Here is a 283,808-nt window from a genome sequence, read left to right as displayed (position 1 = left end):
TTGTTTCCCAAAAAAGGGGGGATGTTGTGTTGCATTAGCTGTTCTTTCACACTGTGAGCTGTTGGAACAGCTGCTTTAGTTTTAAAAGCAAAATGTTTTGCAGTTCTTGATTAATATAGGATTTTTGCTTCTTATCATTTCAGACCCCCCTTTGTCATATCTTAATGAACTGATGGACTAGAGATTTCACTCTCAACCTATGTATGGAATCACACTGTTCTAATACAGTGGCTTGCAAAAGTATTCGGCCCCCTTGAACTTTCCCACATTTTGTCACATTACAGCCACAAACATGAATCAATTTTATTGCAATTCCACGTGAAAGACCAATACAAAGTGGTGTACACGTGAGAAGTGGAACGAAAATCATACATGATTCCAAACATTTTTTACAAATAAATAACTGCAAAGTGGGGTGTGCGTAATTATTCAGCCCCCTTTGGTCTGAGTGCAGTCAGTTGCCCATAGACATTGCCTGATGAGTGCTAATGACTAAATAGAGTGCACCTGTGTGTAATCTAATGTCAGTACAAATACAGCTGCTCTGTGACGGCCTCAGAGGTTGTCTAAGAGAATATTGGGAGCAACAATGCCATGAAGTCCAAAGAACACACCAGACAGGTCAGGGATAAAGTTATTGAGAAATTTAAAGCAGGCTTAGGCTACAAAAAGATTTCCTAAGCCTTGAACATCCCACAGAGCACTGTTCAAGCGATCATTCAGAAATGGAAGGAGTATGGCACAACTGTAAACCTACCAAGACAAGGCTGTCCACCTAAACTCACAGGCCGAACAAGGAGAGCGCTGATCAGAAATGCAGCCAAGAGGCCCATGGTGACTCTGGACGAGCTGCAGAGATCTACAGCTCAGGTGGGGGAATCTGTCCATAGGACAACTATTAGTCGTGCACTGCACAAAGTTGGCCTTTATGGAAGAGTGGCAAGAAGAAAGCCATTGTTAAAAGAGAACCATAAGAAGTCCTGTTTGCAGTTTGCCACAAGCCATGTGGGGGACGCAGCAAACATGTGGAAGAAGGTGCTCTGGTCAGATGAGACCAAAATGGAACTTTTTGGCCAAAATGCAAAACGCTATGTGTGGAAAACTAACACTGCACATCACTCTGAACACACCATCCTCACTGTCGAATATGGTGGTGGCAGCATCAGGCTCTGGGGGTGCTTCTCTTCAGCAGGGACAGGGAAGCTGGTCAGAGTTGATGGATGGAGCCAAATACAGGGCAATCTTGGAAGAAAACCTCTTGGAGTCTGCAAAAGACTTGAGACTGGGGCGGAGGTTCACCTTCCAGCAGGACAACGACCCTAAACATAAAGCCAGGGCAACAATGGAATGGTTTAAAACAAAACATATCCATGTGTTAGACTGGCCCAGTCAAAGTCCAGATCTAAATCCAATTGAGAATCTGTGGCAAGATCTGAAAACTGCTGTTCACAAACGCTGTCCATCTAATCTGACTGAGCTGGAGCTGTTTTGCAAAGAAGAATGGGCAAGAAGTTCAGTCTCTAGATGTGCAAAGCTGGTAGAGACATACCCTGAAAGACTGGCAGCTGTAATTGCAGCAAAAGGTGGTTCTACAAAGTATTGACTCAGGGGGCTGAATAATTATGCACCACCCCACTTTGCAGTTATTTATTTGTAAAAAATGTTTGGAATCATGTATGATTTTCGTTCCACTTCTCACGTGTACGCCACTTTGTGTTGGTCTTTCACGTGGAATTGCAATAAAATAGATTTATGTTTGTGGCTGTAATGTGACAAAATGTGGGAAAGTTCAAGGGGGCCGAATACTTTTGAATACTGTATGTGCAGAATCTAGTTCAGCATTGCTTTGCTGATATAGGCAAGACCTTTCCTGCTAAAAATGGCAGCATAAACTTGTATAAGTAGTTCAGCATTGATAGAGTCATTAAGCATGTGCAAGTTTTCTCTGCCATGTACACTAACACAGCCATGTATCTGCTTAAATACTGGCTTATAGAAACTCAAGTGAGACTTGTTTTCAAAAAGGAATTTCACATTTTTGGTTTGTCAGCTCAGAGGAAAGTTTTTCCGCCTCGCCTCAGTCCATCTTAAATGTAAAGGTGGTAGAATTTATGAATGTTGTTTATATTTGCCACTTTTTTTTTCTTTTTTTTCTTTTTTTTTTTAGCATGGTAGAGTTTAAACTTCCATTGTTGATGGAACAGTAAGCTATGTTTCTGGCAGTGGTTTTCAAATTTCCTGAGCCCATGCACTGCTTTTCACTGCAGAATCTTGTCTATACAAAGCTGACTTTCCGATTTGATTATAATATATTTTAGGGACGGCATTTTAAAGTTTCAGGTTTAATATGCTTTTTTTTTTTATATGAGCGTAGCGCTTAAATATTCGGAAGTCAAGTCATTTTTCAATTGGATCTCAACTCTTGAAAGGGGAGTATACATACATGGGGTAGGAGTTTATTGAGCACCAGCAAGTTCTAATCGAGTAAATTATATGACTGACCCAGTTTATGACTGATGTCCTGCTATTTATTTATTCATTTTAATTTTCGGGGTTTCAAATGGATTTTAGACATATTTGGTGGTACATTCTCATAAGACAGCCTTCCGAGGGAGTTAACAGGTTGTAATTAGTTTAAAGATAAGTTTATGTTCTGCAACAATATCCGGAAGGAAAACTGAAAGGTGTCGCTTTGTTATTTATTTATTATTTATTAAAGAGGCGCTGTCACTGGATAGCCCGCTTGACCCAGCAACGATCTGTAGTGTGCAGAACCATGAGTCGGAAGCAGGAGGAGGAGAGCTCGCTCTCAGCTGGACACTGGTTTCACTGTTGACTGGCTCCGTGACGATAAGCAGGCAGCAGACGAGGATGCTCTGTTGTCTGGTGCGCACTCTCCTGTCTCCAGCTCTCCACAATCACCATGGAAGAGCCTAATTAATGCACAGCCTCTCCGTGTCTCTCCCACTCCCGGAGCTGATGAATTTTAGAGCGCCGTTAGAGACGGGACCTGCGTTTTTCGCCCTCCGAAGCTCCGGACTCGGCTATCCATCGGAGAGGACCGCGACTGAATTATAAAGTCTTCAGAAAAGGTAGCTCACAGCGTGGTGCGGGTTCTGCTCCACAAACTGAAGTTAGCCTCTTAGCATAGCCGCGTTTTCCTGCATGCAGGCAATGATGTTTTTTTTTTTTTAATGTATATTTTATTATTATCAGAGGACAGCAGATATTAAAGGCCACTTTCCTCTCGATGCTGTCCTGTTCTGTAGATTCACAGATCTGTCGCCTTGTCATAAACAATAGCGGCCACTGGTAAATTGACATGAATAGAGCTCTCCAGGGCTGATACCAGGCTGATACCTTTTCTGGTCATGTGGACCGTCCACTGTATTAGCCCCGAGTGTGAGAGCACCGCTGATTGAGGTTTGTTGTAATAACGTTGCCAGCTGTTTCTGATGGGCAGCGGGGACCATCTGACGGCTGTGCGCTGCTCAATTTTCACTATGAGCGCCCGGAGTCCAGCCTGTCATTTCACATCGCTGTGTTTTGGGTTTTTTTTTTTTTTTGGTTTTTTTTTGGGGGGCGGGGGGTGACCATGTCTTACCTTGGTGGTGTCCAAGGAGAAACACGAGGACGCTCGATGATGGTTATTTTGTCACGAATTGCTCATGGAAATGTCAGTATCTGTTTCCATCACGGTCGCACGGTCGACGACGTCGATGCAGCAGTGAAATTAATATCTAGAAAAATTATGCATTTAATACGCATTGTTCTCATTTTGAGCTTGCACACTAGCCTTGGCTACATGATGGCAGGAGCGTAGTGCAAAAAGAGACGTAAAGCAGCCAGTCTCGCTGCAGCGAGGTGTAGAGCCATGCATTACAATAATACACATATCACATTTTGTGTGTGTGTGTGTGTGTGTGTGCAATAAGAAGATTAGTTCTTCTTGGAGCATCACTGCAGTGTGACCTTTTTGTGTTTCTTCCTCTGCGGGCCTGCTCGCAGTTCAAGGACTTACACAGCTGATGTGACCAAGTGATGCCTGAGAGTGGCAGCTCTGAATTGTGGCATGTTGCTTTTATTCCCCCCCCTTGTGAAATATGGTTATTTTTAGACAATTTGGGGCAATTTACTAATCCCAGACTTTGATCGTTACATCAAAGCCAATCAAAGCCTGCTATATTTGTTGAAGGTGATCAGGTAATTTCTCTGTTTGAGTTACTCACAGGACTGTGGAACCAGGATTGCTTATCAGAGAGGAAAATAAAAAATGGGTTAGAGTTTCACTGAGAATGTGCTTTGGTATCTCTGTTAGATTAATTATCATTCCTATCATAAATTATAAGACCTTATAATGTTGCAAACATTAATTATAGGCATGTATCGATATGGTTAATGCTCTTTTTTTTTTTACATCATTAAACTCCAATTGTTTGCAATTCCATTGGGAGCACCTCCTGTGTTGTATATATGTTTAGTACACAGCAGATGACAGGGAAAGAACTGTATGCTGATTTAGCACTATTATTAGTCGGAAAGATTAGAGGTTATTCCTAACTGTCAGTACTGAATATAAACAAAGTTAAGGCATGGCAAAGCCAGTTTTATTTACACAGCAGGGAAAATTAGAGAAATGAAGACGAGAACAACATAAAAATAGTAGAATTAATGGAAATGCTATCGATCAATAATGTTTTAAAACAATAGCAACAAAAAAAAAAATTCACAACATTCAGAAATAAATCATTCACTTTGTCCAGGGTGTATTCAAGCATCTAGGGTCCAATGTAATGGAGCTTTGAATGTATGTTGAACAGACTGTCAGGACTCCAGGTCCCAGGGCGAACATGGATATGAGGAAGTAAAGCCATTCACAGTTTTGTATCCAGAAAAAGAACCTTAAAATCTTTACTTGTTCATACTGGATGCCTTTGCAGCAATTGAGGTAGGTTCAGTGTAATGAGCTTTGTGTTGTTACAAAAAACAAACTGTCTTTCTCACATTTTTTTCAGAGGCAAATTATGCCAGCAGCATCAGAGTCGGACACCCTGGTGACTTGCCACCTCATTGGTCAGACTACTCTGCCCTCCTATAGTCTCCCGGTCTACCCTGGCAGATCCATGCTGCTGGATGCTCCTCACAGAGCCACGCCCGCACCATGAGCGCCAACGGGCCTGCCCCAGACCCAGCCCCTACCGCCCCAGAAGCCCCTCCCACCTCAACGACCGCCCCTGCTCCGGGTCCAGCCCCGGCCTCAGCCCCAGCACCGGCTCCCACGGCACCACCTGCTCCCCCCGCTCCACCTGCCCCAACATCCTCTACCATCCCGGTAGGTGCGTTGGCACAGAAGAAGCGGCAGCAGTATGCCAAAAGCAAGAAACAGGGCAGTAACGCCAACAGTAGGCCACCGAGGGCTCTGTTCTGTCTTAACCTCAACAACCCTATACGCAGGGCCTGCATCAGCCTGGTGGAGTGGAAGTATCCTTTAAAATGGTGCATGTGCATGCTTGTGTTTAGATTGGACAAAAGATAAAGGCTGATAAAAGAGTAGATATGGGCAAAGGAGGAAACTGTGAAATTTTGGTGTTTAGAGCTTTATGTAACACATGTAATTACGTATTACATCGAGTTATCTAATAGCCATTAATAATTGGATGTATCATTCAGAACTCTAAATAATTTGATGATCATTGAAATTGTAAAATAACATCTCAGATAGAAGCAGTATGGCTGCAAAGTAGCAAAGTCTTTGTTTCTCTTCATATGAACAGGATAGTGCAGGATTTTGGGTCACTGTAGCACAGAAACACAAAAATGTTTGAAAATATGTTTGTATGTGTGAGAAACTGCGACAGGCAGCTTTAAATTTTTTATGACCCTTGATAGGGAAACAAATTTCTGCTGATCTTTTTCCTGATCAATGAAAACTGATCATTTTTGGTGTCTACAACTCTTGGATCTTAGCTACGATAATTAAGTAATGATTATTGATGACTGCCACTAAATGTAGACTTAGGTTAACTAAATGGTAAACAGATTAAATTTCTCATGGTTTACATATTGTCTGCTTATTTTGGAGCATTTTTGTGTTTAGTAAAGCTTTGAATTCAGTTTTTCTAGTTTATTGATTCTGATGGAAAACGAATACACTTAAAGTCACAGGAAAAGAAGTTTCTATATTATCTTAAATGCTGATAAATATATATATATATGTATTTTAGGTAGGCGCAATGTAGCTTATGTGCTATTTGAAGCATGTCTCTCCAATAAAGACAGAGTGAACATTACCATGTCATTACGGGTGAGCTTTATAGACGAAGCAACTGAACCCTGGCACAGCACAGCTGTGGTGGTGTTTTTGCTGGAACAGATGCTTCTATCACAAAAGCCGTCAGATGTTATAAAGTAGATTGCTCAACATGAATCACAGAGATATATTCATAAGCTCTCTTTTCATGTTTGTTGAAAAAAAAGTCTCTGGGGATTGACTACCAGTACACTTTAGGAAATGCAGCTGTAGCCATATCAGGTGTCCCAAATTGCTCTGCATGGACTACGTGCAACAGCACGGCACAAATGGCATTTCTTTCTCAAATGTTGTTGGAATAGGGTCGTTTTTCCTTTTTTATTACATTTTTGAATGACAAGAAGCTTAAATTTAACCTTTCAGGATTTGAAAATGAAAATGGAAAGCTAGAGTAAAATATGTCAGTGCTTACTGTAATGGAGGACATAATGGAGGTGAATGCTTTTCCCACTGTTTTAAAAATTTTAGTCATAAAAATCTGGCACGGTTCAGCATTTCATTAGATCAGTGTAGCTTGTCATAAACCCTCTGTTGGGATTGCAGTTGTTTTTTAGATGCAAGCGTTTTTCTTTCTTTTCCATTATTTTCCATCATAGATATTTTTACCAGTTTTTTCAACTTTTTTGCCTTTTTCAGTCACGTTATATGCATGTGTACGCATGTGTGGCGTCATCAGTGCAAATTATATAAACTTGAAAAAGGGGTAAAATTTGCATTATTATAAAAACCAAATCAAAACATTAAATGACAAATACATAAAAACAAATAAAAATAAATGAGAGCTAAGATTCATGAAACAAAGCTCTGTATTCTACTGTATAAGTGAAGTATTTCAGTAAGTATTTTGTTAGATACACGATTTCAAAAAAATACAGAAGTTCAAATGTGCAGTTTTTATCCATATAATTTATTGCTTCATCTCTCTGTCATCATTTTCCTTAACTTCCTCTCTCAGGCCATTTGATATCTTTATATTAATTGCTATTTTTGCCAACTGTATGGCCTTAGCTGTTTATATCCCTTTCCCTGAAGACGATTCCAACTCCACTAACCATGACCTGGTGAGTAGTTTGTATCTGTTGGCGTCTGCTACATACACATTGCTCCACATAGTAACAATATCAACTAAGAATGTCAACTTCTTACTGTCTTCTTAATGATTGGATAATTAGTAAGGAATATAAAAAATATTATTTTTGCTGTATTTGTGATGAAACTGAAGGAAGATTGTCGAGTGCAGTGTATGCTGTACTCTTCTTGTCTGGTTAGCTTTCATCAGATTATATTATCATTAAGCTGTTTCACGACACATTATCAAACGTGTTGTTGCTTTATAATCCTCTTTAAGTATATAGATTGATAATATCATTCTTCTGAGATGAAGATACCAGAGGTTTTGCAGTAACAGCATAGAGACAGTGTTTTCTGTGTATACAGTAGCTTTATTATTTAGCATCTGCCGTGCTTAGGAGAGAAATACTTAGACACCCATTCTCACGGTGCTTTATCATGTCATCGTTTTCAGGTTTTATTCAGCGTTCTATTTTTAGAATTTTATCGTCATTGCACCACTCTTTGCACCTTGTGCATTTATGTCTGTATGATGAATTATGGGGGGCGTAGTTGTTGTAAGCATTGTTCCACAGCTGAGGATAAGTGGATTCTTCAAAGGCCAAACAGATGCATAGAATCTGCGATGCTCGCATGAACAGAGTTTGATAGTGTTTAGTGTGTTTTGAGTGGCGTGTCGAGTGAGTATGAAGACATGAAAGGATTTGAAAGCTCTATTTATGAGCAGAAACATGTGAGTGAAAGGTTATTGGCTTGCTCTAAATGACTCCTCTGACTGTTATGTTGCTGAACGTGCTGTGAAAGATAAGCTACAGCTCTGGTTAAAAGTGAGTTGGTCTACTTTAGAAAGGTGTGCTGCGTCCCAGTTTGACCTCCTGGAGGGTGACCTCGGGGTGTTTGTTTACACAGCACTGCTACATCAGAGAAAAGTGGGCCATCTGGGACGTTACAGTGCCTGATACAGTATTATCTACCATATGCTGTCAAGTTCAGCTTGGAGTGAAATCCAAAAGTGGTCTATTAGAATCGTAATGGTGACAACTAGATGAAACTGTTGTAAAAGAAAATACAGAAAAAGAGTCTAGAAATAAGTAATACTTAGTTCCTCTTCTCTGAATATGAAAACATATTTTATTTGAAAACTATTGTCATTCTTTTGCATTGTGAATAATGATACAAAAGGCTTTTTGTGATTTAATTTGTGTGTGTTTGTCTGCCTTTATATCATAGAATATCTGTAGTAGGAAAATGCTTTAATGACAGACCATACATTTGAGTTTTATTTGAGCATTGAGATAAACTACATGCAAATGAATGAGAGCTTCATTGTGCATTAGATGGCTGTTGAACCAAACAGCTTTCAGGGACAGATGCCACTTACTAATATGTGTCTAGCTTCAAACTGTTAATGGACTGTGTGGCTGCTTGCTTATTTTGTACCAGTAACTTTGTATAGTGTCTATAGCTTAGATCTTTTTACAAATGCACCTTAATGCACTGTGAGCATCATGGTGGCATTTTAATCAGTTCAAAGTGTCTGAATTTACATATATGTCTGTTCAGATATGAATTAGTTTGGCAGCAAAGTCTGGGAACCTTTTAAATGTTGAGTTAAATGGTTACCAAATACCTTCACTTATTAGGAGGGATACTATTTGCCACATAGCAGTTATTGTATGTGTCTTACTTCTTTATGTTTGTTGTCTGAACTTGCTCACCGTCTTCTAGTGGTTTACATAGGAGTGTCAAATTGGATTTATGAATGCACCCATTAAGAATTAACGAAAAACCTCAGTGCCTGTCAGGATCCAGGACTGAATAGTACATTTATGTGGCTCTCATGCTTCATGAACAAGGCCATTAAGCAGAGATGAGACGATGGGCTGATGAGTAGATATGAATAGATTTATCATGTATTGGTGTGCTTTCAGTAATTTTTACAGTTAGAGCTTTAACTTTTTAGACGTATAACTCTAACCTACTCTGTATTGAATTCATACAGAGGCTTTTTTAGTACACTATATAGGTTTTTTTTTTTGCTTACAGCGGTTACACTGATTATTGCCCAGTGCTACACACAGCTTCCTCTTGCTTGCACAGGCTTTTGGTTTAATTCTGCAGAGGCAGCATATAATCAAATACTAGAGGGCAAATAATGCAATCTTTTCCTTTTCAGCATCGCTCGAACAATAGAAATCTTTATAGGGCAGGTGTGCCAGCTTGGCCTTGGTTGTTCTACAGAACTCACGCTGTAGTCACAGGAGGAGCACTAGAGAGAAAAACGCTGAGCTGGTTTTGTTGTAGCAGCCAGCAGGTAAGGCTGGAGTGAAGATTGCCATTTCACACTACTCTGCTCTGCAGCCTCACAGGTGGACTGATATGAAACCTGAGTTGCTGTGCTCAGAGGCTGATGTGTAAAGCACGGAACAAATGATATCCGAAAGCTGCGATAGCATGCAGGTTTTAATTCACTTACAAAGCACAGAGACACTAAAACCAGCATGCAATACGCTGCTGTGTAGATGTGTGGATGTGTAAACTATATTCAGGACAGTCCCTGCATGTTCTGTTGAAATCACAAGATAAAATACTCAGTCTGTGCATTTTACACTGTGTGCACAGTATGTAGGTGCTGCAGAGCTGCTTGACTTGGAACATTACATTGCTGCAAAGTCACAGAGGCCTTTATAGCCTGAGTCTGCCCATCTTGTTAGTAAGGCTTGGTTAAATGCAGCAGCTCATTATAAATAGAAAGCAATTTTCTCCTCAGGCGGAACAGAGGGCATAAGATTGGGGTCTAGCTACCACCAGGAGGCACAAGTGAGTAACAGGATGTAGCCAGCACACAAATACACACATGCACCGTGAGACCACAAACCCTTGTCAGGACCTTATAGTCATATTTTCATTAATCTCTTGCTTAGTTTGCTCTCTGACTGCTCTTCTTTGTTTAGTCATTTCACTTCAGTAATAAGAAATGTACACGTAACCCACCCTACACGTGACTGTGTCTCCTCCACACCCACCTTGTCCAAGGGACAGACAAATAGTCTGTGACCCTCCTGCCTTTGCTTTAAGGTCATTTCTGACTTATCTATCTGAGTCTCAACACCACAGGCAGCTCCTGCTGAAGGTAGCTGAGCAAAACAATGACCTTTTCACGGTGAATATGATTCATACATCTTATCCTTTGTCAGGCAACATGCAGTGAATTGCGTCTGGTATCAGGTAGTGTCTGTGCCCATATCCCTGTAATTGCGTAACTCTGGAGCTGCAGAGCTATTTATTTTACTGGGGACAAAAGGACACTAACATGTAAAGAGTCAGTCTTCAACCAACAACGAGGTCATTTGGATGCCAGCAGAGAATGATCAATTCTGACCAGTTTCCCTTTGGATGCTGTTACAATTTACTGTGCCACAATTTTTAAAATACAAATAAATGGTATAAGTTTGATATGGTATAATGGTAATGGTATAAACTGATGCCATATATGGCTTCAAATATACTACAGAATAACTAATCACACAAATCCACCACCATGTATCCCCCTAAGCTTACATTCAGTCAGTTACAACACAGTGCAATGCCAACTCTACTAAAATCACATAGATATGTCACACAATGAGCAACATGTTTACAGGAACTAAAAGAAGAGAGGCTATTACATGTGAAGTTAACATGCATGGGACTCTGTCCTAGGCATGAAATGTGCCTATTGTGTACTAGAAAATGAGCAACTATCAGCGTCATCATCAGTTCTGATGTAAATACGTACCAACAACTATCAAGGTGCCAAACTTGTGACCCAAAGCCAAATGCCTGCTGACTGATCACAATCATCAAGTTTTTCAGAGTGACAACGAACCACTGAGAGGCATTCAGTGCTTCCTGTCAAATCTGAGGCACAGCACAGCAAAGTTTTCACAACTAATTATAATTTGAACATGTCTGGATTATTGTCAGTCTCACTTTTAAAAATGTTTTTACACGGCTGGAGATTTTAGAGATAATGTTTTGAATATTTTACACCAACACTTTCATTAGTGTGTTGAACATAATCATTGCACTTAGGTTCAAACTCCACTTCAGTAGTACTGGTGGTTTATGATGTGTACAGCTTGCCTTTGTTATTATCAGCAAAAATATACAATATACACTATTTCCACTTTATATACGCAGTGGTCTTTATGGTATGTCTCAGCAAAAGAATGAAGTGGCCAATTTAAAAAAAAAGTTATGGTCACCATGTGTCTTTATAGACCATATGCTGTTCACAATTATAATTTAACACAAAAAGTGCCAACGTGGGCTTGGAGGTGTAAAAGGTCCCACTATCCCTAAGCTTTTGGAGGGAGCTGAGGGAGCAGATGACAAGTATTGTATAGGAAGTGCTGCCAAGGTTCACATGTCAGTGCTTTAGTGGCATGTTGTGTTATAGAAGAGTGTAAATGTAAATGAAGCAGTTGGTTTTTTCTCTTTGTGTGCGTATGTGTGTGTGTGTAATGGCTGGCACAAGCAGTAACGCCTGGACCGTGGACTCCCATAGAGATGATTGTAGAAGTATGTGTTTAGTCACTTAACGTAGCTGCTCATTTGTGGCTCACACTAGCTCTGTCCCTGCTTGTTATCTTGAATGTGTAGTTTTGCACATGTGCCTAAGTGCGAGAGTGTGTTTGTCTGTGTGTGTGTTTGTGTGTGTGTAATTGAGGTAGAGATGGAGAGAGGCAGAGCTATGCTAGCTTTGTGCAAATGCTGTGTGACTGTGCAGCCATGATAATGTACAACAGCCGAGCATGTGCAAAGGCTGTGCATCAAACAGGCCTTCTTAAAGGGGAAAACTGTTTTAGGAAGAAATTCTGTTTTTTTTTTCTATAGACGCGGAATCATTTCTTATAAAAATATTTTCATCAAGATTGCATGAGGAAAAAGAGAAGTTGCCATTTTTTGTTTGCTGTCCTAAGCGTTTGTTGATTTGCTGTTGATGATAGATGATGATTAGAAATATAATGTGATGTATTTGAATTTCTATTTGCATGTTACACTGACAAACTTTATACCAACCCTTCATAAGATTCATGAGATCCAAGAAAACCTTCATGACCTCTCTGTTGAAAATGAGTGTTTGTGGTTTTATTTCAGTTAAAACAACATTTTCATATAAAATATGTTGTCGTCCCTGGATTTTGTCGTAAAAATTTTACATGTATGTTTGTCAGTTTTGGACTCTTTATATTTGGTTGTTCTAATATATGAAGTTTAGATTTTGGTGATGATTTTTGTGAATGTTGGATTCCTGTTTTGGGGCCTTGTCTATAGTATAATGTAAGTCTTAGTTCTGGTTTCCATTTGCATTATCCTTTGTCTTATTTCCTTGTTCATGTCTTGGTTTCTCTGTGTTCACGTGTTATGTGTCAGTAGTTTATGTGCCATGTCTTTTGGCATTTTTTCTGTTTTATTTTGAAAGATAGTTTTCCTTCCTCTGATGTGTTAGTTTTGCTTCCTGTCTGACCTCCCCTGATTGTGTCCACCTGTTGTTGATTACTTTGACCTGGGTCTCATTCAGTGAGTGCTATAGTTCTGGCAGTGTATACACTGTATATGCATCTGTGTACCTCTTTGTCAAGTTTGCATCTCCCATGTTTTCCTAGGTTGTTTTGTGTTGTTTCCTGTCAGAAGCATTGTTGCTCTGTACAGGTCATGTGGTATTGTAGATAACTGCTGTAGTGTAAAAACTCAATCCTGTTTTTTCCCCTCCACTGAGCTGTAACTGTGGCGAGACAAACTACCTGATCTCTGACAACAGCAGCATTTTCAAATGAGGAAATGACAACAGTTTTATTCAGCAGCTACATCGCTGCTCAGCTGTGTGTCGACTATGTAGCTTTAGGGAAAAGCTATCACTTATCTCTTATGCAACAAATATGTGTATATATTATTATGTTTCCTTTTTTTCTTTGTTGAGACATTCATTTTAGCAGTGTGGGTAAGATGACCTGTACAGTAGTGTTTTCCTTGGCTGAGTGACATCCACATCTCACACGCAACTCCTGCCCGCCCCCACAGTACTTCAGATACGCACACATAAGCTACACAAAAAGACACATTTATGTGCTGTACATACAAACACATGAACAAATACAAAAGAGAGCACAGGGCAGATGCGCAGTGCATTATGGTATTTCTTAGAGTAGTTGCCAGATTTCAATTTGTTGCATTCCTGCTTTTGTTATTCTTGTATTTGTAATCAGTAGTTAAGAATTACTGAAAATGCTACAATATCTGAGAAAAGTATATGAATACCATATTACAAATATTCCAGTTTACTAAACATATGACTAACCGGTAATCTGATTACTGTCTTATTAAAAGATGTACCTGATAAACACTTGAACAGCCATCCCAATATAGACTGCACACTCAAGCACAGATATTTACTGTGAAAACCTGCAGGAGTAGGCGGTGAAAAAGCACTAAATATTGGCTGCCCTCACCCCCCCCCTGGCTTGGCTGGATGGCACTGACTGATCTATACAGACAGGGGAAGGAAAGAGAGATGTAGAGGGCGTGGGGGAGGGCGATAGCGGGAGAGTGAGAGTGTATGTCTACTCAGTGCAGAATCAGATCCGTAATGACACTGTAATGTTTCTTTAAGATTCGAGAGATATCTGGTCTCAAACTGTCCCATAGCTGGTAACTGTGGAATTTATATTTGGACGGAGTGTGTATACCCTATATTGTTCTACATATGACATACACTCAAACATGGACTCAAACATGCATATTTATACTCTGATTTCCATCTGTGGGCTCGCTGTCTCATACTCAGATATTCCTACAGGTACGTATACAGTAGAGACAATCAGGTACTTATGAAAACAGAGCAAACAGCAAATTAAATGTGCACTGCACATGTTATGTCAGAGGAACCTGCACATATTTTCAGTCTAATTGTGACCATTTTCAACACATCTAGAGGTTTAAACTTTAATGCAATAAAAAAGTTTAACCCTGGTTTATGTCATCATCTTTGTGGAGATTCCTGATTTATTTTTGATATATTTTTATTCCAGTCTTATGTTCCTGACTCCTAACTTATTAGCCTTCGTCTTGATGATGTGGTTTGTGTGTTCCTCCTCAGCGGTCTTGACTCTCCTGCCGAACGCTGCAGTATGAAGCCAATGGGGTGGTGTTGGCAAACATTTTAGAAGAAAAGTAAAACTGCAGCATTACAACAATATCAAGCAGTTAAACACATAATACAGTCTAACACCAATGAGGTTGAAGAATATCAGTGCGTTAGAATAAAGGTATTAAAAGCTCTGTATAAATGTGTGAGCACTTTAAGTGCTTTGGTCAGTAAGACTGTAAAAGACTATAATAAAAAAATCTAGTCTATTTAAAGTCGGGACAGAAAACTGGCAAAAATGCTGACTGTGTAAGTGGGCAGACTTCTTAGTATAACAGCTCTATGATTAAGACATAGGGGAATCTGATGAATTGCGATTCTTATATCATTTAGTTAATATTTAGATGCGGGTAAAACATTTTCAGCTTTTATTTTTCAGTTTAAGAATCTGAATAACTGATCAGTTAGTAGGCTGAGATTTTGTGCCTGTTCATCTCTAACCTGCTCCAGAGTAGGTTAGGTCTGCACCAGAAGTTGCTGTGGTCATGTAGTGCATTAAGAAATTAACTGTCTTCTGGTCAAACCCAAGATTAACCATGAGGTCTCAGGTTGTGACAATAGGTACTTAAGTATTTTCCATAATGTTTATAATGTCACCAGATAACAGGACAATAACTGTTTTCTGTGTTTCGGTCATCTCTGTAATTTTTCCTTTAATTGTTTTGATCTGTTGCTCATACCAAGGCTCATACTGAGGCTGCTGGCCCGTGCCTGGCTAGCTCTGAACTCTGGATCACTTTAGCTGCTTGTCCTTTGTTAGCTTCTTTAAATGTTCATGTTAAGCTAGGTAGGTGAAGTGTAACAGTCTGATCTGATTTGTTGTTATGAATATTTTTGTGGTGGTCTCCGTGTACTTTACTTTAGTGAAGTTTGTGTTGTTACTCACGGTGAAGGGGTTCCAAGCTCAAAACATGTTACTGTATGGCTGCGCATGAGTCAGCGTGCAATTTTTTTTTTTGTCTGTGCTGCTGCGCTGTGTTGTGTTGTGGACAGAGATGGGCAGTAACGTGAAACGCGTTACTGTAATCTGATTACCTTTTTCAAGTAATGAGTAATGTAAGGGATTACTATTGCAAAAATGGTAATTAGATTACCATTACTTTCCCGTAGGAACGCTGCGTTACTGCGTTACTAAAACCGTGATATTTTTTGCGAGAATGTCTCATGACAGTGACGTAAGCGAGTGCGACGTTCGTGACAACAGCTGTGTGCAGATCAACAGTGGATAATATATCGAGTGCGGAGAGAGTATGAGCGTGCAGCGTTTAAAGCGTGGAAGTACTGACCTTACTTTGAGTTTGATTCCATAAAAAGTGACAAAAATATTAGTGTCCGTTGTGCGTGGGAAGAAAACTGCTTTTTACAGCAAAAAAACCCCCCTAAACTTCCAAGCAAGCACCGAGTACGCTACGACGTAATGGGGAATTCACAGAGAAACTCGCGGATTCTTCAACTGACCGCTGCGGCACACCTGCACCAGGGTAAACCTCCGCCTACCCCACTCCTGCTTTACAGGTGAAAATAGAGCAACTGGACCGCTAGTCTTTGACTTTATTTATTTTCTGCTGTGTTTTACTTGCATCTATTTGAAAGAGTGTAAACACAAAAAAATATTTTATTTTATGTGCTGGAATGTGCAGAAAATAGGTTTAAATGTTAAACTAATTTCTTCCAGTCAGAGAATGTTGCATATAATTAAGTTTTTGCTTGATGCATAAAGTTAAAAGATTTAAAGTTTAAAGTTTTAAAAAGAGACGTTTCCATTTGATTACATTTTGTATGATGGATTATGTAGAAAAAGTAGACTTAGGCTGAAAGATCTATCGCTTTATCACCTATTCAGGCTGTAAATCGTGTTTTTAAAAAGTAACCATGTAACTAAGTAACTAAGTAATTAATTACTTTTGAAAATAAGTAATCAGTGAAGTAACGGGATTACTTTTTGTAGGAAGTAATCAGTAATTAGTTACTGATTACTTTTTTAAGTAACTTGACCAACACTGGTTGTGGATGCATGAAACGGACCAGCTCATAATGAGACTTATGTGAGATCGACCAGTTGAACGGACATGCTGAAAAAGGGCTGAGCGATTGGTGTATCTTTTAGCTTGACATTCTGTAATTACCTTTTTTGTGGTGGTTATACCTATTTTTGAAGGAACATCAGGAAACATCAACAACAGGAAAGATTTTGTGAACGAGAAAGTTTATATTTTTAATGAGAGTAAGAGATTGGTACTTATCTGCATATTAAAGATAAATTAAAACATTTCTGAACTGCTCACATGGCATGATATGTAAGTTGAAAATTGATAAGCTAACAAACTTGGCTTTTATTTATCACGATATAGATTTGAAAATTTGCGATAACGATATAACTGACGATATAATTGACACTAGACAAAATACTTTACAACTCCACAATTTTATTATTGCAAAAAAAAAAAACCCCATCAATGTATTTTCACTTAAACAAGCTCAAAGTTGTATAAAAACGTAACAGTGCAAATGCAAATTCCTTGCTGACAGTTTAACCAAAAGGCATTTCCAGTGGAAATTGGCCGACATATCCTCAGCATAACCATGTATAATATCCACAAAACTTAAAAAGAGCTTATACACACACAGTATGGTAATATTACGTTGAAGCACCGTATGTATCACTCCGCGAGGCTCCTGCCTACGATAGCCGTAATGCTCCGACAATCCATCAAGCGGTGCGGCTTCGTAGCTTAGCAAAGTCGTACTAAAACATTTGACAGATTTTTGAGCGCCGTGTACATAAAATCGTTTCGAGGTCAGTAAACACAACCAGAATCCAAACATAAGGCACACGGGATTATAAGGGGCACTGTCTATTTTCAGAAAAATCAAAGGTTTGATTTTAAGTGTGCCGTATTTACCAAAAAACACGGTAATAATGACGGCCCGCTAGCATGCTCTACCAAAAATAGTGCTTTGTTGTGTATCTGACGGACGAAAGCTAAACCAGTTCCACACCACTGAAGTTGCAGCATTTTTACAAACCAATTCTGGTTCATCCGTTTCATTCAACAATCCGCTTTCGCCCTTGTCATTCTCCGTCACCGCCGTGCCTTTTTCGCCATGTGCGTATGAAAACAAAGCCACTGGGCATGCGTGTTTTACCCATATTCTATCGCAATATTTCATTTTCTTGTCGTTGGCCAACATTATACCGGTATTACCATGAACGGTATGATATGGCCCAGCCCTACTTTTAGGGGTAGTATGGCAGGTTTCTAGGGTATATAAAGATTACTGTTATTAATATTTCACCTTCTGTGCAGTCTCGAAACCAAGCTAATGGTCTATAAGCTCTGTCTGTTTAAACCAGAGACAGAAGTTAGAGGGGTATTTCTATCTATCTTCTTGCAAAATGATGCATGTTGATTGGTTGCTAGGCTGCTTTGTTAAAACTATGTATTCATTCAAGAGCAATTTCAGATTTAAATATTAAGCCACAGTGTTTTAACAGCATAGACAAAATTACACAACAAGCTTTATGTCTTTAATTTTGTAAATCTAGAATTTTGTCATTTCTGTGTGAAGTCTAGAGAAAGCTAAATTGCAGCTCATGAGCATTGCGGACAGGCCAGTCTGAACTGTTAATAGGTTCACATTACTGCTGTCCGCCTGGCTCAGTCATATGGCGTGTTATGTAGAAGAATGCATGGTTCAGTGGGTTAGCATCATATGTCATATGGTGAAGTGAGCTCTGTGAGATGAAGTGAGCTGTGCCTGTAGACACGAACACTTACCCTGTGGCAGAGAAAGGCCAGTTGGGGTTGTTGCTGTGGGGCTTGAGGAGGAACTTGTGTTATATCGTGTAGTATCCTACTATAAGTTTATTGCTTTTGCCGTTACGGTGCATTTTTGAGTCTAAATATGCAAAGTAAGCATGTGTAAGCACATGTGCTTTATGTGTCGTGATATACCTAAGAGGATGGCAGCGATGTAAACTATTAACTACATATATCGTTCATAAACTGTATTAGACGAGGAAACATGCTACAGTAAGTGTCTTTACAGCACAATAAGATGAGTCAGAGATATTTATGGTCATCCCCAATGGCCTCTTTCCTTGCTCTCTTTCTCTTATTGTCTCTCTCCCTCTTTCTATTTCTGCCACCGTTGCTGATGAATGAATAAATTGCTGGTTAATTGAAAGGGAACGGTTATCATTTGCTATTATATTTAACATGCTTTCACAGTCATTGCTAAATTGCTAGTGATCTATCTATAGATATATCTATATCTATCCATATCTATCTATCTATATATATATATATATATATATATATATATATATATATATATATATATATATATATATATATAGACACACACACATATATGCATAAGTGTGTTGGCTGCTTTAAAGCATATGATTTGACTTTTATTTATATGTTTTTGCTAACCAACAACAGAAAAATGCAAGAGACCGCCTCTCTGTTTGCTGCCTCTAAAATTGTTCAGTTGTCTCTCTGTCACTTTCCTTCCATCCTCACATGAATCGTTCTGTTCTCTCTGCTCCCTGTGGCCTCAGCGTGCTCTGTCATAGAGGCAGCGGCCGTAAGCTTAACTCAACCTTTTACTTCAGTAACAAAGACACCCATGTCTCTTATTCTGGGCTAAGTGCTTCTCACAATCTGCAGTAAACTGTTGGGAAAACGAGCCCTGCAGCCCACAGTACCCCTGCATTTATCGTGAAAAGGAGCACAGAAAAGGGATTAAAGACTCCCTCAGGCAGACGAGGTTATTATGTATATTACAGTATGTGTGCATGCATGCATTTTTCCGCAGTGTGTTTAAGGTTAAATTCCTGCCTGTGATACATTTAGTGCTTGCTGTACTGATTGGCAGATATTTTGAATGCCAGCCGTTGTGCAGTTTATGCTGACCTGCCAAGCTTGAAAAATGCAAAGAGCTTCTTTCTGATTTCACATCTTAGCAAAAGGTGCGAGGACTCTTCTAAATGGTGCTATGTCACCTTTTAGTGTGTTCACCCCCATTTTCACAAACATCTCACTGTCTTAAATGCACATACTACCTTTGCCCGCCTCTGTTGTCAGATCCACTCCCAGTTGACCTCAACCTGATGGCTTAATGTTCCTGTGTTCTCTCTGCCTTTGAAACAACCGGAGAAAGGCGCACTGCTGAGTTACATCACTCGTTCTAATCTGTATATACCCTCTAAAAACACAGATTTTGTTCAGAGAGTGTTTGTCCCTTTTTTTAACCTCTATAGCTCTCTGATACATTCATGCCTTTCATTCCAAACTAGTCAATTGGTTTTAACCATTTTAGCATGGCTCTTACTGGCTCTTTTGTAGATTTGCCCTTTTTTAGTGGTACACAGTGGTCACAATTTTATTTTAATTTTGCATATTCAAAGATACATTCCAGGCACTGAAATGTTTTCAGGATTATAGGTGAAGCTTACACAGGAGATGCCATTTCCATGGGATTTATGTTGATTCCACATACAAAAGTTGTCCAAGTTGTTACAAGAAAAGTTAATCACTGTGTTTGGTCACTGAATGGCTGTGAACAGGCAGCCACACAATGTCCACTTCATACACTGACTAGTATTACCAACACTTAGAAGCTGTGAAACTTGATGTCTACATATCTATGTTGCAGGCAAATCAGGAGTTTCAGTTTCCCTTTGGAGGTCACTTTTTCTTGGCTTTCTGACTCTTCTCTCTCTGATATTTTTCTAATAGCTGTTGTTGTACACAAAGTTCCCTTTAATAGGAAGTCCATCAAAGACATTCAGGCAGTGTTGAGGAAGGTTGTCCTGCAGGCAATGACACACTCTGTCATCGAGCGTTGAAATGTTTGCAAACCAGTAATCAAAATTTAGAAGATACATCTAAAAAGAAAAAAGACAATTTACACTAACATTGATGTCCTTATCTTTCGTTTCTGTCTTTTCTTGTGCACCGTGTCAGTATTTCTGATCTTAGGGTGGAACATCATTGTTCAGTGCTTTGGAAGTACGCTATGAATGAGTGTTTACCTTTTTTGGCCTTTTGCTTTTTAAATGTCAGTAAAATCAATGTGGGGTTGTGACAAACTGCACAGCAATCTGGTCTGTTTGTATATTGTTTCCTATAGTGTAACTGTATTGTGTATTGTCATTTCTGCAAACCTGGGTTATTTTTGTGTCCTGATGTATCAGTTCAGTGCCTACTGATCAATGAAAGTTGACGAGAATATTGCTTTGGAGGCACATTGTTCTTGTAAATTATAGATTTACTGTATTTTTAAGTAGTTAAAACAACTTAATTTTTTACATTTAATTGTAAAATATTTATAAATATTTTTGCTTCGACAAAAAGTCGTTTTCTTGTTGCTCACCAGTAAAATAGAGCTTAATTTATCCTTTCATAGGCACTGTGTCTTTTGCACCTATTCCTGTACCTGTGTGTGTTGAATCTCCAAAACACTGTCTGTATTAATACCTTGCTCATGTTTTCGTTTTTTTTTTTCTTTCTTTGCCTTTTTGTGTATCTGCAGGAAACAGTTGAGTATGCCTTCCTCATCATTTTCACAATTGAGACCTTTCTGAAGATTATCGCTTATGGCTTGGTGATGCACCAGAATGCGTATGTGAGAAACGGTTGGAACATGCTGGATTTCGTCATTGTGGTGATTGGGTAAGTTTTCAAGTTAAATGATAAATGCTCTGAATGGTAAAAGGACAATGGTGGATTCTTTGCTAAACCTTGACAGAATGCTGGCACTACCATAATGAGATCCTCTGCAAGCGATGTAGTTGATGCAGTCCATCAGGATATCAGGACAAAGCGTGTAATAGGCATGCTGGTCCACCCTGTCCATGGGTGGACTGGGAGCCAACTAGTTTAATCAGTTCCGGAAATTAAAAACTCTGGAATATACTTTATGTTTTTTACTCACTACCGACTTTTAACTTTAAATATATTATCTGCCCGTGCTGGTACTGCAATTTCTGCATGCAGTAATGCAGCTTCTGCATGTGTGTCTATTTCACGTTTGGTATGACTATGGTTGTTATGAAAATATTTCAGTTTGTAAGTCATTGATTGAAAGGGAAATGATCATAACCAAAATTCACACCAGGAGAATTGGTTGGCTGACAGTTTTTAACAGAAATGTTACCACTTAGTTTTTGTCAACCAGATACCAAAACTGTTATTTATGTTAGTTCTAGTTTACTATAATTATTATTTTGCAACCCACTACCTGAACTTTGGCCAGATGGTGGGGTTTGAAATCTAAAATCTTAGGTTCAGTTTTTTTTTTTTTTGTTATTTCATTTATTGACACAACTAGTTGCGATTGTTAAATTTGTTAATATTTATGTATTATATTTGCTCGTTCTATGTGCTGGTTTGCAGGCCAGGTCACAAGGTTTAGCTATTTTTAGTCTCCTTTTAGGATTTTTTTTGACTTGTGACATTTGCAGTTTACAGTGTTTGTAAGAGGAGAAGTCAGTATTAAAGCTAAAGTTGCTTAAGCCTCTGCTCCAAGTGGCTAACAGAGACCCTCAAACACCCACAGTATATGACCCAGAAAAGACAGAGAGAATAAATCAGAGCTTTACCACCACTGGAGTGAGTCACCATCTCTCCATACTTCATCTCTTCTCCAACACTCCCTCCCATCTTTCCCTCTCCTCTCACTGACTGTCTTTCTCTCACGCTGCTCTCCTTTGTCTCTGCAGCTTGTTCTTATTACTGCCCCCTTCCATTTTCATATCTCAAATGGTTCATGCTTTACACCTCCCCACCTCTCTCTGCCCTCATTCCTATCTCTTGCACACTCTCCCCGTGTTATCTTCATCCTTATCTCAGCCTTATCTCTTTTTTTCTCCTCTCTCCTCCCTCTTTCTCTCCTCTAATACACACAGTCCAGTGGGTAGCTGGGTCAGATCGCTGTCTGTATGCTGCATGCAGGGTTGATCTGCCATCCACTCAAATGCAAAGACGGCTGTCCCAACTATTAAATGTGACTGCAGCTTCTAAAATTTGAAATGACATATTTGAAATAATTTTGCGAGGATCTGATGAAAATCGTCACAGTTCAGTCATCAGGATGTTTGTGTGTCCACTATTTATTCTATAGTAGTGTGTAGGGACTTCATGACAGGCAAACACACTCCCCATAGAGAAAAAAATAATCCAAAAATAGTGTTTTGTTTTAACTTGAAGAACTATATTGTTGGGTTTAAACCTACATTTTAACATTTATTTTACCAGGAAGTCAGACTTTTTTGCAAGTGTACTATGGTACACAAGCTTGAACCCAGGACTTGCTTGCTATGAGGGAACAGTGCAAACCACTGAGCCATTGTACTGTCTTGAAATCTACAAAATGGATTTCTAAAGATGCACTGATCAGAATTTTAGATTACATTGGATAAAGTCTTGGATGGGAAGGAATCATTAATGGTAACTAAGCTGTAGAAAATGATCACATGACAGTTTTTAATCGCTAATGAATGTCTTTCTTTTACTTTTCCATTTTGGTTTCATGTACCACAGCTTTTTTTTACACATACTAAACCAAGGTTTGTCTTATGAACATACTGGCTCAGATAAGGTAAATATTTCTTACACTATATGCAGTTAATCTTAAATAATACATTAATATAAATACATTTTTTGTGCAGTTTAAAAGCCAAAGAGAAAACTCAGAAAGTTGCATAAGCTACAGAAGTCCTTGTGATTTATTATGCATTAAAGCAAAGTTTTTACTATGTTGCAAAGAGTGGACACATTTTTGGCAACATATTTAATATACTACACTGATATTCTTGCTGTAAAATATCTACTGCAGTGTTGGGATGTGCATTATTAAACATTTTTAGAAATATTTCTCTTCACTGGCTGTACTTGGATAAGGTTTTGAAAAGATTGTGGTCTGGTTTATTAAAAGGTCCGCCGTGCTTGAAGCTTTGAGCCAACTCTGACCGAGTTCATAAGTGTTTCAGTGAATTTGTTAAAAACATTTTTATAATCTAGCCAGTGATTGTGCTGGACTTAAACATAACTGGAAAACTATTTTGCAAAGGAACACGTTTCTAGGAGGAAGAGTTAAACTGTGATTTGGTGCAAATAGGCTTAAACCTGTAAACCTATTGGAGTGACCCTTTGAATATTGACTGGAGACACTGTGAAAACACCTGCTTCAAATAATCTGATGTTCAAAATCCTTCTGATTTACTTTATGAAATATGTTTCGCAAAAAGGTGTCAATATGTGAAGGAGGGTTTTCTTTTAAGCATGACTGGATGACTAATAAAACCCCCAGTGGCAGGCGGTCAGTCTTACAGCTGTGACTCAGTATAACATAAGCCGGAGCAGACTGTGCTTAAAGGCCATCCGAACTCCTTCCAGCGCCTATCGGCAGCTCTATTCCCTGCTTTTAGTCCGCAGCTTTGATGTAATGTGTTGAGATGATTTTCCCTCTTGGCTAGATGAGGAATGTCTATCTGAGTGTAATGAAGGGTCCTCTTTCTTGGGGAGGGATTTGTTCACTGCTGATTTTACTTTACGACCACGGAAGGGGCCACTTCCTATGGTACAGTTATCTCTTGTATACAGATCCACCGTGCACCAGATGTCAGTGGATGTTATATTCTGGGCTTAATCTGGCTGGCCAGACATGACCTTTAAAAAAATGTCCCTTTATGCCTAAATTTGGGAAAAGTGAAAGTTCAGACATTAATATTTTATTGTGAAATGGAGTAGGGACCACAGCAACTTAGCCACAAAGTGTGAGACCACATAAAGCATGGTAGAGAGCATGTGAAGGCATATGTGTAAAGGTCACCAATGATCTGCTGACTCAGGAACTGCAGAGCTCCAAACCTCCTCTGCCATTAACATCAGCACAAAAACTGTGTACTGGGATCTTCATACCATGGGTTAGGATGTCCCAGGAAGTGTCATATACAGATGGCCCAGTACTTTTGTCCATAAAGTGTATTTTATAAATATCCATCTTTCAATCTAGTGATATCTGATCTATTTAGTAAAACAAAATACCTCTGCATATAAATAATATTGCACATTTTTCTATAAGTCTTAGTATTTGTGAAAGTTACAGAACTTTGTTCATATATTTATTTGGTTCCGTTGCTCAACAAAGACAGAAAAACTTTTGTTTCTCTGAAAATCTGTAATTTGATCTTTGGTGGCGGGTAGATTAAAAAATAATACGTTAAATACATATTTTTGTATGCTGGCTTTTTAGCTTGCAGACGTTGTGGATATGTGCTTGTGTAATGTTTGCTGTTTGCAAGATGCGAGCATTTCTGCCCAGACCACGCATACAGTAAGGAGGGGCCAAATCTTTTGGAGATCCACATTTGTTCCATGGACCTTGACTGTGACACATGCTGGGAACATATGTAAATAGCCTACTTTCACTTTTTAACAAAATCCAAATTAGTATGACGAAGTCGTCTTTTCACCAAATTTTTGCTGGGTGGGTAGGTTTTGTTGGTACACTCAAACTGGGCACTGACAGGTTACAATGCTGTCATATTATCCTGCTCTTTCAACATATCCACTGGCTTTTCTTTTTTTTTCTTTTGAAGCGCTGCATGTAGGGCAAGAAATATCTGGGAGTTTTTTTTTTCTAGTCTTAAAATTGTTTTTGATTGGATCATTATCAGTACGGTGTTTACTAACCATTTTGATGCAGTCTAAAATGATATTTACAGCGGATTGTGGTTAATAAAGGTTTCAGACTGCTTTTTATCAAATTGTATCCTGGAGATTTCAGTATGGCTTGTGGGTGGCTGTAAAGTAAACTGATGCCACTACATAATAGTTTCACAGCTAAATGATACTTTGAGGGAATAACGGCAAAGTGAAAAGCTTTCAGCCAGGCAAAATTTTTAATGTCAAAAGTGTTTGTTGGAGACCTTAAATTGACTTAGTGACATTACTGATGTGAATAGGAGCTTATGAACTATGAGAAAGTAAGACTTTTAATATATTCTCACATTTTGTCAGAATCTGAAGGTTTATTAACCCCATTTTAGCGCCTCGTACATTCAACAACATACTTGTTACATCTTAGTTTTACTCATGCTCGTGAAGGTTTGTTTCTTAATTACAATAAATTATTGACGAGTGAAAATAGTAGAATTGAATGAAAACTGGCTACTCTGTGCTCAAGTAGAAAAATGCTATATAAGAATCAGTACATCTAATGCTGCTTAATCTGTTCTTTATTTCCTACATTAATTATTGAACTGTCAAAGGTTTGCCATGCTTCTTCTCGAAAATGATCTTTAATCTTTATCTACTATTTGTTAAAGATTGTCAGCACTGTTCATTATGTACCTCAAATGCAGAGGTGACTAATGTAAGGATTTTTCTTTGTTTTCCAACAGACTCTTTAGTGTTGCATTGGAGTTTTTGACCAAAGAAGAAAAGGGAGAAGTTGAAGGAGATAACCATGCATCAATGCATGGGCACGGGGGTAAGCCAGGTGGATTTGATGTTAAAGCCCTTCGAGCCTTCCGTGTGCTGCGCCCCCTGCGGCTGGTCTCAGGAGTACCCAGTAAGAGAACTTTTAAGCTCCGCACGTTGGCAACCCATATTTATTAAATGTACATAATTTTTGCATCTGTCGTACAATAAAATGAGTCTTTTTTTAATAGAAAAATGCAGGGCTAAGGGTTAAACACGGCAAGTCCAGATGGTCCATGTGCAGTCCCTGAGGACTATTTTCTTTAAGCATCTACATCAGCAACCAAGGGCCATGTGCTCTCAGTTCCATAATAATAAACAAACTTACAGAAAAAAACACGACATGCTTATGAAATATACGAGGCAAAGATGTTCTGAAATACAGTGGGGCAAAAAAGTATTTAGTCAGCCACCGATTGTGCAAGTTCCCCCACCTAAAATGATGACAGAGGTCAGTAATTTGCACCAGAGGTACACTTCAACTGTGAGAGACAGAATGTGAAAAAAAAATCCATGAATCCACATGGTAGGATTTGTAAAGAATTTATTCGTAAATCAGGGTGGAAAATAAGTATTTGGTCAATAACAAAAATACAACTCAATACTTTGTAACATAACCTTTGTTGGCAATAACAGAGGTCAAACGTTTACTATAGGTCTTTACCAGGTTTGCACACACAGTAGCTGGTATTTTGGCCCATTCCTCCATGCAGATCTTCTCGAGAGCAGTGATGTTTTGGGGCTGTCGCCGAGCAACACGGACTTTCAACTCCCGCCACAGATTTTCTATGGGGTTGAGGTCTGGAGACTGGCTAGGCCACTCCAGGACTTTCAAATGCTTCTTACGGAGCCACTCCTTTGTTGCCCGGGCGGTGTGTTTTGGATCATTGTCATGTTGGAAGACCCAGCCTCGTTTCATCTTCAAAGTTCTCACTGATGGAAGGAGGTTTTGGCTCAAAATCTCACGATACATGGCCCCATTCATTCTGTCCTTAACACGGATCAGTCGTCCTGTCCCCTTGGCAGAAAAACAGCCCCATAGCATGATGTTTCCACCCCCATGCTTCACAGTAGGTATGGTGTTCTTGGGATGCAACTCAGTATTCTTCTTCCTCCAAACACGACGAGTTGAGTTTATACCAAAAAGTTCTACTTTGGTTTCATCTGACCACATGACATTCTCCCAATCCTCTGCTGTATCATCCATGTGCTCTCTGGCAAACTTCAGACGGGCCTGGACATGCACTGGCTTCAGCAGCGGAACACGTCTGGCACTGCGGGATTTGATTCCCTGCCGTTGTAGTGTGTTAATGATGGTGACCTTTGTTACTTTGGTCCCAGCTCTCTGCAGGTCATTCACCAGGTCCCCCCGTGTGGTTCTGGGATCTTTGCTCACCGTTCTCATGATCATTTTGACCCCACGGGATGAGATCTTGCGTGGAGCCCCAGATCGAACGATCCTCGTATCCGTACAACATTAAAAAGTTTTTGCATCTCTGTGTGTGGAGTGAAGCTGTGGAACAGACTAAGTAAAGATATGAAGCAATGTCCAAGCATGGCGCAGTTTAAAAAGCGGTTTAAGGATATGGTTTTTACAGGGTACAGGGAAAAGGTAGAGATTTGATAGGGTGTTCTTGTCTAATATTTTCATGTGTGTGTGCATGCACGGGTTTGTTGGTATGGATATATATATATAATTGTAGGCTGTGTATCCTTGAGGTGTTAATGGGGTTATTGAAAATGTGTATATGTGCGTATGTGTGTATATACGTATGTATGGATAGATAGAAACATATATGTGTATATATTAAAAATAAATAAATAAATAAATACAAAAAAAAAATTACACATAACATATAATGTAATTGCAAGGAGGTATTTCTGTAGTCTATTGATACTAGATAGTGGAAAAGGGGTGGGATTAAATAAGCTTATGCTTCTTCCTGCTCCTTTTTGAACATGGACGTTATTTGGAGTTGTGGTTGCTCGTTTTCCTTTTGTTTGCTTTGTTCATTTGTCTCTTTTAATTCTATTTTTTTTAATACTTTTTCAACATGTTCAAAATAAAGATTCAATCAATCAATCAATCAATCGAGGGAGATTATCAGTGGTCTTGTATGTCTTCCATTTTCTGATGATTGCTCCCACAGTTGATTTTTTCACACCAAGCTGCTTGCCTATTGTAGATTCACTCTTCCCAGTCTGGTGCAGGTCTACAATACTTTTCCTGGTGTCCTTCGAAAGCTCTTTGGTCTTGGCCATGGCGGAGTTTGGAGTCTGACTGTTTGAGGCTGTGGACAGGTGTCTTTTATACAGATGATGAGTTCAAACAGGTGCCATTCATACAGGTAACGAGTGGGGGACAGAAAAGCTTCTTACAGAAGACGTTACAGGTCTGTGAGAGCCAGAGATTTTCCTTGTTTGAGGTGACCAAATACTTATTTTCCACCCTAATTTACGAATAAATTCTTTACAAATCCTACCATGTGGATTCATGGATTTTTTTTTCACATTCTGTCTCTCACAGTTGAAGTGTACCTCTGGTGCAAATTACTGACCTCTGTCATCATTTTAAGTGGGGGAACTTGCACAATCGGTGGCTGACTAAATACTTTTTTGCCCCACTGTATATACTGAAAGGAGTATCTACATTCTTTCTACATTGTTATTTATATTTATATACTTGAAAACCATAAATACTTCCGTTTGTTTATGTTAGCAGTCTGTGAAATGATTATACAGTTGTGATTACGTTTTATGTATTTATGCAATTTAAGCTAAGTAAGATCAAGAGCAAACAGAATTAGCCACTTCACCATCTGGAGCCAGGAATCTAATTTTTGTGTTAAGAACAGGTACAAAGACTGGTAGAATTTGTAGTTTGTGTTTTCCATTTGGTACTACAAAGTACGGCCGGGCTTTGTGTAAAGTGTTTGTTTTTCTTTGCTTAGGTTTACAGGTGGTGTTGAACTCCATCATTAAAGCCATGGTCCCTCTCCTGCACATTGCCCTCCTGGTCTTGTTTGTCATTATCATCTATGCTATTATCGGCCTGGAGCTGTTCATTGGTAAAATGCATGCAACCTGCTATTTCCCCAGTACAGGTGAGCACTTTGACTTTTATATATAAAATCAAATTGTTTTTTTTAAATAAAGTAACAAGGAGTTGAGGTTATTGTATGTCAGCTGTGATTTTCCATTAACAACAACAGATTAAAGGTATAATCAGGATAATGCTTAGTCTGGTGATTTGCTTACCCAGACAAATGAGTACAAGGGATTTTTATCAGGACAGGTAATAGCTTTATCAGATACAGTAATAGTTTCTGTGCTTTAATTACTTATTGGGTGTGGTCATAATCTTCTTTGCCTCTGTCAGTGACTATCAAAAACCATACCTGACCTCCCTTCTTGCTCTGTGTCAAACTGACACAACTTTCATGCTGAAGAGAGCAGGGTCTGTTGCTATGATGCAGACATCACGCAGCAGTTTTCAGTAAAACAGTCTACAGTGTCCAAGCCTCAAGGCGGCACATTGGTCAGGAACGTGTGCGCCATTTTTTCGTCATTCACGGGGTTGTGCACTGTCAATTTGTCCCCCCTGGGCCAGACTGCCAACCCAGAGTTCTACTGTAGCATCCTGAGGTGTCTCAGAGCGAGGCAGCTGAAACGACCTGAACTGTGGTGCACGTCATTGTGTGCCAGCGCACAGCTTGTTTTTTAGTCACATTTAGCTCAGCGCTGCTTCATACTGTTCGAGTTTAAAGTTCAGGATTTTGACACACTGGAGAAAATTCAGCATTCATTGCGGACGCAAAGTACAAGTAGTTATAATGGATCTTAGGTAGCAATCGACCTATAGAAGCATTCCTCAAACAGTTCCTGCGCTGGTCAGGGAAGACTGGCCAAGATTAAAGGTGATATAGTAAGCTAGTTTGATTGTTTTTATGGGTATCGTTAGAGAAGTTTATGATTATGCCTCATATTTGACAAAATGAAGCAGACAAAGATGAGTCCCAGACATGCTTTTTCCAGTTAGAACTCAAATTATGTTATTTATTTCATATAACCTCTAATGGCAAACAAAACAATATGTAGTGCTCTATGAACACTGACACAGTTAGCTCTGAGAGGGATGATGAATTTTCATAAATTAATGTGGCAAGTCAAATCAAATCAGGCATGCCAAACTCAATCTCGACTGGCTTGTTTTCTCCTTAAACTGAAATATAACTCTTAACTTAGACAAAAACATAAAAGTATGTACTGCATGACTGATATATTGGATTACGTGACAGAAGTTATTCTCTAAGTAGTTTACTTCAAACGTCAGGAATTTCCCAAGGGGAACAAGTCCATGTGAGGGGTTGTGAGATGGAGCAATATTTCACAGAAATATAATCATTTTAATAGTTTGTGAACTAAATCTTCAGAGATGGAAATACCTCTTTGATGGAACTCACTGAAACATAAAACCTAACCACAAATGTTAGTTAATCGTTCCAATAATGTTTTGTATAATATGTTTGTATATTGTGAAACTGTAAATTGAAAAGTGGTTCGTCTCTAAGATATATAGATATGTTATTGTCAAAGTTATTTAAAAGTCTAAAGTAGACTTTTCTACTGCTGAACAACTGTAAATGAGAAGAATAAGACAGCTGCTAAAGAGAGTATTTGGTATAAGATGCAGTGAATCAGAGTGCTCTTAGTCATAACACTGTTTATAGTAGGAAATCCTGCAGTTAAGACTAGGCAGTCTAAAAAGCAACTTTATTTGCAGCACTTATGTTAAGTGTCAGATTATTTAAAACTCTCTTTCTGTAGATATGATAGCAGAAGAGGAGCCAGCTCCATGTGCGATCTCAGGGCATGGGCGCCAGTGCCCCATCAACGGCACGGAGTGCAGGGAAGGCTGGCAAGGTCCCAACGGTGGCATCACCAACTTTGACAACTTTCTGTTTGCCATGCTGACGGTGTTTCAGTGTATCACCATGGAGGGCTGGACTGATGTGCTGTACTGGGTGAGTCTCTCGCTCTGTGCACCCAGTTCAATAACCTGTGACTGTCACATTCTTTCAGCTTTAATGTCTGCTCAAATCAAACACACAACACCAATGCGACTGACAGTCTGATGATGAAGCTGCTGATAATTTCCTGGGGCGGCTCTTACCACTCTGATATGATTGATTGGCTAAATGATTGAATTCAATCAACAACTCATCAAATAAAACGATACTGTCCTGACAGTCATCAGCACTCCTAAGACTTGCTCTCTCTTCCTCCTTTCTAACAGTTTAACACCCTTTTTCTGTCTGTGCATCCTTCCTTCCTTTTCCCCCTGCTCTCCTTTCTCTGCGGTGACCGATCCACTCCTGCAGATGAACGATGCCATGGGCTTTGAACTTCCATGGGTGTACTTTGTCAGTCTTGTGATCTTCGGCTCCTTTTTCGTTCTTAACCTGGTTTTGGGTGTGTTGAGCGGGTAAGCACCATCTTCTCTTTCAAAACAGAGACTTTCTGCTCCTTTGAGGCAGAAGGTTTCTGTCTTTGTATGTGTCCATGTTTGTTGACGGGCTACTTTTGGCTTCTGTAGGTCAATGACGCCATTGGATGGGAAACACCGTGGATTTATTTTGTCAGTCTGATTATACTGGGATCCTTTTTCGTGTTAAACCTTGTATTAGGTGTGCTAAGTGGGTAAGAGGCAACTTTTGCGGTGGGTTTGGTCTGTAGTGTGCAAAGTGCATGCACTTTGGGTTTGCTGTGCTCCTTGACACTCACAACATCATCCCCAGGTGATTGCAGCAGATGGCTGCTCCTCCCTGATCCTGGAGGTTTCTTCCTGTTAAGTGGAAGTTTTTCTTTCCCACTGTCACCTAGTGGTTGCTCAAAGAGGGCCGTTGATTATTGGGGTTTTCACTTTATTACCTATAAACATATAAGGCACCTTGACGCAACTGGTGCTGTGATTTGGCGCTACATAAATAAAATAGAGTTGACTTGAAATTGAATTAGTATGTGTGTTTGGGAAATTGTGCGCCAGAAATGCAAAAATCATTACAAGTAATAAAGCAGTAAGTGGCCAGTCTACATTAGAGTCTATTTTGTTTCTTAAGCGCTCCTCTCTGACCTCTGTTGATGTCAAACTATTACATCCTTTCCACGGCAACTGCAAAGTGAGCGTTTCTTCCCCCACCCCCTCGACAGCTCACCCAACCTCCTGTGAAAGAAATTAATCTTATTCCTCGCCCTTCACTCCCTCTGCACGCCTAAGCTCTCTCAAACCCCAGTTTGCTTTCCCTGCTCTGTGGAGTGGGGGGTGGGGTATTACAGTACAACTAACTCTGGCTGGTTGACCAGCGAAGAAAACCTGTGTTTTTTTTTTAAAGAAAACAAGATTAACATGACAATCGAGTCAAGCATTCCTACAGTGCATGTTGGCGTCTTTAGACTGGCATGACCTGTCAGCACCAGTTACCTTGATACAGCTTTACCTGTTGCTGGCTTCTTGACACTGGACGCCTTCACTTTTTTGTCACACATGTGACTTTTTCATTCATCTTAATTTTTTAGTATACCAGCTTAAATACAGGTTATTCTAATAAGACTATCTCACAATGCACTGTGGGTAGATACAGTCGAATCTCGTTGTTTTCAAGTTCATTGTCTTATATAAACTATAAGTTTGGATACTGTGCAAATGCTGCAGTTCTCTTGAAACAATCTGTCTACCTGAATTGCCTTTTCTGTAAGATGAAGATGCCCACCTGACAGATACACTACTGTACTGCCGGGCTCTAAATATAGCTCTGTGTCGTCTCTTAAAGGCGTACATCTCCCTCCAGTGGCTACATTTCTGAAAAACACACAAGAAATTAAAAGGCTGTGACTAAAGAATGTAGAAAAGAGGATATACAGAAACTCATACACAGAATGTCTTTATTTTGTCGGGAAAATGATCTAGAACAGAACAACATGTTTGTTGCTTTCCATTTTGTGTGAAACAATTTGTTTCTTGTTTGCTGTGAAACGTCCCATGTTTGTCTTTAATTCGTGCATTACTGTGTATTTGTTGGTGTTTCTGTTTGTTTGTTTTTTTTTGTTTGTTTTGTTTTGTTTTGGGGGTTCTTTCTCCAAATACAGAGAGTTCTCCAAGGAGAGGGAAAAGGCCAAAGCTCGCGGAGACTTCCAGAAGCTGCGTGAAAAGCAACAGCTGGAGGAGGATCTGAAGGGTTACCTGGACTGGATCACTCAGGCTGAGGACATTGACCCTGACAATGAGGACGAGGCAGATGAGGAGAGCAAGCGTAACCGTAAGCGCCGTCTGACCCGCTTCCTTTTTCCGGCTGTTAACGCTACGCTACCATCACAAGAGAGCTTCAATGCAAATAACTGGTTGAAGCTACTCTTGCCATGTCAAGGATAAATATCAAGTAGTGTACATCATTACTGGTTTGAGAGAGTTTCTTTTTTCTTGGTTAAAAGCAGTATCTTCAAACCAAAAATCACTCTGGAGAAAGAACGTGACATTGCTTAAATCAGAATTGGTGCTGTGTCCTGACTTATTGGGTCTAAAGTGCTCCATTTTTCATATTGCCCCAGATAACTGGTCAATTACGCTGAGACATATTGAGAACAGATAGAGGGGGTATTAATTAGAAAAAAATCTTAATAATCTAACACATCATTTAAGTCCTCTTTGCTTTTAGCCCAATAATTCTGCTTGAATCAAGCAGGAAGAAAGCCACCAGAGATTTGAAACCAGCATCATGGAAATCTTAATTAGGTCTGATTGAGCCCTGAAATATTCAGTTTTCTCATGCAAATTTGCAAAAATGGATGCTATAATGGAGCTAGACAAGGCAAGTTGATCAATTGTGCCAGCTGATCACCACAGTTAAAGAAAAACAAAACAAAACAGGACTATAGTGATTTCAGAGGACTCCTGGGATTTAGTGATGATCCACTGTGCTTCTGAATAGTCTACCTTTTGGTTATAGAGAAGCAGAGTACACATACTGACAAATGCGTAGATGCACAAATATCGACACAGAGGCCAGTATTGACATCCATATGTGGATATGTGAAAGGTGTTTGAAACGAAATGATCAGACTAGTTTTGTTTCCAGCCTCCATGTATGTCGGTGATGGAAGTGGAGCACTCTGTAAGCACCAGTGAAAGGAAGGAAAGGAAGGAAAGGAAAGGAAAAAAAAAGAAACATGTTACTCAAGCAGTAGAAAAAAAGTGATCCAAATCCTCTTTATATAAGCGGCACACATGATACAGAAAAGAAAACCTGCAACTGCTTCATCCTAGAGTTTGAGCTTGGGTTTTCTATTTTTTGCCTTTTGTCAACTCATTATGATTTCCCCACGTCTGTTATGTACTCCTTGTGTATATTCCTGCCTCTTCCACCAGTCTATTGCTCCAATTTTTCAGAACAGCGGTGCTCTGTAAGTTTACCAGAAAGCAGGAAAATCGCCGTTAATTGTGCCGTGTTAGAAGAAGGGAGTCCATACTGCTTTTCTAAAACATCCATGCTGGCTTTATAGTGTGTGTCCACGAAACATGAACCCCTACTAACATGTTCAAAGGTAAATGCTTTAATTCGCATGGTCACATGTTAGTACAGGGCGCTGCCACCTCCAGACGCTTCCTTTGACTAACAGCTCTCTGTGTCGTTCTTCTGCCCTCCTCAGTGTCTGCGGTGTGGCTCCTGCTGCTCTTGTCGTGGTTGAATATTGATATTTTGAAAACTGTTGTTGTCCTGTGGTGCTTGTCTGCTCTGACCCATTTTGATAGCAGCCCATTCTCGCCCCCCTCCCCTCCATGTCCCTCTGCTGTGCCGTTGTGTCTGAATGCATTGGCTTGCATGCATTACACATGAAGGGGTGACTCTGGCTGACCTTACTGAGAAGAAGAAAGGAAGGTTTGGGTGGTTCAGCCAGTCGTCCGACACTCATGGTAAATCCTGTGGTTTCCCTCCAGTGTTCTTTAGCTTTTGTGTGTGTGTGTGTGTGTGTGTGTGTGTGTTAGTGTTTTAAGATCAAACTGATCTGATACAGAAAATTTAGCTCATATTTTCTCAAACTATTAAGACTAGACTGAAATGTACATTGTCATTACTGCAATATTACCAGTCAGTGTCATATTACTGACCAGGATAGATTAATAAGTCTGTTGCTTTGTGGGTGTGTGTGTGAAACCTGACAAAATATACCATCACATTGTGCTTTACAATTGTTTTTTACCTGTTGTGTCCAAACATCACAGCCTTCTTACGTTTCTCCTTATGTCCTCGTCCTGAATAAAAACCCCTTGTCTCTTACCTATTAAACTAGTCCGATATGGAAGAGCCGTACAGCTGTGCTTGATAGCAACCACACCCTGTTTCCCTCCCGTGTTCCACTTCAAATGCAGGAGCTCAGTATGAATGTAGGAAACAGGGTTAAACCCAGATGACTACTCCAGCAGTCAGCACTATTTTCAGAGCTGAGAGCTGTCCGACCACTTAGGAATCAAAGCCGGCACGTCTGCGTAAGCTAAGCAGGAGAGCACACCACGCTCGCTCACATGAGTTAAAGCACCGAGACATTTCACACAGTTAATCATCATCAGTCTGCACACACACAGTCTTTCCAAAGTGCTGGCAGTAGTTTGAGTGTAGCATTTCAGAGACAGTTTAAAGAGCTCTGTCTTCCTCTCTCGGCTCCCGTCTTCTCTCCGCTCCTCGTTGTCTGCATCAGACAGCTCTCACGTAGCAGCTGTCCACTCGCCTGACCCACGTCAGCTCACTCTCAGCACTTGGTAAATGATACTGATGATGACAGTGATGCAGAGCTGTGGAACTTAGCACGTTCCTTTCATTGCGGTAGCTTTGTGATTGCACTGTGGCTTTGGAGATTAAAATCACTGTCATACAGTTCTTGTTCACCTGAAAAGAGTTTCTGAATTCTCTTTGTTTATATGTTTCTTGTGCATCTACGTTCTTGTTGATACAATGGGAACATTCTTTACACTTGCTCCTGATGGGAAGCATGCGTTGTGCCTTTCTGAAGAATCTTCTACCATTGCAAAGTGCATAGATTTTGTTTATATATATATTTTAAATATGCTCCCTTATTTGATGCCACAGCAAGCGTTCCAGCCAGTGAAACAGAGTCTGTGAACACCGAGAATCAGAACGGGGAGGATGAAAAGACGCCATGCTGCGGACCTCTGTGGTGAGAACTTTGCACCATGAACCTGTACACAGGATTTCTTTCGGTGTCACTAATTTCAGTCAGCACAGCCATTTTGCTGTGTCAGTGCCTGCTTTATCTCGTCATATGTGTTTAAAAAAACTGGTAAACTTCATGCTGCAAACATTGCAGCTGCACTTTTTTGGGGTTGATGTCAGTTAACTACATGCTAACAACTCATTTCTGTTACAAGATGCATTCATCAACTTTCACTTGTTCTTCTTTTCAGTCAAAAGATTTCAAAGTCAAAGTTCAGGTCAGTATATTTGTAGGTAGGCGTGTCTACATAGTGCATGTAGCTGTTAATATATGGTTTTTGCCTGCATTCAATCACACTGATTTTTATTTTGCTTGGCTTCTTTTTTACTGTATTTTTAATGAGATGTTACAGGGAATGATAAATCAACAACTTTTATATAGTCAGCATGTGCTATAAGGTATTTTTAGAGAATAGGCTTACACAGTACTTTTCAGCTCATTTACTGTACTGTATGACTTGCAGAAACGCATTGATGCAGTCCCCTGTGGGCATTCACCCATACTTCACTGCGTTCTTCTTATTACACACACTTTCGAGGCACACACTTTCGAGATTTTCTTAAAAACACTGCAGTGATGAGTTTGTTCCATTGTTTTGACTTCATAATCTGTGTGACTGCGTCTTGTGTTCTTTATGTGCAAACTGAGCCTCTATGTGCTGAAAGTGTCCTTTGCCATTGCAGTCGGCGCTGGCGCCGATGGAACAGATTCTGCCGCAGGAAGTGCCGTTTGGCTGTCAAGTCAGTGCCTTTCTATTGGCTGGTCATCATCCTTGTGTTCCTCAACACCCTGACCATATCATCAGAACATTACAACCAGCCTTTGTGGCTGACACAGGTGCAAGGTACGAATTACAAACGTCTCATTTTGAAATAAAATGAATGAATTTGTTTAAATGGGTTATCTTCTATTAATTAGTGTTTTTTAAAGGATTACTTAATGTAACATGTTGTCATGATGTTCTCATGAAATATCAGAATATTTTTACTAATTTGATTTTTTTCCCATCTTCTCTATTACTGTATGTATTTTGTGGATGACTAAGGCTAAATTGTTTTAAATGTCATGATTTTTATGCAAATAATGTATTTCATTAATGTGAATTGTGTAGATTCATAGCAAGATTTTGTCTAACTGTGATAAAAAAATAAAGAAATAGAAATAAAAAATAGAAATGAGGTTGAAGTAAAAAAGAGTAATAATTAAATGAAGTGCACACAAAGAAAAAGCTACAAGAAGCTGCAAGAAGGTGTAATATAAAATATTTGTGCAACCAGAGGTTTGATCTACTATATGTTGCATTAAAAGACAGAAAACCCCTCCAATACATAATGCATCACTCTCTTTCACTATTTATTCATCTGATTTAATATCTTTTCCTCTGCTTTTCAGATGTGGCCAACAAGGTGCTGCTGGCCCTGTTCACATGTGAAATGTTGGTAAAGATGTACAGTCTTGGGCTGCAGGCTTATTTTGTGTCACTCTTCAACCGCTTTGACTGCTTTGTTGTGTGCGGAGGAATCACTGAAACCATTCTGGTGGAGCTGGAAATCATGTCTCCACTCGGTATCTCTGTGTTCCGCTGCGTGCGCCTGCTGAGGATTTTCAAGGTCACACGGTAAGACTGTCAACATGCTGTGCGTTCGTGCTCGTGTGTTCACAGTCTCGTGCCTGTGGAGTTCGATTAAAATCCCGTCCGTCCTCCTCTCTCTTGGTCAACCTTCTGTTTAGACACTGGCAGTCTCTGAGTAACCTGGTGGCATCGCTGCTCAACTCCATGAAGTCCATTGCTTCCCTGCTTCTGCTGCTCTTCCTCTTCATCATCATCTTCTCCCTGCTCGGCATGCAGGTGTTTGGTGGAAAATTCAACTTTGACGAAACCCAGACAAAAAGGAGCACCTTCGACAACTTTCCCCAGGCCCTCCTCACTGTGTTTCAGGTATTAACAGAGTTCAGATAATGTCATACAGTAAAATCTGACTGTTAAATACAAATACGCAGCAAGTGAAATAGGCTGAAAATGTAAATAAAATTGGTGAAGGGTGTGTTTCATACAGATGTAGAAGAATTTGTGGCAGACTAAACAGATTCTGTGAACAAGCCATTATATGAGTCAGTATTTGCCCATTTTAGAGATTTTGGTGTATATGTCAGTTCAGAAGTAACAAGAAGTTGTAGAACAGATTTATAAAAACAACTAAACATTCAAGGATCGTGAGTGTGCCTGAAGGCTGAACTCTTGAGAGAAGTTTTTCAAAAGAACATTTTGATCTCTTTATATGGCATGGTTTGTGAGCGGCAGGCTGAAAGGTTGTGGCAGATTGAGCACAGCGGACTAAAGTGAGACACTGTAGACGGGAGAATTGTACCACAGATGAATGAGCAGACAGACACCACACATGAGGAGACACAGGTTAGCAAAAACACAGAATTGAAGTGCTGCTAGTAAACCTCTGGAGAGAGGTGATGTATACATGCAGGAGGGACTGGACTGGAGATTGGATTTTAGTCAGGAAAAGCACAGCCTGAAATATTACTACTATTACTACTTTTAGGTAGCCACTATTAGGAATACATGTTCAACTGCTGGTTAATACAAATATGTAATCATGTGGCAACAACTCACGACATTAGGGTAAGTAGGCGTGATCAAGACAACCTGCTGAAACTCAAACTGAACCATCAGAATGGAGAAGAAAGGTGATTTAAGTGACTTTGAATGTGGCATAGTGGTTGGTTCCAGATAGGATGCTCTGAGTATTTCAGAAAGTGCTGATCTGCCGGGATTTTACAACACAACCATCTTTATTATTTACAGAGAATGGTCTGAACAGAAGAAGTTATCCAGTCACCAGCAGTTCTCTGGCAAAAATGCCTTGTTGATATCAAAGGTCAAATGAGCAGATGAGCTACAGCAGCTAAGAATAGGAAACAGAGGCAGTTCACACTGGGTCACCAAAATTGAATAATAGAAGACTGGGAAAATGTTGCCTGATCTCATTAGTCTTGAATTCTGCTGTGAAATTCAGATGATGGGGTCTGAATTTGGCATTTGGCAGATCTGAATCCAGTTTAACACCTGGGATGTGGTGGAATGGGAGATTTACATCATGCAGCCGATCAATCAGCAGCAACGCTGTGATGCTGTCATGTCAGTATGGCACCAAATCTCTGAGGACTATTTGTGGCACCGTGTTGAACCTGTGTCATGAAGAATTAAAGCAGTTCTGAAGGCTAAGGGAAATACCAAGGTGTACCTAAAAAAGTGGCCGTGAGTGTCAATTCCTAAAACAATTCGGCATAAGACCACAACGTCAAAATGCATATGAATGCCAGTAAACTTGTTTCAACATCCACATCATACCCACAATCACTGCAAATTTACTGCAGCTCTAACATGTTCATTGTAGCCACCCTGCATCGTATAAAGCAGCTGCCACTTATTATGCTTGATGTTTTTCAGTTGTTGTGTTTCTCACATAATAAATATTGTGAACTATTCAGATTCTGACTGGAGAAGACTGGAATGCTGTAATGTATGATGGGATCATGGCGTATGGTGGCCCGTCCTCCTCTGGAATGATTGTGTGCTTTTACTTCATCATCCTATTCATCTGTGGAAACTGTATCCTCGCTCACACTGACAAAGGTGTAGCTGTTACAAAGAAAACAATAATTCTTTGTATCCACTGCAGACATGTGTTATTGATTAGTCACTAGAATTTTACTTTATTCGTAGTGGGAGAGTTGTTCTCGACTTAACACTTTACTCAGATATCCTCTTGAATGTCTTCTTGGCTATCGCTGTGGACAACTTGGCAGATGCAGAATCTCTCAACACAGATGAAGGAGACAAAAAAGGGTGACCGTCCAATATGTCTCTCTCTGACAACGAATTACTTCAAATATTTGCTTGGATAATTGGTCAAACTCCAGTCTGCATTTATAAAAATATCTGTGTTCATTACAGGGACAAAAAAGATGATGATAAAGATGACAAGGTATTCTTTTTTTAATTTTATTAAGTCAGAAAACATGTTTACAGTTTGAAAAGTTACGCGTGTTACACATTACATATTTCCTGCTTTCGTTTAAGGAGGAGGAGGAGGACAATGACGACACTGCAGCGGAGGAGGAGGATCCTGAAGTCCCATCGGGGCCTCGGCCGGTCATCTCCGACCTGGTAAAGAAGGAGAAGATCACTCCTATCCCAGAGGGAAGTGCCTTCTTCATCTTCAGCAACACAAACCCGTAAGCTGAAATTATGTTTGTGCAGACACAAACAGGTCGCTATTCATATCACACTGATGTCTGCTGTGTTTTTGTTGTTGTTTTTCTTCAGGGTTCGTGTGTTTTGCCACAGACTCATTAATCATCACATTTTCACCAACCTCATCCTGGTGTTCATCATGCTCAGCTCCGTCTCCCTCGCTGCTGAGGATCCAATCCGAAACTTCTCAGCTCGCAATATTGTAAGTTTATAAACCCTGTCATAAAATTTTTGAACTTCAAATGAACAGATTAATAAAGTCACATAAATGAAGTAAAATAATTTAAAAATAACTTTTCTCATGTTTGCCTTTGCGTAACAATTTGTGATGCTTCTATAAATGACCGTACTCTTGGTTTTGCATGTTTTAGCCCATTTATTGTAATTACTACAATCAGGGATCTCAGACTCTTTTTACATTGTGGGCCACATAGGAAGTCTGTCAGCACAACTCTTTGGGCTTAAATTAGTCAAAATTGACATGTACAGATAAAGTTCTGGGAGCTCATGGCCTGTTCTGCAATCATGAAAAAAGGTTTTTGGTCATTCCCAGAAAATGTAATTTTTTCCAATTTGTTAAGACTGTTGAACCCACTATAAAAAATGCACAATTCTATAGATAATGAAAAACAAGAATTTTTCTGTTTATCTATTACTTGACTTAAGTGCAGTATGAATGGCGGTAGGTGAGCTTTTTATCAGTAGAAAAAGCTGTAAAACCTTTGAAAATACGGTTAGAATTTCGAAATTTGTGTCCCCCAGTGAGCTGGATTGGAGTCTTTGTCACCTGAGCCTTGTGCTTGGCATCCCTGCTATAGCTGATCTTTGTACTTTATATGGATGATTTTGCAAAGCATACTCTACATGAGTTTATACACTTTTGTAAAAACATAAAAAAGTAACAAAACAAAAGATGCATTTTACTTTTAATATAAATCACTTATTTTCCATAGTAATCAGTAATAGGATGACATTCAATACTCTTTTTACTGCAGTGAAAATGGTATGTATGTATATGTATTTCTGCACTTCACAATTTCTTTATCTTGAGCCATGTGATTTATTCTCTCTTTAACCTAGAGAAGAAAGCATTAGATACAGTTTATTTTCTAAAACATATATTCAGTGTAATTGTCCTGTCAGGACACCGGGATAAGTACTTGAAAATCTAGTGTCTATATTGAAAGCGGACATCTGATCGCTCTGTTCCTTCTGGTCCTTTCCAAGATATAGAGATCAAGTCGTTAATGGCAGCCTTTTAAATCTAAGACACTTCAAGTTCACATTGTCCTTTTATAGTATTGTTTGTCTTTTATTGTTTTGCATGTGATTGCAGTACATTTAGTAGAGCTTTTGATTAATTAGTTGGGCATGCATGTGCTTTACAAGAAAATAAAAAACACAGTAGTCCATCAGACTAGTTCCTGATTTCTGTTCCTCGATTTGCACTTCCATTTAAAAGCAGATTGAAGCTCCTTGTCTGCTTCAAGGTGCAGACTCGTTTTTTATGAGCTAAAACAGGCAAAAACAGCTGTAAGGTCAGTAAGTAACTTTGCTGTGAGTTCTTCACTCTAACAAATCCTTTCCAGAAAATGCTTTCATTTTTTTCCCCTTTCATCTTGTTAACATGTAATGTATGACGCTGCACAATGAACTGTCTTTGTTAAACATCTACGTTGCTTCTTGCAGATACTTGGTTACTTTGACTATGCTTTCACGGCTATCTTTACTGTTGAGATCGTTTTGAAGGTAAATTCCCTGTGTCCCCTGTGCGTGCTGTAACTAACCACACCCCAATAACATTCCAAACGTCTCGTTGCCTTCCAGGTCCTAGGCTATGCAGATTATGTCTTCACTAGTATGTTTACATTTGAGATCGTATTGAAGGTAACCCCTTAAATGACAACGAGAGCCTTGCTGCATTCTCTCCTTGTGTGTCACCCGCCACTCAGTACAACCTGGCTTGTTTGTTTCCTTTCTCTTATTTACTTTTTTCTTCATGGCACCTCTTTTAAAAAGCAAAAAAAAAACAGCAAAAAAAAAAAGAAGAAGATGAAGCGAATTTTGGAATTGTTAGTCACTATTTTGAACACACGAACACAAACACAAGATTTGCTCAAATTGCACTGATGAAAGAACTGTTAGGGGAAGGAAACATCATGAACATTTACATTATACTCACATGGGTGTCACTTCATTCGGGCAGTCATTGCTGAAATGATTTTGATGATGCAGATATGTAATACGTAATGCAACCCCCTCCCGTGTGATGCAACACAATTTTTTAACGGGCTGCTCAGACATATCAGAGCATTGGCTGAAGTTGAGTTTGAGGTCATCTTCAGAGTGGCGGTGATTGAAAGTCGAAAATCAACTCCAGTCAAAGCTAACTCCATGCCTCTCGTACTGACTGCTCCTCAGATTACCCATAAAAGAGGGGGCAAAATCAACCATGCTCCTGCCGAGCATGGTTCAGTCTGCTTTCCCCGACTGAGTGCATAGAAATGTGGAGTTTTCTCTGCAGCTTTTTTCTTTCTTTTTTCAGTGGGAGTGGGCAAACACTTGCCAACCCAGTGCTGTTTGACTCTAAATCGTCCACTGCTCTTAGTGAGCAACTTCATCCAGTCCTTGTCTGCAGGTCTCCACATTTACATGCACTCTTGGAAGGAATCCTTTACTTTTATTATTTGAAGAAGAGTTATTTTGGCTGGTTTTTCTTCTCTGCCTGCTGATCTCTGGAGTTTTAATTGGGAGCTGCTTCCCCTTACGCTGAACTATTAAAGAACATAATGGAATGTGCTTTAAGCCGACGGTCCACATGAATGTGACAGTAAGGCCATTTCTATTTTCCAATCTCTATAACTAGAGCTCTTGCAGGTAGTAAATATCCCTGACGTCATGGCAACAAAATGCATGTTTTATTGCCTCCCATAGTAGATTGTGAAATGAATGACTTACTACTACATTCATGTAGCTAAGGGCCGTGGGGGTGGCGATGGTAGATTTTAGCCTCATGTTTCACTGCTCTGAACTCGCCACCCCGAATCAGAGTGATCTATAAGAGTGTGGAGACGTGTGCGGGCGTGTGTGTTTGACTGTGAGATAATGGGAATGAGTGCTGAGAATGAGTTTTTCCTATTTAAACTGTTAGCTCAGTGTGTTTGTTTGTTTCTGTTGGAGTGTGAGGAATGCAACACTGTATTTGTTTCTGGATGCTACATGTTTTTTTGTTTTTTTTGGTCATTTGCTCTTTTAACTTCCTCTGTCCTCTCCTTAGATGACGACATATGGAGCTTTTCTTCATAAAGGAGCATTCTGCAGGAATTACTTCAACCTTCTGGACCTGCTGGTGGTGGGAGTCTCCCTCGTTTCCTTTGGCATTCAGTGAGTACAGAAAAACCAGAACATATTTGCATTAAGCTTTTTGCACAAACAAAAAGGTTTCATTCATAAGAAAAATAGTTAAAGGAAGAAAGTTAGGAAATAAACTAAAATCCCCTTTGAGCAATAATATAGAGGTGAAAAGAAGTTCAATCATCTGAGCACTTTATGTCATTTTTGATCTTTTGGTTGAAGCAGGCCATACAAGCAGAGTGCAGCAGTTACTCCTCCTGAAGTGGTTCTTGACCCCTAAAAAAGCTCATATTTCTCTGATTCTTCTTTTTTACAAACTGTTATTATTATTTGTTTACACTCAGGTCTTCTGCCATCTCTGTGGTGAAGATTCTCAGGGTCCTTCGAGTACTTCGACCCCTGAGGGCCATCAATAGAGCCAAAGGCCTGAAGGTGGGTGCTACTCGAGACCTTTTCTAGCATGTCTACAATAGCCACTATCTGAAACCTTAGCTTTAAACATTTTTATCTGTGTCTTACAGCACGTTGTGCAGTGTGTGTTTGTGGCCATCAGAACTATCGGTAACATCATGATCGTCACCACGCTGCTTCAGTTCATGTTTGCCTGTATAGGCGTGCAGCTGTTCAAGGTGAGCATCTCTGAGTTTGAAAAACATCAATAATACACATCAATCCAAAGAAGTTCAAAATGTGTAATAACAGCAAAAACGTTTCCTTTTCCTTTTTCCAGGGAAAATTCTATCGCTGCACAGATGAAGCTAAGTCCAGCCCAGAAGAGTGCAAGTGAGTTTCATCCCATCTTGCTCCTGAACTGCAGATGTCCTGGTTTAACATCACATGTTGGACTTAAACCTCCATGCAACATGTTTTGTCACAGGGGCACCTACATCCTGTACAAAGATGGAGACGTGAACCAGCCAACTGTCCACAAACGGGTGTGGCACAACAGTGACTTTAACTTTGACAACGTCCTCATGGCCATGATGGCTCTGTTCACTGTGTCCACCTTTGAAGGCTGGCCTGCGTAAGATTGAAAGATATCATCACTGAGCTGATTACGTTTTAGATAATGTACGGAGAAAGCCTGAATTTGTGAATCTGAATCACGTGTTGGCTTGTTCTCATCTTTCTTTAGGTTATTGTACAAGGCCATTGACTCCAACAGGGAAAACCTTGGTCCCATTTACAACTACCGCGTGGAGATTTCCATCTTCTTCATCATCTACATCATCATCATCGCCTTTTTCATGATGAACATCTTTGTAGGTTTTGTGATCGTCACATTTCAGGAACAGGGAGAGAAGGAGTATAAAAACTGTGAACTCGACAAGAACCAGGTCAGAGTCATTAGAAGCACAAAACATTATGTGTAAAGTATGACGATTAGTTTTGAAGGCTTTTCTCTGGGGTTCCTCTCACTTTGTGTCAAGAAAAACAAAACATCAACAAAGTAGCAAGACAGATGAAGTTCTAATGCTGATGACCTCCTTTACATTTTTAATATTGTGTCTCATTTAAAAGGGAACGTTAAGATTGTTCTTAAATGATGATGTTAAATATTTTGTGTATTTGTGTGCAGCGTCAGTGCGTGGAATACGCTCTTAAAGCCCGTCCTCTGAGGAGATACATCCCAAAGAACCCATACCAGTACAAGTTCTGGTATGTGGTGAACTCCACTGGGTTTGAGTACATCATGTTTGTGCTCATCATGCTCAACACACTCTGCCTGGCTGTACAGGTAAGAAGTCAAGTATTTACCTGCCAGACAACCAGTCATCAAAGAGTCTTTGAAGTTATGGATTTTTCTACTTGGAGAAACTTTTGTTGAAGCATACACTTGTGCCACATGAGTGACCTCGGTTTGAATTTTCTGGGACGTCTGTTAAAGATTGTGGCATTGCGTTAACACACACCTGAATGCTTCAAACCGGCAAACTGCCAAAGCCTCTGTTATTTTATAGAGGTACTTGCTGATAATCATTTAACCAACCCCAGAACATGGCTGCTCCTTACCCTCTGAATGCTAATGGAAGCAATAAAGGTGTTTTTAGTTTTTTCCCACTACTGCATGGAGTCCACAAGACTGTAAATGTGCAGACTTAAATCATTAGAGTATCTCGTAAGTTGCTGTAAGTCTTTTCATTAGTATGGATGTGTCAGCCTGTAAAATGTCATTTTCAGTTGCTCAGGTTTTGCTATTTTTTCTTGACAGAATTATAAGAAGCAATGTGGTGAACATAAGTGCATGCAAAAGTACTAGAGTCACAGAAAAACATAAAAAATGCAAACAGACTGTTTGTTCAGACACATCGCATTACTTTCCCATTGTATATTGAATACATTGAATCTTTATGTTAACCGAACATCTCCATCTCTGTCTGCAGCACTACGGCCAGTCTGCACTCTTTAACTACGTGATGGATATTCTCAATATGGTCTTCACTGCTGTATTCACTGTGGAAATGGTTCTCAAACTCATCGCTTTCAAACCCAGGGTGAGCTGACATGAAGCATCAAATTAAGTCCAGCTATTAAACGGATGCATTTGCTGTGAAATGCTTTTGCTTATTAGAGTAACTTTTCAACATTATGAGATGAGTTAGAAGGACAATACCGCTCAGATGTATATACACTAACTAGTAGTCAGTTAGCTTAGCTAATCATAAAAAATATGAAGGGGGCAAAATGTGCCATACACAACTGGCAAACCCAAGAGCTGACTTTGAATGGTAGGTCAGTCCCCTTAGACACCTCAGTTCACATGTCCAGCCTTACAGCAGAAATAAACATGTTTGCAGCCTGCTATAGAAAGAGATTTGGTGGTAGCATCCAGAATACTAAACCATTACTTTACAGAACATCACAAACCCGTTCATAATGATGGTTATCCAGCTTTTATGTACAGTCTATGGTTATATTCAGTTTCTTTATACACTCAAAAAAATCTGTTGTTCGATGAACACAATTTAATCACAGCACCTTTTTCCACGTGATTTAACCAAGTACAATAACCCATTTTTGACCATGTCAAACCAACACATTTGGCATTTGATGGTTTAATGTAATCTGATTACTCTGGATCAACGTAGTATACTTACATTGACTTGAAGTGATTCATTTAAGTATGTAAAGTGAAATTTGTTTTAATTCTTTTTACACAAGTTAAAAACTTTAGGAAAAAATAATGAAATCTTGTTGTTTGAACAACTACTTTGTTAATCAAGGCAATTACTGCTAGTCTTTCTTAATGAACCAATATGGGGGTTGATTATTTCATAGAGACAAACAACCATTTGCACTTACATTCATGGGTAATCTAGAATCACCAATTAACTTAACCCTAATTACACACTGCAAACCAGCCAGATTGTGGATTTGAACCCAGGCCCTTCTTGCTGTGAGGCAACAGCACTAACCATCACACTATTCTGTCAATCCAGGCTTAACAAAACTAGGAAAGCTATGATTACAAGGCTTGATGCAGAATTTTCTGTATGTTTTTGTCCTTGACAGGTTAAACCACAATAAATAGCTATAGCATACACGTGGTGTGGGTGTAGTTGTCTGCCTCTTAAAACTCCAGCGATTTCCCTGCAGTTTGACATTTAATGCGATCTTGTGAATTTTGTGAGTCCAGGCAACTAACCACTCTTACTAGATTGTATCATGTCATCTCAACAAGAACAAATTAAGTTGCTGAATTTCATGCAGATGCTACATGATTTAATTACGTTCACCATAGAAACATGAAATTATTTAGTGCAAATTACAAGTTTGAATCTTGTACATGTAACAACCACCCAATTTCATTTTTTTGAGTGTACGAGCTTGCAGAAAATAACATTTCAGTATGACTGTTAGGTAAAGCAACGAGTGGTATCCATCTCTTCAGCATGTTTCTAAAACTGCGATTTGTAAAATGTTCAGTTATGTTTATTAAAGAAGCAGCATGTGGACATGTAAATATTTGTTTCCATTTCCCCTTTGGCGTCCCTGCCTGCTGACAGCTCTGTGTTGAGAAGAAGGACAGGATGCTAGTAAGACAAACACGTGTGGGGTGCCGTGCTTCCATTTTTAAGCTAAAAATAATCTTTTTTTTTTAACCAATTTTTTAGTCACGGAGTGTTCATGTGTAATTTTATTGTTAGCATGGAATTTGTGCAAATTTAGTGTTCTGCAATCAGTCACAGTCTGTATAATCACGAGCCCTTCAGGTTAAGTAGCTAGCAGGGGTTTCCGTGTGTCCTTAAATAAGCAGTTTGTTGATTTAAATTTCAGTGTGAGAGTAAAGCCTTCTTGTTCTTGTGCTGATATCACATTTGACTCGCCCCACCACACGCTCAACCTCACTCAGGGATATTTTGGGGATGCCTGGAATGTGTTCGACGCCCTGGTTGTGATTGGCAGCATAGTAGACATTGTTCTCAGTGAGATTGATGTAAGTAAGCTCAGCTTGAAGCACCCCGCTGCTCTTTGACTTCTTTCCTTTCAGACCACCTCCACAGCAGGTTTTAGGGGCAGGACTCTGATTTCTGCTGCTTTGTCTAACTTTTTCCTCCTTTCTTTCTCTCTCCAACCCTTCCATTTCATTACAACGACTTCCTTTAAATTTCCACTCTTGTCTGATTGTCTTCCCCTATCCCTTCCCTTGGTCTCTCACTTTCATCCCCATCATTTCCCCTTACATGTACCTTCGTGCACTAACAGCACTATTTTGCTGATGCTTGGAACACATTTGATGCCTTAATTGTTGTCGGTAGTGTCGTCGATATCGCTATCACAGAAGTTAACGTAAGTACTTCTTCTTTCTGATTTGTAAGTTGAACTGAAGCCTTATAAGAAAGCCACCTGGCAAGTTTGAGTGTTATTAGCTTAAATTTACTGTGAATCTTATCTAGCTTCCGCTATAAAATATAATAGAAATGTTGAAAATGCATCCCTAATAAAAGAATTTAAAAAGTATGATTTAAAGCTGGCTGTTGGCTTTGTTTGTAAAACTTCAGTTTGATTTTCATGAAGCTTTTCTTTCATGCTAAATTGACCTAACTCAGATCTCTCCTGTTGGAGTTCTGCTTCTGTCTGTGCTGCTGTAACTTTTGTTGCAGTTTTTGACAGGACATCGCGACAAACTTGTTGATGAACGTGTTGATTATTCTGTTTATTCTTAGACATAGCAATGTCAAAACCTCACATTTCTTTGTGAACTGTGGCCAGAATTTGGTCCAGAGCAGGATGGTTTCTGATGTAGTTGTCTAACTCTTACTCTTGTTTATTTTGTTTCCATAGAAACTTGTAGAGGCAAGTATGGCAATGAAAAAATGTTGTTTGTGTGTAACCTTTTGTTGATGACAACTTTATCTTTGGGACCCCTTTGCTATGGACTAATGACAAAGACAAAGAGATTTTTGTAATTTCGCAGTACTTTAAAAAATTAATATCGAAGCTCATTAAAATAGTAGATGATTGCTTCTCTTTATAGCTTTCCCTTGATAAAAGAAACGTCTAAAAACAAAGACTGGACGTCTGCTTTTGTGCTTTTTTTGCTTTGAGCTTAGCTAGGACAAAAATAGTAAAAGAAAGTTCCAACAAACACCCAAATGTTGCATTTCCAGATAATAACTATGGTGAATATGGTGCTTACTATAGGGGTAGCATACCAAAGGCTTATCACCCAAATTGACCCTCCTCCCGCCTCCTGAGTGCTCTCATGTCTGAGCTGCAGTGCTGTTTTTCTGGAGTAATTTTTCATGTCTTCTTAGTTTGTGTTCCAAAATGTGTGTCTGCATGAGTGCACAACAAAACATTAACTTTGTTTGAAGCATAAGACACAGTGGTGTGTTTTCAGGTTTTTTATTGTTATGCATGTGTGTTTAATGTGTGTTCAGCGTGTGCTTTCGGTTGTATGTGCGAGTGTATGCAGAGGAGTGTGTTAGTGTGTGTGTGTTGGAGACGTGATGTTTATTTCACATTGTGGTTCTATGACATGCTTTTTCATGGCATTTCTTTCTTATTTGCACTGCATGTAAATGTTCAGATATTCTAGTTTTGCATTTATTCATAACAGGAGATCTGTTATGAGGATGTGTTTTGAGTCAGTAATATTTTTTTTTCTACTTGCTTGCTGTGTCAGTCATGACTCGTGTCATTGCTCAGATTCTTACCAGACTACCGTGACCTCTCCAAATGCATGCTGGGGTGTCAGACACTCACCTCATCCCCCTAACATCCTTTCCATGTCCCGCCTCTCGCAGATGGCGCTTGGCCACCCGCTCCATTCCCCTCCGGTCAGTTTTTTCCATAGAGCCTTGTGCAGTTTGTCCTTGTTCGCTTGCTACACTCCTCTTTACTTCCAGACAGAATGGCCCTGGTGCTCAGAGCTTGGAAATTCTACACAACATTAAGGGCAATAATGTTGGGAATTAAACCGATGAACCTATGAAGCTCAGCGTGTTTGGGAATTCCTAACAAAGGTTTACTTGTGTTTCCTAATGTCACCATTTAATGTCCTTAAAGTTGTGTAGAGGCCACTGTGGCTTCACATGTAGCTGCTGTAATGCATCAATCAGGGAACAGATCAAGTCACAGAGTGACCTAAAAGGAAACGATACTAAAAGTTAGGCCTCAGTTGTAGTGTTCACATCAAAGTAAAAATTCAGGTAAGGTCTGAAAATTTCCCAGGAGTTCAGTAGGCACGAATTTAGTGTGATTTTGTACACTTACAATGATGGTGGTTTAATGCAGCTGAGTCTGAGGTTCTTTGATGATCTTGTGTTTGTGTCTCTGTGAGTGATTGTCTCTGTGTTTTGTTCTGTCTTCCTGTAGTGAGCTCTTAAAGCTCAGAATGGAGCTCATATGTAGCGCAGGTGTGTAGACTCCAGTCAGGTGCATGAACACTCCCACAGCAACTCTCTACTTTTTCCTTCTTTCTACCTTTCTGCCTTTCTTCTTCTTCTCCCTGTTTCAGTATGGCTCAGTCTCTCTGGTTTTCTTTTCTGTCCCAGTCTTGGTCTCTATTGCTGTTTCCCTCCTCCTGCCTCTTTGTCTGTGTCTTTCTCTCTCTCTCTTTTCCTTCTCTGATGTTTATTCATATCCTTCTGCACCGGACTGTGAGAGCGCCCTGCTATGGCAGTTTTGTTGCAGGGCACTACTGACATGCATGAGTTGCTGCATTGCTATGAGTTCACATCATTCAAAGGTCTTGCGTGTGCGTGCAGTGCTTCCCCAGCAACGTGGCAATGCTGAACGCATGCTCCATCGGCGCTGTGGCCAGGATTACCTAAAGAACCTCCTCAGGCTAATTCTATTTTTTTTAATCATTTCTGCTCATGCTGCACCTCATAACGACAGTTTGCAAAATATTGACTCAAGCCACATCTGTCTGATTATCTTATGTTGTCAGTGCTGAGCCTTTCTGATATTTTCCACATGGAGCTAAATGCTTTTTTTTGCTGTAAAATCACATTATCATGATACAGGCTCAGCCTAACCACCATCACTATGACTGATGTTTCTTTTCTTTTTTTAAAAGTTTTGCATCTGGATTTTGTTTGGGGATAAATGCTCGCTGATTACAGCTGATGATATCAAATGATTTATTTGTCAATTGACATGAATTGCAAACAAAAGTTGTGTATGGGTATGAATCTGTGCGAGCGACTGTGTGTACATAATTGATCATACTCAAGCTCTTTTGGTCAGCAAATTTTCAGTCACTTAAAATGACAAACTATTGGATTGTGAACATCCTACTTGTACTCTCTTGTGTCTATTTGTGCCATAGATAATGCTTCAAGCGCACAATATATGATTTTTGTGCAGTCATATGTTGATGTGTACCTGTCTGAATCTGAAGCCTGCAGGGTATATGTCGAGATACAGCAGGACTCTGTAAGAACAGCACATGATGCTTTTATAGCAACATCGATTCATTGCATTTGTCAGTTAGACGTAACAACTCATTAACATCGTCTAAGAGGATCTCATCATCATTTAGTCTCATCAATAAAAACCATTACACCGGGGGAGTGATAAAGTTGTGTGTCAGTCTTAAATGTTGATTCGTATTTAAGTAATTTTATGTTGTATGTCAGTCAACCCCACATAGAAATGTTAAGTAATGTGAACTTGTTGTTTGGCAGTCTTTTAAAGTGTTAAGATAAGATTTAATGGTAAATACATGTGTGTCTTTGTCACAGTGAAACTATAAGACAGTTTGTCCTGTCAGTGAGAAGAGTAGTGACTGTGTTCTGTCTGCGTCTTTGCTGACGTGTGCTGGTGTCGTGTGATTTTAAAAACAAAACAAAACAAAAACTATCAAATGTGTTGTTCCACGTTTTTGGCCCATTGTGTGTTAGACCTGTGGCCTCTGTACAAGTCATTAATACAGGTCTTTGATTTTAAAGCCAACGGAGACTCCTCAGTTGGATGAGATGGGGGTAAGATGCTCCACCCCCCACACCTTTAACTCTGTCAGGGCCATGCCATGTTTGGATTTGCATTTCTCTGTTTAGTCTTCTGTTGTCAGTTACACTTTCTATGATCTGTTGCTTATTTCAAGTCCATGTTATGTACTATTACGTTTTCACGTTCAGGTTTCCTTTCTCGTTATATTTCTTTTCTTCTTTTCCTCATTTTGCTTTTGTTAGCTCCTTCGCATAAATCCTCAAAACATTTGCTTTTAATTTTTCCTTTTGTTTGGAGTTATTTCGAAGGAGAGTGTGTCTCTCAAACGTGACGTTTGTATCCTGTTAGGTGGGAGCGGTTTTTAAGCCGCTCTTCACGTTTGTATTGTTGACACTGCTACATGGTCTCTGCCACCATTCTTGGGTGGGGTAGTGACCCATGGATGACCCCTGGGATCAGGTCACCCAGCTCTGACCTGTGAACCTCCTGGCCGACCCGTTCGGGTTGGTCCCACTGTGACTCCGCATGCAGTGACTCTGGACTGAGGGTGCCATGCTTGTGCAGATGTGTCCTGTCAAGTATGGCAAGGTTTTCTCCAGCATGCTTGCCTCCTTGCTTCCTTCCCTGTAGGTCTTTACAGTGACAGGGAACCTGACAGTGCTTTATACACAGGCAGAAAAAGACACATATCAGCTGCCGCAGACTGCCTAACAGACTTCTCTAGATTGTGTTTTTTGAAGTCTTTACATTTGTTTTTGAGAGCTGCAATCATATCTGAAAGGCATAGCGGTCAAACCAGAAAATCTCTGCTCAAATAAAAGCAAAACTCTGCTTTGATTTAAAGATCCAGTTTCAGTTTTTCACTATGAAAAGATGCAGTGCTGCTTTCTCAGCTCATATGTAGCTGGTACAGACGTCTTGGATAAGACTTCATCATCCCATAAAGCACAGCCGGGTGCTCTGTGTTCACTATAAACGTGCTCTGTTGCTCTTCTGCTGCATAACACTGAATGTTTCCTCCACAGAACACAGAGGACAGCGCTCGAATCTCCATCACTTTTTTTCGTCTGTTTCGAGTCATGCGGCTGGTCAAACTTCTCAGCAGAGGAGAGGGTATTCGCACCCTGCTTTGGACTTTTATTAAATCCTTTCAGGTGAGATGCAGCACAAATGTTTAATCAATGTCTAAGGGAAAAATGGAAGTTGCTCATATGAATCTTTTTCTACTTTTCCCCTGTTTTTTGCCTTAAGGCTCTGCCATATGTTGCTCTTCTGATAGCCATGCTGTTCTTCATCTACGCTGTCATTGGCATGCAGGTTGGTAAACTGGACAGAAAATACTTTTTCCACAAATTTTTAACCACAACAGTAAGAGTGCAGTTGTATTCATTTGGCAATGTTTCTCTAACAGGTGTTTGGAAAGATTGCAATGGTTGATGGCACTCACATTAACAGAAACAACAACTTCCAGACCTTCCCACAGGCCGTGCTGCTTCTCTTCAGGTCTGTGGATAACTGATGTCAGGCCATCAGGAAAATCAAATTTGTTTTCTAGGTGATTAATTTGTGTGCGCCATGCCTGCGTTTTCTCCAGGTGTGCCACAGGTGAAGCGTGGCAAGAGATCATGTTGGCCTGTATGCCAGGGAAACTGTGCGACCCAGAGTCTGACTACAACCCCGGGGAGGAGATGACGTGTGGCAGTGGATTTGCAATAGTTTACTTCATCACTTTCTACATGCTCTGTGCTTTCTTGGTACACAAAAATGAAACTGTGTTTATCTAAGGATTCATTTCTTATCAGTTATACTTGCGTGGTGTGTATTGCACTACCTTATCATTTGCAGCATCAGTAGTGGGAGTTCTGTTTCTTAAAGATATCAGTTTTCACATCGCAGGTTTAATATGTGTAACATATTACTATACATATAACATTTGATCATTCTTACACCTAGAGCTAATATGAAATGGGGCAAAAATGAATAATCTTTAAAATCATCATAACATAAAACAACAGGTCCAAGTTATGTGCATCATAGCACAATAGTGTCAAAATAAAAATGTCCTTTCTATAAAATACAATGTGTTCCTAGAACCCTATGTATACTGTATGTCTGTTATTTTGAAAAAAATACTTTGTAAATATATTAAGACCTTTTTCTTTTATTTTCGTAGATTATTAATTTGTTTGTGGCCGTCATTATGGACAACTTTGACTATCTGACACGTGATTGGTCCATTCTTGGTCCTCACCACCTTGATGAATTCAAAAGAATTTGGTCAGAGTATGACCCTGAGGCAAAGTATGTGCTTTATTCCTCATCTGAATATTCATGTTCATGTTCATTTTTTAACTATGTCCATTACTTTCTATGTATTTTTCTCATATAGAGGCAGAATTAAACATCTGGATGTTGTAACCCTTCTTCGTCGCATCCAGCCTCCACTGGGTTTTGGCAAGCTGTGTCCTCACAGAGTGGCTTGCAAGGTCTCCTCTCCTCTCCTCTCCTCTCCTCTCCTCTCCTCTCCTCTTCTCTCCTGTCATTTTGATTAATAATTTCAGGTAGAAATGATGATTATTTTACAACAATATTAAAGGCTTGTTCTCTTCTTTCAGAGGCTGGTAGCCATGAACATGCCTCTGAACAGTGATGGTACTGTTATGTTTAATGCCACTTTGTTTGCACTGGTGCGGACAGCCCTAAAGATAAAAACAGAAGGTATAAATCAAACATGAATGACATTTCATTAAATTGCTGCTAAGAGAACAAAGAAAAATATTCCCCCAAAATTCAGCTCACGCACACACTGCATTAATTGTTCTCAACTTCAGTTTAAATGGCTGTAAAGTGGAGGGCTGGGTTCTCAGGGATGCTTGTTTCCCTGTGGTGCAGGTAATCTAGAGCAGGCCAATGAAGAGCTGCGAGCTGTCATCAAGAAAATTTGGAAGAGAACCAGCATGAAGCTGCTGGATCAAGTGGTGCCTCCTGCTGGTGGTTAGTGGAATTAACATCACAGACACCTTCATGTCCTCTGTTTGACACACAAATCAGCCTAAAGCAGCCTGCAGAAAACACACACACACAAACCATATGCTTCCATGCTGTTCACATATAATTACTCCAAACAGGTATTTTGTAACCAAGTCCTTAAATAAACCTAACACTCACGCTCACACTGAGACAGTGTCACATATAAATAAGGCTATATTGTGCTGTTTCTGCTTTGTTCATCTTCTCCCTGTTGTCCCCTCAGCAGTATGTCTTTTTTAGTCTGTGTGTATTCAGTACACACTGCTCCCTCCCGCCTGCCCTGGATGCTGATGGAGGCCACTGACTATCTGCTGGGCTTTGGGCTTGCATGGCCTTATAGACCACTGTGCAAGAGCATGCTTCGTCTTTCTCTCCAACATCTCTGTCCTTCCTTCTTTATCTGTTTCTTGTCTCTACTCTCTCTCTTCTGTCTTTTTTTTTTTACTGCCTGAGCTTTTTTTCTTCTCATACTTTTGTATCTCTGTGTCCAAAACTTTGAAAACACTTCAGAATATTCTGAAGCAGTTCTGTTTTAGGGTGGTGGCATGGAACTAGTGTTGCCTCTCTCTCTGATCTCTGTCCCCAGCGTGCTTGTTCAAAGTGATTCAGACCCCTGCTTCAGAATGATTCTCACACACTCGTACATGCTTTTTAAATTCAAAAAATGGCAGAATATACATGCAAGAACACAAGCTTTGAGTACAGTATTTAGAAAAAAAAGCATACATAATATTATGTAGGGGCATACATGAGCACAAGCATATGAAATTACACACCGACATGTATGATGCATACTGTAGTTTTGCTTGCTTGCATGTGCTAAAGCAGTTAAAAAACATTCAATAGCATCCTTTGACATCCAAGAAAGATTTAGAAAAGAAAATTTAAGAAAAATTTGAACAAATTAATCAAGTGGCCTAAATGGAAAAATTGTTTTTGATACACATTTAAAAATTGAAAAGCCTTTCTGTTTTCCTGTCATGATTAACTGAACAGAATTAAAATTGTTCATTAATTTCCAATGAGCTCAAATGCTCTTGTTGATCTTCTCTTGAAGAAGAAAAGACTTTCTGCAGAGCAATAGTAATCATTTAAAGTTTTATCAGTCCTTTTAATGTTGCAGGTGTTTGAACACAAATTCCTCCAATTAAATCATCCACAAGTCAGACATACTTACATACATGTAATCTCACAGAAATACACACATGAAGACATGTTGGGATATGTTCATTCTCTGTCCTTTCTGATACACAGCAAATGATCCTATTTGGTACATAATGAGGTAAAGTATACACACCATCAAAATGGATTTATAACATTTGGTTAGAAATCATTTGGTTGGTGGAGGTTAAAAAGTGCCTCGCTATTCTTAAGTTCTAAGGTGGTGAACCCCCACCACCCATAGACGAGGGAAGAGAAGAGTCTTTCCCTCTCTCTCCCAGGGTACTGTGTGTTGCTGACATAGGAAGCATTTGTGTGGTCTGTTCACTCAGATGATGAGGTAACCGTGGGGAAGTTCTATGCCACCTTCCTGATACAGGACTACTTTAGGAAATTCAAGAAACGTAAAGAGGAAGGCCTGGTGGGTGCACACCCTTCCCAGAACAACACAGCCATTGCTTTACAGGTGAGTCTTACGACACTCAAGTGTGTTTCTGACAACGTGAGACGGGCTGTTGAGACCTTTGTTAAAATGGATGAATGAATGAACTTTGTTAAATCTGATATACATCTCTGTGCATTTCATTCAAAACTCATCAAGAGTGCTGATGTTATGGTTTGTGATCCAGCAGGACGTTCATGATCTTGGTGTACAGTATGATTCTGTGATTTATGTTTCTCTTGTGTGAATTTAGTACTTGTGTCTTCTGTGTCTCAAAAAAATAGCTAGATGTTGATGTTAAGTGCACATCACTGTCTTCAGCCACCATTGCATGTATTTTCTGTGCATCACAGTCCACGACTCATGAATTTCACATGCAAAGCTTGTTGCAGTTTCTGTTACCTTATATCGTATGATATATGGCGTCAGTATAGTCCCATATATCACTGTCAGACAAAAACATGACCAACTAGTTTCTTTATATTTAACTTTTTCTATGTATTCTGCTATTATATAGATCTACAAAGAAAAGAGTGAGAAGAAAATTATATTTTTACATTATTTACATTTTATTTTTTTCATCCAACTAGTGGAAAATATTTCAGAGGGAAAAAAAGGGACTGAAAGGGCTACAAAACAACATCAGCAAAAGTAAAAGCGAAATATACGAATAAATACTTTTTTGGAGTAATGTTAAGTAATTTGGAAGTGTAAAAGTAAAGTAAAGTAGTGCAGTAATGAGTACATACAAAAATGATTTAATTTAAAGAAAAAACATAAAAATGGGAAGGTAAGTTAATAGCAGAATAAAAATGAAGATAAATAAAAAAGTAAAACGAATCAATTATATAATTACATGCAATGCTTTCACCTGAAATGTAAATTGCTCTCTTTTTCCAAATTAATAAGATGTTTAAGAAATTGGAATCCAGTCATTTTAGGCACCACACAGTCAACATAATCTCCCGTTCTTGGTGATAGGAAGGCAACTGCAGCAATCAAATTCTTTGAGTTGTTGATTTCTCTTTCTGTCAAGTTTTATTTGACAAATTGCAATCATTGCAGTGAAAATCGAATACTAAACACAACATATGGGTGATTGAACATACATTTTTCTATATTTAACTCAAGAAATAGCCATGAATCACATTTTTTTATTCATATTAAATTACTTCCTGCAGTACTCAAAGTATTCCCAGTATGTGACAGAAGCATATCTGGAATCTACCGAAGGCTACATTCAGGAGAGCACATCTGCCTGTCTCTGTGTTCTCATCTCTCACAGTCTGAAAGTACTGTAAGTGTCAGGTGTTGTACAGCACAGGTGCGTGTATGTTCAGTATGTGTGGTGGTTGTGCCTGTATGATGTCAGAGTTCGCACTGTGAGTTTTAAGATGAAGGTCACAACCATAGCTCTTAGCCTTGTTGTTGTCATGGTTCCAGGCTGGCCTTCGTACGCTGCATGATATTGGGCCTGAAATTCGCCGGGCGATATCATGTGATCTGCAGGATGACGAACTAATAGACTTTATTCCAGAGGAAGACGAGGAAATTTATAGGGTAACTGATTCAAATTTACACAAAGGGAAATGTTTGTGCTTGTAAATATTAATTCTTGTTCATGGAAAGGTACGTGTGAAAAAGCTAGCTGTAGATGGAAATGGAGTAGGAAGCATTTAGCAGCTAAATCTGTAGCAGAAGCATTAGCTTCAGATTTTATATCTGCAATATGTAAGTTTTTTTTCTTCTAATGAGTTCATTTTGCTTTATTATGTTTCTTCTCCATTTCAGTTCCAACAATCTAAACAGTGTTTTGTTTTGCTCGCACATCATGCCATGTACCAGCTTCCTAACTTACTTTTGCACATATATTTTTCTTAAACAATATCAGCCCTCAGACTTAACATCAATAGCATTTGTCTTGTAAGAAGGAGAAATGCTGGTGGTTTTACTGTGAGTGTTCCTTCACAGCGTAATGGTGGACTCTTTGGTAACCATCTCATGAATGGTGGTCATCGGCGATCCAATGGGCATCAAACCAATGCCACTCAGCGCCCTCTGCAAGTGCAGCCTCCACCTCACTACGCCCACATGGAGCAGCCAGTAGGACGCCTGTCTAGAGCCAATGCAATGTCCCATCCCAACCACCATCATCACCACCACCACCATCATCACCACCGCCACCACAACTCCTACGGAAAGTCTCCCAAATCTACCAACATAAACCTCAACAATGCCAACGTGTCCAGTCTTCCCAACGGAGGACACCATCGCTACTACGAACACGCACCTCCCAATGGCTATCCAGGTCTACGCAGCTCCTATTATGATTACGACAAGCCACGGACACCCCAGGGTCAAAGGTATCCACACAGTGATCATTATGTCATGTTGCAGAATTAGATCAAACAATATAGAGTGAAAGTGGATTTATATAAATTTATATAAACCTGAAGCTCCATTCACACCCTGTTGTTGTATCCTTTGTCTCTGGCACATTTTATTTGGCAGTGTGTACTTACTCCCATTACGCGTCAAATGTTGCAATTACATGTGGACTAAACATGTAAAATATTACGTCACATCAAGACGTGCTCAACATGGACTGTTGCAGCAGGAATTTCAATACTGTCTGAACTAACTCATCTGTAAGAAAATCTTTGTAGAAAAGTCAGATACCACGTTTGTATGAATGTAATTACAAGTGTATGTTACAATGAATTTGATAATTATGGAAGAACATATAGCACTAACACATATTAAGAGGTGTCCTTGTCTTCATTTCTGCCCAGTGATAGTCACGAAGAGACTTCTTATGGTGTACAACAACACATAAGAGGATTTATTTTTAAAAACATCACTGTGGTTATTCACTGTGTGAGTGCTTGCTGTTGTCAGACATCGATGGACAATACTGCTACTGTGTTTTTCCACAGGCAGATTCTTATCAGACTTTTCCATTACATTAGCCTCTACTGGAAACTTCATTCCACCATGCATCATAAGCCTACTCTTGTACTGACACTTAATTTGTGACCAGTAGCACATTTTTCTTCTGATTTCCCATCTTCTGTTTAAACTACATTCTCCAGTATTGGGCCTGTTTTTCCTTAGTGCCCAAGAAGTTTGGGGGACAATTTCATTGCTTCCTCTTTATGAAAAAGAAATGATTCTCAGATTGTTTCTTATCTTAAAGGTAGATAATGAAATTGTCAGCCGACAGTGGAGTCATCGCCGTCACTCTCTGTTCTCCTTGTACATATATATGAGAATGCTGTATATGCTTCATATACTGTATGATATATATGTCACACTTTCTTCACCCAGTTTCCTGTGTTCTCTCCTTCTCCCTTTCTCCTTCCTAACTAAATTCTTTCTCTTGGCCATCCCTGTGCTTTCTTGGACAGAAGGCGCTACTATGAGACCTATGTTAGGTATGTTGTTTTTCTAGGTTTGGTTCCAGCAATGTGTCTCAACAGCAAAAGAAGGACTTTTGTTTCATTTTGACTTGGTTTTGGAAATTGTTGCATCCTTGCTAAGTCAGTGTTTCACATTACATGCTGGCCAGTCATTTTGCTTTCCTAGTTGTTATGGCACAGTTGTGTTTATGCATTGTTGGATAAATAATAGAGAAATGAATGTGAGTGGTCAGCATTGTGCTGAGAGCAGCCCTGCTTAATGCATGTGTAAAAGTGATGCGCTTGCTTTAAAGGACTACCCAGATGCTTGAAGACAGGGGAGTGTATGAGAATGTTTGAAATGAAGTGAGTGAAAATCACTACTTGTGTCCACTTCTTCTGTTTAGTGCACATTTCCCGCAACACTGCATATAGTTAACGTCATGACTTACTAGAAAGAGATGTGTTTTAATTAAAGTAGTGAATGTCAAAGTGGATGGGGTGTTTACATGGCAGAGATAACCCACGACTTCTGTTTGTCTTGGTTTGGTTGTAAAAGGGTGGTCTCTTGAATTGCTGCCCCCTGTAGGCTTGTGTCTGCATGGCAGTGCATGGCAGTATAGCAGTAACCCCCATAACGACAGTAACAGTGTGCACGCTCTAACCCCTCTGCCCTGGCTCTTTCACAGGTCCCACAGAGGGGATGGTCGCCATCCCACCATCCGAAGGGAGGAGGAGTTTGATGAAGACCATTTCTCCGGGGAGTATTACAGCGGGGAGGAGTTTTATGAAGATGACAGTATGCTGTCAGGGGACAGGTAACAGTCTTTTCACAGTTTTGCAGTTTGCAGTTGCAATTTCATTCTGACTTGGCTAGAAATTTATTCCAAAGGTGTTTTGGATAATGGATCCCATAATGTAATGTTCACCAGGTATCAGAACAGCGACACGGAGTATGAGACTCCCAAAGGCTACCATCATCCTGACAGTTACTACGATGATGATGAGCAGCCTCTCTACCGCGACTCACGGAGGTCACCAAAGAGAAGATTGCTTCCTGCAACACCTCAAGGTATATTATGACCATCATTTATATATAAAAGATAGACATGGCTTTCTTCTCTGAAAGTGGAGGCTGATATTTGAATGCATTCTTTCTAATGGCCAGTAGGGGGCAAAAAGGAGTCAATTAGAAAAATAAGCATTATGCTCAAAAAAATCTTTCTCAATCAGTCTACACTCTCAGTAATGACTTTATTTAACACGGCCTGATGTTCATTTAGTCAGTTATGGTTTGATATAGAGTAAGCAGACAGGAAAGAAGGGTATGCTTTAGGGTATTCTTATTGTGTGATTGTCGCTACAGTAATAGTGTCCTTGGTTTTTGGTCAGATCCTTCCCTTTCATGTGGGCTCTGGTTCCAAAAAAGTAAGGTGGCTAAAATATTAAAATTGTTCATCCTATAAAAACAGCCTGTGATTGTCGTCCTCCTTGACCTGGTGCCATGTGTCAATGTTAAATATTGTAGAAAGCTTTTACGTGAGGCACACCCCTCTTTGCTTTTCATTTCTTCATAGCTTGTTATTACATTGTACATTAGTACATTGATCAGAGCATAGATTTTCTTAATATCTGAAATTATTAAAGTGGCAAATGTTAATCCTCTATCCAGTTAAGGTGATTTTAATAGATGAGCAACATAAAAATAGCTGTGTGGGGTTTTTTGTGTGCTTGTGGACAAACCTCACAAAGCTGTAGTTTTCTTTTAAAGGTTGTACATGTACACAAACTTTGCTTTTTGTTCGTTTTATTGTATTGTATTACTCGTATGTTTGAATTTCTCTCATTGTTTCTAAGTTAATGCTCACTGCTCTACTCTGGATTAATTCAGGTAATAGAAGGCCATCCTTCAACTTTGAGTGTCTGCGCAGACAAAGTAGCCATGATGAGCTTCCACATCAGCGTACTGCTCTACCACTGCACCTTATGCAGCACCAGGTAACACAGACATTCTTTAAGTTACATTTTTGGCCTTGGGTGGAGTGACATTTGTTAGTAAGTTGCAGATTGCATCAGCTTTCTTAAATTAATTGCTAAATATCACAGAAAACTGTTGAATCGAGATACTACACAGCTATGAAATAGCAGCAAACAGAACTGCTTCCCAAGTGGGTGGCACAGTTTAACTATACTTCAAGTCACTTTTGTGTTCCACCGTCAAAATCCTCCTTCTTCACCCATCAGGTTATGGCTGTAGCAGGGCTGGACTCTAGCAGAGCCCATCGCCTCTCCCCAACCCGCTCCACCCGTTCTTGGGCCACACCCCCTGCCACACCGGCCAGTAAAGACCAGTCACCATACTACACCCCTCTCATACGTGTGGAACACCCACACAGGGAGAGTGTTGTTGGTAGCCAAGTGTCTGTGCGCAAGAGCTCCTGGTACACAGACGATCCCGAGTTCTCCCAGAGAACGTACTCACCTGTGCACCTGCAGGTTCCTCCGGAGTACCATAACCAGTACCACCAGAAAAGAGGCAGTGCAACAAGCCTTGTGGAAGCGGTGAGTTTAAGGCTGTTTGGTGGAATAGTTACTGGAAATTTTGCATGACCTGGGCTTTGATCTCACAAGCACATTTTCAGATTTATTGTGTCATCTGAACAAAACACAAAACACAGTCCTAAAAAAATCCACACTGAGATATTTTTCTTCAAATTCCTCCGAACAGGTTTTGATATCAGAAGGACTTGGGAGATATGCCAAGGATCCCAAGTTTGTCGCTGCCACAAAGCACGAGATAGCAGATGCATGTGAGATGACGATAGATGAGATGGAGAGTGCAGCCAGCCACCTGCTGAATGGAGGAATGTCCCCGGGTATCAATGGGGTAAATGTGTTTCCCCTTCTGACTCCAAGGGATTATGAACTGCCGGACACCGCAGCCAGCTACAGTGATGAAGAGCCAGAGACAGAACCCAGAGGTCCTTACGAGGAGGACCTGGCAGACGAGATGATCTGCATCACAACTTTATAGCAGAGGCTGGAGGATTCTGCACATTAGGACCCTTATAGATTTGCGAAAATTTAAAAGAAATGCATCTGTTGGCTCTGACCCAAAGAAGTGCCTTTAAAGTGAAGAGAAAAGGCATAGGGATGAGAGACACACAAGTCCTGTTCGTTTAATTGTTCTCCACCTGCCAGCCGTGGAGGTCACAGCACAGAGCCAGTTACCATTCCTGTTGAGCACAGAGGGACAGACTGGATCTTCCTTCCAAAGGCTTTGACCTGATGGTAATATACAGGTTCTGCCTGCAGCCAGTCAAAGACAATAACGCTGATGCCAGTGAAAGAGATGGACCAACTGGCAAAGGTGTGAGATGCTCTAGAGGGTGGGTCTCTAAGGGTGATGACAATCAGATGTTCGATGTCATTACCTCAGTCACTTTTTTAAGGTTTGGCATATCATGCAAGTTTTCAATGCAAGCATAGAAAGGCATATCTCCTCACATAGTTTTTAGAATAACTCGACCCCTTTGTCGTTAGCGCAGATCGTTTAAAGATCGCTAGAGCTGAGTGAAATAGTGAGATAGAGAGCTGAGTTGCACCAGATTATGCAGGAACTAACAGTCCTACTTATAGCATCATTCAACTTGAGATATGTACTTTTCAAGCAACTAAAGCATTTGTGATAAATGCACTAGCAGGCAGGTTATTTTAACACTTTAGAATAGCCTGATTAATATTTCATAGTTGATATGCTGTAAATTGTATTATATAACAAAAGAAACTTTGTAAAGAGATATTCTATATTTTGTAATTATGTATCATTTAAAAGATCAGCAATATGGACCCTTGTGACTCATGTTATACTATAAAAGCAGACTTGCATTATTTTATTAGGTAAACTGTTCGGATATTTATTTGCTTTTTTTTTTTTGCCAATATGCACCTTTTATTTTGCCTATGACGACAGCATTCTTTAGAGGTTCTGCTTATGTGGCGACACTACCGCACAAGATATGCTTTGTTTCCTTAGCATAGGAGTACACTTGTTACTTCATCAAACCGACAATGGAGCATTTTTAGAAGGCAAGCCTCAAGGATCCAGTGCTGAAATTTCTCACAGATGTGACGAACACATTTGTTTGCATATTTTGTGCACAGTATTTTAAAATGCGTAGTGCATTAACAATGCTGCTTTTTTCAGTTGGCTTCGGAGTCAAACCTAGGTTTTTGTCAGCCCCTACTGAAATGCCTTTTTGCTGCTGAAAGAACGAAAACTGATAGATGGTAATAACAGGGATAAATTAACACTTTCAAAGCTCATGCTGGGAATTTCACTCTTTGTTGGTCATGGCAGGGTTTCGTTAGACCTTTGTACCGAATCTTAGCTATCACATCTTAGCCTTCATGCTGTATGTGGAGAGGGCTTAGGTGGCAGAAGACACATGCACACATCCAAGGGCCGGAAACAGCCCCAACATGTGTTCTAGGTGAAAGTACTGAGGGTGTCCTGGTGTCAGGATGCTGCAGAGAGGCAAAGCAATACTAACCCCCACACCCCCAACCTTTCTTTCTCAGCCTCCCTGGTTCCTGCGTATAGTATACCTCGTTAGGCATTGGTGAAGACATATCATTGTCACAGCTTATCTGTTTGTCCCAGTATCCCACAGTGGATTCGTTGAGATTAACTAGGGCTGAACGTGGATTTTAGTGTGACTGTATGAAAATGAATGGCAAACCCCACACTGGGTACGTTTAAATAAAGGAGTAGCTGGAGCCCACAAGTTTAAAAACACAAGGCAACAAAATATCTTTTAACCATTCATCATCCGTTTTTCTCTTGCATAAAGATACTGGACTAAATAAATTGAGGTGGGCTATTTCAGGCGTTACCATAGAGCGTTTAAGGGTTAATGTGACCTGCTGTTGTAGGCGAGTGCATACTGTACTCTAATTCAACCGAATACTGTCATGAAAATGTAGGTTTTCCATTTTGTGTGCACATTGAAAGGGCTCTTTGAATTGTTTGTGAGTAAAAAAAAAAAAAGTGTTGTAGTCCTTTTGTTGATAACTGTCATAAAAAGGACCAATGCACATAAAAGGCACATTGTACTATTCGTAGCAATTACAGTACTGATGAACTGAAGATATGCATTATTTTGTAAACACTTTTAAAAGTTGTGTTAAACTAAAGATTAAAAGAACTTACTTTTACCTCATGTCAGGGATTCCTGAAAAAAGAAAAAAAGAATATAATGATTTGGTTCAGTCTACCAATGGTATTTAAATATTAGCACATAGCTGTTTGTCTTTGCACAAGTAACTGTATAGTGCTTTTTGTTTCTCCCTTTTCTAAACAGATTTGTGTATTAAGGTGAGACAATTTTGTACTTTTTGTGACTGTGTGTATGGTTTAGTGGAATCTATATTTGTCATTTACACCTCACCTCATAATGCTGGGAATGAAAGAGTATTAAAAACATTTTTCAAGGTGCACTGTTCCTCTGTTTTGCAGGTAGGAGAAAAAATAAAATGATCAAGTACCAGTTTACAGAGAAACACATGTTGATTTGAACGTTTCTATTAGTTTTCTTCATCTTGTTATGATTATAATTACTATTACTACTATTAATGTTCAGAAAGCTGTATTAAAATAGAAGATAATGTAATATATGTACAATATGGAAAGACCCATGGTAATGTTCTCTACTTGAAAGTCTTGATATCTGCTCCTTAATGTTTTTATTGAGTAAACATCTTTTCTCTTAGTAGCAAATGCTTTACTATAACCCTCTAGGTTTTGTATCAATACATTTTTTGTATTTTTTATTTTATTTTATTTTGGCCTTGATTTTCTTTGAATCGATACTGATATTTTATTTTCTATTGATCATCATTGAATAAACTTATGCTGAAATGCTGTTCTAATCTCTTTGCATTCTACACTTTTTAGCAGACAGACAGTTGCTGTGAGTGTCGCCTCGCAAATAAAAACAAATAATTCAAACGCATAACTTCACTGACGTTTGTGTAATGTGACAGAAGACGTCTGCAAAATGAATTTTTACAAGCATGTTGCATTTGCACATTTCAGGAAGGAGACACTTTGTTTATCTCCACAGTTGTTGTCGCCTCCGATGCCTCATCGTCCTCCCATGGCTCTTTCCCGCACATCAGGAAGGGTACAGCGTATTTACGGAACTAAAGGAAACATATATCACAGTCTATTATTGTAAGTCAATAATAACATTTCTGATTTATCAGCATATACAGTAGAAACTATGTACATTAGATAGGCTTTTAGATTGTAGGTTATATCATATACAACAAAACAAACACTAACAGTGATATTAAAGTGTGACAAAATAAAAATAACTTTTAAAATGTAACTCATTGCCAACCCTACACATATGCTTTATAAAGAGAGTATAAACATATAATAAGGCTTTTGTAAGCACAGAAATATGCATTTAAGAAAAACATACATGTCTGTAACTACAACCCCTCCTGTGTGTCTATTGTGTCTATTGAAAATATGTTTTACTGGCTTTATGGGAGAATTGATCATATGTGAAGGTAACTGTAAAATTAAAAATAAACAAAAATAGACTCTAAACCCTTTGCTCGTTTTAAACTGGGGTGAAATGGTTTATTTACTGTAGACAAATTTAAAATTTTCTCATTAAAACTGGAATATTCAACGTAAAATATATCAAATCTGTAAGTTATATAATACCAACAGAAACAGTGTTGTATTTATTCCTGTATTTCCTGAATAGCTGTGTAATACATTTTATCCCCACTGGGTGGTGCTCATGTGACGGAAAAAAGTTGATTCACTAGTTCCCCTCAATGTGTTTACCATATCTGGCTGAATACAATTATTACCTGCTTATTGAGGTAGATATAGATGATGGGATTGTACACAGTGCTGCTCTTGGCCAGATAAACAGGCACTGTGCCCACCAGAGGATGAATCTTCACATCTGGGTTGTACACCACAAGCATGGCCAGGGTGGCATACGGCATCCAGCTGATCAGAAATGTCAGGACCATCAGGATCACCATGGACGCCACCTTCATCTCCCCTTTAGCCACTGCGCCACCTTCCACACAAGCCATCTTTGATACCTGTAAAATGGTGTGTTACTGATAAGATAAGAGATAAGATAAGATAAGATAGAACTTTATTAATCCCTCGGGTGGGTTCCTCTGGGAAATTCGACTTCCAAAAAAAGCACAGCAACGACCGAAGTTACAGTTACAGAACTGTTATATATATATATATATATATATATATATATATATATATACACACACACACACACACATATATAAATACAGAGACAAATATAAATAAAATATACAAAGGGGATAAATAGAATAAATAGGAATAAAAAATAAAAAATGATAGGGTCACTAAAGACATTTAGAGAGGAAACATCTCTGCAGTAAGATTCAAGACTGAACTGAAAGTGACAAGAAGCCCCAGCTAGACACTAAACACTTTACTGAACAGGATTAGAATTTTAAAAAAGCTGGTAAGAACTGATTTAACCTTTAAAAAACAGAAAAATAAAACACAGTATCATAAAGTTTACACACTTCTTATCAGAGGTGGGACCAAGTCATTGTTTTGCAAGTCTCAAGTCAAGTCTCAAGTAATGTCAGGCAAGTCAGAGTCGAGTCTCAAGTCACTGGTGTAAAAGTCCGAGTCAAGTCACAAGTCTGAAATTTTGAATTTCAAGTCCTTTCGAATCGTTAAAAAAAACGAAAAAAAGCATGTTGCAGTTATGCTAAATGTAAATGTTAGACCATGTAATTTTAAAATCTGTGTTTTTCTCAACACATGACAAAATAGTGAACTTAGAAAATATACACAAATTGTGAAATTGCACCTCTTTAAAATGCAGCTCAATTAAACTTAGCTCCAAGAATAATTTTCACCGACAGTTCTGAGATAAGCTGCATGTTATTCTTGGATGCGGTTGTAGGACCGGCTTTAAAATCGCATGACAAAAATATCATACACATTAAAAAAAACTGTATCACCAACGTAGCCTGGACAACATTTGCTAGTTAGATGAAGTCAGCTATCTCATCGTAGCATATTTATATGCATATTTATAATTATACGCTTCTTGGAGTGAGTGCATACACTCATGAAGTTTAGTAACTTCAGGTCACTGCAACAAGCCCAGGTACAGTTTACCGACGGATGGGTACAGGACCTTGAAATGCACCGTGTAGAAAGTAAAGACCATCGTACCTATCATAAGTTTACCAGTCTCACAAATCGTCATCATAAATATACATTCGTTAACCGTTTATTAATAGGACCTTTGAGCTCAACGGTAATTAATTAGTAGTGGAAATAATTTCTGGTAGCGTCACAGAAATGTAGCAGTGACAATAATATTGTATGCTGTAATCGCACTGGACAATTAGTGATACAAAAAACCTGTTTTATCCTGTGAATAAAAGTATATGTTTTTGTCAATGTACCATAATAACAGAGGCGAAACGCAATATTGTGTCAGGACAATTCACTATTTATGCACAATAAATAAAGGAGCATAGCGCGACAATTTCTGTTCAGCGCCAGACTTGCTTGTAACCTATATCACCAATTATGTTAAGAAAAATGACGCATTAACTACAACAGCAGACTGACCTTTGTGGAAATGCTTGGAGCAGACTAACATGTGAGCTGGAGGGTTCTGGGACGTTATATTTGATCTTTGAATGGCTGCAATCCAGTCGCGTCTTTGTTACTTCGGAAACATGAACAATTTCTCTTCAAGGACGTAATCCGATAACAACCGATCTCTTTACCCGTCGGCTTCCCGTGGCTGTCATGCGACCGGCTATTGCAGTTAATAATACAACAGCTTCTTGACATTTTTGTGTTTCTTTTTATCGCTGTATAACTGATTTTAATTGAAAGCCTGCGTGCGCTAGTACCTCTTGCCACGAGTTCCCAGAATCCTTTGCGGTTCTACCCGTGAATGACGTCACATTTTCAATCTCTATATAATATGCATGTTAAATTTTATATTTGGGGTAAAATATCAAGTCTTTTCAAGTAAACCGGTTCAAGTCCAATTCAAGTCCCAAGTCATTGGTGTAAAAGTCCAAGTCAAGTCACAAGTCTTAGAACATTTTTTCAAGTCAAGTCTAAAGTCATAAAATTAATGACTCGAGTCTGACTCGAGTCCAAGTCATGTGACTCGAGTCCACACCTCTGCTTCTTATAGTATATTGTCTTTATTGTGAGTAGTATGTGTAGCCTAAAGCTGTCAGTTAAATATGATAAATTTAAAAATAAGAGATTTTACTAGTGATCAGAGTTATAATGTAAATTCAAACACATACTTCCACTGCGCTACAAATCCCGCAGATGACTTTAACACCATAACTTAAAAGTATGTGTGTTATTTTTTCAACGCTATAATAGCTCACCCGGTGTAACGTCCACATTAGCTTGGTGTAGGATACCAGGATGATGGCAAAAGGAACAGCAAAGCACACCGCAAAGTAAACCACGATGTAGGAGACATTTTGAGGGTCTCTGTTGTGCCAGTCTGGCGCACAGGATGTCCCAACACCCTCCAACTCATACCTTCCCCATCCAAACAATGGAGGCAGGTTCCATGTCAGGGACCACAGCCAAGATAATATAACACCTCCAACTGCATGCTTCTTTTGGAAGGTAATTTGTCCCAGTGGCTTACACACCACAAACATCCTCTCCACTGCGATCAGAGCAACGGTGCACAGAGATGTGATACCTAAAATAAATAAATAAGTAAATAAAATAAAATTTGAATTTTCACGGACGCTAGTGGAGGTGAAAGTACTTTTAATGACACTGTACTCCATGTGGTATTCTTTGAACTTACCAAACAAGGACACAGCAAAACCTTCCATCACACAGCCTGTTCTGCCCAGGGAAAAGTACCCTTGGGCGTTGTTGACCACAGAAAGCACTCCTCCGGTCATGGCTGTGCCCAGATCAGCCACAGCCATGTTCATTAGAGCATAGTTGAGCGGCTGCCTCAGCTGCTTGTACAGGAGGGATACAATAATCACTGTAGCGTTGAGGGTGATGGCCGGACCAGTAAAAATGGCCATAATGATGGACAGAATGATGTAGCCAGCCCGTGGAAGAGAGGGTTCCCCCTGCGGACCCAGGTAAAAAGAAGCATTTTGCAAAGATCCAGAGTGCTGCATGGATGCAAAACTATAGGAAAAAAAGTGGTATGGTCGTCTTTTCTTCCCTGGAGGTGCTCAGAGTTCAATATCTCACTACTCGAGTGTGACAGTGGAGATTAGACGACTCGAGTCTAAGAATAAATCCTCCAGATCTGGACTTACCAAAGAGTAATTCCTCCAAAATGATGGTCCTTGATCCCCCACCCTTTTCTTAATTGTAAAAGGATTTAAACAGGCAGTGCTTGTTGCTGCGCTCAACCCACTGAGCAAGTACAGAAGAAAAGCAAGACAATACAACAAAAATAAAAATACAATAATATAAGATTATTTGTGACTGCTCCCCCTCACAGAGGACAACTAAATCAGACTGCTGATTTAGTTGTCTGTGAAATGCTTAGAGAGAGGTGTTTCACAACATGTGCTAACTACTGTAATTAGGACTGTGTGCCCCAAAAAGTTGATTCTGTTCATCTAGACGTTGCGTTTTCTGTGGGAGAAACATTTTCTCACTCATCCTAGTGACTTCTTGAGATGAGGACATATATATATTTTTAAAAAAAATCAAACTGTAACTTTTTCAAATATGCATCTTTTAGTGCTACTGCTCTGTATAGAAAAAGCATAGGCATAATTAAACTCTCTAAGTTGCTAATTTTGAATACAGCAGCGTAAGAAACATGATCATCTTTCTTGGAAATTATTTTTTAGATCAATAAAATGACAGTAATAGTGTAACAAATTAGTTCAAATGTGATTAAATTATCCTTTTTTCTTCAAGAGTAGTTTTATCTTTAGGATTTGAGTGAGTTGGGGAAGGAAGGGTTATACAAAATGGTCCGAGGATTTAAAATATTTTTCTCTTGAATGTTGGCATAAAAATGTCTTCAACAAACTTAATTTTGAAACTATATTACTAATAACAGATTTCTGTCAGAAAGCAAAACATATATATTGAGTATTTTTATAGTCTATATGAATAAAATATTTACTTCAGGGTGACAAAGCCATGAAGTGCTTGTTGTGTAGGATAATGACAATGGTAAATATATCATTGCATTAATTATATTATGTGGAATTAGTTTGATGTGAACAATTTTGTCTCTCTGTGTGCAACAAAGTTTATTCTGAAGGCTGGCTTAAGACTAGTTCTTAAAGAGAGATTCGATTAAACAAGCGATGAAGTAACCGGTTACGTTTTAGCTACAAACTCATGTAACGGGCTGTTTGGACTCAGGATTACGGTGATGTGCTATTAATAACTCTGTATTAAAGTTCCACCTAAACCCAGAGCTCAGACAAACAACAACAAGATGCAAACACTTTAACAAGTGCAAAGGTTAGGTTTGAACCTAATCATCAAGTAAAAATAAATATTTTTATTTGATCTATATTTATTTATAACAACACGTTACAAGTGTAATATTACTATTATATTACTATTTCACTGCTAGCTGGATTACTAATTAATGTGTTACACAAATTCACAGCAGTGATTAAAAAGTAAAGAAAAAAACACAACCAATTTTTGATGATGAAATGTGATCTGTATTTATATGTTAGACTTAATAACATATGGCACAGCAAGCCAGAACAGTTCACTCAGTCATGGCCTTTGCTGAATACATAAGACTGAATGACCATTGGAAGTGGCCTGAATTAAGTTATCCGCAGCTGCTGGGGTTGCAAGGTGAGGTTAATCCTCAAGATTATCAAGAGAACAGGTGTCCGATGTTTAACCCTTTAAGAGGCTTATTTTCAATCAAGTCAAGACACAGATTACAACTGTTTGGGTCGTGGGTAAGGTAAGGTAAGGTAAGGTAAGGTAACTTTATTTATACCTAAAGGCAAGGTAAATTTGCTTTACAGAAAAATGACAGAGCACTGATGAAAAGATTTTTTTTTCTTTTTTTAATTCAGATGATAGCACTTCTCTTTCATTTTGAAACAAAATCTTACCTAAGTGGTAAAAAAAGAAGCCCATCCCACTATCAGAGGCCGTACTGTTGTCGGTTAACATTTACTTGAATTCTTGGAAATTGTCTCATCCAGGAAAACTTTACTTTTCATACCTTCATGAGAATGTTAAAACTGTTTTCAGATCACTGAAAGCACTTTGATATTGAAATGTTGTTGTTCCAAATTACTTCCCCAAAATATTTTTGACAGATTTGAACACATCCAGAACATCTCCTGGGTAAATCTATCTGCTCATAAAGACCGTGTTGTTGTTGACAGCTCTTGTTGTTGACAGCTCTTAGGAAAGCTATTGTACTAATCTTACTTGTGTAACTAGAGAGCACTTTGTGCTACACAGTGTGTTACTGTGTCACTACTCCTCACTCCATGTTCCTTCAGTGCCCTTGTTTGACTTTTCTGTTTTTACCTTGATGCTATTGTTACCCTGCTAATAAAGTATGCACACAGTAAAATTAACAGCTGTTATTTAGCTTGCATGTAATATTGTATTTATGCATGGTATAACATGACTTTGGTGGGTAGATCTGTGTTTAACAAAACAATGTACGATAAATAAATATATATATTATAAATTCTGCGAAATAAATTTGGAAATATTTACTTTTAGTTGAGGACAGTAAATACAGATACTCACACTGCTTTCAGTTAACCATTTACTCTATGTTCATTTTCAGAGGCACAACGGTAATTTGATGATCTAACTTAATTTCAAAGATAATATTTATAATATTTAATTTTAATACTTTGATGTCAGTTGCTGTGTTTCCTCTCTTGAGATGCTTTGCCAGATCTTTACTGCAGCCACGTTTAGTTGCTGCTTGTTATCTGAGATAATAAGCAGCTGAGATCAGGTGACTTACTTTGCTAATAAAGAACATCCCATTTTTTTGTCTTAAGAAACTCACTATCCAAGTGCTGTCTGGTCTGTTTAACATTATTTGGCTGAATCTAAACAGAGTATAGGCCTGCACACTTCAGCCTCTGTACTTGTATCTCAAGTCACATCATCAACAAACACTAATAGCTTAGTTCCACTGGTAGCCGTACATGCCTGTGTGATAACATGGTCTCCATCATGTTCATCAGATATTTGGCATGCTTTAGATAGCTGATTCTCTCCTTCTCCTTAATTTTCTCTTCCCATCTTTCTGGTGCCAGTCAATCATGGTATCATATCTCCAAACAGAATTGTGGACTTGAGGATTATTTTAGATGTTTGTTTGTTTGTTTGTTTGTTTGTTTGTTTGTTTTTTACAGAGTCTAACCTGGCCTTTTTGTTCTTGAGTGTATTCAGTGTTTGCAGCCCTCTGTTTTTCCCCATTCATGAAGGTGTCTCAACCATTACTTTCTTAATGGTTATCATTCAGCCCAGTTCAACATTTACACACCTACCTAAAAGTAATGCATATAAACACCAACTGCCCTAACAAGCATGTAGTCTCAGGTATACCTTTAGCTCAAGGCTGGACAGTAAATGAACAGACTTCAGAAGAGCCCAGACAGTCCAAGAGGTCAACAAAGCACAAATACTCCAGGGTCTTTTCAACTACAGAAGAATCAAGTTCAAGCCACTCTAAACTAAACTAAGTCTGTTTAAAAAAAAAACAAGAACAAAAAAACAAGCCTGCATTTAGGCAACTTGTTCAGATATCAGGCAACATAGATCCATATCATGACAATAGAGGTCAAAGGGCATGGACCAAATCCATCCCCCTCACAATATTATTATGACTACACCTTGACTACGTTTTACTGCTTGGAAGTCTGTCTTTTGGTGAACGTTTTCTGGGGTGGGACCAGAGGGTCCATGAGGACCAATATAGACTGGAAGTAAAAGCAATCAAGCTGGAGTTCAGGAGGAAAAGTGTCAGGGATCAGAGAATGATCAAGGAAATAGATTGCTTTCCCCTAGAATCACGTTTTTTTCTGATACACTATAAACAGAGTTGCTTAGACAAACCTCAATTGATCATATTTGATCTCATGCTGCTGTAAATCAAACTCAGCACCTGATTAGCTGAATTATGACTTAAGCTAATCAGACTCTACTTTCAGCTGATAGGGGCAGTAAAATTTACAGATCAGTAAATAAATTTTTACCTGAAAACACAGATTTATGCTTAAAAAGAGACCCTGGAATAACTCGGGTTCTCTATAGGCTGCTTTACATAAAACACTGCAGCGACGAGAACAAGATATATTGAAATATACCCAAGCTGCATTCTGTGGGTGGAGATCATAAGAAATGTAGTCAATGAACTCTGTATCCTAATACATGAAAACCTCAAACCATGCCACTGCTTGCACAAGGACAGCACACCTTGAGCTACAGTAAGCGTCTTGAACTAGCTCGATAAAAGCAAAGGACCTTAAGGATAATAAGAGCGAGTTGCTTTTATTTACTTAATTAAAGCTTTCTGGGAGCCGCTGAACAGAGCGGGCGGTCAGAGAGAAGACATTGGATGATACTGTCCGTCATCCAACATGCGGGCGCCTTATCGACACGTCGCAGGCAGCAGAGGCTCCTCACAACTTTGATGTATGATGCAATTACTAAACTAATAAAAGCTTCAAGTCGAAACAGGATTCCCGGTGAGGTGATGGTGGCACGGAGGGGGGGAGGGGAGGCGTGCTGCATCAACCCGCCTGCTGCCTTGACATCATTATCGCCTCCTAATCAGCCTTTAAGGTGCAGGACGATGGGGACATCTTTCGGCCTGACTGAATACCAGAGAGTGAAAACTGCGCACAATCCAACACTTTTATTGCAAGCCATTTAGTTGCACCTTCACTGTTTCCACAAGAGAGGAGCTTATTCACAACTCCCCAAATAATTCGCGGGACTGACGTTTTTAAAATAAAGTTGCACTGAGTGACCATGATTGATTCATTCGGCAGGATTTCATCCAATCATAGACGAGCTTCTTTCCCCCCCTCCACGGTTACCCATTAGTGTTTCTTCTCTTTCATTCTGGTTGACTACCCGCATCTTCGCTAAACCAAATAACTGAATGTTTTCTTCTTCCTTTGTTGTGCAGCCAGTGCGGAAGCTTTCATCACATCTGCAGTCTCATTATTACCCGCAGAGCCACAATTTATGTGAACAATGCCCCCTTCAAACGCCAAGCACAATTCATATTTAACCATTTATATGTGTTTAAAAAGAGGAAGTACGTTTTGCACCACCTGATTACCTTTATACCGGCAAAAGATTGGACACTGGAGGCAGCACGGTCCAGCGGCCGTGTACAGTTATACTGCTGCGTCAGCGTTAATGCTACAACTTTAGGACAATTCAGTGCCAGTTTCCTTCGACCTGACAGAAGACAAGTACAGAAGTAAAGCATTGTGCTTCTGCAGCTCAGAGTCTCATACACCTGTGTGCTGCTCTGCTGAGGTGGAAATGAAAACGCATGAAGTCTTGCTAGATATAAGTGATCTCCTGCCTCTCCGAGCTTTTCAGGCTTTCTCACACACAGAAATCGCGATTCCTGCACCGGAGAGCCGAGTAAGGGCTTTCCCCCCATTTTCAGATAAGGCAATGGAGCAGAGAGGTTGGAGAGACAAGCTGGAGTGTAATACTCTCTCTCTCTCTCTCTCTCTCTCTCCCTCTCTCTCTCTCTCTCGTCCATACAGCGGTGTACAGTAGGATACGTGCTGGCAGAAGCGCGGGTTTGAGAAGGTGCACTGGGGTCGAGCGGTCCAGCACGGTGCCGGGACTGGATTTTACTGTACCCACATTTTATAAAGAGAGTTGGAGATGGAGGGAAACTGGAGGATCCTGTTCTCCCACGTGTGCAGCACCAGCTTTCTTCTGCTCTGGATCTTCGTCGGCTTGAATGTGGTAGAGGTGGTAGGGTCCCAGCAAGGGATCCCTCTGTCAGTGTGAGTGAGAAACTGCTGTGCAACTTTGATTCGCATTGAACGTGTCGATTTGTGACTTACAGATAATTAAACTACCACAACGTCCGCGTTTCAAATCATGCATTATGTTCTAGATTTAAATAAATGTATCTAGTAACAAACGTATTTTGCATCTCATAAAATACCGCTTGCCTCTTGGATGTATGTCAAAAAACGTTGTAAAAATTAAAACAAGGTTGAGGAATTTAGATATATCTGGAAACTAAACTGCAGACCTAAACGTTCTTTGCAGTGAATGCTACCTGTTTATCTACAGTTATACCTGCATTTGCTGTCATAAATGTAAGCATGACGCTCCTATTCATTTTTCATAAAACAAGACATTTTAATATGATGGACTACAGCATCTTTTTCTTAAAGGGAATTTTTTTTATCATTTTATTTTTTAAGAGTTGCAATAAAGAAGACACACTCTTCATTATAATAACACACATAAGTGTGAAGTGTTATAGCTGGAATCCCCACCCAGTCCTATACAAGTGTAATCTAATAATTTAATGCCCACATAACTGTTTAGCTGCAAGTGATTTACATTTTCTTTGTTATAACTATTTGTAGGCCTATTTGTAGCAGATTGTAGACACCTATTTCAATGCTGTATAATTTAATGAAATAAGTTTTTACCAAGCTTCATTTGTTCTGAAAATGTCTAAATGAAAGACTGTAAAATCTAAAATAATGTGTAAGGTGTAAATAAATCTAGTTTCCACTGCAGTTAACGCTCACTTATATGGAAGTTAGTGCTGTGCATCTATCTGTAAAATATTTTAAAAATACTTTTTTTCTCCTAGCAAGTTCATTTAAGGTGCAATTTAATGTGAAATGGACAGATTTTGAAAACAAATAAAAACTGTGCAAAGGAAAAAAAAATCTCCCCCTTTGGATATTTGAGAAACCATTTGGGAAGCGCTAGAAGGATTATCTTTTTACCAAAGTTTGTTTTGCACATGGAGACAGTTGACCTGCAACACATTATTTTTGAAAACATGTATTCAGTGTTTCATGGGCTTTTTAAAATTAGCATATCATTAAATAAATCTACTTCCCATTTAGGAATAAAAAGGCAAGTTTGTCAGCTGAAATGATGTTAATTTAATATTCACAGTGCAAAATTTTGATGCCACGTAGACGTTATTTACAGTTTAATATAAGAGGGTTCAATAACTGTAGTTTAGATCATCAGATTATAAACTTTTATCAGGAAAGTGAAGGTTTATGATAATCTTCTTCAATAATCTCACTGATCATTTCATAAAGGAAGCTTAAAATGATAGATCAAAAGGATTTTATATTTTAAATACTCAAAGTACTCTCTACTCTATTGTCTTGTCTTGTTAAATTTTGCTTCTTCTCTTTTATGTAGAGAACTGTTGGATAAATTGCCTTGTCGTTTTCTGTCTTTTTTCTTAGCGTAAAGCTTTGGGCCTCTGCATTTGGGGGAGAAATTAAATCAATATCTGCTAAATATTCTGGTTCCCAGCTACTGCAAAAGGTAGATTTCCTTTATGTTATTTTTTAACATGGATGGATTTTTCCTTTGTCTGAATGCCATGCAGTTACATCCATTGTATGCTGTAGTGCTATCTAATGACTGCAGAGACATTTCCGTGTCTCAGCTGAATGCTGATGCGTTATTCTGGAGGAGACTCAGGTGTGCTTGGTAGAGCACTCTGTGTATATGTGTGTGCATGTGTTTTTGTGCGCATGCACACATTTGTGTGTGTGTGTGTGTATTTGTTCATGATACGGCCCATTAACCATGGCTCTGATTCCTCTCTCATCTCATGTCTCCAGTTAACTCTCTGGAGTCAAGAGTTTCAACCTCTGGATATGATTGTGACAAGGGGACAAATTAAATAAGTGTGGTGGAGTTTGATAGAGGGTGTAGGGGAGTGACAAGATGAACAAGTGAAACCTCGGGAGAATGAGCGACGGTCCAATGCAGTAGATTTAACTTTCTGACCACATGATGGCAGAGGTGTGCGCTGTAGTCACAGGCCTGAGGTGTAAAAAGGTGGTCAGTGTTCATTCGGGATGAATGGTAAACTGCAGGTTTCCCTCAAAAGTGACCAAACCAGGGACTGCAAAGCAAACAGCTGTAGGAGCTGTGCATGAATACAGAATAGCTGTGCAGGCTTATAGCACTGTGTGCAAAGACTTCGAATTATTATTTTTTTACAGGGTTCAGGTAAAAAGATTTAAAAGAAAAAAACACCAAATTATTTGCAGTAACCCAAGTGAGGGTTTTTCAATTGTATTTATAAAGCACCAAATTACAACAGTCACCAAGTGCTTTATGATGTTAGGTAAAGACCCTGCATGAATGTTAGGATGACAGTTATGAATCCCAGCGTTTGGGAAAATAACATGCAGTCATGTTTTATTGCTGCTAACAAGTCAAAGTGGACATTCTCTGTTTTAATGGCTGTGTCTCTGGAAATCTTGTAGATTCTCCCACGTATTTAGTCTAACTTCAAACTGCGGAATCATCTAATTTTGAAGTGAAAAAAGTTTAAAAAAAACTTTGTATGTTGAAAGGTTGTACAAGCAATTTCAGCTTAGCTTGAAGAGATGAATGCTGTAAGCATGCCGCGTGTCTCTAAACTGAAAAGCAACTTTTACTGAGTAAGTTTTTGAGTGTGCATACTCCTTCTCCTGACCTTCTCACTTAAGTGTGATGTAATGCGGTGCAGTGCAGGAGCTCGGCAGTGCTGTATAGCTACAGTTAAATATTCAGGTTCTTTTTCACTGTATCGTAAAGCTGTTCTTTGTGGTGGTGTCATATTCGAGTTATCCTTTCATATGTGTGGCAATAAAAATAGGGAAATCTTTAAATTTATGTGAGGCTTTAATTACAAAACTGGTATAGAGGACTGTATTACAGTGTTTCCATTTTTCTTGTCAGAACACTGTCATCTTCCCTGTCTGCTGTTTATAACCTTTACTTTCCTCTTGTTAAGTACATGAATCTGTGCATGACTCTTGCTAATACTAATGCATTGATCCACATTGCTATTTTAGGAGCTGTGGGCAATCACAGCGCCACGTCCAGGTGTCAACTCCAGCTCTGAGGGCACCACCTCAGTCAAGGGCAGCAGCAGGATTAAGAATCCCGCCTGTCTTGGAGGGTGGGAAGAAGGCGGACTTCCCAGAGGAAGTCCACGCAAGCATGGAGAGAGTGTTCAAACTGCAATTAGAAGACGTCTTCAGGGTCCCAGCCTAGGATCTTCTTGTTCTGAGGTGACTTCTTTTGAATTTAAGCTAAGATGTGTGGTTGAAAGTGAAACACAGCTGTATATAAAGCTCCCCTTCTATTTTTCTTTTTATCAAATTGGAACAAAAAAGACTTTTTCATGATGCCCTGCAAATATATACTTTTTTTTCTTTGTCTGTATGTAAGCACTTTGCTTATGTTGCGGTTCATGGAGGCATATCTGGAGAGAGCTGTACTGAACCAGTCAGCACAAAGCAGTGAGCTGTGAGGGAACTGACGGGTCGTTAGGGGCTGGTCATTAAGGCTGATCATTAGATGCTTTTTATGGTGATTTACCCGATTTCACAAAGAAGGGGGAAAAGACTGGCTCTTCCGGCTCCCAGCACTCAAGCATTGGTCATTACTCTAATCAATAATAGTGATGAGTGTTTTTGATGGATGGGGCTTAACCTCCACTTGATGACTTGGAGGGGTGGGAGGTAGGAAGGTGGGGGTCTGGGGTGGGACTGGGGACTCAGGGTGCTGGGGCGAGGAGGACAGGCGTGAAATGAACTGTTCTGCTCCACTGAAAGTCCACACTCTTCCTTTCAGTAGGTAATTTGTCGCCTCATGTACTGGTTTGTGTGTGTTTTTTGTATATCCTGTCCCCGTAACATGTAATATTGGACGTGCTACGAGCCTTTAGTGGCTTGTGTTTATTTTTAGATACAATTGCTGGATGTGTGCATGAAGTGGCTGACTGGAGAGTGTGGGAGGATCAAGCTTTTTGTTTTTACTTGGCATGTGTGTGTGTGTGTGTGTGTGTGTGTGTGTGGCAGGCAGGTGTGGGATTATGTAATGCTATATTCCTTCGAGCTGTGACGGGCTTTGTTCTGTATCACTGGAGGTCCTGTGCATCCAGCAGAATCAGCATTATGTGAGGTGTAGTTCATTACCCAGAGTCGCCCAAGCTTGACACGTTATTATCTTTCTTCTGTGCTTTGACTCCATTTCAATTACCCTCTTACCATGCATAGCCTTCAGATCCAGCTCCACCCCCTCCCCGGCCACCCAACATGGCCTTCTCCAGCCAATCAGCGAGGAAGATGCGGCATGTGCAGCCAGTAACTGAGACCAGATAAAGACCATCAGTCATTTTGTGTCCCAGCATGGATTTTATGTTCACCTGAGACTAGCTGCATGCAGCCCGTCAGCCAACCTGTGAAAGCTTTTAAACCTTGTTTAGCAATTTACTCATTTCTATAGTGGATACAGTGAAACAATAAGGCTTAAATATGCATACAAATATACACACAGAAGATGTTAATTATCTGTTTCTTTCCCTGTCATGCTGAGTAAGATCTAAGGAATGGGTTAATCAGTCTTGAGATCTCATTACGTTTAAACTATGCTCTCCATGTTACAGGACACACAGCTGTTGCCCCTGTCAGCACCACACTTTATGATTCTTCTGGTTATTTTCAGAAATATAAAGAATTCGAAAAGTCAGTCAGAGTGGAAGAGATTGATGGTATGAAAGTGGTCAAGAACTTGGCTGTGAAGATGGAGGAAATGTTCCGGAGAAAAGCCGAAGCAACAAGGGTAGGCCGTGTTACTGAATTTTTATTTATCAGAAAAATACATTTATAGTACAATATATTCATTTCAATTTGTCAGGGTAAGGGCATGTATGGGATAGGGGTGAAATCAGTCTTTTTCCTTTCCTTTTTTTTTTTTGCTGAAATAAGGTTTTGGGGTTTTTTTGTTTTTTTGTTTTTTTTTTTCAAATTCTTCCCTTCTCATTTACTTAACTTGAGCTTCAATGTTTAATGTTTTCTGACGCACCTGACAATTAAAAGCAGCTCTAACTGTGTCAGTGCGAGTTTAGCTTTGAGAAACAATCTGGAGTCTGATCAAGTCAACAATTTATGCTTATTTTGTTTCTCATAAAGGGAGTATGAAAATTTGCAGGAGTTATCCTCAGTAACAGTGACCACAATGACTTTTGCTGGCTTTGCTTTTTTTATGTGCATTTTTTTTTGGTAACAATAATACGTAACTTCGTGAATACCAGGAAGAAAATAAAAAGAGTAGTCACCGATCTGAGAAACTTTGAGAGATTACGTGGATCTGAAGTGTAGTCGTGAATGTAGTCTGTTACAGTCTGGGCCTGAGGTGAAGTCAAGCCTCACAGCAGCAGCCTGTCTGCGACCTCAGCGCACAGGAGCTTGTAACCATTTTAATGCTACGCCTCGCACGAACTGCTGGGAAATGATAACGTTTATCTCCCTGCGCCTTGTCCCATGTGCGCGATAATTCATGGCAACTCGGGCCACAAATGACACCGGATACACAGATTTAATTTAATAAAAAAAACCCGGCTGGAATCAGTTTGAAGTGCGGCTGAATAATACACATTAAATATATAAATAAACGGACACGTGCAAAAACAAAATCAGTTTCAGGTTTATCTCAGTCTGACTGCGTCGTCGCTTTGCTCCAAATTGAAAATCGACGCTGTTCTCAAGTGTTAAGGGTGAAAAAAAGACATTCATACACAAGCCTACCACAAAAAAAATAAAAAAATAATAAAATAAAATAGATTTAACCTATTTCCTGCTGCTTTTATTCGACAACTGCTGACACCACTAGAACTCGCTTTGGGGTCAATTGAATTTATCCTCAGGAGTCGGCGGAAAAAGCCGCAGTTGTGTTTATATAGCAGTTTGTTTTGACACGCGTGACAGATGTTAATTACCTGCTTACCTGCGGTTTCCCGGGAAACCCGGAGTCAAGCATATTTCTCTGAATCAATCTATTCCAGAAGTTAGCTCTGCTTTGGTGAAAGGCATCAAAATCCCGTTCCAACCTGCCTCCATCAATCATTCCGCTCCTGCTCTCTGCAGCAGTTGCCTATATTTTATGTACATTTTCCCCTTTAAAATGCTGCGAGGACAGTCAAGAATTAATCGACTGAATTTTGAGAACATATCATTTTCGTAAGTTCTGGAGAGCGCTGACAGAAATCTTCACATGCTGCCGATTTCATTCTAAGATTTAATTTAAAGCAGTGCTACGGTCCTCGATCACGTTCCTCTTTGGTGAAATGTCATTCGCTGCGCTTTGGAAATTATCGAGGAGCAGAGCAATGTCCAAACAGCAAGTCTGAGAAACAGAAAAAAAAAGCAGCAGAGTGTTAACGCCTCGGGGGAAATTTGTGGGAGTCTCGAAGCTACGCCAAGTTTTACGCAGTGTCTTAACAGTTTCTGTACAGTCACCATGTATGAACGGAAGAGTTTGTATATTTTAAACATGCATTTTTTTTAAAAGTTTTGCTCTTATTAAGCAACACTTCTCTCCTCTCAGCGACTCGTGGAGGCGGCCGAAGAAGCGCATCATCAGCATGAGGAAAATCCCGACCTGCAGGTGAGGCTGCAAAAGAAAAGGAAAGGAAAGACGTGATTTTTTTTTAAAGTGGCGTGTCACTGTCATAGATCACGATGAATCATCTTTTAGTTGGTGAGGGGAGGAGCGGCTGCAAGGTGAGAGAAGGGTAATAGGCCCTAAAAGTCTTTAATTGCGTTGGCAGCGCCCTTCACTCTGACGTCCTGCCAGCGGTTTGATACATAATGTTTCTTTGATAAGTCAAGCCTCACACAGTGAAGGCTGCGGCGCCAATACTGCCATAACTCATAACCATGTTTTTTTTTTTTTTAATTAGGCTGCAGAGCCTTTAAGCTTTTACATACTGTAATTAACACTAACTAGAACACAGTGGAGATTAAGATCTATCTCACCCTCTGCGAGCACAAGTATGGGCTTCGGGTTGTTGTGCATGGTATTATATTTTGTAGAACCACCAATTTTCCCCCTCAGGTAAGGTAGTCTATTAGAGGGCGGTCTGTAGGTTAACCAGAAAGAAAAGGGAAGGGAGACAAGTCATTCTAAATTTAATTATACTTCACAGGATCTGCTCATGCGCTCGGGCTTTGTTGGGGACATTATTTAGCGGCTCTCAGTGCGCGCTGAGAGCTTCCCTGGTCTCTGCAGAGGGAATGCAGTATTTCTGGCGTTTGTTACCGCTCTCCCTCGCTCTCTCTCCGTCCACTGGACAGAGATAAATGAAACTCTTTTGCGTGGCGCATTGTTTCACTTCCATGGCTGCAGATTGGAAAACCACTCGAGCAACAAAACACTGAAATAACTGGAGCACTTTACAGTTAATAGAAGCATTTACATCATATGAATACATTCTGTCACCTTGTTCTCCTGTCCATTTCTTTGCTGTTCACATCCACAGAACAAGAGGGACAAGAGGGAGAGATGCTACCTTAAAAGAAATATATGACCAGTGAAATAAAGAAGTATTTTTGTCTTTAACCTATTTGAAACGGTTTGGCTTATACTTAAATACCCCCAACCTCCTCTATTTTATATTTAAGAAATAAGATCTGTAGGAAATGTGAAGATTTATCAGACTCAAAGCAATAATCCACAAACCAAACTATATCTTTTATGCATTTATGTATTTATGAGTCCCTTCAAAGAAACACAAATATTACATTCTTTATATTTTTGTCAAAAACATTATTTCCTGAAATATCTGAAGATCTTATTTCATTTTTTTGTTTTTTATTTTTCAGTTTTTCGTGATCCTCCCGTGGCTGCATTGGTACACATAAATTGTTGCACACTCTTAGATAAGAAAAGTTCTCATCCAAGCCCTTGACAGTTATCACACAGGCCTATCACACAGCCATTTCAGCTTAAAGGCCATAAAAAATAATAAGGAAAATTCAATATCCACCTGCGGTAATGATGTGATGTCATTATAGTACTCCTCTTGGCATCATTCAGCCAACCTCGCCTCCTCTGACACCACACATTTTTCACGCACCATTTCACTGACCACAGTGAGATAAGCTGGCTGCTCTTATCTCAGCTGCTTTGTCTCAGGACACTCGGATGTTTTGTGCTGACCTGAGTGCAATTCAAGGGTGTGTGGATCCAGTCTGATGGTGTAAACGAAACATTTGTACAGTAGAGCCTTATTTAGTTTCTTTTTTTTTTTTTTTTTGGGGGGGGGGGGGGGTCAGTGTTCCTTTCAGTAGGCCTAAAAGAAAGTATTAAATATTAAAATATGAGCAATATAAAGTTGTTGTTCATAAGATCATTCCTTTAGAATTATTCTGTCTCCTAATACAAATGCATAACAAGACACATCAATAAAATTGTTTCATACAGGCTCTAAATTTCTCTAAACATTAAAACAACATAAAGTCTGACTTTGTGCATGTTTTTAAAAATACTTTTAAGGCTTTGTGAGAATTCCTTTATTTCTACTTCAGATGTTTTAAAAAACTGGTTTAAAAAACTATGTTTGAATCTGAATCACTTCATTTAAACAACAACAACAACAAAGGTCTTTATAGACACCACAAAGATTTAAGTTTGTATAATCACACTCATATACAATTATGCTAATTCTCTAGTCATACTTTTGTTTTTCTGTTCTGGCATTTCATTGTGAACCATTTTGTGATGTGTATCTCTAAAGATGCTATACTATAAATACTTACTATAAATGAATTTATCACAGTGTTTCATTGTTTGACTTCATGTTGTAAGCAGCACTTCCCCCATGAACAATCTGACTCATCACATCACACAAAGCAAAAGCTTTGAAACTAACAAGTTTTAACTTCGATATGATAAGATAGTGTGGAGATTAAGGGCTGTTAAATCCAGCAAAGTTTAGTGAGACCTGATAGCTGCAGCTGTCGAGCCTGCTTATACAGTAAGGCCTAGCTGTTTGTAATGGAGGGCAGATCTCTGCAGTAAGGCCTACAGCTAACTGCAGTGGTGTAAGAGTCAGCGGGCCGTCTTGGAGAGCTGCAGTGTCCCATGGCCTGCTCTACAGTAATAACCCTGGTGGTTAACGTGCCTCTCTACAGCACTCAATTCTGCTGAGGATGCACGTTTCTCTCCTCCTCCACAGCCGCCCCGCCTCCTCCCGCCCCACCACCACCACAGCTCGTCAGAGAGCTGCTCAGGCGTGGTATGAGCTGTCAGAGGCTGCTTGATGACGATGCCCACTTGCTCCCCCTCTTCCTAGGAGGGATGGTTGAGAGTCCATCACCCATCTCACCTCCCTCCCTGCCTCCCCCATCTCTCACACTCTCTTTCTTAGTGCAGACAATGAGGACTAGAGGCCACAGAGAGGCCGCTCACACGGGATGAGGTAGTCTTTCTACTGCAGCAGCAGGCAGTGAAGGACAGGACAGAAAAATTGTTGGGTTTCACTTTCTACTCATAGTCCTTGTTTGCACATCCAGTGCCAATTTTTTTGACAAACTGAGAAATATATATAAAGAAAAAAACAACAACTGTGCTAACTGTAATCTGCTTTAGAAAGGTCTGTTTTTGATGCCATTTGTGTCCATTGTTTATTTTTTCTTTTGGTTTCATGGTTTGGAACCTGCAGATGTAGACAGAGCACACATGAGTGTTAACATTTGTAAAGGTCATTTTGGTTGGGGTTTAGGGTCTAAGATGCCTAATTTTTCTGGATAAGATGCTGGAAGATTCAGTGATTCAGTGATGCCGTGATTCAGTGTTTTGGCTAAAAGAGTTCTCATTCAAGATATTATCCGTTGGTCCGTCAGTTTGGTACCCTTAGCAGAAAATAGATCCAAAGCATTTCTCTTTCCTCCAAACATGGCAGGTTGAGTTGATGCCAAAGAGCTAGATTTGGATTTCATCAGATTCTTACTCTGGATGGCATAACACTGGCCTCCAGTAACACTGTGAGGAATCCTGGAGTCGTTCTTGACCAGGATATATCCTTCAATGTACATATGAAACAAATATGTAGGACTGCTTTCTTCCATTTGCGCAACATCTCTAAAATTAGAAACATTCTGTCTCAGAGTGACGCTAAAAAAACTACTTTGTGCATCTATTACGTCTAGGTTGGATGACTGTAATTCATTATTATCAGGATGTCCTAAAAACCCCTGGAAAAGCCTTCAATTAATCCAAAATGCTGGAGCAAGAGTGCTGACAGGGACTAGAAAGAGAGATCAGATTTCTCCTGTATTGGCTTCCCTTCATTGGCTCCCTGTTAAATCCAGAATTCAAAATCCTGCTCCTCACATACAAGGTCTTAAATAATCAGCCCCCATCTTATCTTAATGACCTTATGGTACCATATTCTTCCATTAGAGCACTTCGCTCTCACACTGCAGGCCTACTTGTTGTTCCTAGAATTTTTAAAAGTAGAATGGGAGGGAGAGCCTTCAGTTTTCAGGCCTCTCTTCTATAGAATCATCTTTCAGTTTGGATTCAGGACACAGACACCCTCTCTAATTTTAAGATTAGGCTTAAAACTTTCCTTTTTGCTAAAGCATATAGTTAGGGCTGGACCAGGTGATCCTGAATCCTGTGTATATACACCTTTCTGCATTTAGTCAGTAGTTATTATTAAACTCTGGTTCTCTTCCACAGCATGTCTTTTGTCCTGTCTGCCTCCCCTCACCCCCAACCGGTCGCAGCAGATGGCCCCGCCCCACCCTGAGCCTGGTTCTGCTGGAGGTTTCTTCCTGTTAAAAGGGAGTTTTTCCTTCCTACTGTCACCAAAGCACTTGCTCATAGGGTGTTATATGATTGTTGGGATTTTCTGTTTTCTATTGCAGCATTTCCACCTTACATTATAAAGTGTCTTGAGGTGACTGTTGTTGTGATTAGGCGCTGTATAAATAAAACTAAACTGAATTAAGCCGAATCTGATCATAGCTTTTTCTCCCAAGTCTTCTCTGACACAAATTAAGTGTCCACTGGCAAACTTAATATGGGCCTGAACATTTTTTTTTTTTTGAGCAGGAAAACCTTACAGGTGATGCAAGATTTTGATCCATTACTTCCTAGTGTGCTAGCAATTGTGTTCTTGGTAAATGTGGTCTCATTTACCTTCAGGTCATTAATGAGCTCCTTGCAGTTTGGGCTGATCCACCATCTTTCTCATGATCATCCTCACCCCATGAGGCAAAATCTTACATGGAGCACAAGACAGAAGGCGATTTATGGTCATGTTAGATCTTTTCCATTTCTAAATAATCACACCAGCTGCTGTCACCTTCTCACCAAGTTTTTTGCTGATAGTCTTGTAGCTAGTTTGTAGAGGTCTACAAGCTTGTCTCTGACATCCTTTGACAGCTCTTTGGTCTTGCCCATAGTGGTCAAGAGGTTGAAATTCTGTGTACAAGTTTGCTTTATATACATAATGAGTTGAGATCAGGTGTATCTGTAATTGGTTGATTGTAATCTGTGTGCCACATGGGCAAATAGCTAATCGGTGTCAGCCAAATTTCTGATTGGCTCGACGGGGATCAGGTACGTATTTAACTAAATGACATGCAAATCAAATTCTAACTTTTATACAATGCATTTTTTCTGGATTTGTGGTTGATTTTCTGTCTCTCATGATTAAAATGAAACTACCATAAAACTTCTAGACTCTTCATTACTTTGTGAACAAACTTACAAATTCAGCAGTGGATAAAATAATTATTTCCCCCACTACATATTTTAAATATGAACATAAATATTGTTATTATTGTCGTGTGTGTGCAGTAACTGTTCTGTCTTTGTTTTTGCGGGCTTTGGTTAACATATCTGTATGTCTAATATCTGTTGTGTCTGCTCTTTTTGCAGTATGAATACTTCAATGCTGTGCTGATCAATGAAGTGGATGAGGAGGGCAATAATGTGGAGCTAGGAGGAGAGTTCCTCCTGGAGCCCAATTACCATTTCAATAACCTCTCAGTCAACCTCAGCCTCAGTGTTGTCCAGGTGCCCACCAACATGTACAACAAAGGTGTGTATTCCTCTTCTCTGCGGCTGCCTTAAATTCAGGATTATGTGAGTGATATTCACCTACAGGAAGCTGATGAATGGGGAGGAGAGAGGGAGGGAGGAAAGTAAGTGGTGAAAGTGAGAAATGGTAGCTGAAGCTGTATCAGTGTGACAGGCTGGGCGAAGTGGAGATAGGTGATCGATATGAGCCCAGACATAACAAGAAAGCAGCAGCAGTCTGCTCTGGAAAGATGCTGCCCATATGGTAGCTGCTCTGTCGCTTCTTGTTCTCACCTCTTCCCGTGTATTGCCTGTGTGGCTTTTGTTCAGCATTAATAGACTCCCCATAACTCTCTGTTTACAGCACAAAAGGGGAGTCACCCAGCAGGAGGAAGGGAGGGATGATTTAGTCACAGGCATTGTATCTCTTTCAGGGGGGTCAATAAGGGACAAAGGTCAACCATGCACTCGGTAATGGTGACCAGAATGGTTACCATTATCACCATTTAATTTACTTTTCTCTCTTTTTCTCCTTTCTTTCACCATGCCTGTGTGTGTGTCCCTGTGGCCGCCATTTGCAGATCCTGATATAGTGAACGGGGTTTACTGGTCTGAGGCCCTGAATAAAGTGTTTGTAGATAATTATGAAAGAGATCCAACGCTTATCTGGCAGTACTTTGGGAGTGCCAAAGGTTTCTTCAGACAGTACCCTGGTGAGTGCTGCCAATCTGTCTGTCAGTCTGCATGTGTGTGTGTGTGTGTGTGTGTGTGTGTGTGTGTGTGTGTGAGAGAGAGAGAGAGAGAGAGAGAGAGAGCATCCCATGGGAGCTCTCAACTGTCAGTGAAAAAAAAACTGATCAGAACAAATGATTTTGAATTACTAAAGGGGTAATTTGGCTAATGTTGTAATTTTACAGACCATCAGAGAGGATGCATATATACAGACTGCAATTAATCTGAATTTGCCAGAGTTGGTCTGCAGCCACACTCAGTAACATCTCTTAGATCCAGACGATGTTATTCAGACGGTTACGCTGATGTAAAACAGGCTGCCTGTTCACTGTAGAGAAGCTGCAGTGATGAGAAATGGCTTTTGAGATTGTTAACAGATGTAGGCTTTATGTGATTAATGTATAACGGGGAATCTTTAAAGGCCAAATGTTTCTCATCAGTCTTTTGCTAATATATGTATTCATGTTTTTATTACTCACTCCACAATACTGCTCTTTGTTTTGGGAACACGTTGCATTAAATGAGGAAAGAAATTTACATAAACAGATATTAACTTTTAATATTTTCAGCCTGATTGTTCATTTTTTGTTGTGTTTTTGGTTTCTGTTAAAGAAACTAACTGAGAAGACAAATATATTTGTGTGTGGCCGTTGTTCATGGCCAAACATCTGTGTGTTTTTCATGTCTTTTCATATCTTCACAAATTAAAATTTAATTAATTCAGACCCAGATATCCTTTTAGAGCTTTCAGTTTTTGCAGAGATGTCGAGTCTTTTAGTGTCATTGGTTTTTCAAGCACTGCAGCTTTTAAACTTTAAATAAATAGGTCTCAACAGCTATTTTGTGGTGAGTGTTTTTATCCTTAGATTAAACCAGATTTGATGAGCCTCGTGAGTCTACTGCATCAGGATGGTTAATGTGGGACTGACTCGAGATAAGCCACACTGAATGTGTTCATCATAACGAGGGAACATGTTGCCCACTGCAACAATGCGGCTTGTAATGTCTTTTTAATAGTTTTTTGGCAACAGTAGCACTCAGTGGCTCAGAGAAATTCACCCACAGGCTAAATTTGATAGTGGGAGAGCTTTGTTTTTTTTCCCCTCACAAATCTGGTGGCTTTAAAAATATAGTGCATTATCAGTCTTTTATGTAGATTCATGCAAGGTGAACACCGTATTTAACAAACCTCCCAATATGTAGCTTATTACCCAGCGCACTATAGTGTGACTCTTTATGATCTGTAACTGGAACAATGTAGTATGCTGTGTCTTACTGAAGGGCTTGACAGATGAAGAACTTATATTTTGATTACTGTTACATGTTAATATATCTTGTCAGTGTGCTTGTGTTTGCTCTCTGTGAAGCAATGTTATTTTATTACTTTAAAATTCTGCCAATTCTGATTTGTCTGAATCTGCCCCCCAGGAGTTAAGTGGCATCCAGATGAGCATGGCGTCATTGGCTTCGACTGCAGAAATCGGAAGTGGTAAGCCTGCATGTACCTGAGAAGTTTTGTACATCACACAGCTTCTAGATTCTAGAAGTCATTAGTCTATTTGTCCAAGGAAGTGTGTAAGTCATCTTATATATATTCCTACTATCCCTGGTGTGAGGAGGTCAAAATTACATAAACAAAGGAAGACGTTTCAAAAGTTAATTTTTAGATCTTGGCATCATCTGAAAGGTTTTTTTAGCTGCAATTACATGTGAAGGTTTTGTGCCTTTGTAGCTCAACCGCTATTATTTGTAATGCACAATGAATGCAATTACAGCAGACGGACTAGATGTGGGAAATCGAAGACACTAATTGCATTCAATTTTTAAAGACACTCACACTCACAACTGACACTTTTCCAAAATGTACCTTTACTTTTTTTTGCACTAAAAAGAAAAAAAAGACACTTTGTTTATAATAGATGGTTTTTCCTAGTCCCTTTGGATTAAATTGAACTAGACAAGGTCCATAAATTAAAATATTTGACGCCCCTGCTTTAAGTGAACTCTGTCTCACAGGTACATTCAGGCCGCTACGTCTCCCAAGGATGTTGTGATCTTAGTTGATGTTAGTGGAAGTATGAAGGGGCTGAGGCTTACCATTGCCAGACAGACTGTTTCCTCCATATTAGACACACTGGGAGATGATGACTTCTTCAACATAATTGCTGTAAGTTAAAGTCGAAACAAACTATTTACTTCTTTAAATTAATGATTCTCACATTCCTGCGTAATCTCAGGCCCTCTCTGTTACTTTAATAAACACATTTTTAGATGTTTCTACAATGTTCTTGTATTCGGCATAACTGGAGCGCAGTCATCCATGAAAAACAAAGATTGGTTATTTAAATCTCTTCTGTTTAAATGGTTGTTATACTCCCACAGTATAATCAGGAGATCCACTATGTGGAGCCTTGTTTGAATGGTACGCTGGTCCGGGCCGACAGAACCAATAAAGACGTGAGTCCCTATTAAAACTAATGAATATATGTCTCGCAGCAGGTCGAATTCACGCAGCTAAAGTTGCAAAACTTCTTCTTCCACTTTTGTGGTTATGTGTCAGCATTTCCGTGAACATCTGGACAAGCTGTTTGCCAAAGGGATCGGACTGCTTGGTGAAGCTCTGACTGAAGCTTTCATGATCCTGAGTGATGTAAGTTCCACTAAAAAAAAAACTGTGACTGACATTTAATGACAAATCTTTCAAACATCCTCTCAGTCTATACTCTAATAAATTAACTTATTACAAAGGAGGTGAAACAGCTTCTGATTTTCTGATTGCATTTTAATGTTGGATTATTAGCATTTGTAATTTTATTATAAAAAGTTTAATTCATTTATTGATTAATTTGACATAAAAGTAATGAATTTTTGCACGTGCCCACATAAGACAAATGCTTCTTCGTTCTCATTTAATTCAAGTGCTCCATTTGACCCGAACACAAGGGAAACTTTCATTTTACAAGCCACATTTGTTTTCACTGTCAGAATGTGCTCCAAGTACAACACAGAGCTAATCATAAAAAGTAGCACACTCTAGTCAAATATATTCGAGCATTTGGGAGGTGTGCCGCCCATCGAAATGCTCCATTGCAATCCCCGTTCCACCCTCCAAACACAGACACATCTATTCTGAACTGTGATTAATGGCTCTAATTAACGTCAATGATTAATAACGTGTGATTGGAACACAAAGAAGATAAGGCCAGGAGCCACGCCGCACTGCTTTTATCTCCCTGTTTTCAGGCAAGCTTTGGCAGTGCTGCTGAAGCTGAGGGAGCGCAGCTTTTACCTCTGCATTTGTCAGATTAATTAAAGCTCTGCAATGACTATGGTAATCAGGTAGCCCGTAGCTTACCATCGAAATTCACTGTTACACCGCTGCACAGTGAATAAAGTCACAATGCATCCTATCATAGACCGAATCACAGAGAAACTCTTTGCACTTGACAAGCTCTGCAGCATTTATACCGAGGCCTGGTGAGATGGATGAGAGTAAAGCTGAGAAGCACACACACAAACTGCTTTACAAAGCTAGTGATATAAAAGTACCATAAAACAGCAAACACAAAAAACATTCTGCCAATACTAATTTATAATATATTTTCTGAAAAAAACAATATGGATTTAACTCTTTAACAGCAAGAGTTTAGAATTTATAAGAAAGAATGGATGCTTGTCAGAAAACAAGAGCAAGTCAACAGCCTGAAATGAGGAACAACCACAGCTGGAAAGGCATCCCGCAACATCTCAACTGAGCTTTCTGCTGGCATTTGTCAGAAAAGGCACAGGTCTAACTAATCCAAGTAAAAAATTGGTGTTCCTGATAATGTTTATACTGATTCACTGTCGCCACTCTCATGTTTTACTTTTGACAGTTTAAAAGATCTCCTGTCAGCAAAACACACGATGAACTAAAACCATTTTTTAACATTCAGATGTGGTGGATGATCACATTAGTCACTGCTTTCATTCTTTCCGTTTTCTAATATTAGATGAAACCTTACCCAAAGTTACCCAATCAGAAGAGTTTGCTGTATGTTTCTAACTAATTTTTAATACCTGCACCTGCCAAGGGTTTCATCCTTTTCCTTGTTTTTCCTGACACTGAGTCATGCTGACCTCACACATACAGCCACAGTCTCTGTTTGTTGTCCTCCAATGACAACAGAAATGAAAAGATGCATATTATATGTTAAGAACAGGTGTGCTCAGCAGGATTTGTCCTGTGATCTTGTCTCTTCACACTCCTGTGGTTCTTCACATTTACACTGCTACAAGTCAATAAGCCACTTAATTACTGCACTGCATCTTCTTGCATCTGAGTCAAGTGTGCCACATTTTTCAGGTTTATTTACTTCAACATAATGCTAGTTCTATTTATTTCATGTGTAAATAACATCATAGATATTGTTTGATTTTTCTGTTATGCTATGTTACTCTCATGCATTTCCCCCCTTGTACTTTAGTTCAATCAGACTGGTCGTGGCAGCGTGTGCAGTCAGGCCATAATGCTCGTCACTGATGGGGCAACTGAGATGTATGACGATGTTTTTGAAAAATACAACTGGCCAGAAAGAAAAGTGAGTCTTAACCGCTGTCTCTCTCTCCTTCTATTCGTCTCCATCACACTGTCTTTTCTGTCTAATTTTAAATTGTAAGCATCACAGTTTTTTGCTTGCACTGCAGTTTTCTTGCATCAAATGTACATTTTACATTATCCCAGCCGGAGCTCCGGTCTGATGTTTTGAGGAATTGGTTTCTTAATTCATTATCACTCGTGTAAAAATCGTTGTCAATATGATGTTTTTCAGTGTGTTGATGAATTACAGCTCAGGGAATAAAGCATGGGAAATTTATTATTTTCAAGGGCACTGCATGTACAAGCAGCTCAGGCTCAAAGGACTCTTACCCCTCTGCTGTGCTCTCCCCACACTTCTTCGTGGATTCAATACTGGGTTTAAAATCTTTTGTTGGTCTTTCTCAGTAAGACCTAAATGCAGTTAAAATGAAATGAACTGCTGTGCAGCTCACAGAGCCATAAAAACAACAGCTAAAGGGCTTTTGTTCAGTCCTGTGAAGCATATGTGTGGGGCTTTTGGCAGAGCACCGGGCAGTGTTTGGCAGGGCACCCCCCCTTCATCCTACCCACCCACCCCGCAAATACACCCTGAGGGCTGCTATATGGCAGCTTTTCAGTGTTTTCTATATGCTTTCTGCTTAGCAAAGCATCTGGAGCCAATGAGCCGTACAGGTCTGGCAAAGTGTCACGCAGCGTTCTTCAGAAGGACAGTTGTACATGCCCCCATGCCCAAACAATAACAAAGGAAAATTAATTTAATTTGAATACATAAACTCAAAAAAAGATGAAAAAATTAAAATAAACTAAAAAGGATTGGCCTAAAAAAGAAAAGTGCAAAGACACACTTTCCTCCTGAGAATTTAAAAGAACATATAGCTTCCTCCTTCTCCAGAACCAGATAGAATCAGGACAGGAAGATGAAGCACTGAGGAGATACATCACTTTGCATGTTTTTTAATCCTTCTTTCTCAAAAACTCTTGTCATCTATGTGTCCTTTAAACAGGTCCGGTTATTCCCTTACCTGATTGGACGAGAGTCTGCATTTGCTGATAACCTTAAATGGATGGCTTGTGCCAACAAAGGTTGGAGACCTTTTGATAAACACTTTCCAAGACAGCTTCGTATCAGAGTGTCAAACAGGGTCTGATGCTGCGCTTGTGTGCAATAATATGATAGATTAAGGATTTTTGGGGTCTGTGTGGTTTGGACATGTATGTGTAGCTTTGTGTGTTTTGTGTGTGTGTGCACGCATATGCATGTGCTTGCTCAGACTCTTTCTGCCAAGAGGCAATGAAGTGGCACTCGGGAGGGTCAGAGGTCAATTTGCTCTAATCCCTCTTCCTGTCAGTGTCTTCCTCTTGGCTGCTCACTACTGATGGCTCCCTCGCGTCAACGCTCCAGATGAGTGCCCTCTGGAAGGGAAAGTCACAGCCAGGAAAACAGATCACAGAGGGATTGTGGAATGACAAGCCACAAACCTCCTTCCCATACAGGCCACTGCTGCGTTATAACCCAACATGTCTGATATAAAACATTGTCAGCAACAGCAGGAGGTGACACTCAGTTTAAACAGAATCACTGGCTCTGTGCAATCCAGCAGAGACATCAGCAGGAGGGCAGTAGTGTACTTTAACACAGTTTTGAGGTACTTTCTTTTGGTTTGGAACCATATTTGAATTAAAAGCTATTTTAGACTTAATTTTAATATAATCAGTAGAAGTTTTAAAACACACCAATAATAGTCAAATAACATGGAATATATACACAAAATATTTGAGAGATACTGTTTTGTGCAATCTTATACTTTGCTGACATTTCTGTTGACATCAGTGAAGACAGTGAGTTCAAAGCTGGGTCATTTTTCCTGGAAATGTTGAAATGTGACAGCTGGGTTCAGCCTCCCCATGACCCTGAATTTTATAAGTAGCTATTGAAATAATGGATGGATTGATGGATATATGTTGGGTTGTTAAGTCATTAAAAACTACACACGGTGGGTATTGTGAGCTGATTTAAATGTGCAGCATGTTGAAATTGTATTAGCTTTAGGATTCAGAATTCTTTTTTTTTAGTGCACCACATCACCTTAATAAATCTAATAGAATTTATTAATTGTGTGAATAAAAACATGCAAAAACATATAATAGTTTAAAAAGTTTTAATGTAAAGTTTAAATTTAAAATATTATTTTTTGCATTCATAAATGGACTTAGACTGAAGACCATCCCCAGTGGTGTCCTTACATTTGATTTGTCTAAGGATGCTGAGGAGTTTACACACCAGCGATCTGTAATATCTTTTAAACTTATCTCTCCTCTTACCTAGATCATGTTAGCAAAGGTTGGATTTAGCCTCACACTAAAAGAGTAGGGCTAAATTGTTAGAAATTAAACGAATGGTAAAGGGTTGACAAACAAAGCCAAACACGCTGTGTGGGAGGAATGTGTTGCTGCTGCAGTGAATGAAGTGGGGCAGAGGGAAAAACTGCAAAGTTTATCTCAGGCTTGGACGCACATATAACTCAAACACTCCCACATAACCATCAGGAAACTCGGTACCACTTTCTATCACAGCTCGGTAATAAAGGGGAAATAGTAGGGTAACAAAGCGGAAACAAGAGCGTAATAATATAGTAATTTCTAAGTTATTACTATGCAATTACTAAAGTAATAACTACATAATATCCAAGTACCAGCATGGTAGCAACAGTGGTTAGAGTTGAGTAATAGTACTCTGAAATTTATGTAACAGGATAATAAGGGCCCCAAAACTGGGGTAACAATGTGGACATATAGCTCTGTGATAAAGTGGTAATTGTAGGGTAACAAGAAAGAGATAAGGTGGTCATTTCTAAGTTATAACCACTCAATTAGCCAGGGTAGTTTCTGTGTAATAAGCAGGAAACAGAGCTGCAAAATGCAAAACTGCCTGTTTCTATTTAATAACATACGAATATCCCATTAAAGCAAACTTGTGTGTTTGTGAGGCTATTACCTGGAAATATCTTGGGTAGTTTCTGCATAATAAGCAGAAAACATAGCTGTAAAATGCAAACCAGCTTGTTTCTACTTAATAACATATTAATAGCCAGGTAATAGACTTTTAAAACACACTTAAAGAATAGTAATGACTACCAGGAAACACCTGTGGTGGTTTCTGTGTAATAAGCAGGAATTTAATACTATGGTCATGATAGTTGATTAAAAAAAGCACCAGGAAGTCTCTAATGCACTTATGCAAAATGTTAATAATTAAGTTTAAAAGAATAACACATATGAATACATTAGATACGGGAGTGTGAAGGACCCTCCCTAACGGCATAGTTTACACATAGATGCTCCGCTTAGTAAGCTGTGATTTTCTACATCGTGTTGTCTGTACTTAAGATGAAAATTCCTGTAGATCCATTTTATGAATGATTGTTCATTGATGCGTTTGGCGAACTTGGAATTTTCACTTGTATTTTTTTTTTAACTTTACCTCAGTAAAGGAACTGTTGTTCCAACCACTAGATGTAAATTTTGCGTTTGATGTGTTAAATACTCCACATGTTGGGCTGTTCTTTAATGAGTTTATGGATCACATCCTTCCTCTTGCAGAAGTGTGTTTGCTGTGATTGTGGGTTAATGTGTGTGTGTGTGTGTGTGTGTGTGTGTGTGTGTGTGTGTGTGTGTGTCATTGCAGGATATTTTAGTCAGATCTCAACCTTAGCTGATGTTCAGGAGAACGTCATGAGATATCTTCATGTCATGAGCCGCCCAAAGGTTATCGATCATGAGCACGACACAGTGTGGACTGAGGCTTACGTGGACAGTGCTGTAAGTATATCTTAAGTATTGTACATTAATTAATATTACTGGTTCATTATTCAAGTATACAATAGTTTTCTGGTGTGAAAGCGTTGTTCATAAAATACCTGAGCATCAGAAATAAAGCAACAGATTTGTCGAACTGTCTGTTTCAGAGACATTTAAATGCTGTATCCTGTTGCTGTTCTACATGATATGAGGTTTTCATGCTGTGTTGTCCATCTCTTGTACTGTACAATGAGTATTCACATGTGTGGGTCTGCTCTCTCATCATTACTCCTCATGCTGCTGGAATGATTCCTCATTATGAGCTTCATTAATCTGCATGGATTTTTCCCCCCAGTGTGCATCTGTGTCCACAAAGTCGATGCAGAATATGCAGATTTTATTTCACTGATGATTCAATCCTTGTGTATCTCTTCTTCCCCATCAGCTTTCCCTGGCCCACAAGGTACGTCAGCAAAGTTTTCGTTTTCTTGTGCAAGAACTGGCCTTGTGCTGTGGATCTGGTTCTGAAGTAGGACCAGAAAAGGCATCATGGGCAGGATATAAAAATTTTTTTTATTCAGTATCAGCCAGTACAAGTCATATTATATGAAGCAGAAGTGACTTGAGAGGTTAAATACCTGCCCATTGTTTCTCGCCTTTCGACATCATGCTTCAGTCGGGGGGTTGCTCTGAGGGGCACAAACAGCAGAGGAGCATTTATTGTCTTTCTTTCCAATATGGAGGCAATAAGCATGCACACACTAAAACACACACACTCTCCCTCTCACACGCACATATACATTTACACACACATACAGAAAGGGTTGGGAGATTGTCCTCTGCAGTGTGTGCTCTTGTATCTCAGCCTCAGACACACCATTCATCATTCTGTGGATCATTGCACTTTATCTCCTAAAGCCCATAATAAAACTGACACTGGAGGAGAGACCAAGAAAGAAGGAAAGAAGGAAAGAAGGTAGAGAGCGAGAGCGATGGAGGTGTCCATTGCTGTACCTGTGTGCGTATGGTTGTAAGGACTAAAGCAGGCCAGTTTTCTCTTCCATTGTGTGCTGTGATGAATTTAAGGAGCCTCCATTCTTCATTTTGTCAAGCCAGCTTGTACACACAGCAGTTCACAGCTCGTTGGCTTCATATATACACGCACGCACACACACACACACACACACACACACACACACACACACACACACACACACACACACACACACACAACCTGAACATCAACCACGCTCATGCACAAACACGGACACAGGCATGCTCAGCTGTACCATTTCACAATGTGAGGGAAAGGCAGACCTATTTTAATGGTGCTCATGCGCTGATGTCAGCCTTCATCCTCCTGAGCACATGAGCCGCACATGGTTCAGGTCTGACAAGTTAAAGGCTTTAACCAGTCTCAGTTCATTTTACATGTAATTCTTCAGGACCGTTTGGATGCTACAGTTATATATTATGTGAAGGGAATAAATTCCGCCCCTGCCTTTCACATCAGTCTTGTGTTATGGGATCAATTTTTACACATTTAATAAATACATTAATAACACACTTATATGTAACTTAGGCTGTATCGTTATTACCAATTAACTACTTTATTGGGTGGTTCAGATTTATTGTTTTTACATAATCTATATCATTAATATAATTTTGCAGGACTTTAGGTACTGATGATAAACAAAATGTGTCAACATAAACATAGGCAGCATGCTTTGTATGTAACTTGTCTTAAAATGTATCAAATGTGATGGTGAAGAAAGTTTAATGAAAGTTTTATGTTCTGTGGATGAATGCATTGTTGGCTCCTGTCAGTTTCAGAGCTTTTAATTAAAAAACGAAAAGTTATTTTAATTATGTTTGATTATCAGAGCCTATCTAGGGGAGAGAGTGTTTTTTTCAATACAATTTTTCTTCCCTTGCTTTATTATTATAAATAATAAAGTCCTCTTTTGCTTTTTTCTGTGTCTTTTTTTTTTTCAGTTGAACGACAAATCGGGCCCAACTTTGACAACTACAGTGGCCATGCCTGTCTTCAGCACAAAGAATGAAACTGTGAGTCAATTATAGCATTTATTAGCTAGTTACTAGGTGTTTTGATGATTAAATTTCACATAACGGCTGTGTGTCGCGTCTCTGTGGGTGAGATCAATCACTATATGTGGATGTGGGCGCAAAAACTCCCCTGATGTTCAAATCTTCTTTTTTAAAGAACAGCCAGTCAGAAGAAAGTTGTTTTAAAAATGATCAAGGGGTGCTCAAACTGCTTGTTTTAGGGTCATGGATAAACTTATAGGCTTTGTAAAGCTCTGGTATTGATAACTAAAGATTGTTTTTAATATGGAAATTTTGAAAAAGCTATTCTAATTGGTTTCAGGCATATAAATGTAGGGCTGATGAACATAATAGGTCCACTTTAAATCTATATGAATACAAGAAATTTGTCAAACTATGGCTTCTTTGGTGTAAAAATTCTGACAAAAAGACACTTTTGTATCTAAACTTTTGAAAAAAATGAACAATAAAGAGAAATTGAAATCAGAGTGCGAGCACCAGACCTTAGTATTTTTCTTTCTGACTTTATCTTCTGCATATACCTTAAAAACACCCCTGGTGGACTGAATTACCAAACTGACAAGGTGAAATGCCCCTTCTCTTTCATTTAAATTATGCAAAGCAAAGACTAAACTTACTTTTTCATACTTTAAACACCTTTTACTAGAGCAATGATATCCTCCCACTGCTGGGTGACTGAATATTAAACGCCGTTTTTATCTAAAGTTGTGTATGTGTTTTGAATCTTTTCATGCAGAAGAACCAGGGTATTCTGTTGGGGGTGGTAGGAACAGACATCCCTCTGCAGGAGCTGATGAAGCTCATCCCCAAACATATGGTACAATCAGCTGTCTTGGGCTAGATTAATGTATTCATATGCATATTTTCATTCTGCCTTAAGTATCTCATTTTCTGTCTCTAGTTAGGGATCCATGGATATGTATTTGCCATCACAAACAATGGCTACATCCTGATACATCCGGACCTCAGGCCTTTGGTAACTCACTTTCTTAGCATTATTTTTACACCTGAACATTCTCACAGCATTCCCTGACTTGACCCTATTTTTCCTTTTTTTCTTTTGTCCATGCTATTGTATGCATAACCAAAAATATGAACCTCCCACGAGGGTACGCAGAGACAAATGTGTTATCTGGTTAGGAGGCTACATGGGCTCGTATAGTCTGTAATCCCCACCTTTTCCTTTGATGTATGCATGCAGGGATAAAGGCCATTCATAGGGCTGGCTGGCCTGAGATTTCCCAGAGGTAACTTAACACTCGCTGGCAGAGATCACAGCCGCTCGCCCTGGCACCGTTGGTTCCTCGGGAGCTATGGCTGTGCTAGTGGATCTGTGTGTGCCAGTGTTAGTGCTATTCCTCTCTGTGCAACTGTGTGTGCGTGTGTGTGTTGGTCTGTGTTGGTTCTTTGTGTCTCTTTGTGGCTAAAACTGTGCTGTGGTCGTAGTCATTGACTTGTTGTTTCATGTGGATCGGGACTACATTCAGTAGCAAAGTTTGACATGTTAAAGTTTAATGCATCGATGTAGAGTTGTTTGAGCGTGGATTTTCTATCAATCATATTAATTATTTTTAATTTACCTGACAGTGTTCATTTCACAGTCGATTTGTTAAATAATTACTCAGCAAAACCTCAATAACTGCACTTGATAAATAAGAGTAGGTCTTAATTCTGAAAGTGCAACATGAAAGACAGATTACAGTGAAAAATAATGATTTCTAAATTGATCTATTTCCTTAATATCTGGCTCATGCATTTGAAAATTATGTCTTATGTGTATGTTTAACAGATGAATAAGGCTAGATAAGATGACATGTTTGAACCTAAGTTAAGCTATTAGTTCAAATAAAATAATATTACACTAAAAAGGTCACTAAGTTGTGCATGCTGTGTTCCTCTATGCAGTATCAGGAGGGTCAGAAGAGGAGGAAGCCCAACTACAGCAGTGTGGATCTCTCGGAGGTGGAATGGGAAGACAAAGATGGCATAGTATGTGCCAAAATTCATATCGTTTTAAGCCTTTATGTTTAGTAGAATATGAACCACTAAATGTGTTTGGATCTGCAATATTAAGCAAATCAGTGACTTCATTACACACTGTAATTACACATTTATTACTTTGTTCGGTAATGGCAAAGGCTTCTATTAGATCAAATTAGCATACGAATTGCCATGGTGGGATTGCTCAGTTTTCTGCAACACAGTGCAATTGCATTGAAATCCGGCTGGTAGTATGATCAGTGACCCAGCCTTGCCCTCTCTGCTTTATCTTCTAGTTACGCAATGCTATGGTGAACAGGAGGACAGGGACCTTCTCTATGGAGGTGAAGAAGACTGTGGATAGAGGGGTGAGGCTGCAGATAAAGACGCTTAGTGTCTCCATAACAAATGAGAATGTTCTCTTTGTTGTCTCTGAACTGAGGGAATGAATCTGTTATTCTTTCAGAGGCGTGTGCTAAAGATGCACAATGACTATTACTACACTGACATCAAAGGAACTCCATTCAGGTGGAAGAAAAGTTTTATTACATTCATGTCTCACTTCTACTCAAACGTTGACTGACTCAGGCTAATGTTCTTCTCGGTGCGTGCCTCTAGTGTCGGAGTAGCTCTCTCAAGAGGTCACGGAAAGTACTTCTTCAGAGGAAATGTGTCGCTCGAAGCAGGTACTCCACTCTTTGATTTACACTTTTAAGTCTGAATACTTCACAAATACATGAAGAAATGGCTTGTGAGGAAGATCTTACTTGGTTAGTATCCTGTAGTGAGTATCCTGAGAATGTGGCATTTACAGGAAATATATAAAACCTGGTTATTTATATCCATTTATACATGAGTTTTTGTACCAACACAACAAAGTAAGACGTTTACATCAGGAACACATAACCAAATTTCTCTAATGATAAAAATCCTTGCACATGTAAATTTACTCTGTGTTTCAGTCATTGCAGATCGGCATTGCTGAAGCGTTACTGACTTGTGTTTTTCAGGGCTCCGTGATCTGGAACAGCCAGATGTCGCCCTGGCAGACGAATGGTAACACAGGGGTTATGGGAGTGGGCATTCATGCGTTATGTAGGTTACCCCTTTGTGATCACCAGGGATCCTGAGGCCTGTGGTCTGACAGTGTGGCTCTTTTGGATGCAGGACCTACTGCAACATAGAGGAGGAGCATGAACATCGTCACCTGACCCAGATTCAAGCTATTAAACTCTTCATGACGGGCCGCAGACCGCACCTCAAATGTAAGACATAAAGTGACACATAAGCAAGTCATAGTACAAGCAGCCTATAATTTCTGAAATGTAATTATCCTATCAAGTGTGATCAAGACAAAAACATGTTGAATGAGATGGATATACAGTTAATCAGACCCATGTTATCCTCTGATGTTACAGGTGACAGAGAGCTGATCCAGGAGGTTTTATTTGATGCTGTGGTCACTGCTCCGCTCGAGGCCTATTGGACTGGATTGGCTCTCAACAAGTCAGAGTAAGAAACTTTAGGTACCTATTCCTGAGATATAGTTGTGAATAAAGCATTAATAATATGATTATCATTATATACCAAACTATCACAAGATTGCTTGTAATTCATTTGCACTCTTAAATGTCACTGTAAATGAAGGGTGAAGGGTTCCTACAGAAGCCCAGCAGGTTTGCTGGGTAAATACTGACATCTTTTGTTTTGTTTATTTATTAGGAAGGCACAGATTGTCTTCCTGGGGTCTGCTTTTAAAAACATAGATTAAAAAAACATTGCATTCCACATAATTGAATACATTTAAACACATAAAGATTATGCTCAACACACATGTTGAATAAAAGAACATTAAAATAAGATTAGATTGTAGAAGTTAAAAAAAAGCCCCCCCAAACCTCAAAAATATGATATGCAATATGTTTCTTTTTTTTTTAAATTATAAAACAATATGATTTATTTGATTTTAGTGTTCATTTAAGCAGTCACAGGGGTATATATTACTGTGCATTTAAGAAAATTTGTGGTTGCCTCAGGGAGTTAAAAACAGCCATCTGGTGGCATGTGTACACGACGCTAAATTAAGTTTTAATTGACTATGCTGATACGATGGATTGCAAAACTTTCCATGTTGCAAGTAGGAGTGCAGCAATTATCCAGTCGCCATCTTTTACCAGCAAAGTCAGAAGTGCTGTTTGTGTTAGTGCCATATGCACAGAGGTGCTTCGATGTAGCTGAGGTTTGATCACTTTAATACTTTAGAAGCATTTACCCAAATATGAAGTTAATTATTACTAGTATTTATAAATCTCTGACACATTATGAAATTATTTAATTCTAAATAACATCTTTTGTTCAAATTATACATACCTTAAAAAGATATGCCTTGTAAGACTCAAATTAATACATCTGTATAATTCAGTTTTTGGCTGATATAGCTGAAGCTAATTCTTCATCAACTATTACACTGTTACAGGATATGATGCAACACTTTGAATTCTGGAATAATGTGTAAGATGTGTATGCATGTTTGCAACTGATGATAATTTCCTTTTGATAAAGCTGCTGAATATTTTTTGTCACAAATAAATAATTTTGCCAATAAAATATCAAACTAAGTGCATCAGAAGTCATATGTGAATAATTACATGGATAACTAAAAAGCAATCAAGTATGAACTTAATAAGAACATCCGTGTTAAGTTAACTCTTATGTAAAAATACCCAGTTTGTCAAATACTGTGTTCAAAGAGAAATTTAAATTACATGCTGCATTAAATCAGTCACAAATGTTCAGGGAAAGTGTGTAAAATCAAAGCGCAGGTATATTTTTGTGGCATGCACTCACTGCTTTAAAATCGATCAACAGAAACTCAGACAAAGGAGTGGAGATTGCTTTTCTGGGAACACGTACGGGTCTTTCGAGAACCAACCTGTTTGTACCCGTTGATCAGCTCTCCAACAGGTGAGTGCCACCGCTCAACATTTCTCTAACCATTCAGCGTGAGGTGAGGCTGTGATTGTACTTGATGAATCTAATCCTTTGCTCTTCACCTCAGTTTCACTCTGCATGCTTCCTCAGAGATTTCCTGACAGCAGAGGACAAGGAGGGTGTGTTTAATGCTGATCACTTCCCTCTGTGGTACAAGAGAGCAGCAGAGCAGGTTCCCGGCACATTTGTCTACTCCATCCCCTTCAGCACAGGTATGCAGAACATTATGGAGTGTGAAATATCAGCTCTATGAGCCTGTACAAAAATGTACAAAACATGAATTTATCTCCACAGTGCTGGTAAATTTTCCTGTATCTTCTAATATACAAGTTCATCTCAATGCAGCATTGCACACTGTACATTTTGCAAATTCATTTGGTTGCTGTAGGCATTAACTTGTCTTTCTACGTCTCTCTCTCTGTTATGGACTGTGGTTTTTACTGGTGGGATGCTCATCTCCCTCACAGCTTTCCTGCCGTTAATGTGGCTCACGTGCTGTCTACTATCTGGAGGGTAGAGATCTCAGTTTCCTTCTCCGGGACATTTGCCCCCCTTTCCCCTGTTAATAATGACTGCATCCAGCCAGGCTTTGCCATCATAACCTGAAATGTTCTGTCACAGAACCCATTTCCGAATTATTATAGTCATCTGGCTGCAAAAAAGACCAGACTGAACTCCATTACTAGGTTTATTGTGCGGTTGCCGGGTAAAGGGTGCCATCTAGTGAACAGAAACTATAACTTGAGCTGTATTTATCTCCTTTTCTCCTCCAGCTTTAGAAAATAAAAGTGTGGTTTTGGCCAGCACAGCAATTCAGCTCCTCGATGACAGGAAATCTCCAATTGTTGCTGGTAATGACTTTGAATATTCTGTCATATCTTTAGTTTCTAGCTGCACTTATGTCCAAGCTCACTTTTGCTTGGTCTTGCTCTCAGCTGTAGGGATCCAAATGAAGCTTGAATACTTTCAGAAGAAGTTCTGGACTGCCTGCAGACAGGTAACAACACACCAAGTGTCACAACAGTTTTTCATACAAAAGTGAGCCTCATGATTATGCATGAAACTAACCTGTCCTTTATATGCTCAGTGTACAGCTCTGGATGGAAAATGTAGCATTAGCTGCGATAATGAGGTAAGAGAGCTTCTTTATTCTGACTTGAGGAGTGCTGAAAGGTATTAGAAGAAAATATGACTATGATCTTTATATCCACATTTCAAACAGGACATCAACTGTTATCTCATTGACAACAATGGATTTATTCTTGTTACAGAAGAACAGTCTCAGGTACTGTGTGCAACTAAACTACATCAAAGGACCAGTTTTGGCTTGAAGAATGTATTTCTTTTTAATAAAATACTCATCTTTTTAGATTTTGACCTTCCTTTGTCCAGGGTTAACATTTCTGTGAAAAGCACAAATTTAGATATAAATTTAAAAAACTAGCAAATTTTTCTATTACATATTTAGGCATAGAAATTTTCTTTATGATATTTATTCATTCAGTTCTTCCTTTAATGGCTTTCCATTGAGTCTTGAAATGCATTAGTGTCAAAAGGAAATATCAAAGTGGAAGAGTGAACTATGCATTTACCACTTTAGAAAATCCCAAAGACATTAAGTAACATCTGGTAATATAAGTGCTCTACATTGTGTGCATCAGAGCATTCACATAACCTTCAACTGCACACCAAGAACAAATAGCTCCGGCTACACAACATTTAGCTGACCAGGTCTCAGTGGTTACCACCTCACTGTGGTAGACGCTATTTACATGCTGATGCCCTAAAAAGCCAGCTTGCATCTCATGTTTCTTTGTGAATGCTTAATGCTGCTTAAATAAAACTCAATTAAACAAATTAAAATCCTTTTTTTCATGCTTTCTGGTGTGCTTTGACATAATTTCTCTCTCAGACAGGGCTTTTCTTTGGAGAGGTGGAAGGTGCTGTTATGAACAAACTGCTACAAATGGGATCCTTCAAAAGGTTTGAGACACAGTTAAACAACTGGTTGAGCTTTAACCTAATAAATTAAACTCAAAGGCTAAAAAGCATGTTGTTATATATGAGAATAAGGCACATCTTGACTTTAAGCAGCTATCCCCTTCAACACGCCACACCAATTTTGAACTCTGTTTGTGCGAACGGGCTCCTCTCCTTCACTGTTGTGAACGTCTATCAGAGAACAGTAAAGGCTGCCAAGCACTCCTATTTTTCTCAACTTATTGCTGCCAGCTCGCATAACCCTCGTGTATTCTATAAGACTATAAATTGTGTACTTAATACAGAAGGCTATGTTCTTTTGCACTCTTCTCAGGTTATGTGCAATAAGTTTCTTAATTATTTTGTGGACAAGGTTGCTAGGTTGAGACCTCTGCTGATCTGGCATGCATGGTTCTTGCTTTTCTACCAATTGTTTTACCTGTTTTAGTGAAACTGTGTTGAAATCTAAGCCGTGTGGCTCTCCAAATGATGTTGTTCCTCCCCGCTTTCTCAAAAAGGTATTTCCTACCATCGGACCACACATTCTGAACATACTAGTATACTATACAATACTAGTATTTTGTCTGGTCAAGTACCTTACGAATTTAAGCATGCAGTCATACATCCTTTACTTAAGAAAACAGGGTTAGACAGCTCAGTCATGTCAAATTTTAGACCCATCTCTAAGCTTCCCTTTCTGAGTAAGATCCTGGAAAGGATTGCTTATACTCAGTTGATGGACTATTTGAATGACTCTCAATTGTGTGAAATCTTTCAGTCCGGCTGTAAGCCCTTTTACAGTATGGAGGCAGCCCTCGTAAAAGTTATGAATGACATTCTGATAACGACAGAGCGTGGTAAATATTTCTGGTTCTGCACTTTTGTGGTTAAAATCTTATCTCTCAAACTGGACTTTTTGTGTTGTCTGTTTTGTTGAAGCCCCATGTCCCCATTTGTTCACTTCGGTCAGCTGAGCAGCTGTTGCTTTCAGTCCCTAAGTCACGGCTGAAACTTAGAGGAGCCTGAGCACTCTCTATTTCGGCTTCGATGCTTTGAAAAACTCTTCCTTTTCATATTAGACAGGCTACATCAGTGCCAGTTTTTAAGTCCATATAAAAAAAAACTATTTTTACTCCCTGGCTTTTAACTCTGTGGGTAACTGACATTTTTATTAATTGTATTGCTATGTTTGGTTTTTGCTATTTTATTACTATATTTATATTTTTATTGTACAGCACTTTGGTCTACCAGGCGTGTTTTCGAAGTGCTATATAAATAACCGATGATGATGATGATGAGATCGGATGTTTATTAAGACCTTCCCTGTGCTGTGTGTGTTTCAGGATCACTCTTTATGACTACCAGGCCCTTTGCAGAGAGTATGCTGGGAGCAGTGACAGTGCACGCACTTTGTCAGATGTAAGTGTGCAACAGACAGCGTTTAGAGGAAGAGAAGTCTAAGGATATTTATAATCTGTGGTTCACAACATCTACAGCTGCATATGTCCTCAAACTAAACCACTGGCCATCGAACATATTTCAGTTTGTGGTTATCATTTGCATGTGGCTGATGCATGTTGAACAAGTGGAAAATGAACTACAGCATTTACAACAATCAATACAAAACAAAGCAAATAAAAAAGCTGACCTTATCTTTTCTTTGTCTTTTAGCCATTTTCTGTAGTTAAATGGCTTCTGACTGAACTTGTCATGTAAGAATTTTTGATAAAATATTTGTTTAGTATGGTTTACTCTATTCTCATAACTTTCATCACAAACACTGATTATGTTTTATGTTTCTGCTTTTCTCTTAGTTTCCTGCTAGAATTTAACCTGTACAGCTGGTGGAATATTGATCTCTCAGTTAAAGGTAACCGTAACTTCGTGATGATTTATAGGCATTTGAGATCTGAGAGAGGGAGAATATTTGGAAAGTATGAGCGGCAGAAAGAAAACCTCTTCTGCTTAATGCTGATTTTGTAAAGCCTCTGTGTTTCAGTTAAACCTGCTCTGTTTCACGTTCAGCTCAGAGATCTCGGGGTAAAACCATGATGGTACCATGTGATACAGAATACCCTGCATTTGTGTCTGAACGCACCATCAAAGAAACAACCGGAAACATTGAGTGCGACGGCTGCATCAGGTGCTGCAAAGTGAACTGTCTATTAATCATGAAATAATAATCTAATAGTATCATTTGATTATATTTAACCAACATTAAACTTTTTTTAAAATTAGACTTTGTGTTTGTGCTGCAGATCTTTTGTCATACAGCAGATTCCCAGCAGCAACCTGTTCATGGTTGTTGTGGATAATAAGTGTGACTGCAGCAGTGCTCCTCCAGTGACAATGGATCCCATTGAGATCATATATATCCTTTCTGTATGAAGCAGAGACATTTCATGAACTGAAACAAAATAGCTGAAAGGTTTGTTTGTTTTTTAAACAAAAATTGTTTCCTAAATATGTTTAGCTGGCTGTGAGAAAAAGTGATCATTATGAATTTCATCTTGAGGGGTTTACTATTGAGATGATTACACTTAGGGTTAAATTTGAAGTTGTGGTTTAGGGTAAGTGATGTTTAATGCATGCTAGTTGGGTTTCAAACTTAGAACCATATCTTGTTGATTTATTCTTACACCCTTGACTCCTTTGAACACAACGAGTCACTAAAATGTGAGAGACTGAAGTATCAGAAGGACCGAAAAAAGCCTGAATCATGTCATCCTTTCCACCCTGAGGTATGTGAAAGTGCTGATCTGCACACACTATCTGTATGTATGCGGGTCAACATCGATACAGTGAAAGCTGACAGTAAAGGAAACACAAATAAGGTTATGTGCTACTCTATGAAAATGTGATAATGGTAATATAATTCCATATAACATCACTGAAACTGTTTTCTTTCTGTAAGAATAACATAATATTGTTATAATAATGTAATAGTAAGTTAGCTTTAGAGATAGTAGTTAAAGTGGTAGTAGTAATAGGGAGCTGGTACTTGATTTTTAACCCACTGGCTTGCTTCTTTTAAGATGTGGGTTACAGTAGTATATGAAAGGCCAGTCCAAACACAATGTGGAGTGATGATGGCATATCCTCTTCTAGCATTAAATGTCTAAAAACTAATCTGTTAATAAAAATGTACATATTTAAAATCTTATATTTAAAATTTTCAGCTATGAATTGTTAACTCATCCCACAATTTTAGAGGGTTGGTTTCTTTGGGTTTATTTTAAATCCTGATTGTCCACATCTGTATTTTTCACTTGTACATTGCAATTCCAAGGGCGATCGTTCTCATCCAAGTCACTGAATAGTTATTTCACTTTGTTTTTATATAAGTAACATTATATGGGTCAAGTTAACATTATTAAAAAAAGTTATCTAAAGTTATATTCAGTACTGTCATAGCCAAATACAGCTGGTAAGTTTACTAAAAAGCATGTGTACTGCAATATGACAATTGATTGTGTACCTTACAGGAAAATGCCATGGAGTGCGGTTCAGCAACACGCTTCTCCAGTCCCCTAGCAGCAGCTCTGCTGCCTCTGATAACAGCGACCATCAGCAGGTGACCAATAGCAGCTGCAGTGGAAATCAGTAAGGACTAATTCAATGAGAAGAAGCTTATAGACACATAAAAACATGAATTTGCTCATACCGCTAATACAGGCAGTACTCTGCAAAGACAAAATCTTTAGCACTGAGACACATCCATTAATGCAGAGAACAAAAGAAAATGAGAATAACAGGAGTGCTTGGTGACTTTGATCAGCGCACAGCAGAGCATACCAAATAGAGTTTGCAAAATTGCTCTACATGTGTGCTGAATTTATTAGAAGAAAGAAACGTAGAATGCCTCTCAACAAGTGAGAGTGCTTTACTCAAAGTCTAAGACAAGCCTTTGTGCACAGGAAGACATTAAATGTTTGATTATTTGTTGTGTCAGGAAAAATATGAAAGCTATTGTCTGCAGAATGTAAAATGCACTTTTGTGAAATGAGAAAAGAATGCAGAGTGGTCTTTGTTTTAGGCAGTAAATCATTACAAACAGTAATGATTTGTTAAAACAATTTATTTAGTAAAATTTATTTGTTTTACTAAATTTGCTTTGATGTCTGTAATGGATCATGTAAAATAGTAGTGAGACACCAGAAAATATTAAATGGCTTTATTCTGTTTATTCTGTTTTTTTAAGCAAATTATATTTAAGAAAAGTACAAGATGCATGAAAAAGAGCAGTGTGTTTGAAGAATGTGGCATTGATGTGTTCAGCCATTTGTCAAGGTGACCACATACTCGTAACTACATGTTTAGGAAAGCTGATGAATAAATGCAAATAAATATTTTCCATCATTTACACATTAAGCTACTTTTTTGTGTGGGTGAGTTTGTGTAGCTGAATTGCAGACATTGATTATAAATGTGATGCTATTTACTGTATATACAGTCCTGGAGGAAAAACAAAATATATCAAAAAATAAAACAGTACAAAAAATGTGTTAAGCATAAAATAGACACATTAGAAAACAACACTTTTTTTTAACATTTTAATTTAATCAGGAATTTAACATTTATGCTATCAAACTGTCTTAAGGCAGTCAAGTTAAAACAACTTTCATTTGCAGTTTACACGGAGTTCACAGAGGTGTACATAGGGTTCACAGTGCTATACACCATACTCTTCAGGGCTGATGTAGCTGGCTCCTCGGGGATGGTTGAGTACAAATGGTATATGTCAGACTGGGGGGGAGAAAATAAACTGTATTATCTATTAACTTATATGACTTATAATGTTACCCTTGTGACTAGAGGTGGGAAGTAACAAAGTACAAATACTTGTAAGGTATCTGTATTTTACTTAAGCATTTATTTTTCTAACATCTTTTCACTTTTACTCCTAACATTTTAACACAACTAACACTTTGTGCTTCTTACATTTTCAAAACAGGCTTGTTACTGTTGTTTTAGGACATTTGAGGGGAGTTATTATTTCACATTACTGCATTTACTGTATTTTTGCATTATGTATAGCACCATAGGGGTTAAAGTGGGCCAGTGCTTTTTATGGCAAAACACCGGGACAAGTGCAGATGGGCACAAATTGTGATCATGGTACTTCAGCATCTAGCTAGCTATAGAAGAGGAGTGAGGATAAGGGTATAATATTTTTTATGAGGCAGATAATTTCAGATGTACAGAGCCTTGCAAGGGACATGGGAGAAAAAAAACAAAAAGATGTACTTTTGCAAGATCTTGCAAAAGTTTTGCGAGAGATTGAGAAATGCTTTCCCCCCCTGCATTTATTGTACTTGATATTGGAGCTTCAAAGTACTTCAGGTGGTAGTTAATGAATTCAACCAAAACTGCCAGGTCAGAGTACTCCTTGTGACGACTCTGCCTGCTTACACTAAGAACTGTCTTTAGAAATCTTTAATTATAAAAACTCTGTGTACTGCCAAGCACTGATTTAATGTTGTCATATTTAGGCGAAGCCGCAAGTGTTTGTCTTCCATCGCTATGGTTGATTCCAAGGTCTCAGTACTGACCTGGAAGTGCATGGACTTGTGGGACCTCACAGAGGTAACACGAGATCTCACAAAATTTTTGCAAATGTACATCTTGTTTCTTTTTTTTTCTCCACGGTCTCCAATGTTAATTTCTTTAACACTTCTGCTTAAGAATGTCTATACCTTTGCTACCTCTGCTTGTGACAGACTTACTTCATTTTTTTGAAGTTGCTGTCCATCTTCTTGAGTAGAATCTGCAACTGAAAAGGAAAATCTTTAATGCAAAGCATGTTATAGAAAAAGGTTTTTGAGGTTTTATAGAACTTGCCATTAAATTGTATCGTTTACATTCTTACAAATAAGGATACAAAGAAGCTCACCTGGATCAGCAGCAGGTACTGAGGTGAATATAGAGTATGATTGCTCGTTTCCTGGAGGGGACTAGTTTGAAAAAACGAAATAAGGCAGAAGTGAGAGGATAATTATTGAAGAGATGATGGGAAACTTGGAATAGTGAAAAAAATTATTTGTAACAAAACATTTAACCTGATACCCTTATAATACACATACTGGAAATTGGCCCCATAAAGAATTTGGACACTTCAACACCAAACTTCTGTGATGTTTCATATGGAACTTAATGAAATTCTCCCGGCTGGAGATTTTAACTGGTTGCCTTCTGTTCCTCAGAGAGTTTAAGTCTATGTCTACAAAACTAATTGTTGAGTCTGTGTTTCCACAGGCCCCGCTAGTTTAGAGACTTATTCCTCATGAAGAACGAAAAACAAGACAGAACATCTTCAACCGGTCTTTTACTCGCTAGAAAGGAAAGGCTTGGTCAGAACCAGGCTGTGAAGCTAAATGCTCCTCACCTGTCTCCAGACCAACTCCTTCCAAGAGCAGCTCTCCTCGTAGTCTTTTATTCCCATGACAGTTACAGTTTACACAATACAACACAACCCATATGGAAAAGAAATAGTAAAAACTTATATGTGATTACTCATGAAAGTGGCCACTTTCTCATTACTTTCATATATTTTTTTAGTAAGTATCCAAAACATACAAGTTTCATTATATAATTTTTCAAGGGATCTTATATCTGTTTTCACACTTATATGCTTTTCATACAAGTTTCACACAAGACAGATACAAACTTTACAAGATTTATATATATCTTTTCCATATGGGAAGCACCTCCCACCGAAAAACCCCCCAATGGTTCTAAGACAAGGCACTGTGTGTGTGTGTGTGTATGTGTGTCTATGTGCGTGTGTGTGTATGTGTGTCTATGTGCGTGTGTCCTCCTGATCACAACATCCTTGGTCATAAGGGGGTAATCTCCCCACACCCAGTATATGGTTCAATTCCTGTATTGGTACACCATACACAACAGGTGAAGCCATAAAAGGGCAGGAAGTTTACCAAACAACAAACAGAATCTTCACATGGGATGTGTCTGTAATAAAACACTACAGCCTCCTCCCAGAACCTCGAGAGGCTGGGGAGGGGGTCAGACAAAGGAATGCCTTTGATCCTATAGTTTGAACTAAGACTTTACAAATTTAAGAAACACAATGACAACATTCAACAATTTGACTTAACACTAATTTACAGCTAAAAGTCACCCAAATCTTAAATGCCCAGAAAATTATTTATTTTTAACTGAGACTCTGGTTTGTGTTAAATTTCGGTTCTTTTGGATTCTTTTAGGGCCAAGAAAGACACGGCTCAAAAGTGGTCTTTTTACTTTAAAAAATTATCTTTATTTTACATATCCGGGATATGGAGACCTGTGCACAAAACACACAACCCCAGGTCTGCAGCACAAACGGAAGCCTAGTTATTTATATACTTGCTGTCTACGTCACACCACACTTTCTAGCTGCAAAAGCTCGCTCTGCAAAAGCATGTAATTTCCTGTCAGCCCGCAACCTAGTTTTACACTGAAGTCTGGGCCTCTCCAATATAATCAGCATATAAGCATTTAAGATTATATTTATTACCTAACATTTGGAAATGATATCAGTGGCTACTGTGTGGTAGCTGCAGTTAGACAACTGAAGCTCCAAAATCAAGACCACAAATAGTGTTTAAATGAACTTTTAACCATTTCTGTGATCAAGCTTTCTCTCGGGATTTATGGAACTATAACTGGAATAGAATCAGCTCCACATCACTGTTGTAGAGCTGGCATGGAAATACTTTTATGATGCGTTTATCAAAATTATAAATAAACGTGCCCATCTGACTGCCAAAACAGTCCTTGCTTTCTCCTCAGCTATCCAGTATCCTCAAAAAAAGGGATGTTGCCTAGGCTCAGGAGAGAAAAAATTAATCTGAGGCAAACTTTCTGATTTTTAGACCGCTCACAAATCATTCAGACTCCTTAATTACAATTTCATTGTAATGGCAAATTTCTGTCCCAAACTTTGAAAAAATAATTCTTCCACTTCTTAATGTGAGCTCTCTAGGTTTATTTCTGACTGACAAAGCTATCATATCACGATGTCACGCTCAAAAAACTGTTTGCTGTACAGCACACATTTCCAGTGCTGTGCTGGCTCATTCTATCCCCCTACCACACATGTGCCGTACAATGTTCATCCTACCTCACACAAATTGACATGCAGCATATATTTCCCTCATAACATCTTATACAAATCAAACATGTAACATAATAACCCAAACAATGCAAAAAATGTTCTTCTATGGATTGACTCTAATAATTACTGAGTGTACATCACTGATCTCTGTTTGTGCATACTGGAGGTATTTCCCCTCCTTGTTATGATTAGTGCTGGGGTCATGACTCAAAAAACCAAAACAAAAGTATTACACTGAACAGTTTTCTTAAAAGCAATGCTTTACTTTTTTAACTACTCCAAGGAGAGAACAATAATTAAACTATTCTTTACATCCCCTCTGCGAATCACTATCTTATCGTGGTGGAGGGGTTTGTGTGTCCCAGGGATCCCAGGGGCTATGTTGTCTGGGGGCTTTTGCCCCCTGGTAGGGTCTCCCATGGCAAATTGGTCCTGGGTGAGGGACCAGACGAAGAGCGATTCAGAAGACCCCTATGAACAGTTCACCCTGCCCGGGATAGGGTTACCGGGGCCCCGCCCTGGAGCCAGGCCCGGGAACGGTGCCTGAGGGCGAGCATCTGGTGGCCGGGCCTTAGTCCATGGGGCCCGGCCGGGCACAGCCCGAAAAAGGGACATGGGCCCATTTTCCTGCAGGCCCACCACCCGCAGGAGGCACCGTAGGGGTCGGGTGCAATGTGAGCCGGGCGGCGGCCAGGAGTGGAGGACCTGGCACACCGATCCCCGGCTACCAAGACTGGCAAGTGGGACATGGAATGTCACCTATCTGGTGGGGAAGGAGCCTGAGCTAGTCCGTGAGGTTGAGAGGTACCGGCTAGATATAGTCAGGCTCACCTCAATGCATGGCCTGGGCTCTGGAACCAGTCTCTTGGAAAGGGGCTGGACTCTGTCTCAGTCTGGAGTTGCCCCTGGTGAGAGGCAGTGGGCTGGGGTGGGTATCTTGGTATCCCCTCGGCTTGGTGCTGGTATGATGGGGTTTCTCCCAGAGGAGGAGAGAGTTTGTTCCCTTTGCCTTCGGGTCAGGGAAGGTAACATTTATGCCAAGCGGCAGTTCAGAGTACCCAGCCTTCTTGGAGTCCCTAGGTGTGGCACTGGAGGGTGCTCCTCCTGGGGACTCTGTTGTCCTACTGGGAGACCTCAATGCTCACATGGGCAATGACAGCAAGACCTGGAAGGGCGTGATTGGGAGGGACGGCCTCCCGGATCTGAACCCTAGGCCACAGGTCGATGATCTATTTCGTAATCGTATCAACAGGCCTTAAGCCATATGTTTTGGACACTTGGGTAAAGAGAGGGGCTGAGCTGTCGATTGATCACCACCTGGTGGTGAGTTGGATCAGGTGGCGAGGGAGGACGCTGGACAGACCTGGCGCACCCAAATGTACAGTGAGGGTGTGCTGGGAACATCTAGCAGAGGCCCCGGTCCGCGAGATCTTCAATGCACACCTCCGGCAGAGATTCAACAGCATTCCGAAGGAGACTGGGGACATTGAGTCCGAATGAACCATGTTCAGCATCTCCATTGCCAAAGCGGCTGCACTGAGCTGCGGCCGCAAGGTGGTTGGTGCCTGTCGTGGTGGTAATCCCCGAACCAAATGGTGGACACTAGAGGTGAGGGGAGCCACCAAGCTGAAGAAGGAGTCCTACTGGGCTTGGTTAGCCTGTGGGACTCCGGAGGCAGCTGATACCGACAGGCCAAGCGGAATGCGGCACGGACGATGGCTGAAGCAAAAACTCAGGTGTCGGAGGAGTTTGGCAAGGCCATGGTAAAAGACTTTCAGACTGCCTCGAAGAGATTCTGGCAAACGAAGTTCTATTTGCACTATAATGCAGTTGTTTCTATTCTTGATGGAGTATGCATTTTACCATCACACTCTTGTCCATTTGTTCAGCAAAAATAAAAGTAAGGTCCAAATCTGAATTGTAGACTTTGTCACTATCGTCCACCTCTGACACATGGACTGAAATCAGCTGATTATAGTATAAGTGGCACCTTTAATCAAATTTAGTGGCAAGCAGAGTAACAATTCAAAGGTACAACCAGTTCTCTGCAAGAAGTGATTCCCATCCCTACTCATAAATGTTATCTGAAAATACATGTGACTGCTCACAGTTTAAAATTTCTCTAGCCACAAAGCCTATTAATAGTGCAAATATGTCATTCCATTGACACTACGTGAATTTCAGTATTTTGAAAGGGGTTAAAGGATTTTTTTTTTAATTACTTCAAAAAGTACCCATCTGCCACAGCTTGAAGTGTCCAGATACTTTTCAGAGCCACTAACTCAGAATGTTTCTCAGAGCTTTTGTTTTTAATTACCACTTCTCCAAGATGTGTTGTGTTCATTAAGCCATCTACAATTGAAAGTAAAAAAAAAATAGTATAAACATAGTATATACTATAGGTAAGGATTGCAAAAAGCTTAAAGTCACTTAGTGTTTACATTACCAGTGCAGTAGGCTTGTGAGCTACAAGAAAAAACAACCAGACAGTTATTTTCATGGACATAATACAGAAACCATTGGAAACAGTTGCAGAAAAGGTTAAAGCATGCCTTACCTGCTGGTAACAGAATTTACTGGAACTATTAAAAAAAAAAAGAAAACATAAAAGTAATTGCTGATCAAACAACTTTCATGATAAGGAAATATTGGAGAAAAGAAATACTAAAGTAAAACTAAACAAACCATTTCTGATCAGTAGACACAGAAGCTTAAGTTTGAAGTCATATGAGTCACATGAGATGTAATTTAGGCTTGAGATATTTACTTTGGAATTATAATGCTACAACAAGCAAAACTATGAGCTTCCATGCCCAATCCAATTTTCCATCTGACTCGACTGCACATGATATCGTAGCTATATTAAATTGAGAAAATAAATAAAGCAGATAAAAAGCTCACATATATTTATTTATTATTTCTAACTTGTCTATGCAAATCCTGAAAATGAACTAGAATTTTTTTTTGTAAAAATGTGGAAAAACCTTGATACAATTTGCATTTAAAATAATTTTTTCTAATTCTCAATTTTGTGTAAGAAAAGCAGCATCAATGTTTAAATAAAAAATGTATTTGAAGATCATTAAAAGATAAATAAAAGTAAACAGCATTTCTCACCAGTTCTTTTCAGATTCCTCACAAGTACACATCCCAGTAAGACAACACCCACAGCAACTCCACAACCAGTTGAAACCACCAGTTTCCATATCAGTACATCTGTTTTGCAGCACAAGAGGTCATAAACAAGAAAATCTTACTTTTTCAGTTGCACAAAACTAAGACTGAGACAAAGCTGAGATGGTGACTGAAACCAACCATTAACAAATTGTTTACCATAGATAATGGAGTAACCATTTCTAAGATGATAATTTGAAATGTTGGTTACATTTTGAGATTTTTTTTTTTCAAAATAACATACCATCACATAGAGATTTATTTTTATTTGTAAATTTGGAGTTTGAAAACAAAGATAGACTTATACCTGTTATTTTTAAGAGATTATATAACATGTATCCTCTGCAGTGTTGGGCAAGTTACTTTGAAAAGTAATTAATTAGAGTTACTAGTTACTTCTTCAAAAAAGTAACTGAGTTAGTAACTGAGTTACAATATTCTAAAATTAATTAATTACTTGAAAAGTAACTATTGCGTTACTTTAAAAAAAACATGTTTAACCCTCTGGGGTCCAGGGTATAATTGGCCATTTTTAACTACTTTTGATTTTCCCTCCACATTTCACCTTTAAAAACGATTTACTTTGCCTTGTTTGGTCTCATTCTTTTCAGCACAACCTCACGTGTCTAAATTTACAGTCATGTTTTCATTTTGACATACTCTATTAACACTATTGATCTAAAATCAGAAAAAAAACAAAATCAGAGTAGAAAAAGTTATATTTTTTACTGTAACAACCACAAACATGTTTAATGAATCATATTTCAGAACTTTAAATGGAAATATAACTTGTCAATTTTAAAATCCTATGCACAAGTTTTGCAAACAACAAAGTTATTTGCATCCATTTACCTTTTACCTTGATTTTTTAAATAACCATTTCAAACTATTTACAGAACAATCAGCTGTTCTGCATTCAATAAGATGCCACACAAATTATTTGTGCCACTCCAAAACAATAATTTCTGTCCACTATAAAGGAGAACATCACAGCCTGATACCTGCAGGCCTGACAGCAGCAGGTGTATCAATCCTTTTTCTACCTGGAGACAGCAGTCGCCTCATTGTTCTGATACACGACACAAAACTATCCACAACACTACACACTAACTACACAAGACAACACATTAACTACACACTCCAAACACGCTAAATGTCACAAATCTCTCAAAACTCTCTCTCTCTCTTTTTCTGCTCTTTCTCGCTCGCGCTCTTTCTCTCACCGTCACTCCTAAAACGTCCTCTGTTTTTTTGTGGGGTCCTAAGCAGAGAGCGCTTGCTAGCGCTGTCCTTAGACAGTGAACGTGACGAAACTATTGAGGAAAAACGGCGCTTATATATCGATTATCATGACTCTGGTTTTACGTGGCCTATCAACACAATATAAAAACTGGTATATATCACCTTGTTGCTTTGTCTTTAAGTGGTCATGTGATTGGCTTACCATGACTACCTTATTCTTCCTCAGTCAAACAGCAGCACTCATGCGATTGTTTTGCCCCCTTAGCTCCAGGTGTACAGTGATTGTGATTACCATCCGCGGGAGCCTGCGCAGCTGCTTAAAGCTCTAGCGTCCAGATTACTTACAGCTACTTTCATACAACTGATATAAGATGCGGTAAGCTGAACACAGCTTCAACCGTCTGTTTGTTGAAAAATAGTAATGGATCGCGTTTTCTTGTTAGTAACTGTAATGGCGTTGTAACGATAGGAATGGTAATTAGTTAGATTACTGGTTACTGAAAAAAGTAACGCCGTTAGTAACGCCGTTATTCCCATCACTGATCCTATGTGGAACAGTAGTGGACAAACTAGAAAATAATATTACATTGTCACAATGACATACGTTCATGACAGATACCTGTGTGATCTTTGTGCCCAGATGATGTTTTACCAGGTCTGACAGTAGTTAAATCTGTGGTTCTTCCATCCTTTGAAATTGTTCCTAAACACAAATTTAAGACTGGAATATTACAGCAGGAAACATCTGTGATTAGGATACTGTATAAATGTATAATGAGGTAGAATAGAAAGTCACTCACTTTTAGTTTCTTTTATTCATTGTTAATAAAAACAATGACATTTGTAAATCTTTGAATTTAGTTTTTATCTAAAGCTTACGCAGCATTATAACTTTTTTGGATTTTGGGTCATAAAACAAAGATAAATTCAGATCTGTCACTGTTTTGTAATTAGATAACATTTATGTGGCACTAGTGTTTTAAAAACAGAGTAGTGGACAAACTTGAAACAAATAAAAAACAACAACAACAACAACAAAGATAACAAAAATACCAAAAAAAGAAAAAAGAAATGTCACGCTGTCCCAGTAAAATATTTTAATGAAGGATACCTTTATCAACTGTCTCCCCAGATGATACTGTACCAGGATTGAAGGTTGTCAAATCTGTGGTTCTTTTATTCTTGAGATTTGCTCCTAAATAAACATTTTAAAGTGAAATGTTATAGCTCAAAATATCTGTGATGAGGATACTGCATAAATGTATAAATGAAAGAAAAGAAAGTCATTCACTTTGTACTGTATTCATTTGTTGTGAATAAAATACAGGCGGATAAGATTAAAAAAATTATTGCATTCTGGATTTATTTATATTTTTTTGTAAATTTGAAAACAGATAGGTTTATACCTGTTATTTTATGTGATTACATAACATGTGGAACAGTAGTGGACAAACTAGAAAATAATATTACAGGCACACTGTAACAATGACATATGTTCATGATAGATACCTGTGTGAACTTTGTGCCCAGATGTTTTGTTACCAGGTCTGACAGTGGTTAAATCTGTGGTTCTTCCATCCTTTGAAGTTGTCCCTAAACACAATTTAAGACTGGAATATTACAGCAGGAAACATCTGTGATTAGCATACTGTGAATGAGGTGGAATAGAAAGTCCATTTCTACATCCTTGCATTTTCTTTTTATTTACATCTTTATACAGAAACAGAACTTCTGTAAATTTGGTTTTGTAAAACAAAGATTTAATTAGTAATTATTATTATTACACAACAGTAGCAGTAATTATAATCACTGTTACTGTTGTGTAATTAAATAATATTTACTGTATGTGTTTGTAAATTAGAATAGTGGACAAACTTAAAACACATTGTTTTATGATGATGATGATGTTTTATCAGGAATGATGGTTGTTAAATCTGTCGTGCTTGCATCCTTTGGATTTTCCACTGAAGTCACATTTAAAACTGAAATGTTACGATACACAACATCTGCTGTTATGATATTGTATGAATATTTCAATTCCAATTTTATTTTTAGAGCACCAAATTACAAAAACAGTTGCCTCAAGGCACTTTATATTTTAAGGTAGACCCTAAAATTATACAATATATAATGTGTTATATATTGTATTATATAATGTATTTGGTAGCTGTCAGTGTCGTTAGACAGGAAAACTTGTTGACTATGCCTCCACTCAAAGTGTAGAAATCACATTCAGGCACAGAAACAGATGGGGGAGTCTCACAGTTGAGTGTGACTGAGTCTGTCTCTGTGATCACCAGTCGATAAACGATGAGTTTAGGTGGAAGAGGAGCTGAAGAATTGCAGCATTAATTAACATTAGGATTATATCTGTGAACACGAGCAACATGCTAAAAGCATGCATTGCTTGTGTTGATTCTGCATTAAGATGCCATCAGTAATCAGTGCTAAAGCCACTCACTTTGAATGATGATGTTGGAAAAGTTACTGTATGGAGAGTTTGGTGCTCCAGGCTGCGTTGTGTAAAAACAGTTCAGTTTAACAGTAGCAGGTGATTTGAGATTTGCCATCTTCAGCAGTTCGGTTGCTGTCAGTGTCGTTAAGCAGGGCAATTCTTTAACAGTTGCTCCAGTGGAAGAGTAGAAAGAACACTGAGCCATAGGAACAGAGGATGAAGCCTCGCATTTCAGTGTGACTGAATCTGTTTCTGTGATCTCTGATCTGCTCACTGTCAGTTTAGGTTCAGGAAGAGCTGTAAAGTTAAAGAATAACATACATTTAGGCCCATTTATATTTGGACACAATTGTTGATTTTTAGCAGTGTACTGAAAAATATTCCAATTTAGTTATATAATGGGCATAGAGCTGAGTCTGCACAAAATCTGTAGGTGTGTTGGGTATTTGAGGATATGCAGATTCCAAAAGGATGAAGCATTTCAGAGTTTCAGCTCCTTAACATGTGCCACCCTCTTTTTAAAGAGACTAAAAGTAACCGGACAATTGACTCAAAGGCTATTTCATGGGCAGGTGTGGGTAATTCCCCCGTTATGTCCTTATCAACTAAATAGATAAAAGGCCTGCAGTTGATTTGAGATGTGGTGCTTGCATTTGGAAGATTTTGCTGTGAACAGACAAAATGCGATTAAAGCAGCTCAACATGTGGGTAAAACAAGCCATCCTTAAGCTGTGCAGGAAAAAAAAAACCATCTGAGAAATTGCTACATTATTGTGAGTGGTAAAATTTAGTTTAGTACATCCTGAGAAAGTGAGAAAGCACTGGTAAACTCAGCAACACAAAAAGACCTGGCTATTCATGGAGGACAACGGTGGTGGATAATCACAGAAAAATTTCCATGGTGATGAGAAATCCCTTCACAACAGCCAACCAAGTGAAAAAACACTCTCCAGGAGGAAGGTGTATCGATGTCCAAGTCTAACATAAAGAGAAGAATGTATGAAAGTAAAAAGAGAGAAGTTCACTGCAAGGCGCCAGGCACTAACTTCAAGAATAGGAAGGCTAGCTCATGATCCAAAGCATATCATATCATCTGTAAAAGACAGGCAGAGGCAGTGGGATGGCTTGGGTGTGCATGGCTGCAAGTGGAACTGAGACACTAGTGTTTATTGACGATGTGACACAGGACAGAAGCAGCAGATGATTTCTGGGGTGTTCAGAGACATAATGTCTGCTTAAATCCAGCTATATGCAGTAAAATTAATTGGGCGGCATTTCATAATACAGATGGACAATAACATACACCCAGAGCAACCCAGGAGTTTATTAAAGCACAGAAGTGGATTATTCTTGAATGGCCGAGTCAGTCACCTGACCTTTGTCCAACTGAGCATGCATTTCACTTGCTGGAGACTAAACTTTGGACAGAAAGACCCACAAACGAACAACAACTGAAGGCTGCTGCAATAAAGGCCTGGCAGACCATTAAAAAGGAGGAAACCCAGTATCTGCTGATGTCCATGAGTTCGACTTCAGGCCGTTATGGACAGCAAAGAGTACCAAGTATTAGAAATTAACATCTTATTTTGAGTTATTAATTTTAGTTGTTGTCCAATTGCTTTTGAGCCCCTGTTGTCTCTGCGCACCTATTTCTGGAGCGAACTGTATGTGTATGAATTATGTTAAATATTGATAAAAGTGACTGTCAAAAGCAATATCAAATTCATAGACTGACCTTTGATCTCACAGAAAGAATCTGTTGGAGAAACAATTAGTTAATAAATTAAATAGTTCCAATAGTAATATTACATTAGAAAGATTAAAAATTCAACTTTACATTTCTATTAAGTGTAAGTAGCAGTATTCACATTTAAACAATATATATGAGAGAAAGTTTAACTTACAGAGAAGGATGACAAACGATAGATGTCCAGTCATGATGAAATCGAGTCACAACTGAACTGGCAGAAATGACTCCAAAGACTACGTCTACCTGACTTTAACAAACACTCGTCTTTGACACGTCACACACATGTCAGGAAAACAAAGCAGCATCAATATAAAATAACAGCTTCTGACTGGCCACAGAAACACATTCACATAGTCCTCTATAGACCCACAGCATGTTGTATTTTTAGATTGCATTTCATCAATGCAATAATCTTTTCTGGCATCGTTGTATTTTCACTCAGTTGTATATAGCATTTGTGTTCTATTTTTAACTTATTGTATATTTTATTCTATTTTATTCTACTGTATATAGTATTTTATTTTATTTTATTCTGTACAGTTGTGTACTGTATTTATTCTTATTGTATTCTAATTTTTGCTTCATAACTTTTGCACTGTCCACTTCCTGCTGTGACAAAACCAGTTTCCCACGTGTGGGACTAATAAAGGTTATCTTATCAGTGCAGACCAACTGCTGCAAAATGTCAGAACCAGTGAAATAAACTAAAAACATAAATGTCAGTCTCAGTTCAACATGAGTGTTACGATACTGCAATATAATATTGTCTGTGTGTTTTTAGCCAGATTAGCAAAAATACTCACAACAAGTCCGTTAAAGGTGTTTTCCTGCTGGGTCAGTGTGGTTCAGGACTCAAAGTTAGTACAGCAGTACAGGTTGTGGTCACAAATTTTGAAGCCATCCTGATAACCTTCTTCCACCAAGGATGTGGAGATCCAGTGGCGGAGCGGAGAGGTGGCTTACTGGGCTTAAGCCCGGGTTGTTTTGTCAGAAGCCCGGGGTCTTTTGGAGTGTAATTTTTTCATAGTTAGATGCCTGGCTGACAACTGTATAAAACAAAAACTACACACAATATTCGAAGCACATAGTGCACACTGTGGGAATCTACGACTGTGCGTAAATCTCCCCTAATATTGGTATGATCCGAGCTCAGACACTAAGCGGGGCGGGGCAGCTGCTGCCTGCGAGTGCGCAAGCAGCCAGGCAGACAGAGGAGAACTGAAATCATTCGTACTGTACAAATAATGTAAATATGACGTTGTATCACGAAAGATTGATATCAAACTGATCACTTGACCCATATTACGTTACTTGCTCTTCGAGTGAATCAACAAATGGTGAAATGAAAAGCCGAACAACAACAATGCTGTTTCTTTAGAGCAAGGGTGTCAAACACAGTGGGCCAAAATTCAAAACTGGAACAAAGTCGCGGGCTAATATTTACTGAAAAAAAAAAAATCTTCCTCCAGATATAAGAATGAATCTTTTCTTATGGACTCAAATAAGTTTTGCCTGAAAACTGAATATGGAACAAGCAAAGCTTAATACTAAACAATATATATATTAGCTGTATAATACCAGTAGGCCAGCTCTAATAGTAATTTGGTATGGCTTCGCGGGCCAAATGTAATTAGGCTGCGGGCCAAATTTGGCCCGCGGGCCAGAGTTTGACACCTATGCTTTAGAGAGTCTTAGCTTACATGTGTGTTTATTTCATATTAGGGCTGCTCGATTATGGCAAAAATGATAATCACGATTATTTTCACTGAAATTGAGATCTCGATTATTTGACGATATTTATTTAACCCTTTAAGACCTACTATAGAACCAAGTCCGCCAGAGCTTATATTATTTTTTTACATGTTGTAGTGCCATTTATGGGAGCATTTCAAGTTGCTATACAACTGTTATAGCCCATATTTTAATAATATGTATGCATTAAGTCCATAGTAACTACATTAATTGCAAAAAAGTGCAATAAACTACAAAAAAAAATTGAAAATCGTTTTTGTTTGTTTTTTTACATATATTTCTACTTGGAGAAATTTAAGAGGTTTATCCCTCAAAACTTTAAATACAAAAAAGTTGCAAAAGATAGTTTACAACAACAGGAAACTTATTTTGAGTGTGTTCATAGTTTTATTTTGGAGATACACCAATTTTTATATACTGCAGGAAAAACAAAAAAACAATCCTATGATGCAAATTTTCAAAGAAAACAGCAGGTGCATCAAAATAAACTATTTCCAGCAGTGCAATTCGAGTTCTAAGCATCCCAGCAACTATTCAGAAAAGTCAAACATGACCAGTATAGGCCTTTAAGGCCTACAAGTAAAAAAAACTACATTTCCGCGAAAATGACGTCACTTCCGGTTTCGGCCAGGAAATGGCGGACATGTGATAGTTCGCGCTGACACCTGTTTCACTGTGGGAAGTGTTACGAACAGCTGATCGGATCAGCGAAGCGTGTTTCTGGAATATTATGTTTTTGTTCCTGCAAGCGCTTTTTATGCAATTTTTGCAAAGCTTTATGTGGAAGGAAACCGTGACCGAGGACAAGCTGATGGTATGAGATGTAAGTACAACTCCTCTGGTTTCATATGCAAAACAAATTATTGCGCTAGCTTACACGGTTCAGGTTCTACAGGGATTTAAAAATAGTTACACAAAACGGAGCGTGCTGCTCTGACGGCTTTAAAGGGTTAACAATGACTTTAAAAAATAATATAAAATAGTGTGCAACACCACTGAAGTTTTTTTTTTTTTACCTCTCTTTTCAACCAACAGCAGTCACTCTCCTCTCCAAATAACTTCTGCTTAGCTTTCCGAGCTTCCCTCGGGTCCTCTTAACAGAGGTGTGGACTCGAGTCACATGACTTGGACTCGAGTCAGACTCGAGTCATTAATTTTATGACTTTAGACTTGACTTGAAAAAATGTTCTAAGACTTGTGACTTGACTTGGACTTTTACACCAATGACTTGGGACTTGAACCGGTTTACTTGAAAAGACTTGATATTTTACCCCAAATATAAAATTTAACATGCATATTATATAGAGATTGAAAATGTGACGTCATTCACGGGTAGAACCGCAAAGGATTCTGGGAACTCGTGGCAAGCGGTACTAGCGCACGCAGGCTTTCAATTAAAATCAGTTATACAGCGATAAAAAGAAACACAAAAATGTCAAGAAGCCGTTGTATTATTAACTGCAATAGCCGGTCGCATGACAGCCACGAGAAGCCGACGGGTAAAGAGATCGGTTGTTATCGGATTACGTCGTTGAAGAGAAATTGTTCAAGCCATGTTTCCGAAGTAACAAAGACGCGACGGATGGCCTGGATTGCAGCCATTCAAAGATCAAATATAACGTCCCAGAACACTCCAGCTCACAGGTTAGTCTGCTCCAAGCATTTACACGAAGGTCAGTGTTTTTTAGTACTTAATGCGTCATTTTTCTTAACATAATTGGTGATATAGGTTACAAGCAAGTCTGGCGCTGAACAGAAATTGTCGCTATGCTCCTTTATTTATTGTGCATAAATAGTGAATTGTCCTGACACAATATTGCGTTTCGCTTCTGTTATTATGGTACATTGACAAAAACATATACTTTTATTCACAGGATAAAACAGGTGTTTTGTATCACCAATTGCCCAGTACGATTACAGCATACAATATTATTGTCACTGCTACATTTCTGTGATGGGTACCAGAAATTATTTCCACTACTAATTAATTACCGTTGAGCTCAAAGGTCCTATTAATAAACGGTTAAGGAATGTGTATTTATGACGACAATTTGTGAGACTGGTAAACTTATGATACGTACGATGGTCTTTACTTTCTACACGGTGCATTTCAAGGTCCTGCACCCATCCGTCGGTAAACTGTACCTGGGCTTGTTGCAGTGACGTGAAGTTACTAAACTTCATGAGTGTATGCACTCACTCCAAGAACCGTATGATTATAAATATGCATATAAATATGCTACGATGAGATAGCTGACTTCATCTAACTAGCAAATGTTGTCCAGGCTACGTTGGTGATGCAGTTTTTTTTAATGTGTATGATATTTTTGTCATGCGATTTTAAAGCTGGTCCTACAACCGCATCCAAGAATAACATGCAGCTTATCTCAGAACTGTCGGTGAAAATTATTCTTGGAGCTAGGTTTAATTGAGCTGCATTTTAAAGAGGTGCAATTTCACAATTTGTGTATATTTTCTAAGTTCACTATTTTGTCATGTGTTGAGAAAAACACAGATTTTAAAATTACATGGTCTAATATTTACATTTAGCATAACTGCAACATTATTTTTTCTTTTTTTTTTTTAAAGACTCGAAAGGACTTGAAATTCAAAGTTTCAGACTTGTGACTTGACTCGGACTTTTACACCAGTGACTTGAGACTCGACTCTGACTTGCCTGACATTACTTGAGACTTGACTTGAGACTTGAGGATAAAGACTTGAGACTTACTTGAGACTTGCAAAACAATGACTTGGTCCCACCTCTGCCTCTTAATCAGCGGTCTCCAACCTTTTTTGCACCACGGACCGGTTTATGCCCGACAATATTTTCACGGACCGGCCTTTAAGGTGTCGCGGATAAACGAGGGAGGGGCTAATAATCGGCTCAGTCATTTTTAATGATCGTTGAAAGCCCAGATCGTAATCGTGATTAAAATTCGATTAATTGAGCAGCCCTATTTCATATTTTCAGTTGTTACCCTCAACGGCGAAATAAATCGGTTTCAGTAATGCACTGATATACAAGAATGGACATAAGGGGCTTCTTTCAAAGAAAAAACTCTGGTAGTATTTTATATATTATGCTTTGTATGTTGTTCAGTATATTTCTATGCAAAACGAGGAATTTCAATACACAGCAGTATATTCACAGTTGAAACCAGATATTTACATACACTTTATGGAAAACACAAGAACATTTTTTTACTGTACAACATCAATTTAGAGTAAACTTGTTTTGTTTTGGTTAAATAAATATTGAAATATCTTTTGAATTAGTTAAATGTCAGAATAAAGAGAGACAGAGCTGTCTATTTATTATCACTTTCATCAAATTTAGGAGTACATGTACACTAAGTTTATTGTTAATTAATAAGAAAACTCCAGAATTCCATTCTGAGCTGAAGAAGCTTCTGATAGGTTAGTAGAGTCCATGTGAGTAAATTGGTGGCACACCTGTGGATGCATATAAGGCAAAACACAGAGCCTGTTTCTTTGACATGGGAAAATCAAGAGATGTCAACAAAACGCCAGGAAAAGAATTGTGGAGCTCCATAAGTGTGGCTCAATTTTGAATGCAATTTGGTGCCATTTACAATTAAGATATACAGATAGTTTCTCTCTTTACTCTTAAAGTTAACAAATATGTTTTTTATATTTAGCAATCTGAAAAAAATAAACATTTACTCTGATTTGATGTTACAATTTAAAAAGTGTTTTTGTTTTTATCTGAAGAGTGTTTAAATATCTGGTTTCAACTGTATATTTGATGATTGTCAGCACAAAGAGGGAGAGAGAGGAGAATGAGGACAGAACAGAGATGGAACAAGAGCAGGTGAGACACACATGTTAGTCAAATAGTGTTTACCAAAAGTATCACCGTATCATAGGTACTCGTATCTCGTACCTAGTGTTTCTTTTTAGATTTGTTATTTTTCAACAGTGTTGGGAAGGTTACTTTTAAAATGTATTCCATTACAGAATACAGAATACATGCCCCAAAATGTATTCTGTAACGTATTCCGTTACGTTACTCAATGACAGTAACGTATTCTGAATACTTTGGATTACTTAATATATTATCATGCTTTTTACAACAACGTGAATGTACTATTGCTGTGTGATTTATTACTATTACTGAAGGTCCGCGACTCCGAACTGTAGTAAAGGGACCTCTGACTAATACGGCGGGGTCCCTGTCGGCTCGTAGCCGAAAAATAGCTTTACTTTGTTGTGTGGGTCAACTTTTCTTGCGAGAGACAGAGAGAGGCGTTGAAAGGCTGCTCCAACGGAACTTATTGTTTTCGGAGGAAAACACGAACACGGTGTACAGTCGAGTCTTAATAGCTTACTTACAACTGGGCTCGTCAGGCACTCTTCTTGGCTGCAGTGGTTATTATTATATTTACATGTTTCCAGCTCCCGTTTTTCCTCGACGACAACTCGTACCTTTCCACTCCCCTTTTTCTCCCTCCTCGCCCTCACAGACCCATAACGTGTATGGCGGTCCATTCTCCCTGCAACACGGACTACACTGCCCATGATGCTACATTCTTTAGAGCTATGCTTGTATCATTCTGCCTGTTAGCTTAGCACAACAACAACAACAATGCTAAAGGCGCTCTCTCACCCAGGAAACACACAGTCGCAGAGAGAGAGAGAGCGTTGCCCTGTAACCATGGCAACCGTAACGCTGCAGCCTGGATCAACAGAACGTAGCTGTCAAACAAAACCCAAACAGTCCTGACCCGCGACAAAATGAAACAGGAAAGTACCGCAATGTAATCCATTTATTTCAACAAAGTAACTGTATTCTGAATACCACCTTTTTAAACTGTAACTGTAACGGAATACAGTTACTCATATTTTGTATTTTAAATACGTAACGGCGGTACATGTATTCCGTTACTCCCCAACACTGTTTTTCAAATTCTATATTTATTAAGTTATGCAGGCTTGTTGTGCAAACAAGGCTAAATAATTATATAAACTTTTCTCAATCTAAATAGTGGACTTTGGTAGAATTAAAAAATAATTGTAGTGCAGGTCTATGATGATTTTTAGTGCTACTATCATCTAGTTCTGATTCTGGTTCTGTCTTGGTTAAGTCCTCAGTAGTCCTGATTTTGAACTGTTGTAGTCCTGTTTTAATTCTTACAGTTTTTGCCCACTGCTTGAACACATTTTGCAAAACTCCGCTCTCTGTGCCAAAACTGTACACACAAGTACACATGACACAACACTGGGAAATATACCATTCACATCTGTGCCAAATTGAAACTCTACTCCCAAAACCTAAACTCTGCTGTCAAAACCTGACATTCCTTTGTCAAAATGTAACTCTGTTGACAAAATGACACATACTTGCATCATATGCAAACACTGACAGATCAGGGGGAACACACTAGTCTTCTTTATATAAAACACTGCAGTCCTTGATTTCCATTGTTTATTCAGAAGGCACATTTACAGGAGACACATTTTCAAACAACCAAAAACGCAAATAGACCTACTCAATATTGTACATTGCAGTACCATGAATTCAGATAAAGCAAAAAAAACAACAACAACACAATAATACTGCAATAGAAAAAACACTATACTGTAAACACAAAAAACCATGACAGTTGTGCATAAGTGGGCTCATGGATCCCGCCGTCTGTTGGGGTCTGGCCACACACTCAGAAAAATTATGGTTCTTAAATGGTTCTTCAGATGTCTTCATGGTTCTTTAAAGAACCATCATACGTCAAAGAACCTTTTTATTTTGTGGATGGTTCTTCAGCTATTACAAATGGTTCTTTAAAGAACAAAAGGTTCTTCATCCTTAGCAATCTAAGTTTGATGGTGTAAATGGCATAAATAATATTCACTTTAATGAGGGTTTAAATTATACTGTGTGTTTTGTTTGTGTGCGGGGGGGGGACAGATGGTGGGATACTGAATATTCAAATTAAAGTTAGAAACACTTGCTTAAAAATATTCTGGTGGCAGGGGTGGGGGCCAAAGCCTGAAGACCCCCAGCACCCACCCTGCAAACCCACTGATCACAAATAATGTGGTAACAGAATATAGAATTTATTATTAAGCCGTTTATGAATATGGTGAATTTATAAATTAACAATCCATTCGGGGGATATTAGACAGATTCAGATACTGATCTATATCAGATCTCTCTCTCTCTCTCTCTCTCATATATATATATATATATATATATATATATATCATATATCATAATGATAATACTAGTTACTGTGAACTTTACAAACCACCCAGCAGTATGTAAAGTCAAATTATAAAATAATATAAGTAAATAATAATTGCACATGTGATCTGAGTACTTGTTTATCACTGCGCAATTTATTATTATATGTGTCAAGCCAAATAAATGACAGGGAGAGAGAGAGACATGGAGAGTGAGAGAGACGTTAGAACACGTAGTACAACCAAAGGGGGGGGGCAACTGTAGGGATGCGCATGCGCACACAGATCGCGCGAGCCTTGAACTTTCTAACGGAAAGAAAACTTTCTCTCGGACGTTGCCAGTGGATAACAGTCTTCAGTACCTGCTGGTCTTTAAAGGATTCTGGATTCCTGGACTGTTGGAAAAGGTAAAACATTTTCATAAAACCTTTTTATTGTTTTGTTTTTGTTACTCGTCATTGTAGCTTGCTGTTAATGTTGTGCTAACAGTAATGGTTAGATACGTTAGCCTTTGACGTTAACGCAGTTTAGTATCTGGTATAAAGAACTGTTTTCCTAACAAAACCACTGTTACAATTAAGTGAAGGTGCTCCCAATTAATTTGGCCTGTAAAATATGTGGCTATATTGCGTGCTGCGTACATAAACTAATGTCAGCTAGACAGATATTAAAATTAATAATATGGTTAAAGTCACCAAAATGGTGCCTGAAGCCTGTTGTGTGAGCTCTGTGTCTGGTCTAGAAACTCAGAAATTCAGTAGCCTGTACTTTGAATTGTGGAGTAGCTGTATAAAATACAGCAATGCATAAGTGTTTTGAATAAACAGAAATGTGACACATGAGAAGTTGTGTCTTTGACTGTTACTGTATAACTTATTTTCAGAGTAGTTGACAAATTATGCTCCAGTCATTTGATGTTACCAAGATAATGTCCGTTTTTATTATAGTTAAATTTTTTTTATGTACATTTCATTTATCCAACATCATATATTAGGCAAAAAAGAGGTCATTATACTAACAAGACCAGATAATCCAAAGCATAAAATAATCAATATTTATCTGAAGAAGGCTTAAAAGTTAGAATAAACGGTGGTATAGTGGTTAGCGCTGCTGCCTCACAGCTAGAAAGACTCTGTTCAATTCCCGGGGTCAACCGGGTGCCTTTTTGTGTGGAGTTTGCATGTTCTCCCTGTTTCTGTGTGGGTTTCCACCCACAATCCAAACATACATATCTGAATGACGACCCTGCCATGGACTGGCAACCTGTCCAGGGTCTACCCCGCCTAAAAAAAACAGCTGGGATAGGCTCCAGCACCCCTCCGATCCTTATGATGATAAAGCGGCTTGGAAAATGAATGAATAAAAAATAAATAAGTTTTTGATGTCACAGAATAAAACAATGTAATGGCATTTTGTTTTGTTTTAACAGATCATGGCTCAGCAGTGGACTGTTGGAGAAGTATCTCTTTGGCTTGGGGAAAATGAATTGGCAGATTATCAACAGGTCTTTGTAGGTGAGCATTTCTATGGATGTGCCATATCAGTGTCCACAGTGCTCCACAAGAAAACCAACATATGAAAAACTGCTGAAACATCAACAGATATACCATGAAAGTGAATGTGGATTCTTCATTGTCTGCAGACTAGAAGACTGTCCCAGAAAGTTTTTGTCTGTGAAATCTTTGAAAAATCACACAAGGAAGAAACATAAATATCAGAAACAAGGATTAGAGTCTGCCCCAGACTGTGACCCTGTCATCCAGGAAACTGTTGAATTTCCCCAATCATCTGAACAAACTCTGAGTGAACTTGTAGAGAACTTTACAGAGACTGTGAGAAAACAACTGGCATTGTTTTCCTTGAATCTTCAAGAGAAAAGTATTGTAAATAGAAAAGTTCAAACATTTGTTCTTAGTGAAGTAGAGTCACTTTTCAAGTATTTCATTGAAAACTATAGGGAGATATTTTCTAAATGTTTGCAGACTCTTAATTTTGATATATCAAGTTTTCATTATATTGATGACAATAGTTTGGTAGAACATTGCTTCAGTGCAGTCAGCAACACATATCAACTAGACAGATACTGTGTTGAGAAATTAAACCTGATTGAACCTGTTGAATGTATCCTGGGGATAGATCCTTTTACTGGGAAACAGGACACTTTTCAGTATATGTCACTTCTAAAAGTCTTAGAATTAATATGTAATGATCCTAACATTTTAAGACAAATTTTTAGGCCAGAATCCCGTGCTCCTGAAACCTTAACAGATTTTAGTGATGGGAAAATTTACAAAGAAAGTGATTTTTTTAACACAGACAACCCACATTTGAGAATTCAGTTGTACAGTGATGAATTTGAAGTTGCTAATCCATTAGGATCAAAGAAACGTCTACATAAAGTGTCTGCATTTTATTTTACTTTGGGAAATATTCCACCAAAAGACAGATCTGTTTTAAGACATATTCATCTGTTGATACTTGTCAAACATAGATTGGTGAAAACATATGGATTTGAGAAAATATTAGAACCATTAATTTGTGACCTACAGGTTTTGCAAGAATGTGGATTACGATTAAAATTTGAAGACAGACAGTACTGCATCAAAGGTGGTCTGGCCACAATATCTGCAGACAACCTAACCTCTCACACACTTGCAGGTTTTAGCTGCTCATTCAGTAATGGTAGAATATGCAGGTTTTGTATGTGTCATTACAAGGACCTGTCTAGGATCATTAGTGAGGGAGATTGTGTTCTTAGAACAAAGACTGTTCATGCATACCATCTGCAATGTGTTGAAGATGACCCCCACTGTAGGTCAGTGTATGGTGTAACTGGCCCATGTGCCTTCAACAAGCTGTCATATTTTGATACCACAAATGCATTCCCACCTGATGTAATGCATGATTTTCTTGAGGGGGTCATTCCTCTTGTTTTGAAGTCTGTTGTAAAAGCCTTGCACGAGGACAAAACCGTTACTATCCAAGAGGTGAATGACAGCATAAGGACTTTTAGTTTTGGACAGAATGACTGCACCTCCAAACCTGCTCTAATATCTGAGAAGGTAGCACTGGATGGAAATATCTCTGGAACTGCTATTGAGAAATGGACATTATTTAGGACTCTGCCTTTCCTCATAGGCTCCAGGATTGAAAAGGGTAACAAGTTTTGGCAGCTTTATCTTTTGGTTTGAGAAATAGAAGAGATTATTCTTGCTCCAACCATCAGCACTGACTGGATTAGTAATCTACATGAACTGATCACTTACTTTTTGACAGATTTCATCAATCTGTTTCCTGGTGTGTTTACACCCAAGCTGCATTTTCTGCTACATTATCCTCAGCTCATCCTTGATTATGGGTCACTCCGCTCTCATTGGTGCATGAGGTTTGAAGCCAGACATCAATATTTCAAGACAGTAGCAAGAAACACCAATAACTATATTAATATTTGTCAGACTTTGGCAAAGAGGAATCAGCTTCGTCAATGCTGGGAGTGGCAGCCTGAACGGATCATCAGGAGCGATCATACACAAGCAGCAGTTAATAACTTATCACTTCAAGAACTTCCAGTGAACTTGCAGATTTGTTTGCAAAACTTGGAGACAGCCGTTACTGTGGATGAGAAACTCTGGACAAGTAAATGCATCATTTTAAACTCTGTAAAATATGCAGTTGGAGATTTCTTCATTTTGGAACTTCTGCATGCAGAGCAAATTCCACTGTTTGTGAAAATAGTCCTGATTGTGTATATCAGGGCCAACTGGTTTCTTGTTGGAAGACTTTTCACAACACTGGAGTTTATAAGACACCTTCAATCATACCACATCAGAGAGACTGATGATCTGTTGATATTCAAGCCTGGGGATGAGGTAGACTTTCATGCTTTGGACGCATACAGATGTGATGGTCAAGACTTCATTACACTGATCCACCGACCTTTTAAGGCAGTCCATACCAAAGTTAGGTAAGATACATCCTAAACCATGACTTTTTAGTTAGGAGTTGTCAACCACTGTTAAAATGATTTTAACCACTTTTTGGCTATTCCACAGGTCTGTCATCATCTATAGTCACTAATGAACTCATAGCTGTTTTTTTAGTAATGTTTTATAATATTTTTATTCTTTATCTTCGACATGCTCATTTCTGTTTTGATCGTGTCTTATTGTTTTTCTGTGCCACAGACAATGAAATCGATGGATCGACACTTCTGCAGATGACTGAAAGAATGAGTGAGCGTCTTTTTCCAAAAGTGAAAGACCAAGTGAAATTTTTGTCTACTGTAGAGAAGCTGAAAGAGTGAGTCTTAAGTTGACTGGTTGATTCACTGAATTGTACATTCATACAATCCAGTGTTTCCCCTCCCCTAGGTTTATGGTGTTGGAGGGTGGGGGGCAAGGGGTTGACGCAAGCCCTGTTCTGTTTCTCCAGCGTTGATGTGCATCACACACCCATTTACTTTCAAATTGAAATGTCACAGCCACTCTTACTCTCTGTTATGATTCTGTTTCTGTAGTTCAGCAGCTGTTATTGTACGTTTTAAATATGCGGATATTCCTGATGCAGGACACAAGGACACGTATATTCATGTCTTGTAACAAACTCTAAACATACTTCTTACTTCTTCTTGCAGTGGAAGGCAACACAAAGAAAAGCATACTGTGTCAGCACTCCAACCTATGTTTAACTGCAAAGTGCAGTTTCCTCCAGCTGTGCTCACTGCGTTGACCAATAAAGATGCAGCACTAAAGTCACCCACCAAGAACAGACTCAAAAACATGCTTATTCAAGCACTGTTTGACCACTTGAGTAATGAGACAATGTAAGTCTATATATAATTAAGATTTGATTCATTTAAAATACAGTATGTACATCAGAATTTAAGTTCATCATTCAAAATTTGCAGGTATCCCTCTCATGTGCAGTATGTAGACCTTCTGAGGACTGTCCTTCTGAGTTTTCCTTTTTTGAAGGAGAGTTATGGCTCTGGATATGTAAGTATTCCTGAAAAGCAAACATTGATACAATTGTCCAACAAATTGTCTTTGAATTGCCCAATTATTGGCTAATGAGTGTAACATGCTAACATTTTCATTGCTACATATTCAGAGGTTATCTGTTCCCTTGTGGCCACTACAATACAAGTATTAGTATTGTGATTTTTGAGGCAGATGTCGTGCAGTATGGTCAAACAATAAATAAAATATCAATTGCTCTTTTAAATTAATTGTTTCATTTCTCTGTGAATTCTCAAGTGAATGGTGTGAAATTCAGCATTATATTAGCTCTGTTTGCCTTTGTATCAGGATAGTGTAGTTTTTGTATTTAAAAAATTAAATTTGAAAATAGGGCAGGGATAGCTCAGTAGGTAGTGTGGTTATCCCATGATCGGAAGGTCGGGGGTTTGAATCAACTGAACGGCTACCCTGAGGTACCCTTGAGCAAGGTACCGTCCCTACACACTGCTCCCCAGGCGCCTGATTAGTGGCTGCCCACTGCTTCACTGAGTGAATGGGTTAAATGCAAAGAGAGAAATTTCCCTGTGGGGATCAATAAAGTATACATTATTATTAAAAGGTAGAGGTATTAACATATAGACTGAAAGATCATGACGAGTATGCTTGTAGGACATATTGCCATTAATACTTTATCTACCTTTTATAGTGTATTTAGCCAATCTAAAGTGCTCCAAACCTTTATATCATGTGTTCGATCAACTCCTAAGAGTTAAAGAAGAGATCTGTAAATAGGAACTAATTAGGTTATGACATGATTACAGCAAACCTACCAGCTTTATGTCACTCAAAGTTTTCTGGTAAATGTCTTGCATAAAGGGAGGACCTAGTTGCACCTATTTATGAATAATTAGTTACATTTTTATCATTTGTAGGATGCTCTGCATGAGTCTCTCAGGAACAAGTTTAAAAAGGAAAGAAGACCACTAGTAGACGTAGAGGAAATTGAAAAAATGAGACAGAAATACTCAGTTCCAAATTCAGGAAGAAAAAGATCATCAGATATCCAGCCCTGTATCCTTTTGAAAAAAACCAAGGCAAGTTAAATATGCTCAATGTTTGTTTGCCATTTTAAATTGTACATAAAAGTTAAAAGTATTGTTTGTTTGTTTTTTCTCTCAATATTTGCTAAACTTTTTAATAACCAGGATATCAATCCTCTTGACGATGGGGAGGATGAAAGGAGCACCGACCAACATGTATCAGTGATTAAGCAAGAGTGCCAAAAAACTAGGCCAAATGTGGATGTCATTCAAACGCACCTCAGGAAAATACAGAAGTACAGAACACACTACATTCTTCAGCATACTACTGAAGAGGTTCTACGAGAATTCCCATGTCTCACTATCCCTGTTGTGGTGAGTGTTTTATCAAAAACTGCAGCAAAAAACAACAATAACAATAGTGCACAGCAAAAACACGAATATGTACTGATGTGCTGCACATTTATACAGACTTCTAATAATCATGTACCTACAGGACAGGCAAAGTGACTGACTCAGCAGATTTCATGAGTAATAAAAGTACACTAACAGAACACTAACAGAAATTGCCACATTGACTATGTCTTTCTCTTTGGTTTTATTTTCATGCTACAGGATAATTTTGGACTAATCTGATGCCAATGATAGTTTTTTGGGAAGAATAGTCTAAACATCCCTTTTGCACAGCAATGTGTACTTGAGAATTAAAGTAAACAAATGCAAAATTATAATTTCTTCTCTAATGATAATTGATGTGTGAAATAATGATTGTTCTGGTTTGCTATATAATGGTATATATTATGGTACAAAGCTAATATGTATATGTTTATCCTTTATTTTAGCTTCTTGAAGAGGCTTCCATGTTACTTAAAACTGATGTGGACAAAAAAGTAATCCGAGGATTCAGTAAGTTGGCAGCGAAGCTTGTGTCAATAGCCCCAAACAGCAACCTTAAAAGCCTCTGCTTAAAATCTGTTGATGAGAGCCAGACAGACACTGAAAGAAAAGGTGAGGGCACTTGGCAATAATGAGCAAAAACATTTTTAACTCCTATCTCAGATACCACTTTTTAAGGTTTCACATACAGCACATTAGTAAACACAGTGTCCCTTACAACAGCGGTCCCCAACCCCCGGGCCTCGGACTGGTACCGGTCCGTGAGTCGTTTGGTACCGGGCCGCGAGAGTTGAGGCTCAGGTGTGAAATGTATAGTTTTTCAGGGTTTTTATCGGTTTTCAGCGTTATTTTGTTATCGTTTTTATCGTTTACTCGGTTTTCCTGGGTCTTTTCACGTGTGTTATGAATAAATTTTCTTTTTTTCGGTACCGGTACTAGTTTTATTTTGTTGTATTTATCCGCGACACCTTAAAGGCCAGTCCATGAAAATATTGTCAGGCATAAACCGGTCCGTGGCGCAAAAAAGGTTGGGGACCGCTGCTTTACAATATCCACAGACTGACATTTCTCCTGTCTCGTCTCTGCAATGATGTACTTTTAAGATTTAACTGATATACCCTCGATGCTATATGTATCTCTATGAAGATTTTCAGTCATTCACACAATGTTTATCCCAAAAAATGTTCAGTGGCAGCTAGACTTGCTCTGCAAGTTCTTTAGGACTCAAATTATTTAAAGCTAGCAACTTACAGAACTGAACAACATTTTGGGGGTTTTGTATAAATGCTTAACATTTACACTGAATTACACTGAAAAGTTAATTAGGTATACATTTACTGCACTAATGCTTATGTTCTGCAAGACATTCAACTCCTGATAAAGGGACTCATATGGCCTTTACACCTTTGTATTAACAAAATTGGCCAGAAAATACTTACATATTTCTCTTTATTTTTCAGGTCAGATGGTAAACACAGCTGTTCTTCTCCTGCCATCTATTTTCAAAGAAAATGCCTCTCATCTCTTCGTCATAAATAAGGTAAATTTATATATTTTTTGGTATGGTGAGAGGGGGGGGGGGTCTTGAACAAATCCAGTATTTTACAGGAGTTTTATACTTTCATTGGGACAGCTGTTGTTTATACTTATTTAAACTATACTCCTCATTTCAAGAATTTAATTTCTGTTTCAGGATCCACACAGCCCGATACCTACAATCGTACTCAGCAGCAGTGACGGCAAGCCCTTGAGTGATTCAACTGAGGTCAATGTCCAGATGGATGGACAAAAAATGATTCTGGACAGTGGGGAAATGGACATTTCATTGGCGATGGGTATTGTCTTCTCCCTGTACCATGTCTACAATGTTGCCTATCCAAGTGAACTAAAACAGACATTTTGCTTTTTGGAGGCATTTGTTCTCAACTTGGGAACTCTGACTACACCTGTACCAGTAGCTGTGCAAAGAATGGCAAATGCATTAAAGATCTCCTAGATTGCCAGCATAGTGCAGGTGAGAGACTGAAATTGTCCCAGTGTGGACTAACAAAGGACCATGAGTCTCACATTAAACTTAACTTACATAACTTAAGGCTGCAGTTCATTGATAATTTAAATAAAAAGATTGTTCTTGAAATAGTTTTACTGAAAATGCAAACATGCTGATGAAAATGTGTTGTTTAATTGTCTGTTATGAAAGTATTGCTATTTCTAATGTAAAAATTGTTGTTTTATCTATAGTATAATATTTATATGTATTTATAGTAAAGATATTTAATTATTACTGTTTAAATGACTTATATGCTATTATTAGTAGTGGTGTTGTGCTTAGCATTAAAATGTCTTTTTCTGTAATACAAAGTGCCAATAAACCATTAATATATGTCTATGTGCTTGTATTTATTTTACCCTACTCAAATTCAATTTATGATACATTTTATTTTGAAAGATTTAAAATGGTTCTTTAAAGAACCACTCAAAAAAGGTTATTTAAAATGGTTCTTTTAAAGAACCATTTGAAGGATCTTTTTAAAAATGGTTCTTTAAAGAACCATTTCTTTCAGTGGTTCATTGAAGAACCTTTAAAGGTGCCCCAAAGAACCATTTCTTGATGGTTCTTTGGGGCACCTTTGAAGGTTCTTCAATGAACCACTGAAAGAAATGGTTCTTCAAAGAACTTTTGTTTGAAAGGTTCTTTGTGGCACCAAAAAAGGTTCTTCTATGGCATCAGTCTAAAGAACCACTTTTTGTTCCAGTTGGCACCTTTATTTTTCTGAGTGCAGGACCTCATCAACATCGCAAGCAATGTCCTCTCCCGCTAGGCACCGGGGAAAATATCCTCTTGCATGTCGAAACCATCCATGGATTGCTGCCACCTGAATATTGCCGCAGGCCTGTTCCATTGCCTGCAGAAGAGGCATGCGGGCATGTGGTTGGCGGTCATATACTCGCCATCTCCAAGCCGAAAAAAATTCCTCTATAGGGTTCAAAAATGGTGAGTAAGGGGGCAAGTATACCACTTCAAATTGATTGTGGTTGGAGAACCAGGCCTGGACCAGAGCAGCCCGATGGAAACTGACATTATCCCATATCACCACAAACCTGGGCTGATCTGGTCTGTTCTGTACAACTATATCATGGAGAGCATCTAGAAATGTGAGTATGTGTTGGCTATTGTATGGACCTAGTATTGCATGATGGTGCAGAAGCCCTCGAAGGCATATGGCGGCACATAATGTGATGTTTCCCCCGCGCTGCCCTGGGATGTGCACAATTGCCCTTTGGCCAATTACATTACGACCCCGTCGTCTTGTTTTGCTCAGGTCGCATCCAGCTTCATCAATGAAAATGTATTCATGAGGCTGTGCAGCTCCATCCATGGCCAAGATTCTCTGAAAAAAAGGGGAACATATCACTGTACTACAGTGCTACACATACAGCACCCTCACCCCATCACACAGGTACCTGTGTAGCTCTCAGAATAGATCCATGTGGTACTGATATGGTACATATTCAGCTGCTACTGGACTTCACCAATACTCTATTGTAAATGTAAGGGACAGTTACACTTACCCGTACATATTCAGCTCGAAGTCCTTTGACCCTGTCACTGTTCCTCTCGAATGGGACTCTGTAGAGCTGCTTCATGGTGATGCTGTGTTTACCCAAGATGCGTCTGATGGTGGTGATGCTCACATGGGCTATGTTGCTGAACACTCGCCTGCCTGCAAGTATTTTCCGTCGTAGCTGGTGGAGACGGATGGCATTGTCTGCCCTCACTAGGTCCACAACGGCAAGTTCCTGCTGTTGTGTGAACAGGCGTTGCCGTCCTCCCCCAGAAGGTCTTCGAGTCATTCTGGAGAAATACAACCACATATTGTCATCGGTTTGCTTATTTTTCTTACAGTACTTTACTGTACGTACTGTGTCATCCACTGTACAACACTGTACTTCAATATAAGGAATCAGCCACTTTGGCTGCAAAAAGAGCATTAGCACCCCGTACACTTGATATGGTAATGTGATATACTGTAGAACAGTGCTATAAAACCATCTGAGTAGAGCAGAAGGTATGGAGGTGAAGACATACCTGTTTTCTAGTCGGAATGTTCGTATTACAGATGCCACTGTGAAGCGGCTTAGATGTGGGTGGACTCTCTGCCCAGCTTCCCTCATAGTCAGGCCATGGTTGATGACATGGTCCACCAAAGTTGCTCTTATTTCATCAGAAATATGGGTCCGTGCATGGCCTCTTCGGCCTCCTCCTCCTCCTCCTCCTCTACCTCTTCCTCTTGCTCTCCCTCCATCCATGCTTGCAAAGTTCTTGAAATGGCTACGCTGAGGGCTTTTTGTAGTTGGCTAATTGGTGTTCGGTTTTGCAAGTAAGTGCCTTCAGGTGTGTATTTGAGTGGTTGCAATTACCCGATGTGTTTTGTATTTTGGATACATGTGTTTTCCGAATGGCACCCTGACATTTCATTTTGTGAGCGAAGTGTCTTATGTATGAAATGGAGTGTAGCATGCAGGACCATGTGTGTTGCATAAAGGAGTAGGTGTGTTGCATAATTGGAACTGGGGTGCAAAGCAGCACTTTTGTTTAAGGTAGGGGTACATGTGTTTGAGGTATGGTAACAAAAGCTTCAACTTGTGTTACTTTAGTCTAGGCATGGGTTCATGGTGTTCAAGCAACGGGCAAAAACTGTAATCAGTTCTTGGTCTGTGTCTTGATACAGCCCTGACTTTGTTCCGCCTTGCTGCTTAATTAAAAACCTAGTTAAAAACCTAGTTTAAGGTGTCCTGCATATGTGACTATCCCTTGCTCTGGCTTATCACAAAAGGTCATGACACAGTCAAACATCACACATTAAATGGCCTGTATTTGTATAGCACTTTACTCAGTCCCTAAGGACCCCAAAGCGCTTTACACTACATTCAGTCATTCACACACACATTCACACACTGGTGATGGCAAGCTACATTGTAGCCACAGCCACCCTGGGGCGCACTGACAGAGGCGAGGCTGCCGGAAACTGGCGCCACCGGGCCCTCTGACCACCACCAGTAAGCAAACATGGGGTTAGTATCGTGCCCAAGGATATTTGGCATGCAGCCAGGAGGCAGCCTGGGATCGAACCAACGACCTTCTGATTAGTGGCTGACCTGCTCTGCCACCTGAGCTACAGCCACCCCACATTAATCCTAATTACTAAATCTTACACAGCAAGTGGCACATATATAAAAACACTTCAGTGTGGGTTCATTGTGTGTGTGTGTGTGTGTGTGTGTGTGTGTGTGTGTGTTCATATCGTTTACAGTGTTACTGTTTTTGGTTGGGCTGCATTAAAGACGTTGAGTGTGTGTTAGGGAAGGTTAGTTACCGGAGAGTAAATTATTCAGGAGAACTCTCCCCTTACATTAACTGCCCTGTTACTGTACCACCTTAATAAACCTCGGTGAAGCAAAATGTCTTGTGCTTAAGACTCTACATGAAAGTTAAAATATATTTGTTCAGTGCACATAGAAATATAGTGTATATAGTTACATAGTTATACATATCATACAAAAATCCACCACAAGGTCTCATGACTGCTTCAACTTCATAAAGACATTAAGTAGTGTGAAGGTATTTGTGAACCAACCACCACACAATTACATCACTTCTTATAAAAACTATGCACCTACATGACCCAGTCATTTATCATTTAGGTAGCAATTTCTTTTACAGCTCAGTAAAAATGAGGTAATAGTCAAGCATGATCAAGTCTACATTGTATGATCAATTTTGATGATTACCAGTCATTTTCAGGTAATCATCTCAATCTTTGAAGTTTCTTTTAGTGATTATTACGTTTTTATTAGATGATGATAATTTCTTAAAATTGTATTAAATAAATATATCCAGTCCTGAGTGTGTCTGCAGTTCTGATTCCTGCTTATTATACAGAAATTACTAAACATGTTTCCATTTAATATGCCATAAATATAAGCACAATGTTTACATTATTGCTTTTAAGAAAAGCAGAATGCTGAGAACTTAAGATAAAATCAAATCAAGCTTTATAATATGGTAATACTATCCTATAATGCTAAAACATCAGCCACAAGGCATGTTTACATTATTGCTTTTAAGAAAAGCAGAATGCTGAGAACTTAAGATAAAATCAAATCAAGCTTTATAATATGGTAATACTATCCTATAATGCTAAAACATCAGCCACAAGGCATGCCTCGGACGTCGCCCGGATCAACAAGGTCCGCGTCAGGTGTTGAGGAACCAGGGCACCCTGAGGAAAAGTGGGCTACTGGAACAAGAAGGCATCGGTGGGCAAGAGACGAAAACAGGGCGTTGTTGGAATGCTACTACGCAAGTAACCCCGGCGGAAGGGGCTACATGAATAGGATGATGGACCTATGGATTCTTCAATACCCAACATCCACAATGATGGCGAAACATTCGAAAGAAGGGACTGCTCTCACAGCTAGAGATTGACGAGGTACAACACAAATGCTACGGCAAGGAGGAGTCAGGACGCCAGGTCAGGGGGGAGATATCATCACCCCCACCTGAGATTGGGTACATAGACCCAAGTGCGATAGGAGAAGGATCGTTGAGTGCGAGAGGAACTGACCTGAAAAATAGGATCATGGCCCAGCTTGAAACCTGGATCCCCCGCAGCCGGTTACCAAGATTATGTGAAGTACCCTCAGAAGGTCTGCTAGATGATGTTAATGCAGCACTACGGACAATACCTACAACTACGATTACCGACACTAACAAGCTGATCTACAATATGGCAGCAGTGATCAGTGAGATGCTTGGCTACAAGTTGAACAGCCACAAGGGGCAGTACCCTCCATGGAGAAGGAGGCTAGAGGGCAAGATCAAAGTAGCACAGAGGGAGGTTAGCCAACTAACGGAGTTGCAGAAAGGTGCGACAAAGAAGGTGCATAAGAAATACAGCAAGCTGTCCATACCTGAGGCCTTGGAAACTGCCAAGCAAAGACTCACAGCCTTGGCCAGCCGCTTGAGGAGGTACACCAGAGAGATAGAAGGCAGGAGAATAAACCAGCTGTTCTCCACAGAACCAGCAAAGGTGTACGCTCAGTGGCAAGGGAACAATAATAATAAGAGAACAGCACCACCAAGGCTGGAGACGGAGCAATACTGGAAGAGCATATGGGAGAAGGACGCAACCCATAATGGCAATGCCCAGTGGCTAGTGGATCTGAGGGCAGACCACAGCGACCTCCCTGAACAGGGTCCAGTAACCATCACAGTGGCAGATATCCAAGAAAGGGTCTCCAGTATGAAGAGTTGGACAGCACCAGGGCCCGACATGGTTCACACCTACTGGCTAAAGAAGCTGACTGCACTCCACGAGCGTCTGGCAGCACAAATGAACCAGCTGCTAGTTAACGAGAGACACCCGGAATGGCTAACCGAAGGTCGAACGGTCCTGATCTCCAAGGACCCCAAGAAGGGACCGGTCCCCTCCAACTACCGACCAATAACCTGCCTCAGTACTACATGGAAGCTCCTGTCATGCATCATATCGGCTAAGATGAACAGGCACATGGGTCAATACATGAGCGGGACACAGAAAGGGATTGGCAAGAATACCAGAGGCGCAAAACACCAGCTACTGGTAGACAGAACAGTCAGCCGAGACTGCAAGACCAGACTGACCAACCTGTGCACTGCCTGGATTGATTACAAGAAGGCCTATGACTCAATGCCCCACAGCTGGATACTGGAATGCCTAGAATTGTACAAGATCAATGGGACCCTAAGAGCCTTCATCAGGAACTCAATGGGAATGTGGCGCACAACACTAGAGGCCAACTCCAAGCCCATAGCACAAGTCACCATCAAGTGCGGGATCTACCAAGGAGATGCTCTGTCCCCACTGCTGTTCTGCATAGGCCTGAACCCCCTCAGTGAGATCATTAACAAGACTGGCTACGGATACCGACTACGGAACGGAGCAGTTGTCAGCCACCTCCTGTACATGGATGACATCAAGCTGTATGCCAAGAGTGAACGAGACATCGATTCACTGATCCACACTACCAGGCTATACAGCAATGACATTGGAATGTCGTTCGGACTGGAGAAGTGTAGTCGGATGGTAACAAAGAGAGGGAAGGTAGTCAGAACTGAGGGAATTAAACTACCAGAAGGCAACATTGCAGACATAGAGGACAGTTACAAGTACCTGGGGATCCCGCAGGCGAATGGGAACCATGAAGACGCCGCTAGAAAAGCTGCAACCACCAAGTACCTGCAGAGGGTCAGGCAAGTCCTGAGGAGTCAGCTGAATGGTAAGAACAAGATCCGGGCCATCAACACGTACGCCCTGCCCGTGATCAGGTACCCTGCTGGGGTAATAGGCTGGTCAAAGGAGGAGATAGAAGCCACTGACATAAAGACAAGAAAGCTCCTTGCCATGCATGGAGGGTTTCACCCCAAGTCCAGCACCCTGAGGCTGTACGCTAAACGGAAGGAAGGGGGCCGGGGACTGGTGAGTGTCAGCACCACAGTCCAGGATGAGACAACGAACATCCAAGAATACATTGGGAAGATGGCCCCAACTGACCGAGTGCTCAGTGAATACCTCAGGCAGCAGAAACCCAAGAAAGAGGAGGGAGACGAGGAACCATCATGGAAGGACCGGCCCCTGCACGGTATGTACCACTGGCAGATAGAGGGGGTGGCTGATATCCAGAAATCCTACCAGTGGCTGGACAAAGCTGGACTGAAAGACAGCACAGAGGCACTAATCATGGCAGCACAAGAACAAGCTCTGAGCACAAGATCCATAGAGGCTGGGGTCTATCACACCAGGCAAGACCCCAGGTGCAGGCTGTGTAAAGATGCCCCAGAGACAATCCAGCACATAACAGCAGGGTGCAAGATGCTAGCAGGCAAGGCATACATGGAACGCCATAACCAAGTGGCCGGCATAGTGTACAGGAACATCTGTGCCGAGTATAACCTGGAAGTCCCGAGGTCAAAATGGGAGATGCCCCCAAGGGTGGTGGAGAATGACCGAGCTAAGATCCTGTGGGACTTCCAGATACAGACGGACAAAATGGTGGTGGCTAACCAACCGGACATAGTGGTGGTAGATAAACAGAAGAAGACGGCCGTAGTGATCGATGATCCGAATGACAGCAATATCAGGAAGAAGGAACACGAGAAGCTGGAGAAATACCAAGGGCTCAGAGAAGAGCTCGAGAGGATGTGGAGGGTGAAGGTAACGGTGGTCCCCGTGGTAATCGGTGACTCCCAAGCTAGGCAAGTGGCTCCAGCAGATCCCGGGAATAACATCGGAGATCTCTGTCCAGAAGAGCGCAGTCCTGGGAACAGCTAAGATACTGCGCAGGACCCTCAAGCTCCCAGGCCTCTGGTAGAGGACCCGAGCTTGAAGGATAAACCGCCCGCAGGGGTGTGCTGGGTGTTATATATATATATATATACACACACAGTGTTGGGGAGTAACGGAATACATGTACCGCCGTTACGTATTTAAAATACAAAATATGAGTAACTGTATTCCGTTACAGTTACCGTTTAAAAAGGTGGTATTCAGAATACAGTTACTTTGTTGAAATAAATGGATTACACTGCGGTACTTTCCTGTTTCATTTTGTCGCGCGTCAGGACTGTTTGGGTTTTGTTTGACAGCTACCTGTTGTTCCAGGCTGCAGCGTTATGGTTGCCATGGTTACAGGGCGACGCTCTCTCTCTCTCTGCGACTGTGTGTTTCCTGGGTGAGAGAGCGCCTTTTCGTTGTTGTTGTTGTTGTGCTAAGCTAACAGGCAGAATGCTACAAGCATAGCTCTAAAGAATGTAGCATCATGGGCAGTGTAGTCCGTGTTGCAGGGAGAATGGACTACCATACACGTTATGGGTCTGTGAGCGCGAGGAGGGAGAAAAAAGGGAGTGGAAAGGTACGAGTTGTCATCGAGGAAAAACGGGAGCTGGAAGCATGTAAATATAATAATAACCACTTCAGCCAAGAAGAGTGCCTGACGAGCCCAGTTGTAAGTAAGCTATTAAGACTCGACTGTACACCGTGTTCGTGTTTTCCTCCGAAAACAACAAGTTCCGTTGGAGCAGAATTATAAATAACTTATATAGTTATTTACTTCTAAAATAAAAAGAGTTTTGACTTCAAGGACAGTCAAGGAGATTTGAACTGTTGTTCACTCTAGATCTTGTTTTAACATATGGCATAGAAACTGAACATTTAACAGTGTTTCCTGAAAACCCTCTCCTGTCTGATCATTTCCTGATAACATTTACATTTACAATAATTGATTACACAGCGGTGGAGAGTAGACTTTATCAAAGTAGATGTCTTTCTGAAAGCGCTGTAACTAAGTTTAAGAATATAATCCACCCACTGTTATCATCTTCAATGCCTTGTACCAACATAGAGCAGAGCAGCTATCTGAACGCTACCCCAACAGAGGTCGATTATCTTGTTAATAATTTCACCTCCTCACTACGTACGACTCTGGATACTGTAGCTCCTGTGAAAACTAAGGTCTCTAATCAGAAGTACCTGACTCCGTGGTATAATTCTCAAACACATACCCTAAACCAGATGACTCGTAATCTGGAGAGGAAATGGCGTGTCACAAATTTAGAGGATCATCATTTAGCCTGGAGAAATAGTTTGCTGCTTTATAAGAAAGCCCTCCGCAAAGCCAGAACATCTTACTATTCATCACTGATTGAAGAAAATAAGAACAACCCCAGGTTTCTCTTCAGCACTGTAGCCAGGCTGACAAAAAGTCAGAGCTCTTTTGAGCCAACAATCCCTTTAACGTTAACTAGTAATGACTTCATGAACTTCTTCACAAATAAAATTTTTATCATTAGAGAAAAAATTACCAGTAATCATCCCACAGATGTAATATTATCTACAGCTACTCTTAGTACCATCGATGTTAAGTTAGACTCTTTTTCTCCAATTGATCTTTCTGAGTTAACTTCAATAATTACTTCCTCCAAACCATCAACGTGTCTTTTAGACCCCATTCCTACAAAACTGCTCAAAGAAGTCCTGCCATTAATTAATTCTTCGATCTTAAATATGATCAACCTATCTCTAATGATCGGCTATGTACCACAGGCCTTCAAGCTAGCTGTAGTTAAACCTTTACTCAAAAAGCCATCTCTAGACCCAGCAGTCTTAGCTAATTATAGGCCAATCTCCAACCTTCCTTTCATATCAAAAATCCTTGAAAGAGTAGTTGTCAAACAGCTAACAGATCATCTGCAGAGGAATGGTTTATTTGAAGAGTTTCAGTCAGGTTTCAGAGCTCATCACAGCACAGAAACAGCTTTAGTGAAGGTTACAAATGATCTTCTTATGGCCTCTGACAGTGGACTCATCTCTGTGCTTGTCCTGCTAGACCTTAGTGCAGCATTCGATACTGTCGACCATAATATCCTATTAGAGCGATTAGAACATGCTGTAGGTATTACAGGTACTGCGCTGCAGTGGTTTGTATCATATCTATCTAATAGACTCCAATTTGTTCATGTAAATGGAGAGTCCTCTTCACACACTGAGGTTAATTATGGAGTTCCACAGGGTTCAGTGCTAGGACCAATTCTGTTTACATTATACATGCTTCCCTTAGGCAGTATCATTAGAAGACATAGCATACATTTTCACTGCTATGCAGATGACACCCAGCTCTATCTGTCCATGAAGCCAGATAACACACACCAATTAGTTAAACTGCAGGAATGTCTTAAAGACATAAAGACCTGGATGGCCGCTAACTTTCTGCTTCTTAATTCAGATAAAACTGAGGTTATTGTACTCGGCCCTGAAAAGCCTAGAAATATGGTATCTAACCAGATTCTTACTCTGGATGGCATTACCTTGGCCTCCAGTAACGCTGTGAGGAACCTTGGAGTCATTTTTGACCAGGACATGTCCTTCAATGCACATATTAAGCAAATATGTAAGACTGCGTTCTTCCATTTGCGCAACATCTCTAAAATTAGAAATATCTTGTCTCAGAGTGACGCTGAAAAACTAGTTCATGCATTTATTACTTCCAGGCTGGACGACTGTAATTCATTATTATCAGGATGTCCAAAAAACTCACTGAAAAGCCTTCAGCTAATCCAAAATGCTGCAGCAAGAGTCCTGACAGGGACTAGAAAGAGAGAGCAGATTTCTCCTGTTTTGGCTTCCCTTCATTGGCTTCCTGTTAAATCCAGAATTGAATTCAAAATCCTGCTCCTCACATACAAGGTCTTAAATAATCAGGCCCCATCTTATCTTAATGACCTTGTAGTACCATATCACCCTATTAGAGCACTTCGCTCTCGCTCTGCAGGCCTACTTGTTGTTCCTAGAGTATTTAAAAGTAGAATGGGAGGCAGAGCCTTCAGTTTTCAGGCCCCTCTTCTGTGGAACCGGCTTCCAGTTTGGATTCAGGAGACAGACACTATCTCTACTTTCAAGATTAGGCTTAAAACTTTCCTTTTTGCTAAAGCATATAGTTAGGGCTGGACCAGGTGACCCTGAATCCTCCCTTAGTTATGCTGCAATAGACATAGGCTGCCGGGGGATTCCCATGATGCATTGAGTTTTTCCTTTCCAGTCACCTTTCTCGCTCACTATGTATTAACAGACCTCTCTGCATTGAATCATATCTGTTATTAACCTCTGTCTCTCTTCCACAGCATGTCTTTTATCCTGTCTTCCTTCTCTCACCCCAACCGGTCGCAGCAGATCGCCGCCCCTCCCTGAGCCTGGTTCTGCCGGAGGTTTCTTCCTGTTAAAAGGGAGTTTTTCCTTCCCACTGTTGCAAAAGTGCTTGCTCATAGGGGGTCATATGATTGTTGGGTTTTTCTCTGTATCTATGAAGCGCCTTGAGGCGACTTACGTTGTGATTTGGCGCTATATAAATAAAATAGAATTGAAATTGAATTGAATTGAATCTCCTCATTGTGATGTTCAGCCAATCAGAAGAAAGTTTGTTGTAAAGGAAGCTAGCACAGGCTGTGGGTGAAGCAAGGCATTTGTAGAGGACAACACAAGACAAGACCATATACACAAATAGGCCCACTGAACACGGGTAAAGGCAAACTAAGGTGAAACTGATGAGAGCAGAGCAGAGAAGAAATTTACGGACAAATGCTGGTAGTAAAATGAAAGCAAGAAGTATCAGAAAACTAACCTTCCAAGTAAAACAGGAATAAGACAAGATAAACAATGCACACGAATTTTTTTTCTTTGTCTGTTTCCCAAATGCTGGATACTTTTTTGTAATCTAAACTCAGAGAAACACAGAAACCAAATAGACCTGCTGTAGCACACTTTTAGAAACCCTTAAACCCATATAATGATGATATATTTATGTTAAATGGAAATCTGGACACATGCAAAGAGCACAGTGGTGAGGTTAAAAGGAAGGAATTTAATCAATTGCAACAGTCTTTTCCTCAGAAATATGTTGGTGGAAACTAAATTATGTATTATAAATGAGCTGTTCTCTCTCTCATGTGTTTCCAGACAAAATCAAAAGTAATTTAGAAATAAATGTCTCTACAGACCTGGTATTCTCCTTTTTAACAGCTTGTGAAAAGATGTATGACGTTTTATTTTTAAATAATAACACTGCAAAATCTCCACTATTAAATTGACAGTAGAAACTGTCTGTATGAGTCCACTCTTTTCAGTGTTAAATGAACATTGATAGTATATATATTTTTGATAGTATTATATTTCTAACAGTAACCTAATCAGTATTAAAGATTAACAATGGCTAACATTAGCAGTGTTGATTCTCTAACACTGAAAAATTACTAGCATTTTTAGTTATTTTCCAGTGTTAGAAAATCTGCACTGCTCAGTGTTAGTCACTATTAATCTTCCACACTGTTTTTCTCTGTGCCAGAGGTCTGACCAAACCATACCACGAAACAAAAAGATAAAACAGATTCAATAAAGAAATGATAAAACCAATCCTAAATTTGGAAAAAAAAATGTTTCTCAAAAATGAAAAGAAACTTCTTTAATGAATTTGATTAAGGTTGAAAAATCTGCATAAATTATATCTTGATTATTTAATTAAAAATCCAGTGGTGGTGCACAGAGTCAAATCTCCCAAAAAAAACAATAAAGCTCTATTTCTCACCAGATCTTCTTTGGGTATAGAGAAGTAAAAAGTGCATAAAGGCCACAGCTACTCTAGTACAATTCACAACAGTGATAGCTATCAGAAGTATGTCAGTGACAATGGAAACATTTTTATTTGCAAGGAGGACTATCATATGAATGTTTCTGTTTTTATAAGTTGATGCCCATGTTAACAACAAATTCCTAAAAATTTGGTAATAAGGCAAACACCTTCACCATCAAAATAAACAGCTGCTTTGAGTTTATCTTTCCGTGTACATGTCCTGCATTTGGGTCTTTCATCGTGAACTGCAGTTAGGATCACACCTGACCAACATACTGAAAGCATTCTTTGCTTTCACACATTAAGATAACATCAGTAGTTTGTGGTAAAGCTGTGCACTCACTTTGGATGATGATGGATAAGGATGGGTATCGAAACCCGGTTCCCACTGTTTCAATTCCTTGGAATTGTTTGCCATTTTTGCAAACGATTCCCTTATCGATTCCAGTTGCCCTGAATGACGTCACCACGTTGCGGAGCGTCATTTACCTGGCAGGAAACACGGCAACTAAGTGGCTCAAATGCTCAAAAGTTTGGTTATACTTTACAAGAATGGATGACAACAAGGCAACTTGCGATACTTGCAAAGTAGATATTTCATTTAAGGGAGGAAACACTACGAATATGCAAAAGCATTTGCTCACAAAACACGCGATGACCTTAAATGAATGTTGTGTTTTTAATTCCGCTCCGGACTCGTGAATCTCAACCCAGCAGCAGCGGTAACGTTTGCACGTCCTCTCCCGTTAATACAGCAGGTAAATAATCAACTAACAGTGCATATTATGTTAGCGCAATCTGCCTTATTACAAAACCTGCCATTACTGTGCATTTAGGTGACCATGATGAGAGGGACAGAGAGAGTCTGGCTGGCTCAGATGCTGGCAGTTCTCGCTGCAGTCTACCGGTAGCGTCTCCTTTCAGGCCAGGATAGACGAATGTCACCGAGCAGTGACTAAGTTTGTGGTAAAAGGCTTGCACCCATTTGCCACAGCAGATGCCCTTGATTTAAAATGTTAAAATGTTCTGATTGTTCAAATATGTTATTTTCTTTGGTTGTGGTAAAATAATGTGTGCCCCATTCTCCAGTAAGACATGGTACGGGAAGGGTAGTTATTCCTCAGTTGCACCGCAAGAGGGAGTATCCCCTTAAATGAGCCGCTATAGCAATAGTAAATAAGCCTGGCCACTAACCATAAGGCAGTGCGACTAAAAGAGCTGTGTGAGACTGTACAAATGTGTAAAGATGTGCTATGTCTATATATTTGCAGGTAAGCAGATACAAGAGAGTAAATAACTTGAGCTGTGTCTAAAGATGAGTCCACAGGGTTGCAGAGAATTTGTTAAAATTGGCCGTTAATCCCCATTATGTGCCATTATACTCACTGGTAGCGATAGCCATGGAGCTAACGATTAACAGCTAGTGCTAATTCGCTAGTGCATGCGGAAACCTTGTGGCGTTGTAGTGGATCTATACCTGTGTTGGACTGTAGTCACAGTGGGTGAAGACTGGTCAATCATAGTATTTTTTGTTTATGCTATTTTATTTATTTTACTGTAAGGAGTATTAGCGTTTGAGTAACCATAAGGCATTGCGCCTAAACAGAGCTGTGTGAGACTGTATAAATGTGTAACGATGTGCTATGTCTATATATTTGCAGACACAGTAAATGCAAACTCATAAAGCTACACTAAAAATGAAAAGCGGTAAAATCTTTTGAGCCATCTCCAACACCACAGTCCTTGTTAGTGTCTGCCCACAGGAGGAGCCTGTAGACACTTGGCTTACAATGTAGAAATCACACTGACGGAGCTTCACACCTCAATATGACTGAGGCTGTGATCAAGGATTTACTCAGAGTCAGTTTTGGTGGAAGAAAGGCTGCTAACATCACCACACCACATCAGACAGGTGACCATGAAAGTAAATACTGGGTTCTCTGACTAACTTCACTTTGATATCATCAACAAATGATCTGTATTTATTCTTATTGTATTCTAATTTTTGCGTCATAACTTTTGCACTGTCCACTTCCTGCTGTGACAAAACAAATTTCCCACGTGTGGGACTAATAAAGGTTATCTTATCTTATCTTATCTTAAAAATCTGCTGGAGAGAGAATTTATGTTAAAAGATTGCAACTCCCACTAAGTGTAATTCTTTCACTCTAAGGTAAAATACTGTAATTACATAAACATTTAATATTTTATAAAAACCAACATTAAATAGGGATCGTGTTAAATATAAAACAAAGTCAAATATAAAGCAATGATAAAAAGTTGAACTTACAGATAAGGATGACAAATAACAGATGTCCAGTCATGATGAAGAACCTGAATACTGTGACTGTGAAAACTACACATCTGAGTATATGTAAATGTAGTTTTCAGTGAACTAGCATTATTCTTCAAAACAAGTGTTATGGAATGGAAGTATTAGAGTTGTTTAGAAGTCTTACTACCACCTAGTGGTAATTAAACAGAATATCCTTTTGTAGAGGAAGTCGTCTTCAGGAAGTAGTGTGCACTTTTGCTTCAGTGGAAAATTGTAATCCGATGGCAATCTCATTAATCCTGGTGTTAAAGTCCACAATATCGACTTCATCCGTAAATTCTTATACCTTTAATGCATATTAGTAAGTTCTGACACTATTTTTAGGTAAATCATTTGGAGGCAGGTGGACACTTGTATTTTCAATTTTTTATAATTTGTGATTATGTATCTTTTTCTAGAACAATGTTATTCTCTCTTTGTCATGGAACAGCCTTTGTTGTGTATTTTGTATTCATTTTTTGTAAAGTTTTACAAAAAAGAGAGAGAGAATTTATTTTCCTCATTAATTCATGCCAAACACACCAAGTGGCCTGCTTCTTGGAGGATAAGGTGCTGGGAATAAAGAATGTTAAGCTAGCTGTATAGTTAAGATTACAATGACTGCAACAAACTTTAGTGAGGGCAGCATAATAAGATAGACACCTGCTAAAATAATAATAATAATAAGAGAAATAATTCATTGCCATACAGCTTAAGTATTAACTTAGTATACTCACATTATACATGCACCATATATCAAACAGTAAGCCTAATAATACACCAATGGAAACTTGCAGGCCGTGGGCCAAGGTTTCACCTCTAACTGCACACTCCTCAACTGGCTGGGTATAAAAAGCTTCCCAATTAACAGCTGTGACCACAAAAGGGAGCAAAACCATACAAAATAAAAGAATATTATCACATTCAAACTATACCAACACATTCTGGTTTTGTTTCAGCTGAGCTTTGTCTTTTTGGATAAAGATGATTTTCTCTATCTAAGATTAAACCTGAAAAAAAAAAAAAAACCTGAGTTATTTCTGATCTGTAGCTTTTGTGAACTTCTATGTTTGCTGTGCTTCTACAGATACAATAATAATCACTGATATACATAAATTAGATTTTTAAAGAACTTACACAACTGAAAAAGAAGAAGACAATAAACGTATTGGACCTATGTTTATTATTCATCCCATAGATGTCATATAGAACAAGAAGTGAGAAAGGCCCCTCTCTGGGCATTATTTACTTTTAAGGAAACAATATTTCTGTATATAATCATTTTGTTTTTTTGTTCTTTTTTAATATACTTTAAAAATTTTGTATTGAAATAAAACCAAGTGTAAAATCCAGGCTTTTGCTAACTGGCTCGTAATGATGGTAAATTTGATTCTTTTTACTAAATCGAGTTTTAATAAGTCACTCACCAAAGTGAATCGGGTTTTTTGAGTCATTTGAGTCACTGAGTCAGTTGACCAGAGAGTGCAAAAAAATTTACATTTTCACTCAAACTTAATTAGTTTCTCTTTTCATGTATATCCTACTGCTAAGGTGAGTGATTCTAAAAGAAAACAACTATTTTATAGAACAAAAAAGAGCAAAAAAATTTCTAAAGGGAACATTTATTTTGTTTATTTTTATTTTATTAGTATTTTCCTTAAATGTGCCAAATATATATTTTCTCATCTAAATGTCCACTGAGCTGTGAGCCAGGGGGCGGTAATGCGCCTTAACATTGGTTGCCAACCAAGAAGAAGAAGAAGCTGTGAGCCAAGAGGGAGGGGGTGAGTGAGTGAGTGATTAGTTTGTGCTATGATTCAGCACAGAAGGGAGGGGGTGAGCAAGTCCTGAGTGATTCGTTGGCGCTATAATTCAGCACAGGAAGGGAGGGGGTGAGTAGCTCAAATGTTCTGTTAGCATGTTATCAGAGCGATGCTACTGTGAACCGAGGAGCTATTGTCTTGATGTGAGCTTCTACTCAAGGTTTTTTCTTCCAGTTCAGAGCAGAAATGTATTTGTTAAGATACTAAATGGTGTGTTTTTCTCCACAATTTTAATTAAAAGCTAGATATATTTCTACTAATGAAATTAGTTTGCTAACAGGGATGAGTCAGTGAGTCAGTTGGGCTTGTGAATCATGATTCATGAGTCAGTGAAGTGATTTTCGAGTATTGAACGATTCGTTCATGATTCGCGCATCACTACTGGCTCGGCCGAACGCATCATTCGATCAGAGCTTCCTGACCTCCATCTGCACCAAGCGGTGCAGGACTAAAGCCCGGAAGATTATGATGGACCTCTCCCATCCCAACAACGGACTCTTCTCACTTTTTAGGTCTGGGAAGCGCTTCCACTCCCTTAAGGCCAAAACAGAGAGAATGATGAGGAGCTTCTTCCCCCAGGCTATTCGAGCTCTGAACCAGGTGTAGGACTGAACTCTCCCACAGACGTTACATCTCCTCACACACTCTGGTTTTTCCTTTTGCACACTTTCTATAATTTATAATTTCTTTTTGTTAATAATTTCTTATGTAAACTGTTACTTGCACATCTTACTGTGAATTTCTAAGTTAAATCTGTAAATTTTTGTAGTAGTCTATAAATATTACTTTCAATTCTTACTGTCATTTAATGGTTGGGCATTGCACAGCAATAAGCATTTCACCTTATGTCATACTGTGTATGGTTGTGTGTGTGACAAAATTTGAATTTAAATTCCTTTTAAGTATTTAAATAACAGTTATTCTCTTTCTCTTGACAAAACTGTCTTTCATAAAGATAAAGGCAGTGGGTCAAATGTGAAAGTAAGGTCAAAAGGTCACATGTGACATGATATTTAAATGCAAAGTATAATTTGATATTTAGAATACCATCATACCAATATTATTGCTTAAATGTAGCCACACAAAGGCAGCAGAATTTAAAGCATAGTTTTAAAGATAAAAAACATTTTATCCTTGTCTTTATAGTTTGACCTTGCTTGACCTTGAAGAAGAGGTCAGAGGTCAAATAAGGTGATCTTTAGAATCCCCATATCATTCCCTTTATGTTTTCAGTACAACATTGCAGTAAGGAACATAGTTTTTAATAGCTCTTTATAGCAGTAATATCGTGTTGACCTTCGAATCAGTCTATTGATCTTGAATGAGAGGTCAGAGGTCAAATCTGACATGACATACTTTCTATAAGTTGACCATACACACCACACTTGTAAAAATCAAAATTTATAATTTATATTCTGTCATTTTTTGACGAATAAATCATTAACCTCACCTTGAAGACCTTAGTGGGTGTAAGCCAAATTTGAATTGAATGCTAACATGAACCCACTCTACACCCCTACAAAGTTTTAGTAGTAACTTAATAAGAAACACATTTTGATAAACTGCAACAGCAGCTTTTGGATGCAAATATATACGGATGCAAATGTGCTGTTAGGATTTTAGTAAAAAAAAAAACCCAAAAAAAACCACCCCAGAACAAACAGCTCTAGAGATATTTTTGTTTCATGGCAACATAAATGCTTAACTATTTTTAATAGTAATTATCAAACTTAAAGTTTGATAAAATTTTCTTGTACAGATACTGATAAAGTAAATTTAAAAATCTTGTCTTGAAAAAGTGAAACTTAAAGTTTCACTTTTTTTATCAAACTTAAAGTTAAACTTAAAGTTTGATAATCACTCAATAATGTTCACTTTATTTAGGTAAAGTGCAAATTTCAATTAGAATTCAAAGGCACAGCATTTGCTATCATACTTAGATCAAATATCACAATTGAATTGGTTTTTAAATAAATTACCAGTTCATGGCTAAGTAAAGCCAGCTCATGCTTTGTGTTTCATTAAATCATCAAGAATGGAACTGAAAAAATACACAAGTCAAAAATGCAATACCATAATTGTAAATAGTGATGTAATGTTGAAGTATTGGAGGACGGGGCTGTGGCCCCCCCACACTCCCTAGCAGATCATTACATGGAGAAACCTTTGGAATGCAAGCATGCTGATCCACACAGGTATGCACACATGGGTATTCACAGACGCGGACTAAAGCTTTCTTGGCTGCTGCCTCAAAGCACACTGTGCGCTGTCTATCTTGCGTGCTGCACAATATCGTTTATTACTTAGTAAATACTGATATCTATGACTAGCTAGTTTATTGTGATGGTGCTTTGTTTTCTCTATTATTATGTTGCTCTTTGTTGTTTGCTGTCTCCTCTGTTTGTTTTTGTTTGTTTGTTTGTTTGTTTTTTTTCTCCATACAGGTGACCCAGGAGTTTTTTTTTTTTTTGTTTGTCTCTCTTCCCCCCCCTTCTCACCGTCTCTTCTCCCCTTTGGTTTTCTTTCTTTCTCTCCCCCTCTCTCTCTCATTCATTCCCCCTGTCCTATTTATTAAAAAAAAAAAAAAAAAAAAAAAAAAAAAATGACAAAGGATGAACTGAAGCTCTGCCATCACGTAATGTCGCATACTGCTGTTTCTGATGTCATTTAGAAAAAAAGAAAAAAAAAAAAAAAAAAATGAAGTATTCATTTGTTCTCATGCTGGGGCTGATGAAAATATATGAAGTATAGAAATAGAGGCTAGCTGCAGTATGAGAATGCAGAGTTGTTCTCTCACTCGTGTGGTCTGCATTTAATTATATATTCGGGTTTCACTTTTTCAAGACAAGATTTTTAAATTTACTTTATCAGTATCTGTACAAGAAAATTTTATTCACGGTCTACTTTTAGAGAACATAAACAGAACTAAATTTACACAATGAGACTGTTTCCCTTTTTAGTATTGAAGTACATTCATATATTTTTTTAACTTTTTAAAAAATCACATTGATTAAATAACATAAATTACCAGAAAGACAGTGTAGATTTGAACACGCCTTTATTCTGTTTGTTCATGTTTTAAAGCCAACGATATTTAAGAACAAACTTCTTCATTTACAGTTTGTTTTGTTTTGTTTGTGTGTGTGCGTGCATGTGCATGCATGTGTGTGTACTCATGTGTATCTGTGTCCAGAAGAGCAAAACATATCCTGTTACAAAAATATCTTGAACATAATACAGAAAATATTTAATGCAGCTGTGCTACAGAAGAACCCTGGAATCTACTTCATACTGTACCTTCCATGCTCAATAAAAACTTCTTGGCTTTGCATATACAGTGGAACCCCGACTTACGAAAATTAATTCGTTCCCGAGGGTCTTTCGTTAGTCGAAAATTTTCGTAAGTCGAAGCACCCATCGTGCCTTTTGAGTGAACGATAGGCTATAGGCTAATTGCTAACTGCAACAACAATCCGTCGTTCAAGTGGAACAGCAAAGCGCAAGTACGAAAGGCAAGGGGTTGTCACATGATTCGGAAGGCATTCAGGGCAACGGCAATCAGAGCCAGCGGATTTCGTTACGCAGGCATTTTGCCGTAACACGGGCAGAAATATTGCCGTTAAGTGCCTTCATAACTTGAATTTTTCGTTAAATGGGGTATTCGTAAGTCGGGGTTCCACTGTATTATTACCCCTGCAATGTGTGCATGCACTAATGTATTTTCTGCATGTGTCTGGTGGATTGGGTGGTTTTCTCGTGGTCACTATCAGAACTTCTTTCCTTCTTACACCAAGCATCTGTCTGTGTTGCGATCTACCCTCATTTCATGCTGTGTGTTCCGTCTGTCTGTCTGTCATTTCAGGTTATTGTTATTTTCAGTTTAGTATTTGTATTCTCAGTTTTGCTAGTTCTCTGTTTGCCATCTAGCAATAAATCTGAGTTTGAGTTTACTTTCTGCCTCCTAATGTCTGTGCATTGGGTCCTCCTTACCACCACTCCAGCCTTCACACAGCCTTCACATGACAGAAGATTGCAACCAGAACATGGACCCAGCAGACTCCGCTTGGTATCAGAGGTTCGCCGTTCCTGCCTTCCCCAAGGAGAGGGTGAGGCAGGAGGCTAAGCATGCCCGGGAGCTCGAGCCACCCTTCTACGGGTCACGTTTGGCTTCCGCAGCTGTCTTCCGTCTCCGCTGAAGGGTCTGAGGGGCCCTTTCAGCCTTCTGTCTCCACTGGAGGGTCCGAGGGGCCTGTCCAAACTTTGTCGCCTGCAGCGCCACCATCTGCAGCGTCCACGCTGTCACTTGCCGTGCCACCATCTGCGGCTCCCACACCATCGCCTGCAGTGCCACTACCTGCTCCTCCATCTGCGGCTCCCATGCCGTTGCTTGCAGCGCCACCTCCTGCAGTTTCCACACTGCCGCCTGCAGTGCCACCACCAATTCCGTCGCCTGCGGTTGTCATGCTGCCATCTGGTCCTGCTTCGTCTCTGCCTTCGGCCTCCACATGGGCTGGTTCCGCTTTGTCTCCACCAGAGGTCTCGGTGCCATCTGGTCCTGCCTCACCCCGTCCTGCTTCATCTGCGCCAGAGGTCTCCGCACCGTCTGGTCCTGCCTCACCTCGTCCTGTCCGGCCTGCTCGTCCTTGTCCTGTCCAGCCACTTTTCAGGCGATTGGCTGGATATTATCGCTGTTGCGGCTGCTGGCTCCGCGGTCGGCCTCCTGGACTGGTTTTTTGACTTTTGTGTTGTCGACCTCTGGGCCGGCCCCCTGAACTTCCTGGTTCTGGACTCTTGGGCCGTCGACCGCCAGGCCGGCCCCCTGAACTGCCCGGGTTTGGACTGTTGTGCTGTCAGCCTCTAGGCCAGCCACCTGAACTTTTTTTGGAGGTGGGCCGCCTGCACCTTTTGTGAACCTTTTTTGTTTGTTTGGTTGTTTTGAGTTCTTTTCTGGGCTCCAGTGTTTGCTGTTTTTGCTCTCTAGCTCCTTGTGTTTAGTTTTGGTGCCTGTTTGTGAGTCTGCGTTTGTAAGTCTGTGTTATCTATTTTACTTTGAAAATCTGTGTCTGATGTTAATGCGTCTAGTTTTGCTTCCTTTGTCTCGTCAGCCCTGATTTGTCCCAGCTGTGTTTCCCTCCTGTCTCTCATTCCCTGATTGCTCCCTCTGTGTATATAACCCCTGTGTTTTCATCTGTCCGTGTCAAGATCTACTCTCATTTCATGCTGTGTGTGCTGTCTGTCTGCCTGCCAGTTCAGGTTATTGTTATTTTCAGTTTAGTATTTGTATTCTCAGTTTTGCTAGTTCACTCTTTGCCATCTAACAATAAATCTGAGTTTGAGTTTACTTTCTGCCCCCGAGTATCTGCGCATTGGGTCCTGCTTACCACCCCTCCTGCCTGCACACAGCCTTCACGTGACACATATAACAGTGATTGTAATTATTATTAACTGGTTTCAAATCGATATTGTATTTTACGAGTCTGATTAAACTAATAACTTATTTAGATATCCCACTGATTTTAATGATTTTAGTTATTAGAATCCCCAAATTAACGGTTAATCAGTTAAGATCAGCTTAATTGCTTTATTGATTTTCCTTCTTTTAAAGGTGGTGCCCTTATTAAGATCATTCTTAACAAGGTAGATAAACATAAAGAAAGCTCCAGCATTTTTGCTGGCACTGCCCTTGTGAGGCACAGTAATGACAGTATATAAAAAAAACTCCATAATGTTCTACAGAACACATTTTGTCGAAAGCACAAATACTGCTTGAATAATACTCAGTGCACTGGTGATACAAAGTTCTGGGCTGACACCAGAAAGCAAGCCATGCACTTACAAAGTGTTAAATTGGGTTTAATAATTCTTGATTAATCTTTTGGAAATTATTGTCTTAAGTAGAAATATTATCCAGGTGAGATTGCTACAAAAAAAAGAAAGAAAGAAAAATAGTTTCCTAGTTTATCAATATGGCTTAAATGTGTAATGACCTTTCAGTCTTATCTTCTGTTTTATCCCAATTCAATATTTTTTAATGTGTTTCAGTGTGGCTGTAGAGTGCTGTATGCCAGGTCTGTTTTTATTGAAGGTGTTTCATCTGGCTCCTCAGGGATGCTGGAGTACAAGTGGTATAAGGAAGACTAGAAATAAAATAGAGCAAAAGTTATTTGCATCTGTATTTTCTCTGTAGTAAATACATTAAATGCTGAGGATGCACTTGTCTCACTTACACTCTCAGTTTGAGACTCTTGTCTTTTGAGTTGATTAGACCCTGTGAGTGAGACAGAATCAGAGTTACCTTTATTTCACTTTGTATTTCTATGCATAAAAATATAATGTGTCTGAAATAGGAAAAGGTCTGAGGAGTTTACCATAAAGCAAAATTATTGGGTTAGCAAGGTAAGTTGAATGTAAAGCAGGAGATTTTACTGTCACAAAAGTGGATCTCTTTTTACCACCTACATCGCTATGGTAACCTATGATGAACACATTACCTGGTCCAGACCAGTCTATGTTAGAACTTTTGACTTAAAATTGGCTGGAAGTGACATATTTTCCACTAATTCTTGTTTTTATAGTATCCAGTAAGTGCAATATCAATTCACTACTTAAGGAATAAATTTGATATGAACAACATGTAGAAAAAAGCAGTAAATAAAGCCCAGCAAACTGCATGTCACATTGTCATGGCATGTATTCATATTCAGATGGTGAAATAGAAAATATCTAATTTTTTTATGCTTGGTCCTATTCTTTTAACAAACTTTTGTTTTGAAACTGTTGTAATTGCAGCTACTAGAACACAGATTAGAAAAGTGATCAGTTACATTTGTAGATTGTTTATCACAGGGAATATCTATTTGATCACTAAAATAATTTCACATTTATTTGGTGACACTACAATTTCCATGTCTCTTTATTATATAATCTCATGCTGTCTAACCCTTTAGAGCCTTTCCATCCAGCTGTTACATTAGAAATAGCAGCACCGAGATTTCACTGAGCAGTAATATAAAAAGATTAACACGTTTATTTTAGTGGTGTCTACACTTGTGATGATCTTGTGAATGGTTGCCATGGTCATGGTCAGCTGGATGCTAAATCCATTTTCAGTTAGTATGTTTAATTATTTTATTTTAAAATATATAATTTTTTAAGACCCTTGTTGATTTTAATCTAGTTTAAACCAAACCACTCCACTGGATTTAGCTACATTCTGGACTGTGTTTCCGGAATGCAGTAGCTAGCGTGCTGATTGGAGACCGTGACAGCCAATCCGAATATTTGCATCCAAGTCTGTGATTGGTTGGTTTTGTGGCACACTTAGAACAATGTACAGAGAGTTGAGTGCACACGGAGCAGAGATGTTGTAAGCGAGAAGGACACACTGAGAGCAGGGCTGCAGATGTCTGTGAGCTCACAGAGGAGAGATCTGAGCAAATGCCAACAACTGAGCGAGAGGGGCTGTTATTGTGTGTATATACAGATAATTTCAAACACTGAAATACATTTCTTTGCTCAAAAATGTAGAATTCTGTTCACTCAAATTAAACTTTTCTTTGCTCAAAAAAATTTTCTCCTCAAAATGCAGCATTTGCGCTTGCATTTTTTTAAAATTTATTTTTACGTGCGCTCAGAATAGAGGCACAAAAATAATGCCGTACCTTGGCACAACACCTGGTTTGGCAGCACATAGCGAGGCTTGAAATACTTTCAGTGTGAACTCCAGACCACAACAGGTCTCACACACAACAGCTGCTGTATCAGGGGTGGATCTAGAAGGGTGGAATGGGGTGGCATAATATTATCTCTTGCCACCCTAGTTTTGCATATGACATTGTTGTTTATTAAAATACAATAGCATTAACACTCTGAGCCTAGTTACAGTTAACAGTGAATTTAAAGTCTAAAACTGAATATATATATATATATATATATTAGGGGTGCAACGATACACAAAATTCACGGTTCGGTTCGATACTTTGGTGTCACGGTTCGATATTTTTTCGATACCAAAAAAATGTTTTTATGCCTTTTTAATTTGTCATTTATTAAATTTTCACGGCACATTCCGCACCACATCTCTGTGCGTTCATCATTTGTTTGAAGCCAGCTCACCTCCTGCAACTACTTTTCCAAGAATACGTGCTTCTTTTGTGGTTCGGACTCCTGACATTTCTTTGGAGATGGAGGAACATCACAGTAATTGCTTAAAGGAGCTTGCTTCTTCGACATCTTTAAGAGTTCTAAACAAATGTCAGTCCTCCTCCTGAAAATCTTATGTACGCAAACATGCATTGCAACTTCTTATCTTGTGCACGTTTTTTATTTTGACAGCGAATGCGCACCTGCGGACCACTTATGTGCAGCCCTGGTTATATAGCTCATCATATCGCAGTCACAGAAATTCTTTTGTCCATGAAACCATAAAGCTGCACTTTCTTTTTGCCTTATAGTCTGATTTGTCATTACTTTTCCGTTTTGTGGTAAGCTTTTCTTTGGCTTTCACTTCTTCACCCTGACCTGTCTTATTTGGCTCAGCAGAACTAAAATATATATCCTGCTGCTTTTACACACACACACACACATAACGGTCAGCGATTCTCTGCGCGATCAACCTCTCACATGTTTAAGCTTGCTGCGGGAGATTTCACTTGTCGTGTTTGCATAGTAAGCTAACGATTAATAAGACGATGTAAGAGGAATTGGTGCGCAAATTATCATCACTCACCAATCAGTGCTGTCGCTCGCTATACACAGTTCGCGCGATTGCAAAATGAAAGCAAAAAACAAGCGCAAATTCAAACGCGATTTCAATATGTCACATATTGACAGTGGCTCACCGATGCCAATGACATAATTACCCAGCTACATTTCCGAAAGAATGCAAAAGCATTGACATGTATTTTTCCTTCCTACGATAGGCCGACGGGCAGGGCAGAGATAGATTTTTGGTAGCCCGACTGGAAAAATCGCTAGCCCCGGGACGTCGGGCTAGCGATTTTGCGAGCCCTGTATCTGATTGAGGAATCACTCATCTTTGGAAAAGAGAGTTTATTACAGAGAAATGGCTCTTTCCAAAATAAAAGCTATACTATCCGCTTCTTCTGGGCTATATTCTCAGCAGCATATTAAACATATCAGGTCCCCATAAGGAGAATCATGTGCTAACGGCTGTCTAAATGACTCGGTTTGTAGCATGCGTGCTTGTTGTTTTTATCTGCTTCCACTTGTCTTTGCACTAGGATGATGTCGGCGTAAATGAGCAGTCATATTCGTTGTGTTCCCACTAGTGCTGTCAGCGTAAATCTCGTTGAAATGACGTTAACGCCACAACACGGCAAATCTCCGTTAACAAGCTACCGCGGATCGCCCCGTGCATGGGGCTGGACGGCCAACACGTTAATGAGCTAACTGTGCTAACACACTAGCTCCCACCCATGTAATTGAGCACTGCGTGGCACATCCAACATACTGTTTTACTTTAGTCCATGACGCGCTTACCTTCAGGGTCATACTTCACATGAAAACCAAAATAGTTCCAAACGCCACATCCGAATCAGGGTGGGGGAGGTTAAATTTGCCATGTTGCAAGGAGAGCTTAACTTCTGTCTCGCTAGCTTGCCCTGCGCTCAGTGAATCTGCGTTCGACTACTCCGCCTAGGCTGCACTGTCGAGCGCAGATCCACTGAGCGCTCAACACAGACAGCATCATCAGAAGGAAAGTTGATCAAATAAATTAAAAATGTTTTATTGTTCGATACATATGCTTACCGAACCGAAAGCACTGTATCGAACGGGATCTGCTGGAGCCACCCCTAATATATATATATATTAGGGGTGCAACGATATTCGTATCGATATTGAACCGTTCGATACAGTGCTTTCGGTTCGGTACGCATATGTATCGAACAATACAACATTTGTAATTTATTTTATCAACTTTCCTTCTGACGATGCTGTCTGTGTGGAGCGCTCAGTGAATCTGCGTTCGACTACTCCGCCTAGGCTGCACTATCGAGCGCAGATCCACTGAGCGCTCAACACAGACAGCATAGACAGAAGGAAGAGCGCAGGGCACCTCCCCCACCCTCATTCAGATCTGGCGTTTGGAATTATTTTGGTTTTCATGTGACGTATGACCCTGAAGGTAAGCGAGTCATGGACTAAAGTAAAACAGTATGTTGGATGTGCCATGCAATGCTCAATTACATGGGTGGGAACTAGTGTGTTAGCGCAGTTAGCTCGTTAACGTGTTGGCCGTCTAGCCCCATGCACAGGGCGATCGGCGGTAGCTCGTTAACGGAGATTTGCCGTGTTGTGGCGTTAAGGTCATTTCAACGAGATTAACCTGAAAGCACTAGTGGGAACACAACGAATATGACTGCACATTTACGCCGACATCATCCTAGTGCAAAGACAAAAACAAAAAGCATGCTACTAACTTTAGCCGAGTCATTTAGACAGCTGTTAGCACATGATTCTCCTTATGCTGCTGAGAATATAGCCCAGAAGAAGCGGATAGTATAGCTTTTATTTTGGAAAGAGACATTTCTCTGTAGTAAACTCTCTTTTCCAAAGATGAGTGATTCCTCAATCAGATACAGGGCTTGCAATATCGCTAGCCCGACGTCCTGGAGCTAGCGATTTTTTTCAGTCGGGCTACCAAAATCTATCTCTTCCCTGCCCGTCGGGCTATTGTAGGAAGGAAAAATATATGTCAATGCTTTTGCATTCTTTCAGAAATGTAGCTGGGTAATTATGTCATTGGCATCGGTGAGCCACTGTCAATATGTGACATATTGAAATCGCGTTTGAATTTGCGCTTGTTTTTTTGCTTTCACTTTGCAATCGTGTGAACTGTGTATAGAGAGCGACAGCACTGATCTGTGAGTGATGATAATTTGCGCACCAATTCCTCTGACATCGTCTTATTAATCATTAGCTTACTATGCAAACATGACAAGTGAAATCTCCGGCAGCAAGCTTAAACATGTGAGAGGTTGATCGCGCAGAGAATCGCTGAGCTTATGTGAGTGCGTGTGTAAAAGCAGCAGGATATATATTTGACTACGATGACCTGGATGACTGAGAACCTTCACAGACAGATATATATTTTAGTTCTGCTGAGCCAAATAAGACAGGTCAGGGTGAAGAAGTGACAGCCAAAGAAAAGCTTACCACAAAACGGAGAAGTTATGACAAATCAGACTATAAGGCAAAAAGAAAGTGCAGCTTTATGGTTTCATGGACAAAAGAATTTCTGTGGCTGCAATATGACGAGCTAAATAACCAGGGCTGCACATAAGTGGTCCGCAGGTGCGTATTCGCTGTCAAAATAAAAAACACGCACAAGGGTTAGGGTTAAATTTAAAAACTGTACTTTTGAGTTAAAATATATATTTATAATTTTAATAAATGACAAATTAAAAAGGCATGAACATTTTTTTGTATCGAAAAAATATCGAACCGTGACACCAAAGTATCGAACCGAACCGAACCGTGAATTTTGTGTATCGTTGCACCCCTAATATATATATATATATATATATATATATATATATATATATATATATATATAAAACACCCATCACGCCCCTGTGGGCGGTTTATCCTTCAAGCTCGGGTCCTCTACCAGAGGCCTGGGAGCTTGAGGGTCCTGCGCAGTATCTTAGCTCTTCTGGACAGAGATCTCCAATGTTATTCCCGGGATCTGCTGGAGCCACTCGCCTAGCTTGGGAGTCACCGCACCTAGTGCTCCGATTACCACAGGGACCACCGTTACCTTCACCCTCCACATCCTCTCGAGCTCTTCGCTGAGCCCTTGGTATTTTTCCAGCTTCTCGTGTTCCTTCTTCCTGATATTGCTGTCATTCGGAACCGCTACATCGATCACTACGGCCGTCTTCTTCTGTTTGTCTACCACCACTATGTCCGGTTGGTTAGCCACCACCATTTTGTCCGTCTGTATCTGGAAGTCCCACAGGATCTTAGCTCGGTCATTCTCCACCACCCTTGGGGGCATCTCCCATTTTGACCTCGGGACTTCCAGGTTATACTCGGCACAGATGTTCCTGTACACTATGCCGGCCACTTGGTTATGGCGTTCCATGTATGCCTTGCCTGCTAGCATCTTGCACCCTGCTGTTATGTGCTGGATTGTCTCTGGGGCATCTTTACACAGCCTGCACCTGGGGTCTTGCCTGGTGTGATAGACCCCAGCCTCTATGGATCTTGTACTCAGAGCTTGTTCTTGTGCTGCCATGATTAGTGCCTCTGTGCTGTCTTTCAGTCCAGCTTTGTCCAGCCACTGGTAGGATTTCTGGATATCAGCCACCTCCTCTATCTGCCGGTGGTACATACCGTGCAGGGGCCTGTCTTTCCATGATGGTTCCTCGTCTCCCTCCTCTTTCTTGGGTTTCTGCTGCCTGAGGTATTCACTGAGCACTCGGTCAGTTGGGGCCATCTTCCCAATGTATTCTTGGATGTTCGTTGTCTCATCCTGGACTGTGGTGCTGACACTCACCAGTCCCCGGCCCCCTTCCTTCCGCTTAGCGTACAGCCTCAGGGTGCTGGACTTGGGGTGAAACCCTCCATGCATGGCAAGGAGCTTTCTTGTCTTTATGTCAGTGGCTTCTATCTCCTCCTTTGGCCAGCCTATTACCCCAGCAGGGTACCTGATCACGGGCAGGGCGTACGTGTTGATGGCCCGGATCTTGTTCTTACCATTCAGCTGACTCCTCAGGACTTGCCTGACCCTCTGCAGGTACTTGGTGGTTGCAGCTTTTCTAGCGGCCTCTTCATGGTTCCCATTCGCCTGCGGGATCCCCAGGTACTTGTAACTGTCCTCTATGTCTGCAATGTTGCCTTCTGGTAGTTCAATCCCCTCAGTTCTGACTACCTTCCCTCTCTTTGTTACCATCCGACTACACTTCTCCAGTCCGAAAGACATTCCAATGTCATTGCTGTATAGCCTGGTAGTGTGGATCAGTGAATCGATGTCTCGTTCACTCTTGGCATACAGCTTGATGTCATCCATGTACAGGAGGTGGCTGACAACTGCTCCGTTCCGTAGTCGGTATCCGTAGCCAGTCTTGTTAATGAAGTCACTGAGGGGGTTCAGGCCTATGCAGAACAGCAGTGGGGACAGAGCATCTCCTTGGTAGATCCCGCACTTGATGGTGACTTGTGCTATGGGCTTGGAGTTGGCCTCTAGTGTTGTGCGCCACATTCCCATTGAGTTCCTGATGAAGGCTCTTAGGGTCCCATTGATCTTGTACAATTCTAGGCATTCCAGTATCCAGCTGTGGGGCATTGAGTCATAGGCCTTCTTGTAATCAATCCAGGCAGTGCACAGGTTGGTCAGTCTGGTCTTGCAGTCTCGGCTGACTGTTCTGTCTACCAGTAGCTGGTGTTTTGCGCCTCTGGTATTCTTGCCAATCCCTTTCTGTGTCCCGCTCATGTATTGACCCATGTGCCTGTTCATCTTAGCCGATATGATGCCTGACAGGAGCTTCCATGTAGTACTGAGGCAGGTTATTGGTCGGTAGTTGGAGGGGACCGGTCCCTTCTTGGGGTCCTTGGAGATCAGGACCGTCCGATCTTCGGTTAGCCATTCCGGGTGTCTCTCGTTAACTAGCAGCTGGTTCATTTGTGCTGCCAGACGCTCGTGGAGTGCAGTCAGCTTCTTTAGCCAGTAGGTGTGAACCATGTCGGGCCCTGGTGCTGTCCAACTCTTCATACTGGAGACCCTTTCTTGGATATCTGCCACTGTGATGGTTACTGGACCCTGTTCAGGTCGCTGTGGTCTGCCCTCAGATCCACTAGCCACTGAGCATTGCCATTATGGGTTGCGTCCTTCTCCCATATGCTCTTCCAGTATTGCTCCGTCTCCAGCCTTGGTGGTGCTGTTCTCTTATTGTTCCCTTGCCACTGAGAGTACACCTTTGCTGGTTCTGTGGAGAACAGCTGGTTTATTCTCCTGCCTTCTATCTCTCTGGTGTACCTCCTCAAGCAGCTGGCCAAGGCTGTGAGTCTTTACTTGACAGTTTCCAAGGCCTCAGGTATGGACAGCTTGCTGTATTTCTTATGCACCTTCTTTGTCGCACCTTTCTGCAACTCCGTTAGTTGGCTAACCTCCCTCCGTGCTACTTTGATCTTGCCCTCTAGCCTCCTTCTCCATGGAGGGTAACTGCCCCTTGTAGCTGTTCAACTTGTTCCTCTCGCACTCAACGATCCTTTTCCTATCACACTTGGGGCTATGTACCCAATCTTGCGTGGGGGTGATGATATCTCCCCCCTCCTTGCCGTAGCATTTGTGTTGTACCTCCTTCATACATACCTTCCCGGTCCCTCAGGTCGGCAGACCAGCTCCTCCTGAGCGTGCCCAGGACTAATCGTAAGCTCAGAGGGGATCGGGCGTTTGCTGTGGCAGCACCAAAATTGTGGAATGAGTTGCCTTTACATGTTAGACAGGCACCTTCCTTATCTGTTTTTAAATCACGTCTTAAAACATATTTATTTACCTTGGCTTTTAGCACAGCAGGACTTGTTGATGTCTCTTAATACGTTTCTTATTAATTATATTATTTTTAATTTTAAGATATTTCATATGTAATTTAAACTGTTTCCTCTCTGTTTTATATTTGTAGCAAAGTGCGTTATAAATAAAGATGCTATGCTACCTCGTCAATCTCTAGCTGTAAGAGCAGTCCCTTCTTTCGAATGTTGGAACACTGAGCTACTAGTTGTTTCGCCGTTGTGGATGTTGGGTATCGAAGAATCCGTAGGTCCCTCATCCTATTCATGTAGCCCCTTCCGCCGGGGTTACTTGCGTAGTAGCATTTCAATAACGCGCCCACCGATGCCTTCTTGTTCCAGTAGCCGGGCGACGTCCGAGCCGGCATGCCTTCATATTTATCTGTCTCACTCATGTCTGCGGTAGGCTTGCTTAGCATAGGGGGTCTAGCCTTAGGACCCTTACTAGATACAGACGCCCCAGGCAGGAATCAAACTTGCGATCCTGTGTTCCAAAGCCGTGTAGTCTAACCACTACGCTATCCAGCTGCTGCTATATATACATACATATACATACATATATATTAGGGGTGCAACGATATTCGTATCGATATTGAACCGTTCGATACAATGCTTTCGGTTCGGTACGCATATGTATCGAACAATACAAAATTTGTAATTTATTTTATCAACTTTCCTTCTGACGATGCTGTCTGTGTTGAGCGCTCAGTGAATCTGCGTTCGACTACTCCGCCTAGGGTCGACAGTGCAGCCTAGGCGGAGTAGTCGAACGCAGATTCACTGAGCGCTCAACACAGACAGCATCGTCAGAAGGAAGAGCGCAGGACAAGCTAGCGAGACAGAAGTTAAGCTCTCCTTACAACATGGACCTCCCCCACTCTCATTCAGATCTGGCGTTTGGAATTATTTTGGTTTTCATGTGACGTATGACCCTGAAGGTAAGCGAGTCATGGACTAAAGTAAAACAGTATGTTGGATGTGCCATGCAATGCTCAATTACATGGGTGGGAACTAGTGTGTTAGCGCAGTTAGCTCGTTAACGTGTTGGCCGTCTAGCCCCATGCACGGGGCGATCGGCGGTAGCTCGTTAACGGAGATTTGCCGTGTTGTGGCATTAAGGTAATTTCAACGAGATTAACCTGAAAGCACTAGTGGGAACACAACGAATATGACTGCACATTTACGCCGACATCATCCTAGCCGAGTCTTTTAGACAGCTGCTTAATATGCTGCTGAGAATATAGCCCAGAAGAAGCGGATAGTATAGCTTTTATTTTGGAAAGAGACATTTCTCTGTAATAAACTCTCTTTTCCAAAGATGAGTGATTCCTCAATCAGATACAGGGCTTGCAATATCGCTAGCCCGACGTCCCGGGGCTAGCGATTTTTCCAGTCGGGGTACCAAAATCTATCTCTGCCCTGCCCGTCGGGCTATTGTAGGAAGGAAAAATATATGTCAATGCTTTTGCATTCTTTTGGAAATGTAGCTGGGTTATTATGTCATTGGCATCGGTGAGCCACTGTCAATATGTGACATATTGAAATCGCGTTTGAATTTGCGCTTGTTTTTTTGCTTTCACTTTGCAATCGCGCGAACTGTGTATAGAGAGCGACAGCACTGATCTGTGAGTGATGATAATTCGCGCACCAATTCCTCTGACATCGTCTTATTAATCGTTAGCTTACTATGCAAACATGACAAGTGAAATCTCCCGCAGCAAGCTTAAACATGTGAGAGGTTGATCGCGCAGAGAATCGCTGAGCTTATGTGAGTGCGTGTGTAAAAGCAGCAGGATTTATATTTGACTACGATGACCTGGATGACTGAGAACCTTCACAGACAGATATATATTTTAGTTCTGCTGAGCCAAATAAGACAGGTCAGGGTGAAGAAGTGACAGCCAAAGAAAAGCTTACCACAAAACGGAGAAGTTATGACAAATCAGACTATAAGGCAAAAAGAAAGTGCAGCTTTATGGTTTCATGGACAAAATTATTTCTGTGGCTGCAATATGACGAGCTAAATAACCAGGGCTGCACATAAGTGGTCTGCAGGTGCGCATTCGCTGTCAAAATAAAAAAACACGCACAAGGGTTAGGGTTAAATTTAAAAACTGTACTTTTGAGTTAAAATATATATTTATAATTTTAATAAATGACAAATTAAAAAGGCATGAACATTTTTTTTGTATCGAAAAAATATCGAACCGTGACACCAAAGTATCGAACCGAACCGAACCGTGAATTTTGTGTATCGTTGCACCCCTAATATATATATATATATATATATATATATATATATATATACACATACATACACATACATAAGTTTTATGTGTCACATGGCCCTCTTCCTATTGAAAAAACAAAAGTTGTATCCAAGATGGCCGACTTCTAAATGGCCACCATGGTCACCACCCATCTTGAGGAGTTTGCCCCCTCACATATACTTTAATATTAATATCACCAACCATTCCCATGTTATTACGGTGTATCCATATAAATGGCCCACCCTGTATGTATATACGTACACATGCACATATGCACACATATGCACCACATATGCAACCATAAATAACCAATCTAAATCTTATATACATAATATTCAGGATGACAGAAATGAAATGAATATCGCAGAATGTGCAAAAGGTGCAGTCAGGAATGAAGGTAGACAGCGAGACAGAGTGAGAGAGAGAGTTTTGAGATGTGGGAGATTGGTGATGTTTAGCATGGAGTATCTAATTTGTGTGTTGTGTTGTTTCACGTAGTTAGTCTGTTGTGTAGTTGTTTTGTTTTGTGTGTGAGTGGTGGTACTAATGAATGTCACAAAGGCAATGTAAATGCTGTCTCTAGGTGAAAAAGAGAAGTGATACACCTCCTGTACCAGGCCTGCAGGGTTTATCCCTGTGGTGTTCTCCTCTATATTCTGACGGACATAAAAACTTTTTTTTTTTTTTACTGGCACAAATAAATTTGTGGGGCATCTTATTGTGAGACCTAATTGTTCTCTCATTTTAGTTATAGTAATATTTTTAAATGGTTGTACAAAATTTTAAAAACACCAGTTGTATTGGCTGCATTTTTAGATAACTAGTTGTATATGTTTACAAAATATGCGCATAAGTTTTCAAAATGTACAATTTATATTTTCATTTCAAGTTATAAAAATAATTTACTTAACATATCTGTGTTTTTTACAGTAAAAAATACTACTAGGATTTTATGTTTTTTTTTGTGTGACTTCAGATCAGTTGTGTTAACACAGTATGTCAATGAAAAAACAACTAAAAATAAAATGAAGCAATTTGAACGTGAAATACAAATGTAAAATCAAAAGGAGTCAAAAATGGCTCATTATATTTTGGACCTCAGAGGGTCCAACCCAACAAATCATGAAAAATTAGGTTTAAATTTTTGTTCATGACGGTGCAAATTTCTGACAGTTTGTGTAAATTTAAGCGTGTAACAATTTGATTTTTTTTTTTTTTTTTTTTTACAAAAATACTGAAACTTAAGTTAGACTTGTGTTTGTAAAGCAACCACCCCATGTTGTGTAGCTTTCTGGATTTTGTACTTATTGGGCTACATACCTATTTATTATACAGGCTATACAGTAAAATCAAAATTTACAGGAAAATCATGTTTTATGTAACTAAAGTGTTTAATTATATGGGCTACAGAAAATAATTAATTAAATTAATAGTTAATTATTAATTTAATGTTAAATTAATAATTAATATGAAAAGCATGTATACTTACTGCATTTGAGTCATTTTAACCATACATGACCACCTGCATATATGTTTGAAAACAGGGGCTTTTCAAACATATGCAGGTGGTCACCTGCATATATGTGAGTTGTCCCCCCCCCATTTGATTTCCTTACCACCCTAAGAACATTCCTCTAGATCCGCCCCTGTGGGTTAAGCCATGTCGAAAGTTTCGTGAGGTGCTTTTGTGATATTTAATAGATAGGATTTCATTTTTTTTCTCCGCAATATCCGATCCAATAATTTACGTCAGGATTGGACTGATACCCATGCTGTATATCGGATCGGTCCATCCCTAGTTTCTTGGTTTGTAGTATACCCCTCTGATATTCATGCACTAAGATGGTGTTTATTTTTTAAATGCTTTGCACATTAAATTACATCATTTTGGTTTATCATCAAAATAATGTAACTTGTTATACAACTGTAACAAAACGCAGACCAAAATTTAAAAAGGGAAACAAAAGAGCAGTATCTTACCTTTAGGTGGGTCATCACCAGGGACCAAACTGGTCATATTGAAGGCTTCAGTATCATTTGGAGACATCTTGTTTGATAAGAAGAGAAGAAAAGGAGTAAGACGAGAAGTCATGAACGACCTGTAATTAAGTACCTGAATTATAAGTAGATAAAGGGAATTTTATTAAAACAAAAAGGAAAAAGAAAAGTACCCATCCTCCTCGGTCAGTTTTTTTTGTGCTTGAAAAATTATCTACAACAAAAGGCAAAATAAAAAATCAGTATAAAAACTACCACACAGGGGGACAAAAGGATAACACTCAAGGACATCCTATTAAACACAATACCAGAAATGATTAAAGAATAAATATTTCATTAATTATAGTCATAGTGGATTTGACAGTGATGTTACATCACGGAGAAAAAGAAAAGCATTAATTGTCAAGTGATTTTTAGTTAATACATACTAAAGTGTTCTCTGCTTAATCCCAAACAGCAATCTGTCATTAAGCTTCTCATACCTTTTTTGTCCAGCATTTTGAGTTCATTTTGTATTTTTGCTTTCTTATATTATATTGAAAATATGTTCTTTTGTTGGTATTACCAGTTAGGTTTAAGTTGAGTTTTATTTTAGTTCAGGTTTTCATGTGTGTCCCCTTGTGTGAGTCTGTTCTGGCCTTCTGTGTCAGTATGTCATGTATTTCTTGTCTGCGTGTTTTCATGTTGTCAAGCCTGTGTTGTCATGTTTATGTCTCTCGATGTTTCCTGTTTTATTTTGAAAGTCTTGTGTTTCTATTTTCAGTGTGCTTAGTTTTACACTGTCATTGGCTGTGTCCCAATTCAGGGTCTGCACGCTTGAAGTACGCGCACTACGCGTACTACGTATGGTGCGTACTATAAGTACGAGAAGTGCGGAAGTGAGAGGCTTGTGAAATGGGACGGTATACGCTTCGTCGCGCCGTTCAGGTTGCCTAGCAACCATGATACTAACCACGAGACACGTTACATACAGCTTTGTTTGACAGAAATGAAGGAGAAAAATGTTTTGTTGGCCATTCGTTTTTGTCATGACATCACTTTGATTAGTTGAGTATCTGAGGCTGAGACCACGGGACTGTAAAACATGATAGTTGGGCTTCATTTCTGTGCTGAACAGTCATTTAAGCTTAGTTAGTAAATAAATAACAATTAGTTAATGTTGTTCATGAGACTAAAGACATCTCACTCCATCCAAACAGGTATGAGAAAAAACCCTGTCATTTTGTGGCAGCTGTCAATTGACCGTGGAAGCAGAATACTACTTGAAATCTATATGGGGATAGGCATTCTCATGGGTGTGTGATAGGGTGGGCAGATTGAGCTAAATATCGATAATATCGATACTAACACTGGTATCAGTATTGGACTGATACAGATGCAATTGGATCATAGGTTGCTTCTATTCAGTATGCATGCACCCCACTGTTAAATACATTTTTACTATATATTTTTTAAATTAAAAAAATATACTTCAAACATGCACTATGAAAAATATTTAAACCATTCTCTGTTCTGTCATGTCAATTCTTTTTACCCTGTAGCACATTTAAACAACAGAAGCTGACACAAAGTATTTTAAAGATGGGCACATTTACATTCCAGCTCTCTAAGAAACACAGTATTAATATATTAGAAAAGCTAAAAGTATGTTTTTTACTGTGTTAACTAATTATTGTGTTTAGTAAAAGTCAGAGCACTCATTCAGCAAGACTGAACTTAACAAGATTTTTATTGCTTGATTGATAGATACATAACAACACTGGGAAGGCTAAGGGCAGGTACAAAATGGACATATGGAAAGGACATAGCAAGAGGGAGATTGCGACACTTGACAGTGGTAGACGGACAATAAATGCATGAGCGCAAATGAGGGAACACAACACAGGTGGAACTCAGCTGAACGTAATCTAACTAACGAGCAACACGTTCTCACTCCCAAAGCGTAACATTTTATGCTAGGTGACAAATCTCAACATATTACGTTTCCGGGCACCCAACACATTCCTAAATGAAGAGATTGGAAAAATGAGGAAATATGAGAACCATTTGCACTCAATCTACACATGTTTGCTTTTTTTCTTAAAATCACTTGGGAAAACACTATTTAACATCATTAAAGTGCTGGTTAAGGTTACGAATAAGGTTATGGTTAGGAATAAAGTTAGGTTTAGGGCTGGAATACAGGGCTGGAATGTCTATTACCGCGGGACCGTCATTCCACTGGATTTCATCCATAACCCAGTGCGTACCATAAGAACGCGGAAGGTCACCTTTCGCGTTCCTCAGGAGCGCCGCGGGATGTGACAAAACATCGGGATGTTACGCCTCGAGAGTGAGAAAGGGCTGCTAACGTGACAGCGGGAAACAAAATTAAACATGACGCACACCAGACAGGAGACTATAAAAGTAAAACAAGAAGTAGGAGAAACACACACTGAGACGCAGACTGACTAAACCCAGGGGACAGAGGGAGGAGAGAGAGGGTGATGGAGTGAAAGATGAGAGAGACGCACACAGTGGCACAACTGGGAAAACAGAAAACAAGGCAAACAAGTAAATAGGACTGACTTAACCTGGAGATGCTGAGGGAAGGACATAGAGACAAGACAAAGACATGAATGGGGCCAATTACCAACCAAGACAACCTAAACTAGAAATACTGATAAACCTGAGCACAAGCAAACTGAAACATAAGACACATAGAGAACATAATAATGAATAAACAAGACTCAAAACTCTTAACAGAAAACACTGGGTCAACAACCCAGGTACCCTAACACGATAATGCATCTCATAAATCATGATACACTGTTCTCCCCTACATAAGCTCTCTTTAAAGATTAAAAGTATTAGTACTGGCACTACTACTGTTAATTTACCTGATATCGGACTAATACCAAAATTTGCAGTATTGCACAGCACTAGAGTGTGAACAATTACTAAAGCTTGTCAAGCTGAGAGGCTTGGCGTTTGCAACTAGCTGTGTTTTCATTGTAGACAAACGTCTGGTCCTTGACAGGACTAGTGTGCTAGACAAGTTAACACTGACTGTGCTTTCATTGGCCACTTTGGCCTATGATGTAAGAAATCTTTAATAACTCCTTTAAGGTGTTGAAAGTTTTAATGATAGAGAAGGGAATGCCTGTCATGTCCAGCCGATCGGTTGGAGGTTCCATCAAGACTTTTAGATTAATATCTCGGAGTAATCACTTAGTTGACCAAATGTACGGAGTTTAACTGTTTATGTTTACTTACTTTTTTCATTGATATTTAATCTCGTTGTACATATTGGCAATTAACCACATCACAGAGTTCTTGTGCTGTTAATTCAGATCAGATTATTTTTTAATATAGATATATTTGATACACATTAAAATCAGGATCATCACAGCTGATCATTTTTAGCTAATAGTAAATAATAATAATAATGGATTGCATTTATATAGCGCTTTTCGGGGCCGGTTCCGGCAACCTTCCGGTTACAAGACGAACTGCCAACTCTTTGAGCCATGATAGTTAGATAACGATAGCAGTATTAACATTTTACAATTCTACAGACAGGAAGGAGTGCAGAGAGGTGAAGACTACCAAGGAGAGTGCAGCAAAAGAGTGGTATGTTTTAATCTGGTCCAATTTGCCAAAGACAGGTTTGTTAAACAATAAGGGAGGCTTTAATTTTTTTTTTTTAATTAATTAATGGATTATTTATTCATTCACGGGACAGGAGGAGTATATCTTTGTTTTTCTTCCTCTAAAAGTCACCACACACCGTCAGGATGTGACATCAATAGAGTAACAGCTAGATTAATATATTCACTGGTGTGTTGAAGCTGTGAGGTACAGAGTGTTGGTGCGGAGCAGCTGAAACATAATGCTGAGTCTTAAGGAGGAATAAGAAAATTGTGGGAAAGCGTGTAAGTATGGAAGAGAAGTAAAAGATTTGGAGGTCAGAAATCAGTCGGTTTATGAACAGAACGGTGGTGGAGCTGATCAGTGGATTTTGTGTATAAACGTTTTATAATATAGTGTGATTAGAATTACGTCAGACTGTAGAAAAGGTTTGAGGCTTTACATAACATAAGGAATTGTTACTATTCTTACCATTTCTTCTTTTCACACAGACAAGAGCCATTCCCAGTGAGATGATGCCCACGATTACACCAAAACCAGTAACAACTACAGGTAGAAGTTTATGAGCAGAAGGTACTAGAAAAGCACAGACCACAAACAAGTGTCAGTCTTACTTCCCATTCTGGTGGAAGTAACTGAGAAAGACATTTACTGTTAAAAAGCAACAAATCTCTTATTTATTTTTCTCCATTAACACCACAGCAGTTATCAAGAAAGCACAAAAGCGTCTCCAATCCCTCAGGAGACTCAGGAAAGCAGGACTCTCCATACTTCACCTCACAACTTTCTATAGAGGCACCATTGAAAACATCCTGACGCAAAGTTTTACAGCTTGGTTTGGCAGCCGCAAGTCCTACGAGAAGCACCAACTTAATAGGATTGTTAAGACTGCCACGAGGATTGTTGGTGCCCCCTCTCTCATCAGCATCAGCTGCAGAACCACCAGGATGCTGGAAGGGTTCTTTGCACAAGCCGTGAGACTGATAAATGGACTGTGCCCCACCCACACAGCCATTCACACAGCTACACTGTAAGATCAACAAGCAGACTGTGTTGCCCCTATCCACATACGCACGCTCACAAACACACACACACACATACACACAATACACTCCCCAGATACACACACTACCTAATTTACCCATCATCTTCTGTGAAAGGACTGCTGCTATCAACCTGAATGAATGTGACTGGAGTTTGTTATAGAACTTAGATTTTATGCTATTTATGCCTGTTTTTACTGCTCTTTTTTTAAACTCATTCTTTTTAATCTGTATTTTTTCTCTTTAAACTGTATTGCTTATTGCACTGTAGAGGCTGGTGAGAAGCAGTATTTCATTTCAGGCTGAGTAACACCATACGAAATGACAATAAACTTTTTGAGTCTTGAGTCTTATTTTACAGTCTTGAGAGCAGCAAAGTATGCTGAATGACATGTAGGAAAAGAACAAACTTCACTGATATGCAAAGCAAAACCCTCCTAGTATGATGAATACACGGTTTAAGGAAATTCGCTCACCTGAAGATGTCCTTGGTGTGGTCAGAGAAGAAGTAGTCTCCACTGAAATGAATATCTCCAAATGTCAAAAAAGCACCACAGCAATTGACCTGGGCATTTTTACTCACTTGTAAAAATCTTACCAATAGTTGTGTTTCTCCTGATTGTGTGACTTGTAAAGTCCATAGATGGGGGAGGAGCAGAAGTCAAAGTGTTTTTTTCAGCTGCAATAAAAGAAGATGTAGTGATTGTTTCACTATTTGAGTTTCTTGTGGATTCACCACAAAAGGCATTTTTCTTCCACTACTGCAATACTGCCATACAACAGCACAGTGTCAATGTTTTACACTTAGCCCTACAACACTTGTTCTAGGGCTTTATTACTGATTGAGTGATTATAAAAAACTCATGACACAGCCTTTGCATCGATGCTTCCTTTAACACGCGGCTCTGTAGTGCTCCGATGTATTAAACGATGTAAACACAACTAGAACAAGACCTGCAATACAAAAGTATTTAGAAGCAGTGTGTGAATAAAAGGTTTGACAACATTGATCCCACACACACTGATAACACAATAGGAACAGTGATAATGACACTGACACAATTTAACATGGAGCCGGAGTTTGTTTATGCGCAAGCGGCGTTACCGAGACAGTGAGCTCAAGGTGAGTGAAACAAAATGTGTCTCTAACGTCAAAACAGCAGCAAAGTTCCTGTAATCACCATTAAAATCTTTACTTTAGCGTGAGTCCTTCATCAAAGCACCTGATTAATAAACTTCCGACGTGAAGAAAAGCAAACTCTGCAGCTGCTCCATCCACTGCTATTTGTTTTAAACAAAGAAAAAAATCTGCAGTAAACCTCCAAAAGTAGTATTAAAATATGCAGACGAACTGAGTCTGAGACCAGACTGGTTAAATCATACAGCTTGCTGAAGGCTGAAGGTAACAGTCTTATTGTACATGGGAGTGGTACCTGCAGCAAACAGGGGCTAAACCATATTAACCTGAAGACTCTTGTAACATTTTTCACACTGAAAGTGAAATCATATCAGATAATGTGCTAATTAAACTGCATTAATATTGAAAAATATAGCAATAAAAACTTTTTTAACAACCTAATAAAAATATAAATGGGCATTTAAACTCTGATCCACTGACCTGAGAGTTGTTAGGTTGGACACTGAATTATTATTAATATTTATTATTAACATCTAGACCATTGTATCATTTTGTGCCTTAGTTTAGATTACACATATATCTTCCTTTATTTAATTGGACCTTTGACTGTACTTTCAATTATTTATACTTTTTTTAAATTTAAGATAAAGCTTTCTTAAAATACATCATTGTATATAAATATACACACAAACACACTCACACATTCACACACACACACACACATAAATTATATATGTATATATATATGTATATATATGTATATATGTGTATATATATATATATATATATATATATATATATATATATATATATATATATATATATATATATAATTTAAATATGAATTACAAGTACGAGTTTTTGACAGATCTTATACGCAGTAAATTTTGCAATTTCTAATATGGAAGCTCACTCAATTACTAAAATAATCGGTAGCTGAAGCCCTATAATATTGTTTTGCTGTCATCTGACGTCAGTGCATAACACATAATGCACTGTAAATACATCCATCAATACTCAGAATTCTGCTCCCTGGACGGCAGTTTACTCAAGGATGGAAATATGTATCACTGCCTAAAATCTTGTAGATTACATTATTAAAGGTAAACAGAACCCTATAAACATCAGGTTTTAGCTTCCCTTTTTGGTTTGTAGAAATAAATGCACATCCTGTAATGAGGTATAATAGAGAGCGACACATTGTGATCACTTACTTTGTATGTTAATGAAGGATATGTTACTGTGAGGAGACTGGTATTGTCCCCCTTTATGCTGTGACATGTAAAAACATGTCACTTCCACCTCAGCAGGTGAACTCTGCTGTGCCATAGAGAGGAGCTCAGTTGCTGTAAGTGTCTGCAGACAGGAGATGGACGTAGATTTGCTTCTTATCATAAAGAACAAAAAACACTGAGTCACAGAAACAGATGATGGAGTCTGACATTTCACTGTGACTGAGTCTGTTTCTGTGATCATCTGTGGATTCACTGTCAGCTCAGGTCGAGGAGCTACAAAATGTAAAGATTTCTCAAGTTAAATAAATAAATGTTTCATTTATTTGAAAATAAAACCTAATAAGAGAAACTGCTTATGTATCTTATGCATATTTAAATTTTCCTCACTACAACAACCGACAAGTTGAAAGAGGTTGTTGGTTTTTTCTACAGATACTGTTGTCAGAAATCCTCATATTAGTTCATTGCATTAGTATTTACTCACTTTGTATAATAGCTGTAATTTCTGACATGTTACTCAATGGAAATTTTATATAAAATAGATTTAGTCCTTAATTCAAACAAATTGCAGTTTATTTAAGAATGTAACATCAGTTACATGTAAATGAAAAACTTTATAAAAATCAGTTTTTAGTTTCATTCTTTGGTTTATAAAAGCTAAAACTTTATGCACATACTGTACAGAGGTATACTATAGAGCCGCATGTTATGATCACTTACTTTGTATGCTGATGGAGGACGTGTTACTATGCAGAGACTTATGTGGTCCTCCTTTATGTTCTAATGTGTAAAAACATGTCACTTTGACCTCAGCAGGTAATCTCTGCTGTGCCATAGAGAGGAGCTCAGTTGCTGTCAGTGTCTGCTGACAGGAGATGGACGTAGATTTTCTTCCTCTCATAAAGTGCAAAAAACACTGAGACACAGGAACAGATGATGGAGTCTGACATTTCACTGTGACTGAGTCTGTTTCTGTGATCATAGTTGGATTCACTGTCAGTTCAGGCCGAGGAGCTAAAAATGTAAAGATTTCTTTAGTTAAATAAGCAAATGTTTCATTTACTTAAAAATAAAATATATTAATAGAAACTGATCTGAGAGTTTTACTTTTTAAAATGATCAAGTCTGATACACAAGAACAATTTCCTCCTACAACCCCTAAGTTGAGAGCAGCTTTGTTTTTTGTACTGATACTGTAGACAAACATCCTCACATTAGTGCACCTCAGCAGAATTTACTCACGTTGTATATTGATGGGTGACATGTTGCTCTCTGGAGAGTTCTGTATATAAAAGTAATAACAGGTCACTTCAGCTGTAAGAGGTGAACTTTGACGTGTCCATGACAGAAATTCAGACCCTGTCAGAGTCTGCAGACAAGGAGCTGCTTTATCAGGTTTATGTCCTGAAATGATGAAATAACACTGAGACACAGGAACAGATGATGGAGTCTGACAGTTCACTGTGACTGAGTCTGTCTCTGTGATCATCTGTGGATTCACTGTCAGTTCAGGCCGAGGAGCTAAAAAAATGGAAAAAATTGGTTGAGTTAAATAAGCAAATGTTTAATTTATTTGAAATAAGATCTAATAATAGAAACTGTTCTGAGAGAGTTTTTTTTTTACATGGTTAAGTCTGATGCACATGAAAATGTTCCTCTTCACTCACAGTGTGATCACTTACTTTGTATGCTGATGGAATATTTGTTGCTGTGAGGAGACTGGTATTGTCCTCCTTTATGCTCTGAGCTGTAAAAACATGTCACATCCACCTCAGCAGGTGAACTCTGCCGTGCCATAGAGAGCAGCTCAGTTCCTGTAAGTGTCTGCTGACAGGAGATGGACGTAGATTTTCTTCCATTCATAAAGTACAAAAAACACTGAGTCACAGGAACAGATGATGGAGTCTGACAGTTCACTGTGACTGATTCTGTCTCTGTGATCGTCTGTGGATTCACTGTCAGTTCGGGTCGAGGAGCTAAGAAATGCAAGCATTTGTTGAGTTAAAAGAGAAAACATTACATTTATTTGACAATAAAATAAAAAAACTACTCTGAAAGTTTTAATCTGATGCACATTTAAACTTAATATTACTGCGTTCATTCCAGTAGCATTTACTCACTTTGTATTGTGATTGGTGACATGTTACTCACTGGAGATTTATATATATAAAAGTAATAACAGGTCATTTCAAGTGTAACAGGTGAACGTTGACGTGTCCATGACAGAAATTCAGACCCTGTGAAAGTCCACAGACAAGAAGATGTTTTGGCAGTTTTATCTCCTGAAATGATGAAATAACACTGAGACACAGAAACAGATGATGGAGTCTGACAGTTCACTGTGACTGAGTCTGTCTCTGTGATCTTCTGTGGGTTTACTGTCAATTTAGGTGGACGAAGATCTGAAAAATTCAGGTACATGTTAGATTAATTAAGCACATTTGCATCTATATTATATATTTTATATTGTAGAATTATAATAATTACATTTAGATTCATAATTATTGCAAGTACTCAGATAATAACTAATCAACTCCATAAGTATTATTGAAACATATTATAAACTGTTCATGTACTTTTGTCACTCACTGTTTATGTTGATGGTGGATGGCTTGCTGTCAGGAGATGTACGTTTAAAAGTATCAATTTGTACAGTGTAAGAACATCTCACTTCAGCCTCAGCAGGTAAACTCTTATGTGCAATCTTCAGCAGCTCAGTCCCTGTCAGTGTCTGCACACAGGAGGAACCTTTGGACAGTTTCTGGCTTGCAATGTAGAAATCACACTGAGACACAGAAACAGATGATGGAGTCTGACAGCTCAGTGTGACTGAGTCCGTCTCTGTGATCGCAGGTGGACTCACGCTCAGTATAGGTGGAAGACTGGCTGAAATTACATATACACAGATTTTATTTTAAATAGTTTACATACGTATAAAAAGTTTTTAAGATGAGCAAAGCTGAGTTACTATAGAAAAGCTCCAGAAAAATGGTAAATATCCCAGACAGAGATAAAAAAAAAAAAAAACATGAAACTGAGACTAACCTTGTGCTTTAATTTCATGAAAAGAATCTGAAGAAGGAAAAACAAAATAGATTAAACAATAAAAAAAATCAAAGTGTAAATTAGTTTTAGAAGTCTTATGTAAGAAAGAGAAACATGTTAATAACAACACCTGACAGCCATTATAAGTAAGCACATCTTAAGGAATAGATGGCATGAACAACAAATGAACCTGGTAAAAAGTTTAACTTACACATGAGAACGACTAGCAGCAGGAGACCAGCCATGATTAAAAGAACAATGTGACTGTGCAGAACAGACTACAACAGTCTGACTGCTCTGACTCTCACCTACATTAAATGTCATCAAGAGAACTTGCTTTCAGGAAAACCACAGCCTTCACATTACCTGCCCACAGTGAGACACACTTCACATACTGTGAACCTGCAATGATACACTTTTTAAAACCCTCACCTGCATAACTAGAACATGTTTAATTGACCCTTTTTGTAGGTACAGAACAGTTAAAGTGTTTGTTGTTCATTTGTGCTGCTTTGCTTCTTAACTCATTCACTGCCATTGACGTCTATAGCCGTCAATTGCAGTGAATGAGTCAATGGGTTTAATTCATTCACTGCCAATGGCTGGCAGTGAATGAGTTAAGAGGCCTGCATTCACTAGAATGACAGGAAGACTAATATGTACATGCTTTATATCACCTACATCTTGTTATATCATGTACATGATTGTTTTTCAATGTTTTGGTGGAGGGTTGTTATCATGTTGGCCTGAAAATATTATTAATGAACTTTTAAGATGCTGTTACATATTTATTTAAACCTTCCACGTGATTTATAAACATGTCATTGTGTGCTGACTGCAGCTTTGTATTTACCATAGAAACATGAGAGCAAATGTTTCAAAACACACTCTAAATGAACGTTGTTTTCTGATGTGTCAGGGTTTTCTCAAATAAATTGTTTGTTCTTTTCAAATGATTTTTCACACTCACTGTAACTGATTATCTGTCTGAATGCTGTTGTCAGCACTATCAGATCTTAATCAGCAAACATCAGCTTACATGTTAGACAAAGACATGCAGTCTTCAGCCATAACTCCAAGTTCTCTCATCTCTGTGAACTTTAGCACAGCTCAGGTGCTTTGATCAAAATTTGATATGTTGACAATCCATGTGGCTGTTATTTTTCTTCAGGAAAAATCACATAATGCATTAAATATGTTGCATGTTAACAGCACTACAGTAATGTGTGATGTCTTACTTTGTTCCTTAAAGTCATGTTGTCTTTGTTTCATGTTTTGAAATACTTGCCTCAGTTCTCTTTTTTTAAACTTTCACTTCATGTTCTTGTTTTTGTGCCTGTGCAGTGCGGTAGGAGAAGATTCCCTTCATGGCTTTACAGAGTCACATGTGTTCCAACAGTACAAGGATGTGGTGTATTAGTGGGTCAAACATGGGACAATAACAAAGGGTACTAGATTGTATGTCCAGTGAGTATTCTTTGATTTTGACTGATAATTTTTTAAAATCATTTTTAGTTTACATTTGTTGTTTATTCAATCAAACTGCTTGGTGTTTAGAAAGTTTAGAAAAAGATCATGGTATGAACAATTCACAATGTTAATCATGTCCCAAAGAGCCAGCTTATTGCCCTGTCTTTTCTAACCAGTTAATACAAAGGGATCTGTAAGAATTAACACCCATTTTGAAATATACATGTTTAGATAGAATTAATAAGAACACTACAGAAGACGTGACAGTCTTATGAGCCGTGAATGTCAAAGCCATGTTTTTTTTTTCTTGGAAACCATAGCAACGATCTCAACACATGACATGACCACATAACCACAACAAACTTTGCATAAGCTGGATGGCTACTAAAGACCATATAAAGTAAAAGAAGTTTGACTACGAGCACAGCTGCTGTTCCTAACTACTGTTCAAATCTTGTCATTGTGACGTTAAACCAATCAGTAGAAAGTTTGTCTTAAAGGAAACTAAAACAGGCCGTGGCTGAACTGAGGAGGTTAACCAAGATCTGTTAGAAATAATTTCCAATAATGAAAAAAATTAACCTATGGTTTCCTTTAAACTAAATTAACTAAATTAAAAGCTGGCATGTGTGTATATTTTATTCAGTTTGTATGTTCTCTGTACATTTGTTACAAATAGCTGGAAAAAGACACACACAACACATTTTTTTATCAGAAAGCAGAGAAAAACAAAATAAGAACTTCGCTCTCCCCTTTTATTCCTTTTCAATTGGCACGTGAGCCTTGCAGATGATAAAGGATTATTGTTGATAATAAATAAATTAAAGCAACAAAACAACGTGAAGAGCCGGTTAGGAGCCAAAAGAGACGGCTCTTTTTAGTGAGCCGAGACAGAATTCCCATCACTACCATGAATAATATTAAATCAGAGAATGATAACTTACCAGATAACCAGAAACTACATACACTGGGCAGGCACACTGAACATATGACAAGTAAAAAAATTGAGCACCTCCTTTACCTCTTTTAAACACTACTTTCATTTTTTAAATTAGCATTACTATTTGCATGTCATAATTTCACTGCTACATATATTATTGCAATTAAGTAGAAAAATGAAAGCTGATATGGTGGGTAGAAAATAATGTGCTTTTGTAGAGGAAATACTTTGCAGTAAACAAGTCATAATAAACATGACTGATTTGTTACACTAATGTCACTGTAGAAGCTGGTTTTAAGTGTTGAAAACATGTTTAAAACACATAGATATTAATTAAAAGGACAGTTTATATGTTTTTAAAGTAGACTGTTGGGTCTGCGCTAACAGGTCCACTGGTTCAGAGAATTATCACCCGTGAAGAAAGACAAAACATCGATCGATCGGTTTGAACTTGGGCAAGGGAACCCCGAAGCACTTCTGCCCTCAGCCCCCAGCATCCTAGATGTGTAGGAGAGGAGCAGAAGAATATCTAACGATGCAGTTTAAGGCAAGCTTTACAAATTTTAGTACAACAATGACAACTATTATCAAAATTAACCTAACATAGACAACCCAGTATTTTTTCCCTTTTTCTAAACATATCACTAGGTGCCACTCTTCCTAGGTGGCCGAGATGAATTAATTAGATAGATAGATAGATAGATAGATAGATAGATAGATAGATAGATAGATAGATAGATAGATAGATAGATAGATAGATAGATAGATAGATAGATAGATAGATAGATAGATAGATAGATAGATAGATAGATAGATAGATAGATAGATAGATAGATAGATAGATAGAGCAGAAGATCCATGGAGGCTTGGGTCTATCACACCGGGCAAGACCCCAGGTGTACGCTGTGTAAAGATAGTATAACAGCATGGTGTAGGTAGGATGCTAGCAGGCAGGGCACACATGGAATGCTATAACCAATTGGCCGGCATAGTTATTTAGTTAAGTTTTTGGGGGTTTTTTTGTTTTTGCTTTTTATTTTAACTTGAAAATTTATTTTAACCCCCCTAGCCGATGTCAGAGCAGGAGATATTTACACTTATGCCTAAAAAGTGCAAATGAATCACAGCAGTAAATGTACATTTTCTTTGTCTAAAATAAATCAAGGCACTAAAATACTTCATTCTCATCATTGAAAACTTAGAAATCAGATGTCCTTGCAGAGCTTTAAGTCCATCTTGTACATCCGATTTCGACTGAAGCTGTCTGGTGAGGCTTGTTATGTCCATTTTGTTTGTTAATGGTTAAAAATGTTCCTCTATTATTGTTACGTTTTATGGATCACAAGGTTTAAAACTACTTAAAAAGACGCACACACACACACAAAGTAACTCCGCTAAGTTGCCTATTTTGGGTCACTTTTGCCAGTCCCAAGTCCAGATAAAGGGGGACGATTGGAATTGTGACATTAAAAAACAATAATTGCTAAAAGAAATTTATATTGTAGTTCTAAACATATTCTAAATACTTTTGGGTGTTTTTTACTCACTTTACATCTCTTCCACAATGTTATTTCTCTCTCCTACAGCATCTGTTACAATTATGTGGGCATGACAAATTATGCAAATTAGCAGATGGGACAGACAATTTCACAACTCATTAACCGCACGGAGAAGGCATCGTTTAAATATGTTAAATATGTTTCTTTAAGCAAGTTCTTCATGACTGAGCCACAAGTGTCCTCTTTTTTGGAAATCAAAATATGGTCACCCTAAATTAAACCAATCCTCAAGTGTTTGGGGAGTTGGATTTAGCCACTTCCTGGTTATTGATTTTTTTTGCTGGCCGCTAATAGCGCTTGTAGAGGCTTTACAAATTTGCAAAATTAATATTAAATGTTATCTTAAAGACATCGCACAGAGTTTTATGAATTCCCAGCCAATAGTTTTTTAAATTAGGGGAATCCCAAAAGATATGATAATGGTGTGCTTCTTCAGATCCACATTTTCTTCAGCATTCAGTTGCCCCACTTTTATATCTGGTTTGATGAGGGGTTTTAAAAAATCTAATAATGTTTTTCGAGCAATGATCTCTCCAAGATAATGAACTTGTTGAATACCAATGAAAATTACAAATCTTCTCCCAGTTCTCGTCTGATATACCCATCCCTGATTCCAGTTTCCATTTGGTCTTAATATTTTGAGTACTGTTGGTGTTCATGCTCCAGCTTCACTGTGGTAATGTTATGCTAACATAGCATTCACGTAGCACATTATATACCAGGTAGTCCAACTTCAGTAACCCTGCAAATGCCACTGCTGTTTAGTTTTCTGTCTTCATTTATGTTGGAAGTGGTAGCAGAGCTGTATGTTTTAATTAGTTTCAAAAATCTCTCAGTCAGAACATGGTGAATGGAAGATGATGGATATGTTGTTTTAGAGCAACCAAACTGCTTCAATTTTACAGCTGTTCTAGCGTCCATCACTGGTCTCCAGGCTTATCTGCCATTTAAGAGCTATAAGCTCCTCCAAGATCTTTCCCATAGTACGTTCAGTATGAACACTCTGAGCGCTCACTGGTCTTCCCACATTTTCAATCAAAGCGGCCAGCCTTGTGGAGTTTTGAACAGCATTCACCGCTTTCTTTAATTTCCGATAAAGCCAGCTCTGATCAGCAAGAGCCCCGTTATCATGGTACCGAATAGGTAGACGTCTTCGATGTCCTCAATAGGCACACGATGCACCACTTCTGCCACCTGTCCATCGTGTAACCGGCAGGGAAGTCCCTCATGGGCACGCAGGCTCTCCCAATCCTAGGCTTCTCGTTGAGAAGAGGGTGTCAATTGCATTCAGGGACCAGTTGATCAAATCCATAGTTCTTCTTTAGGGTTTAGAGAACAAGAGCGAGAATGAGAGGCTCTCTCAGGGTTAGAGTGAGACGAGACCAGACAAGGACATAGAAGCTGCAGCAGGGAAGATAAGGGGAAGGAAAGGGTGAAAGATGCGTCCGTCTACTCCAAGAGCCAAAGCAAAAGCTGTGTGGTAGACAAATAAACACCAAATATTACTTCTGTCGCGAACAATTAACACTTTGTCCAGAATCCATTTACCTGCTCTCATTTACTGCTTTAGCTGTTTGGTGGTTGTTGAAATAGTTTTGTGAGCTTTAACCTGAGATTCTGGCGTTTCTGGCAAAATGCATTTATATTTAAAAGTCGAATCAGGATTTAATGAATCGATATCTCTTTATTAAAGCTACTCACCGCCCTCTTCCACCTGCACTTTCAAACATACACACAGGACTACGGGAGAGGTCCTTCCCCTGACTATGTCTGATTGGGACAGACGATAGGGGCATGATGTGTGTCAGTTGTTGACCACACAGAGACTTTCAGATTTGCAGAGACTTTTTTTTTCTTTTTTACTGGAACTGCTCGTCGCACCGGTGCGACCAAGGATTTTTTTTAGTCGCACCATTGAAATTGGTCACACTCTAGATCCCCGTGCACAATACGTTTGTAACTTTCAATTTTGTCTGTTTTTGTGTCTTGCAAATCAACCTTTAAACTAAAGGGGGCGATCGTGGTTCAAGAGTTGGCAGTTTGTCTTGTAATCAGAAGGTTGCTGATTCGAGCCCCGGCTCCGACAGTCTGTCGTTGTGTTCTTGGGCAAGACACTTCACCCGTTGCCTACTGGTGGTGGTTAGAGGGCCCGGTGGCGCCAGTGTCCGGCAGCCTCGCCTGTGTCAGTGCGCCCCAGGGCAGCTGTGACTACAATGTAGCTTGCCATCACCAGTATGTGAATGGGTGAATGACTGAATGTAGTGTAAAGCGCTTTGGGGTCCTTAGGGACTAAGTAAAGTGCTATACAAATACAGGCCATTTAAATGATATATTATGTATTTATTTTTGGCCTACATCAGTAAGATATATGTATATACAAAGTGACATGGACATAATGTGTGTCTGTTGTTGACCACATGGAGCCTTTTTTTTCTGAAATGGTTGTAGGCACCAATTTTTTTTAGTCGCGCCATTTAGACCAAATTGCACATCACACACTCACACATCATTAACAACATTGCCAAGTTCAAGAGCTTCGACGAGGCATTCAGACCAGAAACACACAGCGTAGAACTGGCAGACGGTACCCAGTGCAGAGGCATCGCCCAACAGAGGGGGGATGCAGAGGTGTTCCTGATTTCAGCAAAGCATCGCTGAAAGATGCGCTGTTTATTCCATCATACCCCGAGGACATATTCTCAGTAAAGTCAGCCACTGCATTAGGAGCAACAGTCACCTTTAAACAAGAGCAGGACATGCAGCACTCGTGCGTAACATGCAATTGTTACGCTCCCCCAGCACCTGGTAAACTGAAGTTAGCTTCAACCGTCTGTGTGTTGAAAAATAGTAACACGTCCGCATCGCATTTTCTTGTTAGTAACAGTGACGTCGTTGTAATGATAGAAATAGTATTTAGTTAAACTACTAATTACTGAAAAAAGTAACGCCATTAGTAATGCCATTACTTTTAATTCCCATCGCTGGTGGCAGGTAATTGTTAAGTCTAATTGTTGAATGTTGTCATTATGTTCTTAAATTTGTACAGTCTTGGTTCAAGCAGTAGGATCAAGACATTCCGTTGATCCTGAGCACCTCTCCAGCCACTCTGTGCTGGGGGAGGTTTTATTGCAGAAACATCCTATCTGAAAGATCTGTTTCTTGTGATGTTGCTTCCTGCTTTTATGACCTTTTTGGTCAGCAGGAGGTAACACACACACACACACATGTTCTTGCACATGCATACACGTGTACACACATAGTGCCTTGATTTTGTAACCAAGGGGGGTTTTACGGAGGGAGGTGCTGTGATGTGTATTGTGTGTAACAGTTTGTCAATAAATAGCTGCGAGGGAAGCTGCTCTTTGAAGGATTTTGGGCTGGAGACAGATTAGGAGCATGAGCTCCAAGAGCTTCCCTCGCTAGCAGGTTGAAGATGTCCTGTTATTTCTTGTTTTCTTCATGATGAATAAGTCTCTAAACTAGCGGAGCTTGTGGAAACACAGACCCAACAGTAATAATTGCCAGTTTTTGAATAACAAATTGGATAGCGCAGGAGAAGATGGTTGCCTGGTCTGGATAGTTTTGTCTTTTAAAATAAACCTTTTTTATTGGAAGGCGTATAATTTTTTTAATGAGGGGATATGTGAAGTTTTAAATAGACACGCATGCGGAAGTTTGCAGTACCAGCAGAGCGAGCTGTTTTATTTCAAGCCAACATGAAAATAATCACACAAAAGTGTTTAAACAGAAATTACTAACATGTTTACATGTAAATACAGATTAGCCATCTACGCAGCTTAATCGTTTGCGGCATAGAAATCTCCTGCAATGTACTTCATACTGTACCTTCCCTGCTCTCTAGAAACTACTTGGCTTTACATTTATTATCTCCCCCTGCAATGTCTGCATGCAGTACTCTAGTTTCTGCATCCATGTCTGGTTGACCAGGTGGCCATTTTGTCTTATCTTCTGATTTTTGCCAATTCAGTATTTTTTAATGTGCTTCAGTGTAGCTCTACAGTGCTGTATGCCAGGTCTGTTTTCATTGTAGGTGTTTCATCTGGCTCCTCGGGGATGGTGGAGTACACGTGGTATGTGGAAATCTAGAAATAAAATAGAGCAAAAGTTATTTGCATCTATATCTTCTCTGTAGTAAATATATTCAATACTGAGGATGCACATGTCTCACTTACATTCTCAGTTTGATACTCTTGTCTGTTCAGTTGTTTAGACCCTGCTTGTAAGACAGAATCAGCGTTACCTTTGTTTCAATTTGTCTATACATGAAAATGTAATGTGTATGAAATAGGAAAAGGTCTGGGACTGTATTATGAAACAATGTTATTGGGTTAGCAAGGTAAGTTGAATCTAAAGTCAGAGATTTTAGTGTCACAAAAGTGGATCTTTTTTTATCACTTACATCGCTATGTTAACCTATGCTGAACACATTACCTAGTCTAGACCAGATATATAAATATATATATATTTGATCAGTAAGATGAATGTAACTTTGATTTGGTGACAAACTACAAAATTTCCCATGTCTGCTTTATTGTTTAACTGCATGCTGTCGCAAGCTTCATAGCTTTTCAGCACAGCTGTCACAAATAAACAGCAGAACCAAGATTACACCAAGCAGTAATATAAATAGATTAAAATGTCTATTTTACTGCACTATGCGCTTTAGGTGATTAAATCACCATGTGCAAAGTAGGCCTAACTATTTTTTGCAGCATTAGACCTACTCTTGCCCACTCTTTCTATTTGAGGCAGCAGAAGAAGAAAAAAATGGGTTTAGAAAGGTGAAAAGTGAAACCACTGTCATGATACCTGTTATCTCCACCTGGGGTTTTAGAATTTTAGAAGTCCACTAACACAAAGAAAACCTGGCTACGTTGATCTTTGTTTGTAGTATATCCCTCTGATATTCATAAAATAACATGTTGTTTGTTGTTTAATTCCATCCATCCATCCATTCGCTTCCACTTATCCTTTTCAGGGTCGCGGGGGGCGCTGGAGCCTATCCCAGCTGTCATAGGGCGAGAGACGGGGTACACCCTGGACAGGTCGCCAGTCTGTCGCAGGGCCAACACTTGTTTAAATCTTTTCATCAAAATAATCTTAATTGTTATACAACTGGCAACATGTTATACAACTGGCAAACATACAATTTCTGTATGTTTTAACTTTTATCTTCTATTTTTACCATTGTGTATATTTCCAGTTTTCATCTGTTGTACAGTGTCCTTGGGTGCTTTGAAAGGCGCTATTTAAATAAAATGTATTATTATTATTATTATTATTAACTGAGCAAAATTTTAAAAAAGGAAACCTGAGAGCACAAAAGCAGCAGCTCACCTTTCATTGGGTCATCACAAGGGACAAAATTGGTCATACTGTAGGCTTCAGTTTCATTTGGAGACATCTTGGAAGAAAGAAATGGAGAGGAGGAGAAGTCATGAATGACCTGCAATTAAGTATCTGAATTATTAGTAGACACAATGAATTTTATGTATTTTTTTAAAGTACCCGTCCTCCTCGGTCAGTTTTTCTTGTGCTTGAAAAGTCACCTATAACAAAAGCCAAAATAAAACTCAGTATAAAAAAAACAAACAAAAAGGTGGAAAAAACCCCAAACAGTTTTATATCTATAACTTATGTTCCCTGAAGAGAAATGAGGTACAACACATATATATGGAATATCACACCCTCGTGTGTCCTGGCTGAAGAATCCTTTATTCACTCCTTTAAGGCAGATGGCGTGTAATAACATGCACACGGCATAATCATAGTCATCTCTCAGTTTGATAGCAGCTGTTCACTGAGCCAAGCTTCTCAGTGGGGCCTCCTTGTGTTGTACCTCGTTCTTCTCCTTCAGGGAACAGAAGTTATAGATATAACTGTTCGTTCCCTTTCAGTCGATTCACTCGGTAAAACATATAAGTATGGGACATATATACACAGCCTGCAGAGCAGCCACCAAACTGGATTCATACCACCACCACCTTACTGTGCAGTAGACCCAGTAGAAAGGACAGTATGAGCAACCAAAAGGGCTGTAACGTCCAATCGATAAACCGCACAAAAGTGTGCGGTGATGCCCAACTAGCGGCTGCACAAATATCAGCTACAGGAAGCCCTTAAAAAATGAGCCCATGAGGGGCATCCCCCTTGTGGATTGAGCTCTCACCCCCTGGGATAAAGCTGGGCGCCAGTGAGATAGCTTCTATAAACCAGTGGACAGACTCTGTTTAGACAGAGCTCTACCTCTAGTTGGATTAGCAAAGTAGAACAGCTGGTCACATAAACGCATATTCTAGGTACATTGCACACACACTGGACAAAGAGAATGCATCCTCCTCTGCTCTCAGATGCAAAAGGATGGGAGCAAAATCTCAGCAACTCAAACTCTGTGTCACGGTTTGCAAGCCGTGTGGAGTTGTAGAAAGGACCAAAAAGGCAGCAGCTCTGGTGCAGGTGAGTGTTTATTTACAGGGGTGGGTAAGTACAAACAGCAATGGTGGCAAAATATGAAACTGGAAACCTAAACTGGGTAAACTAACAAGACAAACCAGAAACGAGGATGCAGGGAGGTCCGGGGAAATACATTCGGAGAGACGCAGGGAGACCGAGGGGAAACAACACAGACGAACCAGCGACTACCATGACAGAAGACACAACTAAAATACACTCAGAGAACACAGGGAGATTACACACAGGTGGGGAACACAGCTGGGAGTGATTACGTGACGAGACTAGGGAGGAAAACTGAAAACACTCACATAAGACGCAGACCGTCACAATAAAACAGGAAACACATACACGCAATGACATAACCCACCAACTTAACACAGACTGGGGGACACAGAACATAGGAACATGAACCAAGAAACAGAGGAGTACAAACACCCAAGGCGACCAAAACCACAGAATATTAATAAACTAAACAAAAACACGGAGTCGCAGACTCTGGACCATGACACTCTGATCTTGATCTTGGTAAAATAGGCACCATTCTCTCCTGATGACCTTGTGGCCATCAGGAAAGAACTGTGTGCAGGAGGGATGCACAGACATCGCATGAAGGTCACCCACTCGCTTTGCCAAAGCCAAAGCAAGAAGTAATGCAGTCTCATATGAGTGAAATTTCATATCCACAGACTCAGTGGGTTCAAATGGGGGGCTTATAAAGTGCCTCCAGCACCAAAGACAAGTCCCAAGCAGGGACACTGGACCTAAGCACAGGTCTCAGCCGGCAAACCACTGAACGTATGATGAGGGGATGTGCACCTGGTGTAACCTCATCAAAGCCAACAAGTCAAGAAGATATAACCACTAGATAGACCTTAATTATCAAAAATGAAAGGCCCTTATCCAGCAGCTCCTGCAGGAATGTCAAAACATCCACGATAGAGCACTGAAATAGGAGGATGTGGCAGTCCTGGCACCATTGCTTGAAGGCTTGCCATTTGTAACCATACCAGCCTCTAGTGGATGAGGCCCTAGTGTTCTAAATTGTTGCTATCACACTAGGTGGCAGACCTTTAGGAAGCTGCCAAGGACTTGCTGCTAGCAGGCTGATTATCTCTGCATACCATGGGTTCATGCCCAAGGGTGCATCGTATTCGATTAAGGAGAAGAACGGGGCAGTGAGTATTTACCCTGGAGGCAAAAAGATCTACTTGCGCCTTGCCAAATATATCCCAAATCTGAGCAACCATCAAAGGGTGCAACCACCATTCTCTCACCAGAGGTGTGTGCAGGGGGGTTGTGCTTGGGAGACAGTGTTAGGAAAATGCAGCGCCTTCTGGGCTGACAACTTAAGCATCACTTCTTGGGCGGAAACAGAGCAGCATCTCCCTCCCGCTGGATGCCTTCTCCACTCAGAACCATAGTTAGGAGGGCTGAGGCTTCTTCTACCTGGGTGTTGGTCCCCGCAGGGGGCCCAAGGGTGGGCCTTTGCTCCAGGCCGACCTGCGTGGAGCTCAAATTGGGGGATGTGCTCCTGCTGTCGGTCAGCAGAGGAGAGTGGCGGGCCTGTGAGAGCTATCTGCGGGCTTGGGCTTTGCCTGATGTCTGAGAATGATGTCGCACAGAGCTTCTGTCTGCTTCTTCCTCAGATCAAATCTAGCCTAAATGGCTTTGAGTGAATGTCCAAATAACCCAGCTGCAAACAGTGGTTTATCCAGATATACAGCACTGTCCCTATACGGGACGTCAGAGAGGGTCAGCAGGTGGCGGGCTTCAACTAAAGCCTGGCAGCTCTCCCGTATAGTTCCGGTGGCTCATCTTCGGCAAACATATTCAATGTGGTCAGCCAAGCTAATCGCAGGGATTTGCGGGGACTGGATAATCCTCGTCTTCGGACTCGGACGAAGCTGGGGCTCCAGAGTCGGAAAGGAGAGGGCCATGCCGTGCAACAGCCATCTACCCCAGCACTTTTTCCACAAATATCACCCATCTTTCCAGGGTCAAGCGCCAGATCTGGTGAAAAAATGCACAGACTTCGGGCCCTCCTAGTGTGTACGATCCCCAGGCAGACAAGAAAGGCATCGTGCTGGTCACTGTCTTTCAAAGAGAAACTGCACCCTTGAGCACAAGGGCAAACAGAAGATTTCTGCTTTGGTTTGGAGTCCATTCCAAAACGCAAAGTGAAACGCTGCAGAAGAAAACTCGAAATTAGCGCTCCGCGCGCAGCCTATGCACCAACTGAGCAGTGGAGGCTAACATCAACAGGGTCAGTTAAGCTAAGCTCAAGTTCTCCTTGTGGCTGCATGCAGCGGGGCTGGAGGATGGTCTGTACTGGTGGACGTAGGTTACTGGCCTGGCTGCCCCGGGGCAGGCGTGGGGGTTTGGGGGTGCTTCGCCTCCGTGCTGGGGCTCTGGCTGGGCCTTGGGGGCTTTGGTCCTCGTCGGTGTGTCACCGAGGTTGTGAGCGGGTGGGTGCACGGGGGCTCAGCCCTGGCGCAGGGGGCCTCTTATGCATCAGCCTAACTGGGGGGCTCTTCAACTGGCGGGGAGGTTGTTCCATCCTTGCAGGAGTCCACTCTGCAGGTGGGGGAGAGACATAGGAGAGGTGGAGAATAAACTTAACCTGGGTGTCTGTTGTCTTGTGTAGTCTGGGAGATGATTGAATGTTGGGGTGGGTACAGTTTCCTCTGTGGTGGGGTAGGGTGGGCTCCCCCGGGTCCTGTGGGACTTGGCAGTGCTACCGTAGGCCCCGGTCTGGATGGACCTGGGCTCCCTTGCCTTGGTGGGTACCAGAGGACGGGGGTGCCTACTGGGGTCAGCGGGGGAGCTGGCCCTAGGGAGGGGCATCCTCCCCTCCCTCCTTTCCCTCCCCATCCCCGGCTACCTCCCTCTTCCCGCTCCACCACACTCACCCACACAGGTAGGGTCTTGGGGTGCGGGTGTGTCACCAGGGTGCAGGGGAGACATCCCCCCCCCCCCCCCTCTGTCCCCTTCTGGCCACCTGTTCCTCAATTTTATTTCACAACTTAGACATCCACATTACTTACACTCTCAAAACACACACATATATATAGGGCCTTGAGGGTGGGCACGTTAACGGCGTCCAGTGGACGGTCTGTGTACTCAAACCTACCTTAAATCCATGTAGACATTGAGGGTTCTCGGGAGGGGCCGTGCTAACACCTGCTGCTCTCTGGCAGCAGCACCATGCTCTCCCTTGTTTTAAATGCACTTTAGAACAACACGCAGCAACACTACACATGAGCGGGAGGAGGGAGGTATGGGGTCTTCACACACCCCCGTTCTCTGCTAGCCATCGGGGCGGGGGGGGGCTGGGAGGAGATGTTGGCTGTCCGATTGGCCTCCCTGCTGCTGCGGAGCCTGGGACAGTCTGCTTGCCTCCACCCCGGGGGGAAGGGTAACATCTCTTGGGTCTGGGTTCTGTTTCCCCCTCTGGGGGCGAGGGTACCTGGACCTGGGGTATAGAGTATCTTTGGGGAGTGTGATTGTGTGTACATGTCCATTTATGTCAATCCTTACGTTGGGTGAGTGCTGAGTAGGGATGGGTATCGTTTAGGTTTTATCCGATACCGGTGCCAAATCGGTACTTTTGAAACGGTGCCGGTGCTTAAACCGGTGCTTAAAGAATGGAGAACACAAACTTTGTCCAAAAACCTCTCATGTTCAGCTGTTTTTTTTTGTAAAAAGATAACAATGTGTGCCTTTTCTGCAGCTATGTGGCATATATGGCATCACTCTTGGCTGGAAGCAGTGCTTAAACAATGGAAAAACCACAAACTTAAACCCTCTCATGTTTAACTGTTTCCCACTTTTTCTTTGGTCATTTTAGCCTTTTTGGCCAGGGTGAAGGGAGTATCTGCCATCAAACAAGAAGACAGCCGCATGTAGCTATGATTATGTTTGCTAGTTCACCTTACATGCATTAATGTAATAACGTGGTTAGCCTACTCAATGTAAATTACACACGAACAACATTAAGCTACTCACGCAGAGAAGAACGGCTGCTGCTGCCATCATCATCCTCATCATTTCTGCTACACTGGCAGGGCTAGGGGCCAGGACTCTATTCTTCGGGTTTTTGGGGGATGTTGCTCCGGGTCCGATAACAGGCAACCCACCCGACGTGCACGGTGTGAGGTCTCGCAGCAAGCTATCAAATACGGCGCATTTCTCGGCTTTTAAAAAAACCGCTATGCGTCGCCAGCTGTTTAATCGGATTCTTGGTGTTACCTCCTTTGACAGTATCACAGTATCAGCTTAAAGCACTTGTTGCAGGCTGCGGAGTTTGCATATTTTGCTGTGAAGTACAGCCAGACTTTTGACCACTTCGCCTTGGACATTTTTAATCTGTAGCTCTGCTCTAACAGAACGTACGTACCTGGCCCCGCCTACTATCCTCGGAAACGTAAAATGATTGGCTAGAAGTGTATCACAGCTCAGGAAAAAAAAGCACCGAAATAAAGCACCAAAATGTGCGCTGCTTTTCGGTCTGGTTACTACCGTTTATGTCAGAACCGGTGCCATCATGGCACCGGACACCGGTACCCATCCCTAGTGCTGAGTGTTTGTATATGTGTGCATGAGGGTGGGAATGCATGTTTGTGTCTGTGTGTGCCTGTTTGTCTGTGTCTATATGTCAGGTCGGGTCTTACACTCCACCTCTCTGGGAACTCCCAGGCCCTCCAAGGCCTATCTCCCCTCACCACACTCCCTGCCGGTGACTGATGCCCTCAGGGGTCGGTGCATTGGTGGTTCTTGGTGTCTGGGGCTGGGCGCTCAGGTATGTACCGGCTCACTCCTGGTGGCTACCTGGCGGGGCCTGGCGCCTGTTGCTCGGTCAGGCCTCCTCCGGGGTGCGGGGGGCCCTCGAGCCTCCGGCCTCTGGGCCTGCGGCTCGGTTCACTCTGGCACAGCTGGCTGCCGGCAGAGCCGGCGGGCACGCCGGTGCAGCCCCCTCTAGCTTCTGCTCGGTGGCTACTGGGTGACGCCTCGCCTGGGGATCCTCAGCCCTTCCCATGAGGGTGGCACGGATGCCCCTCCGGTGGTCCTCCTTGGGCTCTCGCACTCTGGGGCCTCTGGATGTCTGGGGCCTGGATCTCCTCCATGCCTGCTTCATGCCCTGGGGGACAGGGCTATGGCTCTCTACATCCTCTTGCAGACCATTACATGTGGAAACCATTTGAATACAAGCACGCTGATCCACACAGATGTGCACACGGGTTTTCACTGTTCGTAGACTTAAATTACACCTTTCTTGGCTGCTACTTCAAAGCACATTGTGCGCTGTCTGTCCTGCGTGCTGCACAACAACATTGAATATTTAGTATTTACTGCTGTTTACACTTAGCTAGATTAATGCGATGGTGTTGTGTTTAGTATGTTGCTTTGGGGTTTTTTTGCTTGTTTCCTATTCTTTTTCTCTCAACAGGTGATCCAGGAGATTTTTTTTTCTCCCCCCCCTTTCTCACTGTCCCTCTGCCCTTCTGTTTTTCTTTTCCTTCCTCTTTCTTTCTCCCTTTCCTATCCCTCACTCATGTCTGTCCCGTCTGTAACAACTGAAAATAAAATAAAATAAATAATAAAAACAAAGGTCGATCAAATGGACCAATACGGCAATGCCACGATGATCCATTTGGCAAAATAAATCCATTGGGTATCCTTGTTGGTCTTCAGACAACAATTCTGATGGCTAAAGAACCAAATGGGACAGGCAAAAATAAATAAATAAATAATAATAATAATAATAATTTAAGCATCACGGTAAACTCCAGAAAATAGACTTTAATAAAAATTGGTTAATTTATTGCACGCCGTTTACTTCAAATGAGGATCAGTAAAAAGGAGTTGCAGGAGTTGTCTACGTTACCCCAAGGATATCATGCTAACACATAGGTACTAAAGGTTGTGTGTGTCATCCTAATATTGTTTTGTGGGGCTTTAACAAAGATGGTATGGACATAATTCTATAAACGTATAAGTTAAACCAAGGGTTTTAAGTCCTGGATTGATGCTAACGTTAAAGCACTGAAAAAAAATCACAGTTATCTCTCTAAATCCACAGATAAAGCTGTCTCGACTAGATGACAGCTCTGTGGGATCCTGGTTTCAATCATAATGTTGTTAATGTTAATCAAATTGTTTATTTAGTTAAAAGAACAGCATATCATCCCTGTTTGAAAGGACTTTTTTAAGAGACACTGTATAAAACCAGGGTCGGTCTGGAGAGCAATCATTCTATTATCATCCCCCAGCAGCAAAACAAGAATGCATCTGTAGTGAAATATAGATATAAAAAATGCCTTTCAAGCACTTTTTTGTTTTAACTAGCTCCACACATACTCAAATTAACAGCACTGTGCTTCATAGTGAAAAAAAAAAAAAAAGCTAAGCTCAAGTTGGCAGACAACAAAGCTAACTAGCAGCAGCTAGCCCAACACAGCAGAGGTGTTCTCAGCGAGGTGAAGAGCATAAGAACTGAGGGATGACTGATGAGAGCGGTTGTATGTATGTCCTTTCATACATATATATATATATATATATATATATAAAAAAAAAAACACCCAGCACGCCCCTGCGGGCGGTTTATCCTTCAAGCTCGGGTCCTCTACCAGAGGCCTGGGAGCTTGAGGGTCCTGCGCAGTATCTTAGCTGTTCCCAGGACTGCGCTCTTCTGGACAGAGATCTCCGATGTTTTTCCCGGGATCTGCTGGAGCCACTCGCCTAGCTTGGGAGTCACCGCACCTAGTGCTCCGATTACCACGGGGACCACCGTTACCTTCACCCTCCACATCCTCTCGAGCTCTTCTCTGAGCCCTTGGTATTTCTCCAGCTTCTCGTGTTCCTTCTTCCTGATATTGCTGTCATTCGGAACCGCTACATCGATCACTACGGCCGTCTTCTTCTGTTTGTCTACCACCACTATGTCCGGTTGGTTAGCCACCACCATTTTGTCCGTCTGTATCTGGAAGTCCCACAGGATCTTAGCTCGGTCATTCTCCACCACCCTTGGGGGCATCTCCCATTTTGACCTCGGGACTTCTAGGTTATACTCGGCACAGATGTTCCTGTACACTATGCCGGCCACTTGGTTATGGCGTTCCATGTATGCCTTGCCTGCTAGCATCTTGCACCCTGCTGTTATGTGCTGGATAGTCTCTGGGGCATCTTTACACAGCCTGCACCTGGGGTCTTGCCTGGTGTGATAGACCCCAGCCTCTATGGATCTTGTACTCAGAGCTTGTTCTTGTGCTGCCATGATTAGTGCCTCTGTGCTGTCTTTCAGTCCAGCTTTGTCCAGCCACTGGTAGGATTTCTGGATATCAGCCACCTCCTCTATCTGCCGGTGGTACATACCGTGCAGGGGCCTGTCCTTCCATGATGGTTCCTCGTCTCCCTCCTCTTTCTTGGGTTTCTGCTGCCTGAGGTATTCACTGAGCACTCGGTCAGTTGGGGCCATCTTCCCAATGTATTCTTGGATGTTCCTTGTCTCATCCTGGACTGTGGTGCTGACACTCACCAGTCCCCGGCCCCCTTCCTTCCGCTTAGCGTACAGCCTCAGGGTGCTGGACTTGGGGTGAAACCCTCCATGCATGGTCAGGAGCTTTCTTGTCTTTATGTCAGTGGCTTCTATCTCCTCCTTTGGCCAGCTTATTACCCCAGCAGGGTACCTGATCACGGGCAGGGCGTATGTGTTGATGGCCCGGATCTTGTTCTTACCATTCAGCTGACTCCTCAGGACTTGCCTGACCCTCTGCAGGTACTTGGTGGTTGCAGCCTTTCTAGCGGCCTCTTCATGGTTCCCATTTGCCTGCGGGATCCCCAGGTACTTGTAACTGTCCTCTATGTCTGCAATGTTGCCTTCTGGTAGTTCAATCCCCTCAGTTCTGACTACCTTCCCTCTCTTTGTTACCATCCGACTACACTTCTCCAGTCCGAACGACATTCCAATGTCATTGCTGTATAGCCTGGTAGTGTGGATCAGTGAATCGATGTCTCGTTCACTCTTGGCATACAGCTTGATGTCATCCATGTACAGGAGGTGGCTGACAACTGCTCCGTTCCGTAGTCGGTATCCGTAGCCAGTCTTGTTAATGATCTCACTGAGGGGGTTCAGGCCTATGCAGAACAGCAGTGGGGACAGAGCATCTCCTTGGTAGATCCCGCACTTGATGGTAACTTGTGCTATGGGCTTGGAGTTGGCCTCTAGTGTTGTACGCCACATCCCCATTGAGTTCCTGATGAAGGCTCTTAGGGTCCCATTGATCTTGTACAATTCTAGGCATTCCAGTATCCAGCTGTGGGGCATTGAGTCATAGGCCTTCTTGTAATCAATCCAGGCAGTGCACAGGTTGGTCAGTCTGGTCTTGCAGTCTCGGCTGATTGTTCTGTCTACCAGTAGCTGGTGTTTTGCACCTCTGGTATTCTTGCCAATTCCTTTCTGTGTCCCGCTCATGTATTGACCCATGTGCCTGTTCATCTTAGCCGATATGATGCCTGACAGGAGCTTCCATGTAGTACTGAGGCAGGTTATTGGTCGGTAGTTGGAGGGGACCGGTCCCTTCTTGGGGTCCTTGGGGATCAGGACCGTCCGGCCTTCAGTTAGCCATTCCGGGTGTCTTTCGTTAACTAGCAGCTGGTTCATTTGTGCTGCCAGACGCTCGTGGAGTGCAGTCAGCTTCTTCAGCCAGTAGGCGTGAACCATGTCGGGCCCTGGTGCTGTCCAACTCTTCATACTGGAGACCCTTTCTTGGATATCTGCCACTGTGATGGTTACTGGACCCTGTTCAGGGAGGTCGCTGTGGTCTGCCCTCAGATCCTCTAGCCACTGAGCATTGCCGTTATGGGTTGCATCCTTCTCCCATATGCTCTTCCAGTATTGCTCCGTCTCCAGCCTTGGTGGTGCTGTTCTCTTATTGTTCCCTTGCCACTGAGAGTACACCTTTGCTGGTTCTGTGGAGAACAGCTGGTTTATTCTCCTGCCTTCTATCTCTCTGGTGTACCTCCTCAAGCGGCTGGCCAAGGCTGTGAGTCTTTGCTTGGCAGTTTCCAAGGCCTCAGGTATGGACAACTTGCTGTATTTCTTAGGCACCTTCTTTGTCGCACCTTTCTGCAACTCCGTTAGTTGGCTAACCTCCCTCCGTGCTACTTTGATCTTGCCCTCTAGCCTCCTTCTCCATGGAGGGTACTGCCCCTTGTGGCTGTTCAACTTGTAGCCAAGCATCTCACTGATCACTGCTGCCGTATTGTAGATCAGCTTGTTAGTGTCGGTAATCGTGGTTGTAGGTATTGCCCGTAGTGCTGCATTAACATCATCTAGCAGACCTTCTGAGGGTACTTCACGTAATCTTGGTAACCGGCTACGGGGGATCCAGGTTTCAAGCTTGGCCATGATCCTATTTTTCAGGTCAGTTCCTCTCGCACTCAACGATCCTTCTCCTATCGCACTTGGGGCTATGTACCCAATCTCGGGTGGGGGTGATGATATCTCCCCCCTGACCTGGCGTCCTGACTCCTCCTTGCCGTAGCATTTGTGTTGTACCTCGTCAATCTCTAGCTGTGAGAGCAGTCCCTTCTTTCGAATGTTGGAACACTGAGCTACTAGTTGTTTCGCCGTCATTGTGGATGTTGGGTATCGAAGAATCCATAGGTCCCTCATCCTATTCATGTAGCCCCTTCCGCCGGGGTTACTTGCGTAGTAGCATTCCAACAACGCCCTGTTTTCGTCCCTTGCCCACCGATGCCTTCTTGTTCCAGTAGCCCACTTTTCGTCAGGGTGCCCTGGTTCCTCAACACCTGACGCGGACCTTGTTGATCCGGGCGACGTCCGAGCCGGCATGCCTTCATATTTATCTGTCTCGCTCATGTCTGCGGTAGGCTTGCTTAGCATAGGGGGTCTAGCCTTAGGACCCTTACTGGATACAGACGCCCCAGGCAGGAATCGAACTTGCGATCCTCTGTTCCAAAGGCGTGTAGTTTAACCACTACGCTATCCAGTATATATACATATATATATATATACATATATATATATATATACATATATATACATAAGGACACGCGAAGGCGTTATATCCCATACTTGTACCGAGTAAATCGACTGAAAAGGGAACAACAACACTCAAGGACCCCTTATTACACATAATACCAGAAGTGATTAAAGAGTCTACATTTAATTCATATTGGATGTGACAGTGACGTTACATCAGGGCAACAAAGTTAAGCATTGTCTAAGGAGCTTGGAAAGAAAAGCATCTGGACTTCTTTAAGTTGCTTGAAGACGTTTCACCTCTCATCCGAGGGTTTAAATCTGGGACTCTCTGCCATTTGACCTTAGAACTGAAGAAGCTTCTCGGATGAGAGGTGAAACGTCTTCAAGCAACTTAAAGAAATCCAGACGCTTTTCTTTCCAAGCTCCTTAGACTACGATGACCTGGATGACTGAGAACCTTCACAGACAAAGTTAAGCATTAATTGTCAAGTGATTGTTAGTTAGCACATACCAAAGTAAAGTGATCTCTCTGCTTTCACCTCAAACAGCAATCTGTCATTAAGCTTCTCTCATACCTGTTTGCATCCATCCAAACAGGTGTGAGGAAAAAAAAAACCTGCCATTTTGTGGCAGCAGTTGTCTATTGACTCGGGAAGCAGAATGCCACTTGATAACAGTGCCACTGAAATCTGTATGGAATTAGGCATCATGGGTGTGTTAACTGGAGCTTGTCAAACTGAGAGGCATGCAGTTTGCAGCAGGTTGTTTTCTGTTCTGGACAAGCTAACGCTGACTTTCAACAAAGCTCTTATGCATTTTAATCCAGCTCTTTTAAATATATATTTATAAAAATACAGATAAATTTCAATATGTAGGCCTTTGTTTCTGATCTGATTAAAAGTGTTAAAGATCTGCAGCAATAATACTGATCCATATAACATTGTTGCAGAACATTTTCTGCAGAATAAACACTTTTGAAAATTGTGGGAAAGAGTGCAAGTATTGAAGAAAAGTCAAAGATATGGAGGTAAACTGTTAATCAGTAAATAAACACAAGGCGTGATGAGTTGGCTGATTTAGTGTACAAAGTTTTAACAAGATTGTGTGAGCAGATCAGGACAGAAATGTTTCAGACTGTTTCTGAATAAATTGTAGACCTTTGATAGGGTGTGAGTCTATAAAAACACATATAGAAAAGGTTTCAGGCTACATGACAAAAGGAAATGTTACTGTGCTTACCACTTCTTCTTTTCACACAGACAAAAGCCATTGCCAGTGAGATGACAGCCACGCTTACACCAAAACCAGTTGCAACTACAGGTAGAAGTTTAAGAGCAGAAGCTACTAGGAACACAGATGATAAAAAAAAGTGTCAGTCTCACTTCCCACTTTGTTAAAAGAGAAGAAGGAAGACAACTACTGTCAAATTACAACAGAATCTTTACAACCTGTTTTACTGTCTAAGCAATAAAGCACTAAAAGCATTAGAGCATCCTGAATGACATATAGGAAACAAACACTTACTAAAACTCAAAGGCAAAATGGTTTTAGTTTGACTAATATGAAGATTAAGGAACTTTTGCTCACCTAAAGATGTCTTTGGTGTCAACACACTCCGCAGGAAGTGACCTAGACATTTTTTATTCACTTATAAAATTCTTACCAATACTTGTTCTTCTCCTGATTGTGTCACTTGTAAAGTTCGTGGAAAGAGAAGGAGCAGAGGTCAAAGTGATTTTTTCTGCTGCAATAAAAGAAGATGGTGTTGTGGTTGTTCCGTTACTTTCGTTTCTTATGGATTCACCACAAAAGGCATTTTCCATTCATGACTGCAATACTGCCATACCACAGCACAGTGTCAATGTTTTACACTTAACATTAAACTTTAAATGTGGTCGAAGATTTCTTTTCTGATGTATTAATCACATATTTCAACCATATCACTTTAGTATAGCAAGATCACTCCTGTCACCAGTTGTATGCATGCATGTAGAATGTTATCACAAGTGGGGCCCATATTTATTGCACCTTCACAGAGGGCACCCTGCTCAAGGGAGGTGACTGGTGGTCGTAACTTTTCTTAGAGTGGGAGGGGGTCAAGGATGAGCTGGACTGAAGGCAAAGGGATATATGATGTGCTGTTTAATGTTCTTTGTTTGAGAGTGTCTGTGTGGGTATATAAGATGAGCAACCCCGCACAAACTTCAGAGATCATCCTAGTGTTTGGCTGGGATGTTTCTCTCCACATTCCAATGTGTTTATTAAACCGACTTCAAATCAAGCTCACTGGGTGTGTTGAAGGTTATTGTTAAAACTTCCACAACAAAAATGAAAACAATATTTTTTTGCTGCCGTCTGATGTCAGTGCATAATACTGAATGCAGTATAAATACATCTATTGGTGCTCAGAATTCCGCTCTCTGGACAGTCTTTAATCAATTCAACAAATACGCAATTTATTTAAGAATCAAATTATGTATCACCTCTTAACATCTGTTACATTACAAGGTAAACAGAGCCTTATAAACAATCAGGTTTTAGCTTCTCTTTTTGGTTTGTAAAATCTAAAAATATATGCACATACTGTACTGAGGTATAATACAGAGCAGCACAGTATGATCACTTACGTTGTATGCTGATGGAGTATATGTTACTGTGAGCAGATTCATATTGTCCTCCTTTACGCTGTAACATGTAAAAACATGTCACTTCAACCTCAGCAGGTGAACTCTGCTGTGCCATAGAGAGGAGCTCAGTTGCTGTAAGTGTCTGCTGACAGGAGATGGACGTAGATTTTCTTCCTCTCATAAAGTACAAAAAACATTCCGACGCAGAAACAGAAGATGGAGTCTGACAGTTCACTGTGACTGATTCTGTTTCTGTGACCATCCGTGGATTTACGGTCAGTTCAGGCCAAGGAACTAAAAAAAAAAAATTGGCTAAGTTAAATAGGAAAATTGTGAATTTACTTTGAAATAAAATCTAACAATAGAAACTGCTTTAGAAATTTTACTTGCTAGAAATGAAGTCTTAAATTAATTCAGTCATTTGGCATTTTATTTCTGAACAAAACTCTACATCCTTCCATAAAATCCTTTAAATAAAATAAAGATTTATAAATATTAGCTTTTAGCTTTCTTCTTTGGTTTTGAAAAACAAAAAAATATATTCACAGACTGTACTGAGGTATAATATGACCACTTACTTTTTATACTGATGGAAGATATGTTACTGTGAGGGGACTGGTATTGTCCTCCTTTATGCTCTGAGCTGTAAAAACATGTCACTTCAACCTCAGCAGGTGAACTCTGCTGTGCCAAAGAGAGGAGCTCGGTTCCTGTAAGTGTCTGCTGACAAGAGATGGACGTAGAATTTCTTCTTCTCATAAAGTACAAAAAACACTGAGTCACATTAACAGATGATGGAGTCTGACAGTTCAATGTGACCGAGTCTGTCTCTATGATCATCCGTGGATCCACTGTCAATTCAGGCCAAGCAGCTAAAAACAGAAACATTTCTTTAATTAAAAATGCAAATCTTTCATTTACAAAGTTGAGAACAGCTTTGTTGTTTTGTACTGATATTGTAGCTTAACATTCACAAATTGGTACTCGGTACTGACCTAAATTACTGGATCGGATATCGGAGAGAAATAAAAACTGTAATCCGATTCATTCAATATCACAAAAGCACCTCACAAAACTTGCAACATAGCGTAACCCAGCTCATAACCTTAGAACGTCAGATGAGTATGCATCACGTGATAGACTGGTTGTGGCGTGCAAGACCTGTCGGCGGTCTGGTTGAGCATTTGGAGCCTCGCTGCGTGCTGCCAAAAACTGATTTTCAATGTTTCTGTGTATTTTTTATGTGTGATATCTGTACGTATGTTCGTAAATAGACTTCGGTGAACAGGGTTTACAAAGGGGTTATATATAGAATTACAAAAATTATCTGTTTTTCAAGTATCTTTACAACTCTGTGTTATTGTACTTACATTATAACCAATCTGGTCATTTATCCCCACTTAAAATATTTTTACAGAACTATTGTAATATTTGCTGCCATTTTTGCTGTCCTCTTGGGCAGCTTACTCTTACAAAAGTGTACAAATGTTAATGAGATTTTTTTTAACTGCATAAATAAAGGTTATATAAAAGTCACTGCCAAAAACTGATTGCGGCTTCTACCTTGTTACACGAATGTTGTTTGTGGCTCAAGATGACTTTATGTCATCCATAAGGGATGCATTTGACATATGTTTCACATATTATAACCCAACAAGTTACTTATAGCAGTTTAAATACGAGCAATCAGTTTTTGGCAAATACCGGAAATCAGTTTTTGGCAGACAATCACTTTTTGCACAACATCAGCATTTAATCTCCGAGAAAGGTATCCCAGAGAAGTAAAGCAAGTGTGTAAGTTTATCTCTAAATGTTTGTAAAGAATTCCCAGTGAATGCTGGGACTGCCTCTCATTCTCTCCCTCTCCTGCTGCTACTTTAATTATGAAACTGATCAATGATCAGCTGATTGGCTTGTCTATCGCGAGTCCCGTCTCTCTTGTTAGTTTATAACCCCACTTTGTGCCAGAAAGAGGAAACCAGCGGACGTTTAAGCTTGATAAGCTGTTGTTAGAATTTATTTAATATTACTTTCTACACCAGGATCCTTTTCTAAGTAGCTGACAGCTTGTAACTGTGCAGGGGCGGATCTAGCAAAGTTTTTCCAGGGGGTCAGGTAGGGCATTAACAGGGAAAGGGGGGCACAAAAACATACTTTTATTTCTAATTGTCATGTCTAGCTTTTAATAAATACATATCTGAATCTTACACCCAAAGTTTTAATTTGATGTAAAATGTGTAGAAATCCATTACTATATATAGGAACTATTAAGTCAAATTTATAACCTACTAAGCTATAGTACCTTTTCCTTTTGGAAGATGCCATCTGTGCAGTCTGCAATTCTATTGAAGAAAGATGTTGAATCTATTTAATTATTGTAGAAAAATTATTGATTTCTGTGCATTTTTTTTACACGTGCATTAAATTAAAGTTAATTACGTCAATTAAGCATTATGAGGCGAAGGGTGGGCCGTGGTTCTCTACTTTTTTTTTTTTGGCTTGGAGTTGGCAACCCTATTAGTTAGGTTGCTTAATATTTCCGCCAAGTACTCTTTAAAATACCAGAATAGGGAGGATGGTGTAGGTTTAAGTTTATTAGATTGATCAGTATTGCTGAACTATGAAATATTTTGGGTGCAGTGTATTTTTTGCATACAGGTATAACAGAATAGCTTTAGTTTTGTTTGATTTTTATACTTGAGTATGAACTTATACAAAATGCAGCAAGATATAAAAAAACATTTTATTGATTATAAAATACGCTATATTTGATTTATATCCAAATTTATGATATTGGTATCAGTATTGGACATAAAAAAGTGGTATGTGCCATCTCTAATTAGTACATCACTGTATTATTTACTCACATTATGTGATGACTGCTGTCACAGTTCTGGGTCAGTTTGACCCAGTATTTTGAGTTGTTATGTTTTGGTGTGTTTTTGCATTTTGGATTCTTTTCTTATTATGATGATGATTATGACTCTATGTTTCGGTTATTCTTGTTTAGGGATTAGTTCGTAGGTTTTCGTGTTCTCATGTTTATTGCAGGTTTAGTTCAGTGTCTAGTCTGTCTCTCTGTGTCGTGTCTGCGTTTTTGTTTAGTGGTGTCTTGTTTCCTGTTTTACTCTGACGGTTCATGTTCCCGTCTTATGTCAGTTTTTCTAGCTTTGTTCCCCCTGTCTTATTAGGTCTTATTCCTCCCAGCTGTGTTCCCCTTCTGTCTCTAATTCCTTGATGACTTCCTCAGTGTATTTAAGCCCAGTATGTCTTTGTGTCAGTGTCAGATTGTCTGTTATCCTCACCTCGTATTTTCGTAGTTTCCCTTATTGTGACACTGTGTTTCATAGCCTGCTTAGTTACTCTGTGTTTATAGTTTTTTCCATAGTTCCTTCACAGAGTGTCTTAGCCTTTTTAGTTCACACAGTGTTCTCTGTCTTCTTAGTTTTCCCAGTTTCAGTGTTCCCTAGTGTTTTTGTTATGCCTTCAGCCACAATAAAGGCTTGCCTTATTTTGGAAACCTAGTTCTGTCTCTTGGGTCTGCCTCATTCTTCACACCGGTGCACCCCGCCGTGACAGACTGCTGTCATTTACTCACTAGAATTTTTTTCTTAAATCACTTCAAGTAGTTAGCAAGAATAAAACTGGACATCCCTCCTAATTTATGTTACAATTAACAAAAAAAAAAAAAAAAAGCTCTATAAACATCAAGGTTTAGCATCATACTTAGTTTTAAAAAACTAAAGAACATTTGCACATCCTACACTGAGGCATAATATAGAGCAGCACAGTGTAATCACTTACTTTGTATGCTGATGGAAGATATGCTGCTGTGAGGAGACTGGTTTTGTCCTCCTTTATGCTCTGAGCTGTAAAAACATGTCACTTCAACCTCAGCAGGTGAACTCTGCTGTGCCATAGAGAGGAGCTCGGTTCCTGTAAGTGTCTGCTGACAGGAGATGGACGTAGAATTTCTTCTTCTCGTAAAGTACAAAAAACACTCCGACACATTAACAGAAGATGGTGTCTGACAGTTCACTGTAAATGAATATGGCTCTATGCTCATCCGTGGATTCACTCTAAGTTTGGGACGGGGGGCTAAAAAAAATGCAAACATTTCTCAAGTTAAATAAACCAAGGTTTTATTTACTTGACAATAAAATGTAATAATAGAAAACACTCAGGGAGTACATTGCAGTAGCATTTACTCACTTTGTATGATGAGTGCTGACATGTTACTCACTGGAGATTTATCTATAAAAGTGTAATAACAGGTCAGTTCAACTGTAACAGGTGAACTTTGATGTATCCATGACAGAAATTGAGACCCTGTCAGAGTCCGCAGACAAGGAGCTGTTTTGGCAGTTTTATCTCCTGAAATGAGAAAATAACACGCAGAGACAGGAAGAGGATTCTGACAGTTCACTGTGACTGAGTCTGTCTCTGTGATCATCAGCGGGCTCACTGTCAGTTTAGGTGGACGAAGATCTGAAAAATTAAAGTATAAGTTAGATTATTTCAATAGATTTACATCCATATTACTTATTTTACATTATATATAAACTAGTGTGTATAAGTGAGCACTGAGATATTAATAAACTCTATAAATATTGCTGAAACATAATATTAACTGTGTATGGTAGTATTACAAAAAGTATTCATGATGAGCAAAGCTGAGTTACTGTGGAGAAGCTCTGGAGACAAAACAGAAAAAAATGACCGATTCTTATATAGGGCTTTTCTCTGCTCTCCCAGAGCACTCAAAGCGCTTACAAACGTCTGATGAAGGGATAAAAACATGAAAATAAGACTGACCTTGTGCTTTGATTTCATGAAAGGAATCTGAAGAAGGAAGAAAGAAAAGATAAAACAAATTGAACAATAAAAAGATTAAAAATTTCAACTAGTGTTAGAGGTCTGACATAAACAAGTGACACATGCTAACAGCCATTATGAGTGAGCCCATATTAAGGACCATATGGCATGAACAACAAATGAACCTGGTAAGAAGTTTAACTTACACATGAGAACAACTAGCAGCAGGAGATCAGCCATGATTAAAAGAACAATGTGACTGTGCAGAACAGACTACAGCAGTCTGACTGCTCTGACTCTCACCTACATTAAATGTCATCAAGAGAACTTTATTTCAGGAAAACCACAGCCTTCACATTACCTGCCCACAGTGAGACACACTTCACAAAGACGTGCAATGATACACTTTTTTAAACCCTCACCCGTTTAACTAGAATATTTTTAATTGACCCTTTTGTAGGTACAGAAAAGTTAAATTGTTTATTGGTCATATGTGCTGCTTTGCTATTGTGTCTCTTAGAGGCCCTTATTCATTAGAATGATAGGAAGACTAATACATACATGCTTATTATCACATACATCTCGTTGCATCATATAAATACATTTTTTCAATGTTTTGGTGGAGGGTTGTTATCATGTTGGCCCGAATAGATTATCAATGAACTTTTAAGATGCTGTTACATATTTATTAAAACCTTCCACCTCATTCATAAACATGTCATTGTGTGCTGACTGCAGCTTTGTATTTAGCATAGAAATATCAGTGAAAACGTTTAAAAACACACTGTAAATGAGCATGTTTTCTGATGTGTTTTTCTCAAATAAATTGTTTGTTCTTTTCAAATGATTTTTCACACTCACTGTAGCTGATTATCTGTTTGAATGCTGTTGTCACCACACGATCTTAATCAGCAAACATCAGCTTACAGGAAATGGATACTATTTTGTATGGTTGTATACTCTTTTTATAGTGTTATATGATTACATTTTTGCAGTTGGTGTGATAAAATAAAAACATTTATGCACTCAGTATTGAAATGCTGATGTTAGACAAAGACATGCAGTCTTTAGTCACAACTCAAGTTCCCACATCTCTGTGAACTTTAGCACAGCTCAGGTGCTTTGATCTAAATTCAATATGCTGACAATCCATGTTACTTGTGGCTGTTATTATTCATTAGGTGTTTAGTTTGTGGTCACATAATGCACTAAACATGTTGCATATCGTGTGATGCCTCACTTTGTTCCTTAAAGTCATGCTTGCAGAAAAAAAACAGTTTTCACTCTAACTGGCCGAAGTAAGACACATGCAGTGTTGGGGAGTAACGGAATACATGTACCGCCGTTACGTATTTAAAATACAAAATATGAGTAACTGTATTCCGTTACAGTTACCGTTTAAAAAGGTGGTATTCAGAATACAGTTACTTTGCTGAATTAAAGGGATTACACAGCAGTATTTTCCTGTTTCATATGTTCGGCTAATGGAAATGCCCTCTCTAATTTTGGTTTCCATGCCCCAAACAAAACACGCATTAAGAGGCTCCAATGCCTGTGTCTCAATCTCGCGGCCCATGTCACCTCTACTTGCGGCCCGCATAATGATGTGAAGAAATATTTTAAAAAAAATATTCACAAAAATGATTTAATATGAAGGCAATAGGCAGAGTGTTACAGGCATAGCCCTAAAGAATCTAGCTTCATGGGCAGTGTAGTCCGTGCTGCAGGGAGAATGGACTGTCATACCCGTTATGTGTCTGTGAGCGCGAGGAGGGAGAAAAAGGAAAAGTACGAGCTGTCACGGAGCAGAAGCGGGAGATGGAAGCATGTAAATATAATAATAACCACTGCAGCCAAAAAGAGTGCCTGACGAGCCGAGCTGTAAGTAAGCTATTAAGACTCGACTGTACACTTTTTTCGTGTTTTTCTCTGAAACAATAAGTTCCGTTGGAGCAGCCTTTCAAAGCCTCTCTCTGTCTCTCGCTAGCAAAGTTGACCCAGACAACAAAGTAAAGCTAGTTTTCGGCTACGAGCCCGACATGGAACCTGACGTATTAGCCAGACGTCCCTTTACTACGGTTCGGAGCCGCGGACCTGTTTTATATACGAGATCGCTGCAAAAAGTGCAGCCTTACCTAATGTCCACCCTACTGTTACTCATTTTATATTAAGACTTAAAAATCTAGTCAGTATTGGTATGGCGAATACCTTCAGTAAAAGTAAGAATTCACACAGCAATAGTACATTCATGTAGTTGTAAAAAGCATGATAATATAATAGGTAATCCAGAGTATTCCGTTACGTTACTCTCATTGAGTAACATAACGGAATACGTTACAAAATACATTTTGGGGCATGTATTCTGTAATCGTTAGTGGAATACATTTTAAAAGTAACCTTCGCAACACTGGACACACATCACATAACATGCTATGATACACTTTTAAAATCTTCACAAATGTAACTACAATATATGTAGCTAAATATATTTTAGTGCGTCAGATCAATGTGGTATCTTGTTAGCATAAATAGATTATTAATTAAGATGCTGACACACTTATTTTGATTTAGGTATTTATTTAGTGATCACATAATGCACTGAAAATGTTAACAGCACTACAATGATAAAGTGTGTGATACCTCACTTTGTTCGTGGAAGTCATGTTGTCTTTGTGTCATGGTTTGAAATACTTGCCTCAGTTCTAATTTAGAAAAAAAATTGACGTCATGCCCTCCTGTCTTTATGCCTGTGCAGTGTGAGGAGAAGACATATGAGCCCCAACAGGAAAAGGATGTGGTGTATTAGTGGGCCAAACACAGAACCCTGACCAAGGAGACTGTGAGAAACTGAAGCTTAACAACTTTAACATAGCTGATATTTGTTTTATTCTTATTTTTGGTTTACATGTTCTGCTTGGTTAGATTTGTTCAACAAAACTTCTTGGTGTTAAGAAAGTTTAGAAATAGACCATTTCACAATGTTAATCATGTGCTACAGAATCTGGCTATTACCCTCTCTTATGTATTAACTGTGTGTGTTCCCCTCGCTAATATCTCAGTGTTCCACCATTTTAAAAATCCCAACTGTTATCTGAGTCTTTTCTGTTTCTATGAGTCTGTATAGTTGTTTTTGTCTGTGGAATGTGAGGCAGAATTAATATAAACAATCCAGCAGAAGTAACATTACTATGACCTATGAATGTCTATTCAGTGTATTTTGTTTTGCGAACTATAGCAAAGGCCTCAACACACACGGCCAACATGATAAACCTTTGGCAAGTAGGATAAATTAAAAAGAGACCATATAAAGTAAAAAGCTTTCACTGTGAGCACAGCAGCTCCGAACTGCTGTTCAAACCTCGTCATTGGGATGTTCAACCAATGAGATTAAAGTTTGTCTTAAAGGAAACTAAAACAGGCTGTGGCTAAACTGAGGGGCTTAACCAGGGTACCTAAATAACCTCCACTAATCTAAAAACAACTGACCTGAAAATGAGCGTACAAGATCTTATGAAGCAGTGAAAGCAGAAAACAAAAATAAAGCAAGTAAATTTAATAATTTAACTACAAAAAATATTAATAAGCAGCAAACAAGAAAGTGATAAACTAGAAAGAAAATAATCTGTTTCTGTGGAGGAAATAAATTATGTATGCGATAAGCGAGTTATACTGAACATGACTTTGTTACAATAATGGAAATGTAGAAGCTAGTGGTTTCAGAACCTGATTCTCAGAAAGCCAGAACTAAACATTAAGTGTCAAGGTGTGGGAATGAGCAGTCCAGAATACGAAGCTTCTTGAGCAAAGACAGTGAAATGTATTTACAGTGAGATAATGATGGAACAGTTTTGTACACTCTTCCCAAAAGATGGCTCCAAAGTGATGGAAGCACACATTTCCGCAAAAGCAAAAACCAACACACATGGAGTTGGAGAGGGGGAGGGAGAAGCAACATCCACACAGACACAACAGGCAGGCCGACCAGTGAGAACTGCCAGACCATGATATTAAGTTAAGTTTGATATTCACTATGATATATTTAGATAAAGTCTGCATCAGTGTTGGCTAACAGGTACAGACTGGTTTACAGGTTTATTCATAACTACATATTATTAAGCATTAGTAAGATATTACTAATAATGAATTAATCATTTGTAAAGCTTTGCTTTTTATTAGTGTTCAACTTATAAAAAATAAAATAGGTTGTTAGTGAGCCTTTAGACTTTGATGGAGCCGCTATTTCCACCTGATTGACAAACATGACTGTCAACATGTCCTGGCTGTAACATCACATTTACCATAAAAACACAATACTATACCCTTTTCAGAAAAGACAGTAAACAAGCATTTTTATCTGTGTCTCAACTTTTTCCTTATTTGTAAACTGGTAATCTGGTTTAAATGTCCACATTGATGATAATATGCAGCTGTTTCATGGCCTGAATGTCACACAAAAGTACAGCGTTTTAAGGTAACATAAGACTTTATTGATCCCCCGGATAGGAAATTTGTGCGTTTCCTCAGTTCAGGTACAGATAGCAGAAGAAAAATACAAATAAAATACAAACAAATACAAAATAAGTAAGATAATACACTATGTACAACAGTAGCATACACAGTATGTGATTATGGATAGAGGGTTGTGGAAATATGCAAGACATAAATTTAACTATTCTACCACTACTATTACCATGCAAGTAATAGATATACAAAATAATACAATACAGCTTTTTTTATATAGCACATTTAAAACCAGAGGTGCGCCAAAGTGTTTCACAAAATCCAGTAAAAGCAGTAATAAAATACAAATAAGCTAACAGGTGGAAGACATAAATTAACCAAGCAAACAAAGTAAGAAGATATCAAATTAAACTGAAAGGTTAAAACAATACAAAACCTTGTCCAACAAAACAAACGAAGAGGGGTTGCATGAGGGAACACTGAAAAGATGCATACACTAAACAGCCGAAAAGGCTAAGCTAAAATAAGTTTCCAATCAAGATTTAAAAGTCTGGATCAAATCAGATGCGCGAATAGCTTGTGGGAGACTGTTCCAGAGGTTAGGTGCAACTGAAGCGAAGGCACGGTCACTTCGGGTCTTCAGCTGTGACCTAGGTTGCACCAAGAGGAATTGGCCTGATGATCTCAGTGCTCTCCTAGGAATATACAAGCTGAGAAGATCAGTAAGGTAACTAGGCACGGTATTATTTATTATTTTAAAAGTAAGCAGTAAGGTTTTAAAATCAATGCGATATTTAATGGGAAGCCAGTGAGGTCAGGGAGAATTGGGGTAATTGACTCAAACCTACCAGTTCCATTTAAGAGGCATGCGCTCAGCTTGCCTGCAGACATGTCGTAGAGCTTGTGTGGAATCATTTAACCAGGGTTGGGAGCAGCTACTAGGTCGTTTCACTTTTATTGGGGCCACGGAGTCCAGCATAGATGAGCATGTGTTACATAAAGAGTTGGCGAAACGACTAAAGAAGGCAGATTTTTAAAAAGCAGCCGAAAATTCAGCCACTGTCTAAGAATTGATTTTATGTACAAGATGTCGATGGCCCTCAAAGTTAAGATCCGTTTTGCATAACTTAGCATTAAAGATGACTGGAAAGTGGTCGGAAATTCCAACATTGCTAGTATCCCTAACACAAATGTCCAAACCATTAGAGAGAACCAAATCAAGAGTGTGACCTTTGGAGTGAGTTGGACCATTTACCCACTAAAGTTAAAAGAATCAGCTAAGGCAAGGAAATCCTTGGCAAGCAGATCTTGTCTTTACAACAAATATGAATGTTAAAATCACCAGTAATAAGAACACAATCATAATTTAAGCAAAGAGATCCTAAACGGTCAGCAAAGTCATAGATAAAAGACTTTAAAAGATTATATTTCAGGCGACGGTAGATCACAGCACAGAGTGTCGGGGGGATTTCTAAGTGAACTTCTCAAACCTGATTCTTCTACGGAACTAAAGGGCTTCAAGTTTCCCATACGTTTGGATCGAGATCCCAGAGCTACCCAGAAATCCCACGGAAATGGTGTAAAAATGTGACCATCTGTAAACAAGCATGTCTGCCTGACATTGCGCTCCTCTCTGTCTTTGAGGCCATTTTATCTGTCGAGGGAATTCCCACAGATCAACGTCACCGTTGTTTACATCCATCCTAGAGCGAATCCAAAGAATGCAACTGACACTATCTCCAACGTTATCCACTCACTACAATCTCTCTCTCCTGAGGCCCCTAATATTGTTCTTGGGGACTTTAATTGCTGTGACTTGACGAAAACATTGGGCAGTTTTTATCAGTATGTGAACTGTCCGACACGCTTCAATAAGACTCTGGATATATGTTATGGTTCCATAAAAGATACATATACATCTGTGGCAGGCCCCGCCCTTGGATCCTCGGATCACAACACGTGCATCTCTTGCCAGTTTATAAGACTGTGCTGAGGAGAGAGAAGGTGAGGAAACACCACATAAAGGTTTGGAGTGATGACGCCTCTTTAGCCCTGCAGGGCTGCTTTGACTGTACAGACTGGACGGTGTTTACAGAATCATGCAGAGACATTAATGTACTCACTGACGTTGTCTGCAGCTATATCTCCTTTTGCAGAGATATGATTACTCCTTCAAAAGTTGTGCATTTTTTCCTAATAAGAAAACCATGGTCTTCAAAAGCTCTTATGAGGCTTATTCGTGAAAGGAAAAAAAAGCTTTTATTAAAGCAAATATCTCAAAAGTTAGAGAAATTAGGAAGGAGGTCAGATCAGAAATTAAAAAAGCCAAAATAAAATACAACGATAAGGTAGAGTCGGAGATGGGTAGCAATGACTTAAGGGTTGCCTATGCAGGCATGAAACACATGACTGGTCATTGTCACAGTGTCATTGTCACAAGTCTCCCTGGTTTTAGTTCAGACTCTCGGTTAGCCAATGAGCTGAATAGATTTTATTTGAGATTTAATGATAATTATAATTTTAGAAACACAGTGGATTTCTTAAAAGAGAGCACCAGAACCCTCCCAGCTTTGTTCTTTGATGATAAAAGGGTGGAAAATCTTTTTAAAATGACTAAGACTAATAAAAGTCCAGGCCCTGATAATATATGTGGCCAGGTGCTTAGAACATGTGCTGAGCTATTATGCAGTATTTTTTAATTATATCTTTCTTTTATCACTTCAGCAACAGAATGTTCCAGAGGTATGGAAAACATCAATTATTTCTCCAGTCACTAAGACCACAAAACCTACATCATTAAATGATTTTAGACCTGTCCCTTTTACATCTTTAATGGTGAAGTCCTTTGAAAAACTTCATCAAGCTTTTCTACTTAGAAAAGCTTATCGACCCACTACAATTTTCATACAGGCCTCGTAGAGGTGTTGATGATGCAGTGGTCACTGTTGAATTTCCTATATCGCCATCTTGATGGCGCCAAACCTCATGCTCAGCTCTTATTTATTGATTTCTCTTCAACTTTTAATAATATCCAGCCACATCTTTTAGCTGATAAACTTCTTAACCAGTTTAAACTTGATTTTAATCTTGTTGGTTGGATTTTAGACTTTTTAACTGACAGATCTCAGTGTGTGAGAGTAAACAGCTGAATTCTTCTACTGGCTCACCACAAGGATGTTGTCTCTCTCCTCTACTATATATTTGTACACTAATGACTGTCGCAGTATATAGGCCAATAGGCATTTCATTAAATATGCAGATGACATTGTAAGCCTCCCTCATGGTGAAGAGGATTCCCATGGGCCTGTTGTTGATGAGTTTGCTTCGTGGTGTGATCAGTCTTTCTTAAAGATCAACACCTTGAAAACCAAGGACATGGTTATTGACTTCAGGAAGACATCCTCCCATCCTGCGCTAACAGTGGTAAATGGTGTAACCATTGAACTGGTGGACAGTTATAAGTATTTGGAGCTTGTTCTTGATAAGGGTCTGCCATTTGAGTCACATCTTGCTGCTACAGTGAAAAAGGTTAAACAAAGACTGTACTTTTTAAGGAGGTTGAGAGGTTTTAATGTTTCATTTTAAATGATGACTCTTTTTTATAAAAATTTTATTGAATCTGTTTTAACCTTCTGTATCATTGCTTGGTATGGTGATATGTCCTCGAATAATAACACCAGACTTAGCAATCTGGTTAAAGTGGCTGGTCAGATTTCAGGGAGGTCTGCCTTGTGGACTTTTATAACAGGCAGGTGCTGAAAAAGACAACCTCTGTCTTGTTTTGTTCAGATCACCCTCTCTTTAATGATTTTCAACTGCTTCCATCAGGCCGTTGTTATAAAGTCCCGGCACTAAAGACAAAGAGACAGATTTTCTTTTGTACAAAGACAGATAAACTTCAGGTCTCTTATGATAGGACTAGCCGCTCGAATATGCAAACTGCTGCTAGAATGGCTAAGGCATCTTTTCTTTCCAAAGTCATTCTGGCTAATGGTCACAACCAGTGTTGGTCAAGTTACTTGAAAAAAGTAATCAGTAACTAATTACTGATTACTTCCCCAAAAAAGTAATCCCGTTACTTTACTGATTACTTATTTTCAAAAGTAATTAATTACTTAGTTACTTAGTTACTTTTTAAAACACGATTTACAACCTGAAGAGGTGATAAAGCGATAGATCTTTCAGCCCAGTTCTACTTTTTCTGCATAATCCATCATACAAAATGTAATAAAATGGAAAAGTCTCTTTTTTTTTTAACTTGTTTTATCAGTTTTAATCTTTTAACTTTATGCATCAAGCAAAAATTTAATTATATGCAACATTCTCTGACTTGAAGAAATTAGTTTAACACTTAAACCTATTTTCTACACATTCCAGCACATAAAATAAAATATTTTTTGTGTTTACACTCACTCTTTCAAATAGATGCAAGTAAAACACAGCAGAAAATAAATAAAGTCAAAGACTCAGTGGTCCTGTTGCTCCATTTTCACCTGTAAAGCAGGACTGCGGTAGGCGGAGGTTTACCCTGGTGCAGGTGTGCCGCGGTCAGTTGAAGAATCCGCGAGTTTCTCTGTGAATTTCCCATTACGTCGTTGCGCACTCGGTGCTTGCTTGGAAGTTTAGGGGTTTTTTTCGCTGTAAAAAGAAGTTTTCTTCCCACGCACGATGGACGCTAATGTTTTTGTCACTTTTTATGGAATCAAACTCAAAGTAAGGTCAGTACTTCCACGCTTTAAACGCTGCACGCTCATACTCTCTCCCACAATCGATATGTGATCCATTGTTGATCTGCACACAGCTGTTGTCACTAATGGCGCACTCGCTTACGTCACTGTCGTGAGACATTCTCGCAAAAAAATCACGGTTTTAGTAACGCAGTAACGCAGCGTTAACGGTAATCTAATTACCGTTTTTGCAATAGTAATCCCTTACTTTACTCGTTACTTGAAAAAAGTAATCAGATTACAGTAACGCGTTACAAGTAACGCGTTACTGCCCATCTCTGGTCACAACCTCCATATGCTATTTAAAATTTTTAATTCTGTTGTTAATCCCTGTTCTGATATGCCTTTACCATATTCACAAGCTCTTTGTGAGCGTTTTCAAATTCTTTTTTTAGATAAGGTTTCATCTTTTACATTTTTCCCTTCGTCTGCTTCTTGTCCTTTTTTTTCCTCTGAGTGTAATTCAACTTTTTATTAATTTGAGCCCGTGTTACTTTCGACTCTGAAGCAGTTGGTTGATCAACTGAAAAACACCAATACTGTGTTTGATATTCTCCCATCACGCATTGTTAAGGGCTGCTTTGATGTAATTGGACGGAGCATTCTATTCTTAATGAATTTTTCTCCACTCTCTGGATCTGTCCCACTGGCCTTTAAGCATGCTGTAGTCCAGCCTATTCTGAGAAAAAAGAATCTTGATTGTTATGATCTCTTGAATTATAGACCAATCTCTAAGCTTCCTTTTCTGTCCAAGATCCTGGAGCGACTAGTTCTTTCTCAGCTTCAGGCGTATTTAGACGCGAACAACATTGCCGAGAAATTTCAGTCTGCCGTTAAGCCAAGGCACAGCACTGAAACGGCCTTGCTTAGAGTTCTCAATGAACTTCTTGTAAGCACTGATTCTGGACTTTCTGTGGTCCTGGTTTTATTGGATCTTTCCTCGGCTTTTGATATGGTGGATCATAACATTCTTCTACTAAGACTTGAGCATACTGTGGATATTAGAGGCACTGCCCTTATGGTTTAAATCTTATCTCGCTGACAGGTCATTCTCGGTTAATTTGGGCAACTTCTCATCTTCCTCGATACCTGTACGCTGTTGTGTGCCTCAAGGATCTGTATTAGGCCCTATTCTCTTCTCATTATATCTGCTCCCTCTTGGAGCAATTTTTGGAAAGTATAATATTGCCTTTCATTGCTATGCTGATGATGTACAGATTTACTTTGAGACTACTGATGATCTTGCTATGTCTTTTCATTATCTTCGTGAATGGTAATTGGTAAATGGCCTGTATTTGTATAGTGCTTTACTTAGTCCCTATGGACCCCAAAGGGCTTTACACTACATTCAGTCATCCACCCATTCACACATACATTCACACACTGGTGATGGCAAGCTACATTGTAGCCATAGCTGCCCACTGACAGAGGCGAGGCTGCCGGACACTGGCGCCATCGGGCCCTCTGACCACCACCAGTAGGCAACAGGTGAAGTGTCTTGCCCAAGGACACAACGGCCGAGACTGTCGGAGCCGGGGCTCGAACCGTCAACCTTCTGATTACAAGACGAACTGCCAACTCTTGAGCCACGATCGGCCCGAATGCATGCGTAAGGTTAAAGATTGGTTCAAGAGTAATTCTCTTGTCCTGAATAAAAGGAAAAGGGAGATTGATAGATAGATGTTCGATAGTAAAATCCCCCGCGACCAATTGTGTGTTGCTCTGATGCCTTTTGCTAGCTCCCCTTCAGTCTTTTCTTCATTAAGTTGGAGGAAGTTGTCAGCCATCCAACCTTTGATGGATTCTAAGCACTCGTTTAGAATCTGCAGCCTAGAAACATCTTCAGGTTTAAAAGAAATATATAACTGGATGTCATCTGCGTGGCAGTGGTAGCAAATGTCCTCAAAGGGGCTCAAAATATGTTGGAGAGGAAGTAGATATATTAAAAACAATAAGGGCCCCAGCACAGAACCTTGTGGCACACCATAGGACAGGGTCGTGGAAGATGACCTGTACTTAGAGACCACCACAAAAAAGTATCGTTCATAGAGATACGAGGAGAACCACTCTAAGGCAGACCCAGATACACCAACCCAGTATTTCAGCCTTTCAAGCAAAATGTAATGGTCAATGGTGTCAAAGGCTGACGTGAAGTCCAACATTAGGAGTACAGAACATTTTCCTGCATTGTTTTGCAAAAAATATAAAAGCCCAATAAAAAATTACTTACATACAAGGATGGTAAATGGTAAATGGCCTGCATTTGTATAGCGCTTTTCTAGTCCATAGGACCCCAAAGCGCTTTACACTACATTCAGTCATCCACCCATACATTCACACACTGGCGATAGCAAGCTACATTGTAGCCACAGCTGCCCTGGGGCGCACTGACAGAGGCGAGGCTGCCGGACACAGGCGCCACCGGGCCCTCTGACCACCACCAGTAGGCAAACACGGGGTTAGTATCTTGCCCAAGGATATTTGGCATGCAGCCAGGGTGCAGCCTGGGATCAAACCACCGACCTTCTGATTAGTGGCTGACCTGCTCTGCCATCTGAGCTACAGCCACCACAAGGATGGCTAACAGCTGAAGTTCAGCCATGATGAAATTTGAATGTACAGCACGAACTACAGCAGTCTTTCTGATGACTTTGATTGTCACCTATATTACATAATATTGTCAAAACTCGATTTCAGGAAAACCACAGGATCTGAAGTTAATCACACAAACTGATCACAGTAAGACACACTTCACATAGACCTGCTTTGACATAATTTTCGAACCCCTCAACATATATTTGGATAAACTCTGCCCCAGTGTTGGCTAATAGAGTCTGTCAGTGCGCCCCAGGGTGGCTGTGGCTACAATGTAGCTTGCCATCACCAGTGTGTGAATGTGTGTGTGAATGGGTGGATGACTGGATATGTAAAGTGCTTTGGGGTCCTTAGGGACTAGTAAAGCGCTATATAAACACAGGCCATTTACCATTTAGAGTGCCATTTATATGTTTATTAGTTATTGCTGTTGGGTAACCTGCTCATGACCTGCTCATCATGGAGAGATGTCAACTTTAATTCTTCATTTTTTTCACAGTACATTTTTTGGGGGTAAATTTATAGCAAAAATGCAAAACGTAAAGTGTCTATTTATTACATGACAAGTTTTGAGCTGACAAATTCTGAATCTTTTTTACAACATGCTTGGCATTTAATGGCCTTTACACTAAAGTGAGACAAAAGTAATCCGGCATCACAAGCAAACAAAGATATGATTCATTTTGAAAATGCCCATTTAGGCTGAAATCCGTTGCATTCACTGAAGGTTTAAATATAACAACCGATAACAACAGTAAATGTAATGTGAAGGTCATGTTCACCTGTCAATATGTGACTATAGACCCTGCCATACAAATGCATCAACAGAGAACATAGCTGCAGGTTGCTTAGCCACACTAGCTTTACACAGCTAAATTTATCAAGACAGGGTTTCAGTGCAGTTATTCCTGACACACAAGTTCCTGAATCTCTTCTTTCGCCGAGTACAACTGATATCTCATGCTACAGTTATCCCCATTCAGCACCATTTGTTATAACTGAATGTGTTTCTAAATCTTTGTCACTTTCTTTGACGTTCATACAAATGCATAATAGTATGTAGTTTTGTTTTGCTATTGTGTTTCTTATAATAATGCTTACTTCTGAAACAGCAGATTAATAAATGTGTTTTACTTTATATACATCAAAATCGCAATAATTTACAGATTTTTAATGTTTTTGAAGAGGTCTGTTATTATATTGGCCTAACGACATTAATAGTGAACTTTTGCTGGTACATCGCTATTGACAACTATTAGATGCTTTACAACTGTTGGGTAGTAAATAGGTAGATAACCATAGCAGTAATACGATTTTACAAATCCACAGCCAGAAAGGAGTGCCTTTCTTTGCCATCAGGATAGGATCCAAAATGCAGAATTTGGGGACAAAAACTAACCTTAAAACCAACTTTACTGCTGATTACAAAAACAATAACTAAACTGGAAAGACGCTACAAATCGAAACTAAGTGACACAGAGCAGGGGAATGAGGCTGATCACAACAAGGAACACAAGGAAATGCACAAGATCCACACCGGACAAGAGACTGTCAGAATAAAACAGGATATATGAGATATACACACTGAGATGGTGCAAATAAGCAAGCAAGCAATTTATTTATATAGCACTTTCAGACAACACCCGGGCTGAAAAAAAAGTGCTGTACACTTGACATGCCAAAAACAATACACTGAATGAGTTAAAAAATAAATATAAAATAATATAAAATAATTACAATTAAATTAATACAATAAAATCAGCACATTAGATTAAATTAAAGCAAACGAATTGGGGTAAAAACTGTGTCATAAGCCAAAGAATAAAAATGGGTTTTAAGATGTGTTTTAAAAGTGGGCAAAGAAGGGGTGTCTCTAATGTGCAGGGACAGATTATTCCAGAAATTAGGACCAGCAATAGAGAAGGCCCTGTCCCCTCTCAGCTTCTTCTTGGAATTGGGTACCTCCAGGCGCAGCTTGTCAGCTGACCTGAGAAACCTGGGGGGTGAGTAATGATGAAGAAGTTCAGAGAGTTAAGGTGGGGCAAGACCATTTAAGCATTTAAAAAAAATATTAGAATTTTAAAATGAACTCTAAGATATACAGGCAGTGAATGTAGTGAAACCAGGATAGTAGTTGTGCTCTCTTTTGCGAGTTCTGGTTAAAGGTCGTGCAATAGCATTTTGAACCAGCTGCCAACGAGCGAGAAGGCACTGACTAACTCCAAACACAGAGCGCTACAGTAATCCAAGCAAGATAAAATAAAAGCATGGATTACTGTTTAAAAATGCAATCTGGATAAAATAGGTCTTACCTTTGCCAAGCGCCTTAAATGATAAAAACTGGACTTGACTGTAGCTCTAAATTGAGTGTCCAATTTAAAATCACTGTCCATCAGAAAACCCAAGTTGGTAACAACAAGTTTAAAATGCTCTGCCAGGGGTCCCAAATCAATAGCGGAGGGATCACAAGGTCCGCTAGGACCAACCACAACCACCTCTGTTTTGCCTGAATTATCCTTTAAAAGCTTTAGGGCCATCCAAGTTTTAATATCTTCTAGACATACCAAAAGTAGTTTAAGTGGTTTAAAGGACTCTAGAAGTAAAAGTTATCAGGCCTTATTCCAGTTTTTAAGAGAGAGAGAGTAAATTGCTTGGGAGGATTTGAGGTAAATTTTTTTAGCGAATTTTTTTAGCGAATTTTTTTAGCGACTCCACACCACTTGGTACTGGTAATGCATCATTCAGATGTTTGAAAACCACCAATAAAATTTAGAAGAAGAATAACTCTTCACCAGCTCGTCAGCTAACCACTGTTAGTATTGACAGTTTGTCCGTTTATTCCGTAACACAGGCAAACGGGCCATTAACTCCGGGGAGAGTGCTCTCGTACAACACCTACTTCAGCCCCGTACAGTCACTCTACAACCAAGACCCTGAGTTAAGGATGGCTAGCTGCTGGGCCAGCTACCTGTTAAACCTTTCCACCAGTCCATTGCTTTGGGGGTGAAGTGGGGTGGTGCGGGTCTTCGTAATCCCAAGGCATTCGCACATGGCAGCAAATACCTTGGACTCAAAGTTACGCCCCTGGTCACTGTGGAGGGTCTCTGCTGTTCCAAAGGGGCTGAACATCCCCTCCACTAATGCATCAGCAACAGTCTCCTGATCTGGGATGGCATATGCTTCCGGCCACTTGGTAAAATAGTCCATGTCCACAAGGACATAGCGGTTTCCTCTGTCTGTACAAGGGAATGGGCCCATGACGTCCACAGCTACTCACTCTATTGGAGCTCCTGCTGGTTGCTGCTGAAGCTGAGCCCGGGACTGGTCCTGTGGCCCTTTGTGCAAGGAACGTGCGTCACAGCTGCGGCAAAAGTCTTCCACATCCCTCCGCTGCTGACCACTGAAAGTGGCCAGAGCAAGTGCTCCGATGGCAGGCTTCCAGCACAGCTGACCTCAACGACCTTAGCACCACAACCTGCCACCTCTCCTCCCCTGTGGCAGGATCCTTCCAGGCACGCTCCAACACCCCCTCCTTCAGCCTGAGAGCATTAAACCTAGCCCACAGCCCCCTGGTACAGATGGAAAACCCAGTGACCTCATCCCAAAGGGGTCGCTCCTCCCTCTCCAGCCACTGCAGGACTGGCAGCAGGTCAGTGTCTTGTTCTTGCCGTGCCCTCCACTCTGCTGCATCCACCACCAGAAGGGCCCTGCAGGCGAGCTATGTTGCTCCGTCCATTGCTGTCAGTTCCCGTTCTGTCTCCTCTCGCTTCTCACAGTAATGGCAGCCTGCTGCAGCACACGTGTGGCGAGAGAGGGCGTCTGCGTTAGAATGGTGCGTCCCTGCTCTGTGCTCCACAGTGAAATTGAAGGCCTGGAGCTCCTCCAGCCAGCGAGCCACCTGTCCCTCTGGCTCCCTGAAAGACATCAGCCACTGGAGGGCAGCATGATCAGTTCTGATAACGAATAAAGTGTCTTACCCCTGCCACCACAGCCAGCAGCTCTCGTCGTGTGACACAGTAGCGCCACTCACTCCTGTTCAGGATCCGGCTGAAGTACGCCACCACCTTCTCACCGTCCAGCCCGACCTGCGACAATACAGCTCCCAGCCCCACATTACTTGCGTCAGTGTCCAGGACAAAAGGCAGTGTGGGGTCAGGGGGCCGAGGACTGGGGACTCTGTCAGCGATCTGCGGAGGGTGTTGAATGCCTGCTAACAGTCCTAGGTTCAGATGAAGTCACAGTCCTTTTGCAGCAGGCGGAAGAGTGGTGCAGCTATAGAGGAAAAGCCGTTTACAAACAATAAGACGCCAGTCCTAGGAAGCTTTTGAGCTGTTTCTGGTCTGCTGGGGTGGGCCAGTCAGTAATGGTGTGAATTTTTCCCTCCAAAGTGCTGATGCCCTCATGACCCAGCTTGTGGCCTAGAAACTCCACCTCCCTCCACATGAAGTGGCACTTGTCGGGGTGCAGCTTCAGGCCCGCAGCTGCCACCCTCCCCAACACTTGTGTCAGGGAATTCAGGGCAGCATCAAAGGAGCTCCCGTGTACTAGAAGGTCATCCAGGTAGACCAGACACCGTTGCCGTGGGACACCAGCCAGCACACTGTCCATAAGCCTCTCTCAAAGGTAGCAGGAGCGTTGCAAAGACCAAAGCTCAGGACTTTGAACTCCCATAGTCCCCTGTTGGTGCAGAAGGCTGTCTTCGGTCTGGACTCAGGGGACAGTGGCACCTGCCAGTAGCCAGGATAATCTGACTACTAAATTGAGAGACTCGTCAATCCTGGGAAGGGGGTAAGAGTCCTTTTTTGTCACTTTGTTGAGTGGTCTGTAGTCCATGCAGAAATGCATCCTTGGGCTGTTTTTCTTAGGCACCATCACCACAGCGGAGGCCCATGGGCTGTCAGCTGGCTCTATGATGCCCGCCTTCATCATTTCACACAACTCTCTGTCAGCAGCCTCCTGATGAGCCAGGGGCAGGCGGTTGGGGCGCACTTTAATAGGCTGGGCATCCCTGGTCTCAATGACATGCTCTACCAAGTCTGTCAAGCCAACATCACTTTCTTTCAGGGCAAAAATGTCTCTAAACTCTTTTAGTACCTGCCATAGACTCTCTTGCTGCTGTGGAGTCAGCCCCTCACAGCTCTTTGACCAGATGCTCCTCACTGCTGAGAGCCTCTCCTCCTCCTCTGCTTGCTGCTCTGCTGGCGGGTATGCAAGGGTCTCCGAAGTGGAGGTGGACGCTGCGGCAGATGCCAGACAGACTGGGGGAGGAATAAGTTGCACCTTCTTCCCATCAGGGAGTATTAGGAAGCCTTTGCCCAAGTTCAGTACACCACCAATGGCTCGCAAAAAATCCAGCCCAAGGATGCAAGCGTCCTGCATGTCAGTCACCCAGGCAGCATAAGGCACACCGAGGTCTCCCACCTTAAACTGGAACACTCCCCTCCCTCTAATTGGGGCCAGGTCACTGGTTACAGTCTTAAGTCGCACATTAGTTGGTTGCACAGCAGCTCCGGTTGGGACGACCGGACGACGGGACCCCGTGTCAGGACCCCTGCAATCATCACCAGAACATGGCAAAAGTCATCAACTTGGGTCCAGCCCACAGTGATGACTGCACCGGGTAGAAGTGGCGGTGGTGTGGGGATGTCGTTCTCCCTGGCCCGTGTACTCCCACCTACATGGGCCCGTGGGCATTTCCCTGAACTGCTGCAAGCTTGGGGCACTGCCTGATGAGATGTCCGACTTGTCCACATCCCCAGCAGCTCTGTGGTCGACGGTGCGGGCCAGCCTGAGGGGAAGGCGACTGCAGTGCTGCCGTCTGGACCAAACAGCACAGGCCCGCTGGCATCTCCATCTGCTCCACAGGTGCTGACATAGCTCTCCCCACATGTGTGTCATCAGCGCCCCCAGAGGATCCTGCAAAGATCTCCCTCTCCAACGCCAGCTCCAGGGCTGCACTGAGTGTGGCCGGTCGAGCAAGCTGACCATATGGAGCTCTTTAGGGTTCAGGGCCTGCAGGAAGTGGTCCCAAGCTAACTCCGCCTGCACTGATGGTGGCATGCAGTCATACGCCCTCCGGCAAAGACACTCGACTTCATGGGCCGAAATGCGAAGCGGCTCCCCTGGCAATCTGCATCTGTTGTGGAACTCTGACTTCAGCAGCACCGGCTTGTTATACTGCCCAAAACGTCTCTGAAGTGTCCCAACCAGAGCATTATAATCTCCCCTTTGCTCCTCGGTCAGCAGCAGCAGGCATGCAGCTGCATCCTCATACAGGCACAAAGCCAATTGGAGAGCTTTATGTTCCTCAGACCAGCCAGCTGCAACAGCTAACAGCTCAAACTGTTTATCAATAAACGCTTCCCATGGTGTCCTGCCATTGAACTTAGGCGTTTTTATGTTCGCCGCAGCTTGCTGGGCGCCGCCATGTTTGTTTACATCACATGACGGCACGCCAAGTGAGGTCAACTGCGTCCCACCGGAATCACAGCCATGGCGCGAAAAGTTCCCGAGCCTTGTCAAACCTGAAGAAATTCCAGCCTCAGCGCCATTTCCCTCACTCTATGGGCAGGCGAGCGCGGATGAACCTCCCTCTCCTCCGTCTCCTTCTTAATCTTGTCTGGCAACATCCTCGGGTCTCATGACGGTCAGCGTTGCCACCAACAGGGTGTCGGGTGTTTTAGGTGTTTTCACTTCTGACACCAGTGTAACGTTCTTAAGAATCAGACGTTTTGATCTCAGTTTGTCCGTTTATTCGGCAACACAGACAACCCCGGGGAGAGTGCTCTCATGCAACACCTCACTTCAGCCCCGTACAGTCACTCAGCAAGCAAGACCCCTCTCCCCTTCCTGCACACATTAACTTCCTTTTTCCTGCAGCACAACCAAACATGTATCTTAAAGAAATAACAACAGTATGCAGAGATAGCCAACCTGTCACTGTAAAATAACATTTAACCATCGTTACAATACATATCCACATAACAAAACAAGCAACTGGGGTGGGTAAGGGGGTGAGAGGTGAGCCGATGTAGACACAGCCATCTTGCCAAGCGTAGAGTATTAATCCAGTGCTGGGTCTCAGACCTGCTGTCTGACCTCGGCCTTGGAGATAAACGTTCAAAGACGTTTGGAATCCAAGATGGGGGTGAATGAGGGGAAAGAGAGTCATAACAACTTGAGCATCCAAGTGGCGCCAGGTATGAGATGAAGATGGTAGTTGTTTTGGTTAGTGCAATCAAACTGCATCCAATTTTACAGTATGTGACCCGTGGTAGGTACCTATTTAAAATAGGACAGAGCCGTAGGCGCACAGTCAGTTTAAAAGAGTTTAATTTTTAATACAAAATAAAAGAAACAGTGTAACAGCAGCACCTAAAAACAATTAAAAACGTTACCTTATTAAAAAACGATAAGACTGTACGATTGCCCGTGAGGCAGGACAAGCACTGCGGAGAACAGTTTAAAAACAAATCAACATAGCACACAGGTTAAAAATGGACAGCAACTCACACATGACCCCAAATGGGTAAAACACTATAGAAAAAAAGGCAAATCTTCGGTGCCGTCTTCACTCGGGCCCCCCGCTGTGCATGCAAGAGCGGGGAGACAAAAAAAGGATTTGTTTTCCCTGCAGCGCCTTCACCGCCTGCGAATCAATATCTGTGGTGCCTACTGATACAGAAAAAGTAAAACAAAAAACCATCGACAGCCGCAGCAGTCAGTCTGTCGGCTTACACCAGTTTAAAACAAATTAAAACACACTGATGTGTCGGGTCCTTTGCCCGCAGCCAGAAATCCACCTGGCAAAGCAGCAGCTCGGTACTCTGTGAATAAAAGGCAGGAGATCACTAGCTGGACAATAAAACACAGGAATATTCCTCCACTGAATTGGTTTTGTTACCTGTCCACAAGTTCGTGTCACACCCTAATAAATGTGGGTCAGTGGCGATGAAGTCCACTATACCGTTCTCACGGGAGCAATGTTTCCCACCTACAAGGGTGCAAATAACTGTAAACCTCTGCCAACAGCCAGAGCTCAAGTGGTACATTTTTGTGTAACCTACCGTTCTAACAGAAGTTTAGGGGAGGACGCGTATCAGACTTTCATAGTTAAGAAACACCAACTTGCCCAACTCGGACCAAGCACTCGCAGCTTCAGGTTTGCAAAGGAATACCCAATTGCCCACACCTGCGCTTATGAAAGGAGCGAAGACCAGCTCCGCCCACCAGAGGCGGTCCCAAGTCTCCAGGTCTCACCTGTCACATTCTCCCCCCTGGTTTTTGCATTGGCGACCCGACAATGAAACCTTAAAGCCACGGTCTATAAAAAGCTGTAACTGAATGTACACTAGGTGGCCTGGCTTCAGCTGATTGGGGCAGATGGTGTGGATTGGAATGGTGGCCAGCTGTTGAGCGTGTCGTTCTTCTAACTGTACCACTTTCAGCTAATGGAGTGGGGACACTACACTGTGGAGTCAGGGTACCAGGATTAGTCCTTCTGGACTGCGGCCTCATTACTATAGCCAGGTCCTCTGGGAGTTGTTGGGGACAAGGTGCAGAATCAGTTTGTACACTTTGGGGGTCACCTCTTGGGGACTCCCTTCGTTGCCACACATAAAAGTCTCCCTCATCCTCAGACGGGGGTAACCGGTCAGGTGAACTTCTAGGGTTAGCAGTTTGCTGGAGCTCTGCCCTTATTTTCTCACAGATATCAGCAGGGATCGGCTTGATAAATTGTCTATTAACCTGTCTTTTCTGTTCTGGATCATTGAGTGGGGCCACTGTATACACAGGACCAGCATCAGCAGGGGCACGGACAATACAATACGGTGTAACGCCCCAAAAATCTTGGATTTTATTCCGTCCCCGAATGCTATGATCTCTCAAATACACTAACTGATGCAATGGCAAGGGGTCAGAAGCTGTGGCAGGTTGACGATCTGCACGCAGCGTCGCTGCTGCTTTGGTGCGGTTACTCACACCTTTATAAGCTACATCTAGACGTTTCTGATGCTCTTGGACCCAAGTGTGTACCGGGCCGTGGGTGGGTTCCTCCACTCTGCCTAACAGGAAGTCAACTGGGAGCTGGGGCTCTTGGCCAAACATAAGAAAATAGGGTGACTCACCCGTAGTTTGATGGATTGTGGTATTGTAAGAAAAGGTGAGCTGCTGTAAATACATGGGCCAATGACGCTTTTGCTCAGGGGGCAGGGTTCTCAACAGATCATGCAGAGTCCGATTAAAACGCTCACACTGGCCATTACCTTGTGGGTGGTAAGGAGTGGTGCGAGTCTTTTCCACACCATATAACTGGCATAGCTGCTGAACTAATGCTCCTTCAAAACTCCTCCCCTGATCGGAGTGGATCCTAGAGGGAACACCAAAGCGATAAAACCACTCATAAACCAAAACACTGGCCACAGTAGTTGCCTTTTGATCCTTAGTAGAAATGGCCTGAGTGAACTTTGAAAACACATCAGTAAGAATCAATACATTTTCACGGCCATCAACGGAGGGTTCAAGGCATGTGAAATCAATTGCCAGAATCTGATTGGGCCTCACAGCCATGAGGTGACCCATGGTTGTTTTAGGTTTGGGATAAACTGCTTTAGCCTGCGCACAACGTTCACATTGCTGACAGTAATCCTGAACCTCCTTAGACATACCTGGCCAATAACACCTCTTGCGTATCAAGTCTGCAGTCCTGTCAGTTCCCTGATGACCATGGTCATTATGCAAGCCATGTAAAACCTCATTCTTGAGACTCTGAGGGACCACTAATTGGCACACTGGTTCCCCCCCATCTGGCTGAAAGATCTGCCGATAAAGGACGCCCTCCTTTTCTACCAGTTTCCTCCACTGGCGCAACATTTCCAGCACTGCTGCTGGCAAATCTCTTCTCTCCTGGTGAGTAGGGCCAGTTCCTCTGCGCCAAAACTTCAAAAAACCACTAATCGTGGGGTCCTCCCTCTGCAAAGTAGCAAGGTCTGCAAGTGAATGAGAGGGTAAAACCGAAATCATAGATTGGATTACTTGTTGGGGTGGTAAAACTGTTTGCACTAAAGAGTCTGGAAGGGAAGTACCAGGAAGCAGTGTTTCTAAAGACACAGTTTGATCGGATGGCTGACACTGTCGGGACAAAGCATCTGCATTGCCATTTGTACGACCCGGACGATACTTAATTGAAAAATCAAAAGAAGAGAGCTGAGCCGCCCAGCGCTGTTCCAAAGCTCCAAGCTTTGCTGTAGTCAGATGGCTCAAGGGGTTGTTGTCTGTATAGACAACACACCTGTTACCCAGAAAATATTCTCTGAATTTTTCAGTCATAGCCCATTTCAAGGCTAGGAATTCAAGTTTCATGGAGCTGTAATTGGACATGTTACGTTCCGTGGGCTTTAGCCCTCGACTAGCATAAGCTATAGGACGCACCTTGCCATCAGCTTGCTGTTGTGAAAGCACTGCCCCCAGACCCCAGTGGCTGGCATCAACCTCCAAGATAAAAGGTTGTGAAAAATTAGCATAAGCCAATACGGGGGAATGCACCAACCGAGCTTTCAACTCTTGAAAGCTATTTTCACACTGCTCGGTCCAAACTTCCTGCAATGCACGCTTGGAGGGGCGTTTGTGCTTAGTCCCAGCCAGTTCGGCCACCAGCTGGTGGAGCGGAGCAGCTAGGGATGCAAAACCTGGAACAAAGCGGTGATAGTAACTAGCAAACCCTAAGAATGATCTCAATTCAGCAACAGAGCTAGGAGTTTGCCAATTAGACACCGCAGATATTTTGTCTGGGTCCGTGGCTACCCCGTCCTTGGAGATCACATGCCCAAGGTACTTTACCTCTGTCTGCAGAAAACAGCATTTTTCCAACTTGGCCTTCAAGTTTTGTACCCGCAAGGTCTCCAGTACTGCTCCTAGGCGCTGAATATGCTCGTCTACTGTGGTAGAGAAGACAATCACATCATCCAAGTACAACAACAAAGACTGGTGATTCTGGGAACCAAACATTCGCTCCATCAATCTCTGAAAGGTGCTTGGTACATTACAGAGGCCAAACGGCATGCGGTTGAACTCAAATAACCCAAAAGGAGTACAGAAAGCAGTTTTCTTTTTGTCTGGCTCAGCAACAGGGACCTGATTGTAGCCACTAGCCAAGTCCAAGGTAGAGAACCAACATGCACCTGACAACACATCCAAGGACTCCTCAATTCGGGGCAAGGGAAAAGCATCCTTCCTAGTCCTTGAGTTCAGCAGACGGTAATCCACACAAAGCCTAATACTGGAGTCCTTCTTTCGTACTACCACGATTGGGGATGCAAAAGGGCTACAACTTTCTCTGATCACCTGACTCTCCAACAGGTGTTGAATATGGGCCTTAACGCTCTCATACTCTGAAGGTGGAATCCGTCGATACCGCTGGCGGACCGGAGTCTCATCTAAAAGTGGGATCTCGTGAGTCATTAAATTGGTACACCCTAAATCACCATCATGAGAAGAAAAAACAGATTAGTAGTCACGCAAAAGGGCCCTTACCCTGTCCTGATCCTGTACAGTGAGGGCTGAGAGATCAATTGCATTAATTGCAGTTTTCAGAGGGTTGGATTCCACACTCTGGGTTGCCATGGTAACACGTTTTTCCTCTCCCAAATCTTCCAAGAGCCTGGTCGAGCCATCCGATTGGCTGACAATTTCAACTTGGCACAAGGTGCCAAGCTGACTGCGAGGTGGCAAAATGGCCTCAGTTAATCCCACATTGGTAACTGGGATAAATGCAGTGCCACTGACCACCTGGAGCAAAGCTGGAGAAGAAAGGAGACCATGAGGCAAACCGGCATCTAATGGTTCGAAAAGCGCTGTTCCAGTGTGTGCTGAAGGGACTTTCCGACATGTAGTTGGTACAAACTTCATTGTGCCTGCGGAGATGCAAATTTTTCTCCTACCCTTAACTCTCACTGGGCCACTAACTTGTGCTTCAGGCTGTAGCTGCGCTGTATGGCAATGCTGCAAAGCCTACTGCCAAGGATCCTCCTGCACTAAAGGAAGGTCAAAAAGAGCAGAGCCATGTTCCAAAAACAGCTCCCTATAACACTCACGGATCACATTCATGCCGAGTACTCCACATATTTCTGAGTTGGGGCTGGGCTCCAAAGGATCTCTAACAACTAACACACCATGTTTCGGTATTTGCCTCCCTAACACTTGGCAATCAAGCTCCAGGTAGCCAACATAGGGAATATCTAGCCCATTAGCTGCCCGTAACCGCAGCCAATGGCATGCTTTCAGTTTCTCTGGACCCCAGTTCTTAAAATGTTTGGCAAAAAAACTCTCCGTGATGGTAGTGACCATGGATCCAGTGTCTAATAAACAGGAGACATCTACCCCTCCCATATTAATGGTAACCTTTGGACAGGAGCCTACCAACTTGGGTGGGGGACCAGACATTTGAGCATTACAACTGTTGGAGCCAGTTATGTCCCCATCTGATATGTGGCTCAGCATAACAGAGGGTGCTAGTTTTCCGCCTGCATGGAAAACGTACCCTGCCCAGATGAGCTCCTGCTAGGGGCTGTAGATTCAAAGGCTACTACCCTCTCATTATCACAGTCTTTAGCAAAATGGCCAGGCTTCTGACACCGTCTGCAAATAACCTGCCTTCCTCTCTGCGTGAACCTAGACTTACTTGATGTATGGGCAACTCTCAACTCATGTGTAAGCTGATCAATCTGGGCCTGCTGCCGTTTTAACATTTCCTTAACCTCTGCTAATTCTGACCCAATAGTATCCCTTGGCCCCTTTGTTTGTCCTGTATGCTGAATGCTGTAGACTGCTGGGACAGAATAAGTCCTGAACCGGCCGGGTTCTACTCCTACTCTGCCTTCCCGCTCCCACCTGAGGCCTTCATCTCTTAAAGTATGGAGGTCATAATCTGGATGTTCGCGAACAATCCTTTTAAGCTCGCGGCTCAAATTTCCATCCCGGACACCCTCTACAAACTGATCAGAAAGCAGTCTAGCAGCCTCAGGAATTCGCCTCTCTGGACAACTTTGGATCATTTTGTCCATGAGAGAAAACAATGCATGGGAGAATTCCCTCAGTGACTCTCCTTCTTGCTGCCTTCTTGCATAAAAAGCTTCCTTAACAGCAATAAAGGACATGGGGCAACCATACTGGCTAAGGAGAATATCAAAAATGCAGTCTGGATCTTCTCTTACTTGCTGGGACCTATATTTTATTTCCTCACGAGCATCACCAGTCAAATGATCATAGACATAATGGGCTCTATCAACAGGGGCAAGTCTACGAGTGCGCATTACAGATTTTATTTCCTCCACCCAACTTTGGACACCAATTTCCCCAGTTCCACTAAACAGGGGGCACGACCTCTCTCTAGGGATATAAACCAGCCTCTCTTGGAGAGAGCCCTCCATAGAGGTAGAGTCATGAGGTCTACAGGGGCTAGAAATGCCTGATTGGGACTCCATAATAAAAAAAATAAAAACCCTCAACAGTAAGTGCCTACTGTGTTTAAATGCAGATTACACTTTGTTACCACCAGGATTTACCAGCTGCTGCTTTGCCTAAAAAAAATAAATACAAATATAAAACAGTTTAAAACACACACCCATAAAAATAAAAATTTTACACAAACCAACTGACTAATCGCTGTGCACACCTAGAGGCTCGTCCTGTCCGACAACGCCAGTTTGTGACCCGTGGTAGGTACCTATTTAAAATAGGACAGAGCCGTAGGCGCACAGTCAGTTTAAAAGAGTTTAATTTTTAATACAAAATAAAAGAAACAGTGTAACAGCAGCACCTAAAAACAATTAAAAACGTTACCTTATTAAAAAACGATAAGACTGTACGATTGCCCGTGAGGCAGGACAAGCGCTGCGGAGAACAGTTTAAAAACAAATCAACATAGCACACAGGTTAAAAATGGACGGCAACTCACACATGACCCCAAATGGGTAAAACACTATAGAAAAAAAGGCAAATCTTCGGTGCCGTCTTCACTCGGGCCCCCCGCTGTGCATGCAAGAGCGGGGAGACAAAAAAAGGATTTGTTTTCCCTGCAGCGCCTTCACCGCCTGCGAATCAATATCTGTGGTGCCTACTGATACAGAAAAAGTAAAACAAAAAACCAAAAACCATCGACAGCCGCAGCAGTCAGTCTGTCGGCTTACACCAGTTTAAAACAAATTAAAACACACTGATGTGTCGGGTCCTTTGCCCGCAGCCAGAAATCCACCTGGCAAAGCAGCAGCTCGGTACTCTGTGAATAAAAGGCAGGAGATCACTAGCTGGACAATAAAACACAGGAATATTCCTCCACTGAATTGGTTTTGTTACCTGTCCACAAGTTCGTGTCACACCCTAATAAATGTGGGTCAGTGGCGATGAAGTCCACTATACCGTTCTCACGGGAGCAATGTTTCCCACCTACAAGGGTGCAAATAACTGTAAACCTCTGCCAACAGCCAGAGCTCAAGTGGTACATTTTTGTGTAACCTACCGTTCTAACAGAAGTTTAGGGGAGGACGCGTATCAGACTTTCATAGTTAAGAAACACCAACTTGCCCAACTCGGACCAAGCACTCGCAGCTTCAGGTTTGCAAAGGAATACCCAATTGCCCACACCTGCGCTTATGAAAGGAGCGAAGACCAGCTCCGCCCACCAGGGGCGGTCCCAAGTCTCCAGGTCTCACCTGTCACATGTAGGTCGAATGTTTGTCACTGGTCACGAGGTCTCTCAATTCCCGTTCTTCTTCTCCAAGATCTTATCCATATCGCAGAGCCATGAGCTTCTCCAAGATTTTATCCATATTGCGTTCAATAAACATAGTCTGAGTACCAACAGCCCTGCCCATCAACTATCATGTCAGCCAGCCTTGTGGGATTTTGAACAGCTGTAGCTGCTTCTTATTCTTCAATAACCCAGGTCTGAGCCAGCTCCAATGATCCAGAACTCTGTTTCTATTGTGGTTCCGAGTTGGTAGATGTCATTTAATGTCCTCCATCGAGAGTGTCACCAGGGTCAAATAACCGACCATCGAGTATCCATCCGCAAACGTCTACGCAGGACAATTAGGCTCTCCCATGTCCAGGAGTATGTCATAATTCTTTTTTAGATTTTTTAGAGAACAAGCCTGGGAAACTCTCTTAGGGTTAAAAGTAGATGAGACTAGACAATTAGAAAGACAACTAGATTTAGTGTTCCCAATTAAACTATCCCCACTAACTGCATGTCTTTGGACTGTGGGAGGAAGCCAGAGCGCCCAGGGGGGACCCACACAAACAAGTCCTTGCTGACTTGATGAAAGCCCAATTAGGATAAGCACATGTTTAAAGTCCTTCCTTTGGATGTTTGTTCCATCTTTTTCCCTTGAGACCTAGAGGGAACATTTTCTGCCCGGTGTTATAGGGTCTTGATTACTCCAAGTTTGTGTTCCAGAGGGTGGTGGGAGTCAAAGAAGAAGTACTTGGAAGACCACACACACTGGTCTGTATGTCAGCATTCTACTCAACTAAACGTGTTGTTCTTTTTAGTAGAGCTTCAGTCACTGTAGCTGATTCTCTGAGTGCAATTTTCAGCACTATAACATCTTAATTACCTTAAGCATCATCAGCTTATGTGTAATGTAGTGTGAATGTTAACTTTTTTTTAATAGGTGTTATGATTCAGTTTTACAGTTGGTATGCAAAAATAAGTAGCATACCAACTGTGACTCTGGGGCCTGGTTATTAGTTGTTGCTGGTACAATTATTGACAGTGCAGCAGCACCAACAGCTGACATGTTGGTTAATTTGACACATTTTGCTGCATCTATTTTCATTTTCTTTTTATTATTTTCTTTAAGCTTACCAGCTCTGCATTCTCACCACTTCTTCCACACTAAACTTTTTCTACAAGGTGCAGAGCAAAGGTTGGGGAGGGGCCAATCACATTAAGAGATTTCATTGGGGAATATAGCAATAATGAAAACGAGCACTGATCCTGGGCTCCCAATCTGGGGCCTCTCTCCTTCTGGGATGGGTGCACAGATGTCGCAGAGATGTGAGGTATTCGGTACTCTTTGGGCTGTGGTGGCCCAGATCTCCTGGATCTATATTTGTCTGCTTCTGGCTTCTGGGGGACATTATTGTAACTTCCTGCCCTCATTTTTAAGTAGATTTTGTTACAAAGACACATAAGCTCTCTCTCTCTCTCTCTCACACACACACTCACACTCACACACACACACACCACAAGTGGACTGTTGATATACAGTGGGATGCAAAAGTTTGGGCAACCTTATTAATAGTCATTATTTTCCTGTATAAACTGTTGGTTGTTACAATAAAAAATGTCAGTGAAATATATCATATAGGAGACACACACAGTGATATTTGAGAAGTGAAATGAAGTTTATTGGATTTACAGAAAGTGTGCAATAATTGTTTAAACAAAATCAGGCAGTTGCATATTAATAATAATAATAATACATCTGATTTATAGGCACCTGTAAAGACCCCCAAGGTCACCTTACATTAGTACAACCAAAATAAAAACATAATGTAAATAAAAAATAAAAAACAAGTATCAATGTATAAAAGCTAAATTTAAAAATAGACTATGATGGAATCATGATGAAGAGTATGCAATTTTGAATATTATAAAAACATCATGGTATAATCAATTAACAATGTTAACTGTGTGCTACAGGAGCTGGCTTTTCTTCTCTCATCTATTGATTGTTTGTGCTCCACTCTCCATGTGCCAAGTTTTAAGGCAAGTTACTGTAATTTATCATTTAATATCCATGTTAAATGGTCCAGTTTTTTTTTTCTCTGGTTCTTCTCTGGGGAGCCTGTGTGTTTTTCCACAAGCCATGACAAACAAATCAGGGAGGTTAAAATGTTTCATAAAAACTATCTAGCAGCAGCCATGTGAATGTTGTATCATAGCCAAAACCTGAACAAATGTCAGCCAATCAAAAGAAAGTTTGAAACAGAGTACAGATTGCAATAGAAAGAAAGCAATGAATCCAAAAAGTCGAACAAGAATTTAGATTTACAGTAGGTTGACACAGGGAGCACACATACACAGTCCAGCACTAGTGATGTGTCGGTCGCGAACGAAACGGTGCATAGAGCCGGATCTTTGAAGTGAACGACGCAAGCTTTTTTTTTCTCTCACCCTCTCTCTCTCACTTTTTTTGCTTCACTCCGCACGCCAGCCTTGTGCTTTGCACTGAGAAGACGGGGGAGGGGCGTGTTCTGACTATCCGGTTGTTCAGTCTGACGTCACTAGCCATGTCTGGGTCTAAACTCCGCTGCAGGTCCATATATCAAACGATCACTGTGGCATTACTGAGAGTTGAAAAACTGTCTAAAGTCTTTCATCTTTAATAAAATGATCAGCGTTATGCTCTACCAGGTGTAACAATTGAGTTTAACATCCAGGCATCCATGAAAACAGAATTTATGACATTTAACGGAGTTAGAAGTTAGCAGGGAGTTAGCTCGCTAGCTTCTATCTAAATACAATATAGCATGTCCTGACTGCGGGGTTTTGGAAACAAATTAAAACGTACAGCTCTCCTATCACTTCCAGCATAAATGAAGACAGAAAAATAAACAGCAGTGACGTTTGTAGGGTTACTGAAGTTGGGCTAGCTGGTATATAATGATGTGCTACGTGACCGCTAGCGACATAGCTATGTTAGCATAATATAAACAAGCTAACTTTTTTTTCCACTTGATAAAAGTTAACGTGAGTGTTCTCGGTGGTCAGAAACAAATGTAATCGCATGGCAGGATGCTGTAAAAGGACCAAACTTCAGCCAGGAGAACAACTGAGATAATCCATCCACAATACGAGGTTAGTCATTCATATACTGCTGCATGGGCTGTGCTGTAGTTACTTCCTAAGGTTTTAAAAACTGAGCTTCAATAAATGATTAGCGGTAATAAAAGCCGAGGGAGGTCAACAGTGATCACTGACTGTTTTAGGAGCTTTTTGAGATCAAATAGAAGAAAATACATAACATTAAACATGTTAACAACACAAAAGCCATATTAAACGCAGACTACTTTAGACCCGGAAGTAGGATTTGTCGCGTCATCACTGAACAACCGGATTGTCAAATTTGTACGTTTTGTTTTGTTTGGTTAGTGCACTGGCCCTTTAAGAGAAAGGCATGGTCCGTGTGAGGACAGGAGAAGTGACAGAAAGACTCAGACAATCGACTGATTAATGTGATCTATGCTGTGAAATGCTGATAAAAAGGCATTCCCTGTGAGTATGCATTATTTTTTGGCACTTTATGTTGATTAATAGCAGTTACTTAGATGCTGTATTACGCATGCTAATTTATGGTTTGTAGACAGTTGTTTGGTGTTAGCATCAGCACTTGCTAACACCAAGTGTTAGGGTTACTCCTCAAGTAATTATTTTAGTTTGACACTCATATACACTGTATTTTGCTGTTACAGTTTCACACCTGCCATATAAAGCAACCCATATGGAAAAGATATATATAAATCTTATAAAGTTTGTATCTGTCTTGTGTGAAACTTGTATGAAAAGCATATAAGTGTGAAAACAGATATAAGATCCCTTGAAAAATTATATAATGAAACTTGTATGTTTTGGATACTTACTAAAACAATGTATGAAAGTAATGCGAAAGTGGCCACTTTCATGAGTAAATCATGTAAGCCTTATATGATTTACTCATGAAAGTGGCCACTTTCATGAGTAATCACATATAAGTTTTTACTATTTCTTTTCCGTATGGGAAAGTCTAAACCCACTCTGACGTCCGTGACTTTTATGTGGAGGTGTTTAACTCCTGGATAGTAGAAAGTGGTTCTACGAGGCCAGTACAGTGAAAAGGGACACCCTACAACAACGATGAAGACTGCATTGTTACACGCTGTATCCAGACCAGCACGACAGACGCAGTGACACCCAGTCAGCATAAATGCACATTCAATCAGCTTAAAGATGGAGAAAGAAGGATATGAAGTAAGATCCACGATGTCAAAGAAATCTAGCCGCTCTTCCACTGCAAGCGTAATGTTAGCTGCCGCTACTGCCCGTGCTAAAGCTGAAGCTGCCCAAAAAAGAGCTGAGTTTGCAAAGAAGGAAGTTGAATTTAAAGTAGAAAGAGCCAAATTAGATGCAAAGCTTGATGTTCTAGCAAAAGAAAGTGAAGCTGAGGCCACAGCCGCTGAAGCAGCTGTCTTGGAGCCTGCTGTTGCAAGTTTTGACAATGAGCTTGCCAAATATTTAATGAGAAGTCAGTTGTTAACCTCTGAACTCACCAAGTTTGATGACAAGCCGGAGAACTATTTATCTTGGAAGTCATCTTTCATCAACGCCATTGACACTCTAGAGCTTAGGGGCATCTGAACAAATCGACCTCCTTGTAAAATCACCTGGCCCAGAATCTAGCAAGCATGCACATCGCATTAAAGCTGTAAACATAACAAACCCAGCTGTGGCATTAGAGCTAATGTGGAAGAGGCTTGAAGAAATCTGTGGGTCGCCGGAAGACATTGAAAGTGCTATTTTCATCAAACTTGATCAATTTCCTAAAATAGGGCCCAGAGACAATCAAAAACTAAGAGAGCTGAGTGATATGTTGCAGGAGATAAATGCAGCAAAACAAGAAGGGTACTTGCATGGACTCTCCTATCTCGATACAGCGTGAGGTGTCGCTCCCATTGTGGATAAGCTGCCGTATGGGATACAAGACAAGTGGATGATGGAAGGCTCACACTACAAGTAGCAGCACAAGGTGACCTTCCCTCCATTCACGTTCTTCTTACAGTTCATACAGACACAAGCAAAGGCGATCCAAGCTTCAATCTGCTGTCAACCTGCAACTCTGGAGTTAAAAGGGACAAGCTTGGAGATGGTTACAGCAACAACCGCAGGTCAATTTCAGTGCATAAAACCAACGTTACGGCCATATCCGAGGAAGGACCGAACAAATGTTGTCCTGTGCGCAACAAACCTCACGCCTTACAACAGTGCAGAAGTTTCAGAGAAAAGCCAATTCAGGAACGAAAGGCGATATTAAAGCAACACAACATCTGTTTCAAGTGCTGCGCTTCTAACAAACATGTAGCTCGCGACTGTCGAGCAGAAATCAAATGCTCTGAATGTAACAGTGATAAGCACCCAACAGCTCTGCATTCAGATGTTCCTCGCTCTCCAAAAGCTCTTCAGCCCCCAGCAAGTCACGGCGGGGAGAAACAAGAATTACAAGAGACTGCAGTTGTTTCAAGTTGCACTGAGGTATGTGGGGAAGGATTTTCTGGGAAATCTTACTTAAAAATATGCCTGGTTAATGTTTATCCTGCCAACGATCCTAGTAAACGCCAAAGAATGTTTGTCATGCTAGATGACCAGAGTAACGTTTCACTAGCACGCTCTGAGTTTTTTGACATGTTCGAGGTTAATGGTAAGGCAGAGCCATACACCCTCCAGACATGCAGTGGCATAGGTCTCACTTCTGGCAGAAGAGCCTCTGGGTATATGATAAGAGGCAATCGATAGCTCCCTCGCTATTCAGCTGCCCATGTTAATTGAGTGCAACATGATTCCCAACAAAAGAGAGAAAATTCCCACTCCCTCCCCGGCTTACGCACACAGTGTCATGGTCTGGTTGGGCACCTGCAGGTCTCAGACAGCGGCTCCTCCTCCTTTAGGCGGAGTCCGGTTGCCCCTCCCTGGCTGACCACCTGTGAGCAATCGTGCCAGCGGTATATCAGACCTGCGCTCTCAACCACTCATCGCCTGAGTATCTGCTATTCCCATGTTAGTTCAGTGGAGCATCCTAAACCTTGTCTTAACGCCGTGTGATGACTGACCTGTCTTTTCTTGTCCTCAGCGATAGCACCCGGAGTGGAGATCTTGTTCCCCTCGCTCCCGTCCTCCTGGACCTGGGCCGCCAGCTGCTTACACAACGTGGCCTGCCGGCCCACCGCTCACCTGCCTGCCTCCCCACGCCTCGACCGCTTCCGGGTTTTCCGCTCCACCTGTCCCCTCCATCTGAAACCAATGCCCCCGGCCCCTACCTAGTCCTGTTTCTACCTCCCCGCTGTCCCCGCTGTTCAGCCGTCTCCTAGAGGTGTCTAGGTCGCCCTCATTATCACCGACGAATCCTACGCGCCACTAGTGTGGTGGCGTCGCTTTGTGTTTCACCTTTGTTTACCTGTGGGCGGAAATAAATCATTTGTTTTCTGTCACCTCGCTTCCGGGTTGGTTTCTGCGCCTGTGTCCATCCCTGTTCCCTCGTGCCGTTGAGCCGTGACACACAGTCACCTCAAAGGCAAAGCACACAAAATACCACCCTTGGACAGTGGTGCAGACATTTTGCTGTTGCTTTGAAGAGACATTTTGAGAGTTCATAAAGTGCGCAGTCAGATCAATGGTCCGCATAATGCACCATACGCTGGGTGATAATAGGAGATGTGTGCTTAGGCAATACTCATAAACCTTCCTAAGTCACTTTTAAGACTCATGTTCTATCGAATGGAAGGCCAACTCATTTTTCCCTGTGCGAAAGCCACTTTACTGTCAAGCCAGACACCAGTCTATTAAATCGACACTTAATACTTGGTGGTTCAAACATAAAGGACAGAACACAAAACAGAACTATAGGAAACAATGTTTTCTGCCAGACCAAGAACGACAATAAGCTTGCACCCTCCATGGAAGATCTGCAGTTCCTGAATATCATGGACAATGAGTGTTTCCAGGATGAGTCACAAAGCTGGTTGGCTCCACTGCTGTTCCGCCAGCCCAGAGCATTGCTGCCTAACAATCGCCGCTACGCACTCAGTTGCCTCAATTCACTTGAACGAACTTTAGACAAAAACCCAAAAATGAAAGTTCACCCGATAGACGTTATGCAGAAAATGTTGGACAATGGGCACGTAGAGCTCGCACCCCCAGTACAAGAGTGTTGGTACCTGCCCTATTTCGGAGTGTACCATCCTCAAAAGCCGTCACAAATCCGAGTTGTATTTGACTCCAGCGCGCAGTTTGAAAGTATGTCGCTCAACACAGTGCTGTTATCAGGACCTAATCTGAACAACAGTCTATTAGGTGTGCTAGTGAGGTTCAGAAAACATCCAGTCGCAGTAACCGCAGATATCCAGCAGATGTTCTATTGCTTCCTGGTGCGCGAGGACTGCAGAGATGTACTGAGGTTTGTCTGGCACAAAGACAACGATCCACAGAAAGAGTTCGTGGATTACAGAATGTGCATGCATGTATTTGGAAACAGCCCCTCGCCTGCTGTGGCCACATATGGTTTGAGGAGGGCCGCGCAAAAGGGAGAAGCCAAATATGGGTCAGATGTTCGCCATTTCATTGAGCATGATTTTTATGTGGATGATGCTTTAAAGTCTGTCCTCATCGAACATGAAGCTATCGACCTCCTGAAACGGACACAAGACATGCTAGCAGACTCAAATCTTCGCCTCTTAAAAATAGCATCAAATAAGGTTGAAGTGATGAACGCATTCTCATCTCAAGACCGAGCCAAGGATCTCCAAAATCTGGATCTGTTCAAGGATGAACTCCCAGATCAGTGCAGTCTTGGAGTAAAGTGGAATATAATGGAGGACTATTTCACTTTTCACATTCCTCATGCTGAAAAGCCATACACACAAAGAGGAGTCCTTTCAACTGTGAACAGTGTGTTTGACCCACTTGGGTTTTTGGCCCCAGTCACCGTTCGAGGACGTCTGCTTCTAAGATGCTTCTAAGTTGTTGCTACAGACAACAGAGTGGGACTCACCTCTCCCAGAGGATCTGAAAGGCAAATGGATAGAATGGCAACAGTCCCTCCAATGCCTCAGCAAAGTCAACGTTCCACGCACTTACACTAAGATGTCACTGTCACAGGCTAAATGTGTAGAACTTTGTGTCTTTTCAGATGCGTCCATGAAGGCAATATGTGCAGTTTCATACCTCAAGGTCACCACTGGGGATGGCAAGACACAGGTTGGGTTTGCCCTAGGTAAGGCACGACTCGCTCCACAGCCAGAGCTCACTGTACCCAGGCTTGAACTCTGCGCCGCAGTAATGGCGGTTGAAATGGCAGATATGTGAAGAGATTGATCACGCTATAGACAAAACTAGTTTCTATACAGACAGCAAGGTGGTTCGTGGTTATATTCACAACCAATCCAGACGTTTTTATGTCTATGTAAACAATCGTGTGTGTTGTATTAGAGAGTCAACTACTCCAGAGCAATGGCATTTTGTTACGACTGACGAGAATCCTGCTGACCACGGCTCACGATCAGTTCCAGCCGCTGAGTTAGAACACACGACATGGTTCACAGGTCCAGCGTTTCTCCAGTGCCCTTCATACATCCATCTAGAGCAGACTGATTACAAACTGCTGGACCCAGACAACGACACAGAGGTGCGCCCAGAGGTAAAGACACTTTGCACTAACATTACAAAGGAAGTTTTGGGCTCAGGACGTTGGGAGCGTTTCTCCACATGGCGCTCACTTCGGAAAACCATGTCAAACTTGATTCACATCGCACAATGCTTTTAACAATCAAATGTTGAGCCAAACTGTACAGGATGGCACATCTGTAAAACGGCCATCACCCCAGAACTGTTAGATCAAGCAGAGACAATGATCATTAAAAATGTGCAGTTTGAAACATATACAGAGGAGATAAAGCGGATCTCTGAAAAACAGAACCTCCTTTATGCAACCTCCTTAATCGCGCGGGGCTGGGAGTAAAGGACACCAACCGTATTATCTTGCCAGGCAGTCACTACATCACTACCCTCCTTGTGCGCCACCACCATGAGAAAGCAAGCCATCAAGGCAGGCATTTTACAGGGGGCGCTGTCTGAGAAAGTGGCTTGTGGATTGTAGGAGAGAAAGGATGCATTAGCAGAGTCATAAGTAAATGTGTGACATGCAAGAAGCTGAGAGGGAAGTTTGAGGAGCAATTAATGAGTGATTTGCCCGTAGATCGCCTCCAAGTTGAGCCCCCCTTTTCTTACGTGGGCATGGACATGTTTGGCCCATGGGAAGTAACTACAAGGCGAACAAGAGGGGGACAAGCAAACAGAAAGCGGTAGGCAATATTATTCACGTGCCTGTGTACAAGGGCTGTCCACATTGAAGTAGTGGAAGAGATGAGCTCTTCAAGTTTCATTAATGCACTGAGGCGTTTCTTCACCCTCCGAGGACCCGCAAGGCAACTGCGCTCTGACTGCGGCACTAATTTCATTGGTGCTCACAAAGAGATGGCCACAAATGCACCAGAAAAAGACATTTTATGTGGAGTGAATAAATAGAAGAATCTTTACGGTGACCCCTAGAGACAAAACACGTAAAAACTCCAAAACACGTAAAAACTCCGAAGCACGTAAAAACTCCGAAGCACGTACAAAAGATAACAGAAGTGCTCCAGAATGCTAGGCGCAGTGTTGAGCTTTTGTTACCTAGTGGCTACACAAGGGCAGAGGGGGGAGGGGCGGTAGTTACACTCGCAGTAGTACAGGAACAGAGTGGGAGGGAGAGAGAAAGAAAGAGAGCCAGGGACAACAACGTCACATTAGGGTATAGTAGGGTATTAGGTATAGTAATGCTAGGTGCAGTGTTGAGCTTTTGTTACCTAGAGGCTACACAAGCCAGCAAGTACCAACGACCAGATTTGGTGTGTGGTAGTAACAGGTAAATGAACTTTTTTTTTTTTTTATTATTTTAATATATATGAGTGCTTGTGAATAAATACACAAACAATACACATATGCTTTCAATTGTGTAGTTTAAGTGATCTAGGTAGCTCTGTTTTGGAAGTTAAGTTAATGCTAGAAATTTGTTTTGGAGTTTGTACGTGCTTTGGAATTTGTACGTGCTTTGTCTCTAGGGGCCACCGCATATATTTATATATAAACATATATAAATAGAACCACTTTTTTTACATTGGTAATTCCTTTTGTGCATAATTTTATATTATTGTTAATAATAAATTAATTAAAGCAACAAAACAACCTGAAGAGCCGGCTCAGAGCCAAAAGAGCCGGAAATCCCATCACTATCCAGCACCTGATAAAGGCCACACTTTATACAAACCGAGCAGGCAGATTGAACACAAGTGAGAGCACTCAATCTGTGAAAGTAAAAGTAAGTAAGTAAAGTAAGTAAAATTTTATTTATATAGCACATTTCTAGATAAGAGATCACAAAGTGCTTTACAAGGTATAGACACAGATTAAAAAGATGAAGTACAATCAAAAGTTAACAAAATGCAATTTTAAAAAGATGTGTTTTTAGCTGTTTTTTAAAAGTAATCAGTGAATCAGCAGATCTTAAGTTCTGAGGAAGAGAATTCCACAGTCTGGCGGCCACAGTAGCAAAAGCTCGATCACCCCTAGTTTTCAGTCTCGTATACTTAATAACAAGTAGGCCCTGACCACAAGACCTCAGAGACCTACTAGGGGCATAGGGCTGTAAGAGTTCAATGATGTATGATGGTGCTTGTTCTTGAAGAGCCTTAAATGTGAGAACCAGAATCTTAAAGTGGACTCTGAATTCGACAGGGAGCCAGTGTAACTGTATAAGCAGCGGTGTTATATGTGAGTATTTCGATGTTTTCGTCAGAAGCCTTGCTGCAGCATTTTGGACAGTCTGCAGACGCTCCAGGGAACTCTTGTTTAGACATGTAAACAGTGAATTGCAATAGTCCAGTCGTGATGAAATAAAAGCATGAATAACAATCTCCAGTTCAGTATGAGCTATTATGGGGCTCAATTTAGAAATATTTCTTAAATGATAAAAGCAAGACCGAACCAGAGATTTGACGTGAGTATCCAATGTAAGAGCAGGATCGAAGGTTATCCCTAGGTTCCTGATAGATGGTTTCACAAACGTTGAAAGGGGACCAAGAGCATTCATTATGCTGGGTACATGTCTGTCTGGAGCACATAACAGGACTTGAGTTTTATTTTCATTTAGTTGGAGGACAAAGTAACCTTAAGATACATAAACTAAACACTGAACATGGAGACAGAGAAATACAGGAAGCAGAGGAAAATAAGTTGTAGAAACAAAAAGGACAATAAAAAACCAGTGGAGACAAAGCATCATGGCAACATGTTTTTCTTTCTTTCTTTATTATCATTACTTTTGAAAATTGTATTTAAATTGTTAAGAGATGTTAACCCTTTCACGCATAGTGGTCACGACAGTGGACAGCTATTCAAACGCTGTTTTCTTGTATTTGTGTCAGTGTTGACGGTGTATTTGCACATAAATCACTACATTGGACACTGATGTATCACTCCATACCTGGCAGGGTTATATTTGTTACATATTGTTGTTACCAGTGTTGGTCAAGTTACTTGAAAAAAGTAATCAGTAACTAATTACTGATTACTTCCCCAAAAAAGTAATCCCATTACTTTACTGATTACTTATTTTCAAAAGTAATTAATTACTTAGTTACTTAGTTACTTTTTAAAAACACGATTTACAACCTGAAGAGGTGATAAAGCAATAGATCTTTCAGCCCAATTCTACTTTTTCTGCATAATCCATCATACAAAATGTAATCAAATGGAAAAGTCTCTTTTTAAAACTTGTTTTATTAGTTTTAACCTTTTAACTTTATACATCAAGCAAAAATTTAATTATATGCAACATTCTCTGACTTGAAGAAATTAGTTTAACATTTAAACCTATTTTCTGCACATTCCAGTACATAAAATAAAATATTTTTTGTGTGTTTACACTCACTCTTTCAAATAGATGCAAGTAAAACACAGCAGAAAATAAATAAAGTCAAAGACTAGCGGTCCTGTTGCTCTATTTTCACCTGTAAAGCAGGACTGGCGTAGGCGGAGGTTTATGCTGGTGCAGGTGTGCCGTGGTCAGTTGAAGAAGCCGCGAGTTTCTCTGTGAGTTTCCCATAGCTACTCGGTGCTTGCTTGGAAGTTTAGGGGTTTTTTCGCTGTAAAAAGAAGTTTTCTTCCCACGCACGATGGACGCTAATGTTTTTGTCACTTTTTATGGAATCAAACTCAAAGTAAGGTCAGTACTTCCACGCTTTAAACGCTGCACACTCTCTCCCACAATCGATATGTTATCCATTGTTGCTCTGCACACAGCTGTTGTCACTAACGGCGCACTCGCTTACGTCACTGTCATGAGACATTCTCGCAAAAAAATCATGGTTTTAGTACAGCAGTAACGCAGCGTTCCTACGGGAAAGTAACGGTAATCTAATTACCATTTTTGCAATAGTAATCCCTTACTTTACTAGTTACTTGAAAAAAGTAATCAGATTACAGTAACGCGTTACAAGTAACGCGTTACTGCCCATCTCTGGTTGTTACATATATTGATCGGATTACATATTTTTTTTCTCTCCGATATCCGATCCAGTAATTTAAGACAGTATCGTACCGATACCGATATGTAATATCGGATCGGTCCATCCCTACTTGAAATACTGACTGTTTCACAAGTCAAAATTTTTTTTTTTCCACAAATCAAAGAATATGCAAGTATTAAAAATGTGTGCCTATGATAGCATCTTACATCGGCTAAATTTTAGAGTATTTGAATTTGCAAAATAAATAAGGAGCTCACCAGTGTTGCACTTATATATGGGGCGATCGTGGCTCAAGAGTTGGGAGTTCGCCTTGTAATCGGAAGGTTGCCGGTTCGAGCCCCAGCTTGGACAGTCCGGCAGCCTCGCCTCTGTGGCTACAATGTAGCTTGCCATCACGTGTGTGTGAATGGGTGGATGACTGGATATGTAAAGCGCTTTGGGGTCCTTAGGGACTAGTAAGGTGCTATATAAATACAGGCCATTTACCATGTAATTTGTGGTATGCGGATCGATCTAAATATCGATTGTATCGATACCAAGTCGGCATTGGTATCGGATCGATACTAGCCTGGTGAGAACGATTCTTTACTTGAAGTTCTGCTCTTGTTTGCAATGCTGTGCTTTCGCTTAAGACGAAACAGCCAGGTAGCCGGACTTGTATGGAATCAGAACGATGCCACCTTGAAACGAAACCGAAAAATGGATTGAAACCGAAAAAAAATATTGTAACTGAAATAAATGTACTGAAAAATCTTGTATTGAAACCGAAAAAAAAATGGATAGTGAAAAACAATTAATTGAAACTGTAATTTTTTTGTTTTCCCTTACAATTTTTTTTTTTTCGGTTTCAATCCATTTTTCGGTTTCAATCCATTTTTCGGTTTCAAACCAGTTTTCGGTTTCAATCCATTTTTCGGTTTCAAACCATTTTTCAGTTTCAATCTGCTGGCACTGTTTTGGCATCCGGAGGCGCGCTTGAGGGGGCGGGGATTCCGACCCGCATGAATTTGCATACGTTATAGAGTCCGTTGCTCGTGCTGACCAAGCTGCCATTTTTCTCTTTTTGCCTCTTTCAATAATGGCTGCATCAAGTTCAAGTGTAGGGTTGCCAACCGTCCCTTAAAATACGGAATCGTCCCGTATTTAGAAACAAAAGTACACGTCCCGTATTGAGCTAATAAGGGACGCACTTTGTCCCGTAATACAGTGAGAATCAAAAGTAGCCTATAGAGATTGAAAATGTGACGTCACTCAGGGGTAAAACCGCAAAGAATTCTGGGAACTCGTGGCAAGAGGTACTAGCGCACGCAGGCTTTCAATTGAAATCAGTTATACAGCGATAAAAAGAAACACAAAAAATGGCAAGAAGCTGTTGTATTATTAACTGCAATAGCCGGTCGCATGACAGCCACGGAAAGCCGACGGGTAAAGAGATCGGTTGTTATCGGATTACGTCGTTGAAGAGAAATTGTTCGAGCCATGTTTCCGAAGTAACACAGAGGCGACTGGATCGCAGCCATTCAAAGACAAAATATAACGTCCCAGAACACTCCAGCTCACAGGTTAGTCTGCTCCAAGCATTCCCACACAGGTCAGTCTGCTGTTGTAGTTAATGCGTCATTTTTCTTAACATAATTGGTGATATAGGTTACAAGCAAGTCTGGCGCTGAACAGAAATTGTCGCGCTATGCTCCTTTGTTTATTGTGCATAAATAGTGAATTGTACTGACACAATATTGCGTTTCGCTTCTGTTATTACCATGGTACATTGACAAAAACATACCTTTATTCACAGGATAAAACAGTTGTTTTGTATGTTAATGGAATTAACGCTTTGTTTGAAAACATAATTCCCAGCCCCTCTCCTGCTTTGTGACCAATGAGCTGACAGCACACTTATGACAATTCGAGTATGACAATTCAGATTACCGCTCATCTCATTGGTCGAGGAAAGGTCGCTTGCGGTGAAAATACCGGAAGACAATGCAGCCGCAGCATGACCACAACAACAAGCATGGCCAACAGGGAAACAAACGGCGACACTGCGGTGCAAGTCTCGGATGACAGTACACCTAAAGCTGGGCAGACACTGTGCGATTTTTTTCAGTCGCGTTATTCAGCTCCTGCTCAAACTGCACGATTGACTCGCAGGAGTTAGAAGTTGCAGGTCACGATGCAGGGTCTCACACTATACGGCCCGATGCTCTGATGCGACCTGAGAGCTCACCCTGTGCGTCCATAAAATTAAAGTTATAACAGAAAATCTGTCGCTCGCTCTCTCCCTCTGTCTTTCACTCACACAGACACACCACCACCATCAACTTTGCTAAATTGCTAAAAACATTGATCAGGCAGCTGTGATTGAGCAGCAATGTAAATCCAACTATTTTCACGGTTGTTGTGGTCGTGATAATTTTGTGATGCCACATCGAAAAGGCTCGGATGAGCTTTCCAAAGTTCTACAAGTTGTGCCTCCATCGCTTGTGTCCAGATCACACGCCGCACAGCCGTGCCGCTCCGTCTTTTTCACCGACGTTTACCTGTTTGCGCGTGAGCAGTGTGAGCGGCTGTGGTGAGACCGTCACGAGCGATTGATGATCGGGAGCTGGTCGTGAGGTGTTAATCACTTCTCGTTACCCCACGTATACTACACGATGCACGATGAAGGCCAAAATCGGTCCGATCACCAAATCGGTCGCACGACTCAAAAATCGGCTCAAAATGGGCCAAAAACCGCACAGTGTGAGCCCAGCATTAGAGCAGCAATGTTTGTTCCCCTCAGAGAAAGGGAAGAATGGGAAAAGGAAAACACCTGGCTGGAAAAAGTTAATATGGGCATGTGCAATGAATATCAGTGCTATGTGGCCAGAAGTGTGATAACATAACTTATTTTGTGTAATAAACAACTGCAAGGATAGATGATTACAACAAATAGATGACTAATACGTAAAAGTAATACACAGATGAATACTGATGATGAGTAATCATGGGAACAAGCGGGTTTACAAACAGGAGCAGCTGATTAGCATTAGAAAAGCTGAAATAATACCTCAACTGAAGCCAATTGTACTAAATGCACTAAATGTGCACTGTTACAAGAATGTTTTTCTTTCTATTATTTTCTATTATTTTAAGTTAAGCAGGACAGAGTTCTTTTAAAGAAAGATTTACTTATATTCTCAAAAGTTAAGCATGACAGGCTTCTGTTTAAGAAAGAGACCTGTTTTACTGTGTTAATGTTGTCATTTTGAGCTAAAAATAAAGGGCTAAATGATCACTTGTTTCACATGTGTTCATATCACAAAGAATAGAATATGCATCTACTTAAATCAACTTCAAGTCAAATGGTTAAAAAAAATAATTTCACACACAAAAAAAGAGCTAGAAAATTCACCACACTGGGAAGAGTGAAGACAACTGGGTTGCCCGGCCCTGGCCACGAGGTGTCCCTTATTTATTTTTCAGGGAGTTGGCAACCCTATTCAAGTGGACCCTCTAAACCACAGGTGAGTAATCATTTTCCGTCGTCTTTCTTTGCTATTTCACCCGACTGGACATAGGTGTGGTTTTTATTAGCTAAATCTGGTGAAGTTGTGGTAAAATGCCAACATTAGCCTATTCGTTGTAGCAAGCTAGCTGGCAGCTAAAATTTGCTAAATTCAGTGATGCCCCTGTCTCTTTCAGGAGTTAGAGGCCCGTGTTATAACGGCGGCACAAGATATAATCAACAGGTTAGCTCAAAGTCTTCAGCAACCTAATACCACATGTATACCAAATGCTGAGCACTCTCACGAGCACTCAGTTGGACAAGCCGAGACCCCAAAAGATACAGTGCAGGTGGAGATGGCAAGGTTAGAAATTGTATTGAACCATTATACTTTTAATCATTTGGATTAGTAAAAAAAAAAAAAATCCCTGCATTTTGAAAATTATTTCTGCTTCTCACATATAGGTCATTTCCAGGATTTTTTATCAAAAAAAGGGGCAAAAATCGCTTTTCCCCCACTCCAAAGTAGCACGCTGAGGCCTAAATCCAGCAAGCCATTCAGTGTATATATATATCTAGTGAATAAAGGCTGCACCAACACTCCTTCTGCTACTGAGGAGCTGCAGCTGAGCCAAGCAGGGCTGGGAAAGAGATCCCTCATCTTGACTGATGATATGAGCCATACAATGGTAATGTAGTTAAACTTATATAAGAGAAATGCATTTACATAAAAAAATAAACATGTTCTATATCAAATCATAATGATAGACATGCAAATGATAGTTGGTTTGGGTCATATATTAGCACTGATAAAAATATTTCTGAATTATGTAGGTTTACCAATTGTGTCCCCTTATGTACTGTTTTAGATTAATAAACTGATCACTGAAGAATATCCCAAAATGGATGGAGTGCAAGGATGGTTGTTGCACAAGTCATCAGGTGCATAATTTTCCTCTTTGAAATTATTTTTTTTTAGATGCTAGTGAAAGTTGAAAATGGTACAATGTTTTTTCTATTAATCTGTGTATTTAGGTGGTCAAGGTAGGAGGAAACTTGTAGCAATTCCTCCTGATGTAAATGGCTACACAAGAAGACTGATCCGCAACGTTTCCAGTGCAGGAAAGACCCTCTTGTATGTTGTTCCGCTGCACCAGGACCTTGATCTTACTCCTCTTCCATCAGATGCAGCTGAATTTCAAACCATGCCAAAGGCTTCTTGCCAGGTGTGCAAGGAAAGTATGCCTCTGCATATCCTAGCACTCCATGTCAACAATTGTGTGAAGTCTCAGTCAACAGAAGAGGAAGATGAGGTGAATTTATGTTATATTGTGGAATGTTGCCTTATTAACAGTCTATAAATATTTGGGATATTTGTGCACGTAATTATAGAAGGCTTTTTTTTGTGTGTGTGACTATTCTGTTTTTGTTAATGTACAATACATTGTAGTAATTACAATTGTACTTCATAGACTGATGTCCAGCTTCTGTCTGTCATGAATTCACCAAGTTTTTGTAGAGAGCCTCTTGACATGAAGCAGGTGATAATGTTCAATCCACATATTTACAAATCACTGTTTCTTTTATGTTTTAACAGTATTTTTTTTTCCCTAGGACATGAAAGAATGCCCAATCTGTGTTTACTGCTTTCCAGTGAATGAGATTGCCCAGCATGCAAGCCTGTGTGGTGAAAGGTTCGTTTAAATTTATACATATTTAACAGATTTTCCTATGTTTACATCGGATTCCTTGTTAAAATTTTTAAGCCATTACAGTTTTGAGCTCAGTATGTCGTTACAGTAAATACTTACTTGGTCCACATTTTAATGCTTACAGTATATTTGAAACACACAATGTAATCACCGTACCTATTAAGCTCAGGACCCAATTTAAATGGCAGTAAAATCAGTTAAAAGACATCATAAGTTACATCACATATATTTTTGCTATTGTTCATAATTTTTAGACCTGAGGACACTTCCACTCACATGACAGACGTTTATGTCAGTACTGACTCTGAGTGCAGTGTGCCAAGCAACAGAACAGATCCTTTAACTGATTTAGTCAGGTATGATTTATATTATTTGCCCTTTCAGATTATCTGGTTTTGTTTATAATACATTTGCTTTCATTTTAAGAAACAAAAATCATTTTATATTTTTTTTTTCTCGGTGAAGCAGATGTGCTACAGTGGCTTTCAAGTCAGGTGGATACCAGCAAAAACTTTAGGATTTGCATCACTCGCAATGATCTTGTTCAAAGAGGCTTCATTCAGTGGCAACGACAGAAGAAGGCTTCCCCTGTGAACAAACTCCACGTGACTTTTATCGGAGAAGCAGGAATTGATACTGGTGCATTAAGCAAAGAATTTTTGACTGGTATAGCTATGTACATTGTACTTACAGTTCAGATATTGAATATGGCCAAATCAAATTAAGATAAAGTATAAGGTTAACTAGAGCTGGGCGATAGAACGATAACGATATGTATCGCGATATAACTTTTACTCGATAGAGAAATTAAGCTATCGCGATAGACCTCGCCGCTCTTGTCCTCTTAAAAAAAAATAAAAATAAAATAAAAATTTAAAAAAAGGTCAGCCAATCCAAACTAAGTAGCGCAGAGCCGAACCAATCACAGCCGCAGCGTCACGTCGCGTGACTTGTTACGTACAGCACAAGTGCCAAGCCGCACGTGTGTTTGTTTGGGAAGCAGCCAGCGGGTAATGGAGCCAGCGCGTAATGGAGGAAATGAGTGTGCCGACTAGAAAAATCAACCGAGCGTGACCGAAGAGAAAACAGATGACGGTTCCAATGCCGGAGAGATTGTCGAAGGGAAGAGCCATAGAAGTTCTGTAGTGTGAAGGTATTTCGGCTATTTCAAGTCTGACAAAAAACAGAGTAGCGTGCACTGTAAATTGTGCCAAAAGCAAGTCTGGAAATACAATAAACTGGTGCATGCGTCACACTGTGCGCCACGTTATTGTTTCGGTGAAATGAATTTCTACAATTTCTACTGTTACTGTTAATTCTACTCTCTGCAGTGTTTAAATGCTTACATATACACACAGTTACTGTCCCTCCACACATACGACTCGGTTCTGCTTCTATGCCGCAGCTTTGTTTACTTTTTCCCACCGAGGCTTCTAGACTTCTGATTGGCCAACATTTCTGCACGGTTAGGAATCTAGCGCCACCTGCTGCTTTGGCATGTTCCTAGCAGCGTTTTCCTTCATTTCTGCCTTTATGTGTGGACGGGATTATTTTTTAAAATGAAAACGGAAAATCTCCGTTTTCAAAAATACCCGTGTACGTGTGGACGTAGCCTCAGTCTCTGACTGGAAGCGCTAATTCGTCATTCGGCTTTTGTCAGACTAAAGTAACTGTTAAAACTGTTTGAAAAGCTCAGCTATACAACAAGGAGAGATTGAGAATTTCCTTTTAGTTCTCAGTTTATTTGATATTGACAAAAGTTAGTCTGTTTTGTCTGTTCTTCTGTAAAACAAACTAAGATTTATTTTTAGAATTAATATTTTGTTTCTAAGTGGAATTGACAATTTAGTCTGTTTCGTTTGTTCTGTTTTGAAACTTAAACGCTTTAGCGGCTGTCTTTTGTGTAGTTTGCAATATTTGCCTTTATTTATCTGAAAAAGTCTCATGTTCCTTAAGTACATCTACCCTGTTGAACTTATTATGGGAAATAAATATTTAAATAAAAACAAGCTGCTGATTATTTCACATTTTACTTGTGAGCAACGGCACATTTAAATCTTACAAATATAGTTATTTGGCTTATATCGTGACAGATATCGTTATCGCCTGAAATGAAAAAAAACATATCGTGATATGAAAAAATCTCATATCGCCCAGCTCTAAGGTTAACCCTTTAAATTATTTTGTCTTTCTGTTTCTCTTTGTAGAAATGATGCATGGTATTGAGTCTCGACTGTTTGAAGGCAGTGGCAAGAAGGGAAAGAGTCCTGTCTACTCTATCAATGATTTAGAAAGTAGTTTCTACAGGTTTGTCTGTTTTTATACATTTCCGAGGATTATGTAGCATATGAAGCATGTTAAATATTTCTTTGTATCTTGCAGAACTGCAGGAGAAGTGTTTTCAGTGAGCCTTGCACAGGGAGGTCCACCACCATGCTTCCTGAGAAGCTGGTGTTATCATTTTCTTGCAACAGGAAACTTCGATGTTCTTCAGCTGACCAAAGATGATGTGGATGACACAGAATATAGGTCTCTAATCGAAAAGGTGAGCTGTGTTTGTACAGACTAGTGGAAAAGTGCTGATTGTTTGTGTGTGTATACAGTGTTGGGGAGTAACGTAAGACATGTACCGGCGTTACGTATTTAAAATACAAAATATGAGTAACTGTATTCCGTTACAGTTACCGTTTAAAAAGGTGGTATTTAGAATACTGTTACTTTGTTGAAATATATGAATTACACAGCGGCAGCGTTACGGTTGCCATGGTTACAGGGTAGGGCTGAACGATTATGGAAAATAATCTAATTGTGATTTTTTGCCCCAATATTGCGATTGCGATGCGATATGCGATTATTTTTTAAGGTCTTTGTCTTCTGTATTATTAAACAAAGACAAGCGATACATCTTATAGTATGGCCAATACTATATTACATTAATTTTAAACTGTTCTTTCCTGGAAGACAGACCTCTGTTATGATGACATGAGGTGATGCATGAATTGATGACTGACATTTTTATTTAACTTCTTCAATCACAACAGTATATTTGAACATACACAATAGTTTATTTTTAGCTTACAAACATCTAAGCATAAAGTGCTGACAAGGAACCCTGGTGTAAACATTAAAATGAAAGTCAGTACAATGTGCAGATTGCAGAAATATACATAAAAAAAATCGGTGGCTTTACCACACTCAGTTTTTCGACATCTGTGAACTACTAGACAGTCATTAAATTAAAAAATAATATTAAATAAATAAAACTAATAAATAAAAAATGCACACATCTTACTGATCTCTGCAGTCAGTAACATTACACATAAAGTGCAAACATAATAGCAATTGTATAAACACACACACAAACACGCCTTTAAATTAAAACTGGCTGAACATCTTGATTATCTGCAGTAAGTAACAGCAACACAGCACAAACTAAAGTGCACAATGAGTATGGCTCAGCTAGCCATAATCATCCTAGCTCACAGGTTTTTTGCTAGGAAGACCAGCATATCTACTTTTGCTGGCTTTAAGGATGAGCGAGTGCAGGTCACTATATTCCCTCCAGTGCTGAACAGACGCTCTGAGGGGGCACTTGTGGCTGGCACACACAGATATTTGCGGGCCATCTTGCACAGTCGTGGAAAGTGAATGTTGTGCACCTTCCACCAGGCTAAGGGATCATCCTCTCCGTCAATGACAGGGGTCAACAGGTAACTATTCAACTCTGCCTCCACGACATCTTCAAGTGGCAGAGGCAAAGCTGAAGAGGCCGCACTGGTCCTCAGACGGTCGGGTAGGCCGGATGTAAACGGCCGTGAAATTGGACGGTCTAGCCGTCTGCTTCATGCTATCTAAAATATAACCAGACACTGGTGTAAATTCTCGACTGTCTCATACTTCTGTTTAATAAGTTTTCTGTTTGACGTTTAGTCAGCTGTGTGAAAACCAAGGAGGAACCCACCCGGGGGATTAATAAAGTTTTATTTTATCTAATCTAATAACTTTAATCTCAGCCAAACCGATTTACACACGAACAAACAAAACACTGAAAAAAGCCCAACAATAACATTTTTAGGTTGTCTAAGTGACTTACATATTACGTTTAACCCGAGCAGCGAAAGTCCGCGGTGATCTGAAAATGATGTGCCGGGAGTTGTGCCGTTCTCGGCCGCATCAGTAACCCTCGAGCTCCCGGCTAGCTATCGAGCTGGTGGGTAGCAGACGCCTCCGAAAACGTCGAAGCACTTTTGCAAATATGCGATATCTTGATAATTTGATGTTTACACAACTACTTTCTCGCCTGAAAATATGTTAAAAGTTTATTTTGTGACCCAGAAAGATTAGTATGAGTAATTTTAAAACTTAGTAGCGGCCGCCATTGTTGGAAACTGGAGTTTGGCTGGGCCGTGCTATGAATTCTGGAATATGGTAGGCCACGAAGGACACACTCGACCCATCCTTCAAATTCGGGGAAAAGGAGGACGCATTTGTCGGCTACATTCGGAGGAGTCTACGAATTTGGACAGCCTTCGGCGCGTCGCTGTGACGTAATCGGTCTACAAATGCGGCCTCAGGAGGATGCAGCCCATGAATTTGGACATGTCCAGAGTATAATCGCAGCCTTTGCGGTTAGAAAATTGCACTTGATCATGTCGCGATATTATCGCAAATGCGATATATCGTTCAGCCCTATTACAGGGTGACGCGTGCTCTCTCTGCGACTGTGTGTTTCCTGGATGAGAGAGAGCCTTTTGGTTGTTGTTGTTGTGCTAAGCTAATAGGCAGTGTTACAGTCATAGCCCTAAAGAATGTAGCCTCATGGACAGTCTAGTCCGTGCTGCAGGGAGAATGGACTGCCATACTCGTTATGTGTCTGTGAGCGAGGAGGGAGAAAAAAGAAGAGTGGAAAAGTACGAATTGTCATCAAGCAGAAACAGGAGCTGGAAGCATGTAAATATAATAATAACCACTTCAGCCAAGAAGAGAGCCTGACGAGCCCAGCTGTAAGTAAGCTATTAAGACTCGACTGTACACCGTGTTCGTGTTTTCCTCCGAAACAATAAGTTCCTTTGCAGCAGCCTTTCAACGCCTCTCTGTCTCTCACTAGCAAATTTGACACAGACAACAAAGTAAAGCTAGTATTTGGCTTCAAGCCCGACACGAACCTGACATATTAGCCAGAGGTCCCTTTACTATGGTTCGGAGCCGCGGACCTTCAATAAGAGTAATAAATCACATTTATGTAGTTGTAAATAGCATGATAATATATTAAGTAATCCAAAGTATTCAAAATACGTTACTCTCATTTAGTAACGTAACGGAATACGTTAAAAAAATACAGTTTGGGGCCTGTAATCTGTAGTGGAATACATTTTAAAAGTAACCTTCACAATACTGTGTGTATAGTTGCATAATTTCAAAAACTTGAAATCATTTATTGTTTTGTTTTTGTATGTTTTCAGGTGGAAGTGGCAGACAACCTGACAGACCTCACTGAAGACATTGTGAGCTGTGGTTACACAGGACTTGTGAAGTTGGACAAACGGGACAGTATAATAAGGTAGTATATTTTAATAGACAATATACCAACCAGAAACATTTGAAAGTAATATTTTGTAAGTTAAAACCCTGGTTTAGACCACCATACCCCATCAGTTTCACTAATGACTGTGTTTGCTTTTCTAAATAGATCAATTGTTGTGCATGCTACGGTGCGTCTGACTCCAATGCTACAGCAAATCAGAAATGGCATGAAGATCTACAACCTTCTGGAGGTGATTGGAAGGCACGAAAGTCTCTGTTCAAACCTGTTTGTTCCCAGCGATGAGAATGATGATACAGCGGTAAATATGTCTTTATTTATTTCAGGTGTTTTGTTTTTAGAACAGATTCTAAAAATACATGTGATGCAGTAATAGCCCTGTGAGGACTTTTTTGTTTCAGCCTTTATTTAGGTTGCTCAGATTACTGACTATTGAAGAATATATATATTTGTTATTGTTTATTTGAAATCACAACACGTGACACCCCCCACCTCCCCAAAATCTCTTTAGCCGGATGCTGATTACATAATGAGCATCCTTGAGCCTGAGCTGTACTGTACTCTGCAAAATTGTCATCACGGAACTGAAATCTCTGTAAAGATTTGTTTATATGTTTTGATGTTTTATACAATCTACCACATGTCTAAATGACAAAATTGGTTTTGCATATTAATAAATTTTGTGGCATGACAGTTAAAGATTTAAAGTAAGTCAAATCTGCTTCTTCAGATCAGGATAAAGACAAAAAGAGCTGTGAGTATGGGATACAAGTCCTACAGGACCAGGAACAGGACCAGGAAGAATACTGGATTTCCAAACACCAACCACCGAGAATGTCTGTCCCAGCGATTATGCAGTGGTTAACTGGACAAAGACACAAACCATGCCTTCCTTCAGAAAGGGCAAGTTTTAAAATACATGTAAGATTTGAGCATCAATGCAAAGATACGATGCCTGGACACTACATATGTTACCCACTTGTAAGTGCCTGCACAAACACAATCATCTTTCCTGTGGCACACATGAACTCATACACAGAGTTCACAGAAGTTATGACAACAGCTGTCACAATGGGGAGAGATTTCAGCCGTGTGTAGTTGACACTCAAATAGCATGCCATCACAAGTTATTCAGTATTGCACTGTATTTCTACTATTTGTGTAACCCTTTAGACCTATTTCAGTTCTTGGAACAGAGTAAAAAAAGGAAAAAAGATTTACAGTTAGATTATTTTTCCATGTTGTTTCACTTAGTTTTTAACATTATAAGAACAAAAAGTATGTTCACAAAACGGAGGAGCCCATTCAGAAGACTGCATTCATAAAAACTTGAGTCTAAGATTCAACTTGTTCGCAAATTAAATTCTGTAAGTCTGAAGAAGTTTAAGTGAATTTTGTTTAAATATATTTTCTGTATATAAAGCATGTAGTTCTATTTTGTTACTGAAAAGTTTTCCACTGTGAAATTGTAAATTTATTGATATCGCAACTGTTTCGCTGAAAATAAATATTCTTACACTTGATGAATTGTTTTTTCAGTCATTAAAATGATATCATTTAATTGTTTAGAGTATTTATTGGCATGACATGTTAAACAAATTTAATCAATCCAGTTACAAAAACATCAGACATGAGATGCTTAACTGACTGTGGCTACTTTAAACATGAAGTTATAAAAGGTAAAAACAGTATTTGATGCAATTAAAAAAGATATAATCTGAAAATACATCTTAAGATTGATTGATTGATTTGCTATTTTGTCATTACAATACAAATAATGTGGTCAAATCCTATGAGAAAGGCTAACTGAGTGGGTTCTGTTGTGTTATGGAATGAACTATGATGTAGTTCAGCACTCTCTCATAAAGGTCTCTTCCGTTGTCAAAGGAGGGACTAAGAGGATGAATGGCTGCCCTCAGTCCTGCCATCTCCTCAGGCCCCAAAGGACACTGTATTGGTGGAAGAACTACACCACCACTCTCTGGTCTCGAACAGTCAAGGTCCAAAGAGAAATGTTCTTGAATGTCCTGAAAATCCACTTGCTTTTGTTATGAACAGTATAACTATAGTATGCAGCAATTAAAAAAGTATGTTAAAGTCTTTAAAAACAAAGACAGGTGCACATGTTAAATATATGCATGTCATGAATTTCAAGGTACAAAAACATAAGCGTTATAAAACATCTGTAATAGCACATTTTATAGTCATACCTCAGTGTTTTCTGGTGGAGCCACAGGATTTTGAAGAAGTCCAATAGTCCAAAGTTGATTAGGCGTAAGATTTTGTTCTGTTCGCAGTGCATGATTATCCCACCCGTTCTTGAAAGTGTCAAGGTCCTTCTGCAGACGTTCCACAAAGATGTACTGAGCACAGAACAGGTGGAGGCTGTTGGAGGGGTCGAGCAGGCTGTCTTCCTCAAGGTTGTGAAGTAGCTCATAATAAACAATGGTTACAGCCATCCAGACATCACGCCACAAGCGCTCAACTCTACAACATAAAAAATATCAAAAGAACACAGTAGTTTACAAATCCAGGCTTGTACCTGTTTTTGATTTACTAATGATAAAAGACCCATGTATTTAAAAATAAATGAATAAATATTGAATAAGACGCTGGTGAATGTGATGATTGATTTGGGTTTACAATATATGTATATATATATATATATATATATATATATATATATGCTAAGTCCTGTATATAACTTGCCTTTGATTGTGAACACTTTTTCCTGAAATGTAGCTTGCTCTGCCACAACCACGAACAGTAAACATGCAATGAGCAATGCCAACATTTTCGACACCCTGGTCTCCTCTAATTCTGCATGACGAAATAGAATACAAACAAGTGTTCAGAAGGTTGAATAATAATATAGCATGTATCAAGGTTGTACATTACCTTAAAGGAAAGCCAAACTGTTCAACAGAGCTCACAAAGAAGCCTAATGCAGTTGATGCCTTGTTATTATTTCCAGCACCAAGGTACATTATCTGGAAAATAATTTATGAATAAATGATTTTGTTTTGAAGAAACAAACACAATATCTAACCAACTAAGAACACCTGACAGTTATATACTTTCTTAACGTAAAATAAAGACAACTCAACACTAATGAACGTAAATTTCTTGTCAAAGGAGTGGAAGAAGAATATGCCACTTTCTCTCTATAGGGTAGTTAATTAATTTTGAGAAAAGAAATTGTGATTGCAATGGAATATTGTTTACCTTTCGCGAATAGCCATCAATCCCAGCAAATATAACTATGCCATATCTAAAAAAGAAAAATGTGAAACACACACACACGTCCAAGTATAACATTTGTCCACAAGTCAGAATTTATCAACTTGTTTTTTTCTTTGCTTACTAAACAGGATTTTTTTTTTTACTTTGTAGAGATAGAAATTTACCTGAATCCTCTAACTGTTAACGTAAAATGCCTTATGCTCAAATCATAAATGAAAATAGTTACAGTGTATCCAGAGTACTGAACATACAAACACGTACTGTACACAAACCTGATGAGTTTGTGGTTTGTATCTACATGGACCAATGAGAGGGGACCTTTTACAGAGTACACTCTTCTTGCAACACAGCCGACAGATGCCATCCTTTCTAGGATTCCTGCAGCATCTACCCTATGCATCGATGCAGACACTTGCTCCCATTTGACACGGTATCCCATGGCCTGCAGTTCCCCCATCATCATTCGATAGCCGATGTGTGGCAGTCTCCTTTTAACTGATCTAACAAGGCTGTCCAGCTCATCATCTGTGACACTGCTACATGATGCATGCACTGAAAGTCCATACTCTTGCATCCGACGAAATAATGTCCTTTTGCTGACACCCAGAATCCGAGCTATACTTGGAATGGAAAATTTCATGTTGATGAGGCTTTGAAAACATTCTTCTGATATACTAAGTTTACGTTGTCCTCTCGCTGTGTATACAACATCAACAAGAGAAGAATGTGGGTGTCTCTCTCCGTCTTGAAAATTTATCAGTCTCAAAAGATTGGATAAGGCATTAAGAATATCTTGTGGTACTGCTAAAATATTACCAAATGACCGTATAAGTCTCAATTCATGACTGATGACATAATGCAAATAGTCCATATCTACAGGTCTGCGTTGTACAGCTCCATGAAGCTTTGTTAGCAATCTTTCATAGAACTGCCTCCTTATTAATGGTACCTGGAACAGAAATTGATACATTTGCTAATTGTGCACTAATGACATATCAATCTATGCATACGTACATGAACACAACAGGAAGATAAAGAAATTAAATCATTTACATAAACAAGTACATCCATTTCATAGGACTTTTAATGAATTTTAGTTTAAAATACATCTGTGATTTAAAAATACTTAAAAATGCAAAATATGTGAAAACTTTTTGTCCAGATTGGAGCAGAATATTCATATTTAAAATTAATTTAGTTACAAATGGCTTGGTACAGCACCCTTTTTACACTGACAGACAGGCAACTATTTTGTTTTAAAGAGTACGGCAAGCAAAGATGTTGAAGAAAATATAATCTGATCAAACATTATTCAGCTTTAAATATTGTTCAGCTTTAAAGTTACTGTGCAACTGTGTAATAAAAATGTGCTCACGACTTTGGCCTTGAGAGCGATAAGAAGCGATCGCCTCATCCTGCAGGTGGAAGATATCTGCAAGCGAAAGAGACTAGAACACCCAAGGCCGATTTCCTTTTATGGAGTTGTTTTTCTGCTAATGCAGCACTTTCCTCACAACCCCCTCCTGTAAGTTTTAGAGAATATATACCCATCCTTACAGCAAATATTAGGAATCTCCTGATGTGAGCTGTGTTGAGAGGTTGTCTCTGTCTCAATAAAAGTTCACTGATTCCCCATCTGCTGCAGGTGTCCGGTTGTCTTCATTCTCCGCCAGCCTGGTTAAGTCAATTCCTCCTTAACATCTAAAAGAACCTATTTAATGAAGGAAGACGGGTTCACTTTGTGTTTAATATTATTCTATTGCTGTTGTTGTTTTTTTTATATCCTTCAATTGGCGTCACGGAACAGGATCCGCTCCAGGCCAAACTGGAACGGATGGGAGGACATCGGCAGTGGTCTGAGTGAACGGAGTTTGGACAAAAGCTGTGTGCACACAAAAACAAGGTAAGCAGACCTTTTATTTCTGCTATATTGAACATTATAAAAATACTTAGTGTCCAAACTCCTAGTAATTCATAACCAAAATTGTCTGGCTTACTTAAGGCTTGTTGAGAATCAGACAAGTGAATAAGAGATAAGTGAATAAGAAATAAGTGAATAAGTGAATAAAGATAAGAGTGAACTGAGGTCTGACCACGGTTGCAGCCGACGGGTTGCTCTCCGGTGTCGGATAAATACCTCAGTGCAGGTCTGGGACCTTGAAAGGGTTTATTAGTAACGCCTTTCTAAACAAATTAAAAGGTTAAAGGCCTTGAGAATATTTTTTAGTAATATTCTCTAAACTACAGAAGGGTTAGGAAGGCCCAGAGGACTTTATTAGAAAAGATCCTCTAAAACTTAAAAAGGAGAAGTACTGGTTGGAGTCCAAAGGAGGGGTCCCTTTGATCAATAGGAGAAAACGGATCTCTTCTTAAAACCCCGATGATTTTAGTGTTTTAAATGTTTTGATGTTCTGTTTGATATTGGACACACATAAATACACGCTGAATGCTTGCTGTGGAACACTGGGCAGGACAGTTTGGTTCTCCGTTGTTCACAGATTACACAATTAAAGGAACTAGGTTCCTCTTTTGGTTAAAATAATACACCACACATAGAATTTTTTTTTTTTTTTTTACACATTTATTACATACATAAGGAGGGTAATGAGTGACTGCAGGTAATGTATGAAGTGTGAATGAGACGTGTGAACAAGGTGACAACCAACTAGCACCCCTATCAGGAAGCTCTAGGCAAGGTTACCCGCCAGACTTCGGTTTGGTAGAAGCTTGGTAACACCTGAAGGGATATTTCAGTGCTGACTCACCTTTAAAGCAGCGCCCCAGCTGTTAGTGCCTAACAGAGGCAGAAACCCAGCTGGCCCAAATTCTCCTTTAAGATCAATAAAAGAACACTCCTCCATTGACAGTAAAATGGATGGAGAATTAGATCGAGAAACTAATGATGATGGTTGGGGTCCCGGTGCTATTCTTAGCACATTGGGAGAACAATTAACATGTGTTGAGACAGTCATCAACTCCACACACCAGCCTAAAGAAGCAAAAAAGCAGAAAGAGTCATTGAGGAAAACAGCTGAAAGGTTAATGAAAGAAAAGGGAAAGAACGAGGGGAGTAGTGGTAATTGGGGAATAATTTGGCAGAATAAGGCTATGCAGGCAAAAGAGAAAGAGGAAGAAGCCAACTCAGCAGCAGCAGGTGCAGGTGTGATGAGCGGGGTGAGACACAGAAAGGAAGCAGATAAGCACGCAGGCCGCAAAGCTAAATTTAATCACTGGGTGTGTTTATGGGAAACTGCAAAACCACACATGAAGAAAAATAGGTCTCAGCCACCTCCCTATTCTGCCTCAACTCCTCCCTCAGCAGGCATATATCCGGTACTTAATATCTCTGGTGGAATAATGACTATTGGAGAAGAACCGCCCGTAGCTCCAACTCCCATAGATACCAAGCATTTTTGCCCAGGAAGCTCCTCTCTGTCGGCGACATCCTCAGCTAGTAGTAGAGCCCCCTCTTCTATGTCCCATTGTTCTGGAACCGGATCTGAGGGCCTAACTGACCCATTTGCGAGCGCACCATTTGCGGTTCGAATGAACAGACAGGAACCCACTGAACAACAATTAACTGATCTAGAAGCAGCATTACGCAGCTGCTTAAATGAACATAGGTCAGTGGTCCAGGTGAATAATCGTGTTGCGTCAGCCCCTCTTTCCCGGTCCAACCCCTTTGCCAGCACTCCTGTCGCTGTTAAGGGAGATCTGACCGCTACTGCAAAAACTGAGCCTGGCACTTCACCAAATGTCACAGTTAACATGTCTTTGGTGGGCCGTCAGGATCCGGAAACACAGATGAGTTTAGCCCACGTTTTTGCTGACACTGCTAACCCACCAGGCGGGGAAGAAACTGAGGATACTGATGATGAACTCAGTGACCTTAACAATACACCCCCCTCTACCCCTCCCAGTTTAGGATATCAGACTAGATCTAAGGGCCCTGTGCCTCAGCCTCCAGGCATGTTTCCCCTGGTCCAGACTAAAGCGCAACGTACACCAGTGTATCAACCTTATTCATTCGGAGATGTCCAGGCCCTAGTGGACAAACTCCCTGACATAATGGAGGGAGGGAATGCCTGGTTGGCTGGTTTGGATAAATACACAGCTGGACAGGACCTCGCACTGGGAGATTTTAGAGCTATTATAACTAGGTGCACATCCCGATCTCAGGCAGCGGACCTGGAACAAAATGCGGGTACTACCATGCATGAGAACGAGGTGCCACTAATGCAGGCCTTGAGGTTTATTGGACCGGCCCTGCGCAAACAATTCCCACCCAAAAATCAAGGCACCTTACAGAAATTTAAATGGGAGGGAAAGCAAAATCCCACCCATTATCTAAATCAGGCTGTTGAAGACTGGGTGAACCATACAGGTCATCACCCCAGTAGGACTTGTTCACAGAGCATGTGGTTCAGAAGGGCGGTGCTGAGGGGCATTCCGGAGTCAGTAAGCCAGAAAATGGAGGATAATCCTGATTTGCAGGACTGTGACTTTGCAATCTGGAAGAAACATTTGATTTTTAATCTTAACAAAGTGCAGATTAAGTCTGATGATAAAGCGGAGAGCGTCGAAGATTTACAGTTGCAACTGTTGAAGGTTCAGCTGCAGAAAGCTAAAAACGACCTGGGTGGAAAAGGTGACAAGCCTAAAAAGCAGCTTGTGGCCGCTGCGGCTCCCCCTCCTGGTCCAGTTGCCCCTGATTTGTATCCGAACCCATGGCCAACTGATCCACAGCCCCCCCAGTATGGTGCTTATCACTCCCCGGCCCCTTATGGGCAGAGAGGTTCCCCATTTGGAGGAAACAGAGGTGGTTTCAGGGGAAGGGGTCAGATGGGAGGTGGTAGGGGAGGCCAGATGTATGTTTGTTTCCGGTGTGGACAACCTGGACACTGGGCTAAAGCGTGCCCTTTGAACCCGGCTGCTGGAAGAGGCAGGGGAGCCCGTGGTGGGCCCTATCAGCATCCTGGCCACAGAGGTGGACCTCGTGGTGCTTTAGTTGAAGTGCCCCCGGCCCCACAGATGCCTGTGATGGGGTGGGAGTACTACGAGGGTGGTCCCCAGCTATAGGACACCCCACAGACTGCCCAGGACAGTGAAGGGACAACGGCGGACCCTATGCTGTCCATAACTGTAGATAAAAGAAGAAGCAGCTTTTTAGTGGACACTGGAGCTACGTACTCCACCATTAAGGATGTTGCTCGTGAAAGACTTACTGACAGAGTGATTACAGTGGTGGGCATATCTGGGGAACCTAAAACTCTGCCTTACACCGTGCCCCTACCCACAAAGGTTGGAGATCAGACCTTGTTACACAGCTATGTTTGTTCAAAACAGGCGCCTGTGAATTTACTGGGAAGAGACTTGTTGATTAAATTAGGAGCCACAATACTCTGCTCTTCACAAGGCCTAACTGTGACTCTCCCTACTGGGGTTGTACTTCCCTGCTGTGATGGGCCAGAGGGAGGTGGTCAGTTTCTGCTGCAACCCTCCTCCTGTTTGGCGGACTCTGCTGACATCTACTGGGCATTATTGGAAGTTGAAACACCTGCTGAACCAGGAGTTTGGACTGCTTTTCAGCAATGGCGGCCGTGGCTCTCACTCCTACATCCTTATGTCCCTCCCCCTGACCCACCTCATGTTACACTGTTTTATGACAGGCATGACACCACCTGGTACCAGCACATGTTCCAAGAGCAGTGTGAGGGGCGGGCTTGGTCTCTGAACATGTCGTGCATTTTTGCGGCACCGGAGGGAGTGGCAGCAGCGGTTACTTTTACAACAGATCAATTACAGTGGTACATGATGTCTGATGAGGCAGCTCCCCATGTGTCACTGGCCTTACATCCTGGACACCAGGCTAAGGAGCTGGGTGGAATGGTTAAACGTTCCCTTGCGGCCACTGACTGGACACCTACAAAACTCCCACAGGTTTTGTTTTCTCCATCTACCAAGACATACCAAATTTTAAATGATTGCTTTAATTCCTCAACACTGCAACATAGAGTGGTCAGCGGGTCACATGGCAGAGAACACACAGACCACTGTGATGCTGCGCCTTTACTCGACTCTCTTCCAGATTGTTTGTGGTCCCATGGACCCACAGATGTAGGTTTAGTTGATGTGGAGCCAGTCTCTTTTCAACTGTCATCTGCTACCCCTTTGTGGCAGCCTCAGTACCCACACAGACCGGAGGCTGAGGCTGGGATTGCAGAAACAATTTCTGGTTTGGTCACTGCCGGTGTCTTGGAGCCCTCCTGCTCTAAGTGGAACACGCCCATCCTACCCGTTGAGAAAAAAGGCACGGGGAAGTTCAGAATGGCACATGATTTGAGAAGGATTAATGCCTTACTTGGCACTCCTACTTTGCCTGTGCCTAATCCTTATGTTGCCTTGACCAACCTCCCACCATCTCATGCCTGGTTCACCTGCATTGACTTGGCTAATGCCTTTTTCTGCCTCCCACTTCGTGAGTCACTGCGTGACATTTTCTCATTTACATTTAGAGGCCGACAATGGCGTTACACTCGCTTACCACAGGGATTTGCCCTCTCCCCAGGACTGTTTAATCAGTGTTTGAAAGAACTTTTACAAACCTGCCCACTACCATCTGACTGTATGTTAATACAATATGTGGATGACCTTTTGCTGTCTGCTCCCACGGCTGACATCTGTTTGGAGGCCACCAGAGTGGTACTTCACCACCTGGCCAACACAGGTTTTAAAGTGAGCAAAAACAAACTACAGATTGCAAGAAAACAGGTTTCTTTTCTAGGCCGCATGGTCTCACAGTCCGGTATTTCCTTGTCCCCAGAACACAGGAACTCCATTTTGCACCATCCAAAACCTCTAACTGTAAAAGACATGTTGTCATTTTTAGGCCTGACTGGTTACAGCAGGACCTATGTCCCAGACTATGTTGGCCTTACTTCCCCTTTGCGCGCTTTGGTAAATGAACAAGGCATGAGAAACCTCTCTGCTCCCCTCTCATGGACTACAGAAACAGAACAGGCGTTTATAAAGTTAAAACAACAGCTTTCTGTCGCCTCTGACCTTGCTGTGCCAGATTATGCTTTGCCTTTTCATCTTGATGTTTCTGGAACTGGAACCCATATCAATGGTATCCTGTTCCAGAAAAAAGGGGGAGAGAGAAAAGTGTTGACATATGTAAGCGTAATGCTTGACAACACTGAAAAACGCCACCCACCGTGCACACAACACGTTTCTGGACTTGCAAAAATCATTCAGAAAACAGCACACATAGTGATGAACCACCCACTAAAAATTTTGACATCACACAGTGTGGTGGCCTACGTCTCCTCACAGGCCTTCACACTCACTTCACTCAGGCAGAGACGCCTCAGTACTATTTTGGAAGCACCACACATCACCTACTCACATGAAGGCATAAACATGGCTGATCACATGGGATCAGGAGAACCACATATGTGTGAAGAGGTTGTGCAGGTACAGGAGAAAATCAGGCCAGATTTGCAGGCAGAACCTCTAATGGATGCAGAAAAAGATTGGTTCACAGATGGATGTTGTTTCAGAACTGAAAGTGGAATGTTGAAGGCTGCATGGGCAATAGTGGAACAGACAGACATGAGATGGAAAACAGTGAAGGCAGAGCAGTTGACAGGACAACAGTCTGCACAGAGAGCTGAACTGAGAGCGGTGATTGAAGCCTTAAGGATGGGAAAGGGACAGAAAGTGAATATATACAGTGATTCAGCTTATGCTGTGGGAGCAGTGCATGTGGAGCTCAAGCAGTGGCTAAGAGCTGGTTTTTTGACAGCCAGCGGAAAGCCTATTAAACATGAGATAGAAATGAGGGAATTAGCGGAAGCACTGTTGTTACCTGTTAAGGTGGCAGTGGTAAAATGCAAAGGACACAGTGCCGGATTGGATTTAGTGGCATTAGGTAACAAACAGGCCGACTTAGTAGCTAAGCAGACAGCTGGTTACTTACCCTCCCTGATTATGGTAATGGACCCAGAAGCCACACCCCCTCCAGAAAGACCACCCATACAACTAGGCCTAGCCACAATCAGAGAGTTACAGGACAAAGCCAGCCCCCAGGAAAAATCATTATGGGTAACAAGAGGGGCCACAAACACAGATGTTTGGCGTGGCCCAGATGGAAGGCCCATTCTACCGCCAGGGGTCAGACAGACAGCAATGGAAGAGGCACATGGAGTGGGGCATGTGGGACCTGCACAAATGATGAGGAACTTAGCTGGCTGGTGGCACCCTTATCTAAAAGACATGACAAAATACATGGTTAAAACCTGTAAGGAGTGCAACCAATTTGGAATCAAGCCCGCCTTCAAGCCAATAGCAGGGTACTTCCCCATCCCACTTTGCCCAGGGAAAGAAATAATCATTGATTACACAGACATGGTGGACAGAGTAGGTAGTTACAGGTACCTGCTGGTGGCTGTGGATGCATTTTCAGGTTGGCCAGAAGCCTGGCCGACAGCAAGTGAAAACAGTAGAACTGTGGTGAAGTGTCTGATTAATCATTATATACCACAGCATGGGTTTCCCGAGGTCATAAGGTCGGACAATGGTTCACATTTCAGGAACCACGATCTGCAGAGGGTTGAAGCCGCATTAGGTTTGAAACATAAGTTTGGCTCAGTTTACCACCCCCAGTCCCAGGGGAAAGTGGAAAGGATGAATCAAACTCTAAAAACTAAATTGGCTAAAATCTGTGCACAGACCAAATTAGATTGGGTTAAGGCATTGCCTCTTGCATTAATGTCCATAAGATGCTCAGTAAATCAAACCTCTGGTTACACTCCATTTGAGTTGGAGCATGGCAGGCCTTTTCCTGGCCCCTCCTCTCGCCTGTTAATGTCGGATGAAGCTGATTCAGACCTCGATCCGAGGACATATTATAACATGCTCCGCAGTTTTGTTGCCCAGTATTCCTCACAGGTCGCTGAAAGAAACCAGCAAGAGCTGAAAGAGGCGGCTACACCTGGAATGGACTACGTCCTCCTGAAAGTCACAAAGAGAAAGTGGGCTGAGCCTCGCTGGACAGGCCCTTACCGCATAACAGAGCGGACCTCCCACGCTGTCAGGCTCGAAGGGAAAGGTGACACCTGGTTTCATTACACACAGTGCGCTGCTGCCACCGAACCAGGAAGAACCTTGAGAGAGGTGCAGAAGGACCTGTCAGAAGGAGCTGCAACAGCATCACCAACCACTTGAGGGAGCCAAAACTCAACCTACAAGCCGGCTGGTTACAAAAGGGGGTGTTCTTCATACTGAACTAAACATTTTTATTTTTCTATTTTTAACATCTTTTATGACTTTGCTTTTATATTGGCTTGAGTTTTTAAGATTTACATTTTACATTGCAATAGTTTTAACCGCTGAAAGCTCATTTAAAGTTGTGTCACTGATACTTTTTGTTGCTCTTTAACTCCTAGAACACGCCCTTGGCGAGGTGGGGGGAACTGGACCACCTTTCTGTGCCCCATCATCCTGTATTAGAAGACATACAAGCTAAGTAAACATGTCTTGGCCCTTTCCCCCTGAAATGACAGGCAGGCAAAGATGTTGCGTCTTTGTTTGCTTCCTGGCCCTGGGTCTCATTCCCATTGGCATAATCCTGATCTGTGAAGGGCCCCCGACACTTCTGACACCTTCAAGTTCAAAAGCTTCGCCCCCTTCTGACAGTCCCAACCTGACAAATGTAGCCCCTAGGGTCTTGCCCACCACTTCCTCTCCAGTTTTGCCCACGCCCGATCGATTTAGAAAGAAACGAGACACGGTTACCTCCTGTACCCCAAGTACGACTAGAATGATTACTCTCTGTGTCCCCAACAATAAAAGTTGGGTAGTTGAAATAGATTTCGCTAGCTTCCCAGTCACTCCCGTCACCAAAGACCAAGGGGGGGATCTTTTTAACCTTGCAGTACATCTCTCCTCCTCAGTGTGGTATATAACCCTGGGAGGTTGGCATCAGTGGAAGTGGTCCAGTTTAGTGTCAGAAACGGACCTCGATTGGTCCAAGCACTCTAGGGGTCAGGCTTTGCACTGGAGAAACCAAAATATGCTCAGAATAGCAAAAAAACCGGATCTTTCAGGCTTAATTTTTACCCTAAAGGATCTGACCTTGACCTCCTGTCAACAATTTATACTTGCCCCTTGGACTGATCGCACCGCCCTGTATTGGCAAATGGAAATATGCCCTAGCGTTGGTGCAGTTCCAAGCTCTGTAGTTAAAGATGATAACCCCACCTTTAATGGCCCTCCGGTGACATATACAAACGGGGGGAGAAACGGCCGAATACGCATTGTAGACACAAATAAAATGTCTAAAGATGACCTCTTCCAAATTCTAACCGGTATTTCTGGAGCAACAAACAACTGGTTACTACTAGCTGAACAAGCTGCTGACAAGACGGCTTCCGACTGCATAGTATGTATGGGAGCCCGCCCCACTTTAAGAGTTGTACCGGCGCCAGTCAATAGTGCATGCCTCCTGCATCTTATGAACAATACAAAACGAGGTCATTGCTCATATCTGGAAAACCACTTTCCTAAAACTCAACGCTCGGTCTCTAATAAACCACCTTTCTTTTCTTCAGATGTAGCTGTGAACAATTTCACTTGTATTAACCTGACTGGCAATGCAGTAAAACTAGGTAGCTTGAACTCTTCTTGGTGCACTGAGATGACGGTTATGAAACCAAACTTCCGACCTACGGCTAGGGCTGATTTGTGGTGGTGGTGTGGCAAAAACAAGTTATATGATGGTTTCCCTCGGGATGCGTCAGGTCTTTGCGCTCTCATAACTCTTATTTTACCTGTTTTAGTCACTCCAGTAGATCTCTCTATAGAAGTACACGAAGTTGGCCTCCCATCCTCCTCTGAACGCCGCTCTAAACGTTCTCTAATCCCAGGTTCAGCTCATAATCCAACCTATATTGATGCTGTAGGTATACCCCGTGGGGTCCCCGATGAATATAAACTGCGAGACCAGGTTAAAGCAGGATGGGCCTCGATACTTTGGATGGTTGAAATAAATGCGAATGTAGACAGAATTAACTACATTCACTTTAATGTGCAACTGTTGGCTAATTACACTCGAGATGGTTTTGAAGCTGTGCATGCACAGTTATCTGCCACTTCCCTAATGGCTTTCCAAAACAGGGTCGCAACGGATTTTCTCCTCGCAGAAAGAGGCGGAGTCTGCAGCCTTTTTGGTCAGGAATGCTGTACCTATATCCCCAATAACACAGCTCCTGATGGTTCCCTCACTAAAGCTATTACTGGTCTCACAGCTCTTACTGTTAAAATGAAGGAACACTCGGGCGTTGATACTGCCATGTGGGACTCTTGGCTTAACATGTTTGGCAAATATAAGGCCCTTGTAGCTTCCATCCTAGTTTCCATCTCAGTTTTTGTTGCTGTCCTAGTCACCTGCGGTTGCTGTTGTATTCCATGCATTCGATCCCTCTTCCAGAGACTGATTGTTACAGCTTTCACTCCTGAGGATAAGGATCTCGCCCGGCAGATGCCTTTATTGGCTAGTCAACTTCCCACCTCCTCGCCAACGGATGATGAAAACTCTGATCGTGAGGGTGACGAACATTATCGTCTTTCTCTTGTTTAAATGCTTCTAGAATGGTTGTTTCTCTGTGGTGTTTTGTATTAGACTTGTTATTAATTGTTTCCCTCACCCACTTCCTCTTGAAGGATATATCTGGTTGAACTGTGTCTGGTCGGGTTGTGAGGGTTAAGCGATGTTCTCAGGGTCTCCGGACTTAAGCCTGAGCGAATGTGTACTCCCACCACTGGATATAGGTTGTTTTTTCCACACCCCTTCCTCACGTTTTACCATATTCACTTTTGAATGTCCTTAGCAGTCACCGTTCTGGGTTTATTTTACGGTTGATTTATTCTTTCACATTTTCACGTTTATATCTCTCATTATTATAGTATACTCTGTACTCTCCACATTTTTATCATTACTTATGCTTTTTGGTTGCTGGGTTACAGGAACTGTACTGTTAATTTTGTGTCACTACCCTGGTTGCGCTGACTCGTTGTATCCTTTTGTGCAGGACAGCTGTTACTGCTTTCATCGGGAACCGAGACTGCTTGCAGCCGACCCCTGGGCAGGGTGGTGCCTGGACTCTTTTCTCCTCATCTGCAATGACAGATAAAGACAAATGATAAGACCCGAGGAGTTTTTCGAGCCAGGCTTCGACACGTCTCTGTGTTCCTTTGAATGTTACTTATTTTTGTGTGTTGACCCATTTAAGATGGGTCAAAAGGGGGATTTGAAGAAAATATAATCTGATCAAACATTATTCAGCTTTAAATATTGTTCAGCTTTAAAGTTACTGTGCAACTGTGTAATAAAAATGTGCTCACGACTTTGGCCTTGAGAGCGATAAGAAGCGATCGCCTCATCCTGCAGGTGGAAGATATCTGCAAGCGAAAGAGACTAGAACACCCAAGGCCGATTTCCTTTTATGGAGTTGTTTTTCTGCTAATGCAGCACTTTCCTCACAACCCCCTCCTGTAAGTTTTAGAGAATATATACCCATCCTTACAGCAAATATTAGGAATCTCCTGATGTGAGCTGTGTTGAGAGGTTGTCTCTGTCTCAATAAAAGTTCACTGATTCCCCATCTGCTGCAGGTGTCCGGTTGTCTTCATTCTCCGCCAGCCTGGTTAAGTCAATTCCTCCTTAACATCTAAAAGAACCTATTTAATGAAGGAAGACGGGTTCACTTTGTGTTTAATATTATTCTATTGCTGTTGTTGTTTTTTTTATATCCTTCAATGTATAAAAAAAAACAGGTGACCTGCAACACTGCCATAAAGACATTACTTCCAACCCTACACTTGTCTTACCGTTATGTGCCTGGAATCTGCCATTGCTTAATATGTTATCATCACCACTGGCCATCAGGAGTAAGGCTCTGGCACCCTTGTAGATACCTTTGCAGTTTGAACCTCAAATCCCTGTACTGCAGAATCCATTTCAAAGTTAAAGTGTTTGTTTATTCACAAAAGAGACAGGGGCATCACTGAATTTAGCAAATTTTAGCTGCCAGCTAGCTTGCTACAACGAATAGGCTAATGTTGGCATTTTACCACAACTTCACCAGATTTAGCTAATAAAAACTACACCTATGTCCAGTCGAGTGAAATAGCAAAGAAAGACGACGGAAAATGATTACTTACCTGTGGTTTAGAGGGTCCACTTGAACTTGATGCAGCCATTATTGAAAGAGGCAAAAAGAGAAAAATGGCAGCTTGGTCAGCACGAGCAACGGACTCTATAATGTATGCAAATTCATGCGGGTCGGAATCCCCGCCCCCTCAAGCACGCCTCTGGATGCCAAAACAGTGCCAGCAGATTGAAACTGAAAAATGGTTTGAAACCGAAAAAAAATGGATTGAAACCAAAAAAAAAAAATTGTAAGGGAAAACAAAAAAATTACAGTTTCAATTAATTGTTTTTCACTATCCATTTTTTTTTTCGGTTTCAATACAAGATTTTTCAGTACATTTATTTCAGTTACAATATTTTTTTTCGGTTTCAATCCATTTTTCGGTTTCGTTTCAAGGTGGCATCGTTCTGATTCCATAGACTTGCCGCTCCTGTGTCAGTGCAGAGGAAGCACACTTTGCTCCCCCTCCCCCGTCTTGTGTTTAGATGTTGCGCTTTCACCTGACGTGACTTAGGGGGTGCCCAAATTCATGGGGTGCATCCTCATGAGGATGCATTTGTAGACCGATTACATCACAGCGACGCGCCAAAGGCTGTCCAAATTCGTAGACTCCTCTGAATGCAGCCGACAAATGCGTTCTCCTTTTCCCTGAATTTGAAGGATGTGTCCAGTGTGTCTTCCGTGGCCCACCATATCCCAGAATTCGGAGACGTCTGTTACCCACTAACTTGATAGCTAGCCGAGAGCTCGAGGGTCACTAGAGCCGCCAATAACGGCACAACTCCCAGCACATCATTTTCAGATCACCGTGGACTTTCACTACTCAGAATAACGTAATTTATAAGTCACTTAGACAACCTAACAATGTTATTGTTTGGCTTTTTTCAGTCTTTTATTTGTACGTGAGTAAATCGGTTTGGCTGAGATTAAAGTTATTACATTAGATAAAACTTTATTAATCGATCGGGTGGGTTCCTCCAGGATTTTCACACAGCTGAATAAACATCGAACAGAAAAGCGATTAAACAGAAGTGTGAGACGGTCAAGAATTTATGCCAGTGTCGTGTTATATTTTAGATAGCAAGGAGCAGACGGCCTAGTTTATTAAACTCCACCGAGACCGCGGTGATGCAAATCAGCAGGCTAGACCGTCCAATTTCACAGCCGTTTACTTCCGGCCTATCCGACCTTCTGAGGACCCAGCCCACGTAGACCATGAAGGAAGATGGAGCCCATGAATTTTGACACGACTTTAGACACGTTGGGGGTTGTTAAGTTGTTTACATATTATTTATATTTTCACCAGTTGTTGTTTTTGTTGTTGAGAATTTCAATTGTAATTTTTGTATTTTATAGTTTCTCAACTGTGCTTGTTTGTTTTAATTTGTTTACTGGTTTGTGAGCACTTTTTAAGATTTCCCTTAAAAAAAGAAAGATAACTTTAAACCACCACGGCAGAGCCGATGGCATTTTCATGCTTCGCAGCATCATTTATTCTTGCAATAATCACACGGTTGCTGTAACAGTACATTCAACAGCTGCCACTGTGATGGTTCTGGGTCATTTTGACCCAGCATTTACAGTTTCTTATTTTTTTCTGTATTATGGTTTTGTCAATAGAAAATTGTACTTAGTAGTCAGTATAATCTTTTAATAATATAAGTTTACATATGATAGAATACTGCATGATGACCTTTTGATGACTTAGACCAGGGGTGTCAAACTCAAATACACAGTGGGCCAAAATTCAAAACTGGAACAAAGTCGCGGGCTAACGTTAATATTTAATAAAAAAATCTTCCTCCAGATATAAGAATGAATCTTTTCTTATGGACTCAAACAAGTTTTGCTGAAAAACTGAATATGGAACAAGCAAAGCTTAATACTAAACTATATATATATATTAGCTGTATAATACCAGTAGGCCAGCTCTAATAGTAATTTAGTATGGCTTTGCGGGCCAAATGTAATTAGGCCAGAGTTTGACACCTATGACTTAGACTGTTGTTCACTACAAGACTTGTTCTGTTGTCTTTTATAAGTTTCTTCCCACAGCGATAATAAGAGCTGAACAAGCAGTTTCACTCCCTACCAGGAAGAGAGCTGAACACTCTTATCTTCACTCCCTAACAAGAAGAGGGGCCGCATCCTTCAGAATCACACACATACACATACATACGCACTAACATTCCTCTGTCTATGAACAGAGGTATTCACTATTGTATTACCCTTGTATATAAATAAAGACCAGGGTGTCACAAACAAGGATGCGGTGGACTCAAAAGCAGACTCAATTGCTCGAACTATGTATAATTTATTAGAAGGAACAAAAACGTGAACAGAACTGGGTTTAACAGAAACCATTCGCAGAAACTAAGGGAAATCCATGGGCGGGGAAACAGGCGTAGAGCACAGGGAGAACTCGAACGGGAACTTTCTGTAAACACAGGAGAAGGGTGTTACTGAGTGACAAACGAGTAAGGGACAGAGGTATGGAGTGACAGTGGATAGTCTTGGGCTTACTTGGAGACCCTGGTTATTAAGCGGGGGAAAAGGCTGCCATGGGAGCATTCCAGAGAGGATCGAGAGTGGGGAGAGTCCGGTCCAGATTCCAAGGAGGTGGAGAGTATGGACTGAAGGGCAGGCTGAGGAGAAGTTGTGTATGTGGTCCTTGGGTTCCGAGCAGACGGAAAAACAGGATGGAGACGGAACCAGCACTACTGGTGAGTGCGACGGGTGATGAATCTGAAGAATGCAGGAGACAGAAAACACATTAAACCATGATCCAGGTATACAGAGTCTGAGCACAGAGGAGGCCAAGTTTACCACAGATGGTAGCAGGACGAACTGGCGAGGAGTGGCAGGCAGTGCTGGCTTAAAAACCCTCTAGGTGGAGCTCCGGAGATTGAAAACAGGTGATGAGCTGGCCAACTCCACCCCAAAGGACGGATGACAGGAACCTGGACCATGCCCGACCAGACACTCCCACAGCATATGACACAGGGCAGTGGCAGAGTGTGAGTCCTTGAGCCACACTCTGGGGTGCGAGCGCTCTGTGACTGCTCTTGTAAGTAAAACTGCAGCGTGTGTGTCTCCATTAGTGATGTTCGATTCGTGAACGAATCGTTCAATACTCGAGAAACACTTTACTGACTCGTGAATCATGATTCACAAGTGCGACTGACTCACTGACTCATCCCTGTTGCTGTTAGCAGCAATATATCTAGCTTATAATTAAAATTGTGGAGAAAAACACAACATCCAGTATCTTAACAAAAAAAATTTCTGCTCTGAACTGGAAGAAAAAACCCTGAGTAGAAGCTCACATCAAGACAATAGCTCCTCGGTTCACAGTAGCATCGCTCTGCTAACATGCTAACAGCACATTTGAGCTACTCACCCCCTCCCTTCCTGTGCTGAATCGTAGGGTAAGCGAATCACTCAGGACTCACTAACCCCCTCCCTCCTGTGCTGAATCATAGAGCGAACGAATCACTCACTCACCCCTGTCGCTACCCAATCCGTACCGGAAACCCGATCGGTACCCTGCATGCGCAAATCTTACGTCACTTCCTTTCTTTGCCAACATTGCGACATTCAATATATTTGAATGACACGCGCCCAGTTAGCTCCTAGCATTTCTCAACAGCTCTGCCTCCTTGTCGACTACCGGGACATTTAAACAATGAATAATCCGTATCCACAAAAAATTTTTGCTTTTCTCCTCAACAGAGAGCGTCCCCCGATTGAACAACAGCGCCGTAAAATAAGAAGAATGGTGCCTAATGACAGAGTTAATAATACAGACTTTGTAATATGTCACGTGAAGATTCAGCAGCCAGATGAAGTGTTTACTGGCAATTGACAGTTATAGCGGACATTATCATCACTTTTGCAACAATCCTCTCCACACAGACAAGCATAAACACACTCGATTATCACTAAATCAAATTTAACACACGTTTGTAATGACGCTAATTCAGTTTACAATAGGGTTCATTCGCTCAGTCAACAGGTGGCGGTATGCTCGTACACTGGGGATTAAACTGCCATTAAACGAACAGAAGAAGAAGAAAACACCTGCACATGCGCAGTAAGGATCGGGAGTCCTGATCCGTAACTATCTTTTTATTTTTTTGTTTTTGTCTACATTATATTAAATGTTTCATTATCGGAAACATTTTAAGAGATACTTGTTATTCTTAACATCTTAACAGATACTCTGACCCATAACTATCGTAAAACGCCTCGACCGGAAGTAGACACCTTTCGCGCATGCGGGGTACCGATCGGGTTTCCGGTACGGATCGGGTAGGGACAACCCCCTCCCTCCTGGCTCACAGCTTCTTCTTCTTCTTGGTTGGCAACCAATGTTAAGGTGCATTACCGCCCCTGGATAACAGCTCAGTAGACATTTAGATGAGAAAATATATATTTAACACATTTAAGGAAAATACTAATAAAATAAAAATAAACAAAATAAATGTTTATTAAGAAATTTTG

At 40.5% G+C, this 283,808-nt stretch overlaps 11 protein-coding genes and 4 long non-coding RNA genes across 20 annotated transcripts; 6 read left to right on the top strand and 9 right to left on the bottom strand.

The window, feature by feature from the left end:
* Nucleotides 1–2,781: 2,781 nt before the first annotated feature.
* On the top strand, nucleotides 2,782–66,331 carry cacna1da (calcium channel, voltage-dependent, L type, alpha 1D subunit, a). 3 transcript variants are annotated; one of them, XM_085456785.1, is made up of 49 exons: nucleotides 2,782–3,092; nucleotides 5,016–5,481; nucleotides 7,266–7,371; nucleotides 21,114–21,253; nucleotides 25,987–26,156; nucleotides 29,017–29,169; nucleotides 30,893–31,089; nucleotides 31,447–31,550; nucleotides 33,212–33,381; nucleotides 34,959–35,033; nucleotides 36,205–36,292; nucleotides 36,540–36,566; nucleotides 37,033–37,193; nucleotides 37,742–37,967; nucleotides 38,081–38,288; nucleotides 39,854–39,974; nucleotides 40,124–40,211; nucleotides 40,320–40,350; nucleotides 40,446–40,600; nucleotides 40,692–40,821; nucleotides 42,309–42,368; nucleotides 42,447–42,506; nucleotides 43,897–44,003; nucleotides 44,318–44,405; nucleotides 44,495–44,602; nucleotides 44,704–44,756; nucleotides 44,851–44,997; nucleotides 45,109–45,310; nucleotides 45,553–45,711; nucleotides 46,358–46,468; nucleotides 48,681–48,764; nucleotides 52,376–52,408; nucleotides 53,402–53,530; nucleotides 53,628–53,693; nucleotides 53,788–53,879; nucleotides 53,971–54,130; nucleotides 54,550–54,677; nucleotides 54,766–54,862; nucleotides 54,992–55,094; nucleotides 55,269–55,370; nucleotides 56,900–57,033; nucleotides 58,453–58,569; nucleotides 58,981–59,372; nucleotides 60,417–60,443; nucleotides 61,097–61,225; nucleotides 61,340–61,479; nucleotides 62,299–62,405; nucleotides 62,652–62,969; nucleotides 63,136–66,331. In XM_085456785.1, the coding sequence occupies exons 2-49, from the start codon at nucleotides 5,162–5,164 to the stop codon at nucleotides 63,439–63,441; spliced, it is 6,429 nt and encodes a 2,142-aa protein (XP_085312911.1). In that variant the 5' UTR covers nucleotides 2,782–3,092; nucleotides 5,016–5,161; the 3' UTR covers nucleotides 63,442–66,331. The 3 variants fall into 3 exon arrangements, with proteins under 3 accessions (XP_085312911.1, XP_085312910.1, XP_085312909.1); XM_085456784.1 differs by lacking the exons at nucleotides 42,309–42,368; nucleotides 52,376–52,408 and having other exon boundaries at nucleotides 60,420–60,443; XM_085456783.1 differs by lacking the exons at nucleotides 42,309–42,368; nucleotides 52,376–52,408 and having other exon boundaries at nucleotides 2,783–3,092.
* A 120-nt stretch (nucleotides 66,332–66,451) lies between these two features.
* Nucleotides 66,452–70,643, bottom strand: LOC146709707 (parapinopsin-like). Its single transcript, XM_085456786.1, has 4 exons — nucleotides 70,313–70,643; nucleotides 69,873–70,201; nucleotides 67,299–67,541; nucleotides 66,452–66,611 (listed from the first exon to the last, which is right to left on the bottom strand). Exons 1-4 carry the CDS (start codon nucleotides 70,641–70,643, stop codon nucleotides 66,501–66,503), a joined length of 1,014 nt encoding a protein of 337 aa, XP_085312912.1. The 3' UTR covers nucleotides 66,452–66,500.
* A 5,642-nt stretch (nucleotides 70,644–76,285) lies between these two features.
* LOC146709706 (voltage-dependent calcium channel subunit alpha-2/delta-3-like) lies at nucleotides 76,286–111,085 on the top strand. Its single transcript, XM_085456782.1, has 39 exons — nucleotides 76,286–76,487; nucleotides 77,937–78,018; nucleotides 79,548–79,766; nucleotides 81,205–81,321; nucleotides 83,086–83,145; nucleotides 88,432–88,594; nucleotides 89,154–89,285; nucleotides 90,733–90,793; nucleotides 91,321–91,471; nucleotides 91,687–91,761; nucleotides 91,865–91,954; nucleotides 93,771–93,884; nucleotides 94,888–94,966; nucleotides 97,569–97,702; nucleotides 98,127–98,144; nucleotides 99,677–99,748; nucleotides 100,506–100,586; nucleotides 100,671–100,745; nucleotides 101,675–101,758; nucleotides 102,046–102,117; nucleotides 102,216–102,277; nucleotides 102,368–102,435; nucleotides 102,760–102,805; nucleotides 102,917–103,014; nucleotides 103,168–103,261; nucleotides 104,618–104,713; nucleotides 104,831–104,952; nucleotides 105,514–105,591; nucleotides 105,676–105,737; nucleotides 105,828–105,872; nucleotides 105,963–106,025; nucleotides 106,653–106,723; nucleotides 108,064–108,139; nucleotides 108,392–108,432; nucleotides 108,535–108,590; nucleotides 108,746–108,863; nucleotides 108,979–109,091; nucleotides 109,379–109,461; nucleotides 110,206–111,085. The coding sequence occupies exons 1-39, from the start codon at nucleotides 76,363–76,365 to the stop codon at nucleotides 110,296–110,298; spliced, it is 3,489 nt and encodes a 1,162-aa protein (XP_085312908.1). The 5' UTR covers nucleotides 76,286–76,362; the 3' UTR covers nucleotides 110,299–111,085.
* Nucleotides 111,086–111,291: 206 nt separating this feature from the next.
* Nucleotides 111,292–122,026, bottom strand: LOC146709705 (uncharacterized). The gene is made up of 10 exons (XM_085457953.1): nucleotides 121,714–122,026; nucleotides 121,421–121,584; nucleotides 119,872–119,941; nucleotides 117,954–118,052; nucleotides 117,394–117,418; nucleotides 117,283–117,302; nucleotides 117,154–117,188; nucleotides 112,614–112,674; nucleotides 112,447–112,493; nucleotides 111,292–111,466 (listed from the first exon to the last, which is right to left on the bottom strand). Exons 1-10 carry the CDS (start codon nucleotides 122,024–122,026, stop codon nucleotides 111,353–111,355), a joined length of 948 nt encoding a protein of 315 aa, XP_085314079.1. The 3' UTR covers nucleotides 111,292–111,352.
* A 521-nt stretch (nucleotides 122,027–122,547) lies between these two features.
* Nucleotides 122,548–123,687, bottom strand: LOC146709704 (uncharacterized). Its single transcript, XR_014920473.1, has 3 exons — nucleotides 123,612–123,687; nucleotides 123,443–123,463; nucleotides 122,548–122,685 (listed from the first exon to the last, which is right to left on the bottom strand). It is a non-coding gene; the product is annotated as an uncharacterized LOC146709704 (long non-coding RNA).
* An 8,007-nt stretch (nucleotides 123,688–131,694) lies between these two features.
* LOC146709703 (sterile alpha motif domain-containing protein 3-like) lies at nucleotides 131,695–140,196 on the top strand. 3 transcript variants are annotated; one of them, XM_085456779.1, is made up of 10 exons: nucleotides 131,695–131,820; nucleotides 132,843–132,927; nucleotides 135,598–135,712; nucleotides 136,047–136,235; nucleotides 136,320–136,407; nucleotides 137,304–137,465; nucleotides 137,577–137,786; nucleotides 138,254–138,419; nucleotides 139,268–139,347; nucleotides 139,501–140,196. In XM_085456779.1, exons 2-10 carry the CDS (start codon nucleotides 132,846–132,848, stop codon nucleotides 139,801–139,803), a joined length of 1,395 nt encoding a protein of 464 aa, XP_085312905.1. In that variant the 5' UTR covers nucleotides 131,695–131,820; nucleotides 132,843–132,845; the 3' UTR covers nucleotides 139,804–140,196. The 3 variants fall into 3 exon arrangements, with proteins under 3 accessions (XP_085312905.1, XP_085312907.1, XP_085312906.1); XM_085456780.1 differs by lacking the exon at nucleotides 131,695–131,820 and adding an exon at nucleotides 135,168–135,377 and having other exon boundaries at nucleotides 132,895–132,927; XM_085456781.1 differs by lacking the exons at nucleotides 137,304–137,465; nucleotides 137,577–137,786.
* Nucleotides 140,197–140,572: 376 nt separating this feature from the next.
* On the bottom strand, nucleotides 140,573–142,853 carry LOC146709702 (uncharacterized). The gene is made up of 2 exons (XM_085457952.1): nucleotides 141,381–142,853; nucleotides 140,573–141,199 (listed from the first exon to the last, which is right to left on the bottom strand). Exons 1-2 carry the CDS (start codon nucleotides 142,116–142,118, stop codon nucleotides 140,573–140,575), a joined length of 1,365 nt encoding a protein of 454 aa, XP_085314078.1. The 5' UTR covers nucleotides 142,119–142,853.
* An 18,895-nt stretch (nucleotides 142,854–161,748) lies between these two features.
* Nucleotides 161,749–183,928, bottom strand: LOC146709701 (uncharacterized). The gene is made up of 11 exons (XM_085456778.1): nucleotides 183,696–183,928; nucleotides 183,256–183,534; nucleotides 182,734–183,027; nucleotides 181,993–182,286; nucleotides 180,239–180,319; nucleotides 180,117–180,158; nucleotides 179,069–179,173; nucleotides 175,141–175,181; nucleotides 174,950–175,016; nucleotides 162,392–162,432; nucleotides 161,749–162,301 (listed from the first exon to the last, which is right to left on the bottom strand). Exons 1-11 carry the CDS (start codon nucleotides 183,874–183,876, stop codon nucleotides 162,203–162,205), a joined length of 1,524 nt encoding a protein of 507 aa, XP_085312904.1. The 5' UTR covers nucleotides 183,877–183,928; the 3' UTR covers nucleotides 161,749–162,202.
* An 8,796-nt stretch (nucleotides 183,929–192,724) lies between these two features.
* LOC146709700 (uncharacterized) lies at nucleotides 192,725–227,990 on the bottom strand. Its single transcript, XM_085457951.1, has 12 exons — nucleotides 227,701–227,990; nucleotides 226,643–226,728; nucleotides 212,554–212,622; nucleotides 211,939–212,232; nucleotides 208,713–209,006; nucleotides 208,135–208,428; nucleotides 207,171–207,251; nucleotides 206,747–206,869; nucleotides 194,557–194,597; nucleotides 194,386–194,452; nucleotides 193,221–193,261; nucleotides 192,725–193,130 (listed from the first exon to the last, which is right to left on the bottom strand). Exons 1-12 carry the CDS (start codon nucleotides 227,988–227,990, stop codon nucleotides 193,032–193,034), a joined length of 1,779 nt encoding a protein of 592 aa, XP_085314077.1. The 3' UTR covers nucleotides 192,725–193,031.
* Nucleotides 227,991–238,488: 10,498 nt separating this feature from the next.
* LOC146709699 (uncharacterized) lies at nucleotides 238,489–239,441 on the bottom strand. Its single transcript, XR_014920653.1, has 2 exons — nucleotides 239,085–239,441; nucleotides 238,489–239,007 (listed from the first exon to the last, which is right to left on the bottom strand). It is a non-coding gene; the product is annotated as an uncharacterized LOC146709699 (long non-coding RNA).
* A 6,024-nt stretch (nucleotides 239,442–245,465) lies between these two features.
* LOC146709698 (uncharacterized) lies at nucleotides 245,466–245,975 on the top strand. The gene is made up of 2 exons (XR_014920652.1): nucleotides 245,466–245,544; nucleotides 245,618–245,975. It is a non-coding gene; the product is annotated as an uncharacterized LOC146709698 (long non-coding RNA).
* A 465-nt stretch (nucleotides 245,976–246,440) lies between these two features.
* LOC146709697 (uncharacterized) lies at nucleotides 246,441–264,231 on the top strand. The gene is made up of 14 exons (XM_085457950.1): nucleotides 246,441–247,479; nucleotides 247,673–247,756; nucleotides 248,124–248,179; nucleotides 255,792–255,958; nucleotides 256,121–256,283; nucleotides 256,464–256,536; nucleotides 256,630–256,907; nucleotides 257,209–257,281; nucleotides 257,733–257,972; nucleotides 259,514–259,613; nucleotides 259,689–259,851; nucleotides 262,769–262,866; nucleotides 262,996–263,149; nucleotides 263,579–264,231. The coding sequence occupies exons 1-14, from the start codon at nucleotides 246,441–246,443 to the stop codon at nucleotides 263,711–263,713; spliced, it is 2,823 nt and encodes a 940-aa protein (XP_085314076.1). The 3' UTR covers nucleotides 263,714–264,231.
* A 1,347-nt stretch (nucleotides 264,232–265,578) lies between these two features.
* Nucleotides 265,579–267,061, bottom strand: LOC146709696 (uncharacterized). The gene is made up of 3 exons (XM_085457948.1): nucleotides 266,074–267,061; nucleotides 265,747–265,838; nucleotides 265,579–265,668 (listed from the first exon to the last, which is right to left on the bottom strand). Exon 1 carries the CDS (start codon nucleotides 267,059–267,061, stop codon nucleotides 266,252–266,254), a length of 810 nt encoding a protein of 269 aa, XP_085314074.1. The 3' UTR covers nucleotides 265,579–265,668; nucleotides 265,747–265,838; nucleotides 266,074–266,251.
* A 316-nt stretch (nucleotides 267,062–267,377) lies between these two features.
* LOC146709695 (uncharacterized) lies at nucleotides 267,378–271,170 on the top strand. The gene is made up of 2 exons (XM_085456777.1): nucleotides 267,378–267,768; nucleotides 267,899–271,170. The coding sequence occupies exon 2, from the start codon at nucleotides 268,963–268,965 to the stop codon at nucleotides 271,168–271,170; it is 2,208 nt and encodes a 735-aa protein (XP_085312903.1). The 5' UTR covers nucleotides 267,378–267,768; nucleotides 267,899–268,962.
* Nucleotides 271,171–281,603: 10,433 nt separating this feature from the next.
* Nucleotides 281,604–282,396, bottom strand: LOC146709694 (uncharacterized). Of its 2 annotated transcripts, XR_014920651.1 has the most exons (3): nucleotides 282,132–282,396; nucleotides 281,829–282,050; nucleotides 281,604–281,742 (listed from the first exon to the last, which is right to left on the bottom strand). It is a non-coding gene; the product is annotated as an uncharacterized LOC146709694 (long non-coding RNA). The 2 variants fall into 2 exon arrangements; XR_014920650.1 differs by having other exon boundaries at nucleotides 281,604–282,050.
* Between the last annotated feature and the right edge of the window lie 1,412 nt (nucleotides 282,397–283,808).

Source organism: Copadichromis virginalis, linkage group LG5, assembly GCF_057382275.1.
Source record: "Copadichromis virginalis isolate Kocher_CV1m ecotype Utaka linkage group LG5, C_Virginalis_male_GT1.1, whole genome shotgun sequence".
Classification (NCBI taxonomy): domain Eukaryota; kingdom Metazoa; phylum Chordata; class Actinopteri; order Cichliformes; family Cichlidae; genus Copadichromis; species Copadichromis virginalis.
The sequence above is the reverse complement of the archived record's forward strand: the minus strand, read 5'-3'. Positions and strand labels throughout refer to the sequence as shown.

Bases quoted from the DNA above. Each gene is read 5' to 3' on its own strand.
- cacna1da (XM_085456785.1), top strand. From the start codon at position 5,162: ATGAGCGCCAACGGGCCTGCCCCAGACCCAGCCCCTACCGCCCCAGAA. The intron at 45,712-46,357 runs GTAAGAAGTCAA...CTCTGTCTGCAG, and splicing joins CACTCTGCCTGGCTGTACAG to CACTACGGCCAGTCTGCACT. The intron at 57,034-58,452 runs GTGAGTCTTACG...TCATGGTTCCAG, and splicing joins ACACAGCCATTGCTTTACAG to GCTGGCCTTCGTACGCTGCA.
- LOC146709707 (XM_085456786.1), bottom strand. From the start codon at position 70,643: ATGCAGCACTCTGGATCTTTGCAAAATGCTTCTTTTTACCTGGGTCCG. The intron at 70,202-70,312 runs GTAAGTTCAAAG...TATTTATTTTAG, and splicing joins TTTTGCTGTGTCCTTGTTTG to GTATCACATCTCTGTGCACC. The intron at 67,542-69,872 runs GTGAGCTATTAT...ACCATTTTACAG, and splicing joins TAATGTGGACGTTACACCGG to GTATCAAAGATGGCTTGTGT.
- LOC146709706 (XM_085456782.1), top strand. From the start codon at position 76,363: ATGGAGGGAAACTGGAGGATCCTGTTCTCCCACGTGTGCAGCACCAGC. The intron at 103,262-104,617 runs GTAAGAAACTTT...ATCGATCAACAG, and splicing joins TTGGCTCTCAACAAGTCAGA to AAACTCAGACAAAGGAGTGG. The intron at 104,953-105,513 runs GTATGCAGAACA...TTTCTCCTCCAG, and splicing joins CTCCATCCCCTTCAGCACAG to CTTTAGAAAATAAAAGTGTG.
- LOC146709705 (XM_085457953.1), bottom strand. From the start codon at position 122,026: ATGTTATTCTTTAACTTTACAGCTCTTCCTGAACCTAAACTGACAGTG. The intron at 118,053-119,871 runs GTATCTGTCATG...GCTGCAAAACAG, and splicing joins TGGGCACAAAGATCACACAG to ATGTACTGATATGGAAACTG. The intron at 117,303-117,393 runs GTAAGGCATGCT...TTTTTCTTGTAG, and splicing joins GTAAATTCTGTTACCAGCAG to CTCACAAGCCTACTGCACTG.
- LOC146709703 (XM_085456779.1), top strand. From the start codon at position 132,846: ATGGCTCAGCAGTGGACTGTTGGAGAAGTATCTCTTTGGCTTGGGGAA. The intron at 132,928-135,597 runs GTGAGCATTTCT...TCTGTGCCACAG, and splicing joins TTATCAACAGGTCTTTGTAG to ACAATGAAATCGATGGATCG. The intron at 135,713-136,046 runs GTGAGTCTTAAG...TTCTTCTTGCAG, and splicing joins ACTGTAGAGAAGCTGAAAGA to TGGAAGGCAACACAAAGAAA.
- LOC146709702 (XM_085457952.1), bottom strand. From the start codon at position 142,118: ATGGATGGAGGGAGAGCAAGAGGAAGAGGTAGAGGAGGAGGAGGAGGA. The intron at 141,200-141,380 runs GTAAGTGTAACT...CCTTTTTTTCAG, and splicing joins TTCGAGCTGAATATGTACGG to AGAATCTTGGCCATGGATGG.
- LOC146709701 (XM_085456778.1), bottom strand. From the start codon at position 183,876: ATGAATGGAAGAAAATCTACGTCCATCTCCTGTCAGCAGACACTTACA. The intron at 183,028-183,255 runs GTGAGTAAATTC...TTACATTTTTAG, and splicing joins GTCACCCATCAATATACAAC to CTCCTCGGCCTGAACTGACA. The intron at 180,159-180,238 runs GTAAGATTTTTA...TATTCATTTCAG, and splicing joins CAGGAGAAACACAACTATTG to TGGAGACTACTTCTTCTCTG.
- LOC146709700 (XM_085457951.1), bottom strand. From the start codon at position 227,990: ATGGGCCCATTCCCTTGTACAGACAGAGGAAACCGCTATGTCCTTGTG. The intron at 194,598-206,746 runs GTAAGCACAGTA...CTTTTGTTATAG, and splicing joins CTGTGTGAAAAGAAGAAGTG to GTGACTTTTCAAGCACAAGA. The intron at 193,131-193,220 runs GTAAGTGAGACA...TTTTATTTCTAG, and splicing joins AAGAGTATCAAACTGAGAAT to ATTTCCACATACCACGTGTA.
- LOC146709697 (XM_085457950.1), top strand. From the start codon at position 246,441: ATGGAAGATCTGCAGTTCCTGAATATCATGGACAATGAGTGTTTCCAG. The intron at 247,757-248,123 runs GTAAGGCACGAC...ACATCCATCTAG, and splicing joins ACAGGTTGGGTTTGCCCTAG to AGCAGACTGATTACAAACTG. The intron at 256,284-256,463 runs GTAATGTAGTTA...GTACTGTTTTAG, and splicing joins ATGATATGAGCCATACAATG to ATTAATAAACTGATCACTGA.
- LOC146709696 (XM_085457948.1), bottom strand. From the start codon at position 267,061: ATGTATCAATTTCTGTTCCAGGTACCATTAATAAGGAGGCAGTTCTAT.
- LOC146709695 (XM_085456777.1), top strand. From the start codon at position 268,963: ATGGATGGAGAATTAGATCGAGAAACTAATGATGATGGTTGGGGTCCC.